At 45.2% G+C, this 288358-nt stretch overlaps 1 protein-coding gene and 2 pseudogenes across 1 annotated transcript; all 3 read right to left on the reverse strand.

Annotated features, from left to right (window-relative positions):
* Window positions 1-24007: 24007 nt before the first annotated feature.
* On the reverse strand, window positions 24008-222979 carry DUSP3 (dual specificity phosphatase 3). The gene is made up of 3 exons (XM_063960110.1): window positions 222676-222979; window positions 71094-71320; window positions 24008-27918 (listed from the first exon to the last, which is right to left on the reverse strand). The coding sequence occupies exons 1-3, from the start codon at window positions 222795-222797 to the stop codon at window positions 27713-27715; spliced, it is 555 nt and encodes a 184-aa protein (XP_063816180.1). The 5' UTR covers window positions 222798-222979; the 3' UTR covers window positions 24008-27712.
* A 42103-nt stretch (window positions 222980-265082) lies between these two features.
* Window positions 265083-265200, reverse strand: LOC134898374 (5S ribosomal RNA; annotated as a pseudogene).
* A 16207-nt stretch (window positions 265201-281407) lies between these two features.
* On the reverse strand, window positions 281408-281526 carry LOC134898237 (5S ribosomal RNA; annotated as a pseudogene).
* Between the last annotated feature and the right edge of the window lie 6832 nt (window positions 281527-288358).

The following is a 288358-nucleotide window of genomic DNA, read 5'->3' on the forward strand; positions in this document are numbered from 1 at the left end:
GAATGACCCTCATAATACAGTCAGTTAACTGTATATGTGTAAAAACCCCCGTCATTAAGTTACAAAAAACGCGGGACAGAAGCCCGCCGCTGAGGGGGCGGGGCCTTCTTCCTCAGCACACCAGCGCCATTTTCCCTTCACAGCTCCGCTGGAAGCACGCTCCCCAGGCTCTCCCCTGCAGTATCCAGGTACAAAACGGGTTAAAAAGAGAGGGGGGGGGGGCACATAAATTTAGGCGCAAATCGATACAAGCAGCTATTGGGAAAGTCACTTATTAGCAGTGTAAATCCCTGTGTTATATAGCGCTGTGGTGTGTGCTGGCATACTCTCTCTCTGTCTCCCCAAAGGACTTTGTGGGGTCCTGTCCTCAGTCGGAGCATTCCCTGTGTGTGTGCGGTGTGTCGGTACAGCTGTGTCGACATGTTTGATGAGGAGGGTTACGTGGAGGCGGAGCAGGGGCAGATACATGTGGTGTCGCCCCCGACGGGGCCGACACCTGATTGGATGGATATGTGGAAAGTCTTAACCGACAGTGTCAACTCCTTACATAAAAGGTTCGATGACGCAGCAGCCTTGGGACAGCCGGGGTCTCAGCCCGCGCCTGCCCAGGCGACTCAGAAGCCGTCAGGGGCTCATAAACGCCCACTAGCTCTGATGGTAGACACAGATGTCGACACGGAGTCCGACTCCAGTGTAGATGAGGATGAGACAAATGTACAGTCTACAAAAGCCATCCGATGCATGATTACTGCAATGAAAGATGTATTGCACATTTCTGATATTAACCCGGTTACCACCAAAAGGGGTATTATGTTTGGGGGAAAAAAGCAGCCAGTGACTTTTCCCCCATCTGATGAATTAAATGATTTGTGTGAAGAAGCGTGGAGTTCCCCTGATAAGAAACTAGTGATTTCTAAGAGGTTACTGATGGCGTACCCTTTCCCGCCAACGGATAGGTTACGTTGGGAAACATCCCCTAGGGTGGACAAGGCGCTAACACGCTTATCTAAAAGGGTGGCACTGCCGTCTCAGGATACGGCCGCCCTAAAGGATCCTGCGGATAGAAAGCAGGAAGCTATCCTGAAGTCTGTGTATACACACTCTGGTACTCTACTGAGACCTGCTATTGCTTCAGCCTGGATGTGTAGTGCTGCAGCAGCATGGACTGATACCCTGTCAGACAACATTGATTCCCTCGACAAGGATACTATTTTGCTAACCATCGAACATATAAAAGACGTCGTCTTATATATGCGGGATGAAAAGAGGGACATTTGCCGGCTGGCATCTAGAATTAATGCAATGTCCATTTCTGCCAGGAGAGTATTATGGACTCGGCAGTGGACAGGTGATGCTGATTCTAAAAAACACATGGAGGTTTTGCCTTATAAGGGTGAGGAATTATTTGGGGACGGTCTCTCGGACCTCGTATCCACAGCAACTGCTGGGAAGTCGACTTTTTTACCTCAGGTTCCCTCACAGCCTAAGAAAGCACCGTATTATCAAATGCAGTCCTTTCAGCCTCAGAAAGGCAAGCGGGTCAGAGGAGCATCCTTTCTGGCCAGAGGCAAGGGTAGAGGAAAGAAGCTGCACCAGGCAGCCAGTTCCCAGGAACAAAACTCCTCCTCTGCTTCCACTAAGTCCACCGCATGACGTTGGGGCTCCACAGGCGGAGCCAGGTGCGGTGGGGGCGCGTCTCCGAAACTTCAGCAACCAGTGGGTTCGCTCACAAGTGGATCTATGGGCTGTACAAATTGTATCTCAGGGATACAAGCTGGAGTTCGAGGCGACTCCCCCTCGCCGTTACCTCAAATCAGCCTTGCCAGCTGCTCCCAGGGAAAGGGAGGTAGTACTGGCGGCAATTCACAAGCTGTACCTCCAGCAGGTGATAATCAAGGTCCCCTTCCTTCAACAGGGCAGGGGTTACTATTCCACAATGTTTGTGGCACCGAAACCGGACGGTTCGATGAGACTCATCCTGAATTTAAAATCCTTGAAAACTTATATAAAGAAGTTCAAGTTCAAAATGGAATCGCTCAGGGCGGTTATTGCAAGCCTGGAAGAGGGGGATTTTATGGTGTCGCTGGACATCAAGGATGCTTACTTGCATGTCCCCATTTTCCCACCTCACCAGGAGTTCCTCAGATTTGTGGTACAGAACTGTCATTACCAATTCCAGACGTTGCCGTTTGGTCTCTCCACGGCTCCGAGAATATTTACCAAGGTAATGGCCGAAATGATGATACTCCTTCGAAGAAAGGGAGTTATAATTATCCCGTACTTGGATGATCTCCTCATAAAGGCGAGGTCCAAAGAGCAGTTGTTGGTCAGCGTAGCACTCTCTCAGGAAGTGTTGCAACAGCACGGCTGGATTCTGAATATCCCAAAGTCGCAGCTGATTCCTACGGCGCGTCTGCTTTTCCTGGGAATGATTCTGGACACAGAAGAAGGTGTTTCTCCCGGAGGAGAAGGCCCAGGAATTGTCATCTCTGGTCAGGGACCTCCTGAAACCAAAACAGGTGTCGGTGCATCACTGCACGCGAGTCCTGGGAAAGATGGTGGCTTCTTACGAAGCAATTCCCTTCGGCAGGTTCCATGCAAGGATCTTTCAGTGGGATCTGTTGGACAAATGGTCCGGATCGCATCTTCAGATGCATCGGTTGATCACCCTGTCCCCAAGAGCAAGGGTGTCTCTGCTTTGGTGGCTGCAGAGTGCTCATCTTCTCGAGGGACGCAGGTTCGGCATACAGGACTGGATCCTGGTGACCACGGATGCAAGCCTCCGAGGATGGGGGGCAGTCACTCAGGGAAGAAACTTCCAAGGACAGTGGTCAAGTCTGGAGACTTCTCTACACATAAATATATTGGAACTAAGGGCCATCTACAACGCCCTGAGTCAAGCAGAGCCCCTGCTTCAAAACCAATCTGTACTGATTCAGACAGACAACATCACGGCGGTCGCCCATGTAAACCGCTAGGGTGGCACAAGAAGCAGGATGGCAATGACAGAAGCCACAAGGATTCTTCGATGGGCGGAGAATCACGTGATAGCACTGTCAGCAGTGTTCATTCCGGGAGTGGACAACTGGGAAGCAGACTTCCTCAGCAGGCACGACCTCCACCCGGGAGAGTGGGGACTTCATCAAGAAGTCTTCACACAGATTGTAAATCGTTGGGAACTGCCACAGGTGGACATGATGGCGTCCCGCCTTAAGAAAAAGATAAAAAAATATTGCGCCAGGTCACGGGACCCTCAGGCGATAGCTGTGGACGCACTAGTGACACCGTGGGTGTACCAGTCGGTTTATGTGTTCCCTCCTCTTCCTCTCATACCCAAGGTATTGAGGATAGTAAGAAAGAGAGGAGTAAGAACTATACTCATCGTTCCGGATTGGCCAAGAAGAACTTGGTACCCAGAACTACAAGAAATGATCTCAGAGGACCCATGGCCTCTGCCTCTCAGACAGGACCTGTTACAGCAGGGGCCCTGTCTGTTCCAAGACTTACCGCGGCTGCGTTTGACGGCATGGCGGTTGAACGCCGGATCCTAGCGGAAAAGGGCATTCCGGATGAAGTTATTCCTACGCTGATAAAGGCTAGGAAAGACGTGACAGCAAAACATTATCACCGTATATGGCGAAAATATGTTGCTTGGTGTGAGGCCAGGAAGGCCCCTACAGAGGAATTCCAGCTGGGTCGATTCCTGCACTTCCTACAGTCAGGAGTGACTATGGGCCTAAAATTAGGATCCATAAAGGTCCAGATTTCGGCCCTATCTATTTTCTTTCAAAAAGAACTGGCTTCACTGCCTGAAGTTCAGACGTTTGTTAAGGGAGTGCTGCATATTCAGCCCCCTTTTGTGCCTCCAGTGGCACCTTGGGATCTTAACATTGTGTTGGATTTCCTGAAATCCCACTGGTTTGAGCCACTTAAGACCGTGGAGCTAAAGTATCTCACGTGGAAGGTGGTCATGCTGTTGGCCTTGGCTTCAGCTAGGCGTGTGTCAGAATTGGCGGCTTTGTCATGTAAAAGCCCGTATCTGATCTTCCATATGGACAGGGCAGAATTGAGGACTCGTCCCCAATTTCTCCCAAAGGTGGTATCAGCGTTTCATTTGAACCAACCTATTGTGGTGCCTGCGGCTACTCGGGACTTGGAGGCTTCCAAGTTGCTGGACGTAGTCAGGGCTTTGAAAATCTATGTAGCCAGGATGGCTGGAGTCAGGAAAACTGACTCGCTGTTTATCCTGCATGCACCCAACAAACTGGGTGCTCCGGCTTCAAAGCAAACTATTGCGCGCTGGATCTGTAACACGATTCAGCAAGCTCATTCTGCGGCAGGGTTACCGCATCCTAAATCAGTAAAAGCCCATTCCACAAGGAAGGTGGGCTCTTCTTGGGCGGCTGCCCGAGGGGTCTCGGCTTTACAGCTTTGCCAAGCTGCTACTTGGTCGGGTTCAAACACATTTGCTAAGTTCTACAAGTTTGATACCCTGGCTGAGGAGGACCTTGCCTTTGCTAATTCGGTGCTGCAGAGTCATCCGCACTCTCCCGCCCGTTTGGGAGCTTTGGTATAATCCCCATGGTCCTTACGGAGTTCCCAGCATCCACTAGGACGTCAGAGAAAATAAGAATTTACTCACCGGTAATTCTATTTCTCGTAGTCCGTAGTGGATGCTGGGCGCCCGTCCCAAGTGCGGACTCTCTGCAATACATGTACATAGTTATTGCTTAACTAAAGGGTTATTGTTATGAGCCATCTGTTACTGAGGCTCAGTTGTTGTTCATACTGTTAACTGGGTATGGTTATCACAAGTTGTACAGTGTGATTGGTGTGGCTGGTATGAGTCTTACCCTGGATTCCAAATCCTTTCCTTGTTGTGTCAGCTCTTCCGGGCACAGTTTCCTTAACTGAGGTCTGGAGGAGGGGCATAGAGGGAGGAGCCAGTGCACACCAGATAGTACCTAATCTTTCTTTTAGAGTGCCCAGTCTCCTGCGGAGCCCGTCTATTCCCCATGGTCCTTACGGAGTTCCCAGCATCCACTACGGACTACGAGAAATAGAATTACCGGTGAGTAAATTCTTATTATAATAAATTGCATTTGCATACTATGCCATAAACGAGATAATCTGTATGACAGGTTATAAACTCGTCAATTTTGATGGTCTTCTTTTCCCAGCAAAAACTAGTAACTTTAGACTCACTGCTGGGACAGGCTTTGCAAAGTTTGCAGTCTCCACAGCGATAAAACCCCTTATTTCTTGGAAGAAACCTCTTTCCATCCATAGGTAATGCACTAGATATCAGAGTATTTTTAATGTTTGGTGCCCTCCTATATGTAAATTTGGGCTTTTTTGGTAATACTTTACACAAGATTTCGTCCTTCAAAAGAATATTCCAGTTCTTTCTAACTATTCCTTCTATCCTTTTGTGATGTTTGTTAAACTGTGTATGGAAGGTGACCTTAAAATTTGTAGTGTAATTCTTTCTATGTTCTTTAGTTTTAAGCAATGTTAACCTATCGATGCTGCCAACCTCCTCTGATACTTTGGATAGTTTAGAAATTTCATACCCTTTCTTTGCAAAATTAGTTACCATCACTGAGGCTTGTTCATTATATTTTGTTTTGTCAGAACAGTTCCTGCGTAACCTGAGTAATTGACCCTTAGGTACATTCTCCAGCCAGATAGGTAAATGGTTACTGTCCAAGGGTATGTATGTATTACAATCCGTAGGTTTTACATAATTACTGGTAATAAGGTTTCCATCAACTACTTCAATTTTTAAATCGAGAAAGTGAATGGAAAATTTACTGATATCAAAAGACAGCTGAATGTTCAAAGTATTAGAATTGAGATATTGGCAAAAATCCTGGAGGGTGGACTCATCCCCCTTCCAAACAAAATTATATCGTCTATGTACCGCCACCACCGCACCAGGTTCGCATCCCAGCCATGCCCTGCCCACACATGGGTGTCTTCCCATCTGGACATGAATAAATTTGCATAACTGGGTGCGAACCTGGTGCCCATGGCGGTACCGACTACCTGCTTGTAAAAAGAGCCATCAAAATTGAAATAATTGGTCAGAATAAACGATATTCCATCCATAATAAAATTAGAAAGTAAAGTATCAAACTTTTCCTGATTCAATGTGGTCTTAATGGCATCTAAACCGTCCTTATGAGAAATAATAGTATAAAGGGAGGAGACGTCCGCAGTTATGAGGATGTAATCTTCCTCCGACTGTAAATCTAAAAGATGATTTAGAATATCTCTAGTGTCCTTAAGATGGGACTTACCTCGGGTTACAAGTGGCTGTAAATGATGGTCTATATATGCTGACAGATTGGACGTGATAGAATTCGTCCCTGCCACTATAGGCCTACCAGGGGGGTTAAGGACATCTTTATGGACCTTCGGGAGAAGGTACAAAACTGGTATGGAAAAACTCTCATTTAGTAAATATTGTGCAATATTCTCATCAATTGTTCCCAAGTTGACATATTGACTGACTAGGTTATTGTATGATTTGAAAATATTAGTAGATGGATCTCCCTTAAGTTTTAAATAGGTCACACCATCTTTTAATTGACGTTGGCCCTCTTTGATGTAATTTTCCTTGTCCATAATTACAATCCCCCCTCCCTTATCTGCCGGTTTCAAAATGATATCCCGATTTTCTTGTAAGTTCTTCAAACATTCACGTTCTTTTTTATTTAAATTATTGATTCTATTTGGACCTACTTCCTTTAGTTGATTAAATTCCTCCAATACACTTTTATAAAAAGTGTCCACACAACATCCTCTGCTATGTGTGGGATAGAAGGTGGACTTCCTTTTAAAACAGGAAGTTGCATCTTCTCCCACCTGTTGTGTATCGTCATTGAAAAACCTTTTTAATGATAATGTTCTGATGAACTTTTGTAGATCTATATATAGATTGAAATGGTTGATATCATTGGTGGGACAGAATTTTAACCCTTTTTTAAGAACATGAGATTCTATCTCATTCAATACATATTTGCTCAAGTTGAATATCTTAATCCCTTCTGTTTGATCGATTTCTGTAGTTGTGGGTACAGAGATTGTATCACCATTTATCGGTGTATCAAAGGTCCCTACACTTTTTTTATTATTAGTTTTTAGTTTTGAGGATTTACCCCCTCTTTTACCTCTCTTCCTCCGTTTGGGATATGTCTTAGTTCCTCTGCCCACATCTAATGGTACCTCTTTTGAAAGTGTGTTATCCCCAAAAAATGTTGCTTACCTTTCTCATAATTTTGTTGTTCTCTGGGTCTTTCCCTTATTGCATTCGACCCCCATGCCTTACGGTCCTCATTATCAGAATGATATACTCTGTATGAGGTGTCCCCATTTTCACGGAGCCTAGATCTTTGCTCTGGAGAATATCCTCTCCTAGATCTATATTCCCTTCCATCAACTTCATTTCTGAGAAATGGTTTCCTGGAGGAGAACCTGTCGAATCTATGGTCAGACCTCTGATGGGGTGTCCGATCCAATTCCTGGTACCTTCTTTGGAATTTCGGTCTGATTCTCTGGGGAAGTGGACTAAAATGCTTTTTTGCTGTAGGTAATGGTGTTCTTACGTTGGTAGTGGGAGGAAGTAATGCTAGCCATGGGATTGGTTTGTGCCCCGGATATGTTACCAAGGGAACGGGACGCAGTTTAAAGGAAGCAGGAATTAGTTATATCATGGTATTGCGGCCCGTGTGTGTTGTCATGGAAATGAGATGCAGGGCAGTACCATGAAGGGGATCTGTGAACTCTTTTGGCGCCAAATCTGTAAATTCAGGTCCATTGTGAATTGTAAACTATTGGCTACTGTGAATGTCTTTCATGCTGGTGGTCAGCTCATTGGTTAATTAGGATTAAACCAATTAAGGATCTGCTATTTAGGAGAGGTCAGACTGGGAGTTTTTCATTCAGCTGACCACACAGGAGAGGCTGCATATCGGTGGTATGTGTTTATGATTACATTTGTTTTTATGATTATTCTCTGTAAACAAGGGAAAGTGTTTTATTGGATTTTCTGTATATTATTATAGTGAAACACACTGTTAAATCTTGACAAAGACGCCGCAGAGCGTCGAAACGCGTTGATACAGTGCTATATTGATGTCCTAAACCAGTACATCCATTGAAGGGGGCATATGACATTTTATGATATCCGGATCACTTTATGTCAGTTGACTTCCATCTCTGCTCCCTATTTGGTACGGCTGGTTGTCCATTTATGTTTTATTTGTATATTTTAATAAAAGAAGGGTTCTTTTGGGCCTAATTGGCTTCCCCTTTTTTTAATTGCATACCCACCATATGAGTGATATTCATACTCAGCATACGGTGTCACAGAGGAGATAATCTACACGGAAAAGAAACCTTTATGTGCTTTCTACCTTCCATTTTCAAGTAAGCATACACGTAAGGATCTATTACCGTATCTTCACGGCATCACTTTGGGTGACCCTATAAGAAGGTGGACATTTTATTTTTCTTGTGGGACCATCTTCATCACCAAGTTCTCCCTTAAACACAGTGGAAAGAACTTTTATGCTCATACAGGATTACACTATTGTATTTTTTGTCTCTTTTTCATGTACAATATGACATCGCTGTGAGGACCGTTTAAAACAAGGGGACATTTTGGAGCGCAGAAAGTGAGACTGTACTTTTCTGTTACATATTGTCTTTGTAGGTTGGTGACCTATTTATACTGTCCACTGCTGCTCCATTTTTGCAGCGCCTTAGGAAGAATTTTTTGTATAGGCTCAAAGCTTTGACTGTTCCCAAGATGCACAGTGCCGCCTCCTCTATAACCCCGCCTCCGTGCACAGGAGCTCAGTTTCGTTAACCAGCCCAATGCAGTAGCAGGTACTAGAGACGACAATCATAACCAGCCACATGAACCACACACTCACCACCACCGGGGAGGGTGTCAGCGGCTAATGCCATAACAACCCAAAGAAACAAAGTGCGTCAGGGTGGGCACCTTGTGGAGCCCAGTGTACCTCGCAGAAAGAGATTTAACAACGGTAAGATCTTACCATGAATCTCATTTTTCTCGGTACACTGGGCTCCACAAGGAATAACATTGGGGATGTCCTAAAGCAGTTCCTTACGGGGGGGACGCACTGTAGCGGGCACAGGAACCTGGCGTCCAAAGGAAGCAACATATAAAAGAGAACTAAAGAAGCGGTTGTTGGGTTGGGTGCACAATGTCTATTTGTTAGTTTAATTATCAAATTAAAACGTAGCTTTTATTGCTTATATTAATATAAGGAGGGTCCTTATAGTAGGACACATACAGCAAAATATAGAGGTTAAAAACATAACAAGTACAAACACATAAGTGATATAGAAAGAAAAGTTGTGCAAGACAGATTCTTAAAAAGTGTGGTCGCCACAATGACACCTGCAACACATGTAATTCTTTATTTTTGTGTAAAACAGTAACCACTCAAAATGCAGACAGAATGGTATTTACCTGTCCTGGATATACTTAATATCGTGTGGGGAAACTAAATATAGCCACAGTTAACAAAATAATATATTGGGACACTGCCTCTGGTGCATAGATCCAATTGGATATGTGGAATGACACCATTAGGACCTCTTCCCCCCTTGGTAGAAATGTGCAGGTCAGTTACTCTTAAATAGATAACATTAACCAAATTTGCACTATTGATTGGGACGTGAAGGAAAATGTGACACTAGTGCCTTATATTGCAATCAACTGTGTATCTCCTTACGTGCTTAATTGGGTACTACAGTTGTAATTGTTTGTAAATATAGGCACAAAATAAATCTACTTCAGTGCACTCTGTTTAGAGGTGAGGGAAAGGGTGTTGCAAATGTTCTTAGACTGTTGTAACAAGAGAGCAACAATTGTTGCAATAGAGAATCATGAGGTAAGGAAAGGATTTGTAATGTAATACTTTACTGGTATATTTGGTATTGAAGTCACCCTTAGTGACTGATCCCTTCCAGTATCGATATAAAACACACTGTTATCCAATAAATCATATGCGTGTGTACCTAGAGAGAGACTATTATTTTTATTATAAGTGTATGATACACTGTTATTGTTGCGGGTCATACACCTGTGTGCCTCTTGATAGGCTAATCACTTTTGTTAAACCAGTGTACAGTGTATGCACTATATAACACAGTCCACTAAGAGGGTCATAAATGCTGGTGAATAGAAGTATTAAGGTGATATTCCTAACAACCTTAGAGGTCAGTTGTCCCTATTATGAAATAATGCGTCCTCTTTGTGAGGATTCTGATCAACATAAATGCTGCAGCAGCTGACTATAGTAACCCCTAGAGTATGGTGTAATTCTAACCCAGTCACTGCAGTATGATTCCTGATCCCTACAGTTTTATTCTGGGTAATACAGTAACTGTTTGTACTGTACTGTATTACCCAGAATAAAACTGTAGGGATCAGGAATCATACTGCAGTGACTGGGTTAGAATTACACCATACTCTAGGGGTTACTATAGTCAGCTGCTGCAGCATTTATGTTGATCAGAATCCTCACAAAGAGGACGCATTATTTCATAATAGGGACAACTGACCTCTAAGGTTGTTAGGAATATCACCTTAATATTTCTATTCACCAGCATTTATGACCCTCTTAGTGGACTGTGTTATATAGTGCATACACTGTACACTGGTTTAACAAAAGTGATTAGCCTATCAAGAGGCACACAGGTGTATGACCCGCAACGATAACAGTGTATCATACACTTATAATAAAAATAATAGTCTCTCTCTAGGTACACACGCATATGATTTATTGGATAACAGTGTGTTTTATATCGATACTGGAAGGGATCAGTCACTAAGGGTGACTTCAATACCAAATATACCAGTAAAGTATTACATTACAAATCCTTTCCTTACCTCATGATTCTCTATTGCAACAATTGTTGCTCTCTTGTTACAACAGTCTAAGAACATTTGCAACACCCTTTCCCTCACCTCTAAACAGAGTGGACTGAAGTAGATTTATTTTGTGCCTATATTTACAAACAATTACAACTGTAGTACCCAATCAAGCACGTAAGGAGATACACAGTTGATTGCAATATAAGGCACTAGTGTCACATTTTCCTTCACGTCCCAATCAATAGTGCAAATTTGGTTAATGTTATCTATTTAAGAGTAACTGACCTGCACATTTCTACCAAGGGGGGAAGAGGTCCTAATGGTGTCATTCCGCATATCCAATTGGATCTATGCACCAGAGGCAGTGTCCCAATATATTATTTTGTTAACTGTGGCTATATTTAGTTTCCCCACACGATATTAAGTATATCCAGGACTGGTAAATACCATTCTGTCTGCATTTTGAGTGGTTACTGTTTTACACAAAAATAAAGAATTACATGTGTTGCAGGAGTCATTGTGGCGACCCCACTTTTTAAGAATCTGTCTTGCACAACTTTTCTTTCTATATCACTTATGTGTTTGTACTTGTTATGTTTTTAACCTCTATATTTTGCTGTATGTGTCCTACTATAAGGACCCTCCTTATATTAATATAAGCAATAAAAGCTACGTTTTAATTTGATAATTAAACTAACAAATAGACATTGTGCACCCAACCCAACAACCGCTTCTTTAGTTCTCTTTTATATGTTGTTGTATCCTGGTTGTAACAGGGTCGCACCCCCAGAGAGGCTTAAAGTCTATTTCAGACGCACGTATATTGGGGTTTCACTGAAGTATTCGTAAATAAAATCCTTAATACAGATAATTCAAGTGTGCAGGTGTATTTCTCCCCCCCCCCCCCTTTTGTCCAAAGGAAGCATCCTGGGAAGCGGATGTATCGAAGGCATAGAACCTTATGAACGTGTTCACTGAGGACCACGTAGCCGCCTTGCACAATTGTTCAAGGGTCGCACCACGGCGGGCCGCCCAAGAAGGTCCAACAGACAGAGTCGAATGGGCTTTAATGGTAGCAGGAGCTGGCAGACCAGCCTGTACATAAGCATGTGCAATTACCATTCTAATCCACCTGGCCAAGGTCTACTTGTTAGCAGGTCAGCCACGTTTGTGAAAACCAAACAGTACAAAAAGAGAATTGGATTTCTGAATGGAGGAAGTTCTCTTCACATAGAAACGGAAAGCCCGTACCACATCCAAAGACCGCTCTTTAGATGACGCCTCAGGAGAAATGAAAGCCGGAACCACAATTTCCTGATTGAGGTGGAAGGAAGACACCACCTTGGGCAAATAACCCGGCCGCGTTCTAAGAACCGCCCGTTCACGGTGAAAAATCAGATAGGGTGACTTACAGGATAAAGCACCCAAGTCCGAGACCCTTCTAGCTGAAGTAATAGCCAGCAAAAATAAAACCTTAAGGGAGAGCCACTTAAGGTCCGCATACGCAAGAGGTTCAAACAGAGACTCTTGCAAAGCCTCCAGAACCACGAACAGATCCTAAGGGGCCACAGGTGGAACATAAGGAGGTTGAATCCGCAACACGCCCTGAGTGAAGGTATGAACATCAGGCAGGGCAGCAATCTTTCTCTGAAACCAAACCGACAAGGCAGAGATGTGAACCTTGAGGGAGGCCAGACGAAGGCCTAAGTCCAGGCCCTGTTGTAGAAAGGCCAATAGTTTGGCCGTACTAAACTTGAAAACGTCATGATTGTGAGACGCACACCAAGTAAAGTAAGCATTACAGACCCTATGATAGATCCAAGCAGAAGCCGGCTTATGGGCCTTCAACATAGTTTGAATGACCGCCTCAGAAAAACCCTTGGCCCTCAGGACGGAAGCTTCAAGAGGCACGCTGTCAAAGCCAGAAGGGCCAAGTCCTGGTAAACACAAGTGCCCTGAATGAGGAGGTCTGGTCGTTGCGGAAGTAGAAGGGGACGATCCAACGAGAGGCCCTGTAGATCGGAGAACCAGTGCCGCCTGGGCCACGCTGGAGCGACCAGAAGTAGGTTTCCTCCTTCTTGCTTGAACTTCCGTATTACTCTGGGCAGGAAATACACCGGAGGGAACACTCACGGTAGCCGAAAGTTCCATGGAATTGCCAGAGCGTCCACGAACGCTGCTTGAGGATCCCTTGTCCTTGCTCTGAAGACTGGAACCTTGTGATTGTGTCGAGATGCCATCAGATCCACATCTGGAAGGCCCCATGTGTCCACGAGAAGTTGAAACATCTCTGGGTGGAGGCTCCACTCTCCGGCATGTACCTCCTGACGACTGAGGTAGTCTGCTTCCCAGTTCAGGATGCCAGGAATGAACACTGGTGATATGGCCGGCAGATGGCGTTCTGCCCACTGAAGAATCCGTGATACTTCCCTCATTGCCATGCAGCTTCGAGTGCCGACTTGATGATTGATGTACGCCACCGTGGAGGCGTTGTCTGATTGTACTTGAACAGGTCTGTTCTGTATCAGATGCTGGGCCATTGTAAACGCATTGAACACTGCCCGCAGCTCCAGAATGTTTATCGGGAGTAGAGACTCCTACTCGGTCCACCAACCCTGAAGAGAGTGTTGTTCCAACACCGCGCCCCAACCTCTCAGACTTACATCCATCGTCAGCAGGACCCAGTTGGATATCCAGAAGGGACAGACCCTGCTCAATCGATGTTCCTGAAGCCACCAGCTCAGTGACAGGCGGATCTCCGGAGACAAGAACATCATGTGAGATCTGATCCGGTGAGGTAGGCCGTCCCACTTGGTCAGAATTAACTTCTGCATAGGGCGAGAATGGAATTGAGCATACTCCACCATGTCGAAAGACGACACCATAAGACCAAGCACTTGCATTGCCGAGTGAATCGACACTTGCGGGCGAGATAGGAAGCATCGAATCCTGTCCTGAAGTTTCAGGACCTTCTCCTGAGACAAGAACAACCGCTGGTTGTGGGTGTCCAATAATGCTCCCAGGTGTACCATGCTCCAAGCAGGAGCCAGGTATGATTTCTTCCAGTTGACAAGCCAACCGTGGGCTGTCATGACCCGGACAGTCAGATCTAGATGACACAGGAGAATTTCTGGGGAATTTGCCAGGATCAACAAATCGTCCAGGTACGGCAGAGTCCTGACCCCTTGACGGCGGAGTGTAGCCGTCATGGCCGCTATTACTTTGGTGAAAACTCGGGGAGCCGTTGCCAAACCAAAGGGTAACGCCTGAAATTGGTAGTGAAGGTTGCCCACCGCAAACCTCAGGTACTGCTGATGAGACACTACAATAGGAATATGCAGGTAGGCATCCTGTATGTCCAGGGAGACCATATAGTCCCCAGGCTCTAAGGCCAGAACAATAGAGCAAAGAGTTTCCATACAAAACTTGGAAGTCCTCACATACTTGTTCAAGGACTTGAGATTGAGAATGGGCCGCGAGGACCCGTTCGGTTTCGGGACTAGAAACAGCAGTGAATATAACCCTTTGCCTCGCTTAGCCAGTGGCACTCGTACCACCACTCCTGTGGTCAGGAGGGATTGTACCACTGAATGGAGAGTGTTTGCCTTTGTCGGATCCGATGGGACATCTGTCAGGCAAAATCGATGAGGGGGCGGTTCTTGAAGGGTATGGCGTAACCTCGAGTGATGACTTCCCTTACCCAGGTATCTGAAGTGGTCTTTAACCATTCCTGGGCAAAACCTAGAAGTCGGCTCCCCACCCTGGGATCCCCCAGAGGGAGGCCCGCCCCGTCATACGGCAGGCTTGTCAGGTTTGGAAGCAGGCTGACGGGCAGCCCAGGCCCGCATCGGTCTGGGCTTGGCAGGTTTGGAAGCACAAGTCTGCTTCAGGTACGCCTGACCTTTTGCTTTACCTGGAAGATGAAAGGGCCGAGGGAAAGTACTTTTAGCCTTCTGTGTGGAATGAGCCGTACTAGGTAGGCAAGCTGTTTTAGCAGTAGCCAGATCAGCCACAATCTTATTCAGGTCTTCACCAAAAAGAATGTTTCCTTTAAAAGGAATCACCTCCAGGGTTTTCTTAGAATCCATATCCACCGACCAGGATCTCAACCACAGGATTCGGCGAGCTAGGATGGACGTAGTAGCAGCCTTGGCCGCCAGCACCCCGGCATCAGAAGCCACCTCCTTAAGGTACAGAGAAGCCGCCATGGCAATATATGAGAGACATGGTCTAGCATGATCAGAAATGTCGGAAGGCAGCTCCGCCTCCAGCTCCTTAGTCCATGCTTCAACAGCCCAAGTTGCTGCAACGGGTGGCCTATGCACAGCCCCCGTTAGGGTATAAATCGCCTTTAGACAACCCCCCACACGTCTATCCGTCGGTTCCTTCAGAAAGGTGATGGTAGTTACTGGCAGAGCTGAGGAAACTACCATGCGAGCCACATGAGAATCTGCAGGTGGAGGAGTTTCCCAATTTTTACATAGCTCCGCAGAGAGAGGATAGCGAGCCAACAGTCTCTTATGCGGTGTGAATTTTGTACCCGGATTTTCCCAGGATTCCTGACGTATGTCAGCCAGGTGTTGAGAATGAAGTAAAGCTTGTTTAACCACTTTCTTTCGTTTAAATCTGTCCTGATTTTTAGAGACAGCCGCAGGCTCAGGATCATCAGAGACCTGAAGAAAGAGCCTGATAGCCTCAATCAAATCAGGGACATCCACCAGTGACTTGCCCTCCCCATCAGAAACATCAGAGTCAGTGTCTGTGGGATCAGTATATGCACCGTCCTCCTCAGAGGATGTGTCTGGGACAGCGGTGGATTGTGAGGATGTAGCGGCCCGCTTAGAAAACGACTTAGTCTTAGGTGGGCGAGAGTGAGACTTATGTTTAGTCAGTGAACGGTTCAAGTGCTGTAACTGTGTTAAGATTTGATCCGCCCACGGCAGATTTACAGCAGGGACCATAAACTGCTGGGTGGCACAGGAGGTCCCACAGGGGGTGTAAGTTTAGTTACTAGCGTATTCAACAATGTGGAGAAGGTAGCCTAAGGTGGGTTATTAGTTGCCCCCAGTGCTACAGACCCACTGGGGGGTAAGGAACCCCCTGAACCCGAACTCTCAGCTGCCATGTTATCCTCAAAATTGACTGCAGCATCACCACCATGCAATGTGGGAGAAGCCCCAGTTCCGTTGCCTCGTGTAGCCGACATAATGTTAAGCACAATATCAGGCAACCTAGTACAATCTTAGCAGCGATATACCTTAGCAAGAATTCCCAGTGCATTGTGACTTCGTATCAGCACAAACCGGGAATCCAAGAGATATATGGTGACTATAAATCACAAAGAAAAATACACAGCAAGTATATCTTGTGAAATGCCTATATTGTTTTAGAAACCTGACGCACTTAGCCCCCTCAGGTTACAGAATATAGGAGTAGCCAGCTGAGTGAAATACCCGAGATGGCAGCCACGCAGCAGCTACATGAACACACACATATACAGTCACAAGCGTACCATGCAGAAATTATGCACCATAAAACTGCACTGGACTAGCAATACAAAGTATTACTCCGTAAAGCTATATATGTAAACAGTAGATATAAGAAAACACAGTAGATACTGGATGTATATCACAGGGTGTTTGTAACACACAACCCTGAATGTATGCACTCTTTCTTAACTAACACTGTCCCTTGACGGGTAGAATACTTAAGTGTCCTGTAAAAATAGGATTTTAATACCTACCGGTAAATCCTTTTCTCCTAGTCCGTAGAGGATCCTGGGGACTCCAAAAGGACCATGGGGTATAGACGGGATCCGCAGGAGCTTGGGCACACTATAAAGACTTAAACTGGGTGTGAACTGGCTCCTCCCTCTATGCCCCTCCTCCAGACCTCAGTTATAGGAACTGTGCCCAGGAGAGACGGACATTTCGAGGAAAGGCTTTATGTTTAAACTAAGGGCGAGAACATACCATCCCACACCACAACATACCGTACAACTGGAGTAGTATAAAACCAGATAACCGTATGAATTAACAACAGCAACAAGCTGAATAAACTAATACACAACCCATGTGTAAACAAATACAACCAGCAATATTACAACTGCAAGTAACAGTCCGCACTGGGATGGGCGCCCAGCATCCTCTACGGACTAGGAGAAAAGGATTTACCGGTAGGTATTAAAATCCTATTTTCTCTTACGTCCTAGAGGATGCTGGGGACTCCAAAAGGACCATGGGGTCTATACCAAAGCTCCAGACCGGGTGGGAGAGTGCGGACGACTCTGCAGCACTGATTGAGCAAACATGAGGTCCTCATCAGCCAGGGTATCAAACTTGTAAAACTTAGCAAATGTGTTTGAACCCGACCACGTAGCTGCTCGGCAAAGCTGAAGTGCCGAGACCCCTCGGGCAGCCGCCCAAGAAGAGCCCACCTTCCTAGTAGAATGGGCCTTTACCGACTTCGGCAATGGTAGCCCAGCCGAAGAATGAGCCTGCTGAATCGTATTACAAATCCAGCGAGCAATAGTTTGTTTAGAAGCAGGATTTCCAATCTTGTTGGAAGCATACAGGACAAACAAAGCTTCTGTTTTCCTGGTACGAGCCGTTCTGGCTACATAAATTTTCAAAGCTCTTACAACATCAAGAGACTTTGGAACCGCCACAGCATCCGTGGCCACAGGCACCACAATAGGTTGGTTAATGTGGAACGAAGAAACCACCTTCGGCAGAAATTGTTGACAAGTCCTCAATTCCGCTCTATCCGAATGGAAAATCAAATACGGGCTCTTGTGAGACAAGGCAGCCAACTCTGACACTCGCCTGGCCGACGCCAGAGCCAAAAGCATGACCACTTTCCAAGTGAGAAACTTTAACTCAACCTTACGCAAAGGTTCAAACCATTGAGACATAAGGAACTGCAAGACCACTTCAAGATCCCACGGCGCCACCGGCGGCACAAATGGAGAATGGATATGCAACACTCCCTTCACAAAAGTCTGAACCTCGGGGAAGGACGGCCAATTCTTTCTGAAAGAAAATATATAAAGCCGAAATCTGCACTTTTATGGAACCCAATTTCAGGCCTGCATCTAAGCCAGCCTGCAAAAAATGTAGAAACCGACCCAAGTGAAACACCTCCGCCGGAGCTGCTTTGGTCTCACACCATGAAACATATTTCCTCCAAATACGGTGATAATGTTTTGCCGTAACTTCTTTCCTAGCTTTAAGGAGAGTGGGGATGACCTCCCCTGGAATACCCTTCCGAGTTAAGATTTGGCGCTCAACTTCCACGCCGTCAAACGCAGCCGCGGTAAGTCCGGAAACACACAGGGCCCCTGCAACAACAGGTCCTCTCGTAGAGGAAGCGGCCAGGGATCTTCCACTAGTAATTCTTGAAGATCCGGATACCAGGCCCTCCGTGGTCAATCTGGAACGACGAGTATCGCCTGAACCCCTGTTCATCGAACGATCCTCAGCACCTTCGGAATGAGAGGGAGCGGAGGGAACACATACACCGACGGAAACACCGACGGAAACACCAGGGCGTCCACTGCGCTGGCCTGGGGGTCCCTCGACCTGGAACAATACCTCGGAAGCTTCTTGCTGAGGCGAGACACCATCATGTCTATCAGAGGAAGTCCCCAATGCTTTGTCACTTCTGCAAAAACCTCTTGATGAAGAGCCCACTCTCCCGGATGGAGATCGTGTCTGCTGAGGAAGTCTGCTTCCCAGTTGTCTACTCCCGGGAGGAAGACTGCTGACAGAGCGCTCACGTGCTGTTCCGCCCAGCGTAGGATTCTTGTGGCCTCCTCCACAGCCACCATGCTCCTTTTTCCGCCTTGGCGGTTTATGTATGCCACTGCTGTTATGTTGTCCGACTGGATTAGGACAGGGAGACCCTGAAGAACGTTCTTTGCTTGCAGCAGGCCGTTGTAAATGGCTCTCAACTCGAGAACATTTATGTGGAGACAAGATTCCTGGCTTGACCATTTTCCCTGGAAATTTCTTCCTTGCGTGACTGCGTCCCAGCCTCGGAGACTTGCATCTGTTGTCAGGAGGACCCAGTCCTGGATTCCGAATCAGCGTCCCTCTAGAAGGTGAGAGCCTTGCAGCCACCACAGGAGAGAAATCCTGGCTCTGGAAGATAGAGTGATTTTCCGGTGTATGTGCAGGTGAGACCCGGACCATTTTTTCAGCAGATCCCACTGAAACACCCGGGCATGAAACCTGCCAAACGGAATGGCTTTGTAAGCCGCAACCATCTTCCCTAGTACCCGAGTGCATTGATGAATCGACACACTTGTCGGCCTCAGAAGCTCCCTGACCATGGTCTGGATTTTCCAGAGCTTTGACCTCCAGAAGAAACACTCAAACTGTATCTCCGTGTCCAGGACCATGCCCAGGAAGGGCAGCCGAGTGGCCGGGATCAACTGAGACTTTGGCAAATTTAGTATCCAACCGTGATGTCGCAGAACTGACAGGGAGAGATCCACATTTCTTAACAACTGCTCCTTGGACCTCACCTTTATCAGGAGATCGTCCAAGTACGGGATAATTGTGACCCCTTGCTTGCGCAGGAGGACCATCATCTCTGCCATAACCTTGGTGAAAACCCTCGGGGCCGTGGAAAGCCCAAACGGCAACGCCTGAAATTGGTAATGACAATCCTGTACCGTGAACCTCAGGAAGGCTTGATGAGGAGGGAATATCGGGATGTGTAAGTAAGCATCCTTTATGTCGACTGACACCATAAAATCTCCCCCTTCGAGGCTGGAGATCACCGCTCGAAGAGACTCCATCTTGAACTTGAAGGTTTTCAAGTATAGATTGAGGGATTTTAGGTTCAGAATCGGTCTGACCGAACCGTCCGGCTTTGGCACCACAAAGAGGCTCGAATAGAACCCTTTCCCCCGATCTGACGGGGGAACCGACACCACGACCCTCTGTTGACACAACTTTTGTATCGCATCTCTTACCACCTCTCTTTCGGGAAGAGAAGTCAGCAATGCCGACAAGAAAAACCGGTTGGGGGGCATCTCCTGAAACTCCAGCCTGTACCCTTGGGACACTATGTCTAAGACCCAAGGATCCAGAGCCGAACGAACCCAGACCTGACTGAAGAATCGGAGACGGCCCCCCACCGGTAGGGACTCCCCCAGGGGAGCCCCAGCGTCATGCGGTGGACTTGGTAGAGGCAGGGGGGGACTTTTGGTCCTGGGTGCCTGATACTGCAGGCGACTTCCTTCCCCTACCTCTACCCTTTGAAACGAGGAAGGACAAGCCCTTACCTCTTTTGTATTTATTAGGCTGAAAGGACTGCATCTGCTGATGGGGTGCCTTCTTCTGTTGTGTGGGAACATAAGGAAGAAAAGATGACTTACCCGCCGTAGCGGTCGACACCAGATCAGCCAGGCCTTCACCGAACAAGACACTACCTTTAAAAGGAAGAGCTTCCATATTCTTCTTGGAGTCGGCATCAGCATTCCATTGGTGAATCCACAGCGCCCTCCTGGCCAAAATCGCCATGGCATTGGCTCTTGATCCCAAGAGACCAACATCCCTCGCCACATCCTTTAGGTAATCTGCAGCGTCCTTAATATAACCAAGAGTCAGAAGAATATTATCTTTATCAACAGCATCCATATCAGAAGCCAAATTTTCAGCCCACTTTGCAATAGCACTACTCACCCATACCGACGCCACAGCAGGTCTGAGCAATGCACCAGTATTGACGAAAATGGACTTCAAAGTCGTCTCCAGCTTACGATCCGCCGGATCCTTGAGGGCAGCTGTGTCAGGAGACGGAAGTGTCACCTTCTTGGACAATCGGGATAGAGCCTTGTCCACATTTGGAGATGACTCCCATTTTTCCCTATCGTCAGAGGGAAAAGGATATGCCATCAAAATTCGCTTGGGAATCTGTCACCTTTTTTCAGGCGACTCCCAAGCCTTCTCACAAAGCGCAATAATTTCATCAGAGGGGGGAAATTTTACCTCCGGTCTTTTCCCCTTAAATAAACAAACTCTTGTGTCAGGAACGGCAGGTTCCTCAGATATACGTATAACATCTTTAATGGCTATAATCATGTACTGAATACTCTTAACAACTCGCGGATGCAAAGAAGCCTCATTTAAGTCGGTACCTGTATCTGCCATCTGGTTAAAAGCACGTTTCTGTGACCCTGAGACTGTTTGTACCTGAGACAAAAACGTCCTCCACCGACTGTCTCCATGTTTGTGTCTGAGAATCAGATTTATCCAATCTCTTTGACAATAAAGCCACATTTGTATTCAGTGTACTCAGCATAGTCATCCAATCAGCCGTCGGCTGTGCCGACAGACACATACTTAAATCTTTTTCTGCAGCCCCCATAACTTCCTCCGGGGAGGAACACCCAGGCTCAGACATGTCAACACCTCGTGCCGACACACTTACACTCACACAGTCCACAAACCCAGGGACAGACCCACAGAGAAGCCCCTAGGGAGAACACAGAGAGAGTATGCCAGCACACACCCCCAGCACCCATAGACTAACCGAAGCTAGTAATATGCTCAGCGCCAGCAATATAAATTGAAAAACACAGATTTTATGTGCCCCCCCGTTTTTCCTCCCCATGTACTTGCGGGAGCTTAGAGGTCCGGGCAGCGTCTCTGCAGCGCTGTAGAGATAGGAGAAAATGGCGCTGGTGAGCAATGTGCGGCTAAGCCCCGCCCCCTTCCCGGTGCGCTGTTGCCCGCTAAAATTTGAATCTGTAAACTGGCGGGTGTACTCTATACAGTGATCGGACACTATATAGCCCTTCTTTTGCCAGCCAAAACCTCAGTAACTGCTGCCCAGGGCGCTCCCCCTAGCGCCCTGTGAGTGCCGTTGGTGAAGTGTGTGGGAGCATGGAGCGCAGCGCTACCGCTGCGCTGTACCTTCCGTTACTGAAGTCTTCTGCCGTCACTGAAGTCTTCGGTTCTTCTAATACTCACCCGGCTTCTTTCTTCTGGTTTCTGTGAGGGGAGTGATGGCGCGGCTACGGGAACAAGCAGCTAGGTGAACCAAGTGATCAAACCCTCTGGAGCTAATGGTGTCCAGTAGCCTAAGAAGTAGAGCCCTTGAACGAAGAAGAAGTAGGTCTGACTTCTCTCCCTTCACTCCCACGATGCAGGGAGCTTGTAGCCAGCAGGTCTCCCTGAAAATAAAAAACCTAACATAAAGTCTTTTAGAGAAACTCTGTAGCGCTCCCCTAGTGTGTGTCCAGTCACTCCTAGGCACAAAGTCTAACTAAGGTCTGGAGGAGGGGCATAGAGGGAGGAGCCAGTTCACACCGAGTTTAAGTCTTTATAGTGTGCCCAAGCTCGTGCGGATCCCGTCTATACCCCATGGTCCTTTTGGCGTCCCCAGCATCCTCTAGGACGTAAGAGAAATGCACAGCGCTGACGAGCAGGCAGCTTTACAGAGGAGGATTTGCCCCAGCAGTCCCAGGAACAGCGCAGCTCCATGTGATGGCGGCTGACAGGGAGTGAGGGAGAGATACGCAGCTTCAGGGCGGGTACATTTACCCAAATGGCACCCTGGGGCAGGGGGAGGGGCTACAGGTTAGGCCTTATCCCCCTGCTGGCTTCCCCACCGGGCGCTGCGGGCTGTAATGAAAACGGGGTTTTATGAGAGAGAAAACCCCAACCTGTGCCCTGTGTCCCGGTGACTAGTGGAGCAGCTGCCCTTTACAGTGTCCACGCATATCGCGCGCGGCCCGCCCCCCACGGCCGAGCCGGATCGCGATAAAAGCGGGCCAAAGAGACCCCTTACCTCCACTTGTACCTGCGGCCATGCGATCCCGGAGGGCAGCGGCGGATGTGTGTGACTAACAGGAAACACACCGGAGCCTCCGCTGTAGTGACCCGGCAACTAGGGCGCGGGAGTATACAGCGCCGCTGGGGGAGTGATGGAGCTGCAGCAGAGGATGTCTATTTGACATACAGGAAAGCTGCAGCCCTTGAAATCTTCAAATTTCTTCTTATTTTTCTGAAATTAAGCTATAATATAGGCTGTTGACTGCCTGTTTACTGCATGGCACCAACTTACAAACTGAGCTCCTGTGCACGGAGGCGGGGTTATAGAGGAGGCGGCGCTGTGCATCTTGGGAATAGTCAAAGCTTTGAGCCTGTTGATGTTTTGGATCAAGATCCTACTCTACACCCCAATGTTATTCCTTGTGGAGCCCAGTGTACCCCGCAGCAGAAAGGACAGTTCAGCCTAACTTCTGTCCGTGCTGCACACAGCGGTTACTCTGGCTATTAGCCAATGGTCATAATAATGCTACTCGACTCTGTAATACTACCAGTCACGCAAAGTGTACACACAAAAGCAAATATGATGTAAAGAGTGTAAATGCATAGTTTACTTATCCAAAGTGTGGAACCAGGGGCGTAACTATAATGAGTGCAAGGAGTGCCACTGCATGGGGCACAGAGGCTTAGGGGGGTTCCTGGAACCAGGTTATAAAGTTGTATACCAATTTCCCAGTTTTGAATGCTAAGCAACTGGGTCTGATCCACTGCCCAGCCTGAATTGTGTGACATTACATTTTCAGTGAGGAGTGTGTAGTGGACGTTATAATGGTAAGGGGGCAACGTAATGTGGCACAATAAGAACTGGAGGACATTGCAATGTGTCATAATCTGATCTGCTCATTGTAATGGGGCACAATATGTAAAGGAGGTACTATAGTGTGACATTATATGGACATGGGCACTGTAATGCCCTACAATGTGACATCATGTAAACTAGGGATCTACAATGGTTCATAAAATAAACTAAGGCACTGCTACGGGGCATAATATTAATAGAGAACCACTATGGTTCAGAAAATGAACTAGGGCACTATTATGGGGCATAAATGATTAAATGCAGCAGAGAGATGTTTCTCAAAAAGCATTGGGACAGGGGCCCCTTAAGTGTGTTGCTATGGGGCCCACCAATTTCTGGTTACGCCCCTGTGTGGAACCTACTATAAATCTTGTATCAACTTGTAACAGGTTTTTTTTTTTCATAGGCAAAAAAGAACTGACTAAAAAAAACTGCATCATTACAGTAGACTTTTGCAATAGTTATTTAATCACACAAAACATTTAGTTTACATACACAGGCAAATGTGAGTAATTTCAATTTGCATATAAACTGTTATGTTCACCTTTACCTATATATGCTTTTATTTTGTAGGCACCCGTATTGTAACTGATAAGAAACACAATTTAAAAAAACTAAACAAAGACATTTAAACTTTACAGGGCTCAAGAGAGACAAAAATCTTACTATAAAAACAATGAATCTGTTTAAAAATTATTGAGTCTATGTATCAAAACAATATGGAGGGAAATATATCACATTTGTCCAGACTATGTTTGACCAGCCTATCTTTTACAGGGTGACTGGTTGAAAATTCAGTTGAATTGTGCGAAGGTTGTGAGGTATCAAATTGTGCTAAAGTGCATGTCAGTTGCTCATTGTTTATTAGGGGCCAACTGGCGTGCACTATTGAACAATGACGTGACGTGTAGTAACCCATTGTAACCAATCAGATGTAAGCTTATAGCAGTCAAGTGTAATCACTCTAATAAAAGTAATTTCTGATTGGTCACTATGAGTAAGAACACATGTTCTCTAATTGCCCCATTTTATTAAATAAGCCTTTATGTATGAAATCCTTGTTCTTTATGGCGTGGGTAATGCAGGGCATACACACTATGATAATCTGTCTGATCTGCCCGATACTGACTGATTGGCCAGATAATTGCAGCGTGTATGCGGGAGACCAATCGGGTAATATCCAGCACGTCTGCCGAATCGATATTTGTAAGTGGAGAGTTGGCCGTATCAGGCAGTGTATGTCCTACCATGGCCAGCCAGCGGACATTTCCTCTGTCACATGGGAAGGAACGGGAAAATGTCTCCTCCTTGGGGTCAGAGCGCCGATATCATGACTATATACACTGTGAAAGATCTCAAAATGTATGCCCCTGATATCTGCAGCATCCGAGGCTGTCAGATAAAATGCCTATCGGTCTGACAGGTATTTTATCTGTTCATTAACATCATTTTATCTGTGCATGTATGCCCGGCATAAGTTTCACACCCACTTTGTATGGGAAAAAAGATGGGTAAATCTGCATTTTTCAGAGGTTAATACTTAGAATTGCGATTAACCAAATATTTACAAATGTCTTTCCTACTTAAGAACACCAACTCTTTCACTTGACTTAGGAAAAATAAACTTAAAAACATATGTCATTTAAAGTGCTGTCACTCATTCATTTTACAATATAATACATACTGGTTTTCCAGTGTGAAAGAAAAATTCAAACAACATAGACTACAGCCTACTGATAAACTTAAAAACAAAATAAGTTTAATGTAACGAGATCAAAACTAACATTAACTACTAATGCTTTTAATATCTCCATGTGCAATAACAATGTAAGAACAAACAAAATGGTTTCTCAGGTACCTCAAATTGGTATCCGGTCGTTAGGTCGACAGTCAATAGGTTGACCACTATTGGTCGACATGCATTGGGGTTCCGCTGAATAAGCGACCCCAAAAAAAGTTTAAAAACTCATGTTGGGATTTTTCCTGTCTCGACCTAGTGCATGTCGACCAATAGTGGTCGACCTACTTAGGGTAGAACCAATGATCCACAGCCCCTCAAAGCTGTGCGTGAGAAACCGTGCTTTAAACATATTATTTAACTGTAGAAAATGAAAGTGATACTAAAAAGGGGAACCATCCAATGCATATTAATTTGGAATAAGTAATAACTGAAAGAAAAGTGAAGGCACCCTAATAATAACAATACATTAAGGAAAAACAACGGTGTGCTTCTCTTTGGTAGATGGATTCTAACATATAATATCCTTCAGTAAAGGAACATAGAATGCAGTAAAAGATAGTGTAGTATCAGATAACTACATCCAGACATACCATCATTGGCGGCTGCTGCGCGATCACACATTGCATGGGGGAAGGGGGGGTTGGGGGTTGGATAACACATATAAACATCCATGTATTGTTGAATGTAATATATGTGCTGACTGCCTTACCCCAGGGATTGGCACAGGACTCCACTTCACTTCTCCTTCCTCTACAAGCCTGTGCCCAGACTCCCATTAGCTAGTTTCACAGGAGTTTTTCTTCGTGACATTCACAGAAGCATTCACATGCTACGCCACACCAAGCAGCACTCTTAGCAAAGATGTGTTTTAAAAGGTTTTGTTGCTTTGCTCCCATCTCTGAATGAGCCCCTTAGTGTACATGTTCTCACACTGTTCTTACCCTGGTGTTCCTCAAAGGGGATGGGGGATGTGGTGGAATGATATGACATAGAGACTCAGAATATATGTTCCTACAAGTTTCAACCTCTGAACATTCTCAGGGACACATCCGATCACAGCTTCAGGCTACTGAACATACTTTATTTAAAGTATGTGCATTTTAGATAAGAATGCTTTATTTATTTATTGGTGCATGCAGTTACCTTCACCTTTATTTCAGTTCTTGCTTATTCCAACTCACTACACTTTGGATGGTGATGTGACACCTGCCAATCAAACAGGTATAGTCCAAGGAATGCGCCATATTTATTGTAAAGTTTGATTTTTCAATTATTATTAACCCAAGCGCCTTAGTCTTTTTTCTTTGTATCAATACATTATTAGCTGTGTTGATACATAGACCCCAAAACATCAAAATACAAAAGGCAAAAAAAAAAAAAAATAGTCTATGTTCATAAGTAAGTAACATTGAGCAAAAAACGCTGTTAAAGGCAATAGCTCATGCTGCTAAAAGAAACTAATGTACCGGGGATGGTCTGTATAAGAAAGGGAAGAGGGATACATATTTTCTGTTCTAACAAGTAATACAATTTACAAAATAAACAAACTCAGATAATTGTTCATTTTGGCTCTGACAAATGTACAGCCAAATACATTTGGCAACTTAACTATGACAGGACAACACTAACCCATTAAGAGAGACCTTCCTACATATTACTGTTTGCTGCTCTTCTTTAACGTACATCAATCATCTAGTGAAGGCATCTATTTTGCCGTCTTAACTCAATATTCATGAATATGCAGCCTATTATGTAGCACCTAATGACATCACTGACAAATTAGGCACAAATTGCTTCATGCTCCACTGAACACTAGTTCCTACTCCACAGCTCAGTGTGAGTACTAATACTCACTCATCCTCAGCAGTGCACGAAGGTCAGGAGTCCAGTGGAATATAGCTCAATCAGCAGCAGAGTGGTATTTTGTATAGGGCGTGAGTGACACTGACGTGTGCAATGATGAAACAAGGAGTCTAGCCTGCCCCCCACTACACCACAGAGTACTGGAAAGGAGAGAGACTCTAAAGCTCCATTTCAGATCGACTTACATTTAGAGATCTATATATCTATCTATATATATCTATATCTATATATATTCGAAGTAGACCAGCACTCCACATACTCCAGTAATTACCTGGGTGCCCTCCCGCGATAAACCAGACATAGTTAGAATAATATAAACACACTACTAACGGGTTAAAAAGCTGTGACAGAAATATAACTAATGTTAATGTGACCAGTCATAGGAGTGAGAAAACACCTCAGTGGTGAAAAAGATAACAGGCTGCATTTTCATAAATACTGCTTCAGCTCATATAATGGATACCTTCACTGTGCGTACATGGCAGGTCAACAATGCCTCCTGTAGGAACACATGTACTTATAATACACATGATACAGATCTGGGGTAATCAACACTTGAGTTTTCCCTCTGACAAAAGCTTTTCATTGAGCTGGCAAAGCTGCTTCAGAAAACCATCATTGGGACCAATCTCTCTCTTTTGCCTCACTGTAGAAACAGCAGTTTTGACATCCATCTTGTGACGAAGCATGAGGTATGCTATGACCAACGTGGGTGAGCGGCTGTAACCCTCGCGGCAGTGGACAAACACACGACCTGAATAGGGCAGAAGAGGAGACAAATCCTATGAGAAATCACTTCATTATGATTAACACTATGGATTCACTAGAGAAGTGAGTAACATCTCTTAAACTAAAAATACGTCAAACATACACATTTTAAAGTGATAAATTGGTACAGTATTTTATACTAATGGGGTGGGTACGAATTCCTAGCAGTTGGGATCTCGACAGTGGAATCCTGAATTCCAGAATCCTGACTGATCGTGGTAATTTACCCTACCACTAGCCCAACCCTAACGCAGCCTAACCCTACCCCACCAAATCATCCCCCTAGTACTCAACTCTAACCCCAGTAGTTTCCTCCAAGATTCTGACTGTTGATGTCTCGGTGTCGGGATTTTGACTACATCCCCATTCTAACATCTCTTGGCATTTGCAGACAGGCAATGGTTTATACTGTACTTAGCACTCTGCTATTGTTTGGACACTAATTTAGAATTGAAAAGTCCAGTGAGCAACTTCAAAGTATTTTCTGTGAAAAGAAATCTGATATTTATCTAAATCTACTATATAAAAGCGAAAATACGCCCTTCTGTCTTTCTATACAAAGCCACAGTTTACAAGCAAAGATCGTGAAATTTTACATACGAGCGGGGATAGACAGCAGCACAGAGTATATCAGGAGACAGCATAACTCCGGAGCAATGTACTCAAAAATTGGTACACATATGCCTAACAATCTGGAAACAACCACTGTGGGGGGAAGACACCCCTAACACCGCATAACTCTGGAATGCCTGCAGCAATTTACAACAAACTCGGTACACATATGACTTTCACTGTGGAAACAAACACTTTGGGGGTCAGACACCCCTAGGGGTGGGACAGCAGCACATAGTATGTCAACAGACAGCATAACTGTGAAGGCCTGGAGCAATTTACACCAAACTTGGTACACATCTGATTTACAATCTGGGAATAAACTCTGTGGGGGTTAGACACCCCTAGCAGTGGGACAGCAGCACAGTGTGTTTCAGGAGACAGCATAATCCCCGAATGCCTGGACCAATTTACAACAAACTTGGTACACATATGACTTACAAGCTGGGAACAAACACTGTGGGGGTAAGACAACCCTAGCACCCCTAGGGGTGAGGCAGCAGCACAGAGTTTTTCAGTAGGCAGCATAACTCTGGAATGCCTGCAGCAATTTACACCAAACTTGCTACACATATGACTTACACTCTGGGAACAAACAGTGTGGGGGTAACACACCACTAGCACCCCTAGGGGTAGGCCAGCAGCACACACTATGTCAGGACATGCATGATATGTCAGTGATGACAGGGCTGCATGTGACAGGGCCAGTGATATGATGTGAGGAGGGGAATGCATGTAGCACAAACCCACACACTGAGAGTTATATAGTGGAAGTAGCACGGTCCCCCAGCAGCACAGAGTATATCAGGAGATATATAATGTGCTGCGCTATATAAGAAACTGTAAAAAAATCGATCATTTCACAGGGGCACTGACATGATGTGAGGAGGGGAATGGAGGTAGCAGGAAGCCACAGACTGAGAGTTGTATAGTGGGAAGAGCAGGGTCCCTTGGGGGACCAAAAAGGGGTCCAGCCACTACACAAAGTGCGTCAGGGAAGCAAGATATGCCTATATACTAGATCTCCAACCAAAGTAAATTAACAACTATCATTCTAATTTACCATCGTCATCCTGTAGCAAAGCACGGGTATTCAGCTATCTACCATGTTATTTATACTGTGTGTTTAATATTTAAATATATTTTTGTAAACAGACATTCTTAAAATCCCAGGCAACGCCGGGTACTCCAGCTAGTACAAGATAAATAGGACAGTCTGAAAACTGGTAAAACAACGTGTTCACAGTTATTCTGCTGACACCGTTAAAATGCTTTAAGCTGCATTTTAACCTTGTTGGCATAGTCCCACTAATCTGATAGGTGACATAATGATTGCACCATCATTAACGCATCCCACAGCTACATGACAGAGCAGGGCATAAAAACTTATTTGCCAAGAGTTGCCCAAAACTGACCACTGTATTCCTACATCCAAGTATCTGACTTGCAACATCAGAAATGATATGTGCAGGCTGATGGTCCGGACCACTGATGTCTGAGCTATGCTGGTCATGATAACTGACAAGCTCTTTTACCTACAGCAGAGGATCAACATATAAACCTAAAACTAACAATTTACCTTCAAACTTTTATTTTATTAGAATTTTACATTTTGAATTTTATTGTTCTTAAACACATCCAACATAAATAAGTTACATAGCCACGTTAAATTTTAAGCATCATTTACTAATGAAGAATCATAACAGAGACAACAAAGATGACAGAAATAAAGTACCATTGTATGCTTTTGTAAACAAATATTAATTTACACCAATAATTTTTCTGACAAACTTGTCTCATTAAAGTTGTACTAATGTCAATATTTTTACTGCATGCTGCAGTTTTCTCTCTGTTCCTTTTAAGCCCCATCAGGAAACTCCACAATTAAGAGATTACATATAATGGGGCAGATGTATTAAGCCTGGAGAAGTGATAAAGCAGTCATATAGAAGTGATAAATAAGTGATAAGTGGAAGGTGATAACGCAACAGCCAATCATTATGGGTTTGAAAAATGCAGGAGCTGATTGGCTGGTGTGTTATCACCTTTCACTTATCACTTCTTTATCACTTCTCCAGGCTTAATATACACTGCTCAAAAAAATAAAGGGAACACTAAAATAACACATCCTAGATCTGAATGAATGAAATATTCTTATTAAATACTTTGTTCTTTACATAGTTGAATGTGCGGACAACAAAATCACACAAATATTATCAATGGAAATCAAATTTATTAACCCATGGAGGTCTGGATTTGGAGTCACCCTCAAAATTAAAGTGGAAAAACACACTATAGGCTGATCCAACTTTGATGTAATGTCCTTAAAACAAGTAAAAATGAGGCTCAGTAGTGTGTGTGGCCTCCTTGTGCCTGTATGACCTCCCTACAATGCCTGGGCATGCTCCTGATAAGGTGGCGGATGGTCTCCTGAGGGATCTCCTCCCAGACCTGGACTAAAGCATCCGCCAACTCCTGGACAGTCTGTGGTGCAACGCGGTGTTGGTGGATGGAGCGAGACATGATGTCCCAGATGTGCTCAATTGGATTCAGGTTTGGAGAACGGGCAGGCCAGTCCATAGCATCAATGCCTTCGTCTTGCAGGAACTGCTGACACACTCCAGCCACATGAGGTCTAGCATTGTCTTGCATTAGGAGGAACCCAGGGCCAACCGCACCAGCATATGGTCTCACAAGGCGTCTGAGGATCTCATCTCGGTACCTAATGTCAGTCAGGCTACCTCTGGCGAGCACATGGAGGGCTGTGCGGCTCCCCAAAGAAATGCCACTCACACCATTACTGACCCACTGCCAAACCGGTCATGCTGGAGGATGTTGCAGGCAGCAGAACGTTCTCCTTGGCGTCTCCAGACTCTGTCACGTCTGTCACATGTGCTCAGTGAGAACCTGCTTTCATCTGTGAAGAGCACAGGGCGCCAGTGGCGAATTTGCCAATCTTGGTGTTCTCTGGCAAATGCCAAACGTCCTGCATGGTGTTGGGCTGTAAGCACAACCCCCACCTGTGGGCGTCGGGCCCTCATACCACCCTCATGGAGTCTGTTGCTGATCGTTTGAGTAGACACATGCACATTTGTGGCTTGCTGGAGGTCATTTTGCAGGGCTCTGGCAGTGCTCCTCCTGTTCCTCCTTGCACAAAGGCGGAGGTAGCGGTCCTGCTGCTGGGTTGTTGCCCTCCTATGGCCTCCTCCACATCTCCTGATGTACTGGCCTGTCTCCTGGTAGCGCCTCCATGCTCTGGACACCACGCTGACAAACACAGCAAACCTTCTTGCCACAGCTCGCATTGATGTGCCATCCTGGATGAGCTGCACTACCTGAGCCACTTGTGTGGGTTGTAGGGAGGTCATACAGGCACGTGGAGGCCACACACACTACTGAGCCTCATTTTGACTTGTTTTAAGGACATTACATCAAAGTTGGATCAGCCTGTAGTGTGTTTTTCCACTTTAATTTTGAGGGTGACTCCAAATCCAGACCTCCATGGGTTAATAAATTTGATTTCCATTGATAATTTTTGTGTGATTATGTTGTCAGCACATTCAACTATGTAAAGAACAAAGTATTTAATAAGAATATTTCATTCATTCAGATCTAGGATGTGTTATTTTAGTGTTCCCTTTATTTTTTTGAGCAGTGTGTATGCCCCAATGATTGGTCACACAGTTCACAAACCCACTTTGCCACCAACTATGCCATATTAACTAAAATATTGAACTGGCAGAGCCTTAAATATATTATATATAAAATATATTCTCTTAGAAAAAGTCACGTGTAGCCGTGACGAAACGCGTCAGAACTCCGCCTACAACACTGCTAACAAGTCCAGGTGGTTACTCCAGACACTGGCCACGCTGTTTAAACATCAACGCTCAAGCCGCCTCAAGCATTGCAGGGGAGACGGGAAGCTAATCCCCCTTCAGCTTGAACAATTGACCGCGGTCCACTCATCCCCCACGGGACTCGAACTACACTGCCATACCCAGCAGCTGCACCATCCCGGTCACGAACGTGGTTTATCACAGCTATGATCCTGAACTCAGACATGCGGGGGGATGCCCAGCACAGGGCTAGTCCGCCCCGCATGCCAGTGCCGCCCCCCCCCCGCAGAAGTGCAAAGGCATCACACAGGGCAATGCCTTTGCACTTCAAGAGTAACTCCCGACCAGCGCAGCTTTAGCGTGCTGGCCGGGAGCTGTCACGCAGCTGCTGCGGGCCACTCCCTGCACGGTCTGGCCAAGCCTGCGTTGACCGGACCGCGCCAACGAAATGGCAGCCAAATGCCGCCATTTCGCCCCCTCCCGTCCATCGACGGCCTCTGCCTGTCAATCAGGCAGAGGCGATCGTAGTGTAGCGACAGGCAGCCATGTGCAGGCGCACTGCGGCGCCGATCTGACCTGATCGCTATGCTGCGAAAAACTGCAGCATGCGATCGGGTCAGAATGACCCCCATTGGTCCTACTGTCACTGGACAATCATACTGACACATGGACTTTGTTTTCAGCTGCCCTTTTAATCTGCATGTATTGCTAAGCAATCATATAAAATTGCTATACATTAATATAAGAATACGGGTGGTCATTCCGAGTTGTTTGCTCTGTAATTTTTTTCGCATCGCAGCGATTTTCCGCTTAGTGCGCATGCGCAATGTCCGCAGTGCGACTGCGCCAAGTAAATTTGCTATGCAGTTAGGAATTTTACTCACGGCTTTTTCATCGTTCTGGTGATCGTAGTGTGATTGACAGGAAGTGGGTGTTACTGGGCGGAAACTGGCCGTTTTATGGGCGTGTGGGAAAAAACGCTACAGTTTCTGGGAAAAACGCGGGAGTGGCTGGAGAAACGGAGGAGTGTCTGGGCGAACGCTGGGTGTGTTTGTGACGTCAAACCAGGAACGACAAGCACTGAACTGATCGCAGATGCCGAGTAAGTCTGGAGCTACTCAGAAACTGCTAAGAGAGGTGTAATCGCAATATTGCGAATACGTCGTTCGCAATTTTAAGATGCTAAAATTCACTCCCAGTAGGCGGCGGCTTAGTGTGAGTAAATCTGCTAAAAGCAGCTTGCGAGCGAACAACTCGGAATGACCCCCACTTATCATAAAATAGCAAAACAGAGTATTTGCTTGTTTATAATAAAGTAATTTTAATATATTAATTGGGACTCCATGGCTGTAATCTTGTGAGGCACAGTGTTTATGGATATATGAGCGCCTCTATTAATTTCTTTCTGTTTAAATATATTAGTCAGCTTTAACCATTTAACGGGCATGGTCAGATCACATGAGTCCGCACCGCCCCACTGTATCCCCCAGTTTTTGTACGAAGGGATCCATTCTGCAATGTGCATAGCATAATGTTTAAATATTTAAAAAAATACTTTTGCAATCAGAATTAATTATTCCTTCTGGAATACCCTAATTTACCATCTCTGAGATACCTGAGAATGGTAAAAATAAATACTACACACACACAAGATGAAAAACTTATTTTCAATATCATCCATTCTGTACAGTATAACAAAAAGTTTACAGTACAGTATTAAAATAACATGTACCCTGGATACAAAAACATGTACAAAGGATACTAAAAATAAGATTTTACTTACCGGTAAATCTATTTCTCGTAGTCCGTAGTGGATGCTGGGGACTCCGTAACGACCATGGGGAATAGACGGGCTCCGCAGGAGACAGGGCACTTTAAGAAAGAATTAGGACTACTGGTGTGCACTGGCTCCTCCCTCTATGCCCCTCCTCCAGACCTCAGTTAAGGAAACTGTGCCCGGAAGAGCTGACAGTACAAGGAAAGGATTTTGGAATCCAGGGTAAGACTCATACCAGCCACACCAATCACACCGTATAACTCGTGATAAACTTACCCAGTTAACAGTATGAACAACAACAGAGCATCAGACAAACCTGATGCAACCATAACATAACCCTTATTTAAGCAATAACTATATACAAGTATTGCAGAAGAAGTCCGCACTTGGGACGGGCGCCCAGCATCCACTACGGACTACGAGAAATAGATTTACCGGTAAATAAAATCTTATTTTCTCTAACGTCCTAGTGGATGCTGGGGACTCTGTAAGGACCATGGGGATTATACCAAAGCACCCAAACGGGCGGGAGAGTGCGGATGACTCTGCAGCACCGAATGAGCAAACTCAAGGTCCTCCTCAGCCAAGGTATCAAACTTGTAGAACTTTGCAAAGGTGTTTGAACCCGACCAAGTAGCTGCTCGGCAAAGCTGTAATGCCGAGACCCCTCGGGCAGCCGCCCAAGAAGAGCCCACCTTCCTTGTGGAATGGGCTTTTACTGATTTTGGATGCGGCAATCCAGCCGCAGAATGAGCCTGCTGAATCGTGTTACAGATCCAGCGAGCAATAGTTTGCTTTGAAGCAGGAGCACCCAGCTTGTTGGATGCATACAGGGTAAACAGCGAGTCAGTTTTCCTGACTCCAGCCGTTCTGGCTACATAAATCTTCAAAGCCCTGACTACATCTAGTAACTTGGAATCCTCCAAGTCACGAGTAGCCGCAGGCACCACAATAGGTTGGTTCAAATGAAAGGATGACACCACCTTCGGCAGAAATTGCGGACAAGTCCGTAACTCTGCCCTGTCCATATGGAAAACCAGATAGGGGCTTTTACATGACAAAGCCGCCAATTCAGACACACGCCTAGCCGAAGCTAAGGCCAATAGCATGACCACTTTCCACGTGAGATATTTTAACTCCACGGTCTTAAGTGGCTCAAACCAGTGAGATTTCAGGAAACTCAACACCACGTTAAGATCCCAAGGTGCCACTGGTGGCACAAAAGGGGGCTGAATATGCAGCACTCCCTTTACAAACGTCTGAACTTCTGGAAGAGAAGCCAGTTCCTTTTGAAAGAAAATGGATAGGGCCGAAATCTGGACCTTAATGGACCCTAATTTTAAGCCCATAGTCACTCCCGCCTGTAGGAAGTGAAGGAAACGGCCCAGTTGGAATTCCTCTGCAGGGGCCTTCCTGGCCTCACACCAAGCAACATATATTCGCCATATACGGCGATAATGTTTTGCTGTCACGTCCTTCCTAGCCTTTATCAGCGTAGGAATAACCTCATCCGGAATGCCTTTTTCCGCTAGGATCCGGCGTTCAACCGCCATGCCGTCAAACGCAGCCGCGGTAAGTCTTGGAACAGACAGGGCCCCTGTTGCAACAGATCCTGTCTGAGAGGCAGAGGCCATGGGTCCTCTGTGAGCATTTCTAGCAGTTCCGGATACCAAGCCCTTCTTGGCCAATCCGGAACAATGAGTAGTGTTCTCACTCCTCTTTTTCTTACGATTCTCAGCCCCTTGTGTATGAGAGGAAGAGGAGGAAACACATAAACCGACTGGAACACCCACGGTGTCACTAGTGCGTTCACAGCTATCGCCTGAGGGTCTCTTGACCTGGCGCAATACCTTTGTAGCTTCTTGTTGAGGCGGGATGCCATCATGTCCACCTGTGGCAGTTCCCATCGATTTGTAATCTGTGTGAAGACTTCTTGATGAAGTCCCACTCTCCCGGGTGGAGGTCGTGCCTGCTGAGGAAGTCTGCTTCCCAGTTGTCCACTCCCGGAATGAACACTGCTGACAGTGCTTGCACGTGATTCTCTGCCCAGCGAAGAATACTGGTGGCTTCTGCCATTGCCACCCTGCTTCTTGTGCCGCCCTGGCGGTTTACATGAGCCACTGCGTGATGTTGTCTGACTGAATCAGCACCGGTTGGTTGCGAAGCAGAGGCTCCGCTTGACTCAGGGCGTTGTATATGGCCCTTAGTTCCAGGATATTGATGTGCAGACAAGTCTCTTGACTTGACCACAGCCCCTGGAAGTTTCTTCCCTGAGTGACTGCCCCCCACCCTCGGAGGCTTGCATCCGTGGTCACCAGGACCCAGTCCTGTATGCCGAACCTGCGGCCCTCGAGAAGGTGAGCACTCTGCAGCCACCACAGAAGAGACACCCTGGCCCTGGGGGATAGGGTGATCAGCCGATGCATCTGAAGATGCGATCCGGACCACTTGTCCAACAGATCCCACTGAAAGGTCCTTGCATGGAACCTGCCGAAGGGAATGGCTTCGTATGATGCCACCATCTTTCCCAGGACTCGCGTGCATAGATGCACCGACACCTGTTTTGGTTTTAAAAGGTCTTTGACCAGAGTCACGAGCTCCTGGGCCTTCTCCTCCGGGAGAAACACCTTCTTCTGGTCTGTGTCCAGAATCATGCCCAGGAAGGGCAGACTCGTCGTAGGAATCAGCTGCGACTTTGGAATATTCAGAATCCAGCCGTGCTGTTGTAACACCTCCCGAGAGCGTGCTACGCTGATCAGCAACTGCTCTCTGGACCTCGCCTTTATGAGGAGATCGTCCAAGTATGGGATAATTGTAACTCCTTGCTTTCGCAGTAGCACCATCATTTCTGTCAATACCTTGGTAAATATTCTCGGTGCCGTGGACAGACCAAACGGCAACGTCTGGAATTGGTAATGACAATCCTGTACCACAAATCTGAGGTACACCTTTACCACCACCTGCTGGAGATATAATTTGTGAATTGCCGCTAACACTACTTCCCTTTCTATGGGGGAAGCTGGCAGGGCCGATTTGAGGTAACGGTGAGGGGGCATCACTTCGAAATCCAGCTTGTATCCCTGAGACACAATCTGTATAGCCCAGGGATCCACCCGTGAGCGAACCCACTGGTGGCTGAAATTTCGGAGACGCGCCCCCACCGCTCCTGGCTCCACCTGTGGAGCCCCAGCGTCATGCGGTGGATTTAGTGGAAGCCGGGGAGGACTTCTGTTCCTGGGAACTAGCTGTATTGTGCAGCTTCTTTCCTCTACCCCTGCCTCTGGCAAGAAAGGACGCACCTCTGACCTTCTTGCCTCTTTGTGATCGAAAGGACTGCATTTGGTAATACGGTGCTTTCTTAGGTTGTGAGGGAATATATGGCAAAAAATGTGACTTCCCAGCCGTAGCTGTGGAAACTAGGTCCGAGAGACCGTCCCCAAACAATTCCTCACCCTTATAAGGTAAAACCTCCATGTGCTTTTTTTGAGTCGGCATCACCTGTCCATTGCCGAGTCCACAGGACCCTTCTGGCAGAAATTGACATTGCATTTATTCTAGAGCCCTGTAGGCAAATGTCTTTCTGGGCATCCCTCATGTATAGGACAGCGTCTTTTATATGCCCCAGGGTCAGCAATATAGTATCCTTGTCCAAGGTATCAAGCTCCTTAGACAGAGTATCTGTCCATGCTGCTACAGCACTACACATCCAGGCCGACGCAATTGCCGGCCTTAGTAGGGTACCTGAATGTGTATAAACGGACTTCAAGATACCTTCCTGCTTTCTATCCGCAGGATCTTTTAGGGCGGCCGTATCCTGTGACGGCAGGGCTACCTTCTTAGATAAGCGTGTCAAAGCTTTGTCTACCCTAGGGGAGGATTCCCAGCGTAACCTGTCCGTTGGCTGGAAAGGATACGCCATAAGTAACTGTTTGGAAATCTGCATTTTCCTATCAGGAGAATCCCAAGCTTTTTCACATAACTCATTTAACTCATGTGAAGGGGGAAAAGTCACTTCTTGCCTTTTCTCCCCAAACATATAAACCCTCTTGGCAGGGACAGGGTTTTCCTCTGAAATGTGCAATACATCCTTCATTGCTATAATCATGTAGCGGATGGCTTTAGCCATTTTAGGCTGCAACTTTGCATCATCGCCATCGACACTGGAGTCAGAATCCGTGTCGATATCCGTGTCAACAATTTGGGATAGTGGGCGCTTCTGAGACCCTGACGGCCTCTGCGCTGTAGGATCAGGCATGGGTTGGGACCCTGATTGTCCCAAGGCATCAGCTTTATCCAACCTTTTATGCAAGGAGTTTATCCACATATCCATCCAATCAGGTGTCGGCGCCGTCGGCGGAGACACCACATTCATCTGCACCTGCCCTGCTTCCACATAGCCTTCCTCGTCAAACATGTCGACACAAGCGTACCGACACACCACACACACAGGGGATGCTCTATTTGAGGACAGAACTCCCACAAGGCCTTTTGGAGAGACAGAGAGAGAGTATGCCAGCACACACCCCAGCGCTATATGACCAAGGAATTACACAGTAACTTAGTGTTTACCCAGTAGCTGCTGTATATACTGATATTGCGCTAAATTTATGTGCCCCCCCCCCTCTCTTTTTACCCTCTTTCTACCGTGTGCAGGGGAGAGCCTGGGGAGCTTCCTCTCAGCGGAGCTGTGGAGAGAAAATGGCGCTGGTGAGTGCTGAGGAAGCCCCGCCCCCTCAGCGGCAGGCTTCTGTCCCGCGATTTTGTGTAAAATAATGGCAGGGGCTCATGCATATATACAGTGCCCAACTGTATATATGCCCTTTTATGCCAAGAGGTACTTAATTGCTGCCCAGGACGCCCCCCCCTGCGCCCTGCACCCTACAGTGACCGGAGTGTGTGGGTTTGATGTGGGAGCAATGGCGCACAGCTGCAGTGCTGTGCGCTACTTCATATGAAGACTGGAGTCTTCTGCCGCTGCTTTTGACGTCTTCTTGCTTCACACGCCGGCTTCTGGCTCTGCGAGGGGGACGGCGGCGCGACTCCGGGATCGGACGACCAAGGGTGCGTTCCTGTGTTCGATCCCTCTGGAGCTAATGGTGTCCAGTAGCCTAAGAAGCATGACCTATCCGCAGTTAGTAGGTCTGCTTCTCTCCCCTCAGTCCCACGTAGCAGAGAGCCTGTTGCCAGCAGATCTCTCTGAAAATAAAAAATCCTAACAAAATACTTTCTTATTAGCAAGCTCAGGAGAGCTCACTAAAGTGCACCCAGCTCGGCCGGGCACAGTTTCCTTAACTGAGGTCTGGAGGAGGGGCATAGAGGGAGGAGCCAGTGCACACCAGTAGTCCTAATTCTTTCTTAAAGTGCACTGTCTCCTGCGGAGCCCGTCTATTCCCCATGGTCCTTACGGAGTCCCTAGCATCCACTAGGATGTTAGAGAAACTAAAGTGACCACAGCCGCACTGAAAACAAAATGGCGCAAAACCGCCTGCCCGGGGTCAACCTCAAATCGATATGATCTCAATTAAATTGCAAATGCATCGCGGTGAGGCGCCACACACATATGCTATGTGGCTTTGCTCTGTGCTGGACGGCCCCCAGCATGTGAGTAGCTGGACGCAGATCTTGCTGTAGAAGCAAGATCTGAGTCCGTCTCTGAATAACTCCCATAATGTTGAACCATATTGCGTGTATATAACAGGTGCACTCTAAGTTCAGAGCTGTGTTCTGTAATATATCCACAGTTTTCATTTCAACAGGAGTTTCTCAAGCCAAAATGTTTGTTCTTATGGGTACACATTCTGATTTATTCAGTGATGCAGTCATTAATAAACAAAAGAATTGCTTTACTGATCAAGCATATATACAAATCCCAATAAAAAAATCATACAGTGTTTCTCACAAGCAGCAATAAACAAAAAATAAATTGACCTGTCAAGCTTGGAATTTAATTATTGCTGATGTTCACACTTTGCAGGGAAGAAAATACAAGAAGAGAAAAAACTCATCTGAGGCTCCAGTATTTCTGCAATAAAGATGACTGCGTGTGGTCTTTTGTGCATCTGAATTGTTGTGTGTTTCATATAATGTCATTTTGTTAATGTTTATTTAATGTGACAATTATTTTTCCATTCAAGAGACCCATAACAACGTGCAAAATGACATTTGTGCAAGCACATAAAACAATGATAGAACTACTTGCCGCCATAAAGAAAACACTGGTGATGGGAAACAAAATGAATGATGCTACCGGGGAACTCACCTGCTTGGATAATAGAGAGGATATTAGTCCTGATTTAGAGATATACGCTAATGCATTTGCAGCTGCGATCCCGTACACAGCAGATGTGCGAAAATATGCTAATACTGTAGCTGCCTGGAAATGGATTGAGATGCCCAATGGCGGGCTCGCAAATATCAACACTTGCGGAGCTTGCAGATCCTCCATTATGACCATCTAAGTAACCCTATGGGCACGCAGAATGGGTCATGGGATTGAGATGCGGGCACCATGTTTTCTGCATAAGAGATATAGGCTGAAACACTACTCAAAAACATATCATATCTACGTTTCTGTTATCACGCCCCGTGACTGCCCTCAAACAGTCCCTGTCAGTCATTTTGTGAATAAGGGGGAGATGTACTAAGCAGTGATAAAAGTGGAGTGTGAGCCAGTAGAGAAGTTGCCCATGGCAACCAATCAGCATTGACGTAACATTTATAATTTGCATACTATAAAAGTACACAGAACAGCTGACTGGTTGCCATGGGCAACTTCTCCACTGGCTCACATCTCCACTTTTATCACTGCTTAGTATATCTCCCTCGTAATCCTCACTGTAAGCGACGTACCTTGGCACGTGCGTGGTGCGACCATGATGCGTGTGCAGTCGGCTGTTAATCGCTCAACTGCCTAAATGGGCATTGCGTACACATCTGAATCAGGCTCATCCAATATCTATCAGAATGCACCCTGTCAACTCATATTAGTTTTACTGATAGTCAAATTAAAGATTGGTTAAACCCACAGAATGACTGTCTCTATTGTGTGCTTCATATATTTTACACCCTTTTTTGTTTGACCTCCGCTCACCCCTGCCATAACCACTGTCACGCCCCATCTGTATAAAATAAATGACTGTATAAACTATGATGGCCACTTCATGATTTGAAGCCTACAGTGTGGGTTATAATAATGAGATGTTATCCATCCTTGGAACTGCAGTGATGTCCTTCTAGATTCTTAATAACCAAAATATCTGATTCTTGATTCTAGATTCTTAATAACCAAAAAATATGATTCTTGATACCTCAATAACATCTCCTTAAAATAGCATGCAATAGAAAGCTCTTTAGGTTTTAGCTATATATCCCACCCCACATAAAGAATTTGTAAAGTAATAGTCTCACCAACTACTGTAGATGTTATATATGAAAAGACTCTGGGTGATGATGTACAGTACGACTGATATATAAGAAACCACACAGTGACAGTCTCTCTGCGAAGTGATGAGAACCTCTGGAGAAGTGAAGAACAATGTAGTTAAGCCATTAATAAGTGCCAGCAATGTATGGGCACTAGACAATTGGCTACCATTCTTCCCCACCAATCTTATGCAAAGATGGATGGAAACTCGGTCGGAGAACCATGTGAACCATTTCCTGGAGAGTTCTCACTTTGTCCTCTTGGAGGAACACTTTCTGCACTACAGTATCCAGTAGCATTCCCAGAAACAGGAGCCACTGAGATGGCTCCAGGTGGGACCTCTGTAGATTGAGGATCCACCCGTGGTGCGACAGGTGTATAGTGCGATCTATATGGAGCAGTAGGAGCTCCCTGGAACTCGCTTTCATCAGGAGATCCTCCAGGTAAGGGACCACGTTGACCCCCTGGACCCTGAGCTGGAACATAATTTCCACAATCACCTTCGTGAACACCCTCAAAGCGGTCGTTCAGCGGGGCGAACCTCAGATAGGCCTGATGAGGAGGCCAAATTGGGATATAGAGGTAGGCGTCCTTGATATCCAGGGACACTAGAAGTTCCTGATGTTCCAGGCCCGCGATCACTGCTCTCAAAGATTCCATCTTGAAGTTGAAAACCTTTAGATAAGGATTCAAGGACTTCAAATTCAAAATTGGCCTCACAGACCCGTCTGGTTTTGGCACAACAAACAGACTGGAGTAGTATCCTTGTCCTTGCAGTTGCAGGGGTACTGGTACAATGACTTGGGACTGGACCAACTTTGTGATGGCCTGTAGTAGCTTAACACATATATTTTCCAAAGCTGGTAAGCTTGATTTGAAAAATCGTTGGGGAGGAGCACCGTCGAACTCGAGCTTGTAACCCTGAATAATAAGGTCCCTTACCCAGGCGTCCTGGAAGGAACTTTCCCAGGTATGGCAGAAGTGACGTAACCGCGCTCCCACCATGAGATCCTCCCGGGGTGGGCAGGCACCGTCATGCTGAGGTCTTTGCGGAAGCTGAACTGGTGCTCTGTTCTTGAAAGCCGGCAACGGTTGGTTTCTTAGGTTTACCCCTGGTGCCTCTAGCTGCATTTGATGCACCTCTGACCCTAGATCAAAATATGGTGGACTGAAAGGACTGAGTAGACGGTCCCGGGTAAGTACGTCTAGCAGGCGGAGCCCCTGAGGGAAGAAACATGGATTTCCCAGCAGTAGCTTTGGAGAGCCATGCATCCAATTCGCCTTCGAAGAGCCATTCACCTGTAAAGGGAAGAGATTCCACATTGCGTTTGGAGTCAGAGTCTGCAATCCACTGACGCAACCATATGGCTCTGCGTGCTGACACAGCCATAGCAGTGGTTCTAGCATTAATATTGCCAATCTCTTTTAGGGAGTTACAGAGGACTCTTGCCGTGTCCTGAATGTGTTTTAGGAAAATCACTGTAGTAACTAGGGTCATGTCACCCGAGAGACCCTCCTGAATTTGAGTAGCCCAGGAGAGAATTGCATGCATCATCCAGCAACCTGCAATGGACGGTCTTTGAGATACCCCTGCAGCAATGTAGACAGATTTCAGTGTGGCCTCAAATTACCTATCCCCCCCCCCGGATTTTTTAATGTAAAGGAGACCGGAGTCGGGAGTACCGCCTTCTTATAGAGGAGAGAGACTGAGACGTCTACAGCCGGAGATCCTTCCCAGAACTTTCTGCCCTCAGGGGCAAAGGGGAATGTATGCAAAAAACGTTTTGACACCTGATATTTCTATATGGATTCTTCCAGGCTAGCTTAAATAAATCATCTAATTCTTTAGAATCAGGAAATGTGACAGTCAGTTTGTCTTGAGGGAGGAAAAACGACTGCTGACTTGCAGCGTCCTCTAGGAGCTTTAGTACATCCCTTATAGCTAAAATGAGGGGTTCAATACCCTGTGTAGGAGTGGAATCCCCACCTAAGGGATCCACACCGTCCCCATCATCCTGTATATCATCATCAGAATCTGATAGAAGTGCAGGTAAAGCACGTTTTTGGGCACCTGTATTAGACAGGGGGGATGGGGAACATCAGCCCTGGCAGCTAGATCTGCTACTGCTTTTTGCAGTTCTTGTGTTTTGTTGGCATTTGTAGTGAGCTGAGATGACATATCAGACATCATAGTTTTGATAGCCCCCAGCCAGGTGGGCACGTGACTCTCCCCCACATTGTCCTCAGCATTTTGTGAGGACTGACTACACTGATCACATGATATGGAACCAGATGAAAGAGGGGAGAATCTGGCATTACCATAATGAAAACACACAATACACATACAACACAGACTGATTACAATGCAAGTCTGCCCTATTGCATGTGAGAGGAGACGCAGAGGAAGAGAGGACACCAGCACACCCAACGCTGCAGAGCCTCAGTGAGGCTGTCAGCGTTTTTACATAACAGTGAGAACTGCTTATATAATGTGATTCCTTCAGCGGAATATTATCTGTGCACAAATAGAGGCTCTCCCCCTATTCAACACCATGTACCAGTGATCCAGCGTGTTACAGCCTGGAGGAGCTGTGTGAGGCTGCTGCTGTTTATGCAGAGGAAGGTGCCAAAGTGCCGCTGAGCCCGCTCTGATGTAGCTCCCCCCATCATAATGGCGCCGGAGCTACATATATATATTTATACTGACCCTATCTTCTAACCATGCTGTAGTCTAATGTGAATGTTTAGTATAGACATCGCTAGCTAGTCTCACACAGGGGCTATAGCGGATCCCCCCCAGGAGGGACCCGTATGCCTCAACAAGAACCGGGGGACCCCCCTAGTGGGGTCCCCAGTGTGTACTCACCACCGCCGATCACCTTCAGGCAGTGTTAGGGGTGTGCAGAGTGTTACAGTTGCGACAGCTAAGGTGCAGTGCCCCGCTGAACAAATAACCCCTCAGGACGGTGGTCCTGCAGCAGGGAAGCGGATCTGCACCTAGCGAGGCCGGTGACCGTCCCCTCCCCTCCCCTAACTCCCACGGCGTAGGTATGCTGTTGTCCAAACATTTAACATAAAATTTAACAAAAGTTTAACATAAAATAAATAAAAACTCTGGAGCTAGCAGAGTGTGCAACCTCTCCTGAGGGCACTTTTTTCTAAACTGCCTGTGGGAGTGGGCATAGAGGAGAGGAGCCAGCACACCCAGTGGAAGAAATTTAAAGTGCACTGGCTCCTTTGGACCCCATCTATACCCCATCATACTAATGTGTCCCCAATATCCCTTATGGATGCTAGAGAAAAACAAAAAAACACTTTCCATGTAGTTAGCATTTAAGGCATGGAGTTTATGGGGAAAAAATATAAATGGGTAGATAGGAAGCCATCAATAAAAATATTAGTGGTCTTTAGTTATTTGACAAGAATCTAAGAAAGCAGTATTGGGCCATGTTATTTGCAATTGTTTTTATAATGAAACAAGGTGGCCTAGGGAGCAACACTAAGCTTTGTAGGTTTCCAGGATCACGGGTGGAATCTGAACCTTCCAAAATCTCACCTAAAGCATACACGAAGGCTCCCATTCCTGGGAATGATACTGGACACGGAGTCACAAAAGGTGTTACTTCCGTTGGAAAAGGCATTGGTAATCCAGTCGATGGTTCGGGATGTCCTGAAGCCAACCCGGGTGTTGGAATAGTACCCCTTGTTTAGTAGATGAGGTGGAACTGGAACAATGACCTGAGTCTGTACCAGTTTTTAGATGGCATGCTGTAAAGTTATACTTGCCTCTTGTGAAACTGGCAAGCCTGATTTGAAGAATCTGTGAGGTGGGAGCTTTTGGAACTCCAGTCTGTAGCTCTGGGAAATAAGATCTATGACCCAGGGATCCTGGCACAAATTTGACCAGATCTGACTGAAGAATTGTAGTCAGGCTCCCACCTGACAGCCTTCCAGGCATTACGGTCCACAATGACTGAAGTCTTTGAGGAAGCCGAGCCTGAGCTCTGTTCCTGAGCACCTGCTGTTGCTGGTTTGCGTGGTTTACCTCTTGCGCCGCTGGAGGACGTAAAAGCACCTCTGGATTTGCCCTTGAACTTGGCCGTCCGAAAGGACTGTAAATTAGAAGCTGAATAAGTCTTCTTGGTAGGGGGGGCTTCGGAAGGAAGATATCCACAGTAGCTGTGGAGATCCATTTGTCTAATTCATCTCCAAACAAGGCCTCTCCTGTGAATGGTAGACTTTCCACGCCTTTCCTGGAGTCCGCGTCAGCAGTGCACTGGCGTAGCTACAAGCCCCTGCATGCCGACACTGCCACAGCAGTGGTGCGTGCGTTAAGCACGCCCATTTTTCATTTATGGCTTCAACCATAAAGTTTGCAGAGTCCTGTATAGGGAGGCCAATCCCGGGCCATTTTTTAATCCCGGGATTCGGGATTGAAAAACGGTCAATCCCGGGATTCCAGTAGGGACCAGTGAAAGATGTAGGGAGCAGCGCTGGAGGGAGGGTGTAGGTAGCGGTGCGAGAGGTAGGGAGGGGGTAGGTAGCAGTGCGGGAGGTAGGGAGGGGGTAGGCATAGGCGTGCGCAGACACTGACAGGCGGGTGCCGCTCCGGACTCCCCCCCCCCACGGCATTATAGTGTTCTCTCACCTCCCCTGTCCTGGATATAGACTGCTCACCTGGGCGGCCCAGGTAAGCAGTCTATGTCCAGGACAGGGGAGGTGATAGAACACTATAATGCCGTGGAGGGGGGGGGGGGGGGGGGGGGGGGAGTCCCAAGCGTCCTTGATGTCCAGCGACACCATAAAATCCCCCTCTTCCAGGCTTGCAATAACCGCCCTGAGCGATTCCATTTTGAACTTGAACTTCCTTACATAAGTGTTCAAGGATTTCAAATTTAGAATGGGTCTCACCGAACCGTCTGGTTTCGGTACCACAAACATTGTGGAATAGTAACCCCGTCCCTGTTGAAGGAGGGGAACCTTGATTATCACCTGCTGAAGGTACAGCTTGTGAATAGCCGCCAGCACTACCTCCCTTTCCCTGGGAGCCGCTGGCAAGGCTGATTTGAGGTAACGGCGAGGGGGAGTCGCCTCGAACTCCAGCATGTATCCCTGAGATACCACTTGTAGAACCCAGAGATCCACATGTGAGCGAACCCACTGGTCGCTGAAGTTCCGGAGACGCGCCCCCACCGCACCTAGCTCCACCTGTGGAGCCCCAGCGTCATGCGGTGGACTTAGTGGAAGCAGGGGAGGATATTTGTTCCTGGGAACTGGCTGTCTGGTGCAGCTTTTCCCTCTACCCCTGCCTCTGGGCAGAAAGGATGCGCCTCTGACTCGCTTGCCTTTCTGAGGCCGAAAGGACTGTACTTGATAATACGGTGCTTTCTTAGGCTGTGAGGAAACCTGAGGTAAAAAAGTCGACTTCCCAGCTGTTGCTGTGGATACGAGGTCCGAGAGACCGTCCCCAAATTCCTCACCCTTATAAGGCAAAACCTCCATGTGCCTTTTAGAATCAGCATCACCTGTCCATAATACTCTCCTGGCAGAAATGGACATTGCATTAATTGTAGATGCCAGCCGGCAAATGTCCCTCTGTGCATCCCTCATATACAAGACAACGTCCTTTATATGCTCTATGGTTAGCAAAATAGCATCCCTGTCGAGGGTATCAATGTTGTCTGACAGGGTATCAGACCATGCTGCTGCTGCACTACACATCCATGCTAAAGCAATAGCAGGTCTCAGTATAGTACCTGAGTGTGTATATACAGACTTCAGGATAGCCTCCTGCTTTCTATCTGCAGGCTCCTTTAGGGTGGCCGTATCCTGAGACGGCAGTGCCACCCTTTTAGATAATCGTGTGAGTGCCTTGTCCACCCTAGGGGATGTCTCCCAGCGTAACCTATCTGTTGGCGGGAAAGGGTACGCCATCAGTAACCTCTTAGAAATCACTAGTTTCTTATCAGGGGAACACCACGCTTCTTCACACAATTCATTTAATTCATCAGATGGGGGAAAAGTCACTGGCTGCTTTTTCTCCCCAAACATAATACCCTTTTTAGTGGTAACCGGGTTAATGTCAGAAATGTGCAACACATTTTTCATTGCCGTAATCATGCATCGGATGGCCCTTGTGGACTGTACATTTGTCTCATCCTCGTCTACACTGGAGTCAGACTCCGTGTCGACATCTGTGTCTGCCATCTGAGCTAGCGGGCGTTTTTGAGCCCCTGATGGCCTCTGAGACGCCTGGGCAGGCGCGGGCTGAGATGCCGGCTGTCCCAAGGCTGTTACGTCATCAAACCTTTTATGTAAAGAGTTGACACTGTCGGTTAATACCTTCCACATATCCATCCACTCCGGTGTCGGCCCCGTAGGGAGCGACATCCCACTTATCGGCTCCTGCTCCGCCTCCACGTAGCCCACCACATCAAACATGTCGACACAGCCGTACCGACACACTGCACACACACAGGGAATGCTCTTACTGAGGACAGGACCCCACAAAGTCCTTTGGGGAGACAGAGAGAGAGTATGCTAGCACACACCACAGCGCTATATAACACAGGGATTATCACTATACTGAGTGATTTTTCCCAATAGCTGCTTATTAAGACCAATTTGCGCCTAAATTTATGTGCCCCCCCCTCTCTTTTTTACCCTTGTTGTCCTGGATACTGCAGGGGAGAGCCTGGGGAGCGTCCTTCCAGCGGAGCTGTGAAAAGAAAATGGCGCTGGCTGTGCTGAGGAATATAGCCTCGCCCCTTCAGCGGCGGGCTTCTCCCGCTTTTTATAATGTTAATGGCGGGGTTTTTTGCACATATACAGTGTTATACACTGTATTATGTGCTATTTGTGCCAAAAGGTAAACTAATTGCTGCCCAGGGCGCCCCCCCCCCCCAGCGCCCTGCACCCAACAGTGACCGGAGTGTGTGGTGTGCTATGGGAGCAATGGCGCACAGCTGCAGTGCTGTGCGCTACCTTAATGAAGACAGGAGTCTTCAGCCGCCGTTTTTCATCTTTATCTTCCGTCTTCTGGCTCTGCAAGGGGGGCGGCGGCGCGGCTCCGGGAACGGACGATCGAGGTCGGGCCCTGTGTTCGATCCCTCTGGAGCTAATGGTGTCCAGTAGCCTTAGAAGCACAAGCTAGCTGCAAGCAGGTAGGTTTGCTGCTCTCCCCTCAGTCCCTCGTAGCAGTGAGTCTGTTGCCAGCAGATCTCACTGAAAATAAAAAACCTAACAAATACTTTCTTTTCTAGTGAGCTCAGGAGAGCCCACTAAGTGCATCCAGCTCTGGCCGGGCACAGATTCTAACTGAGGTCTGGAGGAGGGGGATAGAGGGAGGAGCCAGTGCACACCAGATATAGTACCTAATCTTTCTTTTAAGAGTGCCCAGTCTCCTGCGGAGCCCGTCTATTCCCCATGGTCCTTACTGAGTTCCCAGCATCCACTAGGACGTTAGAGAAAGGAAAAGATGAGAGCAACCTTTTAGGCATCTGAACTTTCTTATCAGGATTAACCCATGGTTCTTCAAACAGGGTATTCAATTCCTTTGTCACAGGAAAAGTAAATGAAGACTACTTTATTACATTAAAATAAGATTCCTCACACTCCTCTGACACCTTATCAGGAATATGCAGAACATCTTTGATAGCCTCTATAAGATCATCTATTCCCTATGGCAGAGCTGCATCCCCCCCTCTGAGTCCACCTCCCCCCCCCTCCATGTATGACCTGTCAGCGTCAGAGTCAGACTGCAGGATATGGGCCAGAGATCGCTTTTTTGCGGACAAATGGGAGGGGATTGAGACGCTGTTTTGGGGACTGAGTCTCTGTTCATAAACTCATCCACAGTCTGTTTAAGTATTGCGTCTCTTTCTCATTGCGGAACAATTTTCTGGAAAGAGTTGAGATCATTCCCTTAAGAGACTTAATCCATTCCGGTACAGCCCCGCTAGTCTTTGAACCCTGAGTACCCAGTAGTGAGCCCCCAGGTGAAGAGGTACACTCTGCGGTACAAGAGACACACTCTTTGCGTGACATAATGTAAATGTGACAGCACACACACACACACACAAACACAGGAAAGGTTAAGTATAATTAACCCACAAAGAGCCCTTCAGGGAGACATAGAGTTGTTTGGAGACAGTCCCCACTGCACCCATATTGCTAATGCCAAGCTTAGCTGGGTTGCAGACTAAGTATACCCTGATAGGGGACTTAGTACACTAATAGTCGATTCCCCTGCTATGACCCCCCTGGTACCGCTGAGGTAATCTGGAGTCACACTGGAGGAGCTGCGCGTCCCTGTCCTGTCAGCATCTGTGTCCACTGCAGAGGGAAATTGGAGCTGGTGAGCTGCTGGATCGTCTCATAGTAAAGCACCGCCCCTTCAATGGCGCGCGGTCTACCCGCTTTTTTTTTATACTGGCTGAGGAATCTGGTGCTTAAAATGGAGAAAAACGTTTTAAGGCTGTTGTGCCAGTATGGGTATGTACGGGGACGTAGTTGTGTACTGTGTCCAAAGACGCATTCCGCCCAGTGTAGAAGCCGTGCATCTCCGTACCCTCATGCTACCATAATGGCCAGCGCTCCGCTAGTCGGGACGCCGGCACAGTACTCACCACTCTTCATTCTTCTGGCTTTGTTAAGGGTGGCGGCGTGCTGCGGGAATGTACGCTCGCCGTGGTGGGGCTTGCGAATAGTTCTCTCAGGAGCTCAGTGTCCTGTCAGCGGGAAACAGGACCATTAACCCTTCAAGAGGTTGGGCCGTTTCCCCCCTAAGTCCCACGAAGCAGGCAGGTTGGTGCCAACCAGCCCTGCCTGAAAATAACAAACATAGAAAATAAATGCAGAAAACTCTTCAGGAGCCTCCTTCAGCATGACCGGCTCCTCCGGACACATTTTTTTAAACTGAGTCTGGTAGGAGGGGCATAGAGGGAGGAGCCAGCCCACACTATCAAATTCTTAAAGTGCCCATGGCTCCTAGTGGACCCGTCTATACCTCATGGTACTAAATGGACCCCAGTATCCTCTAGGACATAAGAGAAAGGTGACAATTACAAATACAGTCTATTCAAGACCATGACAAGCTTTTTACACCTAGTACTGTACAAGTGAAAAGTGTCATCCCCTGGGGGGAACTTGAGAATGTGCGCATCGCTCTCACGAGAGGGTACTAAATGCAGCTTGTATTTCTTTCTTACTTGGAATGGTATCAGCCATTATATGAAGGGTAATTAACAATGGATAATAGATCCAAACAATGATGCTCTTGCCATGCGGTCAGGCACAATGGCTTTTCACTGTGAGGTGAACTTGCCAGATGCCTGTTGGGAGTTTTCGTTTTGCTTTTCTCTTGACTCTTACAGAGGTTGAACTTGATGAACCCATATCTTTTTTCAAACTTAAAAGACTATAAAAAGTCTAAAATCATTGCTGTATTTTATAGCTGTATATCATTCGAAACTAATAATACTTACATGTTATAATATTACAGTGAACCGTTGGAGAGAGCGTATCGATGAACACTTGTGTTTCTTTTTTATGCAGCCCAATTTACTGCTGCGATGACAAAATTGCGGAAATTGAAAGCATTTAAAATATACTGCTCACAATGAAATGAGGTCTGATGATTTGGGATATCTGCATCAAAGTAAAGACTATACCTTGTATTGAAAGAGTCATAAGAAGAGCAAGAGAATGACATGCAAATGCTCAATTGCTTAAAAACTACAGAAATATTCTTGTTCTGCACAGGATCCAGGACATTACCGTAATACCCTCTATGACAAGACAATATAATGAGGCAATTTCTTTCTCATTTCCGTTTTATATATTTTTACCCTGTGAAGACTCTTTTTGTAATGCTGAGAATTCTGGCAGCTCAATTACATTTTTATCACTCTTACAGTATACTTCGATAGGCAAAAATTACCACAACAAAACTATGCAAAAGACATTGTCCATTACAGCACTTCTTTTATGGGGTCTTGTATTATAATTAGGGCCATGATCCCTGTTGCAAATAAATGTTGCGTGGAAATAAGAGAGCTTTCAGTATATTACCCAGATCATAGAAAATGTACACCACTGGGATACATATGGTATCCCGGCAGTGAGTCCCCTCGCAGGCTCGCTACGCATCAAGGGGGTGATTCAGAGGCGATCGCTGCAACGGCAGCGATTGCACTCTGAAGGCTTTTGGGGAGTGCACTTGCGCAGTGGGCGCACTGCGTGTGCGCACTCAGTAAGTCATAGTTAGATGCTAAAAGCATCTCACTGGTGTGATCGCCTCAGCCTGATTGACAGGCAGAAGCGGTCACGGGGTGGGAGGGGGCGTTCCAATGTAGACATGTCCGGACCGTTGCAAAAGCGGGCCCCGTGACGTCACACGCAGCTGCTGCAGCCCGGAAAGCGGCGGGCAACCGCCTGCGCAAGTGAGAGCCACTTGGTGGGTGCAAAAGCGCAATGCTTTTGCACCCGTGTGAGGGGGGTAGGGCCTGACATGCTGGGTGTCCCACCGCATGTCAGAGAAACTGATCGTAGATGTGCAAGCCCAGCGGCTTTCTGTGCTCTCCACTAGTGATGAGTGGATTCGGTTTTACTCGGTTTTACTCGGTTCTCAAAACCGAATCTTATTGGCTATCCAAAACACGTGACATCAGTGAGCCAATAAGATTCGGTTTTGAGAACCGAGTAAAACCGAGTAAAACCGAATCCGCTCATCACTACTCTCCACAGGTTCTATTCGGTTGGGTTGGTGGTGTGGACCCACCAATCGAGTAGGAATACTGGGCGGGTATCGGGATTCCGTTTGTCAGATAAAATGCCGGCTGTCGGGATTCCGGTGTCTCCTGAATGGGATCCCGACAGCCGGTATATTGACTGCACCACCAACCATCCCTGGTTTGCTTACAGGAGAAGAGGGGACTGCTGTAAGTAGCTCAGGAAAGGAATGGTGGAAAAAAAAGGACAACATATTTAATTTTGTTTTAGCGGTCCTTTAAACACTGCCAAAACTTCTGCCGTAGACAAATATATTTTTAATATAGCTCCATTATCTATACTTGCACATCAAGAGCAGACAGCATTCCCTGCAAATAACATAGCTAACACACCTTGCAGCAACTATCTGACACGTGTCATGGCTCTTAGCTATCGCTTCATTACTACAATGTCATAAGCTGTGCTAGTTTATCACAACAGCACATTATAATCATGTACAGATGGCCAGGCAGATGGAGGAGACATGAGCCGTCATCCAGTCAAATAGTAACCAACGGAAGGCAGAGTTGATCGCTGTAGAATCAGCACGTGGATATACCAAGCATTTTTAATGTTGAGGGAGATAATTCTTAAAATTATTTTAATAAATAATTATATTTTTAACCCAATAATAGATTGCTTGATAAGGGACAAATAAAGCAGAGCAAACAAATAACTTGAGATATTACTTACATTTGTGTGAGTGTTAGCAATCGGCATTGAGTGCATATGCAATTAAGGAACTATTATTTGTGATGTGCTGTCCATTAATCTATATTTTGTATCTTTGTCAGCTGCACTTGATTCTTATCTGACCCTGCCGCTGGTGTATGTATGCTGCTAATGACTGCACTATCCCATCTCACATCATCCTTATTGCCAGATTCATCTATACTCAGGTCTGTCCTTCTTGATTGGCCTACTTTATTTAATGCCTGTGTCCAACAGTGAGCCAACTGTAGACAGAATTGGAGAATTTATGTATTCATACAGGACAAGAATCAGAGAATTGAAGCCAGAATACAAGACAACAGAAGTGCTACTATGATGTTATCCCATACCTGTGTAAATACAAATTATTATAATTACATCGGAAAAAATCAGTGCCCTTTGCCGTTTTCCAAATATAGAGAACATTTTAATTGTCTCTACACTCCAAATGGAACAATATATAAAACATAACTGTCCCTGGAATCATAAACAGTTGGTAAATATGTAAATGTAGGATGATGTGATCCAGTCCAAAAGTATCTGCATGAAATGACTCCCTCCTGAGCCACCGCCTCCTTGTGTCACATCTCCTTTCCTCTCTCATCCCTCAGCTTATTGCACTTCCTCACCCAGGACTCACAATCCATCAATATATCTCTATAAAGTTACATTTCATCTTCACCATCATCAATTCATCTGACATTGCCATGCCTATAAATCTCCCTTTTTAAAGAACTTACTCCTTCCTCATTTGTCCCTCTCCAAGACACGAGGGCAGGCACTGAGACTAGAGGAAGGTAGGTTCAGAGGAAATTTGAGAAAAAATTACTTCACAGAAAGGGTAGTGGACAAGTGGAATAGCCTCCCATTAGATGTGGTAGAGGCTAAGACAGTAGAGCACTTTAAACATGCATGGGATAGACATAAGGATATCCTTACAAAGAAATAAGGATCAAATAAGGTTTGAGATAAAAAATATGGTAAAAAATAGGATTTTAATACCTACCGGTAAATCCTTTTCTCTTAGTCCGTAGAGGATGCTGGGGACTCCATAAGGACCATGGGGGGATGGGGGTATAGACGGGATCCGCAGGAGACATGGGCACACTATAAGACTTTAAATGGGTGTGAACTGGCTCCTCCCTCTATGCCCCTCCTCCAGACTCCAGTTAGAAAACTGTGCCCAGGGAGACGGACATTTCGAGGAAAGAATTTATTGTTTAAACACGGTGAGTGTCATACCAGCTCACACCTCGAACATGCCGCAGAACGTGGCAGTCAATAGAACACCAGCCAACGGCATGAAAAATACACAGCCACATGCTGAGAGAATATGTAACACAACCTGTGTGTCAACACAACCAATAATAAGATACCGCATGCCATGGCATGAACAATGCCAGCAACAGCCTGACAAAAAAGAAACACTACAAGAGTGTAACCATAACCAAAACTGCATATACAGTACGCACTGGGACGGGCGCCCAGCATCCTCTACAGACTAAGAGGAAAGGATTTACCGGTAGGTATTAAAATCCTATTTTCTCATACCTCCTAGAGGATGCTGGGGACTCCGTAAGGACCATGGGGTTTATACCAAAGCTCCAGACCGGGCGGGAGAGTGCTCTGCAGCACCGATTGAGCAAACATGAGGTCCTCATCAGCCAGGGTATCAAACTTGTATGACTTAGCAAAAGTGTTCGAACCCGACCAAGTAGCTGCTCAGCAAATTTGAACCGCCGAGACTCCTCGGGCATGCGCCCAAGGAGAGCCCATCTTCCTAGTAGAATGGGTCTCCACCGACATCGGTAACGCCAATCCAGCCGTAGAACGAGCATGTCGAATCGTATCACAGATCCAGCGTGTAGCAGACTGGATAGAAACAGGCGCCCTAAATGTGCAGGAAGCATACCGGACAAATAGAGCCTCTGTTTCCCCAATCTGAGCCGATCTGACGACGTAAATGTTCAAAGCCCTGACTACATCGAGAGACTTTGAATCAGCTAATGCTTAAGTAACCACAGTCATCAAAATAGGCAGGTTCCTGTGAAACACAGAAACCACTTTTGGCAGAACTATTTTCCTAGTTCTCAATTCCGCTCTAACCACATGGAAGATAAAATAGGGGCTCCTGTGAGACAAAGCCGCCACTTCCGACACCCGCCTTGCGGACGCCAAGGCCAATAACATGACCACCGTCCAAGAAAGAAATTTCAAAACAACCTTTCATAAAGGTTTTAACCAGCGTGACAATAAGAAACTGCAACACCACGTTAAGGACCCACGCTGCCAGTGGAGGCACAAACGGAGGGTGGATGTGCAGCACTCCTTTCACAAAAGTCTGGACTTCCGGAAAGGTGGCCGATTCTTTTTTGAAAGAAAATTTATAAGGCCGAAAATTTTACTGAAATGGAACCTAACTTTAGGCTTGCATCCACACCTGCTTGCCAAGAATGGGGAAAAACGACCCAGCTGAAATTTTTCCGTAGGAACCTTCCAGGATTCACACGAAGACACCTACTCCCTCCAAATATGGAGGTAAAGCTTCACTGTTACTCCTTTCCTAGCTTAAAGCAAAGTGGAAATGACGTCACCAGAAATACCCTTTCAGGCTAGAATATGGCGCACAAACGCCCTGCCGTCAACTGCAGCCGTGGTAAGTCTTGATACATGGCCGGTCCCTGCTGCAACAGGTCCTCTCGTAGGGGAAAAAAGGCTACGGATCTTCTATGAGCAAGTCTTGAAGATCTGGATACCAAGCTATCCTTGACTAGACCGGAATAACGAGTATCGCCTGAACCTTTGTTCTTCTTATGTGCATCACCTTCGGAAAGAGTGAAAGTGGAGGGGACACATAGATCGACTGTAAACACCCAAGGTGTCACGAGGGCAGCCACATATATAGCTTGAGTGTTCCTTGACCTGGAACAATATCCTTGAGGTCTCTCGTTGAGGCACTCCTCAAAGACTTGTCACTTCTGTGAAAACTTCTCGATGACGACTACATTTCTCCCGGATGGAGATCGCAGCTGCAGAGGAAATCTACTTCTCCGTCGTCTATATCCGGACAGAAGACTGCTAATATAGCGTTTTCCTGCTTACTGCCGACAAGCTTCCCAGCTTGACCTTTTTCCCCTGGAAATTCTTCCCTTGGAAAGACTGCTCCCCAGCCTTGGAGACCTGCATGTATGGACACCAGGATCTAATCCTGGATCGCGAACCTTCGACCCTCTAAGAGGTGAGAATGCAGACACCACAGGAGCGATATCCTGGTCCTTAGGATTATTTTCCGGTGCATGTGCAGATGAGACCCAGACCACATGTCCAACTGGTCCCGTGAAAACCACTTTGTCATTTGACCTGCTCACCGAAAAAGGCCTCGTAGGCCGCAACCACCTTCTTCAGCAACGGAACATATTGATGGTTTGTCACTGCAAATCTGATCAGACTCTGGATCCTCAGATCTCTTTCCACAGGAAAAAACAAACTCTCAACAGTTCAGTATCTAATCTTATAGCCACTGCCGACATCTGCGTTGTTGGGAACAACAGCGATTCTCTGTGATGAAGAACTGTCAGAGAGAAACCACGATTTGTACCACTTGTTTCTTGACCTCGCCGTAGTCAGGAGAGCGTCTCAGTACAGAACAATAATGGCTCATACTATCGAAGGAAACCCATCATCCTGCCATCACTCCGGTGAAATGGCAAAGACAATCCTGGATAGCAAAACCAGGTAAGCTTAATGTGGATGAAACCGCACTTAAATTCTAGTTATACGTGTTGGAGACCCCAGGCCAAAGAGATTCCATTCTGTAGGTCAACCTCTTAAGTAGAAACCTTTTTTTTTTTTTTTTACGACAGGGACAGCAGGACAATGTCCTGCTCCCGACGCAACTCTGGTATGGCGACGCATACTACCTCCCCTTCCAGAGGAGAATCGGTAAGATCTATCTGAAAAAACAGAGCGGGGTACCATCTGGAACTCCAGTATGTCCCCCTTTGGATTCTATTTTTAACTCACTGGTCCAAGTCCATACCAGGACTGACTGAAGAGCATCAGACGAGTTCCCACCGGGTGTGGGCTCCAGCAAGATAGACCAGCGACATGCGTAGGATGTGGTAGAAACAGAAGACAATATCTGCTTCTGCAACCTTGAAAAGGCTGCAGACCTCTTACCTTTCCACCTTCCACTATTTGCAAAGAAAGGGAAAAAAACGAACGGTATCCAACCTGTTAAAACGACTGCATCCCACAAAAGAATGCGTCATCAAACGTTGTGAGGGAACCTATCTCAAGAAGGTAGACGTACCAGTGGTATCTGCCGAGAGTAACTTAACCAAGGCATCCCCAACACCGGTTACACCTTCATAGGGAAGATACTCCAGTATCCCTCGGAGTCAACTTCAGCATTCCCTTGGTGAAACCACAACGCCCTCCCAGCCGAGAGAGCCATGGAAGTGGTCCGTGCACCCAAGAGTCCCATACCACTTGTAGTCTCACGGCAGCCTGCCGCAATGTTATAGAGAAGACCCAACCTAAGAAACATCCCCTCTCTCTCTAGGGTAATGCTGTCGGATGCCAAGGTAACCGACCATTTCTGAATACAAGCACTCCCCCATGCGTATGCAATGCAAATATCATCAAAGCATATAATTAAAATATCACTTAGCTTCCTGTATACGATCCATTGTGACAGGGCCCCGTGCAGACCAGGGGTCGACTTTCACTGTATTCTGTCCGCGGCGGGCAAAGAATAAACACTCGGACTCCTCGTGAGGATCTGAGACCATCTCATCACGGCTGACCTAGAGCTTTATCAACAGAGCGACCAGCACATGAGAAGGAATAATTTGACTTCAGCATTCATTAGAACTTGTAATATGAATATACATATTTAAATACACATATACACACATATCCTACATATATATCATACATATAAGTATTTTGACAGAACCGCAGGGTCCCTAGTGACATTAATGTGTGCTGAATGTGTACGACCATGTACTGAATGCCCAAGTTGTGGATCTAACCAGGAAACCTTATGGTCGACATAAAACATAGTATTAGTCGACAACAGGGAGTAGTAACTAGGCAAAATAACATTCTTGCGACCCCGAGGGGTTCAAGGGAAGTATATACACAGAATTTTAATATCATTCCCCCACAAATACAACCACGTCTGTGCTAGAGCTACAGACCCATGGAACCGTACCCTATACAGGTATAGGTTATTTACTTCATGTTAATTTACACCCAGTAATAACAGTTGGCGCCGACAGGGTCACCCACATACTACTGTGTCTCCCATACAGTGTTTACGTTTGAAAAGGCATACAACTACCGACCTGTTGACACTTGATCTACTGACTCAAGTACCATCAGGAGTCGGCAATGCCGACAGAGGGATTCCCATTGCTGTTCTGTGGCAGAGCACTCACACATGTCGACATATGTGTACTAAAAAGCTATAATGGGTATATCTGACAGGGAAAACACAGAAAACACATTCACAACTCATTAACTACACGCACATTATAGTAGATAGTGCTATATTTTGCTATTTTGCACTAAAATCACTGTGCCCCCCCCCCCCCACCCCTCGTTTTTCACTGCTAGCTGCCTAACAGTGCTTTGGCGGGGACAGCGTCTTGTGAGGAGAAAATGGCACTGTATCGAGTTGTGAGGGCTAAGCCACGCCCCCTCTCGGCGCGCTTCAGTCTCGCTAATATTTTACATTTTTATACTGGCGGGGGCCCGTATACAGTGCCTATGCACTGCATACATCTTTTGCCAGTGTTAGTGAAGAGGTGTATTGCTGCCCAGGGCGCCCCCCTGCGCCCGTGTAGTGCCGCTTGTGAGTGGGAGCAATGGCGCGCAGCGCGACCGCTGCGCGGTACCTCCGAGACTCTGAAGTCTTTTGCCGTCACTGAAGTCTTCTTTTCTTCCAGTACTCACCCGGCTTCATTCTTCTGGCTTCTGTGAGGGGATTGACGGCGCGGCTCCGGGAACAAGCAGCTAGGCGCACCAAGTGATCGAACCCTCTGGAGCTAATGGTGTCCAGTAGCCTAAGAAGCAGAGCCCTTGAACTCAGAAGAAGTAGGTCTGACTTCTCTCCCCTCACTCCCACGAAGCAAAGAGCCTGTAGCCAGCAGGTCTTTCTGAAAATAAAAAAGCCTAGTATAAAGTCTTTTCAGAGAAACTCAGTAGAACTCCCCTAGTGTGTGTCCAGTCTCTCCTGGGCACAGAATCTAACTGGAGTCTGGAGGAGGGGCATAGAGGGAGGAGCCAGTTCACACCCATTCAAAGTCTTATAGTGTGCCCATGTCTCCTGCGGATCCCGTCTATACCCCCCCCCTATGGTCCTTTTGGAGTCCCCAGCATCCTCTAGGACGTAAGAGAAAAAAGGGGCAGACTAGATGGGTCAAGTGGTTCTTATCTGCCGTCAAATTCTATGTTTCTATCAGATCTTTGTTCACTACTCCCACCCCTCTCATAAACTGCAGCCCACCTTACATCTTAAAAATAAATTATTTTCTCATTTTAAATGTGTGCTATGTTTACCTGCTCATGATTCTACTGGCATCTGCAGCAATGTGCTTAGATAACCTCTGCTGTTTAAATGTGAGCAGATGGAAGCTAGGGAAAACTGTAATGTTGTTTATCTTTCAAAATGTTTTTCCATGTGCGTATTGCATTTTAAGGTGAATTTGGCTAGGGTCTGAACACATTATTATATTCATTTTTAATCCCCACTCGGCTGCGATGCCCCAGATTATCAGCCAATAACATCTTCAGAATGTTTAGCGCGACAACTAGTACTTAACGATATAAAGGGAGGGACAGACATGTCGCCTGGTGTGATTACGTTAGTGAGGGCAGGCCTTCCTGTGACAGAGGCAGTGTCTGAGTGCGGAAAAATAAAGCAAACACAGGGCTCCCATAATTCTAAAATTAGAAAACAGGAATACTTGTACGTGTAACCTACAGCCTTACAATCTACTCCACATTTACTTTTACAACTGAAGCACATTAACACTGTTATGAGAGCCTCTTCCCCTTGTTCTGTTAATCTGAGTTCAACTGTAGCCTAAATTATAGACAAATAAGTATTATAAGTGAAAGATATTGAGTATAAAACAGGGACTATCTAGAGGCACAGGGCACATGCACCTCTATATGAGGGTCATACAGCCAATTTCCTAAAGGAGTTTTCCTGTCAATTAAGTCAGTGTCCTAATTAAATATCATTGCATATCTGGTTAACTGAAGTGGAGTGTGAAAACCAATTTCTCCATTTCACAAAGCATTCCCTGTAGTTTCACTTTACAATAAAGTATGATGCATATTTGAACTTTTCAGGATACCTGGAAATATTAAGGATCCCTGGGAATAAGAAGGAGGCACTGCAAGGAGTAAGGATGGTGTAATGGTTAGCATTACAGCCTCACAGCACTGAGGTCATGGGTTCAATTACCACCATGGGCCTAACTGTGTGTAATTTGTATATTCTCTCCATACTTGCGTGGGTTTTCTCCAGGTACTCCGGTTTACTTCCACAATCCAAAAATATACTGGTAGGTTACTTGGCTCCCAACAAAATTAACCCTAGTGTGAATGTGTGTGTGTGTGTGTACATGTGATAGGTAATACAGGTTGAGTATCCCATATCCAAATATTCCGAAATACGGACTTTTTTGAGTGAGAGTGAGATAGTGAAACCTTTGTTTTCTGATGGCTCAATGTACACAAACTTTGTTTAATACACAAAGTTATTAAAAATATTGTATTTAATGACCTTCAGGCTGTTTGTATAAGGTGTATATGAAACATAAATGAATTGTGTGAATGTACACACACTTTGTTTAATGCACAAAGTTATAAAAAATATTGGCTAAAATTACCTTCCTGCTGTGTATATAAGGTGTATATGTAACATAAATGCATTCTGTGCTTAGATTTAGGTCCCATCACCATGATATCTCATTATGGTATGCAATTATTCCAAAATACGGAAAAATCCCATATCCAACATACCTCTGGTCCCAAGCATTTTGGATAAGGGATACTCAACCTGCATAGACTGTAAGTTCCAATGGGGCAGGGACTGATGTGAATGTCCAAATATTCTTTGTAAAGTGCTGCGGAATATGAGTGTGGGGGCTGCTACGTAGGCTGATTTACCAAGCTATAGATGCATCTTCATATAGCCTTAGTCTTAATATGCCAAGCAGGGCAGTGAGCCACCAGGTTCCAAGCAACTCTGCTAGCATCGGGTGTCTTTTTTGCCAAACATGCATTTTAGTTGCAGTGCAGTGTGATGTGACCAGGACGCTCCAGGTGACAGTGCTGATTAATTTGTTATGCAACACTTTTATACTGCGACTGAGACTGAATACGAAGCACAACAAACTGCGGCTGCTGCCTTGTAGCACTTCATACACTATACTACCATACAGATTCAGAGACTCAGTTGCACAGATATACAAGTGTTGCATATCACATTAAACAGCAAAGTCTCCTGTCCCATCACATTGCGACCAAAATACATTTTCACACCCCAAAAAAAAAAAGATACAAAAAATAAGAATTTACTTACCGATAATTCTATTTCTCGTAGTCCGTAGTGGATGCTGGGGACTCCGTCAGGACCATGGGGAATAGCGGCTCCGCAGGAGACAGGGCACAAAAGTAAAAGCTTTAGGACTACCTGGTGTGCACTGGCTCCTCCCCCTATGACCCTCCTCCAAGCCTCAGTTAGGATACTGTGCCCGGACGAGCGTACACAATAAGGAAGGATTTTGAATCCCGGGTAAGACTCATACCAGCCACACCAATCACACCGTATAACCTGTGATCTGAACCCAGTTAACAGCATGATAACAGCGGAGCCTCTGAAAAGATGGCTCACAACAATAATAACCCGATTTTTGTAACAATAACTATGTACAAGTATTGCAGACAATCCGCACTTGGGATGGGCGCCCAGCATCCACTACGGACTACGAGAAATAGAATTATCGGTAAGTAAATTCTTATTTTCTCTGACGTCCTAAGTGGATGCTGGGGACTCCGTCAGGACCATGGGGATTATACCAAAGCTCCCAAACGGGCGGGAGAGTGCGGATGACTCTGCAGCACCGAGTGAGAGAACTCCAGGTCCTCCTCAGCCAGGGTGTGCCCCTGACCAAGTAGCAGCTCGGCAAAGTTGTAAAGCCGAGACCCCTCGGGCAGCCGCCCAAGATGAGCCCACCTTCCTTGTGGAATGGGCATTTACATATTTTGGCTGTGGCAGGCCTGCCACAGAATGTGCAAGCTGAAATGTACTACACATCCAACTAGCAATCGTCTGCTTAGAAGCAAGAGCACCCAGTTTGTTGGGTGCATACAGGATAACAGCAAGTCAGTTTTCCTGACTCCAGCCGTCCTGTAAACCTATATTTTCAGGGCCCTGACAACATCTAGCAACTTGGAGTCCTCCAAGTCCCTAGTAGCCGCAGGTACCACAATAAGCTGGTTCAGGTGAAACGCTGACACCACCTTAGGGAGAAACTGGGGACGAGTCCGCAGCTCTGCCCTGTCCGAATGGACAATCAGATATGGGCTTTTGTGAGACAAAGCCGCCAATTCTGACACTCGCCTGGCCGAGGCCAGGGCCAACATCATGGTCACTTTCCATGTGAGATATTTCAAATCCACAGATTTGAGCGGTTTAAACCAATGTGATTTGAGGAATCCCAGAACTACGTTGAGATCCCACAGTGCCACTGGAGGCACAAAAGGGGGTTGTATATGCAGTACTCCCTTGACAAACTTCTGGACTTCAGGAACTGAAGCCAATTCTTTCTGGAAGAAAATCGACAGGGCCGAAATTTGAACCTTAATGGACCCCAATTTGAGGCCCATAGACACTCCTGTTTGCAGGAAATGCAGGAATCGACCGAGTTGAAATTTCTTCGTGGGGCCTTCCTGGCCTCACACCACGCAACATATTTTCGCCACATGTGGTTATAATGTTGTGCGGTCACCTCCTTCCTGGCTTTGACCAGGGTAGGAATGACCTCTTCCGGAATGCCTTTTTCCCTTAGGATCCGGTGTTCAACCGCCATGCCGTCAAACGCAGCCGCGGTAAGTCTTGGAACAGACATGGTACTTGCTGAAGCAAGTCCCTTCTTAGCGGCAGAGGCCATGAGTCCTCTGTGAGCATCTCTTGAAGTTCCGGGTACCAAGTCCTTCTTGGCCAATCCGGAGCCACGAGTATAGTTCTTACTCCTCTACGTCTTATAATTCTCAGTACCTTAGGTATGAGAAGCAGAGGAGGGAACACATACACCGACTGGTACACCCACGGTGTTACCAGAACGTCCACAGCTATTGCCTGAGGGTCTCTTGACCTGGCGCAATACCTGTCCAGTTTTTTGTTCAGGCGGGACGCCGTCATGTCCACCTTTGGTCTTTCCCAACGGTTCACAATCATGTGGAAGACTTCCCGATGAAGTCCCCACTCTCCCGGGTGGAGGTCGTGCTGAGGAAGTCTGCTTCCCAGTTGTCCACTCCCGGAATGAACACTGCTGACAGTGCTATCACATGATTTTCCGCCCAGCGAAGAATCCTTGCAGTTTCTGCCATTGCCCTCCTGCTTCTTGTGCCGCCCTGTCTGTTTACGTGGGCGACTGCCGTGATGTTGTCCCACTGGATCAATACCGGCTGACCTTGAAGCAGAGGTCTTGCTAAGCTTAGAGCATTGTAAATTGCTCTTAGCTCCAGTATATTTATGTGGAGAGAAGTCTCCAGACTTGATCACACTCCCTGGAAATTTTTTCCTTGTGTGACTGCTCCCCAGCCTTTCAGGCTGGCATCCGTGGTCACCAGGACCCAGTCCTGAATGCCGAATCTGTGGCCCTTTAGTAGATGAGCACTCTGCAGCCACCACAGAAGAGACACCCTTGTCCTTGGAGACAGGGTTATCCGCTGATGCATCTGAAGATGCGATCCGGACCATTTTTCCAGCAGATCCCACTGAAAAGTTCTTGCGTGAAATCTGCCGAATGGAATCGCTTCGTAAGAAGCCACCATTTTTCCCAGGACCCTTGTGCAATGATGCACTGACACTTTTCCTGGTTTTAGGAGGTTCCTGACTAGCTCGGATAACTCCCTGGCTTTCTCCTCCGGGAGAAACACCTTTTTCTGGACTGTGTCCAGAATCATCACTAGGAACAGCAGACGTGTCGTCGGAGACAGCTGCGATTTTGGAATATTTAGAATCCACCCGTGCTGTCGTAGAACTACTTGAGATAGTGCTACTCCGACCTCCAACTGTTCTCTGGACCTTGCCCTTATCAGGAGATCGTCCAAGTAAGGGATAATTAAGACGCCTTTTCTTTGAAGAAGAATCATCATTTCGGCCATTACCTTGGTAAAGACCCGGGGTGCCGTGGACAATCCAAACGGCAGCGTCTGAAACTGATAGTGACAGTTTTGTACCACGAACCTGAGGTACCCTTGGTGAGAAGGGCACATTGGGACATGGAGGTAAGCATCCTTGATGTCCAGGGACACCATATAGTCCCCTTCTTCCTGGTTCGCTATCACTGCTCTGAGTGACTCCATCTTGATTTGAACCTTTGTATGTAAGTGTTCAAATATTTCAGATTTAGAATAGGTCTCACCGAGCCGTCTGGCTTCAGTACCACAATATAGTGTGGAATAATACCCCTTTCCATGTTGTAGGAGGGGTACTTTGATTATCACCTGCTGGGAATACAACTTGTGAATTGTTTCCAATACTGCCTCCCTGTCGGAGGGAGACGTTGGTAAAGCAGACTTCAGGAACCTGCGAGGGGGAGACGTCTCGAATTTCCAATCTGTACCCCTGGGATACTACTTGTAGGATCCAGGGGTCCACTTGCGAGTGAGCCCACTGCGCGCTGAAACTCTTGAGACGACCCCCCACCGCACCTGAGTCCGCTTGTACGGCCCCAGCGTCATGCTGAGGACTTGGCAAAAGCGGTGGAGGGCTTCTGTTCCTGGGAATGGGCTGCCTGCTGCAGTCTTCTTCCCTTTCCTCTATCCCTGGGCAGATACGACTGGCCTTTTGCCTGCTTGCCCTTATGGGGACGAAAGGACTGAGGCTGAAAAGACGGTGTCTTTTTCTGCTGAGATGTGACTTGGGGTAAAAAAGGTGGATTTTCCAGCTGTTGCCGTGGCCACCAGGTCCGATGGACCGAACCCAAATAACTCCTCCCCTTTATACGGCAATACTTCCATGTGCCGTTTGGAATCTGCATCACCTGACCACTGTCGTGTCCATAAACATCTTCTGGCAGATATGGACATCGCACTTACTCTTGATGCCAGAGTGCAAATATCCCCCTGTGCATCTCGCATATATAGAAATGCATCCTTTAAATGCTCTATAGTCAATAAAATACTGTCCCTGTCAAGGGTATCAATATTTTCAGTCAGGGAATCCGACCAAGCCACCCCAGCGCTGCACATCCAGGCTGAGGCGATCGCTGGTCGCAGTATAACACCAGTATGTGTGTATATACTTTTTAGGATATTTTCCAGCCTCCTATCAGCTGGCTCCTTGAGGGCGGCCGTATCTGGAGACGGTAACGCCACTTGTTTTGATAAGCGTGTGAGCGCCTTATCCACCCTAAGGAGTGTTTCCCAACGCGCCCTAACTTCTGGCGGGAAAGGGTATAACGCCAATAATTTTCTATCGGGGGAAACCCACGCATCATCACACACTTCATTTAATTTATCTGATTCAGGAAAAACTACAGGTAGTTTTTTTCACACCCCACATAATACCCTCTTTTGTGGTACTTGTAGTATCAGAAATATGTAACACCTCCTTCATTGCCCTTAACATGTAACGTGTGGCCCAAATGGAAAATACGTTTGTTTCTTCACCGTCGACACTGGAGTCAGTGTCCGTATCTGTGACTGTGTCGACCGACTGAGGTAAATGGGCGTTTTAAAGCCCCCGACGGTGTTTGAGACGCCTGGACAGGTACTAATTGGTTTGCCGGCTGTCTCATGTCGTCAACCGACCTTGCAGCGTGTTGACATTATCACGTAATTTCCTAAATAAGCCATCCATTCCGGTGTCGACTCCCTAGAGAGTGACATCACCATTACAGGCAATTGCTCCGCCTCCTCACCAACATCGTCCTCATACATGTCGACACACACGTACCGACACACAGCACACACACAGGGAATGCTCTGATAGAGGACAGGACCCCACTAGCCCTTTGGGGAGACAGAGGGAGAGTTTGCCAGCACACACCAAAACGCTATATTATACAGGGACAACCTTATATAAGTGTTTTCCCTTATAGCATCTTAATATATAATAATATCGCCAAATAAGTGCCCCCCCTCTCTGTTTTAACCCTGTTTCTGTAGTGCAGTGCAGGGGAGAGCCTGGGAGCCTTCCTAGCAGCGGAGCTGTGTAGGAAAATGGCGCTGTGTGCTGAGGAGAATAGGCCCCGCCCCCTTTTCGGCGGGCTTCTTCTCCCGTTTTTCTGACAACCTGGCAGGGGTTAAATACATCCATATAGCCCCAGGGGCTATATGTGATGTATTTTTAGCCAGCATAGGTACTTTCATTGCTGCCCAGGGCGCCCCCCCAAGCGCCCTGCACCCTCAGTGACCGTTGGTGTGAAGTGTGCTGAGAGCAATGGCGCACAGCTGCAGTGCTGTGCGCTACCTCATGAAGACTGAGAAGTCTTCAGCCGCCGATTTCTGGACCTCTTCTCTCTTCAGCATCTGCAAGGGGGTCGGCGGCGCGGCTCCGGTGACCCATCCAGGCTGTACCTGTGATCGTCCCTCTGGAGCTAGTGTCCAGTAGCCTAAGAAGCCAATCCATCCTGCACGCAGGTGAGTTCACTTCTTCTCCCCTAAGTCCCTCGTTGCAGTGAGCCTGTTGCCAGCAGGACTCACTGAAAATAAAAAACCTAACAAAACTTTTACTTTAAGCAGCTCTTTAGGAGAGCCACCTAGATTGCACCCTTCTCGGCCGGGCACAAAAACCTAACTGAGGCTTGGAGGAGGGTCATAGGGGGAGGAGCCAGTGCACACCACCTGATCCTAAAGCTTTTACTTTTGTGCCCTGTCTCCTGCGGAGCCGCTATTCCCCATGGTCCTGACGGAGTCCCCAGCATCCACTTAGGACGTCAGAGAAAAGACACCCAACCCTAGCAGAGTCTCACATGACCTGTTTTGTGCGACTGCAGCAATGATGTATAAGGCAACACTTGTAGGTTGGCCTCAGCAACTTACGCCATAGTCTACTCCAGTGGTCTCCAACCTTAATTGTGGTGTGAGCTATTTGAGAAAAATTAAACCTCCTGAGGAGCTACTAAATATTTTGAAAAAAAATGCTGTACTTGAATGGTTGCTGGCGTGCTCTCAGTGTTAAGACTGGGCTCGTGGGCAGTGGCGTAGCTATACATTTTGCATCCTCCTGCCCAAAAAGTTTCTGGGGCCCCTTCCATTGCAATATTAAAAGTAAAGAATTAGCACACGCGCGCTCCAAAAAGAGGGTGTGACCTCACTGCAAGGGACGTGGTATCGCAGGAAAAGACTACCTTATACCCCCGTTTTGCAACCTGCACGTACAGATATTGGCCTCAACAGGAAAAAAAAATCCTGATTCATGCCCCTTACATTATTTGTAATTTTTCCTCGTTATAGTAATGCCACACACTGTAATGCCCGTGACACGTTATACCACACACAGTAATGCCACTTACACAATATGACACACACCGTAATGTCCTATAAACATAACGCCACACACCGCAGTGCTCCTGACACATTATTCCACACACCGTAGTGCCCGTGACATTATGCCACACACCGCAATGCCCCTGACACATTATGTCACACACCGCAATGCCCATGACACATTATGACCCACACCGTAATGCCTGACACATTATGCCACCTACTGCAATGCCCGTAATACATTATGCAACAAACCGTAATGCCCATTACTCATTATGCCCCACAGTAAGGCTTCTAATTAATTTTAAATTATCTGCTCATTGTTAGGGGTCTCATGCTCATTGCCAGTGTCGGCTGTACAACATGCAGCTTACCATCATGTTTGAAGTCGTAAAGCTGACACTGTCAAAAGTCTGTGAACCATATTATTAACATGTTTGACCTTACAGTGTTCACGTTGTGTGTGCCAACATTTTATCCGTTCAACTAGCCACTATGTAGCATATCTGATCACAGATCTCACCACTGTTCCTTCGTAAGGATATGAAATTCGTTTGGAAGGATCTGAGTTAATTGCTGCAGCCTATATAGTAGATGACGCATACATGTACAATGAGCAAAAACAAAGAGATTAAGGTAGCAGAGCTATAATTAAAGATTTTGAAGAGTACTATAAATTCCAAATCTACTTAGAAAGGGAGTCTGGCTGTTTTATTTCTCATCACAGAGAAAATACACAGAAAAGGTTCCCATACTGAGGAATCCTGACAGCCCATTAAGCTGGTTTTAGCCTGGGTTGACCAATCGTTCACTGGGGTCTAAACTGAATGCTGATACTGATAAATATCTAATCAAGATCTTTACCAGAAATCCTTAAATCCTGGCAGTAAATGCAGTGAGACAATGACCATGATCTGTACTTACTTGCACTACATTTATCAAAGCTGAAGTAAATACTGAGTGTTTGCTATAAGTTACCACAGATTTGCACTTTTGTTAGTAAATCACACCCAATATGGAATACATATGTATTCCCGGCGGACAGGATGCCGGCTGTCAGTAACCCGACATTGTCATCCCATCCGCCAAAATGCCGGGGCTAGGGCTACGAGTCCCCTTGCGGGCTCGCTATGCTCACCATGCTCAAGACTGAGCTGAGCTCGCCACAGGATCTATTCCCACTCCATGGGTGTCATGGACATCCACGAGTGGGAATAGTCCCTGTGAGCCAGGTATTCCGGCCGTCGGGTATTTGGCATCGGGATCCTAACCGCCGGGACCCCGACAGCCGGCAAATTGATTGTCTCCCCCAATATATATATATATATATATATATATAGTGATGCAGATATGTATTGGCAATATAGGAAGCCTTGTACTGTCAAGACGTTGCCAAAAATGATAGAACTATTAATGCTGGATGCACTATACTTAAAAATTAGATATTTTATAGCAGTAAAAAAACATGAAACATTTAATATGATAAGGGATGGATTTCTGTATTTTAATATAAGTGTGCATCCCTTTAAGTTACATTATTATAATGATAAATAGCAAATGTGACTTGGTTGTCGATGAGTAATGATATGTATATAAAATAATAAATCAGTGTCATGTTTGTGTACATGCTTTGATGGGTATTTTAGTTTATTTATCTTTGAATGCAATGTGTGTTTCTGTACTTTAGATTAGGGTCAACATCTCATGGGACATGCCGTTTTGGAAAGTCACTCCCCCATCATTTTCATCACGCTGGGGACATGCCCAGTGCAAACGGAGCTGCTGGGCATGTTTCCAGTCCCTCTCTACAGTGAATAGATACTATGTGCATGCCCACGGAACCTATACACCACTTGCTCTGTTAGGCAGAAGCAGACCGTGCTGAATAAAATGATGTGCAGCATGACTATATTCTGTGTGCGTCTGCAACTGCATACGATGTGATACGTTACAGTCGCACACAGAATATAGTCATGTTGCTATAATTTTAAACAGCATGGTCTGCTTCAGCACACTGTCCTGCAATGGTCAGATCATGAGGTTGGGATTTGTTGACCTGCACACGCTACGCATTCCCAACCTCCTGATCCCGCAAAGGCTATCTGAAGAAAGTACACACTGAGCTAGAAATTGCTCAGTGAGTACAGGTACACACCAATCTGATAATCTCTCTGTCTGATCGAAGCGTTTATCAGACTGGCACACACTATCCGATAGTGTGTGCCCAGCTTGACAACTTTCCCAAGCTTGCCCATTTGCAGTCCAGGTTTTAAGGATATTCATCCTAAAGTCCAGATGGCTAAATCAAATTGATTGAGGTACTAATTAAGTCACCTGTGCTCAAGCATGGATATCCATAAAACCTGGACTGAAATGGCGGAGTTTGGGAAATTCGGTCCAGACAGATATTGCACAGAAACAAAAGATGAAATGAAACATTTACAGAGTAATAAACATCAGATTGATTGAATTTTCACATTTTAACACATTCTTTTTTTTACCAAATCCTAAAACATAATAAAGTTTTAGGAATTTCTGACTAGGGTTTGGGCATACATAGCTATTTTCTTTCAAATCTGGGGACACACGGTTAAGAACATAGGTAGTCATTCCGAGTTGGTCGGTCACTAGCAGTTTTTTGCAGCCGTGCAAACGCTATGCCGCCTCCAACTGGCAGTGTATTTTAGCTTAGCAGAAGTGTGAACAAAAGGATCGCAGAGCGGCTACAAAATAATTTTGTGCAGTTCCAGAGTAGCTTCAAACCTACTCAGCTCTTGCGATCACTTCAGACTATTCAGTTCCTGTTTTGACGTCACGAACACGCCCTGCGTTCGGCCAGCCACGCCTGCGTTTTTCCTGGCACGCCTGCGTTTTTTGCGAACACTCCCTGAAAACGGTCAGTTGTCACCCAAAAACGCCCTCTTCCTGTCAATCACTCTGCGGCCAGCAGTGCGACTGAAAAGCTTCGCTAGACCTTGCGTGAGACTACATCGTTTGTTGTAATAGTATGACGCGCTTGCGCATTGCGCCGCATACGCATGCATGGAAGTGCTGATTTTTTGCCTGATCGCTGCGCAGCGAACGAAAGCAGCTAGCGATCAACTCGGAATGACCCCCATAGGTAGGGTTGGGAAAAACCTATTGCCTTAGATTGTTAACAGTTCGCACATCAGTATCAGATTAGTGTCCTTTTAGAATATGGACACTGGGCAGTGAAATTCCCCTACACATATCCTACATGCTTATAACAGATCTACATTGCAGCCTTCACCTCTTGTAGTACTTACCATCTTTTTGTGATAATGCTTTATCGATAAAGTCAGAGGCTTCCTCAAAGTAGGAGCTGAGGTCAAAATTTGGTCTGTCGTTGGCTTTAATACCATGATAGGTAATGCCTGTGCCATTGTAAAAGGCAGTGTTTGTGTTCACGTGCATGAATGAATTCCCTTCTGCAGCATTGAGTATGTGAGTGATTCCAAGGCGCTGCAACCTCATGATGTTCTGTGCAATGAACCTAAAAGACAAAATATGGTTACATATTGAAAACTACAAATATTTAATTATGCAGACATGCAAACCAAATGCTAAATCAACAGCATCATTAGTTATCTTTTACTCACATTAATAATAATGTACATCAACACAAATACCAATTTTTTGCAACCTTATAATTTTTATTCATGATTATTTTCATCATCTATCGCCAACCTAGTAAAAACAAAACAGCATTGTTGACACTTGTTAAATAGCCTTCCTCATGCTAAGACAACGTTTACCACCGGCAGTAATAGTGCTATCACAACAGATGTATTTTCCAATTGCCAATAGGGATTTTCAAACTACGATAAATTTGCCACTTTGGGCCTGAGATGGAGACAGTTGCATTTGCTATTGCAATGTTTTCTGAATTTGCAGTTGCGGTAATATGTAAAAGCTATTTTCAGCCTCCCTCTTGTGTACTTGCATGTGACAGAATGCGCAAGCCTTTTGAAACCAATATTCAATTGCCATGGACGGTTAACTCTGCCGGAGGCCGTAAATACTCCACATTGGCACATCATCGCCCTCACAACAACCTACGGCAGGCACTGTGTCTCATTGATAACTCCAGCTAAACATGGCCTATGTGGCTGAGGTACTGTGCCTGAAAAGCAGCCACATGCATAAGACACACCCACATCACTTTCAGTGCATGCCCATGAGATAGCCATTTTTGCATTTACTTCAGGGCACCTGCCAGTCAAAACTCTGTGACGCCCATGATTTTGCCTCACCGTTTCTATTGCGATCCCGTAAGCAACAATGTATGGAGTAGTACAATCAGGGAAATATATGCACCATAGATGCCTTAAGGACTTTTCATGAATGCACATTATTATTACTGGAGGACTGGCGGTCTGAGAGATGTCTGGAGCATATTCTCTCTCCCTCACTCATCTCTCTCCCCTGTTAACGTAATGTTAATGAAGGGTGCTACTAACTGCTCACTAATGTGTGGCGTAGTTTGGCATTTATTTATTTTTTAAAATGGGGGGGCTAAATTACTGCCTTACCCTGGTTACCGAAAATCCTAGTTTCGGCCCTTTTATACCCCACCCTGGTACTTTATGGACTATACAGCAACCATAAATTTTGTATTTCCATGCACTGGTGAAATTCAAAATAGTATGTCCTGCAGAAATTAAATGTTCATCACTGCACTACTGATACCCACTCCTTCCACACTGTACAGCATTGTGTTTCTCGCCAAACACACATGTCTTTAAATCTAAATTTATTTTTACAGGCTTTTATTAAACTCTCTAATGGCTGATGCCAGCCTACATTTATACAAAGGTAACCAATATATACTATAATCTAAAGACATGGCGCATATACAGCTCAAGGGGTGTGTTGATACGTCTATTGCCCGGGACGCTGCGGCTTTAGGGAGAAGCGTGTGAGGACTGCCACTGTGATACATAACCGGAATGTGCTCCTCCTTACTCTTCCCACAATGGTAGGAGGATAGGAGGAGAGAGGTGAAAGAGGAGCCGCGTACTGTACCTCTGTATTTGGCTTGCCACCTTCAGAATTGCCACTCCTAAAATATACACTGTGGCTCGTCCAGTCTGTGGGGGAGCCACTTGAGGATTATTTAAATAGTTTGTGACATGAAAGCGGCACAGGCAACCCGGTAGAAAATCACTGAGCCTGATTCCACAGACTTGCCAGTCTCTGTAAAAGACTAAGGTACAGTATTAATGTGAAATAAGTCATATATAGACTCTCTATTGATATCTTTCTAAAGGGATGCCGTTTTAGTGTAGGGTATTTTACAAAATTAGGTATAGTGGGATATTTGGGGGTCATTGCAAATCACATAATTATAGCTTGTCCACACTGTGTGAAGCCTCAAACTGCCATGATGGTGCCACTGTGTCACCATGCCCCCTACACTTGCCACTTGGATCTATCATGTAGGATATCCCAGAGGAAAGGTCCCAAAAATAGGCATGTATGGAGTGTAGTAAAGATGTATCCTCATATATCTAGCCAGGCGAGAGCGAGTATAGCGCAGTGATTTTTACTTATTATTCATACTGCAGATGCAGAGAAACACCACTCATATACAGTGTCAGATGAAGAATTTGGCGTGATAAAAAGCTACAGCCGCTGCATCTTAGCATTTCGTATACAAATTTAGACTCATTCACACACAGTGTTGCCTATCAAATTAATCAGTACAGTTTTGTGAAGCAGTTTTGACGCATGGTATTGTGACGCATACTGGATTGAAAAAGACGCTCAACACAACACATTTTAATCAACATAAACTGATTGTGCATCCTATTCAGACAGTGATGCAAAAAATACATATTTTATGACAAAAGTCGCACAAAAAGACACTCGGATATACCAAGTTAGGCCACTGAATGGTGTGACTAGAAGGGCTGTTTAACATGACAGAAGGATAAATGTATGTAGACACATCTGTATGTGTATAAGCATCACTGTCCACTGAGTGTATATGTCTAAGCATACATTTTAAGGACTGTTTGTTGGCATATGTGCTTTAATCGAGTTGACGAAACAATTATTTTGATTTGAGATGATTTATTCTAGATAACTAAACTTGTCAGTTGTGTTCAAAATGAATAATTTACCGTCAGCTCCATATGGGTAAAGTATGTCAGGGAATATGATTTTTTTCGCCCTAAAACTTATTAACAGAAGTCCCTTTTTAGTAAATTTGTATATGCATAAATTTAAGTGTAAGCTTAATTGTTACATAACATGCATACACTTCTGTTCACTACTTCCCCCAGTGGCCAAGGTAACATATAGCAATATCATACGGGTTCAGTATGATATCCCGGCTGATGGGATGCTGTATGCCAGGATCCCACCAGCCGAAATACCAGCAGCGAGTCCCCTCGTGGACTCACTGCCCTCGCCATGCTTCGGGCCCGGTGGCGAGCTTCGGTCAGCACGGGTTCTATTCTCCCTCGGGTGGTGGTCAGGATCCATACAGCCGGTATGTTAACTAAACTCCTATCATAGAATATTTAACAATGCATCTCTTACACAGGACAATAAGGAATTTTCAAATCTTTATAGATAACCTAAGGCAGAATATATCACATTAAAATAAACTTTGTTTTTCTTTTTAAATGGAAGCTAATCACACATTTAACAGTACTTAATGTGCACTTCCAGCAATTGCAGTCTCCTCTTTCACCAACAGGGAGCTGCATCTCCCTCAGTCTGCAGAGCTGTGACTTCCAAGGAATTACAATTTTGCTGTAATGGAAATGCTTTTCTTTACTTATCGATTTCATAACAACAGAATGTAAAAAGCAAGTTTCATATATTGCTGCTAAGAGTTAATTACTGAAATCCGTGCGTTAAGATGCAAGAAAAAAGTCCCCAAAATGTGGTAGTGTATAATGTGCAACAAATGATTTTCTAGGAAAAGCTGTTTAATGAAAAAAATTAGGCTATGCAGGTAACACGACCTTGCTTCAGGGGGATTCCAAGGAAAAGCTGATACATTGCACAATAGAGTGTTTACTAAGGACCTAAATAAAACTTTATTTTGGCAATAAATGATTGTGAATGCTGCAGAATCAAAAATGACTCAACGTCAAAAACTGAATGCATGGCATGCACTTTCATTATTTTGTTGCGCTTGACAAGCGTATACTAGGCTTCATTTATGTGCATTAAATGCCTGAATTGACAAGTATTAAGCACAGTTTACTCTGCTCTATAACATGAAGATCAGTGTCTATCAGTATTGGCTCCAAACAAACTATAAAAGCAGGAAGCGTATGGGTAGCCTTTAAATCTACAAAAGGATTACATATTACTCATACTCTTAGTAGTATACAAAACATTGAATAAAAGAAAGAGACTCCTACAGTATCTAGAAAAGTAATCAGTAACAGGTGGCCTACTGATAAAGTATTACAATGAACTGATAGGCAGAATAACAGATCAACAGCATCCATAGTGTATAGGTGACAAGTCATCTTTGAATCAAGAGGTATTTTATAAGGCTCTGCTTACAACAGTCACTTTTGCAAATCAATTCAGTGAGCTAATCAGTATTCGGCGAATGCAGTGCTTTTAGACTTATATTCAAGCCTTCAGAACCAATGTTCTTTTCCTAATCAAATCTCTCTACCTGATCTTGCTGTTCGGTCAGGATAGAACAAGTGAAAATACGTTTCAGAGACTCCTGGTGCTGAAATTGTTTTTCTAAACTATGTGACTAATAAAACATTTTAAGCCTGGTACTTAGCTCCCTACGTGCAGAGCCTGAAAGTCCACAGCTGAAGGGGGGGGATTTGCAAAATGTCTAACTTTTCTTTTTGTTAGGAAAAAGTAATAATAAAATAGTCCCTAAAGGAATACTTTTCTGTTCTCTTGCTGCTTGCTTGATCTGAGCAAAAAAAAATAAAATAGGATTTTAATTACCTACCGGTAATTCCTTTTCTCGTAGTTCGTAGGGAATACTGGGATGGTCTTAGTACCATGGGGTATAGATGGGTCCACTGGAGCCTTGGCAGTTGAAAAAATCTTCAGAGTGTGCTGGCTTCTGCCCACTATGCCTCCACCTACAGACTCAGTCTAGGAAAACTGTGCCCGAGGAGACGGACATACTGAGAGAGGATGAAACCATAGACAAGAAAAATGGTGAGATAACGAACCAGCACAAGCACAGCGAGAAACAGCCTTATTCAACCATAATCAAGAAAACAGGGATAGCAACAGCTAAACCAACAACAATCACACAAGAATAACTGCTTGCAGAAGAAATGAAGCACTGGGCGGGCGCCTAGTATCCCCTACGGACTACGAGAAAAGGATTTACCGGCAGGTAAATGTCTTTCAAACATTGTATGGACATAGCCTTTATTAGGAGATCGTCAAGGTAGGGAACGACGATCACTCCCTGTTTTCGGAGCAGCAGCATCATCTCTGCCATCACCTTCGTGAACACCCTTGGTGCCGTCGAGAGGCTGAAGGGTAGAACCTGGAACTGGTAGTGACTGTCCTGCAGAGCAAAACATAGATAAGCCTGATGAGGCGGCCATATAGGGATGTGTAGGTATGCTTCCTTGATATCGAAGGATGCCAGGAATTCCTCTTCCTCCAGACCTGAGACTACAGCTCTCAGAGACTCCATCTTGAATTTGAACACCCGTAAGTATGGGTTCAATGATTTGAGGTTTAGTATAGGCCTCACCTAACTGTCCGGTTTCGATACCACAAACAGACTGGAATAGTAACCCCTGTTCTGGAATTGAGGTGGAATTGGTGCAATTACCTGTGTCGGTAACAATTTTTGAATAGCATCCTGTAAGGTTACCTTTGCCTCTTGTGAAACTGGTAAGCGTTACCTGAAGAATCTGTGAGGTGGGGGCTTTTGAAATTCCAAACAGTAGCCCTGGAGAACTAGGTCTTTTACCCAGGGATCCTGGCAAGAATTTGCCTAAATGTGGCTAAAATACTTTAGGCGAGCTCCCACCTGTAAGTCTCCCATGATCCGGGGCCAACCGTCATGCTGAGGGCTTAGAGGGGGCTGAGCCTGAGCTCTGATCCTGAGAACCAGCAGCTGCTGGTTTGCGAGGTTTGCCTCTGGTACCCCTAGCTGCATTGGTAGAACCTCTGGGCTTAACCTTGAACCTGGTGATCGAAAAGGACTGCAGAGAGGGTCCTGGGTAAGCATGTCCAGCTGGCGGAGCTGCAGACAGGAGATAAATGGATTTCCCAGCTGTTGCTCGTGAAATCCACTTGTATAGTTCCTCACCGAATAAGGCCTCCGCCATGAAAGGAAGACTCTCAACCTCTTTCTTGGAGTCAGCATCTGCTGACCACTGTCACAGCCATAACACCCTGCGGCCCGACACCGCCATAGCTGTCGAACGTGCATTAATTAGGCTAAATTCATTGATTGCTTCGCTCATAAAGTTTGCAGATTCCTGAATATGTTGCAGTAGTGTGATAATCTCCGTTTGAGGCAGAGTTTCTAACCCGTCCAGTATATTACCAGACTAATTGACAATGGCCCTGGTAATCCATCCACAAGCAATTGTGGTCTCTGAGCCACTCCCACTGCTGTATAGATGGATTTGAGAGTAGTCTCAATCTTCCTATCAGCAGGTTCTTTTAAGGAGATAGCTCCAGGTACATGCAGTACCACTGAAGTATCCACTGCAAGTGGAGTTTCCAAAACCTTCCTATCCTCCAGGGGAAAAGGAAAGGACGAAAGCAGCCTTTTAGGTACTTGAAACTTGTTGTCGGGGTTAACTCACTGCTCTTTATAGAGTGTGTTTAACTCCTTTGAGACCGGAAAGGTAACAGTAGATCTTGGTTTTACATTAAAAAACAACTCCTCTGCTGTTTCTGCCTCCTTATAAGGGATATTAAGGACCTCCCTAATAGGACATATAAGGGCTTCCACACCCTGAGACAGAGTACCATCCCCCATATCCACCTCCTTTTCCCCCTCTTCCAAATCTGGCATTTCATCCTCTGAGTCAGATTGGAGCACCTGGGGTAAAATAAGATTTTACTTACCGATAAATCTATTTCTCGTAGTCCGTAGTGGATGCTGGGACTCCGTAAGGACCATGGGAATAGCGGCTCCGCAGGAGACTGGGCACAAAAGTAAAAGCTTTAGGACTACCTGGTGTGCACTGGCTCCTCCCCCTATGACCCTCCTCCAAGCCTCAGTTAGGATACTGTGCCCGGACGAGCGTACACAATAAGGAAGGATTTTGAATCCCGGGTAAGACTCATACCAGCCACACCAATCACACCGTACAACTTGTGATTTGAACCCAGTTAACAGCATGATAACAGAGGAGCCTCTGAAAAGATGGCTCACAACAACAATAACCCGATTTAGTTAACAATAACTATGTACAAGTATTGCAGACAATCCGCACTTGGGATGGGCGCCCAGCATCCACTACGGACTACGAGAAATAGATTTATCGGTAAGTAAAATCTTATTTTCTCTGACGTCCTAGTGGATGCTGGGACTCCGTAAGGACCATGGGGATTATACCAAAGCTCCCAAACGGGCGGGAGAGTGCGGATGACTCTGCAGCACCGAATGAGAGAACCCCAGGTCCTCCTCAGCCAGGGTATCAAATTTGTAGAATTTAGCAAACGTGTTTGCCCCTGACCAAGTAGCTGCTCGGCAAAGTTGTAAAGCCGAGACCCCTCGGGCAGCCGCCCAAGATGAGCCCACTTTCCTTGTGGAATGGGCTTTTACAGATTTTGGCTGTGGCAGGCCTGCCACAGAATGTGCAAGCTGAATTGTACTACAAATCCAACGAGCAATAGTCTGCTTAGAAGCAGGAGCACCCAGGTTGTTGGGTGCATACAGGATAAACAGCGAGTCAGACTTTCTGACTCCAGCCGTCCTGGAAACATATATTTTCAGGGCCCTGACAACGTCAAGTAACTTGGAGTCCTCCAAGTCCCTAGTAGCCGCAGGCACCACAATAGGTTGGTTCATGTGAAAAGCAGAAACCACCTTAGGGAGAAATTGAGGACGAGTCCTCAATTCTGCCCTGTCAGAATGAAAAATTAAGTAAGGGCTTTTATATGATAAAGCCGCCAATTCTGACACACGCCTGGCTGAAGCCAGGGCTAACAGCATCGTCACCTTCCATGTGAGATATTTTAAGTCCACAGTGGTGAGTGGTTCAAACCAATGTGACTTAAGGAACAACATTGAGATCCCAAGGTGCCACTGGAGGCACAAAAGGAGGTTGTATATGCAGTACCCCTTTTACAAATGTCTGAACTTCAGGTACTGAAGCCAGTTCTTTCTGGAAGAAAATCGACAGGGCCGAAATTTGAACCTTAATGGACCCTAATTTTAGGCCCATAGACAGTCCTGTTTGCAGGAAATGGAGGAAACGACCCAGTTGAAATTCCTCTGTAGGGGCCTTCTTGGCCTCACACCACGCAACATATTTTCGCCAAATGCGGTGATAATGTTTTGCGGTTACATCCTTCCTGGCTTTGACCAGGGTAGGGATGACTTCATCTGGAATGCCTTTTTCCTTCAGGATCCGGCGTTCAACCGCCATGCCGTCAAACGCAGCCGCGGTAAGTCTTGGAACAGACAAGGCCCCTGCTGGATCAGGTCCTTTCTTAGAGGTAGAGGCCACGGGTCTTCCGTGAGCATCTCTTGAAGTTCCGGGTACCAAGTCCTTCTTGGCCAATCCGGAACCACGAGTATCGTTCTTACTCCTCTCCTTCTTATGATTCTCAGTACTTTTGGTATGAGAGGCAGAGGAGGGAACACATACACTGACTGGTACACCCACGGTGTCACCAGAGCGTCCACCGCTATTGCCTGAGGGTCCCTTGACCTGGCGCAATATCTGTCTAGTTTTTTGTTTAGACGTGACGCCATCATGTCCACCTTTGGTTTTTCCCAACGGTTTACAATCAGGTGGAACACTTCTGGGTGAAGTCCCCACTCTCCCGGGTGAAGGTCGTGTCTGCTGAGGAAGTCTGCTTCCCAGTTGTCCACTCCCGGAATGAACACTGCTGACAGAGCTATCACATGATTTTCCGCCCAGCGAAGAATCCTTGCAACTTCTGCCATTGCCCTCCTGCTTCTCGTGCCGCCCTGTCTGTTAACGTGGGCGACTGACGTGATGTTGTCCGATTGGATCAATACCGCCTGACCCTGAAGCAGGGGTTTCGCTTGACTTAGGGCATTGTAAATGGCCCTTAGTTCCAGAATGTTTATATGAAGAGATGTTTCCATGCTTGACCACAAGCCCTGGAAATTTTTTCCCTGTGTGACTGCCCCCCAGCCTCTCAGGCTGGCGTCCGTGGTCACCAGGACCCAATCCTGAATGCCAAATCTGCGGCCCTCTAGTAGATGAGCACTCTGCAGCCACCACAGAAGAGACACCCTTGTCCTTGTCGACAGGGTTATCCGCTGATGCATCTGAAGATGCGATCCGGACCATTTGTCCAGTAGATCCCACTGAAACGTTCTTGCATGGAATCTTCCGAATGGAATTGCTTCGTAAGAAGCCACCATTTTTCCCAGGACCCTCGTGCACTGATGCACTGACACCTGGCCTGGTTTTAGGAGGTTCCTGACTAGCTCGGATAACTCCCTGGCCTTCTCCTCCGGGAGAAACACCTTTTTCTGGACTGTGTCCAGAATCATTCCTAGGAACAGTAGACGTGTCGTTGGATATACTTTTATTCTAAGCAGCTCAGGAGAGCCACCTAGCCTGCACCCTTCTCGTTCGGGCACAAAAATCTAACTGAGGCTTGGAGGAGGGTCATAGGGGGAGGAGCCAGTGCACACCAGGTAGTCCTAAAGCTTTTACTTTTGTGCCCAGTCTCCTGCGGAGCCGCTATTCCCATGGTCCTTACGGAGTCCCAGCATCCACTAGGACGTCAGAGAAAGCACATTTCTGTGAAATAAGTACAGGGGCCTGAGAGGCTGGCCTGCGAACTGAATCTTTACTCATAAAATCAGACAGACTTTTTCAGCTCCTGCCTCTCTTGTCTGGTCAGTTGGATGTCAGCCACCCTCGAATCTGGGGTGCTGCTTCCCTGTGAGGGAACACTACATTGTGTGCACACAAGTGACCCCTCAGAGGATTGAGAAAACTTTGTGTTGCAGGATTGACACACAACCTTTCTTCCTGTCATACTTAACAGTAATCACACACACAGCGGAAGACAGGATTCAAACACAAGTTTACCCACCCAAGCAGCAGGATAGTGACAGAAAGGGAGAAACCAGCAGACTAAGCCCCTATCAGCTTAAACAAACAGAGTTTAGCAGGGCTAATGTATAAGTAACCTCTCACGAGGCACCTATGTGTGTATATATATACTCCCCCCTTCTATACGTCCCTGGTACCGTGCACCGGTCCGGTGGAGTGTCCTGTGAGGAGCTGTACGTCCCCGCTGCTATCAGTGAGCTTCTGCAGTGGAAAATGGCGCTGCTGAGCTGCTGGTCCCGCTCTCCGGGAAGCCCTGCTCCCTCAATGGCGCGCGGTGTTCCCGCTGCATATTTATACTGGCTTGTCTCTAAAATGCTGGAATAAAGGTCTAAATACCCTTATATGTTATAACGCCAATCAGGCCCCCTGAGGCGCCCCAGCAGCCCCGCCAGACCGCTCAGTTCCCTAATGCCACCATCGGAACCGGGAACCCGCTAACCGGGACCCCGGTTCTGGACTCACCAGTCTTCTGTCTTCGGCATCTGTTAGGGGTGGCGGCATGCTGCTGGAGTGTGCGCTCCCTCTATGGAGTGGGTGAAATGGCACCCTCAGGAGCTATGTCCTGTCAGCGAGGATATGGACCATTAACCCTTCAAGAGGTTGGTTTGGTCCCCCTCTAAGTTCCACGACGCAGCCAGGCTGTTGCCAACCAGACCTGCCTCAAAATAACAAGCTAAAAAAAACTCCTCCTGGAGCTCCAGAGAATGCACCCTTGGGCACATTTTTCTAAACTGAGTCTGTAGGTGCAGGCATAGAGGGGAGGAGCCAGCACACTCTGAAGTGCCAAGGCTCCAGTGGACCCATCTATACCCCATGGTACTAAGACCATTCCAGTATCCCTTAGGATGTTAGAGGAACAACAAAACGTATAGCATGGATGCAACAATGGTTTAAAATCAAAATTACAAAGCTGCTGGGAGCTGGGCTCTGTCATTTTGAGGGGTGAAGGTGTGTGTGTATGCACACCCAAACCAAACACCTCTTGAGTTGCTCCATGCTATCTAGTGGCTGCCGGCGCACCATAGAGTTGAGGAGCAGTGTTAGCCTTTTATTATATAGGATTAATTTATTTAAAAGTGACAAAGAATTGCACATATGAGAAAAAACATATTTTTGCCAAATTGTTTCAAATACATAAAACAAACTGTATTAGTAGCACAACAGACATATCTATTAATGATGAAGCTGGATAAAATGAAACTTGGTCCTAAAACAATTAGGCAGTTCATAACACCCTCATAATATTTCGTAGATATATGGAGTCCAAGAATACATCTATAAAATATTATAAGCCTGTTAATGTGATGGCATAAAACACTGAGGAATACCCTCCAAGTGTCCTAAAAATGGATACTGAACCATGCAAAAAAGCAGGACCCTGGATTATAAAAACTGCCATATACATCAGTGTGGATACACTACTAAAGAGGACTACAAAAGTGCTGTACATATCAGTTAAAACTGACTCTGAAACTGCCGTATATAGGCCCTCATTCCGAGTTGTTCGCTCGCTAGCTGCTTTTAGCAGCAGTGCACACACTAAGCTGCCACCCTCTGGGAGTGTATCTTAGCATAGCAGAAGTGCGAACGAAAGGATCGCAGCGCTGCTACAAAAAAAGATTGTGCAGTTTCTGAGTAGCTTGAGACCTACTCCTAGCTTGCGATCACTTCATACTATTTAGTTCCTGTTTTGACGTCACAAACACGCCCTGCGTTCTCCCAGCCACGCCTATGTTTTTCCAGCCACTCCTGCGTTTTTATCTGGCATGCCTGCATATTTTTTTTCCAGCCACTCCTGCGTTTTTATCTGGCATGCCTGCATTTTTTCACACACTCCCCGAAAACGGTCAGTTACCACCCAGAAATACCCACTTCCTGTCAATCACTCTGCGGCCAGCAGTGCGACTGAAAAGCATTGCTAGAGCTTGTGTAAAACTGCATCGGCTTTTGTGAAAGTACGACGCGCATGCGCAGTGCGCACCATACGCATGCGCAGAATTGCGATTTTTAGCCTGATCGCTGCACTGAGAACAACGGCAGCTAGCGATCAACTCGGAATGAGGGCCATAGTCTGTGGACATACTGTTAAAGCAGAACTTATCTTTAGCATTGCAAAAAGTAGTTAATCAACTCATAATACAATCTGTTATTTTATTTTGCAAACATACTGAAACAATGAGGGAGATTCAATATTTTGAAAAGTCAGTTGGGTGTCCGTTTTTTAAAAACAGCTGCCAAATGACTTTTCAAACAATTGAATGTGTCAGATTTAAAAGAAGCTTGAAAGTAAATTTGTATGCATTTTTCCACAATTTATTGAAGTAAATTTGTATGCAAGTAGAGACTCACTGTATGATATATGAAAAGTTTTAAAGTATAATTTTAAATAGCTCAAATTTTTTCTGTGTTAAATTGTGCATAAATTTGCATACTGTGAAATAAAACTACTGTTAATGCAAAAGAGGCGTTACTAATATCTGTTCTAATTAGCGCTGTAGGAGAAAACTCTTTTTTGTATACTTGAACTACCTGTGGGTGATCACAGGTGTTAGAACCCTATCCAGCAGCCATAATCAGAGGGGGCAGCGCAGATTTTCTAAATCTTCACTGTATAAAAATGAAAAGTGATGATGATGCCCATAGCAACCATTCAGATTCTGTCTATCATTTTCTAGGATGTGCTGGGGAAAATCTGTTTTGTGTATATATTAAGAACAGAATAAGATTTGAACACTGCATGGCAGTAGAAAATTCAGAGATCTTAGTTACATATATTTGCAAAGATATGGTTAAGCCACCAGGATACTTTACGGCTTCTCTGATACTGGTAGTCCCTAACACTGCATGATAACAGTCCCCACTTCGGGACATATAATTGTCATAGTCTACTGTAAGGTTACATTATAATAGCACATCCAAAAATTTACCTGGAGTCAATACTAAATCCTTCAATATGAAACTACAAGAACGAGCATGCTCTCCAAATGCTGGTCCTACCTGTGCCTTTCAGAACTGCAGTATAAAATGAAAGTTGTTAAATTACTAATTGATTAAGCAATTTCCATTTTACTTATACTATTCTTGCCAAGGTTGTTGATCCAGAAGGTCGCTAAGTAATAGATGTAGAAATTTATAATATTAAATTAATGTTTATTCACCAAATGTGGATTCACAATTGTTTTTTACCCAGCTCCATCAGGATATACTTCAGTGGTCTAACTTACCTATGTTGGTTGCAGGGGATTTAAACACGGTTGATGATCCCACTTTACACAAATCGTCCCCTTCGCAAGGTTAAAACTGTCCACCTGGAGACATATTGATGCCCTTAAAACCCATCACCAATTAACAGATCCCTGGCAACTTTTTTTTTTAGCCCTAGTGATAAATCCTATACTTGTCATGCTGCAGTCCACCGTTATCTCTCTGACTACATACAAAATTCATATCAAATGCTCTTGTTCTTCTGGAACAGCACACAGATATCCAATATATTATTATATCGGAACATGTCCCTCACAATCAGAGGACTTCAAGACGTTACTATGGTATCGCTGGGTGGAATTTGTAGAGTAATGCGGAGCCATATTATTAACTACGATGCAAAAATATACAGATATATTAAGCCACTGCTGCTTCACCTCCAGCAGCCTATCACAGAGACCTTCGAGGCGTTTGCTCCCCCGCTGAGTGACGTCTCTCTTCAAATCTATAAACGGGCCAGGCACTTTCTGGAACAATTTCTCTTCTCCCAGGCTAGGAGAGATATTAGCTATACTAAAAACAATTAAATATGGGGAAACAAAAATGCCAAACTATTGGTCTCTACGTGCAAACCAGAAAGGAAGAGGAATTACACTGTTTCTGTTAAGGACCCAATTTCTCACACTTTGCACACTAACTCTAAAGATATCCTTTGTGTATTTGAACCATATTATTAGACTCTCTAGGACATCTCTATAGAGGAGGTCAATATAGCAAAATGCAGGTTTTCAACCCTACAAATCGCTGGGGCCTGACGGTCTGTAAGGCAACTACTACAAATTTGCACACTTTGATATTGCCGCTGCTCTGGATGAACATGCTTCTGTATTCTATGAAAAGCTGTTCTGTACTTCATTATTTTCTGTACTATATTATGCTATGTATCTGTTAAGCGCCTTGAGTCCTATTGGAGAAAGAGCGCTATATATGTAAATAAAATTATTATTATTACTATTTCAACACTTGCAACGCTTTACACCTCCCTTTCCTGCCATCAATTTAGCCCATACTATATTACCCCTCAAGCCTCAGGCTGGGTGTGGTTCATCAAATCGACAGTATCTAGGTCGACAATGTTTAGGTCGACCACTATAGGTCGACAGTCACTAGGTCGACATGGATGGAAGGTCGACAGGGTTTATAGGTCGATAGGTCTAAAGGTCGACATGAGGATTTTTTTTTTTGGGTTTCGTTTTCTTCGTAGAGTGACCGGGATCCCAAATTAGTGCACCGCGTCCCCTCGCATGGCTCGCTTCGCTCGCCATGCTTCGGGCATGGTGCCTTCGCTCCGCTACCGCTTCGCTCGGCACAGATTACCGTTCCAATCGTAGTCCACGTGGATCGTTAAGTATGAAAAAATTCAAAAAAAGAAAAAAAATGTGAAAAACTCATGTCGACCTTTAGACCTGTCGACCTAGCACATGTCGACCTAGAAACCCTGTTGACCTTCCATCCATGTCGACCTAGTGACTGTCGACCTATAGTGGTCGACCTAAACATTGTCGATCTTCAGACCGGATCCTCCTCAGGCTGACCACCAGCTGCTCACCTCATACAGGCTGATCAGGTTGCTCAATATGAATTTTCAACTTCTAGCCAAAATTAAGGCATCCAGGCTCCAATTGATATTGCCCGATCTGTTAACAGAACATCAACTTGGCTTTGTAAAGGGACAACACGTTGTAAAGGACATACAAATGGCGACTGCAGCGGTCTTGGCATTTAAGGGATACATGCTTTCTAGCCTTGACACGCACAAGATTTTTGATATGGTGCTATGGCCCCACCTGTTTGTTGTGCTGGACCATAGGACATTTGACGCAAACTTTAAACGTTTAATACCATTTTTTTTATAACTTTTCAAAATCTTCTTATCACATAAATGGTACACAGGGGGGAATTCACTGAATTGGAAATGAGAACTGGCTAGGGGTGCCCTCTCTCCACGTTATTATTTAATCTTGCTTTAGGCTCTTTGTTACGGATACTATATAATTGACCTTTGTTCAGGGTAATTCTTTGGGGAGAAGGGTGATTGAATTGTCAGATTTTGCCAATGACATCATTTTATACTTTAGCAACCCCGAAAATTCTATGGAGACCATCATAGAGAAAATAAAGGCTTATGGCTCTATATAGGGGTTCACTGTAAACACTAATATATCTACCGCTGTGTTCCTAAATACCACCCATTTGCGCTTGTGTTGGGGAGGCTTTATTTCTCTACAATGGGCCAAGACGAGCCTTCCATATTTGGTGATAAGAGTTTCTAAAAACCCTGCCCACCTTTATATCTTACACACTGTTAGTGCAATTAAAAACCTGGAGAGGGAATTGAAGGATTAGAGTCATCTTTTACTTTCCTTCCTCGGTAGGGCTAATAGCATTAAAATGGTCTGCTTCTCTAAACAGATTTATTTGCTTCATTCTCTTCCTATATGCCTTACTGAAAAAAATACATATCAACTCATTGTATCGTAATTTTATTTGGAAACGTGCCGTGTTCGAATTAGCCTTCGCAAGTTAGACTATCTTCTATTGTGGAGTACTCAAAAACTCTGGCACATGGCACAAGGCTAATTTGAATGCCCACAAATCATGCGCCATTCCTAAATTATCCAGGCTTCTTATCCTTTTACAATATGGAGAGTGAGGGGTGCTTACTCTGATGCCCACAAGGTCAATACCACTACTAAACATCTACTTATATTTACTGACACTTCAGACACATTTGAGGTTTTAAGATCTTATCCTAATGCTTTTCTACACTATGTCCGCAATACTATCAGGATTTGCAAAATGCTCTTGATCCTGTGTTGAGACTAAACCCCCATCTCTCACTATTTATTATACTTTTTAAGGGAGGTGGCTGATCACTCTCTAACCAAGACTGGTATGACTCAGTAGATGCATAATTTCCCCTCTATTTCTATTCCCCAGTTGGTTATTTTTATTCTTCCTGCAGGCTTTTACCTTCAAGCATGTTCACTGAATTATTTCTCAACATTCTTCATTGTTTGTAATTCTCACCGAGGAGATGTTATTTGATGGGCTCTCCGGATATCACCACTGTCAAAACTGTTCTCATATTGAGGCAGATAATTTCCATTGTCTATTAAGAATATACTTTAGGTAGAGGTTTTTGGTTACTGGTACATAGTTACTCTAAGAAGCATCTGGTGAACTATTCCTTTTAGCTCCAAATGGGGCAAATTAGTGTATTTCCTCAATACCCTGAGATTCACTAAGGGCAGTAAGAAACTTCTATTAGCAATCAATGCAGAGGTAGAAAAACTGTTCTCCAAAACTGGATTTAGCGGGAGCCCCATTCTTTTGTTCTTTTCAAGTAAAAATTAGAACATGTGTTTAGGCTGGATTGGATTGAGACTTTGGGCCTAATTCAGACCTGTTCGCTCGTTAGGTTTTTTTTGCAGTCCTGCAATCGCTCATAGGGTATTTTCGCTATGCAAATGTGCGAACGCATGTGTTGCAGAGCTGTACAAACAGATTTTGTGCAGTCTCTGAGTAGCCCAGGACTTACTAAGCTGCTGCGAACACTTCAGCCTGTCCGGGACCGGAACGGACATCAGGAACCCTCCCTCCAAACGCATGGACACGCCTGCGTTTTTTCAAACACTCCCAGAAAACGGTCAGTTGCCACCCACAAGCGGCTTCTTCCTGTCAATCTCCTTGCGAACGGATCCTTCGCACTAACCCATCGCCTGCGCATTGCGGTGCATATGCATGCGCAGTTTAGACCTGATCTCCCACTGTACAAAAGCGCAGCTGTTACAGAGTAACTCCATTATATACATTTTAGGGACAATATTATCATACAAGGAAGGAATGAATTGATAATATTGGCTTCTGTAACCTGAAGCCTAATTAACATCCCTACACTGTAGCCTTGGCTGAATAGACAATCCCAGCACACGGCCAGCTCAGCCCACTGATACAGCTAGCCCACATGCTGTGAAAGACACACCCACAGGTTGTATACCTGCACACTTGAAATCAGAGCTCACTCACTCAGAATCAATCTAGCTCTCAGAAGCATGGCTTGCTCATCACCAGGATCGATCTCAATACTAAGGTTAAGTATCATACTCAATATCTCATAGATAAATAGCATAGAATAGTTAAATATGTGTTTGTGGTAAAGTAGTTGTGAAATGATTGGCATAGAATAGTTAAATATGTAAATACATTTGACTTTAAGGTTAATGATACTTGTGCAATTATGTGATTGTTATGTGTTGGTGATAATACTCTATGAAATCTGTAATGAATTGGAACAGTAGACAATCTGTAGCATAGCATTCCTGGTATACATTTGTGGATGGTGATTTATAACAGATTGTAGTGGTTTTATATAGTGCATCTTGCTGAAATATAGCATGTGCTTGTAGCAATGGCAGGCTGATACTTGTGGTTACCTGGTGATCTGGTCTTGTGATGGTTCATATAATATGGACAGCATACAATATGCTCTGGTTATTGAGATACTGTGTTGGCTTGGAATTGTGAAAGGTGATTAGATGGCTTGGAATTGTGAAAGGTGATTAGATGGCTTGGAATTGTAATATAAGTTGGAATATAGTGGAGTCTTATGGCTTCTGCTATGTGATTATGGTGTAGCAAAGAATGCCATGTGTTTGGACTTGCAAATCTAAAATGGCTGCTGGCATTCCCTTTTGAACCATATGTTACAGACTTTGGAATCATGGGAGTTTTCCCAAAATGGAGTCTAGCTTCTGTCCCATGCGGTCTGTGGACAATGCAGCCACATGCTGCCCCTCCCCCACCCACACACAAACACACACACATACATATACCAAACCAATCCCCTAAGGTATTTCTCTAAGATATATATATATTGTCCAATATATATCAATAAATCTAGGATTTAGCCGAGTGCTTTGAGTAATATCTCCCCAGTAATAAATACACACATACAGTACAGTACATACATCTCTCACACTTCTTTCATCCTATTTGTTTCTTATATAGTTTGAATCTGTGAAACTATTATATGGTGACTTGCATTGTATTTGACCAATACTGTTTAATGATAAAAGTGAATTCTATGAGTAGCAATTGTTTGTTAAAATACATTCTTATGATTTACATTCTATATGACTGGCGTGCATTCTTATATGAACAGAATATTCCTAATGATTTAAAGATATATATGTCTAGATGCAACCTCTGCGGGTTTGCTTATAAAAGGTACACAATTAGTGATGAACTATTATAAATCACTAAAGGGTTAAAATTATACATTTGCTTCAAAGATATGAAATATAGTAATATAATACAAGCAATAGAATCAGACAGAGAAAAGGAGGGGGATAGAGATGGAAAAAGTATACCCCCTTCGCACGACCCCTTATCATTGGCGCCCGAACAGTACTGCTTTAAATTTAAAAGCAGAGAACCCATATTAATTTTTTTTCTGTTTAAATCGCTTGTATACAAAATATACTTTATCTCTCTCTGTGCAAGATTTGGTTTTTTTCAGCACTAAGAAGTTTCCTCAAGACCAAGGATTCACACTGAAGTAACCAAGCAAGTATGGTTTTAATTTATAACTTTTATTTGTTACAGCAAATACAGTTATCAAATGTATTATTAACTGTAGCACTCTCTAAGTGATGTGCAAACAGTTCCTTTTCTGGCTGGTTTAAGACCTAAGATTTGCATACCAATAGGTTTAAAGAATTTGTATGGGACAGAGTAAATTTTTTTTTTAAAGTTTAAAGTCAAACTGCTTTAGTTTTGTTATTAACAGATGCATAATTAATTGCAGCAAACCCATACATGACTTGTAAAAAATTTTTGGATAAATAAAAAAGTTTTTATAGTTTTGAAGCAAAAATAAATAGAACTGAAAATTTATTGATAGTGATAGTAATTTTTTTTGTTTAACTGAAATGTATGGAAAGTGTATTCCAATGTACTGTGCTGAAGTAATGACACAAACATTACTTATTTGGCAACTTTTCTAATGTTTGTTAAGGGAATCATATTTAACACAGGAAGGCTTTTAGCACCAATGTGAAGCATGATTTCAACTTATCACACCTTCTGTTGTTTTGCTTAAAGTTTAAGCAACAGAATGGGGGTATTGTTTACAGTGTACAAGACCCAATAAAACAGGGATCTGTATCATACTGTACAGTAGCATTACTGAGCACACACTTGCAGTGCACTTGCAATACAATTAGTTAAAATTAATAGATTGTTAATGACTGAATATAAGAACCTTATTTTTGAAGAAGAAAATAATATGGATAATTCTACCTATGCTAAACTTGCTAACACTATTTTCTTCTCTTTCCAGATGGACTAAGTGTTATATTTTTTGTTGTTGATATTCCTCTTCTTAGAATAAGTTCGTGTAGATTCCATGGAATTATGGATAATTGACAGGTTTTAGTCAAGGGTGTGATATCGGAGTGTGGTACTCAGTCAAGGTATGAGCCGTGTGGGGCGCTCCCACGGACTCATAGATGTAACGCATTAAGCGTAACATCTGGGGGACTCTGCTCTGGTTGCAGTGGTACAAGGCATTCGTTGAATATGTCTTTGAAAGTTGTCTAGGTGGGTACGTGATTAACGACACATTAAGAATTTTGAGCTGACCAATGCGCACTGGATACCTGTTTTAAGGCCGTTATTAGCGATTTCGGCTGGGTGACTCCAGGTCTGCAAGATAAATTCACAGATTCCATAGAGAATCGAGGACTTCATTTCCATGCAGCAGGCAACAGGGATATCACACAAATTAGTAATACAGTCATAGAACACCGTACATTAAAATATCGATTTCCTTAAATAATTTAAGAAACTCGCAGAAGGGGGGTATACTAGATTCATTTATTCAACTCTGTTACAATTTATACGTACCCTGGTAAGAAGCTTATAATCAGGTAAGGTATTGATAAGCAGGGTGTAATTACATGGACCATATAGCGGGTTTTGCAATGAGTCCTGTAATAATCATTCTATAGATTGGTAAGCAGAAGGTATTTGAAAGAAGACTAAATCGCAGGAAGGCGAAGTCTTTAACAATAACGGTAAATATGGATATTCATTTAATTTAAGATGCCGCAGATGTTAGGATGTCTACATTTTTCATTCCTTAGATAAACGGGTCATATGGTAAGTATATATATATGACTTCAGGAAACATGAATTTTTAGACTGCTATATACATGACATTATAAATATTAAGAAACAATGCAATATATGTAATACTCGGAACGTTGGACATGTAATATGCCCTTAGTACTAGGTATGTTGCATGATAAGCAAAGATTTGGCGATCTGGGTCTGTCATGTGTATGTACATAAGGAGACGTCTTTTTGTAACATTATTGACAGATGATAATGGATTCAACCTTTCAGCTTATAATAACAATGAGATACATATAATTGTTCTTAAAACTGTATATGGTAATATATGGGATACAAATAGGTGATATTAAAATCATTGTGAAATCCCAGGTATATACAGGTATTTATAATGGAATATATGTGTATATATTGGAGGAAAATATCCTCAAACCACCTAGTGGTAGTAAGTATGTATTGCAGCCCTCTGACCAGATTCTTAGGAATTGGAAAATGGGCGGGACAAGGTTCTTTTGGAAGGTCCTGGAAAAGTTTAATAGCTGATACAGCTCTCATAAGGTGACACAGTATTGGATAAACATTGTCACAACTGTTGTAACAGTACATATGGAAAGGTTGTATAAATCCCAAATGCTCGTTAAGAGCTGACACAAATGTGATTTTATTTTTTGTGTTCACAAATCTCTGTAAATCTTAGTTAAATTGAGATGTTCAGAATTAAGGAATTAAGAATAACCCTGATGCTTATGGTCTTATACACCAGGACAGGGGGATGACCATAGGTCATAAAATATGATCATCCTGTTTAAACTGTCACAGTAATGATTGAAACTGTGGGAAGGTAAGTTATCCTTTAATTTTGATGTGTTTTTTTTATACCTCTGATAACCAGTACAGACACTCTTGTCCTTTAGGAGTTTTGGAATTACCAGATATTGATGTTGTTAGATCAAATGGTAGGACAATTCGTGGTTTCTTTTAACCAGAAAATGGAGAAATTTGCTCATGTTAGAAAAGTGGCTTTGCAGAACATGCATTGGATCAGCTGTTTGCAAAGAAACTATAAAATCATAATCACAAGGTAATCATAAGATATTGAGCTAATGGTTGCCTAAAATCTGATATATGATTGGTCTGTTAACTTGAGTTGTTTCATCTCATCATTACCGGTCCATAACAGGTAAAAGAATGGTCTCATATTTAAATAGGTTCTACAGGACAATGTTGTGTTATTGGTAATCTATTTGGGTAAAACTTACTAACAGTTTGTGTTTGCAATAGATAGGAAAAAGTTTCATTTTGACAGTAATTGTATTATGTATGCTAATGTTTTTATTTTCTCAGAGCACCAAGAAACATTCCACAAATTTGTCAAAGAGCCCAAGACTTCCTTGATTCTCCTTCCCAATTAATATACAGATTATTGGACAGGAGAAAGGGGGGGTAGTATATGAGTTGGTTCACGATAAATATATGTGAAAATCCTGAATATCAGGACATTTTTGGAGAAATGTTTTATGAAAATGTGAAAAGCAAAGGCATCCTAGGATCTGGATGCCATCTAGTGGCTAAAATAATGTGAAGTTCAATCTGTAGTACTCTCAAATAGTGTCAAATGTGATTTGTAAAAATTTCAGAATGGAGTATACAAAATCATAAAGTATCATAGAGGGTGGGGAGGGACAACTAATGCTCTGGAAGAGTTTCTGTTTCTCGCATCTACAGGGAAACAAGTCAACAGAAGGATATCAAAAGACTACAAGTGGATCGGATGGAAGAGAAGACATCATGGGTAGGTAGAGAGACATCCACACTGATACCACTTTATTTCCTACGTAGATACAGATGAGAAGGACGAGCCCAGCTGTAGACAGACGATATATCCAAAGATGTCTGCATGGACCCTTAGATGATCGGACAGGACACAGACCAGAAGTACCGGACACAGATGACCTGAACCAGATGGTCCAAGGGATGATGACACCTTCAGAAGACCCCACCACACTATGAGAAGACTTCACAAAGAAACAACTAGGCCTTTAGTTTCCATTGTTGAGGGATATTAGGAAAGGGCTTGCCCACATAGGCAGATTTTTTTGTCCTTGCATAAGTATGCATAAATATAAAAACAAGGTTTTTTTCCATCTACCTATGGCGGTGCAGGGGAGAAATGCCTCTTCTCAACCCCTTTATTACTTTATACTTTGAACTGTGAAATGACTTTGTTGTAATCTTTTCCAAACTAAATCTTTTCTTTCTTTAGACACCTGTACTAACACAGAACACACACTTACACTAAAATGTTTTTGACTGTTTGTCAGTTTAATCTGCCGAATGCCAGATCACTGTCAACAGGGGGATATGTTACAGAGTAACTCCATTATATACATTTTAGGGACAATATTATCATACAAGGAAGGAATGAATTGATAATATTTGCTTCTGTAACCTGAAGCCTAATTAACATCCCTACACTGTAGCCTTGGCTGAATAGACAATCCCAGCACACGGCCAGCTCAGCCCACTGATACAGCTAGCCCACATGCTGTGAAAGACACACCCACAGGTTGTATACCTGCACACTTGAAATCAGAGCTCACTCACTCAGAATCAATCTAGCTCTCAAAAGCATGGCTTGCTCATCACCAGGACCGATCTCCTTACTAAGGCTAAGTATCATACTCAATATCTCATAGATAAATAGCATAGAATAGTTAAATATGTGTTTGTGGTAAAGTAGTTGTGAAATGATTGGCATAGAATAATTAAATATGTAAATACATTTGACTTTAAGGTTAATGATACTTGTGCAATTATGTGATTGTTATGTGTTGGTGATAATACTCTATGAAATCTGTAATGAATTGGAACAGTAGACAATCTGTAGCATAGCATTCCTGGTATACATTTGTGGATGGTGATTTATAACAGATTGTAGTGGTTTTATATAGTGCATCTTGCTGAAATATAGCATGTGCTTGTAGCAATGGCAGGCTGATACTTGTGGTTACCTGGTGATCTGGTCTTGTGATGGTTCATATAATATGGACAGCATACAATATGCTCTGGTTATTGAGATACTGTGTTGGCTTGGAATTGTGAAAGGTGATTAGATGGCTTGGAATTGTGAAAGGTGATTAGATGGCTTGGAATTGTGAAAGGTGATTAGATGGCTTGGAATTGTAATATAAGTTGGAATATAGTGGAGTCTTATGGCTTCTGCTATGTGATTATGGTGTAGCAAAGAAGGCCATGTGTTTGGACTTGCAAATCTAAAATGGCTGCTGGCATTCCCTTTTGAACCATATGTTACAGACTTTGGAATCATGGGAGTTTTCCCAAAATGGAGTCTAGCTTCTGTCCCATGCGGTCTGTGGACAATGCAGCCACATGCTGCCCCTACCCCACCCACACACAAACACACACACATACATATACCAAACCAATCCCCTAAGGTATTTCTCTAAGATATATATATATATTGTCCAATATATATCAATAAATCTAGGATTTAGCCGAGTGCTTTGAGTAATATCTCCCCAGTAATAAATACACACATACAGTACAGTACAGTACATACATCTCTCACACTTCTTTCATCCTATTTGTTTCTTATATAGTTTGAATCTGTGAAACTATTATATGGTGACTTGCATTGTATTTGACCAATACTGTTTAATGATAAAAGTGAATTCTATGAGTAGCAATTGTTTGTTGAAATACATTCTTATGATTTACATTCTATATGACTGGCGTGCATTCTTATATGAACAGAATATTCCTAATGATTTAAAGATATATATGTCTAGATGCAACCTCTGCGGGTTTGCTTATAAAAGGTACACAATTAGTGATGAATTATTATAAATCACTAAAGGGTTAAAATTATACATTTGCTTCAAAGATATGAAATATAGTTATATAATACAAGCAATAGAATCAGACAGAGAAAAGGAGGGGAATAGAGAAGGAAAAGTATACACCCTTATCATGACCCCTTATCAGCAGCCTAGTGATCAGGTCTGAATTAGGCCCATTATGGGAGAAGCAGCAACGTACAGGTTTTTTCTTTGAAACTTAGGAGAGCTACATTGATACAATTCTCAATACCACTAAGTATCAAATTCACAGAAGCTTACAACATGCCTCCTGGTATGAGCTCACAATGATTTATAATAACCCTCCAATTTCATTGAGTTAACTTCAACTGAGATTTTAATAATCACCAACCTTTTCGAACCCCCAACATGCATCCCCCTGGACACACATGTATTTTGGATATTTTTTGTTATCTATGTATTATTAATACTGGTGAACAAGCCTACACTGGGAGAAACGTGCGTCCTAAGGGAGTCCTGTGTATGGGATCAGGACATACTACAGGAACACTCTGATAAGTATCAATCTATTATACCATTTCTTTTGTATATTTTGCCTAAAGGTATACGTGTTCATATTTTTCAATTTTGGAAAGTAGCAATAATTAGTCCATAAGGAGGTATTCACCTCATGATGTAATATTAAAGTGAGAACTAATCTTGACCACAACTAGCTATTGTGTGATACTGTATGATTGGCATAATACACTTGTACATATTTGATTTAGCCCATTTACTTGTCATATCTCATACGGTGTACAAACATACCTTACTCTCCTTTCTTGTGTTTGATCAAGCCATGATCCTTGCAATGGATCCCCAACAGGAAACAATGGTCTAAGACCAGGTACAACAGCAGAGCCCTAACATCTCTATATTCCTTTCACCTATGACACATTTCTCTGCACCCTCACCCACCTGTTCACTGTCCTCAGCGACACACAGGAGGGCAGTAGAAACAGTCAATGGCCCTCATTCAGAGTTGTTCGCTCGCAAGCTGCTTTTAGCAGCATTGCACACGCTAAGCCGCCGCCTACTGGGAGTGAATCTTAGCTTCTCAAAATTGCGAACGAAAGATTCACAATATTGCGAAAAGACTTCTCTGTGCAGTTTCTGAGTAGCTCGAGACTTACTCTACCAGTGCGATCAGTTCAGTGCTTGTCGTTCCTGGTTTGACGTCACAAACACACCCAGCGTTCGCCCAGACACTCCTCCGTTTCTCCAGCCACTCCCGCGTTTTTCCCAGAAACGGTAGCGTTTTTTCACACACTCCCATAAAACGGCCAGTTTCCGCCCAGAAACACCCACTTCCTGTCAATCACATTACGATCACCAGAACGAAGAAAAAACCTTGTAATGCCGTGAGTAAAATACCAATCTTCATAGCAAATTTACTTGGTGCAGTCGCAGTGCGAACATTGCGCATGCGCAATTAGCGGAAAATTGCTGCGATGCGAAGAAAATTACCGAGCAAACAACTCGGAATGACCACCAATGTGCCATGTGAAACTATTTCTCTTTGTTATTTCTTTTTGTATTCTAGGGACACTATCTGGAAACGGACGCTACATCCATCGTTAATAGCCAAACCTCCACTCTTTAAAAGACTATTAGTATTTACTGTTTAAAGTTCTTTCTATTTGAGTATCTTATCATATGTAAACTACATGCTATACAGAGATATTACCCTATATTGTAGTATTTTACGCATGAAGATCTGTGACATTTTCGCCTACTGTTATGCCTGTTTCAACACTCGTATGTAATTAAAAAAAAAACACCCACATAGGGGTGTATTCAATTGTAGTCGGAACTGTTGTCTTGTCGGAAAGACCGCAGTTTCCGACTTTTTTAGGTCAGAAATGTTCCGACCTATTCAAAAGGACACCCAATTTTCCGACAGGTCAGTAATTCCAACTTGTCGGAAAACACGTGGATTGGTGGATTAGCCGCGGAGCCACGTGTTTTGTCAGATTTGTGGCCAAATCCGACAGGTTTTATCCCTGTTTCCGACAATGGGGGTGATTCAGACCTGATCATCCACACTGACATGCGAGGGACGCCCAGCACAGGGCTAGTCCGCCCCGCATGTCAGTCGCCCCACAGCACAAGTACAAAAGCATTGCACAGCCGCGATGCTTTTGTACTTGAAGAGTAACTACCAACCAGCCCAGCTCCTGCGTGCTGGCCAGGAGTTACTCGTCGTTGTGATGGTTGCAGCGGCTGCATGTGATGTCACGCAGACATTGCGGCCCGCACAGTCCGGCCACGCCTGCGTTGGCCAGACCGCGTCCACAAAGCGGTGGCCAAACGCTGCCATACCGGCCCCTCCCGCCCAGCGATCGCCTCTGCCTGTGAAATCGGGCAGAGGCCATCGCTGGGCTACAACAGCCGGTGGCTGTCTGGCGTGCCGGCGCACTGTGGCGCCGTCGCATGTGCACTTCTGACCTGATCGCTGCGCTGCGAAGAATGGCAGCGTGCGATCAGGTCAGAATGACCCCCAATGTCAATCCGACTTTAAAAAAAGTCGGATTGACATTGTCGAGAATGGCCAAATCTGACAGAATTGAATACTGAAATGTCGGATCGTTCTCCGTAGGAAAGTATTCAACTTCAACTGAATATACCCAATAATGTCAAGTGATTAGGAGGATAGCTTCCAATCCCACATTGAGAATCACAAAACAAATTTTGTTACAGTCTTCCTCTTTTTATAATTATACATAATAACATAGTTGGTGAGGTTGAAAAGAGACCAGTAGTCCAACGAGTTCAAGCTGAATTAAATTATATTCCCCAGTCTATTCTGGTTAAAGGCTATATCCTCAGATATCTTTTTCCATTAGAAATTTATCTAACCCATTTTGAAATGCATTGACTGATTCCACCATTACAACCTCACATTCATATAGCCCTTAAAGTGAAGAATCCCTGAGTAGGAAATTTCCTCTACTCAAGCCTTAGTGGGTGTCCGCGTGTTTTGTGTAGAGGTCTCTTAATAAACAAATCACTTGATAGCTCCGCGTATTGTCCCTTTATATATTTGTAAAATATTAAATCATATCTCCTCTTAAGGTCCATACACATTAGACGATGTCGCTCTGTGAGCGACGTCGTCTAGTGTTTCCCCTCCCGGGCCAGCCGGTCGCCGGCTGCCTGTACACACTGAGCGATATGACCGCTCTTATCGCTCAGTAACATCACGCCTCTGCCAAACGTGCATGCAGCTCCTGGACGACAGTCCAGATCGACCATGCATGCACTGCCGACAGAGTCGATCGTTGCCGACCCATGGGCCCGCGCATTGGTCATCGCTGGCGGCATACATACTTGCCAATAAAATGAGTGACGTCGCTCAGGGAGATGGAAGTGTGTATGGGCCTTTAGTTGCCTCATTTCTAGTGTAAACATATCTAACCTAGACAGTCTCTCCTCATAGTGCAGTGCCTCCAACCCTTTAATCAAGTTCTAATATGTATCTTTTATAGTGAGTTGCCCAGAACTGTACACAATACTCAAGATGCGGTAGCATAAATGATTTATACAGTGGGAGGATTACGCTCTCATCTCTTGCCTCAATTCCCCTTTTTATGCATGCGAATACATTATTTGCCTTGACATTGGGTACTGCTGCTAAATCTACTATCAATGAGCACCCCAAAATCCTTTTCTAATACTGTTCCCCCTATATTTTCCCAATTTCATTAATAGGTTGCATGTTTATTCTTATTCCCAAAGTGCATAACTTTACATTTTTCCACATTAAACCTCATACTCCACTTTGTTGCACAAACTTCCAGTTTAAATAAGTTGCTATGAAGGGACGCCACATCCATATCTGAATTGATTGTCCTACATATTTTAGTATCATCTGCAAAAAATGGCACTGTGCTTTCTAGTCCTCCCTCCTAGATCATTTATAAATATATTAAACAATAGTGGCCCCAGCATGGACACTGTGGTATACCACTGATTACTTTAGCCCAGGTGGAAAACATCCCATTAACCACCACTCTCTGTTCCCTGTTATCCAGCTATTTACTCACCCAAGTACAGATAGTGTTTTCTGTACCAAGCTCCCTTAATTTGAAAATCAGCCTCCTGTAAGGTACTGTGTCGAAAGCTTTTGCAAAATTCAGATAGACCACATCTATTGCGTTACCCTGGTCAAGATTGTCACTTACTTTCTCATAGAAGCTAATCAAATTAGTTTGACATGACCTATGTCTCACAAAACCATGCTGGTTCTTATTAATAACCAGGGGGTTCTCCAAGAACACCTGTATGCTATCCCTTAGTATACTTTCCAAAATTTTCCCCACTATAGATGTCAGACTAACCGGTCTATAGTTACAAGGATGAAGTTTAATACCCTTTTTAAATATTGGAACTACCTCTGCTATACACCAGTCCTTGGGTACAATGCCTGATGTAATTGAGTCAGTGAAAATCAGATACAGTGGCCTTGTTATTTCAGCGTTAAGCTCCATAAGAACCCTAGGATGAAGTCCATTTTTTTAAGCAATGGGCCTTTATCATTATTATTACTCACTAATCCCTCAATCTGGTCCTCTTTAGTAAACACTGATGCAAAAAAAAAAAATGTTCAATATTTCAGCTTTTTCTTTGTTATCATTTATCAAGACTGCCAGTTCGCCTTATAATGGTCCTATATTCTCTTTTTTAAGCCTCTTACCATTTATATAATTAAATAATTATTTTAGGGTTACTTTTACTCTCCTTAGCGATTTGCTTTTCATTTTCTAGTTTAGCTGTTCTGATTTCCTTTTTGCATTTCTTGTTACATTCCCTGTAGTACAGGAATGACTCTGGCTTCCCATCTGATTTAAAAGCTTTGAATGCTAGCCTCTTTTTATCCATTTCTTTGTTTACCTTTTTGTTTAGGCACATTGGTTTGAATTTAATACTCTTATGTTTACTGCCCATGGGGATGAACTTATGAGTATATTTGTCTAGCAACAATTTAAAAGCATCCCACATTTCAGCAGTGTTCTTTCCCTGAAACAGTTTCCCAATCTATGTCTTTTAGTGCGTGTTTCAGCATGTTAAAATTGGCTTTTTTAAAGTTACGAGTCTTAGTTGAACCCTTAGAATGCTGCTTTTGAAAACTAATATCAAATGTGATCATGTTATGATCACTGTTAACCAAGGTCTCCCCTACTGTAGTATTTGCTATTATCTCCACATTATTAGTTAGTACTAGATCCAGTATAGTCTTAACTCTGGTTGGTTCATCAACTATTTACAACAAGTAGTTAGCTTTTAGCATATTTCAAAACCTGTTTGCCCTAGCTGTATCACATGATTCGTTGGTCCAATTTATGTCCGGATAATTAAAATCTCCAATCATTAGGACCTCCCCCAGTCCTGAAGCTTCTTCAATTTGCATCAAGAGTTGCGCTTCTTCAGCCACACTAATATCAGGCGGTTTATAGCATGTCCCTATTAAAAGCTTTTTTGTACATTTACATTTACTTCCCATAGAGAATTCAACCCATATTGACTCCACATTATCTCCAGTTCCCTCGTAAATAACCTCCTTTAAGTACGGTTTTAGAAATGGTTTAACGAACGTAAAGACATACACCACACCCTCTTTTAATACTATATATATATATATATATATATGTCATATTAATATTTATTATATATCACGTTTCTACATTGATATTTTCTTATGTTGCTCTTACACAGTGTGTGCCCTGCCCGTGTAAATAAATTTCCCCCTCCCCTTCTCACTCTTTCCCCCCCCCACTTTTTTACATGTCCACCAATAGCAGAGGACCACAATATCAGAAATGTATATCTTGGTATTGAGATATCCATGTACTGCGGATACCACTTTTCTATGCATCCTGGAGGACAAAAGTGATGATAGTTTTTAATGTATATCAATAAATATTTAGTGTTTTAATAAAAACATATGTTAAAAGCGTGCCCCAGCAAAAGAGTCTTCTCTCTTTTCTCCTGTATTATTAATTCTTGTACTGTAAATAGGTGGCAGCTTTTCCACTTACTGGGTAGCTTACAATTTTTCCTAATGTCACCTACCCAATGGCTCCAAAACTTTAACTGTTTATATATCCAAGTGTTGTATCATATGTGTTGTTGCATGCAGAATGCTTTAATAAAGAAATAAAAAATCAAAACAAAAAAAGACGCTAATCATGTTTCAGACTGACTGAATAAGGGCCATAATGCCTAAAATCAGCCCAATCACAAAGACCCCCACTCATCACAGACCTCTCTAATAGAATCTGCCATCTGAAAGCTATAAACACAATTTTAAAACACAGTAGAATTTAGAAATACAATTTCAGCACCAAGGGTCTCAGAGCTATATTTTCACTTGCTCTGTGCTGAAATATAGTTAAACCGAGCACTGGGATATTTCGTTTACAGATTAGAAGAATTACATCTGGGATACACTAAAACTCAGAAACAACCTTCAAAATCTGGTTGTAGAAATTCAGGAACAGTTACGCAAGGGGAAATTTGACGCCTAATGCAATCTCTAGAAAGAACACGCCTAATAAAACAGCCATCCTGCAGTTTACACAACTAATTTGCCAGAGTCTGCCTTCAAACTACAACGCAGCAAGATTATGCTTCGAAATCAATATTTGCAACAGCTTTCCTATATTTGACATCAAACATTCCTTAGGAAAATTAATGTACATATCATTTGAAAGAGATAGCTTATGTTACTAGTGACTAATAAAATACAGTAATAGATCAGAAGTCTGTAAGCACAGTACCTGTAGAAGGGTTATTTTTCAAGAAAATCTGTATCCAACAGAAACATGAAAAACACAATATCAAAATAAGAAATCACTTATGCTGCTTTCACATCGCAAAACCTGCTTTTGAAACGGTTCTTAAAACGGGTCTGAGCAGTTAAACCCCCTTCACATCGCATGTTGTAACCAGTATATTACCATTTCATTACCGTTTTGGTACCTTTCACACTGAACCCGTTTCACCCATACAAAACAGTGGTTGTCATTTTAAATGTTTATTTCCTGCTTCTGCCTGGTGAGATCACACATGGAGACAGCCTGTCACCTTCTGGGGCTTGCAAATACAGTTTCAGACCCTTTCACACTGCACAATTAAACGGGTCTGAAACGGGTAGGACCCTGCCTTTTTACCGTTTCAAAATACCGGTATTTTGTAAACGGTAAATTGAAGGTGACCCTTTCACATCGCAGCTCGAACCGTTTAGGAAGCCAGTAAAAACGGCAAATTACCGGGTACAAGCTGCGGTGTAAAAGGGGTATCAGGGTGTGTACACACGGTGAGATCCTTGCTATGCCCGATTTTCACTTGCGTTTTCCCTTGAACTCCCTGGAGCCCAGATAGCACAGATTTTGACTAACTTTTCTTGAGATATGGACTATGTGTGCTTACGATTTTGGCTTATGTGAGATTTTGGCTTATGTGAGATGTCATTGACATGCGAGATAAACTAGATAGTACACCAATCTAGCAAGGACTGACTTGCCTGCACAGTCTATCTTTTCTTGCGATGGCGACCTGGCGGGACCACGCATCAGGATCGAATCGAGATCGCAAGTGGCATAACACCTTGCGATTTGCACTAACTTTTCTTGCGATTTTGACTATATAGTCAAAATCGAAAGAAAATATCTCACCATGTGTACACACCCTTACCCTCTAGTGCTCCACATATACAGTGTCAGAATATAAAATCAGTATACTTATGTTTAAGGTGTTCAGTCATTATCATTAAGATGTGGAAGAATGTAGGGGAATATTCATTCATCTTCATATATAGAAGCAGGGTAGGATAAAAAAAAAGTACCAAAAAAAGTTTTTTATTTAAATCATTTTCTTTTTATTAATGTTTTAATGTTAAAAAAAATGAATCCTGCTTATTATATTAATACTGTGAAAAATCCGTTAGAAACCTTGATCAACCATGTTTTAATGCTTTCTATAACATTAACAGTCCAAATTTATTCGGTTTTGATATGATTTACTTTATATTCTGTATATAAAACCAAATTTTTACTGCTTATTATTCCTATTACATCTGAATATACGTACATAGTTGGGATACGGCGGCTATGTGACAGATGCCAGAATCCCGACACCACTCAGGAGACCGGTGCCGGAACACCGATTAGCCCTAGCTGCCCCCGCTGGAGGGTTACCCCTGGCCACCCCCCCCCCCCCATAGGGTTAGGGTTAAGGTAGGGTAAAAATAATCTGTTGTCGGGATCTTCAATGTTGGGATGCCGCTGTTGGTCATGTGACTGCCAGTATCCTGACCACTGGGATGCCATAACAAACCCCAGAAGGGATGCCACACAGACTAAACATATTAAAAACATGCAAAGTATACTCAGAGATAGATGAAATAAAAAATCACAAGTTAATGTTAAGCATTAATACTACTTTTTACTTCTTATTACATAAATCTGAATAGTAATACAAAATAGAAAATGCAAAAGGGCATTCAAGAGAAACCCACACATAAAAAGGAGTTATGCATTAGCACTGTGCATGCCATTGGCATTAAACATCTTGAATGAAACCCTAGTGTTTAGTAAAATAGACTTTTTTTTAAGACGTCATGCACAGCATAATAAAAAACCTGAGTGTTTTTTTTTTTTTTTTTAAACCAAAGTAGTTTAAACCAGCCAACTCTGTATAGAAGCAAAAGTTCCTCCTATTTTACAGCAAACTAAGGTGACACTGGAAAAATAGGAGCTTCAGCCATTACCTTACATTATCTGTATATGAATAAAATGATGTAGTTATTTTAGAAGTCTGTAGGAAAAAATAGCATTTAATATTTAACCACTTACCTGGCGTGATCTCAACAGATGCAACCATGCCAGGCTGGGCTTTCCGTGATATGGTCACAACTGATCTGATCAGTCACTAATGCCCACTAGATAGTTTTTGGAAATAATCTTCCAGCAGCCGCTAGTCTCAAAAGGGATCTGCTAACCCCAATTCACCCACGGCTACATCCCCAATTTGTTAAGATCACTGCTGTCCACAGTAATCGGGCAGTCAACAGCACCCCACACTTCCTATGTTAGTACATATGCGATTAGTGTCGACGCGATGTGTGGCGGGATGTACCCCAACAGGTTGGTACATCCCACCCGTAGAGTATGTGCGTGCGTTGTACATATACAGTCGAGTCACATTATTATGACCACCTCCTATATTTGACGTCAGTAGCGTGCAGCCCATGAAATCGTGTCGTACGCTGGCTTGGTGGGTATACAAGGTGTGTGAAAGGCCGTCTGCAAACATATTACTCATTGCTGTCATGGGTAAAAGGGGTGATTTATCAGAGTTGCAAAAAAAGATGATTATCGGCTTTCAGGACAAGGGCAGCAGTATTTCTGAAACAGTGCAGTTTGTGAACTGTTAGCGTGCTGCTGAGGTGAAGGTGTATCGTGACTGGACAAATGGTACCCCTACAAATAACCAATATGAAAACTGTAGAGAACCACTCTCCTGACCGTCGGTCACAAACGCATCCCCTTGCTGCACACGGCGGTTACTCTGGCTATTAGCTGGTGGTCATAATAATGTCACTAACCATGTATTTTAAAGTTGATACAGTAAAGTTTTTGTTTATTTAAACTATAAAACTATTTTTTTTTTCAAGAATGTACCCAAGATTGCTGATTTTTTTAATTATCCCATTATGTAAATAGTTATTAAAAACTTTATTTTGTATTTTTGTTAAAAAAAAAAAGTATATTGAATCAGGTTTAAATAGCTATTATTTACCAAATTTGATAACAAAAATTGGGGACATTTTTGGAAAACATCTTAGGCAATTCATTGGTTAATATTACCTCTGGACAGAACTTATTTTTTTCCTAAGAAGCTATGTTTACAATAGACTACTGATTCCTAAAAACTCTTTAGTGTACTTTTTAATATTATTACATCCTTAGGACACAAATGTCATTTTTCAAATCTAGAGCTATTGTCTTTTTTTTTTTTTTTTTTGTAAACACATTTTATTGTATTTTCAAAGGTGAATAAATTTTACACTCACAATGGGAGACACTCCCTGTAATAGGTAAAAGTAAACCAACCAACAGGTCATGTATTCAAGTAGTGAGCGAGAGTAACATATACCCTTCAAACTGCAGATTTGTTAAGACATTACAGACAGAACAAAAGACGAGACAGGAACAAAAGGAGTTAGAACTAGGGGTTGGGGAGGGGAACTAAGATAGAAAGGGAGGGTGGGGTAAGGAGGAGGGTTAGACCAAGGATACCAGTGTACAGTGTATTATAAGCAAATGACTGACATATGGATACAATCTTAAACTGTAAAGGAGAGGAAGCAAGTGTCGGAGTATATATGACCGTAATAGTGTAACAGATTCCAGGTTATGGTACCACGCAAGGAGGTGGAATGGCAGGAGGCATTCAGCAAACAAAGTGGGATTTTATTCTGGACCAGTCTTGGTTCCCAAAGTATAGAGAAAATGTTCGTTTTGATTGAGCGTCCAACGAACACAGAAATGAGTCCCATTTATTGTGGTATGTGGATAGAGACAATGGTTCATTGAGAAGCAAAGATTTCATGTCAAAATACATTAACTGGAGAAGACGAGATTTCAACTCTTGTATAGTGGGAGCCGTTTTTTAATCCAATGAAGTAGAACTAACTTTTTTGCCAGAGTTAAAATAATGACAAGGAAGGGGATTCGTTAATGGGGGCGAGGACCCAGCACCCATCCGTCAAACCAAAATAATAAACATGCTTCAGGTGAGGGTGAGAGTGAGACATTAAGAATTTCGTTGATATATCCTATTAACTTACACCAGAATCTATATATTTTGGAACACCCCCAAAAACATTGGAAAAACTTTGCATTAGACATAGAGCATTTCATACAGACACCTGGTTCATTACTGGACATGTGTTTCCTCTGGGCGGGAGAGATGTAGGCCCTATGAATAAATCTAAAGTGGGTTTCCTGTAAGTAGGCAGATTGCAAATGTTTAGAGTATGCGAAATATCGGGCAAACATGAGATCAGAGCTTGTAGTGAGGGAAGGTATATCCGTGACCCAACTGCAGAGTATTTTCTTTGAAAGTAGGGTGACCTCTGGTTTGGCAGAAATGAGCCGGGGATAGATGTAATTAAGTCTGTATCCTATGGTTGAACGGGACTGTAGGAGATGGAGAATGATGTGTGTATTGGTCGAAGGGGGGACCGGGCGGGGGAGTGATTGCGCATAATGTCTGACCTGGAGGTATAGGTAAAACATGCTGCTGGGAAGGGAGAACTGTTGCTGGATATCAGCGAAGGGGATGACATTGCCACCTGGGTCAAAGACCTTGTTCACCAGAGCCACACCCTTTCATCTCCAAACCCGGAACGCAGGGTTGTTCAGGGAGGGGGAGAAGTCAGGGTTACCCCAGAGGGGAAGATACGGGGAGAACCGAAAATCCCTTTTCAGTTTCTTGTGAAGACTTATCCAGTTGATGTAAGTATCATGAAACATATTTGAATACACTGGGGGAGGGATACTAGAGGATTTGAGGTGCAATAGTGCCGCGGGGGAGAGAGGAGCAAATATGGCATTGTCAAGTGCTACGTCTGTGAAGGTGGAGTCATCTAGCAACCAGTCACCAGCATAGCGGTAGAAAACAGAGGTGGTGTAAGATTTGAAATCAGGAATCCCCAGGCCTCCCAATTTTTTGGGAAGCATAAGTTTGGCCAGAGCAATTCGGAGCCGCCTTCCATTCCATAGAAAAGAGGAGATGGCGGAGTTGTTGGAGAGGATATCACCATTGGTAAAGGCAACAGGTAGCATTTGGATCATATAAAATATTTTAGGGAATATAACGGTCTTCACCGCCGCCGCCCTCCCCAACAGAGATAAAGGAAGATGGTTCCATGACAGCATCAAGGCAGTCACTTTTTGGATAATGTGGGAGAAATTTGCCTTATATAAGTCCTCTACCCTGCTGGTGACATGGACCCCAAGATATTTGATTTGAGACAAATTAATCTGAAACCGGGAGAAAGCGGGAGCAGAGGCTAGTTCTAAGGAATATGAACCTATCGGCATCAATTCTGATTTTTCTACATTAACCTAATAGCCGGAAACTGATCCGAAGGCTTCGATCAGGTTCATAATGTGTGGGATCGAGGTAAGTGGGTCCGTGACAAAGAGCAGCATATCATCTGCATAGAGGGAAACTTTTAATACGCAGTTGGAGATTGTTATACCCTTAAAACTAGATGAGTTGCGTAGTTGGATGGCAAGTGGCTCGATGGCAATTGCAAAGAGGAGAGGGGAAAGAGGACACCCCTGTCGCGTACCCCTGTGTAAGGGGAAGTGGTCCGATATCTGGCCGTTACATAGTATCTGAGAGATGGGAGTATAAAACTTTAATATACGAGATGAAGGTAGAGGAAAACCCAAAATTAGACATGGTATTAAAAAGGTGCGGCCACAGAACAAGGTCAAAGGCCTTCTCTGCATCCAGTGACAGGATGACGCCTTGTGGGGAAGAGCCTGAGGTGTGTTGTAAGTGTTGTACTGCCGATATGACCTTCCGTACATTCAGGACCGAGTGCCTACCTGAAATAAACCCGGTTTGATCCGGATGTATAATAGAAGGTAAAATCTTTTTAAGCCTTTCAGACAAAATCTTAGTAAGAATCTTATAATCCGAGTTCAACAAGGAAATTGGCCTATAAGAGGCTGGCAGGGTCAGGTCTCGGCCTGGTTTAGGTAGTACTCCGATATAAGCGGCATTAAAATATAAAGGGGCTTGACCCGACCGCAATATGTGATTAAAAACTAGCACCAATGTGTCCTGAATGCACGGAAGCATCAGCTTGTAGAAGCTACTACCAAATCCATCGGGCCTGGGACTGTCCCTTGTTTCAAGGTCCCAACCACGCAAGAGACTTCCGCTGGGCTTATGGGGGCTGTCAAATCTGTATCTAGAGACGTGGCTAATCTAGGGGGAACGTAGTCAGAATCAGGGAGAGACATGGAGGAGGCGAATGCGACATTCTCAGGGGAGAGAGAAGGGCCAGGTGAGTAAAGGGAAGCGTAGAAGTCCTTGAGGACAGAGACAATTTGGACATTAGAGGATGTCAGGGATCTGTCTGGTTTCCTTATGGGGTGAACTAAAGAGGAGGGTCTCGTGCCATTTAACATGTTAGTTAGCAGTTTACCGGACTTGTTTCCAAACTGGTGGTAGCGATAATTAACCGCATATAAGGATTTATTACCTCTACTGTTTAAGTATTCGTTGAAGTGAGTCTTAGCAGTGAGGTATACCTGCTTATTGGTTACAGTAGGGCTTTGGCAATAAGCTGAGTAGGCTGTGGATAGCAGGCTCTGCAATAATAAATAAAGTGGCGGCGTAAGATTTGTTTAGACGGGCCACATATGACAGAATGTTTCTCCGTAGGACCGACTTAGCTGCTTGCCAAAATAGAGGGGGATTGTCAATCGCGTGGGACCGATTATTTGTGTGGTATTCCTCCCAACTAGTTTGAAGCATAGATTTAAATTCCAAGGAGGTCAAAAGGTGGGATGGGAAACGCCATATGATTTTGTTAGGGGGTTCGTCAGAAACGTGTAAAGAGATCCTCTGCAGAGAGTGGTCCGAGACAGATATCGGCTCAATCTCCACGGACGAGACTCTCGTGAACAAGGCCAGGGACAGCAACAGGTAGTCTATGCGGGACAGGGTGTGATACGCTGCAGACATACAGGTATACATTTTGACAGTGGGATTTATAACTCTCCAGATGTCCACTAGGGACAATTGTGTGGTAAAATGGGGAATACCGTACTTGGGAAGTGAGAATGAGTGTGAGGGGGCAGATGACCTATCCAGGTAAACATCTGAAATGAGGTAAAAATCACCGCAGACCATCAGACCTTCTTCCATATAAGGTGTCAATAGCGTAATCAATTTCACAAAGAAGTGTCTTTTGTATACTGTCGGGGCATATACATTACATAAAGTGTATCGTTTGGAGTGTAGAGTAATGTGTGCAATGACAAACCTGCCTTCCGTGTCAGGAATCATTTTTAGAAGCTCACAGGGGAGCTGACGTTTAATCAATAGGGCTACTCCACGGGACCTGGAATTAAAAGAAGCACTGGCTAATAATTTCCACCCCAACATTTGTAGTTTCAACATTTCCGCAGGAACCAAGTGTGCCTCCTGAACAAAAACAATATCTAAATGTAATCTATTACAGTACAGCAAAATTTTCCTTCGCTTCGCAGGGGAGTTAAAGCCCCCCACATTTAAGAACCCAATCTTAATTTCAGCCATTACGTATACACATGCATTGTAATCTGAATTGTAAGGTATCCAGGGAGAAGGAGCCTGGAACTAGTAGAGCCCATAGAGGGGCAGGGAGGAGGTGGGACACTGGGGAAACAACAGAGGGGGGGGACGACACAAAGACAAAACACTAAAGAACCCGACTAGCGCGTTCAGGACAGCTATGAAACATTCACATAACTTCCGGAAGCCCGGAAAAATTTGGAGAACCCATAGGTACAGAGACCAAAACAACATACACCCGGAGCATTACTCGCTCCGTGCCCGGGGAGAATTGAGATCCTGAAACCTCTTCTGAAGGCGGGACAACATGTAATGGAGCAGGAACCTTGTATGAACATAAAGAACAAAAATTGCAAAGACTTGAGCCTCAAGCTTCGGGACAGAACAGTATGCAGGCGGTGAGCAGCAACAGCGGAGGGATGAAAACTGGTGAGATCCGCAGGGTCAGTTAGGGTCAGAGATGTCCGCATCTGAGCGAGAGCGACCTTCGCAGAGGAAATCAGCAGCGTCATCCGGGGTGGTAAAGTCATAATGTCTATCCTTGTCGAAGATCCTTAACTTAGCGGGATATATCAGTGCAAATTTTTTCTTGTCGGCAATGAGCCGGGAGCAGATAGGGGAGAAGGCACGTCGTGCTTTCGTCAATTCGGCAGAAAAGTCCTGAAAAAGTCTGAGAATTTTGCTTTCCCAATTCAGGACAGGCTGTTTCCTGGAGGCACGCCATATTTCCAACTTATGTGTGTAACTCAGACATTTAAAGATGGTCACTCTGGGACGGGTTACAGTCTGGCGGGGAGGGGGGCCAATACGATGCACCCGTTCTATAACCATTTCTTTACAGGCATCCTGGATGCCAAGGAGGGTGGGTAAAGTGTTAGTGACAAAATTCTCCAAGGAGGCCCCTTTTAGGGATTCAGGCAAACCCACGATCCTAATGTTAATCCGTCTGGAACGATTTTCGATTTCCTCCAGCTTATTAATAAAGGCATAATTGTCTTTTTCAAGGCATCTAATTTCACACTGCATATCAGCAATATTGTGGGCCATGGAGTCTATCCTGTTCTCCGCTGTGGAGACCCGTGTGTTTAAGTGCTGCAGCTGCGCTGTAATATCACTCACCGCCTTGGTCAGTAACTGGCCCATGGTGGATGAGATGGCGTCCACCAGATCCCCATACAGAAGCGGGCTGTCACGGTGCCTGGGTGAGGATGCCGGGTCAGAGTCCTGCGTGTCCGCCACATATTTCTTGGACGCCGGGGAGTGATCGAGGGAGACGCCGTCCGGCGCCATGACAGGACCGCTCCTCTCTTCACTTGTAACAGCGCCTGCTGCTGTGAGCGTGGCGGCTGCGTGGCTGTTACAAATTTGTCCATCACAGGTAGACCCCAGGTGGGGAGGATTAAAGCGGTGAGGATTGGAGGTGGTAAGGCCTTGTAAAAGTGGCAAAGTAGCCGGGCACGGAGCGGAGCTGTGAAATGGAGCAGCTCACTCCATGCACCCGGAACCGGAAGTCCTCTATTGTCTTTTTAGATATACACAAAGGGGGGAAATTCAATAGATGGTGATTTGACGCTGGGCATCACTGCAATGCTTGACTGCATGAATGCCTATTTACCTAGTGTCTATACACAATATAGCGTAAGATGTCTGATGATGTGAGATGTTCCTAATGGTGTTACGTGCCATCTATTTCTTTAAATTTTGCATCTTATACGCATTACAGATGCAGTGAAAACCCACTCTTATACCCCTTTCACACCGCAGCTATAACCCGGTAAATTGCCATTTTTTAAGCCTTCCAAAACGGTTCTAGCTGCAGTGTGAAAGGGCCACTTTGAATTTACTGGTTACAGATTACTGGTATTTTAAACCGGTTAAAAAGCAGGGTCCTACACGGTTCAGACCCGTTTCACTGTGCAATGTGAAAGGCTCTGAAACGGTATTTCCAAACCACAGAAGATGATAGGCTGTCTCCATGCATGATAAACTGGAGGAAACACATGAGAGTGAAGAAGCGTTTTTTTTATACAGAACACATTTAAAATGGCAAATTGGAGTGATGAGGAGGTTAGGGAGCTGCTTAGGATGAGAGGGGATGAAGAAATTGCTAGACAAATCACTGGGACAGTGAAGGATGCAGTAATCTTCAAAAACATGGTAAAGATGCTTGAAGCTGCTGGGTTCCATCGTACGACTAGCCAAATTATTAATAATTAATTAATAATTATTAATAATGTGTGGGCCTGAAAAGTCCATATAAAATGACAACCACTGTTTTCTATGGGAGAAACGGGTTCAGTGTGAAAGGTACCAAAACGGTAATGAAATAGTAATATACCAGTTACAACATGCGATGTGAAAAGGGTTTAACTGCTCAGACCCGTTTTAAGAACCGTTTAAAGAACCGTTTCAAAAGCAGGGTTTGCGATGTGAAAGCAGCATAAGTGTACTAGAGACACTGGGATGCAACTTTAACCACAAAGGAATTAGTTTTAAACAAAAAGTTGCAGATGACACACAACGGAACTTAGCATGAGGAAAAAAATGCAGCCGCTACATCGTAGCACTCTTATACAGATTCAGACTCATTCCCACACAGATGTACAAATGCTGCACATAATATTGATCATTTGTGGTACAGATCTAGACCTGCCACTTCTAGTGTGGCTTGAGACTTGCCACGTGTCATTCGGATTTAGACATGCCTGTTTTGGTGCATCTACATGTTTCTTCTAGTGCAGCTTTAGACCTGCTTCTGCTGGTGTAGCAATATGCCTGTGTGTCTATTCTGGGGAATAGCAGCTCTTGCACCTCCCAGCACTCCTAAAGCCTCCCAGCAGCGTCGTCCTCGGTGACAAGATGGAGGGGAGACAACTGGACAGGTATGTTTTTCTTTGTGTTTTTCATGCACCGCAGGGTTTTCAGCGCTGAAAATCCTGCAACCACTTTTTTTTTTTTCATTGAATACTGCAAGAAACAGGAGTGTGCATACCCCTGGTAATCCAAACTTGGGCACCATTTAAGTGAGGTTTTGACTCGCTAAATCTTGCTTCCAACTGAATTCCCCATATGGTGGTGTAAATCAGTTCCAATGCAGCTGTCGACCGGTCTTTCTGGGCAGACACGTTATATGTCTATAACAGTGCAACTATAGGAATGCTTGTTTTTTTCCAGAGCATCTAAGGGATCTCCATAACATCTTTTGAAATGTCCTTTCTGATGCAGCTATAGGTCTGACACTTCCAGCACAGGGTTAGAATGCATTTGTCCATGTAGTTTTGGAACAGGTTCGTCCTCTGCAGTTTTCAAATTAATTTGTCTCTTCAGGTTGCTCTTGACCTGTGCACCTTTGGAATGCAACCATCTATGCTGTTCAGCTTTATAATGTTTAAGTCCAATACACATGTATGGCTGGATGTAATGAAGTCCTAGTTGTCCGAGGAGGTGCGGGTTCCCGGCTGAACTCAGACGTTTTTTAAAGCAGCAATCATGTACAAGGCAACACCATGCCTTGTAAATGATTGCCGCTTTTAAATAAAACAGTCCAAGTTCGTCAGGAACCCGCAACTCCAGCAAACTCGGACTTCATTACATCCGGCCTGTAGAATGTTATAATAATATCAAACTGTGCATTGTTAAAAAATGATTTGATGAAGCTTGAAAATGATCTACTCTTATACAGGTTTTGACCTGCACAAATGCAATTTTCAAATCAAAGGGTGCAAATAAGGCACTTGTAACAACTTGACAATAAATCTGCTGAGCGAAAAGTTAACTTACACATCGATGAGACCTGAATTTTAAACTTTTTGCCTTTCAGTGCAAGGTAGCTGGATTTGGCCTCAAGTGTGCCTCCATTCTCACGTGTATTCAACCGCCTCTACATTAATATATTATTTAGTAACCTCATATGCTTCTTTTCACCAGCCCTGGTGATGATCTCTGCTGGGTCCTTACATAAAAGACATATTTCTAAACAGCTCAGAGTCTTACTTCATCTTGCTGCAAGGAGAAAGCTGAAGGCCATAAAGATGCTAAAGGCACGCTAATTTTGCATTACACATATATCCCACAACCCTCCCACAAATATATATTATAGTACTGATTTTGAGCAGGTATTGTTCCGATCTTCCCCAACCTCATCCTTTGACCTCAATCTTACCAGTTCCACTCTCCAATTCTCCAGGCCCCAGGCAGCTGCATAGGTCACACTGCCCATGATGGTGCCCTATAACTATATAACAATAACACAGGAGAGCCTAGTTCAAGTAACAGCGCTTACTTCTTATGATGTCGATAAATCATTTGTGTACTGAGCTACACATATTGTATTATTAGCGTAATAGAATAGGAGACGTGCATCTTAAAATGTATATACTATACAGTATAAAAAATAAGATTTTACTTACCGATAAATCTATTTCTCGGAGTCCGTAGTGGATGCTGGGGTTCCTGAAAGGACCATGGGGAATAGCGGCTCCGCAGGAGACAGGGCACAAAAAGTAAAGCTTTTCCAGATCAGGTGGTGTGCACTGGCTCCTCCCCCTATGACCCTCCTCCAGACTCCAGTTAGGTACTGTGCCCGGACGAGCGTACACAATAAGGGAGGATTTTGAATCCCGGGTAAGACTCATACCAGCCACACCAATCACACCGTACAACTTGTGATCTAAACCCAGTTAACAGTATGATAACAGCGGAGCCTCTGAAAGATGGCTTCCTTCAACAATAACCCGAATTAGTTAACAATAACTATGTACAATTATTGCAGATAATCCGCACTTGGGATGGGCGCCCAGCATCCACTACGGACTACGAGAAATAGATTTATCGGTAAGTAAAATCTTATTTTCTCTATCGTCCTAGTGGATGCTGGGGTTCCTGAAAGGACCATGGGGATTATACCAAAGCTCCCAAACGGGCGGGAGAGTGCGGATGACTCTGCAGCACCGAATGAGAGAACTCCAGGTCCTCCTTAGCCAGAGTATCAAATTTGTAAAATTTTACAAACGTGTTCTCCCCTGACCACGTAGCTGCTCGGCAGAGTTGTAATGCCGAGACCCCTCGGCAGCCGCCCAAGATGAGCCCACCTTCCTTGTGGAGTGGGCCTTTACAGATTTAGGCTGTGGCAGGCCTGCCACAGAATGTGCAAGTTGGATTGTGCTACAGATCCAACGAGCAATCGTCTGCTTAGACGCAGGAGCACCCATCTTGTTGGGTGCATACAATATAAACAACGAGTCAGATTTTCTGACTCCAGCTGTCCTTGCAATATATATTTTTAATGCTCTGACAACGTCCAGTAACTTGGAGTCCTCCAAGTCACTTGTAGCCGCAGGCACTACAATAGGCTGGTTCAGATGAAATGCTGACACCACCTTAGGGAGAAAATGCGGACGAGTCCGCAGTTCTGCCCTGTCCGAATGGAAAATCAGATATGGGCTTTTGTAAGATAAAGCTGCCAGTTCTGACACTCTCCTGGCCGAAGCCAGGGCTAGAAGCATGGTCACTTTCCATGTGAGATATTTCAAATCCACCTTTTTTAGTGGTTCAAACCAATGAGATTTTAGAAAGTCCAAAACCACATTGAGATCCCACGGTGCCACTGGAGGCACCACAGGAGGCTGTATATGCAGCACTCCCTTAACAAAGGTCTGGACTTCAGGGACTGAAGCCAATTCTTTTTGAAAGAAAATCGACAGGGCCGAAATTTGAACCTTAATAGATCCCAATTTGAGACCCATAGACAATCCTGATTGCAGGAAATGTAGGAATCGACCCAGTTGAAATTCCTCCGTCGGAGCACTCCGATCTTCGCACCACGCAACATATTTTCGCCAAATTCGGTGATAATGTTGCACGGTTACTTCCTTCCTTGCTTTAATCAAAGTAGGAATGACTTCTTCCGGCATGCCTTTTTCCTTTAGGATCCGGCGTTCAACCGCCATGCCGTCAAACGCAGCCGCGGTAAGTCTTGAAACAGACAGGGACCCTGCTGAAGCAAGTCCCTCCTTAGAGGTAGAGGCCACGGATCTTCCGTGATCATCTCTTGAAGTTCCGGGTACCAAGTCCTTCTTGGCCAATCCGGAACCACTAGTATCGTTCTCACGCCTCTTTGCCGTATAATTCTCAATACTTTTGGTATGAGAGGCAGAGGAGGAAACACATACACCGACTGGTACACCCAAGGCGTTACCAGCGCGTCCACAGCTATTGCCTGCGGATCTCTTGACCTGGCGCAATACCTGTCCAGTTTTTTGTTGAGGCGAGACGCCATCATGTCCACCATTGGTCTTTCCCAACGGGTTACCAGCATGTGGAAAACTTCTGGATGAAGTCCCCACTCTCCCGGGTGAAGATCGTGTCTGCTGAGGAAGTCTGCTTCCCAGTTGTCCACTCCCGGGATGAACACTGCTGACAGTGCTATCACATGATTCTCTGCCCAGCGAAGAATCCTTGCAGCTTCTGCCATTGCACTCCTGCTTCTTGTGCCGCCCTGTCTGTTCACATGGGCGACTGCCGTGATGTTGTCCGACTGGATCAACACCGGTTTTCCTTGAAGCAGAGGTTCTGCCTGGTGTAGAGCATTGTATATTGCTCTTAGTTCCAGAATGTTTATGTGAAGAGACGTTTCCAGGCTCGTCCATACTCCCTGGAAGTTTCTTCCTTGTGTGACTGCTCCCCAGCCTCTCAGGCTGGCGTCCGTGGTCACCAGGATCCAATCCTGTATGCCGAATCTGCGGCCCTCCAATAGATGAGGACTCTGCAACCACCACAGAAGAGACACCCTTGTCCTTGGAGACAGGGTTATCCGTAGGTGCATCTGAAGATGCGACCCTGACCATTTGTCCAACAGATCCCTTTGGAAAATTCTTGCGTGGAATCTGCCGAATGGAATTGCTTCGTAAGAAGCCACCATTTTTCCCAGGACTCTTGTGCATTGATGTACAGACACCTTTCCTGGTTTTAGGAGGTTCCTGACAAGCTCGGATAACTCCTTGGCTTTTTCCTCCGGGAGAAAAACCTTTTTCTGAACCGTGTCCAGAATCATCCCTAGGAACAGCAGACGAGTTGTCGGCATTAACTGGGATTTTGGAATATTCAGAATCCACCCGTGCTGTTTTAGCACTTCTTGAGACAGTGCTAATCCCATCTCTAGCTGTTCTCTGGACCTTGCCCTTATTAGGAGATCGTCCAAGTATGGGATAATTAATACGCCTTTTCTTCGAAGAAGAATCATCATCTCGGCCATTACCTTTGTAAAGACCCGAGGTGCCGTGGACAATCCGAACGGCAGCGTCTGAAACTGATAGTGACAGTTTTGTACAACGAACCTGAGGTACCCCTGGTGTGAGGGGTAAATTGGAACGTGGAGATACGCATCCTTGATGTCCAAGGATACCATAAAGTCCCCTTCTTCCAGGTTCGCTATCACTGCTCTGAGTGACTCCATCTTGAACTTGAACTTCTTTATGTACAGGTTCAAGGATTTCAGATTTAGAATAGGTCTTACCGAGCCATCCGGCTTCGGTACCACAAATAGAGTGGAATAATACCCCTTCCCTTGTTGCAGAAGAGGTACCTTGACTATCACCTGCTGAGAGTACAGCTTGTGAATGGCTTCCAAAACCGTCTCCCTTTCGGAGGGGGACGTTGGTAAAGCAGACTTCAGGAAACGGCGAGGTGGATCTGTCTCTAATTCCAACCTGTACCCCTGAGATATTATCTGCAGGATCCAGGGATCTACTTGCGAGTGAGCCCACTGCGCGCTGTAATTTTTGAGACGACCCCCCACCGTCCCCGAGTCCGCTTGAGAAGCCCCAGCGTCATGCTGAGGCTTTTGTAGAAGCCGGGGAGGGCTTCTGATCCTGGGAAGGAGCTGCCTGTTGCTGTCTCTTCCCTCGACCTCTGCCTCGTGGCAGATATGAATAGCCCTTTGCTCTCTTATTTTTAAAGGAACGAAAGGGCTGCGGTTGAAAGGTCGGTGCCTTTTTCTGTTGGGGAGTGACTTGAGGTAGAAAGGTGGATTTCCCGGCTGTAGCCGTGGCCACCAAATCTGATAGACCGACTCCAAATAACTCCTCCCCTTTATACTGCAAAACTTCCATATGCCGTTTTGAATCCGCATCGCCTGTCCACTGTCGCGTCCATAAAGCTCTTCTGGCCGAAATGGACATAGCACTTACCCGTGATGCCAGTGTGCAGATATCCCTCTGTGCATCACGCATATAAAGAAATGCATCCTTTATTTGTTCTAACGACAGTAAAATATTGTCCCTGTCCAGGGTATCAATATTTTCAATCAGGGACTCTGACCAAACTACCCCAGCACTGCACATCCAGGCAGTCGCTATAGCTGGTCGTAGTATAACACCTGCATGTGTGTATATACTTTTTTGGATATTTTCCATCCTCCTATCTGATGGATCTTTAAGTGCGGCCGTCTCAGGAGAGGGTAACGCCACTTGTTTAGATAAGCGTGTTAGCGCCTTGTCCACCCTAGGAGGTGTTTCCCAGCGCTCCCTAACCTCTGGCGGGAAAGGGTATAATGCCAGTAATTTCTTTGAAATTATCAGCTTTTTATCAGGGGCAACCCACGCTTCATTACACACGTCATTTAATTCTTCTGATTCAGGAAAAACTATAGGTAGTTTTTTCACACCCCACATAATACCCTGTTTAGTGGTACCTGTAGTATCAGCTAAATGTAACGCCTCCTTCATTGCCAAAATCATATAACGTGTGGCCCTACTGGAAAATACGGTTGATTCGTCACCGTCACCACTGGAGTCATCGCCTGTGTCTGGGTCTGTGTCGACCGACTGAGGCAAAGGGCGTTTCACAGCCCCTGACGGTGTTTGAGTCGCCTGGACAGGCACTAATTGATTGTCCGGCCGTCTCATGTCGTCAAACGACTGCTTTAGCGTGTTGACACTATCCCGTAGTTCCATAAATAAAGGCATCCATTCTGGTGTCGACTCCCTAGGGGGTGACATCCTCATATTTGGCAATTGCTCTGCCTCCACGCCAATATCGTCCTCATACATGTCGACACACACGTACCGACACACAGCAGACACACAGGGAATGCTCCTAACGAAGACAGGACCCACTAGCCCTTTGGGGAGACAGAGGGAGAGTTTGCCAGCACACACCAAAAGCGCTATATATATATATCAGGGATAGCCTTATAATAAGTGCTCCCTTATAGCTGCTTTGTTATATCAAAATATCGCCATAAATTTGCCCCCCCTCTCTGTTTTACCCTGTTTCTGTAGTGCAGTGCAGGGGAGAGACTTGGGAGCCGTCCTGACCAGCGGAGCTGTGAGAGGAAATGGCGCCGTGTGCTGAGGAGATAGGCCCCGCCCCTTTTCTGGCGGGCTCGTCTCCCGCTATTTAGAGAAATCAGGCAGGGGTTAAATATCTCCATATAGCCTCTGGGGGCTATATGTGAGGTATTTTTAGCCTTTATATAGGTTACATTTGCCTCCCAGGGCGCCCCCCTCCCAGCGCCCTGCACCCTCAGTGACTGCCGTGTGAAGTGTGCTGAGAGGAAAATGGCGCACAGCTGCAGTGCTGTGCGCTACCTTTAGAAGACTGCAGGAGTCTTCAGCCGCCGATTCTGGACCTCTTCTGACTTCAGCATCTGCAAGGGGGCCGGCGGCGCGGCTCCGGTGACCATCCAGGCTGTACCTGTGATCGTCCCTCTGGAGCTTGATGTCCAGTAGCCAAGAAGCCAATCCATCCTGCACGCAGGTGAGTTGACTCCTTCTCCCCTCAGTCCCTCGCTGCAGTGATCCTGTTGCCAGCAGGAATCACTGTAAAATAAAAAACCTAGCTAAACTTTTTCTAAGCAGCTCTTTAGGAGAGCCACCTAGATTGCACCCTTCTCGGCCGGGCACAAAAATCTAACTGGAGTCTGGAGGAGGGTCATAGGGGGAGGAGCCAGTGCACACCACCTGATCTGGAAAAGCTTTACTTTTTGTGCCCTGTCTCCTGCGGAGCCGCTATTCCCCATGGTCCTTTCAGGAACCCCAGCATCCACTAGGACGATAGAGAAAAACACATTTAGAGCTGCACAGTAGAACTTTTTATATTCAACATTTGTGCCATCCAGTGTCAATTTTAAGATATCAATTATCAGATTCATATAGCATCATCTGTCAGTTACTTTCACATGTGATGAGGGACAAAGAATAATTGGTACTAAAACTGAGACATGTTAGACATGAATGCCTAGTTTTGCTTAACAAGGGAGCAGTTGTGATTGATACGTAGTAAGAGGTGAAATGTTACTACACTAGGTGATTCATCGCGCCCTACGGTCGCTCTTACCACCGTTGTAAAGGGATACACCCCATTAACCCTTGCAAGCCCTTGTGGCGTGCAATATTTTTATTATATAGAGTATTACCTCCAATCATAATTGTGTGAGTGGTTAAATATTGCACGGACAAAGGGTGTGCATTGGTTAAGGGCTCCTGGCCCCTTGCAACGGCGTGAACAGCGCACGCAGGGCCTGATGAATAACCTAGTAGGTGCTGTGGTTGGGGGAATGGCAGGTGCGGGGGAGTCGCAGATGGGGGAGGGGATCCGGGGGATGCCGCGGGTGGGAGAGGGGCGGTTGTGGGGGGGGGGCGCGCGGGGGGGCTGGTGCAGTGATGCCGCGGGTGCGGGAAGGGCGGGTGTGTGGGTGCCACGGGTGGGAAAGGGGGTCCGGAGCTACCGTGTGTGGAGGAGGAGCGGTTGTGGGGGGTGCAGTGGGTGGGGGAGGGCCGGGTGCGGGGGTGCTACGGGTGGGGGTCCAGAGCCACTGTGGGTGGTGGAGGGGGGGGGGGGGAATGCCATGGATGGGGCCTGGAGATACTGCGAGTGGGAGAGGGGCGGGTAATACTTCTCATGCTTCTCCTCCTGGAAGCAGCTAAGCTGCTGTCCTCCCTTTGGCAGTGGCTCTCCCGGTGACTCGCACAGCAGCCAAGCAGCCAGTCACTATTGTTAGCGCCGGTGTCCCAACGCGCCGCATTACAGGGAAGAAGATGCACTCAATAAACTACAGCTCCTAGCAGGCCTTAGCGCCGGAATGCTTCGGCGCTAAGGGCTGCTGGGAGCTGTAGTTTATTTAGTGTGTGTACTTTCCTGTAATGCTGCGCGTTGGGACTCTGGCGCTAACAATAGTGACTGGCTGGCAGAACTGACTGACTCGTTGAATCAATGTAAAAGGTGAGAGTGCTGTGCAGTGTCAGTGACACTGCACACCCACTGCACTGCACTGCACTGTCACCTTTTACATTGATTCAGTGTCCAGACATTACCCTCCGCGATATCACCCACTCTATCCGTTACATTAGCCATCTCAGGGATTCCAGGCTGGCAGCCCATGTGCTGTGTTGTAGAGTCAGGGCCTCTGGGGATCTGGGCGCAGCTGTGGCGGGGAGGCATTTCTGTGACATCACGCGCAGAGGAGGCTCCGGGGCCCAGAGAGTATGCGGTGCAGGGAGTGCTACGAAGCCTTCAGCTGCACCACTTTCATACACATCTATGCCGGTGGCCGCAGCAGCTTTTGTTCCACCTGCGCCGTGGCTAGGGAGTGGGGATTATCGATGCCGGAGGGGGCACGCGGACTGGCAGCAGGACATAGGACGCTGCAGTAAATGGATTTGTTTTTTTCCCTATATACAGCACAGAGACTTGCTGCAGATGCAGTGGCATACCCTCCAACTGTACCTTTTTGGCAGGTACAGTACCTTTTTTTATGGTCTGAACCGATTTTTGGCTCTCCAAACTTCCATTGAAAGTATAGGAAAAGGGGTGTCCCTTTACCCGTGGCCACGCCCCTTTTTCAAATTTGTACCGATTTTTATCTGTAAATTGTTGGAGGGTATGTTGCTGCAGATGCAGTGGGCCTATTTTGGGGTGTGGACCTGGAGCTGCAGCTCCATCAGCCCCATTGTTAATCCTGCTCTGGGAACACACAGCAGCCAAAGGGCAGAGCCTCCCATTGGATGTAACCTGTGTGGGAGGGCGTTTCTCGCCCAATAGGCTGTGCACTGGGTGTGATAGACCTGCCTCTAACTCAATGAGAGCTCCTAGCTACGCCCAGCGGTATACACACAGTCACAGAGTCACAGATCTGGGCTATTATATAGGAGATTTTACATTTTGAAAACGAAGAGCAAATGTTTTCAAATTAAAGTGCCTGCTCTCAAAGTTCTCACCATGTAAAATACACTTCACATGGGGGCTAAATCAGATCCCAAAGGATCTGTGTTCTGATGCACAAGGTACCGATGTGCAGGGACCATTCTGCGCGTGAGCTAATGGGTCCTGCAACACAGGACGCAGTACAGCACCAGACTGTCAGTGATTGACAGTCTGACGCCATTTAGGGGGGGAGGGGGTGGTAAAAGGTCTCCATTTCTGAAAACGGAGGCGGGTTGCAGCAGTTTAGGGGAAGGGAAGAAGCCAGGATCTCCGTCGTTGGATGGCGGTTTCCTGGCCTCTTACGAGGATATGCGACGATAGGCTTGAACGACCTCATGCGTACCACAGTGATCCGATGCTGCGTCCTAGGATGCAGCTCGGATCACTACTGCAGCAGGAGGTGTCTACTTGTAATAGACGCCTCCTGCAGCATTTACATACAAAGATATTGCTGCAAAAGCTACTCCAACCACATCTGAATTAGTTACGGTATGCATGTATTTTTAAGAGTGGTTAAGAAAGTTGGAAGTACAACATTAGTAATAAGCCATCATTCTGAGAGCTTAGAAGTGTGGGTGATAACATTGATCTCATCTGTCACTGGAGAGAAAATCTATTGAAATACATTATTATATTAGTGCTTCATTCAGCACAGACTGCAATTGTGACTGAATGCACACTAATTGTAATTGCAAATCTGCGAAGACCTCTAGTCAAACCCACAAGCTCATCTGCGATTGTACAACCCCATCGCAAATATAGGCCACTCCCATTGCACGCATAGCTACAAACGCAATATAGTGTACATTCACTAAAAATTACGAGAAAATTTGCAGCTCTTACAGATCGAAGTCAGCACAAAACTGGGATGGCTTGTTTCATGTTATATTCTGTCAGAATAATGTTAGGAAAGCAATAAGGGTCATGGTGTAAACACAATACATACATGTAAAATGTTAAAGCAACACATGTGTTGCATACAACAGTAATAACAACACTGCTAAAATGAGCATACACATGACAACATGCATACTTAAGAGAAAAGTGTTATTTTGTAAATTAAAAAAAAAACTAAATTTACTTTATTAGGCATGCAGCACACTAAGCAGCATTCCCTGCATCACTGTAAACACCATCAGCTGCCTGTGATTTTGCAATTATTAGCTAGACCATTGGAACTTGTGTTGCTGCCATCAGTACTTCCACAGTCTGCGTAGCTCTCTAGCTAGTCAGTCTGTGCTGTTGATGCATTCGCAACTTCTGCAATCTGTTTCGCATATAGGGCCAGATGTTCTAAGCCTTGAAAAGTGATAAATTTCACAATGATAAAGTACCAACCAACCAGCTCCTGTCAATTGTCAAACCCAGCCTGTAACATGGCAGGAACTAATTGGCTGGTTCTTTATCACTGTGAAATTTATCACTTTTTAAGGCTTCCCCATATTGTGATTGCAATGGCCACAACACGCCACTTTAATCGTTGTTAAATGCGAACGTTACTGTGTTCGCAGATATCTAGTACGGTGAGAGGTTTTCTCTCTCACCTGAATTATCCATTCCTGTGGTATCAGCTCCCTCCAAGGGAGAAGAATGAAAAGGCTGTGCACTCTGCAGCAGCAAAGGTGGATTGGAACTCCAGGTTTTCCAGGTTGCCCAGAGTCAGCTGGGAATCATGACCAGAAAACAGTGCTCTGAGCACTGAAGCTGGATAGGGGCCAGTGAGTAGGCCAGAGTATGATTAGTGCCAGGGACCGTCTGAATAGCTGTGCTAGAATGAACTTTGAGTGCTAGAGAGTTGGGTGCTGGGTTGCTTGAGTACACCTGCTGTTATACCAAGAATGTACCTATCGCGTGTTCTTATTTCCCCAACCCTGTTATACTAGGTATGATCAGGCAAACCAGACTTGCTGCATGCGCACTGTCTTCTGTTTGGTTGTGTATGCATGTGCAGTGTGCCAATAACACCGGCCAAAAAAAATGAAAAAGTGTTTTTGAGTCTTTATTTTAATGACTATTTTCTGATTCTCTATATTGAAAAATAACCAAAACCTTTGTTTATTTTTTAAAAACTTTGCTTTTGTCTCTTTTACAATAAATATTAACGTTTTTGAATGACCATTTTAGTAAGTAAGGGAGGGGACGAGCGGGGGAAATAAAGTGGTATTCTGACCCTCATTACACGTAAGCAGTGTGTAACTATTCAGATAGTTAAACCATGTCCATCTCTCAATGCAGAGACGATGAGATTTCTGGAACTGTAAACCTTTTATTAATACAGGTTGGAATGATTGTCCAAATAATATAGCTGTAGTTCTGCAGAATAGATCACTGTACATATAACAAATAAGAGAATAGACAGTGCACGGAAATAAGATGCAAGTCTCTGGGGTAGAGGAGACTTACAGTAACACAGCCTGTCAGTAACTCATGCACAGATAACTGAGTAATAACAAAAATGGAGGCTCTAACCCTTTGACCTGTCACATGGTAAAAGGCAGCAAAGCATAGACAAACAAATGCAGAAAAGATAACATGGGTGCCTATTCGGAAGAGCAAGGAGAACGTTTTCCCTGCAGCCTAACCCTAACCCTCCCCGATGGTGACTACACCCAAATCCTCACCCACAGTCTAACCCTAACAGTCCCCAGTATACTTACGATAGGGATCGGGACGCCGGCTGTTGGGATTCCGGCGTTGGCATTTCAACTGATATCGGGATTCCAGCGCAGGACTTCTGGACGCGTGTCAGGATATCAGTACAGGGATTTGGACTGCCGGCATCCTGAATGCATCCCATTTAGATATAACTGACATATTACAGGATCTAATTAAACAGGAAAGAAAAATGTACAGTATTTTCCCTCCCTATCCCAACTTAATCCATGCATTAGTAAGAACAGAGCACTTAAATCTGGATGGATCGCCGATCAGCAGATGAGATCACCAATGACAGGATTGGCAGGACAGGGAATCTTATCATAGATGTATGGCCTGCAGTAGTATACTTTGAGAACTTTGATCTTCAAACTGCATAATAATATATTTGGGCTCGCTAGAACAACAAGAAAAACAATAATAATAAGGAACATTTGAAAGAATATTCCCTAAGGGACACATGTTGACCAGCAGCAACAAACTACACTGCACCGATGAGGTAAACAAGACAGAAAGGTAGGTCTCCGGTGTTGATAGAAACCCGTATCATACCGTAAAAGTATTTGAGAGGAGCATTGACTAACATGGTTGTCATGTAAATAGCATTGGGGGTCATTCTGACCCGATCGCATGCTGCAGTTTATCGCAGCAGTGCGATCAGGTCAGAACTGTGCATGCGCCGGCGCATGCCAGACGGCCGAAGGCCGTCTCTGCGCTATGATCGGCTCTGCCTGATTGACAGGCAGAGGCGGAGGGGGCGTAACAGCGGCGTTTGGCCGCCGTTTCGTGGGCGCAGTCCGGCCAATGCAGATGTGACCGGAACATGCGGGGGCGGGCCGCAGCGGCCGCGTGACTTCACACTCAGCCGCTGTGGGCCGGGGAGCGACGAGTAGTTCCCAGCCAGAGCGCTAAAGCTGCGCTGGCCGGAAGCTACTGCTAAAGTGCAAAAGGGGGGAGGGGGGGCGCGGCACTGACATGAGGGGCGGGATAGCCGGTGCGGGGCATCCCCACGCATGTCTATGGTCATGATCGTAGCCCTGCAAAATTTTGCAGGGCTATGATCAACTTGGAATCACCCCCATTGTTGGAAGACAGTTTACTGTGATATCACATTAGTGGATATGTCTTTAAAATACAAGCAGCAGAGTGGTTTTGCCGTAGTAATGTGCTGTAACAAAAACAGTAAGGGCTATCTAATTTCACAATCCAATAAAGAAAAACTACACTAAAGTTTAATTACACTGTGAACTTCACAAGTCCTTACTGAATATAGCACAGCATAATTCTGCAGAACTAGCCACTGAAGCATATATTGCATTCAGTCCTTGAAATCTCATCTAAAGAAATATAGATCATAACAAAACAAAGGGGATTGGTATGAAATACCTCCAATCAAAATCCCGACGTTCAAAATCCCGACACCAATTGACCGATGGTCAAAATCCCGACATGGACAAAATCCCGACATTTAAAATACCGACAAGGTCAAAATACCGACATGTAAAATGCCGACAGGTCAAAATACCGACACGTTTTCTTGTTGTTTTTTGTGTGTATGTCGACATAAGTCAACATGGACACCATATAAAGTGTACCGCGTCCCCTCGCATGGCTCGCTGCGCTCGGCACACTGGGATGGTAAAGTATGAACAAGTGGGTTCTAATGAAAAAAATCATGAAAAACTCATGTCGGTATTTTGACCTGTCGGCATTTTACATGACGGTATTTTGACCTTGTCGGTATTTTAAATGTCGGTCAATTGGTGTCGGGATTGTGAACGTCAGGATTTTGATTGGAGGTAAACTGACTGCATCCCAAACAAAATATATATCAAGTGTATTTATAAACATGACACCAAGTCATCCATATACCTAAGGTTTTTTTTCCAGGAACTGATTACTGTCAACTGTTGACCTGCAAACATTTTACTAGTATAAATGTTGACAGATCAACTCGGTCCTTGGTAATGAGCAAACGCAAGAGTATTTTTAAGTTTTCAATAAAGTTCCTGATCCCAGGTGACATTGCTGCTTTGGGTGCCTGAGGCACCCGATGCATAATCCGCGATAAGTACCGGCATCGTGGGGAGGAGCGTGCCAAATCCGGGATAATAGGCTAGCCCCCAGCAATACACTTACCCATGGTCATTGACCGTGGATAAGTGGGAACCCCTCATAGGGTAGTGGTATGTGGCATTTTTGTCAGCGTCCGGAGTGTTACCGGTACGCTGGGGCCACGGGGCTGGCTTTTCAGGTGGCGTGCGGGCAGCGGCAGAGGTGGGCTGCTGCGCCGGTACAAGGGCAGAAGTAGCGGAGGTGAGGGGGTCCGCTCATGTCGGCGGGACGCCGCTGCAGCAGGTCGCTCTTGCTGAGCCATTGCTAGGAGACCAGGGACAGTGAGCTGTGTGGCTATGCAGAAAGGTCTGCATTACTGGGCGCCGCCATGTTGGAGACCAAGTTTGAGGCATAGTTCCTGTTTCCTGTTTCTTTCAGCCAATCCAGGGGAAGTTCTCCCTATATAAAGGGGGCTGGTTTAGGACAGGGACGCCAGTGCTTCAAGTTACAACCCTGTTGTAGGTGCTTTAGCCTGTGCTCCCAGGATTCTTGCCGTATTCTGGTTACTCCTGACCCTGCTTGGCCGGTTCTCTGTTGCTGCTGCAGCCCTGCCGTTCCTAGCCCGCTGCTGCCTGTGGAAGCGCTCCTGGAAAACCCGGTCCAGTAAGACTCTTTGGGCACGGTTGGTCCCGGGTCTTCTGCCTCGTTTTTCAAGCCACACTCCACAGATCTTCATCTCCAGCCACATCTTTAACCACCATCCACAGTTCCGCAGTTCACAATCTACAGCCTCGTCTTTCAAGCCACAGTCCACAGTCCTTTGTCTCCAGCCACGTCTTCAACCACTATTCACAGTTCCGCAGTTCATTATTCACAACCTCGTCTTTCAAGCCACAACCCGCAGTTCTTTGTCTACAACTACGTCTTTAAGTAATCGTTCACCAGCCACAGTTCTCTACCTCAGCCCTGTCCATAAGAACTACAATCCACTGACTCTTAGCTCCCTTACGTTCTTCATTGCCCCTCGTCCCATGAGAAGGAACTATATCCAACCCCCTCTTCTCGTTCATCCACAGCCAACTACCTCCTTGGGCAAGTCTCAGCTGCCGGATCCTCAAACCTCGCTAGTCGTGACAATTTTAGTGAAAGAGCCATCAAAACTTTTCCTAAATCAGAAATTTCACATTGGTATGTAAATACAAGATCAATCGAGGTGCAGCTAGAGTGGAAGATCAATTGAAAGAGCCTAAATTATGACATAAAGGAGAGAAGTTTAGAAGTAGAGGGGCATGTCAACAAGAGTTTTGAAGTTGCCGAAGATGAGAGCTGGAGGGTCGAATAAAAGAAAGTAGGGAAGCTTGGAAGCAAAGTTATCTAAGAATTTGGATACAGGACAGGAGAGCAATACATGACTGGTTCCTGAAGGCATTCAAGGTGGAAACAGTGAATGGTGTGAAAGAGGCTTCTTGGAGTATGAACTGGAAGGAGCAGCAGGAAAATAGAAAACCTGATCAACACAGAGTACTAGAGGTAGGTGAGAATGGAAGGCCACCAGAAGGTTTGCAGAGAATAGAAGAGCGGCAGGATAAAGTTTATGTCAAAATCATAACTACAATCTAATTGGTTACACGAACAACCAGAAGGTGAGAATGGAAGGCCACCAGAAGGTTAGCAGAGAATAGAAGAGCGGCAGGATAAAGTTTATGTCAAAATCATAACTACAATCTGATTGGTTACACGACACTCTAGTTATTCTACCTCTTTGTAAAAATAAGAATTTACTCACCGGTAATTCTATTTCTCGTAGTCCGTAGTGGATGCTGGGAACTCCGTAAGGACCATGGGGAATAGCGGGCTCCGAAGGAGGCTGGGCACTCTAGAAAGATCTTAGACTACCTGGTGTGCACTGGCTCCTCCCACTATGACCCTCCTCCAAGCCTCAGTTAGGACACCGTGCCCGGACGAGCGTACACAATGAGGAAGGATTTTGAATCCCGGGTAAGACTCATACCAGCCACACCAATCACACCGTATAACTCGTGATATGAAACCCAGTTAACAGTATGAAACAACCGAGCCTCTCAACAGATGGCTCAACAATAACCCGATTTAGTTAACAATAACTACGTACAAGTATTGCAGATATACCGCACTTGGGACGGGCGCCCAGCATCCACTACGGACTACGAGAAATAGAATTACCGGTGAGTAAATTCTTATTTTCTCTGACGTCCTAGTGGATGCTGGGAACTCCGTAAGGACCATGGGGATTATACCAAATGATAAAGCTAAATATTTATCTTATTTAAGACCCTTTAAGAGGCCTAAGAACACTGTACGCTATTGACGTATGGAGTACCGTAAGGGTACGCACGTTGCGTAACAATCGCTTAGCCGTGGTCGAGACGCTCAAGCGTCACGTTCGCTCACGGCCAAGAGATCACAGGCAGGCACGCTATTGGCTGCTGACTAACGTAATGGTTCGCTATAGCGTAGCGGACGCTCGGGACCACGAGGAGATCACCAGCGGCGCAGACGCTCACAATGTTAAACCTTTATATCTAAACCATAAACAGTGTAATATGCAGTAAAACCTTAGTATAGAGATAGGGTGTAGATGCAACACAGTGTAACCTTATTAACTTAAAAGCTGTTTGAGCGTCACCGACGCTCTGTGAATACTTAACACTATAATAAATACACAACTACCGGGCTTAGGGTCTAACGCCTTATATGAATGTTATACTTGCAAAAGAATAATACAATACAAGTCACACACTACAATATAACATAGACTAACTAACCAGATAACTACACAGGAAATACAATACAATACAATTACGTTTAAGGGAAAAAATGAGGGAGAAAGAGGAGAAGAGAGAGAGAGAGAGAGAGAGAGAGAGAGAGAGAGAGATATGGCTCATAATAACTATAAAGACAATATGGTTGCGGAGAAAACTTACGCACAAAGGGGAACGATCGCATGCGCCTCTGGACATCCAGCTCCCGATTATCAGCAATGAGAACCGTTGAAGAGTGAGCTGGATGTGATCGGCTTGTCTATTTATGCCCCACACACAATACAATTCAATGGTCCCTACAATCTCATTGTTCATTGGACACAGGAATTCCTCCTCGCATTATAACAAAAGGTCATAGGTTGATTCATACAGGTGGGCTGTGACGATTTCCAACTGCTCAGGTGGGTGGGAAACTAGGTTTCCCGCCGCATGGATAAGTAAGTGCAAATAATAGTAAATGGACATAAACTTCTTATGTCCATAACTATTCGCACGAGCGATTAATCCGCTTCAAACCAACACCGGAATATTGCTAATTAAATACTCTTCCGATGGATACTAAACACCACTCTATTACTCCTGTCTGACCCTTCGTATCAAACAAAGAGGGATTTCTCTGTCCATGAACATCCTACATTAACCAAACTTTCAGATTCTATCAAAGGGACCATAATCTACAAAATACATTATATGGTGAAAATATGTAACGATTGAGTCGCACGCTACGAACACATAAACTCTACCGTAAATGCACATACCGTGCGCCTGCGGGTGCCCGCAACAGCGAGTATGCGCACGCACGGGAGAGCGCACGCATGCGCAGCGCGGACCTGTATGAGGTGCAAATATGGCAGTGTGCATCGTGATATTTTTCTGACTTTGACAGTCCACCCTTTGGCAGTCAACAATAACTGCCACTTCCTAAAACATTTCAAAACGAGAAAAATATATGTCAGGGGTTAATACATTTACATGGTTGGGTAGGGGAGGAGAGGAGAAGGTAGGAAAAGGGTATGACCTAGTGAGATAGCAGAAGCATGTGTGTATGAATCCGTGTTTGGGGGGTCATGTATCATCGTGCCGTACGTGTTTTAAATCAAGCTTCGAGGTATTGCGAAGTATACATTTGAATTCCTTCTTATCCCGTGGTACGGGTCTGTGGATGGGCTGTCAAACTTTACCGAGCTCTTTTCGGCTGTGGTTGTAACAAAATGGGGAGCACATTTTAGTTGATGATACGTGAATGGGGGAATATGTGATTGCTGATATCTGTGCCTGTATTCTCTATCGACTATGTGTGTAATTACCTGGAGGTTGTAGAGATGAAGAAAAGACATAATTACGGTAAATGCAGTGGTATTCTATGTCAGGTTAATGAACATTTGTCGGTTGAAGTCTTGTTCGGTGTCTGTTGAATGCAGTCTTCTTTGTGCTTTTGCCAAAAGGCGTGTGGGCAAAAAGCTTTGTCAATGTCCATAGACTTACAAAAGTGTTGGGCTAGCGTAATTTTAAAATTTCTAGGGAAACTGGGGGTCTATGGCAAAGTTCATCAAATATCTGTGTATAAGGTTGTCAAAACTTCTTCTTTAATCCATCAGTTGTCTGTATACAGGATCATCAAATTCCTCGTCAAAAGTGGGTCTTTTTACCTTGGAGAAAACGGAAAAACAGGTGAAAGAAACGGACCGTAGAAATCGCATTTTCATCACATCATTGTTTCTACAGTTGGGTCATAAATCAAATCCATTGGAATTACAATTTCCTCACTCCTTAAACTCATCACCCTGGTACTTCGTTTGCACTTCGTTAAAGCCTGACCGCATCTAAATATCAAGCCAATCGTTATGATAACACCTAAGATACATAGGAGAAACTTCCCAACATCCATTATGACTCCTTGAGCCCATTCTCCTAAACCAGAGAACCAATTTCGCGGGTTCAACCATGACACCCAACCAGTCAGCTCATTACCTACAGCAGCAAGAGTGAGATTGTGTCTCCTGCGAAATTCCCACTTCAGTTGGAGAATATCGTCCATCTTTTGGTCTATGACCTCGACCGGGTCCTCGGTACTATTCGTTATATATGTGCAGCATTTCACGCCGTACTGCGTTGCCAGTGTGACACAATATCCACCTGTTACTGCCGTGAGATAATTGAGAACCATTCTATGCTGAACCAGTTCTGTTTTATAAGCTTGAAGTTCTCTTCCAGTATACCTAAATGTGTCATCATACATTTCTGTGATATTGTCTAACAAATTTGAGAGCGCAGATATGTATTTATAATTCAACACTCCTCTGGCGGTGCGAGTGATGTCTAACGCGATTAGAAACTGAATCCCGGTGGATTCATGGATCATGTCAGAGGCCGGATGCTCTGTTCTTTCTATCAGGTGCCGTTTAACTACGTGCTCGTAATGGGTGTGAGTATAAGGAGCTTGGGCAACACGGTGTATATCTTTCATTTTGGCATGTGATACAGTCATTACCTCAGGCAGTACTTTTCCAATATAACACAATCCTTCAGAGTTTGGGGCAAGCCACTTATACGCCTTCCTCCCGCATATGAAATATGCATCATCGGGGAGAACATATGGGACGGAGTAGGACATAACCATATTACACATTTTCCATGTGAAATCTCCTAACCCTAATTCTCCCATCTGTCTAGTACACGTATCAGCTTGTACGATATGTGCACAGTATCCTGGTGATACCTCTCCAACTCTCGTAATCCTACTTCCTAGGGTATACCTATATCGGAAAGATTTTCCTCTACTGGCTATGTGGCGTATAAGCTCTGTATCTGTCGGCATTCTATCTGCTCTATATGAAAAGGTCATGGTTTGGTTACTCCATGACACTTCCCAATTTCCCGGCTTTCGGGGATTGGAAATGTTAAAACATATTAGGGATCTATCCACATGATATTGGTGGAGCTTCAAACTAGGAGGACTGGAAATATTAAACCTCCTGTCCACCGGCCTCCCACCACTTAGCTCAAGTACCTCCCCTATCGTTAAAGGAAATTGTACTAAGCCTGATTTGCTATGACCTTGAGGTACTTGAGAGCATACCCAACAATCTGTTTGATTTAACACACTACCCACTAAGGAGTGATAGTCACTCAATGGATGCCGGTCCATGTGGATATTAAAACTGGATTGGCATTTCTTGATGCACCCATCCTCAACCACATTGTCACAGAGCCTACAGATACAGTTTTCTTTTCAGCTAACAATGTTTACAAATAACATGGCTGCTAGATCGTTTCCGGTACTCGCCTTTTGCTTGGTGGTTGTGTTGCTATTGGAAATTTACACCTCTGTCTCAGTCATCGGAACCTTTCTGGATCCTTTCTTGACCTCACTGGTACTCTCACCGAAACAGACTGCTCTGGTCAACATCATGGTCAACAGGAAAATCCATATCACAGTCTCTTGGGGCAAGTCCATCTTACAGGAGGAGAAAAGAAGAAATTTGTAATGGGGGTACAGAAAAACAGTTTGAGGGGGAGAGAAACTTGCTACGATAATTAAGTTCTCTAGTCTTGTTGTTCTTCTTGTTCTGCTGTCATCTCAAAGGTGCTGTCTCTCAGTCTTCCAAACGAACATTCTGGTGATGCAATATTCCTTCCCAACCAGCGATCTTTCTGTAAGGAGCAAAAAATCTTGCATTACCATTTGTCTAACCGAGGTGTGACATACCATCTTTAAAACATGAAAACATGAGTGAGAAGAGGGAGAGGGAAAAAAAACAACAAGAGAGAGAGAGAACCGTTCACATATGTATATTACATATATATATATAACATAACACATCAATAAACAACAGAAAAAAAAACATTTTTCAAACATAAACATTTTTAAAACATTGTCAGATCATCAGGCTGTCATATCTACATGTCCAATGGTTTCCTTGCGCAGTCCCTCCCCCCAGCACCTCCATACTCCTCCCTCTGTATCTGGCCAGGATACATTGATGCGGATAGGTCATGCTGGGGTTTGGTAGACTTCTGCAAAGACCAAGCAGACATGCAATGTTTGAGTCCTACCAATAATTGTCAGAGATGGGGAGAGAAAAAGAAACATTCCACAGATACATTTACAACGTTTCACCCGGTCATTCCTGTGTCTTCAGGGAATGACCTCCCAATTTATTAACTATAACCTCAGGCTTACCATGAGTCCTAATGATCACCTTTCCTGACTACATATCATGAGTGTGGGCCAAAATTTTCCTATCTGATCCCTGATTATAACTTGGTGTGTCCTAACTTTTGCTCATTTTCATGTCTAGGGGGTCTGACTTTATGTGGGCTGTTGCAGTTGCTGGGATAATGCCCTTCTCTTTTACAAAGGTAACAAACCCTGGGTTTCCTCCAAGTGTCAATGACCTGAGGTCTTGGTTGATTTGATGCCTCCTCAAACGCTCGGATGCTCATCGCCATCAACCGTTTTCCCTGTGCTTCCCTGATTCCTTGGATACCATGATTATGTCGTTGTCTAGGGGGCTGATGTGACTTTTGTCTACTTCCTGATCTACAATCTCTTGCAAAATGACCTTCCTTCTGGCAATTGTAACAGACTTCCACATTTGAATTTCTCGCAGGGGTTTGGGGCTTATGCTGGAGTGGTCTTGTGGTTAGGGCCTGTATACTTGCGGCCATTAATTTATCACTTTGTGACTCTCTGTATCTGGTGATATTTCGATCAATATCAATAGCGGCCTCTCTTAATGCGGCCACTGAGATATTTCTCCAGTTTGGGTTGGTGGTCTGTACCCTTGTTCTCAATACCTCCTTTAAACCATTCATTAATACCTTAACCGCTATTTCTCTATGCTGTGCGCATGTTTTGATGTCTGTGATCCCAGTGTTCCTAGCCATTACTTGCAGTGCTCGATTGAAATAATTGGAAATACTTTCCCTTTCGTTTTGTCTTATGGAGAAGATTTCATTCCACTTGACAACGGCAGGGAAATATACTTCCAACTGTTGGTTTATCTGCTTAATACATTCCTGATTGTGTTCCTCCGTTTGAGGTACTTCTGTGTCTAATTGACAATCAGTAATAAATGTCGCAGAGTCAACACCGGAGGGCAAACATGCCCTCAGCACTGTCCGCCAATCTTTGTTGGTGGGTTCTGTTGAGTTTCCTAGTTCTTTAATGAACTTTTGACATGCGACTAGATTTTTCCTAGGATCAGGAAATTCGGACATAATTGATCTCAATTCGGTCCGGGACCAGGGACAGCGCATTGCACTGTCCTGGACGGGAATGGTTCCCTGATCGTCAGTCTTCCCATTGGGGACTGTGATCACCCTGACAGGACTAAACTCAATTACATCACCTTGTTTTGGTCTTACAATATGGGGTACATTTGTTTGTGCGTGATATAAAACATTGTACGTACCTGTGGACACGACCTCACCTGACCCTCCGTTAGGGGGTTTGATTATTGCCTTTACCGATTTGGTCGCGTCCACCTGGATGTCTTGTGTGATGGCTGTTGGAAGAGGTGCCGACATCGTGTTGGGTTCACTTTCTTGCTCGTATTCCTGAGGGAAGTTTGACATGGGGTGCAACTTGCACGGGTTAATAGTTGTATATTTAACAGCATTACAATTATCATTGTTATGTTTATTACACTTATTCTTATCATCTATACTACAGTTGCTAAGTGCGTTTTTATTGTTCAACGTTGTGCCTTTCTCCGCAACCATAATCCTCTCCGTTGCCATATCTCTTCTCCCAAGATGAGAGTCAGATATGTCAGTTAACTCTCTTTGCATTTCACTTTCCTGTTGCCATAACTGCAAATAATCATAATGTTTGATCCGTCTCTTTGCTGGTTTAATAAGACCTATCCTTCTCCTTAGATTTAGTAACACTTCTGGGCTAAAGCTACCTATTCTTGGGAATTTCTCCCCGTCATGTACAGTCATTCTTTCCCATTCATCACATAAAACCTCTGTGTGTGAACCGTATTTTTCACACATTACATACCTTGCCGACCCGATTGGTCGGTTTACTAAATCAACCCGAACCGAGGTTGATCGCCCCCTACCTGAACAACTGGCCCCCATAACTTGCAGGTGTTGCTTTTCTTCAGCGAACCCTTACAAAAACCAAGATGTCCGGGGCAGGCTGGCGGTGAAGTTTACCGAGTACTCCACTCACTTCTCGCCCACGTTGGCCAGTAACACAATCACTGTATCCAGAGCTGTTGTACCCAACCTAGGGCCCCTGTGAACCTTTATTTACTGGGGCGCGTTCCCCAGCAAGTATCGGTTGTTGGATAGTTCCTGAGTGACCAGCGAACTTCCCTTAAAATAAAAAAAAATTCACAAATCACGTTAAAATGTACAAATAGCGTTTATGACCTTCGTACGCAAAATGGTACCGGTCAGGTTTACTAATGCACACAATTACGTGCGGTACAATCGTTCAGCACATAAGCAACTAATCTTATGTGCGGAGCGACCAGTGGAATCGAAAATTACGGCTGCGAATTCCTTCAGCCAGAGCTTAATGGCCTATATGGGTTCCGCACCAACCCTTCTTGGTGTTGTGCTACTCGTCTCTATAGCGGACTTCTTAGTCTGCTGTACCTGGACCTCCTGGTCTGTATGCGACCTCCTGGTCTGACCTCCTGGTCTGTTACAGTATGACCTCCTGGTCTGCTACACTCTAATGCTCAAATTTTATGTTTAACCAGGGATGCCTCCCTAGCCACCATGCACGTCACTTACATGTATGTACCTCCACGAGAACTCGATACTTTTCTTGTGGTTCAACCTCAAAATTGTATAATTGCAAACACTCACTCACCACATGTACACTTTTGTTTCTATTTCTATTTCTGCGCAGAAATTTTCTTTAAACCAGATGTGTTGTAAATTTGGAGAAGGATCTGTTAATTTAAATTTCGGATATTAAAATAGATTTGCGCTATTTATCGCCTGTTGCGCTATTTATCGCCTGTTGCGCTATTTATCGCCTGTTAAAAAAAAAATCAACACTATCGTGTGACTTGAGTTACGTGGGCGTACCCAGACGCTCCGTTGCGTAATTTACGCTGCGTGCGTCGGCCTTTGCGTACGCGAGTCTCAGCCCTTTGTTAGAGACACGTGTACACAAAACCAATGTCCACCGTAACACAACTAACACGTTTATCAATGTAGATGATCCTCGATCGTCTACCGCGCAACACACCAATCTCTCCTTATACCTTAGGTAGAGTTGCGTGTGGGCTTTACACTTTATCCCTTAATGCATTACTTTTACACTTTTAACTATGAAATAGCGACAAAGCTCTCTTAGCACGTTTATCAATTATAAAATGGCAAACAGGAGAGTGATATATGAAAAATAAGAATTTACTTACCGATAATTCTATTTCTCGTAGTCCGTAGTGGATGCTGGGGACTCCGTCAGGACCATGGGGTTTAGCGGCTCCGCAGGAGACAGGGCACAATAATAAAAGCTTTAGGATCAGGTGGTGTGCACTGGCTCCTCCCCCTATGACCCTCCTCCAAGCCTCAGTTAGGATACTGTGCCCGGACGAGCGTGCATAATAAGGAAGGATATTGAATCCCGGGTAAGACTCATACCAGCCACACCAATCACACCGTACAACCTGTGATCTGAACCCAGTTAACAGTATGATAACAACGAAGGAGCCTCTGAAAAGATGGCTCACAACAAGAATAACCCGATTTTTGTAACAATAACTATGTACAAGTATTGCAGACAATCCGCACTTGGGATGGGCGCCCAGCATCCACTACGGACTACGAGAAATAGAATTATCGGTAAGTAAATTCTTATTTTCTCTAACGTCCTAAGTGGATGCTGGGGACTCCGTCAGAACCATGGGGATTATACCAAAGCTCCCAAACGGGCGGGAGAGTGCGGATGACTCTGCAGCACCGAATGAGAGAACTCCAGGTCCTCCTCAGTCAGGGTGTGCCCCTGACCAAGTTGCAGCTCGGCAAAGTTGTAAAGCCGAGACCCCTCAGGCAGCCGCCCAAGATGAGCCCACTTCCTTGTGGAATGGGCTTTTACTGATTTTGGCTGTGGCAAGCCTGCCACAGAATGTGCAAGCTGAATTGTACTACAAATCCAGCGAGCAATCGTCTGCTTAGAAGCAGGAACACCCATCTTGTTGGGTGCATACAGGCTAAACAGCGAGTCAGATTTTCTGACTCCAGTCGTCCTGGAAACATATATTTTCAGGGCCCTGACAACGTCAAGTAACTTGGAGTCCTCCAAGTCCCTAGTAGCCGCAGGTACCACAATAGGTTGGTTCATGTGAAAAACAGAAAACACCTTAAGGAGAAATTGAGGACGAGTCCTCAATTCTGCCCTGTCAGAATGAAAAATTAAGTAAGGGCTTTTATATGATAAAGCCGCCCATTCTGACACACGCCTGGCTGAAGCCAGGGCTAATAGAATCTTCACCTTCCATGTGAAATATTTTAATTCCACAGTGGTGAGTGGATCAAACCAATGTGACTTTAGGAAACTCAAAACAACATTGAGATCCCAAGGTGCCACTGGGGGCACAAAAGGAGGCTGTATATGCAGTACCCCTTTTACAAACGTCTGAACTTCAGGCACTGAAGCCAGTTCTTTCTGGAAGAAATTCGACAGGGTCGAAATTTGAACCTTAATGGACCCTAATTTTAGGCCCATAGACAGTCCTGTTTTCAGGAAATGTAGGAAACGACCCAGTTGGAATTCCTCTGTAGGGACCTTCTTGGCCTCACACCACGCAACATATTTTCGCCAAATGCGGTGAAAATGTTTTTCGGTTACATCCTTCCTGGCTTCGACCAGGGTAGGGATGACTTCATCTGGAATGCCCTTTCAGGATCCGGCGTTCAACTGCCATGCCGTCAAACGCAGCTGCGGTAAGTCTTGGAACAGACAAGGCCCCTGCTGGAGCAGGTCCTCTCTTAAAGGTAGAGGCCACGGTTCTTCCGTGAGCATCTCTTGAAGTTCCGGGTACCAAGTCCTTCTTGACCCATCCGGAACCACGAGTATCGTTCTTACTCATCTCCTTCTTATGATTCTCAGTACTTTTGGTATGAGATGCATAGGAGGGAACACATACCCTGACTGGTACACCCACAGTGTTACCAGAGCGTCCACCGCTATTGCCTGAGGGTCCCTTGACCTGGCGCAATATCTGTCTAGTTTTTTGTTCAGGCGGGACGCCATCATGTCCACCTTTGGTTTTTCCCAACGGTTTACAATCATGTGGAAGACTTCCCGCTGAAGTCCCCACTCTCCCGGGTGGAGGTTATGCCTGCTGAAGAAGTCTGCTTCCCAGTTTTCCACTCCCGGAATTAACACTGCTGAGAGTGTTATCACATGATTTTTCGCCCAGCGAAGAATCCTTGCAGTTTCTGCCATTTCCCTCCTGCTTCATGTGCCGCCCTGTCTGTTTACGTGGGCGACTGCCGTGATGTTGTCCCACTGGATCAATACCGGCTGACCTTGAAGCAGAGGTCTTGCTAAGCTTAGAGCCTTGTAAATTGCCCTTAGCTCCAGTATATTTATGTGGAGAGAAGTCTCCAGACTTGATCACACTCCCTGGAAATTTTTTCCTTGTGTGACTGCTCCCCAGCCACTCAGGCTGGCATCCGTGGTCACCAGGACCCAGTCCTGAATGTCGAATCTGCGGCCCTTTCATAGATGAGCACTCTGCAGCCACCGCAGAAGAAAACACCCTTGTCCTTGGAGACAGGGTTATCCGCTGATGCATCTGAAGATGCGATCCGGACCATTTTCCCAGCAGATTCCACTGAAAGGTTCTTGCGTGAAATCTACCGAATGGGATCGCTTTGTAAGAAACCACCATTTTTCACAGGACCCTTGTGCAATGATGCACTGATACTTTTCCTGGTTTTAGGAGGTTCCTGACTAGCTCGGATAACTCCCTGGCCTTCTTCTCCGGGAGAAAACATCCTTTTCTGGACTGTGTCCAGAATCATTCCTAGGAACATTAGACGTGTCGTCGGAAAAAGCTGCGATTTTGGAATATTTAGAATCCACTCGTGCTGTCGTAGAACTACTTGAGATAGTGCTACTCCGACCGCCAACTGTTCTCTGGACCTTGCCCTTATCAGGAAAGCGTCCATATTTCTTTTAGGAAGAATCATCATTTCGGCCATTACCATGGTAAAGACCCGGGGTGCCGTGGACAATCCAAACGGCAGCGTCTGAACTGATAGTGACAGTTCTGTACCACGAACCTGAGATACCCTTGGTGAGAAGGGCAAAATTTGGACATGTAGGTAAGCGTCCCTGATATCCAGTGACACCATATCGTCCTGGTTCGCTATCACTGCTCTGAGTGACTCCATCTTGATTTGAACCCTTGTATGTAATTGTTCAAATCTTTTAGATCTCACCGAGCCGTTTGGCTTCAGTACCACAATATAGTGTGGAATAATACCCCTTCCCTTGTTGTAGGAGGGGTACTTTGATTATCACCTGCTGGGAATACAGCCTGTGAATTTTTTCCCAATACTGCCTCCCTGTCGGAGGGAGACGTTGGTAAAGCAGACTTCAGGAACTTGTGAGGGGAAGACGTCTCGAATTTCCAATGTACACCTGGGATACTACGTGTAGGATCCAGGAGTCCACTTGCGAGTGAGCCCACTGCGTGCTGAAACTCTTGAGATGACCCCCCACCGCACCTGAGTCCGCTTGTATGGCCCCAGCGTCATGCTGCGGACTTGGCAGAAGCTGTGGAGGACTTCTGTTCCTGGGAATGGGCTGCCTGCTGCAGTCTTCTTCCCTTTCCTCTAACCCTGGGCAGATATGACTGGCCTTTTGCCCGCCTGCCTTTATGGGTATGAAAGGACTGAGACTGAAAAGACTGTGTCCTTTTCTGCTGAGATGTGACTTGGGGTAACAAAAGTGGATTTTCCAGCTGTTGCCATGGCCACCAGGTCCGATGGACCGCCCCTTTATACGGCAATACTTCCATGTGCCGTCTGGAATCTGCATCACCTGACCACTGTCGTGTCTATAAACATCGTCTGGCAGATATGGACATCACATCTACTCTTGATGCCAGAATGCAAATATCCCTCTGCGCATCTCGCATATATAGAAATGCATCCTTAAAATGCTCTATAGTCAATAAAATATTGTTCCTGTCAAGGGTATCAATATTCTCAGTCAGGAAATCCGACCAAGCCCCCCCAGCGCTGCACATCCAGGCTGAGGCGATTGCTGGTCGTAGTATAACACCAGTATGTGTGTATATACTTTTTAGGATATTTTTCAGCTTCCTATCCGCTGGCTCCTTGAGGGCGGCCGTATCTGGAGACGGTAACGCCACTTGTTTTTATAAGCGTGTGAGCGCCTTATCCACCCTAAGGTGTGTTTCCCAACTCGCCCTCACTTCTGGCGGGAAAGGGTATACCTCCAATAATTTTCTATCGGAGGAAACCCACGTATCATCACACACTTTAATTTATCTGATTCAGGAAAAACTACAAGTAGATTATTCCCACCCTACATAATACCCTTATTTGTGGTACTTGTAGTATCAGAAATATGTAACTCCTCCTTCATTGCCCTTAACATGTAACGTGTGGCCCTAAAGGAAAATACGTTTGTTTCTTCACCGTCGACACTGAAGTCAGTGTCCGTGTCTGTGTCTGTGTCGACCAACTGAGGTAAATGGGCGTTTTTACAAGCCCCTGACGGTGTCTGAGACGCCTGGACAGGTACTAATTTGTTTGCCGGCCGTCTCATGTCGTCAACCGACCTTGCATCGTGTTGACATTATCACGTAATTCCTAAATAAGCCATCCATTCCGGTGTCGACTCCCTAGAGAGTGACATCACCAATACAGGCAATTTGCTCCGCCTCCTCACCAACATCGTCCTCCTACATGTCGACACACACGTACCGACACACAGCACACACACAGGGAATGCTCTGATAGAGGACAGGACCCCACTAGCCCTTTGGGGAGACAGAGGGAGAGTTTGCCAGCACACACCAAAAACGCTATAATTATACAGGGACAACCCCTTATACAAGTGTTTTCCCTTATAGCATTTTCACATATGTAATCATATCGCCAAATAAGTGCCCCCCCTCTCTGTTTTAACCCTGTTTCTGTAGTGCAGTGCAGGGGAGAGCCTGGGAGCCTTCCTCACAGCAGAGCTGAGCAGGAAAATGGCGCCGTGTGCTGAGGAGAATAGGCTCCGCCCCCTAAAACGGCGGGCTCTTCTCCCGGAGTTTGTGAGATCTGGCAGGGGTTAAATACATCCATATAGCCTCAAGGGCTATATGTGATGTATTTTAGCCATAAAAAAGGTATAATACATTGCTGCCCAGGGCGCCCCCCCCCCCGCGCCCTGCACTCTCAGTGACCGCTGGTATGAAGTGTGCTGACAACAATGGCGCACAGCTGCAGTGCTGTGCGCTACCTTATGAAGACTGAAAGTCTTCTGCCGCCTGTTTCTGGACCTCTGGACCTCTTCAACTTCGGCATCTGCAAGGGGGGTCGGCAGCACGGCTCCGGGACGAACCCCAGGGTGAGACCTGTGTTCCGACTCCCTCTGGAGCTAATGGTGTCCAGTAGCCTAAGAAGCAAATCCATCCTGCACGCAGGTGAGTTTACTTCTCTCCCCTAAGTCCCTCGTAGCAGTGAGCCTGTTGCCAGCAGGAACCACTGAAAATAAAAAACCTAACTTAAACTTTTATTTTAAGCAGCTCAGGAGAGCCACCTAGATTGCACCCTTCTCGGCCGGGCACAAAAATCTAACTGAGGCTTGGAGGAGGGTCATAGGGGGAGGAGCCAGTGCACACCACCTGATCCTAAAGCTTTTATTATTGTGCCCTGTCTCCTGCGGAGCCGCTAAACCCCATGGTCCTGACGGAGTCCCCAGCATCCACTTAGGACGTTAGAGAAATACACGAAAAAGAAATGCAGATATGCGTGTGTGCGTACGCAAGATAGAAATAAACAGTTTTAAAAGACACTAGCGTGTTGTTCTTACCTCCGGTTCCGGATTCCCTCAGCACCCTTTACTAAGCGAAGCAGACGCTTATCATGTCAGCACTGCGAAGAATATGATCTCCCGCCCTTTGCTGATGGATAATGTCTGCTGAAATTACCTAGCAGAGATATGTGAAGGACAGGACGAGCCGCCAATTGATAAAGCTAAATATTTATCTTATTTAAGACCCTTTAAGAGGCCTAAGAACACTGTACGCTATTGACGTATGGAGTACCGTAAGGGTACGCACGTTGCGTAACAATCGCTTAGCCGTGGTCGAGACGCTCAAGCGTCACGTTCGCTCACGGCCAAGAGATCACAGGCAGGCACGCTATTGGCTGCTGACTAACGTAATGGTTCGCTGTAGCGGACGCTCGGGACCACGAGGAGATCACCAGCGGCGCAGACGCTCACAATGTTAAACCTTTATATCTAAACCATAAACAGTGTAATATGCAGTAAAACCTTAGTATAGAGATAGGGTGTAGATGCAACACAGTGTAACCTTATTAACTTAAAAGCTGTTTGAGCGTCACCGACGCTCTGTGAATACTTAACACTATAATAAATACACAACTACCGGGCTTAGGGTCTAACGCCTTATATGAATGTTATACTTGCAAAAGAATAATACAATACAAGTCACACACTACAATATAACATAGACTAACTAACCAGATAACTACACAGGAAATACAATACAATACAATTACGTTTAAGGGAAAAAATGAGGGAGAAAGAGGAGAAGAGAGAGAGAGAGAGAGAGAGAGATATGGCTCACAATAACTATAAAGACAATATGGTTGCGGAGAAAACTTACGCACAAAGGGGAACGATCGCATGCGCCTCTGGACATCCAGCTCCCGATTATCAGCAATGAGAACCGTTGAAGAGTGAGCTGGATGTGATCGGCTTGTCTATTTATGCCCCACACACAATACAATTCAATGGTCCCTACAATCTCATTGTTCATTGGACACAGGAATTCCTCCTCGCATTATAACAAAAGGTCATAGGTTGATTCATACAGGTGGGCTGTGACGATTTCCAACTGCTCAGGTGGGTGGGAAACTAGGTTTCCCGCCGCATGGATAAGTAAGTGCAAATAATAGTAAATGGACATAAACTTCTTATGTCCATAACTATTCGCACGAGCGATTAATCCGCTTCAAACCAACACCGGAATATTGCTAATTAAATACTCTTCCGATGGATACTAAACACCACTGTATTACTCCTGTCTGACCCTTCGTATCAAACAAAGAGGGATTTCTCTGTCCATGAACATCCTACATTAACCAAACTTTCAGATTCTATCAAAGGGACCATAATCTACAAAATACATTATATGGTGAAAATATGTAACGATTGAGTCGCACGCTACGAACACATAAACTCTACCGTAAATGCACATACCGTGCGCCTGCGGGTGCCCGCAACAGCGAGTATGCGCACGCACGGGAGAGCGCACGCATGCGCAGCGCGGACCTGTATGAGGTGCAAATATGGCAGTGTGCATCGTGATATTTTTCTGACTTTGACACAAAGCTCCCAAACGGGCGGGAGAGTGCGGATGACTCTGCAACACCGAATGAGAGAACTCCAGGTCCTCCTCAGCCAGGGTATCAAATTTATAGAATTTTGCAAACGTGTTTGCCCATGACCAAGTAGCAGCTCGGCAAAGCTGTAAAGCCGAGACCCCTCGGGCAGCCGCCCAAGATGAGCCCACCTTCCTTGTGGAATGGGCATTGACAGATTTTGGCTGTGGCAGGCCTGCCACAGAATGTGCAAGCTGAATTGTACTACAAATCCAACGAGCAATAGTCTGCTTAGAAGCAGGAGCACCCAGCTTGTTGGGTGCATATAGGATAAACAGCGAGTCAGATTTTCTGACTCCAGCTGTCCTGGAAACATATATTTTCAGGGCCCTGACCACGTCTAACAACTTGGAGTCCTCCAAGTCCCTAGTAGCCGCAGGCACCACAATAGGCTGGTTCAGGTGAAACGCTGACACCACCTTAGGAAGAAACTGGGGACGAGTCCTCAAATCTGCCCTATCCATATGGAAAATCAGATAAGGGCTTTTACAGTACAAAGCCGCCAATTCTGATACTCGCCTGGCCGAAGCCAAGGCCAATAACGTGACCACCTTCCACGTGAGATATTTCAGATTCACGGTTTTTAGTGGTACAAACCAATGTGATTTTAAGAAAACTCAACACCACGTTGAGATCCCAAGGTGCCACAGGGGGCACAAACGGGGGCTGAATATGCAGCACTCCCTTTACAAAAGTCTGAACTTCAGGTACTGAAGCTAGTTCTTTTTGAAAGAAAATCGACAGAGCCGAGATCTGTACCTTAATGGAGCCCAGTTTTAGGCCCATATTCACTCCTGCTTGCAGGAAATGCAGAAATCGACCTAGTTGAAATTCCTCTGTTGGGGCCTTTTCGGCCTCACACCATGCAACATACTTCCGCCATATGCGGTGATAATGATTTGCTGTAACCTCTTTCCTAGCTTTAATAAGCGTAGGAATGACTTCCTCCGGAATGCCCTTTTCCTTCAGGATCCGGCGTTCAACCGCCATGCCGTCAAACACAGCCGCGGTAAGTTTTGGAACAGACAGGGCCCCTGCTGCCGCAGGTCCTGTCTGAGCGGCAGAGGCCATGGGTCCTCTGATATAATTTTTTGAAGTTCTGGGTACCAAGCTCTTCTTGGCCAATCCGGAACCACGAGTATCGTTCTTACTCCTCGCCTTCTTATTATTATTCTCAATACCTTTGGTATGAGGGGCAGAGGAGGGAACACATAAAACGACTGGTACACCCACGGTGTTACCAGAGCGTCCACAACTATCGCCTGAGGGTCCCTTGACCTGGCGCAATATCTTTTATAGCTTTTTGTTGAGGCGGGACGCCATCATGTCCACCTGTGGCCTTTCCCAAAGGTGTACAATCCTTTGGAAGACTTCTGGATAAAGTCCCCACTCTCCCGGGTGGAGGTCGTGTCTGCTGAGAAGATCAGCTTCCCAGTTGTCCACTCCGGGAATGAACACTGTTGACAGTGCTAACACATGATTTTCCGTCCATCGGAGAATCCTTGTGGCTTTTGCCATCGCCATCCTGCTTCTTGTGTCGCCCTGTTGGTTTACATGGGCGACCGCCGTGATGTTGTCTGATTGGATCAGTACCGGCTGGTTTTGAAGCAGAGGCCTTGCCTGTGTAGAGAAGTCACCTGACTTGACCAAAGTCCTTGGAATTTTCTTCCCTGTGTGACTGCCCCCAGCCTCAAAGGCTGGCCTCCATGGTCACTAGGACCTAGTCCAGTATGTCGAACCTGCGGCCCTCCTTAAGATGGGCACTCTGTAGCCACCATTTTAGAGATACCCTGGTCCTTGGAGACAGGGTTATCAGCCGATGCATTTGAAGATGCGATCCGGACCACTTGTCCAACAGGTCCCACTGAAAAGTTCTTGAATGGAACCTGCCGAATGGGATTGCTTCGTAGGAAGCTACCCTTTTTCCCAGGATTCGCGTGCAATGATGCACCGATACCTGTTTTGGCTTCAGGAGGTCTCTGACTAGAGATGACAGCTCCTTGGCTTTCTCCTCCCGGAGAAACACTTATTTCTGGTCTGTGTCCAGAACCATCCCCAGGAACAGTAGACGTGTCATAGGAACCAGCTGTGACTTTGGACTGTTTAGAATCCAACTCTGCTGTTGTAGCACTTTCCAAAATAGTGCTACCCCGACTAGCAACTGCTCCCTGGACCTCGCCCTTATAAGGAGATTGTCCAAGTACGGGATAATTAAAACTCCCTTTTTTCAAAGGAGTATCATCATTTCGGCCATTACCCCGGTAAACACCCTCGGTGCCTTGTACAGTCCTGTCTGGACTTGGTAATGGTAATCCTGTACCACAAATCTGAGGTACTTCTGGCGAGGATGGTAAATGGGGACATGCAGGTAAGCATCCTTGATGTCCTGGGATACCATGTAATCCCCCTCGTCCAGGCTTGCAATAACCGCCCCGAGCGATTCCATCTTGAACTTGAATTTTTTTATGTATGTGTTCAAGGATTTTAATATAAATGGGTCACACCGAACCATGCGGTTTCGGTACCCCAACCCGTGTAGAATAGTAACCCCGTCCTTGTTGAAGTAGGGGCACTTGAGTATTACCTGTTGGGAATACTGCTTATTAATTGCCTTTAGTACAGCCTCCCTGCCTGAGGGAGTTGTCGGCAAGCCATAATGTAGGAAACGGCTGGGGGGAGATATCTCGAATTCCAGCTTGTACCCCTGACATACTTCTTGAAAGAAACAGGGATCCACCTGTGAGCGAGCCCACTTATCGCTGAAATTTTTTAGACGGCCCCCCACCGTACCTGGCTACACCTGTGGAGCCCCCGCGTCATGCTGTGGGCTCAGAGGAAGCGAGAGAAGAATTTTGAATCTGGGAGCAGGCTGACTGGTGCAGCTTTTTCCCTCTTCCCTTGTCTCTGTACAGAAGGGAAACGCCTTTGACCCGCTTGCTTTTCTGAAGCCGAAAGGACTGTACCTGATACAGTGCTTTCTTAGTCTGTAAGGAAACCTGAGGTAAAAATATTTCTTCCCAGCTGTGGCTGTGGATACGAGGTCCCAGAGACCATCCCCAAATAATTCCTCACCCTTATAAGGCAGAATCTTTTTAAAGTCAGCATCACCTGTCCCGTGACAGGTCTCTAATACCCTCCTGACAGAATGGACATTACATTCATTTTGGATGCCAGCCGGCAAAATATCCCTCTGTGCATCCCTCATATATAAGATGACGTCTTTAATATGTTCTCATGTTTGACAGGGTCACCGACCACGCTGCAGCAGCACGATCTGCAGGTCTCCGTCTAGTACCTGAGTGTGTAAATACAGACTTCAGGATATCCTCCTGTCTTTTATCAACAGGTACCTTCAAAGTGGCCGTTCCTAAAACGGCAGTGCCACCTTTTTTGACAACCGTGTGAGCGCCTTATCCACCCTAGGGGATATCTCCCAGCGTAACTTATCCTCCTGGCGGGAAAGGGTACGCCATCAGTAACTTTTTAGAAATTACCAGTTTCTAAACGGGGGAACCCACGCTTTTCACACTCTTCATTTATTCATCTGATGGGGGAACAAAACACTGCCTGTTTTTTCTCCCCAAACCTAAAAACCCATTTTTAGAGGTGCTTGGGTTAATGTCAGAAATGTGTAACACATTTTTTATTGCCGGGATCAAGTCACGGATGTTCCTAGTGGATTGTGTATATGTCGCAACCTTGTCGACACTGGAGTCAGACTCCGTGTCGACATCTGTGTCTGCCATCTGAGAGAGCGGGCGTTTTTGAGCCCCTGATGGCCTTTGAGACGCCTGGGCAGGCGCGGGCTGAGAAGCCGGCTGTCCCACAGCTGTTACGTCATCCACCCTTTTATGTAAGGAGTTGACACTGTCGGTTAATACCTTTCACCTATCCATCCACTCTGGTGTCGGCCCCACAGGGGGCTACATCACATATATCGGCCTCTGCTCCGTCACCATATAAGCCTCCTCATTCAACATGTCGACACAGCCGTACCGACACACCGCAGACACACAGGGAATGCTCTAAACGAGGACAGGACCCACAAAAGCCCTTTGGGGGGACAGAGTGAGAGTATGCCAGCACACACCAGAGCGCTATATAATGCAGGGACTAACTGAGTTATGTCCCCTATAGCTGCTTTTTTTATATAATGTATACTGCGCCTAAATTAAATGCCCCCCCTCTCTTTTTTAACCCTTTTCTGTGTTGTAAACTGCAGGGGAGATTAGGGAGCTTCCCTCCAGCGGAGCTGTGTGGGAAAATGGCGCCAGTGTGCTTGAGGGAGATAGCTCCGCCCCTTTTCCGCGGCCTATTCTCCCGCTTTTTTATGGAATCTGGCAGGGGTATTTACCTCATATATAGCCCCTGGGGCTATATATTGAGGTATTTTTGCCAGCCAAGGTGTTTTTATTGCTGCCTCAGGGTGCCCCCCCCCAGCGCCCTGCACCCTCAGTGACCGGAGTGTGAAGTGTGTGAGAGGAGCAATGGCGCACAGCTGCAGTGCTGTGCGCTACCTTGGTGAAGACTGAGTCTTCATGCCGCCGATTTTCCGGACCATCTTCTTGCTTCTGGCTCTGTAAGGGGGACGGCGGCGCGGCTCCGGGACCGAACACCAAGGACTGGGCCTGCGGTCGATCCCTCTGGAGCTAATGGTGTCCAGTAGCCTAAGAAGCCCAATCCGGCTGCAAGCAGGCGAGTTCGCTTCTTCTCCCCTTAGTCCCTCGCTGCAGTGAGCCTGTTGCCAGCAGGTCTCACTGAAAATAAAAAAACCTAAGTCTATTTCTTTCTAAGAGCTCAGGAGAGCCCCTAGTGTGCATCCAACCTCGGCCGGGCACGAAATCTAACTGAGGCTTGGAGGAGGGTCATAGTGGGAGGAGCCAGTGCACACCAGGTAGTCTAAGATCTTTCTAGAGTGCCCAGCCTCCTTCGGAGCCCGCTATTCCCCATGGTCCTTACGGAGTTCCCAGCATCCACTAGGACGTCAGAGAAAAGACAAATTCAGCATATAAATAGCATAAGCAATATTTCTTCACAAGATTCTCTTCTCATTACAGTGTGTGCGTGTGTCTAGAAATCTGATAATCAGGATAAGCAGGTTTCTGTTCTACCATAAATGGATATTGTGGCAACGTATGTCATCAACACTTCGTGATAGACCATCTGTTTCCTGATAAAACTGAAATCTGTTTTTCAACCTTTGCTATCTATTCAGCCAATATCACTTGAAAGCAAGATACTTGCTAAAAATCTCTTCTTTTAGATTGGCTACACCTGATACATTATTATCTAAAAGAGCCGAAGATTTAATTAGCTGCTTAGTTCCGCAAAATGTGTCTGCTCACATATAATTTTATTACGGAAGGAAAATTTCTATAAAAAGTACAAGCAAAAACAAGCAAAATTTTTCTGCCTAGACATCCCGCTTAGTATCTCAGAACCTCAAAGATTATTGAATTTGCCTGTACAAATCAAGTACTAAAATGTATACAAAGAAATTCATAGGATATCAAAATTAAGACACTTTTTTAAATGTATGCCACATTATTTTATTTTTTTCAGTATCACAGCTCAATTAAGTTTTTAAAAAATTTCTAATTTATGGGCAAATTAAATTAGCCACAGGGATTTGTCAGCCCTGAGCTATTGAATTAACCAATTAGGGGTATAATCAATAACTGTCGGAAGCTGGCGTCTTGTCGGGAAGACGGCAGCTTCCGACAGTTTTAGGTCGGAAGGGGTTCCGACCTATTCATTACGGCCCCATTTATTCGGACAAGTCGGGAAACCCGACTTGTCAGAATGCACGCTGATCGGCCGCTTCAGCCTCCAATCAGTGTGTATTGTCGGAAGCGGGGCCAAACCCGACAGGTTTAAGCCCCGTTTCCGACAATCTCAATCCCACTTTTAAAAAAAGTTGGATTGAGATAAGTGAGCTGAGAGCAGGATACGGGGGAGCAGCGGAGAGAGCAGGGACCCAGTGGCAGCGTCCACCCGGCTCCAGCAAGCGACGTCCCGCTTGCTGGAGCCGGGTGGACGCTGCCGTGAGCCTCCGCTGCTGCAGCCGCTGCCCCCCCCCCCCCCCGTCTCCTCCTCCGTCTGCTCCGTGTCTTCAGCTGCTCTCCCACCCGGCGTCACAGACATCTCCCCCTGCTCCCCCCCCCCCCCCGGCGCCACTCACCTCCGGCGCCGCTGACCGCTTCCTCCTCTGCTCCGGCGCCTCTGACCACTCCCCCCGCACATCCGGCGCAACTGACAGTTCCCTCTGCCGCTGCTGTCAGCGCACCCACAGCGCAGACAGCAGCAGCATGTCAGGAAACAGGGAACGGCCAAATCCGACAGTCGGATTTGGCCGCTCTTTTGAATAGGGGTTGTCGGGTCCATTCCGACAACTGCATGTCGGAATGGACCCGACTCTTATTGAATATACCCCTTAGCCGTCGTCAGCTGCGCTTTAGCTGACATGGAATTGTGCATGTGCGGGTGCAAAAGTGCAAGGAGCTAAATTTAATCTCCCCCCACGACCACTATTTGGCTGAACTTTGCATGTGCAGAAATCAGCACCAGCAGGGGACACTGATTATCATTATCTCCTAAAATTAGGTACACACTATACAATTATCTGGCAGATAATCTGCCAGATCTGGCTGGTTGGAATGAAAATCTGATAACGGATGAGAGCAAATTACAATCTACCATTTGCACTGAACAAACAAACAAAACCTGTTGTTTATACAAATTAGTTTTAAACAATTTAGATTAGCTTAGATTCACCAACTCAACAGCAATGTGGTCCAGGAATCTATATTTAAGTGTTGACGACTGTGAAACCAGAGGCGGAACTACCGCCAGTGCAACCAGTGCGTTGCACTGGGGCCCGCCTCTGTCCAGGGGCCAAAAGCATGTAATGAGTCAAACTGACTCATTACATGCCGCTGTGCGCTGCGGGCAACCACTGCCCGCAGCGCACAGCCGCCCAAAGAGAGGAGAGGAGCAGCGGTACGGGGGAGAAGGAGGAGGAGGGAGCCGAAGGAGGGAGCCGCAGCAGCGCTTTACTACTGGTGGAGGCGCTGCTGCTGCTGCCCCTCTGCTTCACTATAGGCTGTCTTCCGAGAACAGCCTATAGTGAAGCAGAGGGGCAGCAGCGCCTCCACCAATGACACAGCGCTGCTGCGGCTCCCTCCTCCACCTCCCTCCTCCTCCCCAGCCCGGGAATCGTCTGACGCTGCACCGAGGAGCCTGAGCCAGCGGAGACGCCGGAGAGGGTAAGTATAATTCTTTCTGTCTCTTTCTTTCTGTCTCTTTCTTTCTTTGTTGGGACTGCCTGCCGCTATGTGTAAAAAGGGGGAATCTGCCTGCCGCAATGTGTAAAAATGGGGAATCTGCCTGCCGCAATGTGTAAAAATGGGGGACTGCCTGCCGCAATGTGTAAAAACGGGGGACTGCCTGCCGCAATGTGTAAAAATGGGGGACTGCCTGCCGCAATGTGTAAAAATGGGGGACTGCCTGCCGCAATGTGTAAAAATGGGGAATCTGCCTGCCGCAATGTGTAAAAAGGGGGACTGCCTGCCGCTATGTGTATAAAGGGGGAATCTGCCTGCCGTAATGTGTAAAAAGGGGGACGCTGTCTGCCGTAATGTGTAACAAGGGCACGCTGTCTGCCGTAATGTGTAAAAAGGGGGCGCTGTCTGCCGTTATGTGTAAAAAGTGCACGCTGTCTGCCGTAATGTGTAAAAAATAAGATTTTACTCACCGGTAAATCTATTTCTCGTAGTCCGTAGTGGATGCTGGGAACTCCGTAAGGACCATGGGGAATAGACGGGCTCCGCAGGAGACTGGGCACTCTAAAAGAAAGATTAGGTACTATCTGGTGTGCACTGGCTCCTCCCTCTATGCCCTTCCTCCAGACCTCAGTTAGGATACTGTGCCCGGAAGAGCTGACACAATAAGGAAGGATTTTGAATCCCGGGTAATACTCATACCAGCCACACCAATCACACCGTATAACTCGTGATACTATACCCAGTTAACAGTATGAAATATAACTGAGCCTCTCAACAGATGGCTCAACAATAACCCTTTAGTTAGGCAATAACTATATACAAGTATTGCAGACAATCCGCACTTGGGATGGGCGCCCAGCATCCACTACGGACTACGAGAAATAGATTTACCGGTGAGTAAAATCTTATTTTCTCTGACGTCCTAGTGGATGCTGGGAACTCCGTAAGGACCATAGGGATTATACAAAAGCTCCCAAATGGGCGGGAGATTGCGGATGACTCTGCAGCACCGAATGAGAGAACTCAAGGTCCTCCTCAGCCAGGGTATCAAATTTGTAGAATTTAGCAAATGTGTTTGCCCCTGACCAAGTTGCAGCTCGGCAAAGTTGTAAAGCCGAGACCCCTCGGGCAGCCGCCCAAGATGAGCCCACCTTCCTTGTGGAATGGGCTTTTACTGATTTAGGATGCGGCAATCCAGCCGCAGAATGCGCCAGCTGAATTGTGCTACAAATCCAGCGAGCAATAGTCTGCTTAGAAGCAGGAGCACCTATTTTGTTGGGTGCATACAGGATAAAAAGCGAGTCAGTTTTCCTGACTCCAGCCGTCCTGGAAACATAAATTTTCAAGGCCCTGACTACGTCCAGTAACTTGGAATCTTCCAAGTCCCTAGTAGCCGCAGGCACTACAATAGGTTGGTTCAAGTGAAAAGCTGATACCACCTTAGGGAGAAACTGGGGACGAGTCCTCAATTCTGCCCTATCCATATGGAAAATCAGATAAGGGCTTTTACATGACAAAGCCGCCAATTCTGACACCCGCCTGGCCGAAGCCAAGGCCAATAACATGACCACTTTCCACGTGAGATATTTCAGATCCACAGTTTTAAGTGGCTCAAACCAATGTGATTTCAGGAAACTCAACACCACATTGAGATCCCAAGGTGCCACAGGAGGCACAAAAGGGGGCTGAATATGAAGCACTCCCTTTACAAAAGTCTGAACTTCAGGCAGTGAAGCCAGTTCTTTCTGGAAGAAAATCGACAGAGCCGAAATCTGGACCTTAATGGAACCCAATTTTAGGCCCATAGTCACTCCCGACTGTAGGAAGTGCAGAAAACGACCCAGCTGAAATTCCTCTGTAGGGGCCTTCCTGGCCTCACACCACGCAACATATTTTCGCCAAATACGGCGATAATGGTTTGCGGTTACTTCTTTCCTGGCTTTTATCAGCGTAGGAATGACTTCCTCCGGAATGCCCTTTTCCTTTAGGATCCGGAATTCAACCGCCATGCCGTCAAACGCAGCCGCGGTAAGTCTTGGAACAGACAGGGCCCCTGCTGTAGCAGATCCTGTCTGAGCGGTAGAGGCCATGGGTCCTCTGATATCATTTCTTGAAGTTCTGGGTACCAAGCTCTTCTTGGCCAATCCGGAACCACGAGTATCGTTCTTACTCCTCGCCTTCTTATTATTCTCAGTACCTTTGGTATGAGAGGCAGAGGAGGGAACACATAAACCGACTGGTACACCCACGGTGTCACTAGAGCGTCCACAGCTATCGCCTGAGGGTCCCTTGACCTGGCGCAATATCTCTTTAGCTTTTTGTTGAGGTGGGACGCCATCATGTCCACCTGTGGCCTTTCCCAACGGTTTACCAACAGTTGGAAGACTTCTGGATGAAGTCCCCACTCTCCCGGGTGTAGGTCGTGTCTGCTGAGGAAGTCTGCTTCCCAGTTGTCTACTCCCGGAATGAACACTGCTGACAGTGCTATGACGTGATTTTCCGCCCATCGGAGAATCCTTGTGGCTTCTGCCATCGCCATCCTGCTTCTTGTGCCGCCCTGTCGGTTTACATGGGCGACTGCCGTGATGTTGTCTGATTGGATCAGTACCGGCTGGTTTTGAAGCAGGGGCCTTGCCTGACTTAGGGCATTGTAGATGGCCCTCAGTTCCAGAATATTTATGTGTAGGGACGACTCCTGGCTTGACCAAAGTCCCTGGAAATGTCTTCCCTGTGTGACTGCCCCCCAGCCTCGAAGGCTGGCATCCGTGGTCACCAGGACCCAGTCCTGTATGCCGAATCTGCGGCCCTCTAGAAGATGAGCACTCTGCAGCCACCACAGTAGAGACACCCTGGTCCTTGGAGACAGGGTTATCAGTCGATGCATCTGAAGATGCGATCCCGACCACTTGTCCAAGAGGTCCCACTGGAAGGTCCTTGCATGGAACCTGCCGAATGGAATTGCTTCGTATGAAGCCACCATTTTTCCCAGGACTCGTGTGCAGTGATGCACCAATACCTGTTTTGGTTTCAGGAGGTCTCTGACTAGAGATGACAGCTCCTTGGCTTTCTCCTGCGGGAGAAACACTTTTTTCTGTTCTGTGTCCAGAACCATCCCCAGGAACAGTAGGCGTGTGGAAGGAACCAGCTGTGACTTTGGAATGTTTAGAATCCAGCCATGCTGTTGTAGCACTTCCCGAGATAGTGCTACTCCGACAAACAACTGCTCCTTGGACCTCGCCTTTATAAGGAGATCGTCCAAGTACGGGATAATTAAAACTCCCTTTTTTCGAAGGAGTATCATCATTTCTGCCATTACCTTGGTAAACACCCTCGGTGCCGTGGACAGTCCAAACGGCAGTGTCTGGAATTGGTAATGGCAATCCTGTACCACAAATCTGAGGTACTCCTGGTGAGGAAGGTAAATGGGGACATGCAGGTAAGCATCCTTGATGTCCAGGGATACCATGTAATCCCCCTCGTCCAGGCTTGCAATAACCGCCCTGAGCGATTCCATCTTGAACTTGAATCTTTTTATGTATGTGTTCAAGGATTTCAAATTTAAAATGGGTCTCACCGAACCGTCCGGTTTCGGTACCACAAACAGTGTGGAATAGTAACCCCGTCCTTGTTGAAGTAGGGGCACCTTGACTATCACCTGCTGGGAATACAGCTTGTGAATTGCCTCTAGCACAGCCTCCCTGCCCGAGGGAGTTGTCGGCAAGGCAGATTTGAGGAAACGGCGGGGGGGAGACGCCTCGAATTCCAGCTTGTACCCTTGAGATACTACATGAAGGATCCAGGGATCCACCCGTGAGCAAACCCACTGATCGCTGAAATTTTTGAGGCGGCCCCCCACCGTACCTGGCTCCGCCTGTGGAGCCCCACCGTCATGCGGCGGATTTGGAAGAAGCGGGGGAGGACTTTTGTTCCTGGGAACCTGCTGTTTGTTGCAGCTTTTTTCCCCTACCTCTGCCTCTAGACAGAAAGGACCCGCCTTTTCCCCGCCTGTTTTTCTGGGGTCGAAAGGACTGTACCTGATAATACAGAGCTTTCTTAGGCTGTGAGGGGACATGGGGCAAAAAATAAGAATTTACTTACCGATAATTCTATTTCTCGGAGTCCGTAGTGGATGCTGGGGTTCCTGAAAGGACCAGGGGGAATAGCGGCTCCGCAGGAGACAGGGCACAAAAGTAAAGCTTTCCGATCAGGTGGTGTGCACTGGCTCCTCCCCCTATGACCCTCCTCCAAGCCAGTTAGGTACTGTGCCCGGACGAGCGTACACAATAAGGGAGGAATTTTGAATCCCGGGTAAGACTCATACCAGCCACACCAATCACACCGTACAACTTGTGATCTAAACCCAGTTAACAGTATGATAACAGCGGAGCCTCTGAAAAGATGGCTCACAACAATAATAACCCGATTTTTGTAACTATGTACAAGTATTGCAGATAATCCGCACTTGGGATGGGCGCCCAGCATCCACTACGGACTCCGAGAAATAGAATTATCGGTAAGTAAATTCTTATTTTCTCTATCGTCCTAGTGGATGCTGGGGTTCCTGAAAGGACCATGGGGATTATACCAAAGCTCCCAAACGGGCGGGAGAGTGCGGATGACTCTGCAGCACCGAATGAGAGAACTCCAGGTCCTCCTTAGCCAGGGTATCAAATTTGTAGAATTTAGCAAACGTGTTTGCCCCTGACCAAGTAGCTGCTCGGCAAAGTTGTAAAGCCGAGACCCCTCGGGCAGCCGCCCAAGATGAGCCCACCTTCCTTGTGGAATGGGCATTTACATATTTTGGCTGTGGCAGGCCTGCCACAGAATGTGCAAGCTGAATTGTATTACACATCCAACTAGCAATAGTCTGCTTAGAAGCAAGAGCACCCAGTTTGTTGGGTGCATACAGGATAACAGCAAGTCAGTTTTCCTGACTCCAGCCGTCCTGGAACATATTTTCAGGGCCCTGACAACATCTAGCAACTTGGAGTCCTCCAAGTCCCTAGTAGGTGCAAGGCACCACAATAAGCTGGTTCAGGTGAAACACTGACACCACCTTAGGGAGAGAACTGGGGACGAGTCCGCAGCTCTGCCCTGTCCGAATGGACAAACAGATATGGGCTTTTTTGAGAAAAAACCACCAATTTGACACTCGCCTGGTCCAGGCCAGGGCCAAGAGCATGGTCACTTTTCATGTGAGATGCTTCAAATCCACAGATTTGACTGGTTTTAAACCAATGTGATTTGAGGAATCCCAGAACTACGTTGAGATCCCACAGTGCCACTGGAGGCACAAAAGGGGGTTGTATATGCAATACTCCCTTGACAAACTTCTGGACTTCAGGAACTGAAGCCAATTCTTTCTGGAAGAAAATCGACAGGGCCGAAATTTGAACCTTAATGGACCCCAATTTGAGGCCCATAGACACTCCTGTTTGCAGGAAATGCAGGAAACGACCGAGTTGAAATTTCTTTGTGGGGCCTTCCTGGCCTCACACCACGCAACATATTTTCGCCACATGTGGTGATAATGTTGTGCGGTCACCTCCTTTCTGGCTTTGACCAGGGTAGGAATGACCTCTTCCGGAATGCCTTTTTCCCTTAGGATCCGGCTTTCCACCGCCATGCCGACAAACGCAGCTGCGGTAAGTCTTGGAACAGACATGGTACTTGCTGAAGCAAGTCCCTTCTTAGCGGCAGAGGCCATAAGACCTCTGTAAGCATCTCTTGAAGTTCCGGGTACCAAGTCCTTCTTGGCCAATCCGGAGCCATGAGTATAGTTCTTACTCCTCTACGTCTTATAATTCTCAGCACCTTAGGTATGAGAAGCAGAGGAGGGAACACATACACCGACTGGTACACCCACGGTGTTACCAGAACGTCCACAGCTATTGCCTGAGGGTCTCTTGACCTGGCGCAATACCTGTCCCGTTTTTTGTTCAGACGGGACGCCATCATGTCCACCTTTGGTATTTCCCAACGGTTTACAATCATGTGGAAAAAACTTCCCGATGAAGTTTCCACTCTCCCGGGTGGAGGTCGTGCCTGCTGAGGAAGTCTGCTTCCCAGTTTCCATTCCCGGGATGAAACACTGCTGACAGTGCTATCACATGATTTTCCGCCCAGCGAAAAGCTCTTGCAGTTTTTGCCATTGCCCTCCTGCTTCTTGTGTCGCCCTGTCTGTTTACGTGGGCGACTGCCGTGATGTTTTTCCCACTGGATCAATACCGGCTGACCTTGAAGCAGAGGTCTTGCTAAGCTTAGAGCATTATAAATTTACCCTTAGCTCCAGTATATTTATGTGGAGAAAAGTCTCCAGACTTGATCACACTCCCTGGAAATTTTTTCCTTGTGTGACTGCTCCCCAGCCTCTCGGGCTGGGCTCCGTGGTCACCAGCATCCAATCCTGAATGCCGAATCTGCGGCCCTCTAGAAGATGAGCACTCTATAACCACCACAGGAGAGACACCCTTGTCCTTGGATATAGGGTTATCCGCTGATGCATCTGAAGATGCGATCCGGACCATTTGTCCAGCAGATCCCACTGAAAAGTTCTTGCGTGAAATCTGCCGAATGGAATTGCTTCGTAGGAAGCCACCATTTTTACCAGGACCCTTGTGCAATGATGCACTGTTTTTAGGAGGTTCCTGACTAGCTCGGATAACTCCCTGGCTTTCTCTTCCGGGAGAAACACCTTTTTCTGGACTGTGTCCAGAATCATCCCTAGGCACAGCAGACGTGTCGTCGGGATCAGCTGCGATTTTGGAATATTTAGAATCCACCCGTGCTGTTGTAGCAGTATCCGAGATAGTGCTACTCCGACCTCCAACTGTTCCCTGGACTATGCCCTTATCAGGAGATCGTCCAAGTAAGGGATAATTAAGACGCCTTTTCTTCGAAGAAGAATCATCATTTCGGCCATTACCTTGGTAAAGACCCGGGGTGCCGTGGACAATCCAAACGGCAGCGTCTGAAACTGATAGTGACAGTTCTGCACCACGAACCTGAGGTACCCTTAGTGAGAAGGGCAAATTTGGGACATAGAGGTAAGCATCCCTGATGTCCCGGGACACTATATAGTCCCCTTCTTCCTGGTTCGTTATCACTGCTCTGAGTGACTCCATCTTGATTTGAACCTTTGTAAGTGTTCAAAAAAATTTTTTAGAATAAGTCTCACCTAGCCTTCTGGCTTCAGTACCACAATATAGTGTGGAATAATACCCCTTTTCTTGTAGTAGGAGGGGTAATTTAATTATCACCTGCTGGGAATACAGCTTGTGAATTTTTTTCCATACTGCCTCCTTGTCGGAGGGAGACCTTGGTAAAGCAGACTTCAGGAGCCTGCGAAGGGGAAACGTCTCGACATTCCAATCTGTACCCCTGGGATACTACTTGTAGGATCCAGGGGTCCTGTACGGTCTCAGCGCCATGCTGAGAACTTGTCAGAAGCGGTGGAACGCTTCTGTTCCTGGGAATGGGCTGCCTGCTGCAGTCTTCTTCCCTTTCCTCTATCCCTGGGCAGATATGATCTTATAGGGACGAAAGGACTGAGGCTGAAAAGACGGTGTCTTTTTCTGCAGAGATGTGACTTAGGGTAAAAACGGCGGATTTTCCAGCAGTTGCCGTGGCCACCAGGTCCGATGGACCGACCCCAAATAACTCCTCTTCCTTTATACGGCAATACACCTTTGTGCCGTTTGGAATCTGCATCACCTGACCACTGTCGTGTCCATAACATCTTCTGGCAGATATGGACATCGCATTTACTCTTGATGCCAGAGTGCAAATATCCCTCTGTGCATCTCGCATATATAGAAATGCATCCTTTAAATGCTCTATAGTCAATAAAATACTGTCCCTGTCAAGGGTATCAATATTTTTAGTCAGGGAATCCGACCAAGCCACCCCAGCTCTGCACATCCAGGCTGAGGCGATCGCTGGTCGCAGTATAACACCAGTATGTGTGTATATACTTTTTATGATATTTTCCAGCCTCCTGTCAGCTGGTCCTTGAGGACGGCCCTATCTATAGACGGTACCGCCACTTGTTTTGATAAGCGTGTGAGCGCCTTATCCACCCTAAGGGGTGTTTCCCAACGCGCCCTAACTTCTGGCGGGAAAGGGTATACCGCCCATAATTTTCTATCGGGGGGAACCCACGCATCATCACACACTTTATTTAATTTATCTGATTCAGGAAAAACTACGGTAGTTTTTTCACATCCCACATAATACCCTCTTTTGTGGTACTTGTAGTATCAGAAATATGTAACACCTCCTTCATTGCCTTTAACGTGTGGCCCTAATAAGGAATACGTTTGTTTATTCACCGTCGACACTGGATTCAGTGTCCCTGTCTGTGTCTGTGTCGACCGACTAAAGTAAACGGGCGTTTTAAAACCCCTGACGGTGTTTTTGAGACGTCTGGACCGGTACTAATTGTTTGTCGGCCGTCTCATGTCGTCAACCGACCTTGCAGCGTGTTGACATTATCACGTAATTCCCTAAATAAGCCATCCATTCCGGTGTCGACTCCCTAGAGAGTGACATCACCATTACAGGCAATTGCTCCGCCTCCTCACCAACATCGTCCTCCTACATGTCGACACACACGTACCGACACACAGCACACACACAGGGAATGCTCTGATAGAGGACAGGACCCACTAGCCCTTTGGAGAGACAGAGGGAGAGTTTGCCAGCACACACCAAAAACGCTATAATTATATAGGGACAACCTTATATAAGTGTTTTCCCTTATAGCATCTTTTTTATATATTTCTAACGCCAAATTAGTGCCCCCCCTCTCTGTTTTAACCCTGTTTCTGTAGTGCAGTGCAGGGGAGAGCCTGGGAGCCTTCCCTCCAGCCTTTCTGTGAGGGAAAATGGCGCTGTGTGCTGAGGAGATAGGCCCCGCCCCTTTTTCGGCGGCCTCGTCTCCCGCTCTTAACGGATTCTGGCAGGGGTTAAATATCTCCATATAGCCTCCGGAGGCTATATGTGAGGTATTTTTAGCCAAAATAGGTTTTCATTTGCCTCCCAGGGCGCCCCCCTCCCAGCGCCCTGCACCCTCAGTGACTGCCGTGTGAAGTGTGCTGAGAGGAAAATGGCGCACAGCTGCAGTGCTGTGCGCTACCTTTAGAAGACTGAGGAGTCTTCTGCCGCCGATTCTGGACCTCTTCTTATTTCAGCATCTGCAAGGGGGCCGGCGGCAAGGCTCCGGTGACCATCCAGGCTGTACCTGTGATCGTCCCTCTGGAGCTGATGTCCAGTAGCCAAGAAGCCAATCCATCCTGCACGCAGGTGAGTTCACTTCTTCTCCCCTAAGTCCCTCGTTGCAGTGATCCTGTTGCCAGCAGGACTCACTGTAAAATAAAAAACCTAAGCTAAACTTTTCTAAGCAGCTCTTTAGGAGAGCCACCTAGATTGCACCCTTCTCGGCCGGGCACAAAAATCTAACTGGCTTGGAGGAGGGTCATAGGGGGAGGAGCCAGTGCACACCACCTGATCGGAAAGCTTTACTTTTGTGCCCTGTCTCCTGCGGAGCCGCTATTCCCCCTGGTCCTTTCAGGAACCCCAGCATCCACTAGGACGATAGAGAAATGCTGACTTCCCAGCTGTTGCTGTGGAAACTAGGTCTGAGAGACCATCCCCGAATAACTCCTCACCCTTATAAGGCAAAACTTCCATGTGCCTTTTTGAATCTGCATCCCCTGTCCACTGCCGAGTCCATAAGCCTCTCCTAGCAGAAATGGACAATGCACTTATTCTAGATGCCAGCCGGCAGATCTCCCTCTGTGCATCTCTCATGTATAAGACTGAGTCTTTTATATGCTCTACGGTTAGCAATATAGTGTCCCTGTCTAGGGTGTCAATATTTTCAGACAGGGAATCTGACCATGCAGCAGCAGCACTGCAAATCCACGCTGAAGCAATAGCTGGTCTCAGTATAACACCAGTGTGTGTATATATAGACTTCAGGATAGCCTCCTGCTTTCTATCAGCAGGTTCCTTTAGGGCGGCCGTATCCGGAGACGGTAGTGCCACCTTTTTTGACAAACGTGTGAGCGCTTTATCCACCCTAGGGGGAGTTTCCCAACGTGACCTATCCTCTGGCGAGAAAGGGAACGCCATTAGTAATTTTTTTGAAATTACCAATTTTTTATCGGGGAAAGCCCACGCTTCTTCACCCACTTCATTTAATTCTTCAGATGGGGAAAAAAATATTGGTAGTTTTTTCTCCCCAAACATAATACCCTTTTTTGAGGTACCTGGGTTTATATCAGAAATGTGTAATACCTCTTTCATTGCCTCAATCATGCAACGAATGGCCCTAGTGGACATTAAATTTGACTCATCGTCGTCGACACTGGTATCAGTATCCGTGTCGACATCTGTGTCTGTCATCTGAGGTAGTGGGCGCTTTAGAGCCCCTGATGGCCTTTGAGTCGCCTGGGAAGGCACGAGCTGAGAAGCCGGCTGTCCCGCATTTGGCATGTCGTCAAATTTTTTATGTAAGGAGTCGACACTTGCACGTAATTCCTTCCATAAGTCCATCCACTCAGGTGTCTGCCCCGCAGGGGGTGACATCACATTTATAGGCATCTGCTCTGCCTCCACATAAGCCTCCTCATCAAACATGTCGACACAGTCGTACCGACACACCGCACACACACACAGGGAATGCTCTTAAAGGAGATAGGACCCCACAAAAGCCCTTTGGGGAGACAGAGAGAGAGTATGCCAGCACACACCAGAGCGCTATATAATGCAGGGACTAACTGAATTATGTCCCCTTATAGCTGCTATAAGTTATACTGCGCCTAAATTTAGTGCCCCCCCTCTCTTTTTTACCCTTTCTGTAGTGCAGACTGCAGGGGAAAGCCAGGGAGCTTCCTTCCAGCAGAACTGTAAGGGAGAAATGGCGCCAGTGTGCTGAGGGAGATGGCTCCGCCCCTTTTTCGGCTGACTTTTCTCCCACTTTTTTATGGATTCTGGCAGGGGTAATTACCACATATATAGCCTCTGGGGCTATATATTGTGATTATTTTGCCAGCCAAGGTGTTTTTATTGCTGCTCAGGCCGCCCCCCCCCCCAGCGCCCTGCACCCTCAGTGACCGGAGTGTGAAGTGTGTATGAGGAGCAATGGCGCACAGCTGCAGTGCTGTGCGCTACCTTGGTGAAGACTGAAGTCTTCTGCCGCCGATTTTCCGGACCATCTTCATGCTTCTGGCTCTGTAAGGGGGACGGCGGCGCGGCTCCGGGAACGAACACCAAGGACGGGTCCTGCGGTCGATCCCTCTGGAGCTAATGGTGTCCAGTAGCCTAAGAAGCCCAAGCTAGCTGCAAGCAGGTAGGTTCGCTTCTTCTCCCCTTAGTCCCTCGTTGCAGTGAGCCTGTTGCCAGCAGGTCTCACTGTAAAATAAAAAACCTAACATATACTTTCTTTCTAGGAGCTCAGGAGAGCCCCTAGTGTGCATCCAGCTCGGCCGGGCACAGAAATCTAACTGAGGTCTGGAGGAGGGGCATAGAGGGAGGAGCCAGTGCACACCAGATAGTACCTAATCTTCTTTTAGAGTGCCCAGTCTCCTGCGGAGCCCGTCTATTCCCCATGGTCCTTACGGAGTTCCCAGCATCCACTAGGACGTCAGAGAAAGGGGGACGCTATCTGCCGTTATGTGTAAAAAGTGTACGCTGTCTGCCGCTATGTTTAACAAGGGCACGCTGTCTGCCGTTATGTGTAAAAAGTGTACGCTGTCTGCCGCTATGTGTAACAAGGGCACGCTGTCTGCCGTTATGTGTAAAAAGGGGACGCTGCCTGCCGTTATGTGTAAAAAGTGCACACTGTCTGCCGTTATGTGTAAAAAGTGCACACTGTCTGCCGTAATGTGTAAAAAGGGGGACGCTGTCTGCCGTAATGTGTAAAAAGGGGGACGCTGTCTGCCGTAATGTGTAAAAAGGGGACGCTGTCTGCCGTAATGTGTAAAAAGAGGAATCTGTCCGCTGTAAGGTGTAAAAGGGTCTCTACCTGGTGTAGTGGTGCTACTGTGCGGCGTAATTTGAAGAATGGAGACTACTGTGCACCGTTTTATGAATTGGTATTATTTTGGGGCCACACCCCTTCCCCACGAAGCCACGCCACTATGCATTTTTGCGCTCGCATACGGCGCACTGCCCCTGTTTTGCATGCAGGGGTGGGGCTCCGATGCCTTTTCTTGCACACAGTGCTAAAATATCTAGTTACGGCACTGTTGCTAAGTATCCATTTCTCTGGCCCTGAGCAGGTCCCCCTCACCAGATCCTCTCCAGGGGTGAGAGGGTGGACTTGGATGGGATGTAAGGGGGGGGGGGGGGGGGGCAGAGTATTTTGTCGCACCTGGGCCCACCGCTCGCTAGTTCCGCCACTGTGTGAAACTGTACTTGGCATTGTAAGTAAAGACATAATACCATGCCTAGAGAAGTGAGATGAAAATTAAACTAGGAATCTAAAGACTGATAATATGACGCAGGTAATTGGAATGCCTGTCATGTATAAATCTGCATATAGGGTGGTTGTGATTTTGCCTTAAATAGAGAATATACATTCCCTATTCTGGATGAAACAGTTAAGAGAAGCAGCGGGCATCTGGATTTTGCATATTTCCATATGTACGGCTCATATTACATCTTCATGCCTCATTAGAATATTTTTAGCGTCTTTATAAGCAAGTCAAAGTATCCAGCAAGTTATGCAACTACTGGAAAATCTATTTTTACTGAGATAAACTCTTATGCGAGCCTACAGTATGTGTGCAATTTAGATAATAAGATTTGCTGCTCATTGTACTGATTTAGCCATTTTTCTCATATCAAATAGTATGAAGATAATTCAGTCCTATGCCTCGTTGCTGGGCTTCTGGCTATCTGCTTCGCTTGTTAGTACAATTATGTCCTTGGATGTTTGATATTTTCTTTTAAAAAAAAACCACAAATCTCCTAACATGGTTATTTAGCTATTACAAGCAGTTAATATTCATCTTAATAAATAAATGACCTGCATGAAAGAGATCAAAGCTAATTACTATTTAGTGGAGTGTTTTTTGTTTGTAAATAACCCAAAATTACTTTGGGCGGTATCCAACTACCGCAGGTAATTGTCTCGCTGGGGGCTATCCAATTAGCCCTGATAAGCCATTGCTTATCCCTGATGCCAGCACTTATTGCGGTTTATGTTTCAAGTGCATAATCCGCGACAAATGCTGCGAAAATACATAGGCACCTATGTATTTTCACAAGAAAAAATAAGAATTTACTTACCGATAATTCTATTTCTCATAGTCCGTAGTGGATGCTGGGGACTCCGTAAGGACCATGGGGAATAGCGGCTCCGCAGGAGACTGGGCACATCTAAAGAAAGCTTTAGGACTAACTGGTGTGCACTGGCTCCTCCCCCTATGACCCTCCTCCAAGCCTCAGTTAGGATACTGTGCCCGGACGAGCGTACACAATAAGGAATGATTTTGAATCCCGGGTAAGACTCATACCAGCCACACCAATCACACCGTATAACTTGTGATCTGAACCCAGTTAACAGTATGATAACAGAGGAGCCTCTGAAAAGATGGCTCCCAACAATAATAACCTGATTTTTGTAACAATAACTATGTACAAGTATTGCAGACAATCCGCACTTGGGATGGGCGCCCAGCATCCACTACGGACTATGAGAAATAGAATTATCGGTAAGTAAATTCTTATTTTCTCTAACGTCCTAAGTGGATGCTGGGGACTCCGTAAGGACCATGGGTCTATACCAAAGCTCCAGACCGGGTGGGAGAGTGTGCGGACGACTCTGCAGCACCGATTGAGCAAACATAAGGTACTCATCAGCCAGAGTATCAAACTTGCAGAACTTAGCAAACGTGTTTGCCCCTGACCAAGTAGCTGCTCGGCAAAGTTGTAAAGCCGAGACCCCTCGGGCAGCCGCCCAAGATGAGCCCACTTTCCTTGTGGAACGGGCTTTTACAGATTTTAGCTGTGGCAGGCCTGCCACAGAATGTGCAAGCTGAATTGTACTACAAATCCAACGAGCAATAGTCTGCTTAGAAGCAGGAGCACCCAGCTTGTTGGGTGCATACAGGATAAACAGCGAGTCAGATTTCCTGACTCCAGCCGTCCCGGAAATATTTTCAGGGCCCTGACAACATCCAGCAACTTGGATTCCTCCAAGTCCCTAGTAGCCGCAGGCACCACAATAGGTTGGTTCAGGTGAAAACGCTGGAACCACCTTAGGGAGAAACTGAGGACGAGTCCTCAATTCCGCCCTGTCCGAATGGAAAATCAGATAAGGGCTTTTTCAGGATAAAGCCGCCAATTCTGACACGCGCCTGGCCCAGGCCAGGGCCAACAGCATGACCACTTTCCATGTGAGATATTTTAACTCCACAGATTTAAGTGGTTCAAACCAATGTGACTTTTGGAACCCAAACTACATTGAGATCCCAAATTGCCACTGGAGGCACAAAAGGAGGCTGTATATGCAGTACCCCTTTTACAAACGTCTAAACTTCAGGGACTGAAGCTAGTTCTTTTTTGGAAGAAAATTGACAGGGCCGAAATCTGAACCTTAATGGACCCCAATTTCAGGCCCATAGACACTCCTGTTTGCAGGAAATGTAGGAATCGACCCAGTTGAATTTCCTCCGTCGGGCCTTACTGGCCTCGCACTACGCAACATATTTTCGCCAATTGCGGTGATAATGTTTTTGCGGTTACATCCTTCCTGGCTTTAGATCAGGATATGGATGACTTCATCCGGAATGCCTTTTTTCCTTCAGGATCCGGTGTTCAACCGGCATGCCGTCAAACGCAGCCGCGGTAAGTTTTGGAACAGACAGGGCCCTTGCTGGAGCAGGTCCCTTCTTAGAGGTAGAGGCCACGGATCCTCCGTGAGCATCTCTTGAAGTTCCGGTTACCAAGTCCTTCTTGGCCAATCCGGAGCCACGAATATAGTGCTTTCTCCTCTCCATCTTATCAATCTCAGTACCTTGGGTATGAGAGGCAGAGGAGGGAACACATACACTGACTGGTACACCCACGGTGTTACCAGAGCGTCTACAACTATTGCCTGAGGGTCTCTTGACCTGGCGCAATACCTGTCGAGTTTTTTAATCATGTGGACGACTTCTGGGTGAAGTCCCCACTCTCCCGGGTGGAGGTCGTGCTGAGGAAGTCTGCTTCCCAGTTGTCCACTCCCGGAATGAATACTGTTGACAGTGCTATCACATGATTTTCCGCCCAGCGAAGAATCCCTGCAGCTTCTGCCATTGCCCTCCTGCTTCTTGTGCCACCCTGTCTGTTTACGTGGGTGACTGCCATGATGTTGTCCGACTGGATCAACACCGGCTGACCTTGAAGCAGAGGTCTTGCTAAGCTTAGAGCATTGTAAATGGCCCTTAGCTTCAGGATATTTATGTGAAGTGATGTATCCAGGCTTGACCCTAAGCCCTGGATATTCCTTCCCTGTGTGACTGCTCCCCAGCCTCGCAGGCTGGCATCCGTGGTCACCAGGACCCAGTCCTGAATGCCGAATCTGCGGCCCTCTAGAAGATGAGCACTCTGCAACCACCACAGGATGGATACCCTTGTCCTTGGTGACAGGGTTATCCGCTGATGCATCTGAAAATGCGACCCGGACCATTTGTCCAGTAGGTTCCACTGGAAAGTTATTGCGTGGAATCTAACGAATGGGATTGCTTCGTAGGAAGCCACCATTTTTACCCAGAACCCTTGTGCATTGATGCACTGAGACTTGGTTCGGTTTTAGGAGGTTCCTGACTAGCTCGGATAACTCCCTGGCTTTCTCTTCCGGGAGAAACACCTTTTTTCTGGACTGTGTCCAGGAACATCCCTAGGAAACAGAAGACAAGTCGTCGGAACCAGCTGCGATTTTGGAATATTGAGAATCCAATCGTGCTGCCGCAACACTACCTGAGATAGTGCTACACCGACTTCCAACTGTTCCCTGGATCTTACCCTTATCAGGGAATCGTCCAAGTAAGGGATAACTAAAATTTCCTTCCTTCGAAGGGATATCATTTCGGCCATTACCTTGGTAAAGACCCGGGGTGCCGTGGACCATCCCTACGGCAGCGTCTGAACTGATAGTGACAGTTCTGTACCATAACCTGAGGTACCCTTGGTGAGAAGGGTACATTTTGACATGAAGGTAAGCATCCTTGATGTCCCGAGACATCATGTAGTCCCCTTTTTCCAGGTTCGCAATCACTGCTCTGAGTGACTCAATCTTGAATTTGAACCTCTGTATGTAAGTGTTCAAAGATTTTAGATTTTAGATTTAGATTTAGAATCGGTCTCACTGAGCCGTCTGGCTTCGGTACCACAATAGTGTGGAATAATACCCCGTTCCCTGTTGCAGGAGGGGTACCTTAATTATCACCTGCTGGGAATACAGCTTGTGAATGGCTTCCAAAACTGCCTCCCTGTCAGAGGGAGACGTCGGTAAAGCCGACTTTTGGAAACGGCGAGGGGGAGACGTCTCGAATTCCAATATGTACCCTTGAGATATTACCTGAAGGATCCAGGGGTCTACTTGCGAGTGAGCCCACTGCGCACTGAAATTCATTGAGAATGGGCCCCCACCGTGCCTGAGCTTGTAAGGCCCTAGCGTCATACTGAGGGCTTGGCAGAGGCGGGAAAGGGTTTCTGTTCCTGGGAACTGGCTAATCTATTCAGCCTTTTTCCTCTCCCTCTGTCACGAGCAGAAAAGAGGAACCTTTTGTCCGCTTGCCAACAAAGGACTGCGCCTGATAATACGGCGTCTTATTTTGAGAGGCGACCTGGGGTACAAACGTGGATTTCCCAGTTGTTGCCGTGGCCACCAGGTCTAAAAGACCGACCCCAAATGTCCCTTTTCAAAGGCAATACTTTTTAAATGCTCTATAGGCAATAATATACTATCCTTATCTAGGATATCAATATTTCCAGTCAGGGAATCCGACCATGCCAACCCAGCACTGCACCTCCAGGCTGAGGCGATTGCTGGTCGCAGTATAACACCAGTATGTGTGTGAATACATTTTTGGATACCCTCCTGCTTTCTATCAGCAGGATCCTTAAGGGCGGCCATCTCATGAGAGGGTAGAGCCCTTGTTCATACAAGCGTGTGAGCGCCTTATCCCCCCTAGGGGGTGTTTCCCAACGCACCCTAACCTCTGGCGGGAAAGGGTATACACCAATACTTTTTAAGAAATTATCAATTGTTATCGGGGGGAAACCCACGCATCATCACACACCTCATTTTATTTCTCAGATTCAGGAAAACTACAGGTAGTTTTTCCCTCACCGAACATAATACCCCTTTTTGGTGGTACTCGTATTATCAGAAATGTATAAAACATTTTCCATTGTCTCAATCATGTAACATGTGGCCCTACTGGAAATCACGGTTGTCTCTTCACCGTCGACACAGGAGTCAGTATCCGTGTCGGCGTCTGTATCTGCCATCTGAGGTAACGGGCGCTTTAGAGCCCCTGACAGCCTATGAGACGTCTGGACAGGCACAGGCTGAGTAGCCGGCTGTCTCATGTCAACCACTGTTTTTTTATACAGAGCTGACACTGTCACGTAATTTTCAACAGTACATCCACTCAGGTGTCGACCCCCTAGGTGGTGACATCACTGTTACAGACACTCTGCTCCGTCTCCACATCATTTTTCTCCTCATACATGTCGACACAAACGTACCGACACACAGCACACACACAGGGAATGCTCTGATAGAGGACAGGACCCCACTAGCCCTTTGGGGAGACAGAGGGAGAGTATGCCAGCACACACCAGAGCGCTATATATATATACAGGGATAACCTTATATAAGTGTTTTTCCCCTTATAGCTGCTGTATGTTTTAATACTGCGCCTAATTAGTGCCCCCCTCTCTTTTTTTTAACCCTTTCTGTAGTGTAGTGACTGCAGGGAAGAGCCAGGGAGCTTCCCTCCAACTGAGCTGTGAGGGAAAATGGCGCCAGTGTGCTGAGGAGATAGGCTCCGCCCCCTTTTCGGCGGCCTTATCTCCCGTTTTTCTGTATATTCTGGCAGGGGTTAAATGCATCCATATAGCCCAGGAGCTATATGTGATGTATTTTTTTGCCATGTAAGGTATTTTTATCATGTTTTATTGCGTCTCAGGGCGCCCCCCCCAGCGCCCTGCACCCTCAGTGACCGGAGTATGAAGTGTGCTGAGAGCAATGGCGCACAGCTGCAGTGCTGTGCGCTACCTTATTGAAGACAGGAACGTCTTCTGCCGCCGATTTTTCCGGACCTCTTCGCTCTTCTGGCTCTGTAAGGGGGCCGGCGGCGCGGCTCCGGGACCCATCCAGGCTGGGCCTGTGATCGTCCCTCTGGAGCTAATGTCCAGTAGCCAAGAAGCCCAATCCACTCTGCACGCAGGTGAGTTCGCTTCTTCTCCCCTTAGTCCCTCGATGCAGTGAGCCTGTTGCCAGCAGGTCTTACTGAAAATAACAAACCTAAACTAAAACTTTCACTAAGAAGCTCAGGAGAGCCCCTAGTGTGCACCCTTCTCGTCGGGTACAGAAATCTAACTGAGGCTTGGAGGAGGGTCATAGGGGGAGGAGCCAGTGCACACCAGTTAGTCCTAAAGCTTTCTTTAGATGTGCCCAGTCTCCTGCGGAGCCGCTATTCCCCATGGTCCTTACGGAGTCCCCAGCATCCACTTAGGACGTTAGAGAAATGTGTGTTTTCTCACTACCTAATTGGATAGGGGTGAATAAAAAAGAAAACACGAAAAACGGCCTGCGGCACTATTGTGGGTAATTGGATACCCCCCCTATAAGATTCTGGTGTGAATTACAATCAACAGTCTGTACAGTGCTGGGGGAGGGGACTAGGCTTGTCGTAAAACAAAATATAAAAAGAACTGCATTCATCTATTCTCTAGACTAGTGGTTCTAAAACCTTTTTGCAGCCAGGACACACTGAATGAACACTAGTATCCAAATTTCCAGGTTGGTGACGTCAGCGGTGATGTGTGCGGAGGCGGCTCCTGGAGATTCGACCATCTCTGAGCGCCGCCTGTCCCTCTAACGCCGCCTCTGCCTGTATTGAGAACGGGCACAACGACACAGCAACACATTCACACTGCACCTGAAATAACGGGTCTTGTGACCTGGGAATTTGGGACTTACCCCTTTCACACTGCACTACAAAAGACAAGTTATAATTTGTACCACAGAAAAAAATCAGTGATAATTTGACAAGCACAAATGTAAAAAGATTTCCTCACCACAGAGATGAAAATATAAACAGCAACAAAGGGGTTTAAATTAATCTTAAAAAAATGTGGGGGGAAACTTCACTCAAGTACAGCTGTGTCCTCGTACATCTTGCCTCAAAACGCCACGCACCAGGAGATGCCTGGCGTGAGTGAGCTGACAGGTCTCGGGCAACTCAGTTAGCGTTGGGCGTCTTTTTTGCAGAAAATGTGTCTTATTTGCATTGCTATGCGTATAACATGACAAGCAAACCCACGCCAGTATCTGCATATGAAATGTTTAGCATTAGAAATGCGTAGCATTTCGGATGCAGATACAGCCGTAGCCGAACACAGAATATAGGCATGCCACATATCATTTTAATCAGCAAAAGCTGCTTGTGCGTCCTAAGAATCATTTTAAAAACTGTGCAATTTACTTTATATTTACGTACTTCAAAGCTCATTTGAGTTACCGTATGTGGGAACCACGAGGCCACTTAAAAACGAGTTTCATGGTAAGAACTTACCCTTGTTAAAACTCTTTCTGTGAGGTACACTGGGCTCCACAAGTCTGGACTATGGGGTGTAGAGTAGGATCTTGATCCGAGGCACCAACAGGCTCAAAGCTTTGACTGTTCCCAGAATGCACAGCGCCCCTCCTATATCACCCCGCCTCCCAGCACAGGAGCTCAGTTTAGTTAACCAGCCCAATGCAGTAGCAGTAAAAGAGACGACAACGGTTAGTAGCCACATACACCACACTCTCAAGACAAGAGAAGTGTCAGCGGCTAATGCCTTATCAACCCAAAGAAGCTAAGTGCGTCAGGGTGGGCGCCTTGTGGATCCCAGTGTACCTCGCAGAAAGAGTTTTAACAAGGGTAAGTTCTTGCCATAAAACTCGTTTTCTGCTGCAGGGTACACTGGGCTCCACAAGTCTGGACAATGGGGATGTCCTAAAGCAGTTCCTTATGGGAGGGGACGCAATGTAGCGGGCACAAGAACCCGGCATCCAAAGGAAGCATCCTGGGAAGCGGCAGTATCGAAGGCATAGAACCTTATGACGTGTTCACGGAGGACCACCTAGCCGCCTTGCACAATTGATCAAGGGTCGCACCACGTTGGGCCACCCAAGAAGGTCCAACAGACCGAGTAGAATGGGCCGTAATGTGAACAGGAGCTGACAGACCAGCCTTCACATAATCATACGCAATCACCATTCTAATTCACCTGGCCAGGGTCTGCTTGTGAGCAGGTCAGCCACGTTTGTGAAATCCAAACAAAACAAAGAGAGAATCAGACTTTCAAATAGAAGCAGTTCTCTTCACATAGATATGCGGAGAGCCCGTACCATATCCAAAGACCGCTCTTTGGGAGACAAATCAGGAGAGACAAAAGCTGGAACCACAATCTCCTGATTAAGGTGGAACGAAGAAACCACCTTAGGTAAATATCCGGGACGAGTCCTAAGAACCGCCCGGTCACGGTGAAAAATCAGATATGGGGAACTACAAGACAAGTCACCCAAATCCGACACTCTTCTAGCAGAGGCAATAGCCAGCAAGAACACCACCTTAAGGGAAAGCCACTTAAGGTCAGCTGAACCAAGAGGTTCAAATGGAGGCTCCTGCAACGCCTCCAAAACCACTGACAAGTCCAAAGGAGCCACAGGTGGGACACAGGGAGGTTGGATACGCAACACACCTTGAGTGAAAGTATGAACATCAGGTAAAGTCGCAATTTTTCTCTGAAACCACACCGACAAGGCAGAAATATGAACCTTGAGGGAGGCCAGATGCAGGCCTAAATCTAAGCCCTGCTGTAGAAAAGCCAAAAGTTTGGCTGTACTAAACTTGGAAGCGTCATAATGGTTAGATGCGCACCAAACAAAGTTGGAATACCAAACCCGATGGTAAATCCGAGCAGAGGCCGGTTTCCGGGCCCGCAACATAGTTTTAATGACCTCTTCAGAAAAACCCTTTAGCCCTTAAGACGGAAGCTTCAAGAGCCACGCCGTCAAAGACAGCCGGGCTAGGTCCTGGTAGACACAGGGGCTCTGAACGAGGAGGTCTGGGCGTTGTGGAAGTATAAGTGGACGCTCTGACGATAGGCCTTGCAGGTCTGAGAACCAGTGCCGTCTGGGCCACGCCGGAGCTATGAGAAGCAGATTTCCTTTTTCTTGCTTGAACTTCCGAATTACCCTGGGCAGGAGTGACACCGTAGGGAACACGTACGGCAGCTGAAACCTCCACGGCACTGCCAGCGCATCCACGAATGCTGCTTGAGGATCCCTTGTCCTTGCTCCGAAGACCGGAACCTTGTGATTGTGTCGAGACGCCATCAGATCCACATCTGGAAGACCCCACCTTTCCACGAGGAGTTGAAATACTTCTGGATGGAGGCCCCACTCGCCGGCATGCTCGTCCTGATGACTGAGAAAGTCCGCTTCCCAATTCAGGACTCCCGGAATGAATATTGCCGATATTGACGGTAGATGGCGTTCTGCCCAACGTAGAATCCGTGAGGCTTCCTTCATTGCCAAATGGCTTCGAGTGCCGCCTTGATGATTTATGTAAGCCACTGTGGTGGCGTTGTCCCACTGTACTTGAACAGGACGGTTCTGAATCAAATGCTGGGCTAGGTTCAACGCATTGAAGACTGCCCACAATTCCAGAATGTTGATCGAGAGGAGAGATTCCTCCTTGGTCCACCGACCCTGCAAGGAGTGCTGCTCCAGCACTGCGCCCCAACCTCTTAGACTGGTATCTGTCGTCAACAGGACCCAGTTGGATATCCAGAAGGGACGGCCTCTGCACAATTGTCGGTCCTGGAGCCACCGGAGCAGCGACAGACGGACCTCCGGAGTCAAAGAGATCATTTGAGACCTAATCCAGTGAGGCAGGCCGTCCCACTTGGCTAGAATCAGCTTCTGGAGAGGGCGAGAATGGAATTGAGCATACTCCACCATGTCGAATACTGATACCATGAGGCCCAGCACCTGCATTGCCGAATGTATCGACACTTGCGGACGAGAAAGGAAGCAACGAATCCTGTCCTGAAGTTTTAGGACTTTCTCCTAAGACAAGAACGACCTCTGGTTGTGAGTGTCCAACAGCGCTCCCAGATGCACCATGCTCTGAGCAGGGACCAGGGAGGATTTCTTCCAGTTGATGAGCCACCCGTGGGCTTGTAGAAACCGGACCGTCATATCTAGATGACGCAGGAGAAGATTTGGTGAATTTGCCAGGATTAACAAGTCCTCCAGATACGGCAGTATCCTGACCCCTTGACGGCGGAGTACCACCGTCATCACCGCCATAACTTTGGTGAAGACTCGCGGAGCCGTTGTTAAACCAAAAGGTAACGCCTGAAACTGGTAATGGAGGTTGCCAATAGCGAACCTCAGGTATTGTTGATGTGACACTGCTATAGGAATATGCAGGTAAGCATCCTGTATGTCCAGGGAGACCATGTAGTCCCCAGGTTCCAAGGCCAGAACTATAGAGCGAAGGGTTTCCATAAGGAACTTGGAAACCTTCACAAACTTGTTCAGTGCCTTGAGGTTGAGAATGGGCCGGGAGGACCCATTCGGTTTCGGGACTAGAAACAGTGGAGAATAGTACCCCCGGTCCCTCTGAGCAAGAGGCACCTGTACTACGACTCCTGTATCCAGAAGGGTCAGTATCACCGAATGCAGAGTGTTTGACTTTGTCTGGTCCGACGGGACGTCTGTCTGGCAAAATCGATGAGGGGGTCGGTTTTTGAAGGCTATGGCGTAACCTCGAGGCTCGACTTCCCGTACCCAGGCATATGAAGTGGTCTTCAACCATTCCTGGGTATACCCTAGAAGCTGGCCCCCCACCCTGGCATCCCCCAGGGGGAGGCCCGCACCGTCATGCGGCAGGCTTATCGGTCTTGGCTGCTGGCTGACAGGCAGCCCAGGCTCTTTTGGGCTTCGGCTTACCAGGTTTGGAAGTGCGGGCCTGCTTATGGTACATCTGACCCTTTGCTTTACCTGAAGGACGAAAGGGGCGAAAGGACGTGCCTTTGGCCTTCGACACAGAAGGAGCTGTATTAGGCAGACAGGCAGTTTTGGCAGTAGTCAAGTCAGCCACTATCTTATTTAAGTCCTCCCCAAACAGAATATCCCCCTTGAAAGGGAGTACCTCCAGGGTTTTTCTAGAGTCCAGATCCACAGACCAGGATCTCAGCCATAATATCCTGCGAGCCAGGACTGACGTAGTAGAGGCCTTGGCTGCTAGGATACCGGCATCAGAAGCCGCCTCTTTAATATAGCGAGAAGCTGTGACAATATATGACAAGCATTGTCTAGCATGGTCAGAGGAGATTTCAGCTTCTAACTCCAAGGCCCATGCTTCAATAGCCTCTGCCGCCCATGTAGCTGCAATAGTGGGCCTTTGTGCAGCACCCGTGAGGGTGTAAATCGCTTTTAGACAACCCTCGACACGTTTATCCGTAGGCTCTTTTACAGACGTGACGGTAGTGACAGGTAGAGCTGAGGAAACCACCATCCTAGCCACATGTGAGTCTACTGGAGGAGGCGTTTCCCAATTCTTAGACAGCTCTGGCGCGAGGGGATAGCGAGCCAGCATCTTCTTTGAGGCACAAACTTCGTACCCGGGCTTTGCCAGGGTTCCTGACGCTTGAACCTATCGGGTTTCTTAGGAGGAATGGATGGCTCGGGATCATCCGTAATCTGCAGAATTAACTTAATAGCCTCCAAAAGATCAGGAACATCCACATGTGAACTACTCTGCCCATCAGCCGTATCTGAGTCAGAACCTGTGGGGTCAGTGTATGTGCTGTCTTCATCAGACGAGGTGTCAGTGACAGCAGTGGATTGTGAGGAGACGAGCGCTCACTTAGAGGACCTCTTGGACTTAGGCGAGCGTTGGTCAGACTTTTTAGTAGTCAGGGACTGGTTCAACTTCTTTAATTGAGCAGATAAATCGTCCGCCCACGGCGGGTTAGCTGCAGGGACCACATACGGTTGTACCGGCATTGGGGGTCCCATAGGGGGTGTTAGTTTATGAACTAGCGTATGCAGAAGCGTGGAAAAAGCGGCCCACGGAGGGTCAGTATGTGCCTCCGTTGCCACAGTCCCATTGGGGGGCAAGGAGCCCCCAGAATCAGAGCCCACAGCTGCTATATTCTCCCCATATGTGCCTGTGGCTTCAGCAACACCAGCAGTGTGTTCCGCCCCAGAACTGTTACCCTCAGAAGCAGACATGATATAACTTGCAGTATGAGGTAACACAGTACAATTATTAGCAGTACTATATCCCTAAACTCAAACCCCTGCGCAGTGTAGTCAGCACCAGCAGAGATAAAGGAGAGATATGGTGACTAAATCACAGAGAAAAATACGTAATACAGTATATCTTTGTGAAAATCCTATATTAAATAACACCTGACGCACCAAGCCCCCTCAGGTTATAGAATATAGGAATAGCAAGTTGAGTGAAAGACACGAGATGGACACCACTCAGCTATCAATGCACACACAAATAGTCACAGTTTGTACAATGCAGAGGTTATTACAGACAATAATACTGAACTGGAGTAGCTTACACAGCTATATAGTCCATAGATATAACACTACACAGTAAGAACTGGATGTATATCACAGGGTAATTGTTCTATAAACCCCTGACTAAATTAACTCTTTCTTACTAACACTGACTAAAAAGGCAGGTAGAATACTTAAGTGTCATGTAAAGGCACAGCGCTGACAACCAGGCGGCTTTACATAGGAGGATTTGCCCAAGCAGTCCCAGGAACAGTGAGCTGAGGAGTAATGGCGCCGCAGACACTGACAGGGAGTGAGGGAAAGACAGAGATGCAGCTCCAGGGCGGGAACACTTGCTGGAAATGGCGCCATGGGGCTGGGGGAGGGACTTCAGGTCTAAGCCTTATCCCCCTTGCTGGCAAAACCACCGGGTACTGTGGGCGATATTAAAATCGGTTTTAAGAGAAAACCTGACCTGCGCCCATGCCCTGGTGATCTAGTGGGATCGCCTGTATCCACAGTGTCCACCGCCAGCGCGCGCGCCCCGCCTCCCACTGACCGCGCCGGATCGCGATAAAGGCCGGGTCCCGCGAGCGGGACACACTTACCACCTCCCGAAGCGCGGCCACGCGATCCTGGAGAGCCCCAGCCGTGTGTGTCTAACATGAAGAAAGCCGGAGCCTCCGCTGTAGGTACCCGGCAACCAGGGCTCGGGAGTGTACAGCGCCGCTGGGGAGAGCTGGAGCTGCAGCAGTGAATGTCACAAGACATTTACCACCGCTGCTGCCCTTGAAGTCTTCACTTTTTACCTCATAAAAAGCTTTTCTCAGGGTTGCTTGGAGCAGCCACCTCTGTTAAGTGCCTGCTTACTGCAGCACCAACTGACAAACTGAGCTCCTGTGCTGGGAGGCGGGGTGATATAGGAGGCGGCGCTGTGCATTCTGGGAACAGTCAAAGCTTTGAGCCTGTTGGTGCATCGGATCAAGATCCTACTCTACACCCCATTGTCCAGACTTGTGGAGCCCAGTGTACCTTGCAGCAGAAATTAAATTTGTAGACACAAAAGAAACATTATAGCCAAGATAATTTCAATAAACACATAATTTCAATGTATTTTCTTTAAATCACATTATTGCAATCCATCTAGGATTGCATTATGGGAATTGAGCATGTTAAAGCCACAGGAAGAGTGGGTGACCAACTGAAGAGATTATGGGGGTCATTCCGAGTTGTTCGCTCGTTGCAGATTTTCGCTATATTGTCGCTTACTGCGCATGCGCAGGGTTCGCAGAGCGCATGCGCTTAGTTATTTTACACAAAAGTTAGGTATTTTACTCACGGCATAACGAGGATTTTTCATCGTTCTGGTGATCGTACTGTGATTGAAAGGAAGTGGGTGTTTCTGGGCGGAAACTTGCCGTTTTCTGGGCGCGTGCGAAAAAACGCTGGCGTTTCTGGGAAAAACGCGGGAGTGTCTGGAGAAACGGGGGAGTGTCGGGGCGAACGCTGGGTGTGTTTGTGACGTCAAACCAGGAACGAAACTGACTGAACTGATCGCAATGGCGGAGTAAGTCTGGAGCTACTCAGAAACTGCTAAGAAATTTCTATTCGCAATTCTGCGAATCTTTCGTTCGCAATTCTGCTAAGCTAAGATACACTCCGAGAGGGCGGCGGCTTAGCGTGTGCAATGCTGCTAAAAGCAGCTAGCGAGCGAACAACTCGGAATGAGGGCCTATGTCCACAAAGCCATCTGCATGTTGAGACTTTGCACTGAATATCCAAAAGGCATCAAGGAGACACTTGAGTTGATTCAATCTGTGCAAAAACATGGCTGTACTGTGTCAGCTGAATAGAGGATTCTGATTTCAATAATATCTCTGAATATGATCTGAATAAATAGGAAATTTATTGAGCATAAACTTTGAATAATTAGGAGTAACCAACAACAGAACGCATTACAATACTGCCTAGACCAGCACTCTTAATTCACAGTAAAAGCGGTCAAAGGATTTTAAAATATTCAGTTACCGACAGCCTCTAATTTTATAATCGATAGTAAAACTCACCTAAATGCTGCATTAACATTAAATATTAAGACATTTTCCTTTACCTAACTCTTTATGGACATATTTGAGGTTTATTTTAAGCTAAATAGTAATTGTTTTTCAGCTTGCAGTACCATAGAGAAGACATAACGACAGCTATGCTTTCCTTCCTAGGATCATAACACTATTCTCCCCTCTGAGCATGTTTTTTTTTTCTTCCAAAACTCTATTTAGGATTATGTGTTAATACTATTAGACACAATGTTCTTGAACCCGTAAGTGCAATTATAAGGTGCACTCACTGTATCACCAGACTTTTTGCTTGCAGCCCCAGAGCAGTGTTAAAAAAAAAAAAAAAATACATGAAGCTGGGGCAAGATGGTCCTCTGGGGGGTTGAGTTCTGCTGACATATCTACATCATTGCAATGGCAACACCCTCAATCATCACCAAGAAACAGACCCAGCAGCATAAACCTGTCTGAAAAATATTACTGAGGCAAAAATAGGAGGAAGTGATAGCACTTGCCTCCTATAAGAAACAGATTACTGTTCCTGTATTCACCCGATATATTGCTGTCTCTTATTACACAGAGCATCAGTCCTCCTTTGAGTCCAACCACAACTCCTACAATCCAGTTCCTGCTTTTTGATCTATGCAAATGCTAATTGGATTGGAGTTTAGCACGGCAGTATTTTCTTACATTTTGGTAATCTCTTTCCAATATTGTTATCAGTTTTTATTCTGCTGTTCCTGTGTGCTGTATCATTTGCAAAACCTCAGTCTGTTAGACCTGGTATATCTTGCTTATTTCCAGCTCCTCTATTTCACTGCAAGTATATCATCTGGAAACTACAACATTAGGTGAAGCACTAGTAGTCTGACGATCTGTGTGCAGTTCATTATCAGCATTATCTTCTGTATTCCCACCAAAGTCCTGTGAGACTCAGCTTGTGCCAAGTGACTATTTGCTTGAAAGTGGGTCTTAATCACAATGCAATGCAATAAAAACGCTTCACAAGACTGCACTGAATAATTCGACATGCAACACTTGTACTTCTGTAAGCGAATAACCCTGAAAATGTCTACAAAGTGCTACGATCCAGCACCCATTACTTTTTTTCACGTCAAGATCCATTGTACTTAATCTGCAACTTTGTATATTTAAAATGAATTCCTGTGTGGTTAAAGTCACACCTCATCCTCCAGTTACATCCCTACATTAACTCCACAATTACAGTCTTTATGGCAGGGCTACGCCTCTGCTGCCAGCATATATCCCAGATTTTACAAAGCAACTTTTACCTTTCCTGCAAAAGAAGGACAGTGCCATGTCCTGGCAGAGGGAAGCATCACAGCTCCCCTTTGCCAGGACATGGCACACTGTATACAAAAATAACGGGCTAACCCTCAGTAGCATAGATGCCAGAAGCATCAACAATAGAAACCAGGAGAAAGGCAGTCACAAATGTAGAAATTTGAGAGATCTTGAGGCCAACTTAGTAGAGGTTTGGGAGGCCAAGTGTAAGTGAAGCTGCAATCAGTGTGGCAGGCATGGGAGACCTGCTCCTTCAGTAATGGGTTGAAAGGGAAAGGATGTGGGAGATTCAGGTATCATTGTGGGTGCACCATATTGCAGGGTCAAGGGACTGCAGCATACTGCGCTATAGGAGACTGGAGCAGCAGCAGTAGTAGTATTAGTTTTGCCCCCGAAAGGAATTCCCTGGCAGGAGTGGCTCAGCAGTGCTGTTGAGGCCTGGCAACAAATATGAAATAGGCAGGGCAGAGGTGAAAGGTGCAGACTGGAGCAGTCAGCAGGGCAGATGAGGAGCTATTCCTGTAGCTAATCGAGTAGCTGAGGAGGATGGAAGATAACTGTGCAACCAATAGTACAGTACATGCACAGATAATTCCCATGAGGCATAAGGTGAGCACCTCAATCATAGCTCAGCTCCTCTGGCACCCTTTTGGTGCATCTGGATGTTAGAAAACTTTCTATCGCAGGCCACTGAGAAACCAAGGAGGCATGGAGATTTGCAGGACTTTTGATTCTTGATAAATTGGGCAATTTCTCCAGTGTAGGTTTCAAAACAAAGGTGTACTACTGATTTAATGTAGCAGTTTGGGAGATTAGCACCAGAAAGTTCTTCAACTGAAGCCAAGAGTCATCTAACTGCTGAGATAGACAGTTCAGCTTATGCTAGTTTTGAAATTGCTCACATTCAGTATTGGGATCCTGTATGGCGACCCATAAGGAAATTCTATAGCCAGAAGGGTACAGTGAAAGTTTCTAGCTCTCAACTTTATAGCAACAGTTTTGTCATCCTTATCTCTCTCTTCATAACATAGCAAAACATTTAATATGAGCCATTCAATTCCTTGATGGACCCAATAATTTTGATAGGATCTGGCTTAAAGCTGATTAGAGTTGTTAATTCTTGAAGTTGTTTGGTTAAGTCTATAAGTCTAAGGAGCAAATAATTTTGGAAAGTAAAAATTATGGCACACCACAAAAAAGATTATATAGAATTCTGTAATATTCATACCTGGTGGCTGAGAAGCAATGCTGCGTTATGATGCTGATGGTGGTTAGTTATGAGTATAATACAGGAGTTTTTGAAAATGTTAATGTCCCTGAAGCAGCAAAGCATCTCCATAGCATTATGCTCCCACAACCACACTTTACAGAAGGAATAGTATTTGTATGAGGTTTAGAAATATTTTTTATTCATAAGGCACCATCATATTATGCAGCACTGTAGATTTAAGCATTTATGCAACCCACACTTTCTTTTGTATGAGTATGACTGATCTGCGACTGCGTGCGAATAGAGAGCTGGGACTAAGCCTGTATTGAGCAAGTACACAAGAATAGTGAGTGAGAGGACGCAACAAAAGTGTAAGGGTGAGATGTGGATGTGTCGATGCAAAGTGCGCCTAAAATGGACGATAACAAGTTGCAAGCGGTGACAGCTAGAGGAGTCTTCGCTGTGAGGGCTATAATCCTGGTGTAAGTGTAACAATGATGATGATGACTGTGTAGGATTGGTTGCAAATGTTAAAAACACACCCCAGAGGGAGAATAGCCTGTGGCGCTGGTACTCCAGCGGCGGCATTTCACCGCTAGTCGGGATTCCGGCGTCGGCACTGTGACCTCTGGGATCCCCACTACCGGTATTGTAACCACTTCCCGTCTGCACAGACGCATGTTAACACACGAATCTGTGAATTTTTTACCAATTTGGTGTGATAACGCCTGTTAACATGCGTTACACCTTAAGTTAATGGGTGTTAAAAAGGGGTTCGGGTGACAAAAAGGTCAGGAATTGAATAGCCTCAGACGATAAAGCCTGGGGCTACCACCCTTTATCGCCCCCGTTAACTGAGCTACTGAGATAATTGAATTCGACCCTTAATGTCTTAGAAATTTCTATCAGTGTTTTTCAATAATCTTTTTCCAGATTTCATTGAGTGCTCTTTGATCTTCACAATGCAGCACTTGTTAGTAAATACACTAAATGTCAGACATCTTGCAGGCTGGTTTATTTATGTTTAAATCAATTGAAACGCTTTAATTGTACAAAGATGGACTCCAATCAATACACATAGCCATCTGACCTGTGAATACAAGTGATTGCATCATACTCAAGTGTTTGTTAGCAAAGGAGGTGAATAATTATGTGATCAATTACTGTCTACTTATATTTTTAATTAAGAAAAAGCTAACAATTATTTTTTATTTGGCAATACAGGAGTATTCTGTGCTGATCAGTGGTACCTCCTGAAACTTATGTTTTAAGTAACTCCGAAATTCATGTTGATTCATAGATACAGAAAAAATATAATGAGAAATATGTGACCATCTCTTTATTGCCAGTTTTGCATTTTAGGTTAATTGTAGAAATGGGAAGCAATGTACAAATACATGTTATAGGATTCAACAATTGTCAATTCCTCAGTTAGTTAGACATTCTCAAAAAAAATTTGTTAAAACATTATACATCAGACCAAATTATAAATAAGAACTCAAAATTGTAAAAACAAAACTTGGTTTGATAAAGAATTATAAGCACTTTTTAAACATCTGCCCTTGCGCTGGCCTTCTTCTCCAATAATTTTTGGTTGTTTAAACACCGAGACTCTCGTTCTCCACCTCTGAGAGCAACCAGGTGCAAGTGCTGTCAGTGTTGGTAAATTAAAACCCCTCCCAAGGTCTACTGGTGACTGTCAGTAACGAAGTGAATTTTTGTTGCTACTGACCAGTCAGGTGCCATATTAGCTACACAGTTCGGTAGTTTGAATGTTCCTACCAGTCCTTCTGTCACACATATACACTTTCACACCACCGCTTCGACCTGGGTTATTGTTGGGTTAACCCAGGTTGTGGGCTGCTGTGAAAGGGCCCCCCCCCCCTCAAAAAAAAAACAGGTCAAGTGACCCAGGAATCCAACCTGGGTAGCGACCTGGGTTGGACACCAGACGACCTGGGTTACGGGGCACTGTGAAAGGGTAACCCAGGACCAGGGCTGCCATCAGAAATTGTGGGGCCCTTCCCTCCCCCAAAAAAAAAAAAGATTATGCCAAACTGCTCCACCCCTATGTGATGTCATACATTGTGACGTTACACATAGAGTGTCGCGGACCTACAGGAACTGTTTACAGAGAGTTGATGCTCAAATAAAGCTTGGTTTAAGGAGTCCTCCCTGTGCATCAGCCTGATGTTGATTCAGACTGGTGCAGCTCTGCAGGTATTGGCGGTAGAAGCCAGGGGTGGGCCCCCCTCTCTGTATGGGCCCGGGACCCCAGGCCCCCCATCCCCCCCCTGATGGCTGCCCTGCCCAGGTCAACCGTCATGGGTCCCGTTAACACTGTATGGAGAACCAGCTCACCAGCGCTTGGAGATGATGTCTTCTCCAAGCGCTGGCAGAGGAGAAACCCCGACAATAACTCGGAGCTAGCCTGTGGTGTGAACGGGTTTCAAGCCACTGTAATCCAGCTTGAAACCCGTGTTCAATAACCCGGGCTGGACCCAGGAGTTGGAAAAGCAGTATTAATGTCCAATTAGCTGGAAAGCACAATTATATGGGATAAGATTAAAGAAATTTGCCAAGTTGAAATCCAGTTTAAATTGCTTATAAATAATTTGATACCACAGAGTCTAATGTAGTGTTCACGCTAGGCTAATGTAGTGGCAAAATGTGCCCTGCCATAATTGCAACACCCTTCTAAAAACAGCCTACCCTGTGCTGTCTCCACCAGCGGGTGGGAAAAGTTGCGGTGTATCGATCACCGCTGGTGAATAGATGCCGCACACATTGAGGGGAGAGCTTGAAGAAAGCCCAGCATGCCCCCAAGAGTCATGCCAACAGGGTCGCACCCCTCTCCCCGGACAGCCACACACTCTTTGCAGATACATGCAAAGATCCCATGCCCGCACCTTGGTGACCTGCCTAGCCCACATCCTAGAGGGAACACTATAATGTATCAGTGGATCCCTGCAATCAGGTTTGGGCTTCGCTGTGCCCGATAGGCAGGCCCCGGCCTTCTAACTGGGTTTCTGTGTACAGGCTGGTGGGTATGAAGGTAGGCAGTAAGACTGGAAGCCACAATGTGTACAGGAGCTTAGTTGACAGATACAGGTCAGAAGCATGCGGGCAATGCGGTAACAGGGGAGGGGCTGGGTCAGGTCAGAAGAATAGCAAAGTCAGAACCAGGAGGTCATTAGACTAATACAGAGGGAGCAGGCAAGGACAATAATTAGATGGACTGGACCAGAACACAGGTAAGTATGCAGGGAGTTCAACAAGAGCAGATGCTGGAGATCAGGTAGTGAGCCTAATACTCTGGTGCTGAATAGTGGCCAGAGACTTCTTTAAATAGAAAGGAGGTTTAATTCTGGTGTCAAGCATGATGGTGTCATCTCAGTCCTTGCACATTCAGTTACACAGATGTACAGCACGACAGGGCTCTCAGCAGTATTTACATAAAATTATTGTTTTTATATTTTTCTCACATACTGTATATCAAAGTGAAATAGGATTGCATGCACAATTGAGAAAATACACATTGCCTATGTAAATTATCGATTTTATTTTTTGTCTTTAAATGTGGTTTGGTGGGTGATAAGGTGGCGATAGTGTTTTGATAGCGCTGATTTGATATCACATTCAAAGGCAAATGTAGGGGGGGGGGGTTTCCTGCTGCCTAGAAATCATCATTTTCCTGGCCCAGCTAGCAGCTCGAATCATGACCACCGTAGCAATGGTATATTTTACTATAATTGCGGCCACAATATGCAGTATAAGGAATGGAACAAAGCTGCTGAACATGTCCAGTCTGCTACTGTATTTGTGTGGATGGGTGGTCTTCTGTTTGCCGGCGGTCGGGCTCCCGGCGCTCAGTATACCGGCGCCGGGAGCCCGACAGCCGGCATACCGACACTTATTTTCCCTCGTGGGGGTCCACGACCCCCATAGAGGGAGAATAAAATAGTGTGGCGCGCGTAGCGCGCCATTGTGCCCGTAGCGTGGCGAGCGCAGCGAGCCCGCAAGGGGCTCATTTGCGCTCGCCAAGCTGTCGGTAAGCCGGCGGTCAGGCTCCCGGCGCCGGGATGCTGGTCGCCGGGAGCCCGACCGCCGGCCAGCCGTAGTGAACCCGTGTGGATCTGAGCGCTCAGAGCACAGGATCGGAGAGCAGCTGCCAGCAAGAAGAGACAGACAGCATAACGTGAAGTATGAGAAAGTGAATTGGGAGAATATGTGCTTTGAAAGCTCAGTTCTATTTCCTACTGACTATATTATTCATGTATATTTATTATGGAATGTTTAACTTTTTCCTGACCACTTATGTTCTTCATAAGAGATAAAAGTTTGATATAGAAAGAGTACTGAATATAAGAATATCCTTACTACAATCTAGGATCAAATAGGGTTGAGGTTACCATAAGGTTAAAAAAGGGTCAGACTAAATGAGCCAAGTGGTTCTTGTTTGCAGTCAAATTCTGTTTCTATGAATATGCGGCCCACCAGTAGCTGTCGAACTAGCATCCCAGTATGGCCTGCCTAAATCTGCTACATGCTGGAATGTGTTAATTATATAACTGTTAGGGTCTCCTGCCCTGTGCTGCCACGTCGTCATGGCAACCGGGAGACAAGTGCTAGTGGAGTAACCTGAGCGCAGCTGATACTCCGGTTCGGGTCTTTTGCTGTGCAGTGGTTATAGGCTCTGTGCACGGCAGGGGATCCGGTGCTGGTTTTTGTGCTCACAGTCTGTGAGGTCTGAGTGGGGCGTGGACAGCACCTGCTTTATAAGGCCTCTTTTCAGGGTAAGCAGATGCTGCTGAATCTCTGTTGGTTAGTCAGTTCATGAAAGTTAGCCAGTACTGTGTAGCTTTGTATTTGTATTGCTTACTGCAAATAGGCCTGGGGATTTGGTATTACACTCTGCCAATCCAGACCTAGCAGTTAGACTGGAGTCAGTCGTTTAGCTTGCTGGGGTTCTGTTATTACTCTGTGAACTTAGCAAGTTTGCGGCTGTATTCTAACACTTGCCTGTCTAATCCTGTCTCACTGTGCTAGGTGTCAGGGGTCAGTTTAGTGGCAGTAAGCTTAAACCTGTGCACTGCAAGTGAGAATCAGGATTGTGGAGGCTCTCCTTGTGTCTATCATTCCATCTCTGACCAAGGAGTTTACTGCCACACCCGTTGGTAACCCTTTAGGGTTTTGCTGTTGCCCTTAGCAACAGCATTTCGGGTTCTCTACGTATTAAAACACAACATCTTGCTTTTTACATCTGAGCAGTTCTAATACAAGGGAGATACCCAGTTCCTTAGCCTCTGGGCTTCTCTGTTCACTGTGTGTGTATTTTGTTACCCTATCACCTTCTGTGTACGTTATGTCATATTCCCCAGTTTGTCTGTGAGTCCATTTGTTTTGCATAACAGTTCAAACACCAGTACATTCCTGCAGGCACTGGTGTGCATAACATATTCAGCAGCCTAATACTCCTGTTGAAATTTTGTGGGAATATGGAGCATACCCCTCAAAATACGTTGCAACAGGTGGTCGATCAGGTGCAGGTCCTGACTCGGCAATTTAATGATTTGTCCATTAAAATGCACACCTCCCAGGCTGCTGTCGGAGCTCCCGCAGCAGCAGCACCTGCAGGGGTTAAGGAGCCGAAAGTAAATCTCCCGGATCGTTTTTCTGGAGATCGCTCGCAGTTCTTTTGTTTCAAGGAGAGCTGCAAGCTATACTTCCGGCTTAGGCCTCAGTCTTCTGGGTCGGAGATTCAGCGGGTGGGCATAGTGATTTCCTTGCTACAAGGAGACCCACAGGTCTGGGCATATGGGTTGCAGCCTGACTGTCCGTCGCTTAAAAGTGTTGATGCTTTTTTTACGGCACTGGGCATGTTGTATGATGACCCTGACAAGACGGCCTCAGCCGAGGCTCAGATTTCGATCCTTAAGCAAGGGCGAAGGCCAGTTGAGGTTTACTGTACGGAGTTTCGGAGGTTGGCCCATGATACCCAGTGGAATGACCCAGCCCTGAGACACCAGTACCGAAGAGGTCTTTCTAACCAGATAAAGGACCAACTGGTACAATATCCCTTGCCTGATAGCTTGGATCAGCTCATGCAGTTATCCATCCGGGTGGATAGACGGCTGAGAGAGCATAGGCTTGAAAGGGAGACTGAGATTTCCTTCCTTCCTAAGGGAACCTCAGACTCTGAGGAATTTTCCGAGGAGCCTATGCAGATTGGGGCTACCCGCCTCTCCTCGCGTGAGAAGACGCGGAGGAGACAGCAGGGGTTGTGTTTGTACTGTGGGAATAAAGGTCATGTGGTAGTATCATGCCCAGAAAAGCCGGAAAACTTCAGGGCCTGAGGGTGATGGGAAATATCCTGTCAGGCCAGAAGTCAGAATTTCCCAAGAAGACTTTTATCATTCCGGTGACCTTGAAGATCCTCGGTCAAACTGTCAAGACTGAGGCCTTTGTGGACAGTGGGGCCGACGGGGTTTTTATGGACCGCCAATTCGCCCTAAAACACTCTGTTCCCTTAGTACCCTTGGCATCGGAAATTGAGATTTGTGGGTTAAACGGGGAACCATTATCCCAAGGTAAAATTACCTCTTGCACTAGCCAGATTTCTTTGTTTATTGGAGCCACACACTCTGAGGAGTTGTCCTTTTATGTGACTGTCTGTACTTTTGCCCCATTGGTGTTGGGGTTACCCTGGTTAAGGGCCCACAATCCTCAATTTGACTGGGTCTCTGGGGAGATTCTTAGTTGGGGTACTGATTGTTTCAGGAGTTGCTTGAGCCTTCCAGTCAGGCTCTCGCAGCTAAGTTTGCCAGGATTGCCAGGGTGTTATGCAGATTTTGCGGACGTGTTCTCCAAAAAAGTTGCAGAGGTACTACCTCCCCATCGCCCCTATGACTGTGCCATTGATTTGTTGCCAAATGCTAAGCTTCCCAAGAGCAGGTTGTACTCCCTGTCACGTCCTGAGACTCAGGCTATGGCAGAGTACATTCAGGAGAACTTGGCTAAGGGATTTATCAGACCTTCACAGTCTCCAGTTGGGTCGGGGTTCTTCTTCGTGGGTAAAAAGGACGGTTCGTTGCGACCCTGCATCGACTTCAGGGAATTGAACCGTATCACGATTAAAAACTCATACCCACTGCCTCTCATTTCGGTCTTGTTTGACCAGCTTCGTACTGCCACCATTTTTTCTAAGATTGACCTACGCGGTGCGTACAATCTAATCCGAATAAGAGAGGGGGATGAATGGAAGACTGCCTTTAATACCCACTCAGGGCATTATGAATATTTGGTGATGCCTTTTGGGCTCTGTAATGCCCCGGCAGTCTTCCAGGATTTCATGAATGATGTGCTCAGGGAATATTTGGATAGATTCTTAGTTGTATACTTAGATGACATCCTAATCTTCTCCCATTCCCTGGAGGAACATCGGAAGCATGTACGCTTAGTCCTCCAGAAACTCAGAGACCACCGGCTTGGGGCGAAGCTGGAGAAGTGCGAATTTGAAGTTCAGCAAATCGCATTTCTTGGATATATTATCTCCCCAGAAGGTTTCCAAATGGAGGGTTCCAAGGTACAGGCAGTCCTGGATTGGGTGCAGCCCACTAGTTTGAAGGCGCTTCAGCGTTTCCTGGGCTTTGCGAATTTTTATAGACGATTTATCGCTGGATTTTCGTCTATAGTGGCGCCCTTGGTGGCACTCACTAAGAAAGGGGCGGATGTTGCTCACTGGTCTTGTGAGGCTAAAGCGGCTTTTGCCCGTCTCAAAAGGGCATTTGTTTCGGCCAAGGTGCTGCGACACCCAGATCCAGAGCGTCCTTTTGTGGTGGAGGTGGATGCCTCTGAGATGGGTATTGGGGCAGTGCTTTCTCAGATGGGAGTGTCTGATAATCGCCTTCATCCCTGTGCTTACTTTTCCCGTAAATTTTCGCCTGCCGAGATGAATTATGACGTGGGTAACCGGGAATTGTTGGCTATTAAGGATGCACTCGAGGAGTGGAGACACTGGCTTGAGGGGGCTAAGTTTGTGGTCTCAATTCTCACTGACCATAAGAATCTGGCATATTTAGAGTCAGCGAAGCGTCTCAATGCCAGGCAGGCACGATGGGCTTTGTTTTTTGCTCGCTTTAATTTTTTGATAACATATCGCCCTGGGTCAAAAAACATCAAGGCTGATGCGCTCTCGCGGAGTTTTGCTCCAATCCAGGAGACCACCGAGGAGCCGTTGCCCATTGTTTCCCCATCATGTATTAAAGTGGGCATTACCCAGGACCTCTTATCATTAGTCCTTAGAGCACAGGAGCAGGCTCCTCCAGACCTTCCGGTAGGTCTTTTGTTTGTGCCTCCTAGGTTAAGACAGCGAGTGTTCCTGGAATTCCATGCCAAGAAGTCGGCAGGTCACCCGGGTATTGCCAGAACTCGGGAGTTGCTATCTAGGGCGGTGTGGTGGCCCTCGGTGGCTAAGGATGTGGATCAGTGGGTTCGGGCATGTGACATCTGTGCCCGAAATAAGACTCCTAGAGGGGTTCCTGTTGGCCCATTACATCCACTCTCTATCCCATCTAAGCCATGGACCCACATTTCAATGGATTTTGTGGTGGACTTGCCCAAATCCTCGGGGATGACAGCCATCTGGGTTGTCGTTGACAGGTTTTCGAAGATGGCGCACTTCGTTCCACTGGTTGGGCTGCCATCAGCCAGACGCCTGTCTGAATTATTTATGCTGCATGTTGTGCGTCTCCACGGGTTGCCACTTGATGTGGTCTCTGACCGTGGATCCCAGTTTGTGGCCAAATTCTGGAGGGCATTTTGTTCCGATCTCCAGATTTCTGTCAGCTTGTCGTCAGGCTACCATCCGCAGTCTAATGGGCAGACTGAAAGGGTGAACCAGTCCTTGGAGCAGTTCCTCAGGTGTTATGTCTCCAAGTGTCAGACTGACTGGGTTGCTCATCTGTCCATGGCGGAGTTTGCCTATAACAACGCGGCTCACTCTGCTACAGGGATCTCTCCCTTCCTTTGTGTGTATGGGCATCATCCTAAGGCCAATTCTTTTGACCCCCTGGACTCCACGCCTGGTGGTTCCTCTGTGGTTTCGGTCCTTAGAGGTATTTGGCGGAAAGTGAAGAAAGCCCTTGTGTCTGTGTCATTAGTGACCAAAAGGGTTTTTGATAAGCGGAAAAGACCCTGCAGCTTCAAATTAGGAGACTTCGTCTGGTTGTCTACCAAGAATTTGAAGTTGAGACAGCCATCTCATAAGTTAGGGCCCCGGTTCATCGGCCCTTATAAGATCACCAGGGTTATCAATCCGGTGGCATTTCAGTTAGATCTGCCCCGTTCTTTGGGTATCAATAAAACATTTCATTGTTCCCTTTTAAAACGGGCGATTAGTAATCCTTCTTCCAGTGGAAGACCTTCCCCTCTTCTGATACGTGGCCAGAGGGAGTTTGTTGTTGAAAGGATTCTTGACTCCAAGGTGGTTCGGGGTCGGCTGTCATTTTTGGTGCACTGGAAGGGGTATGGCCCGGAGGAGCGGTCGTGGGTGCGCAGTTGTGATCTTCATGCCCCCAGACTGATACGCTCTTTCTTCTCGCAGTTCCCCGATAAACCCGGTGGTAGGGGTTCTTTGACCCCTCGTCAGAGGGGGGGTACTGTTAGGGTCTCCTGCCCTGTGCTGCCACGTCGTCATGGCAACCGGGAGACAAGTGCTAGTGGAGTAACCTGAGCGCAGCTGATACTCCGGTTCGGGTCTTTTGCTGTGCAGTGGTTATAGGCTCTGTGCACGGCAGGGGATCCGGTGCTGGTTTTTGTGCTCACAGTCTGTGAGGTCTGAGTGGGGCGTGGACAGCACCTGCTTTATAAGGCCTCTTTTCAGGGTAAGCAGATGCTGCTGAATCTCTGTTGGTTAGTCAGTTCATGAAAGTTAGCCAGTACTGTGTAGCTTTGTATTTGTTTGTTGCTTACTGCAAATAGGCCTGGGGATTTGGTATTACACTCTGCCAATCCAGACCTAGCAGTAAGACTGGAGTCAGTCGTTTAGCTTGCTGGGGTTCTGTTATTACTCTGTGAACTTAGCAAGTTTGCGGCTGTATTCTAACACTTGCCTGTCTAATCCTGTCTCACTGTGCTAGGTGTCAGGGGTCAGTTTAGTGGCAGTAAGCTTAAACCTGTGCACTGCAAGTGAGAATCAGGATTGTGGAGGCTCTCCTTGTGTCTATCATTCCATCTCTGACCAAGGAGTTTACTGCCACACCCGTTGGTAACCCTTTAGGGTTTTGCTGTTGCCCTTAGCAACAGCATTTCGGGTTCTCTACGTATTAAAACACAACAACATCTTGCTTTTTACATCTGAGCAGTTCTAATACAAGGGAGATACCCAGTTCCTTAGCCTCTGGGCTTCTCTGTTCACTGTGTGTGTATTTTGTTACCCTATCACCTTCTGTGTACGTTATGTCATATTCCCCAGTTTGTCTGTGAGTCCATTTGTTTTGCATAACAGTTCAAACACCAGTACATTCCTGCAGGCACTGGTGTGCATAACAATAACACTATATTACATACACAATCCAGTGAATAAGGGTACCAACATGTACATCTATGTCTAGGGCCAGTGCTAGGCTCTTACATCGTTCCTGGGAAAGGCTCCAATACTCCACAGAGAAGGTTACTTGGATTGTGGAATGGTACCCACACCCAAAACAACCCATGTAGTTTACATGGGCTGGTCCTGCTGGCGCATCTAAAGGCTTTTTGTGATCCCTGTATACTGTATGTCTGGAACATTACATACACTACAATTTCTAAGAGGTTAACTATAGCTTTTTACTTGCTAATCATACCCTGTTTCCTTTGCTAGCCACACTCACGCTAAAAGTAAGTATTTGGAAACTGCCCTCTAGAAATCCTATGTTTCCCCTGACATTTACTATTAAACTGTTAGGTAAAAGCAAACATATTTAATTTCAAATATTGGTTTAATTGTTCTACAACACAGTTTGTCCCAAAACAGAAGCAGACCTTTCAGATTTCCGATGATACAACTGGCATCATCTCCTTAATGAGTATATTTTGGTAGAGCATAAAATATTTTTAGGGTAGATCATCTAGTCCAAAAGTCTGGCTACCGCTGTCCTATGGGCTGTGATTTAAAGTAGTACCAATGGGTGCTGCAAGAAAATACTCCAAAATGTACTTTTACATAAACCTGTAATAGAGTGTTAAGGGAAGAGTAACAGTCATTTTTACCTTTATGACTTCATCTTACAAGATTGCAATCCAGGACTGTTGGGAGTCTTCAGGGAACCACTGGGTTAAAATGGCTGAACATAATGATTTATCAAAGCTTGGAGAGAGCTAAAGTACCAAACTATCAGCTCCTGTCATTTTTCAAACACAGCCTGTAACATGACAGTTTAAAGATAAGTAGTTAGTACGTTATCTCTCTCAAAGTATTGATAAATCTCTGACTAGGTGAGAAGAACTGTGTATCATAGCAGTGGCGCACGCAGGGGGTGTTTCCGAGTACCTGGAAACCCCCCCTCATGGGCCATGTCTTCGTTTTCTTTTTTTTCTTCTTTGAGACGTAGACAGCTCTGTCTCCGTCTCTACAGTGACAGCAGTAGCTACACTCGGGGCAGCTGTGTGCGCTTTGCAAAGCACAGGAGATAGTCTGGGAGAGCTGAAGGCGGTATTGAGTGAGACAACGGAGGGGAGTAGGATGCAGAAACTCTGCAGCAGCTGGCAGTGAGAGGGACGTCCAGAGATGCAGGCAGGCAGGCTTGCTGGGGGTGGCGGGCACACCGGCTTAACTGGACTCCGGAGCGGCAGGCACTCAACTGCACTAAACTGTGCAGCTGTAGTGTGTGCATCTAGCAGCTTAAAGAGCAGAAGATCTACTGCATGTATGTATTTGTGTGTGTGCACGTATGTGTATATGAATGTGTATATATATATATAATATCTCTATGTTTATGTTTACTGTATGTGTACATTCATTCTATTTTCAGTGGGTTGGAGCTTTCCAGAGGTGTAATATATATATATATATATATATATAACTTCCAATAAGAGGGACGGCACTCATAGGATTTTGCAACAAATCAATTGTATTCAAAAATAGTAGAGATAATCCATCGATTACATCATCATCAACATTTCGGTGTAGACCACCGTCATCAGGATGTACACAAACAGCAACACGAACAATGGTGAACATAAAACAAGAAGCAACTCACCCGCCTTATAAAGTCCTCTAAGTGTTAGTGCCACACACATGTGAGACGCCCGGCCCGCCCGCCAGAGTGGAGGGGCGCCCACCAGAGACGTCACACTCACGCGCGCCCCGGCCGCGTCCCGCCGCAGTCATGACAACGCCCGTGATTACCAAGGACACCCGTGACGCCGCCGCGTCACCGGACTGGATGGCCCACGTCACACCGCCGTCAGACCCATGGGCGGGGGCAGAGTGTATCACAACATAAACATAGAAAGCAATATTAAAAACAACACCGGATCCCCGGTGTGTAAATGCAAGGCACAATAAAACCTCACACACAGTCACAGGACGGCAAGGACAAACATGACTGGTAAACATATGTTATATATGCAAAAACCCTTAAACAACATAACTATTTGTTTACTCTAATGCAGCCGCTATGTGCTAATAAGCAGATGTATTGTCACAAATAGAGAAATACATAAGAGCACAGCTAAACAACTAGACATATATTATATATCAAAAACGCCCTTAATCGGCATAACTGTTTACTACAGGTTGAGTATCCCATATCCAAATATTCCGAAATACGGAATATTCCAAAATACGGAATTTTTTGAGTGAGACTGAGATAGTGAAACCTTTGTTTTCTGTGGCTCAATGTACTCAAACTTTGTTTAATACACAAAATAATTAAAAATATTGTATTAAATGACCTTCAGGCTGTGTGTATAAGGTGTATATGAAACATAAATGAATTGTGTGTATGTACACACGCATTGTTTAATGCACAAAGTTATTAAAAATATTGGCTAAAATTACCTTCAGGCTGTGTGTATAAGGTGTATATGAAACATAAATGCATTCTGTGCTTAGACTTAGGTCCCATCACCATGATATCTCATTATGGTATGCAATTATTCCAAAATACGTAAAAATCCCATATCCAAAATACCTCTGGTCCCAAGCATTTTGGATATGGGATACTCAACCTGTATAATGCAGCTGCTATATGCTAATAAACAAATACATTATCACAAATAGAGGGATGCATAAGAACACAGCTAGACAACTAGACATATATTATATGTTATATATCAGAAAGCCCTTAATCGGCATAGCAATTTGTGCTTCAACAACTATATGCTAACTAGCAGACGCCCTGCCACAAATAGAAAAATACATAAGAATACATCAATACACATAATATCAAGCTAGACTGTTCCAGCAAATTTTCTCATTCAAGCCACGGGGGGCAACAGTATCAACGGCCGTGGTTACCAAGGACGCCCGTGGTTACCACGGCCGTTGTCATAATTGCGGCGGGACGCAGCCGTGGCGCGCGTGAGTGTGACGTCTCTGGTGGACGCCCCACCGCTCTGGCGGGCGGGCCGGGCGTCTCACATGTGTGTGGTATTAACACTTAGATTTCTTTATAAGGCGGGTGAGTTGCTTCTTGTTTTATGTTCACCATTGTTCGTGTTGCTGTTTGTGTACATCCTGATGAAGGTGGTCTACACCGAAACGTTGATGATGATGTAATCGTTGGATTATCTCTCCTATTTTTGAATACAATTGATTTGTTGAAAAATCCTATGAGTGCCGTCCCTCTTCTTGGATGTTATTTCTTCATGGCTACCCCATGATAGGACAGGATCACCAAGGTATTTGGGCTTACATTATTTCGAGTGCTGATATACATGGATGGATATATATATATATATATACACACACACACACACACACATATATATATATATATATATATATATATATATCCAAATATCTGGCACTCCTATTAGCTTAAATGTGTATAATTTCCCGGGGGTCCTCCGTGAGGTAATGTCATCCAATATATTGTCGAAGTCAAAAATATTACATAGAAAGAACATACAAACTCTACACACATATGTCGCTATACTTGGAAATACGCGCAGCGAGCACAGCAATATATGGTCACACACGCATTTACACGGACATGCCACAGAGATGGATTCGACACTTATTCATACAGTACATAATTATAATAATATCAAGCGCCAGACATCATAATGATTTAATATTATATAATGAAGTAATGTCATGTATGTGACACCTGTCATATTTGGTATTAAAGCAACCAGATTAATGTGTAGATTCATTTGATACTTGTTATTAAGTTGTAAGACATTGCAACAAATAGTTATGATTAAATGTATGAAAGCTAAAATCACTCTTATTAGTACAATGGACAGGAAACTCAGGCCAGCCCCCTCAGACGTCCCCAAGGCTGAACCTGTTCAGCACACGAACAAACCAGTGACTCATCATGAATGAGAAAGTCCCCTCCACCAAAAACTAGATAACACATTGCTGATCACACAGGAGGCAGTTGCTCTCCTGTCTCAGACGATGATGGAGAGGCTTTCTGCCCAGTTCCTGCATGATTTTACAGAGCGAGAGAGAGTAATATGGAGAGACTTTTATACGAGAAAGATATGGTGATGTATTTGCTGGCCTGTAACTGTATGTATTAACTGCTTACTGTATGAGTTGTAACCATGTAACTATAGGTATACTGTACATTGTAATATATTGAATCCATATCCTTTTAATAACAAATATATACATCAATGAGCTTTGGAACTCAGATAATGTGTGGGTGTATTGTTTTCTCTTATGAGATGCAGTGTTTTGCTATCTATAGCGCACATTCATGGCACATGGTAATAAGAGGTGCAGGCGTTTACAATATATATTAGAGTGGGCATTTAAAATATTTGTTAGAAAGCAATTTGGTATTTACAGATGGGGGCTCGTAAAGGGATATCATGGTCTTAATGATGCACTGTACACAGAAGACATGGGACTCCAGTTTACAAAGTGGGAGGGTCCCCGGGGACGCGCTCCTTATTAGCCAATCTGTAAGGGGGATTTGTTTAACTGACACGCTGGCCTCGGGCTGAATGATATAAAGAGGAGGTGGAGCCAGTTTCCCCTCCTCTTTGGCGCCTGGCTGCTTGCGGAGGCCGGGTGACTCGGTGTCGGTGAGTGTATAGTGCGGCTGGTGGATGGGGGACGGGGGTTGCCACAGGGACTCTGAGAGGTGCTGGCAAATTGCAGGGATCGGTGTCCGTGATCTAGTGGGTAAAGCTGGGCAAAGTGACTGGGGCTTCCCGCGGTGCCGTCTGAGGCAGTGGCCACGCTGCCGCTCTTGCCTTTGAGGTGTTCTCTCAAATCAAGAGCGGCAGCGCGGCCACTACCTCAGACCGCACCGCGGGAAGCCCCAGTCACTTTGCCCAGCTTTTACCACTAGATCACGGACGCCGATCCCTGCTGACGTGTGGTGCGTTCCCGTGAGTCAGTCCGCTATGGCCACCCAGTGAAGTATTGGTGGCGGTATTATGTATAGCTGCGGCTGTGACGCGTGTTAGTCACGGCCGTGTGAGTGTCTGCCTGGGTTTGCTGAGGGGTCCGGGGTTCCCGCGGCGACAGTGCAGCTGGTGCCGGGAGTAAGAAGTGGTCGGTGACTACTAGCTTTATTGCAGCTGTAAAGGTTCCCTGGCTGGCGTCTTCGGAGGGAGGGGGGCTGGAGCTGTGGTCGGCTGTGTTTTTCCCCATCACCACAGGTGATGTGGTGATGGATTGCCTGATAGTTGGGGGGGTGTTATGCACACCAGTGCCAGCAGGAAAGTACTGGTGTCAGAACTGTTATGCACTCCAGTGTCTGCAGGAATGTACTGGTGTTTGAACTGTTATGCAAAACAGATGGACTCACAGACAAACTGGGGGATATGACATAACGTACACAGAAGGTGATAGGGTAACAAAATACACACAAAGTGAACAGAGAAGCCCAGAGGCTAAGGAACTGGGTATCTCCCTTGTATTAGAACTGCTAAGATGGAAAAAGCAAGATGTTGTGTTTTAATACGTAGAGTACCCGAAATGCTGTTGCTAAGGGCAACAGCAAAACCCTAAAGGGTTACCAACGGGTGTGGCAGTAAACTCCTTGGTCAGAGATGGAATGATAGACACAAGGAGAATCTCCACAATCCAAATTCTCACTTGCAGTGCACAGGTTTTAGCTTACTGCCACTAAACTGACCCCTGACACCTAGCACAGTGAGACAGGATTAGACAGGCAAGTCTTAGAATACAGCCGCAAACTTGCTAAGTTCACAGGGTAGTAACAGAACCCCAGCAAGCTAAACGACTGACTCCAGTCTTACTGCTAGGTCTGGATTGGCAGAGTGTAATACCAAATTCCCAGGCCTATTTGCAGTAAGCAACAAACAAATACAAAGCTACACAGTACTGGCTAACGTTCATGAACTGACTAACCAACAAAGATTCAGCAGCATCTGCTTACCCTGAAAAGAGGCCTTATAAAGCAGGTGCTGTCCACGCCCCACTCAGACCTCACAGACTGTGAGCACAAAAACCAGCACCGGATCCCCTGCCGTGCACAGAGCCTATAACCACTGCACAGCAAAAGACCCGAACCGGAGTATCAGCTGCGCTCAGGTTACACCACTAGCACTTGTCTCCCGGTTGCCATGACGACGTGGCAGCACAGGGCAGGAGACCCTAACAGTAACCCCCCTCTGACGAGGGGTCAAAGAACCCCTACCACCGGGTTTATCGGGGAACTGCGAGAAGAAAGAGCGTATCAGTCTGGGGGCATGAAGATCACAACTGCGCACCCACGACCGCTCCTCCGGGCCATACCCCTTCCAGTGCACCAAAAATGACAGCCGACCCCGAACCACCTTGGAGTCAAGAATCCTTTCAACAACAAACTCCCTCTGGCCACGTATCAGAAGAGGGGAAGGTCTTCCACTGGTAGAAGGATTACTAATCGCCCGTTTTAAAAGGGAACAATGAAATGTTTTATTGATACCCAAAGAACGGGGCAGATCTAACTGAAATGCCACCGGATTGATAACCCTGGTGATCTTATAAGGGCCGATGAACCGGGGCCCTAACTTATGAGATGGCTGTCTCAACTTCAAATTCTTGGTAGACAACCAGACGAAGTCTCCTAATTTGAAGCTGCAGGGTCTTTTCCGCTTATCAAAAACCCTTTTGGTCACTAATGACACAGACACAAGGGCTTTCTTCACTTTCCGCCAAATACCTCTAAGGACCGAAACCACAGAGGAACCACCAGGCGTGGAGTCCACGGGGTCAAAAGAATTGGCCTTAGGATGATGCCCATACACACAAAGGAAGGGAGAGATCCCTGTAGCAGAGTGAGCCGCGTTGTTATAGGCAAACTCCGCCATGGACAGATGAGCAACCCAGTCAGTCTGACACTTGGAGACATAACACCTGAGGAACTGCTCCAAGGACTGGTTCACCCTTTCAGTCTGCCCATTAGACTGCGGATGGTAGCCTGACGACAAGCTGACAGAAATCTGGAGATCGGAACAAAATGCCCTCCAGAATTTGGCCACAAACTGGGATCCGCGGTCAGAGACCACATCAAGTGGCAACCCGTGGAGACGCACAACATGCAGCATAAATAATTCAGACAGGCGTCTGGCTGATGGCAGCCCAACCAGTGGAACGAAGTGCGCCATCTTCGAAAACCTGTCAACGACAACCCAGATGGCTGTCATCCCCGAGGATTTGGGCAAGTCCACCACAAAATCCATTGAAATGTGGGTCCATGGCTTAGATGGGATAGAGAGTGGATGTAATGGGCCAACAGGAACCCCTCTAGGAGTCTTATTTCGGGCACAGATGTCACATGCCCGAACCCACTGATCCACATCCTTAGCCACCGAGGGCCACCACACCGCCCTAGATAGCAACTCCCGAGTTCTGGCAATACCCAGGTGACCTGCCGACTTCTTGGCATGGAATTCCAGGAACACTCGCTGTCTTAACCTAGGAGGCACAAACAAAAGACCTACCGGAAGGTCTGGAGGAGCCTGCTCCTGTGCTCTAAGGACTAATGATAAGAGGTCCTGGGTAATGCCCACTTTAATACATGATGGGGAAACAATGGGCAACGGCTCCTCGGTGGTCTCCTGGATTGGAGCAAAACTCCGCGAGAGCGCATCAGCCTTGATGTTTTTTGACCCAGGGCGATATGTTATCAAAAAATTAAAGCGAGCAAAAAACAAAGCCCATCGTGCCTGCCTGGCATTGAGACGCTTCGCTGACTCTAAATATGCCAGATTCTTATGGTCAGTGAGAATTGAGACCACAAACTTAGCCCCCTCAAGCCAGTGTCTCCACTCCTCGAGTGCATCCTTAATAGCCAACAATTCCCGGTTACCCACGTCATAATTCATCTCGGCAGGCGAAAATTTACGGGAAAAGTAAGCACAGGGATGAAGGCGATTATCAGACACTCCCATCTGAGAAAGCACTGCCCCAATACCCATCTCAGAGGCATCCACCTACACCACAAAAGGACGCTCTGGATCTGGGTGTCGCAGCACCTTGGCCGAAACAAATGCCCTTTTGAGACGGGCAAAAGCCGCTTTAGCCTCACAAGACCAGTGAGCAACATCCGCCCCTTTCTTAGTGAGTGCCACCAAGGGCGCCACTATAGACGAAAATCCAGCGATAAATCGTCTATAAAAATTCGCAAAGCCCAGGAAACGCTGAAGCGCCTTCAAACTAGTGGGCTGCACCCAATCCAGGACTGCCTGTACCTTGGAACCCTCCATTTGGAAACCTTCTGGGGAGATAATATATCCTAGAAATGCGATTTGCTGAACTACAAATTCGCACTTCTCCAGCTTTGCCCCAAGCCGGTGGTCTCTGAGTTTCTGGAGGACTAAGCGTACATGCTTCCGATGTTCCTCCAGGGAATGGGAGAAGATTAGGATGTCATCTAAGTATACAACTAAGAATCTATCCAAATATTCCCTGAGCACATCATTCATGAAATCCTGGAAGACTGCCGGGGCATTACAGAGCCCAAAAGGCATCACCAAATATTCATAATGCCCTGAGTGGGTATTAAAGGCAGTCTTCCATTCATCCCCCTCTCTTATTCGGATTAGATTGTACGCACCGCGTAGGTCAATCTTAGAAAAAATGGTGGCAGTACGAAGCTGGTCAAACAAGACCGAAATGAGAGGCAGTGGGTATGAGTTTTTAATCGTGATACGGTTCAATTCCCTGAAGTCGATGCAGGGTCGCAACGAACCGTCCTTTTTACCCACGAAGAAGAACCCCGACCCAACTGGAGACTGTGAAGGTCTGATAAATCCCTTAGCCAAGTTCTCCTGAATGTACTCTGCCATAGCCTGAGTCTCAGGACGTGACAGGGAGTACAACCTGCTCTTGGGAAGCTTAGCATTTGGCAACAAATCAATGGCACAGTCATAGGGGCGATGGGGAGGTAGTACCTCTGCAACTTTTTTGGAGAACACGTCCGCAAAATCTGCATAACACCCTGGCAATCCTGGCAAACTTAGCTGCGAGAGCCTGACTGGAAGGCTCAAGGAACTCCTGAAACAATCAGTACCCCAACTAAGAATCTCCCCAGAGACCCAGTCAAATTGAGGATTGTGGGCCCTTAACCAGGGTAACCCCAACACCAATGGGGCAAAAGTACAGACAGTCACATAAAAGGACAATTTTTCAGAGTGTGTGGCTCCAATAAACAAAGAAATCTGGCTAGTGCAAGAGGTAATTTTACCTTGGAATAATGGTTCCCCGTTTAACCCACAAATCTCAATTTCCGATGCCAAGGGTACTAAGGGAACAGAGTGTTTCAGGGCGAATTGGCGGTCCATAAAAACCCCGTCGGCCCCACTGTCCACAAAGGCCTCAGTCTTGACAGTTTGACCGAGGATCTTCAAGGTCACCGGAATGATAAAAGTCTTCTTGGGAAATTCTGACTTCTGGCCTGACAGGATATTTCCCATCACCCTCAGGCCCTGAAGTTTTCCGGCTTTTCTGGGCATGATACTACCACATGACCTTTATTCCCACAGTACAAACACAACCCCTGCTGTCTCCTCCGCGTCTTCTCACGCGAGGAGAGGCGGGTAGCCCCAATCTGCATAGGCTCCTCAGAAAATTCCTCAGAGTCTGAGGTTCCCTTGGGAAGGAAGGAAATCTCAGTCTCCCTTTCAAGCCTATGCTCTCTCAGCCGTCTATCCACCCGGATGGATAACTGCATGAGCTGATCCAAGCTATCAGGCAAGGGATATTGTACCAGTTGGTCCTTTATCTGGTTAGAAAGACCTCTTCGGTACTGGTGTCTCAGGGCTGGGTCATTCCACTGGGTATCATGGGCCAACCTCCGAAACTCCGTACAGTAAACCTCAACTGGCCTTCGCCCTTGCTTAAGGATCGAAATCTGAGCCTCGGCTGAGGCCGTCTTGTCAGGGTCATCATACAACATGCCCAGTGCCGTAAAAAAAGCATCAACACTTTTAAGCGACGGACAGTCAGGCTGCAACCCATATGCCCAGACCTGTGGGTCTCCTTGTAGCAAGGAAATCACTATGCCCACCCGCTGAATCTCCGACCCAGAAGACTGAGGCCTAAGCCGGAAGTATAGCTTGCAGCTCTCCTTGAAACAAAAGAACTGCGAGCGATCTCCAGAAAAACGATCCGGGAGATTTACTTTCGGCTCCTTAACCCCTGCAGGTGCTGCTGCTGCGGGAGCTCCGCCAGCAGCCTGGGAGGTGTGCATTTTAATGGACAAATCATTAAATTGTCGAGTCAGGACCTGCACCTGATCGACCACCTGTTGCAACGTATTTTGAGGGGTATGCTCCATATTCCCACAAAATTTCAACAGGAGTATTAGGCTGCTGAATATGTTATGCACACCAGTGCCAGCAGGAAAGTACTGGTGTCAGAACTGTTATGCACTCCAGTGTCTGCAGGAATGTACTGGTGTTTGAACTGTTATGCAAAACAGATGGACTCACAGACAAACTGGGGGATATGACATAACGTACACAGAAGGTGATAGGGTAACAAAATACACACAAAGTGAACAGAGAAGCCCAGAGGCTAAGGAACTGGGTATCTCCCTTGTATTAGAACTGCTAAGATGGAAAAAGCAAGATGTTGTGTTTTAATACGTAGAGTACCCGAAATGCTGTTGCTAAGGGCAACAGCAAAACCCTAAAGGGTTACCAACGGGTGTGGCAGTAAACTCCTTGGTCAGAGATGGAATGATAGACACAAGGAGAATCTCCACAATCCAAATTCTCACTTGCAGTGCACAGGTTTTAGCTTACTGCCACTAAACTGACCCCTGACACCTAGCACAGTGAGACAGGATTAGACAGGCAAGTCTTAGAATACAGCCGCAAACTTGCTAAGTTCACAGGGTAGTAACAGAACCCCAGCAAGCTAAACGACTGACTCCAGTCTTACTGCTAGGTCTGGATTGGCAGAGTGTAATACCAAATTCCCAGGCCTATTTGCAGTAAGCAACAAACAAATACAAAGCTACACAGTACTGGCTAACGTTCATGAACTGACTAACCAACAAAGATTCAGCAGCATCTGCTTACCCTGAAAAGAGGCCTTATAAAGCAGGTGCTGTCCACGCCCCACTCAGACCTCACAGACTGTGAGCACAAAAACCAGCACCGGATCCCCTGCCGTGCACAGAGCCTATAACCACTGCACAGCAAAAGACCTGAACCGGAGTATCAGCTGCGCTCAGGTTACACCACTAGCACTTGTCTCCCGGTTGCCATGACGACGTGGCAGCACAGGGCAGGAGACCCTAACAGGGGGTTAGGTGTCATGTGAAGGGTTTCAGCTTTTAAATGCATTTATTACATGCCATGTTGTTTATGTTGGCATTACCTAGCTAGCAGCAGGAGTATTTGTTTCAAAATGACAATTGATCAAGTCTTTTTATTTTTTTTATTTTTATTTTTTAATATGGTAAGGAAAGGTTTTAATTTTCTCCATAATATACTACTGAGGTCACCATCTGCTAACAGCCTCGGATTTACGTTCACATCATTAAATGTTAGTTGTCCTTGTGTAATGTGTATAACGTGCTGTACCTGGCGCAATGTGTATAACGTGCTGTACCTGGCGCAATGTGTATAACGTGCTGTACCTGGTGCAATGTGTATAACGTGCTGTACCTGGGGCAATGTGTATAACGTGCTGTACCTGGCGCAATGTGTATAACGTGCTGTACCTGGCGCAATATGTATAACGTGCTGTACCTGGCGCAATGTGTATAACGTGCTGTACCTGGCGCAATGTGTATAACGTGCTGTACCTGGCGCAATGTGTATAACGTGCTGTACCTGGCGCAATGTGTATAACGTGCTGTACCTGGCGCAATGTGTATAGGAGGCTCTACCTGGTGCAATGTGTATAAGCGGCACTACTGTGTGGTGTAATGTGAATTGGCACTTATGTGGTCACGCCCCTTCCCCGTGAAGCCACGCCCCTAAAATTTTGCAACGCGCCTAAGGCGCGCATTGCCTATGCTTTGCGGTCTGGGAGGTGGGACACCAATTCACTTTCTGCCTAAGGCCACAAAATGTCTAGTTACACCTCTGGTGCAGGGTGTCCTGCATGCTACACAGCCCAGCAGCACTGTCACCCCATACTCCACCTTGCACCACTTTTGTAGTGTCCAAATAAGATTAAGATTAATAAAAACCTTCATTCCGATGGGACCCAGAAAAAGACCGGTAGGACCCCAATTTTTAAAAGTGAGGGGTCCCTGGGACCCACTTTTTTTTGGGCTCAGCGCGATCACTGTTTATAAACGCGACACTGTGGTCAATCAGCTTGTGGTGGACGCTTCGTAAAGCTGAGAAAATCATATCCGTGTGCATTGTTGTGTTATCAGTAAGCCAATGATATGAAATTTCAAGGAACAATGTGTTTCTCATAATATTTAAGATGCTAAAATGTATTTTTATTGTTGCAAAACAAAGTTCAAATAAGTCATATTGTGTTCGATTCAGATTGGATTGTTTATCTGTTAAGTAGATTTAAAAGTACATTTAAAAGTTACTGCATAGCCTTGATATAGTTTTTTTTTTTAAAACTCAGGCCTAAAATAACTTCTGGTGCTTGTATAATGTGTGATTTCTTTGTGACAAAGGAAGCCGCATGGTCTGTCCTCCATTTTGGACTAACCACATGGCCTGTCCACCATTTTATGTAAACCTCATGGATGTGGAAGGGGGAGGAGCAGTGGCCATTTTAGGAAGGTCACTTTCTAAATAGCTGATTTTCAGTCTGCTCAGAACAATCAGTTTCCTTTGTAACATCAAGCACCATTTATGAGTTACCAATGCATTTATTTAACCCATGCCATAGTCAATTAGAAATAGTTTCAGTTGGGCCTAGTGAGAGTAAATGGTGAAATAAGTTTTTTTTTTTTTCTTTCCTTCTTGTCTGTGCGTAATTACTTTACATCAAGTGGGGGGTTGCACACAGATAGAAAAAGGAAAGAAAGGGTTTTGTTTTTTGTTTTTTTTTCCTTTCAAGACTTGTAGAATCTGCTTACTAGGAAGTATAGCCATTGAAATGCAAATTAACCTGTGTAACTGCTTTTTTTTTTAGCAGTGAAAAGCAAATAGCTTTGATATGCAAATAAGAGGTAAGGTGTCTCATAGGAGACCAGTGAATGGTACATATATATAATATTATTATAATTATGTGTATATTTATATCAGTGTATGTTCTGCAAGATAGCTATCCAATCTGAATCATATCATTTAAATTATAGATTATTGCAGTCATTATAGATCTGTGTGAAACCGGATACATTTGTTGCTATATAGGTAAATTTGAAATAACAGTATTTAAAGAAGTAAGTGTAAAGACACAAACGCAGTTCTGGCATGGTTGTTAAGAAAAAACTGGGTGTTGTGTTAAGTGAGCAATTATAGTTAGTATTGCTCACATTTATAGAGACTGTGTGGTTTGTTGAATTGCGTACGCACATTGGTACACGTGGTATGGAACGTGAGGACAGCGTACAAAAACGTGCACGTGGCGCAAGGCCGCACACGTGGCATAGAGGTACGCACGGTTGCGTAATTACGCAAGTTTGCGTAGGGTTGTGTGCGCATAATAAAACCACATGATAGTTCGTTTAGTTAAAAGGTGGGACAGTAGCCATGCTACAATAGCACAAAACTACCCGGTTTCTAAAGCAGATTAGTATAAAACTTTTGTTTAAACTGTATTGCCTCTGGGGGTAAAGCTGCCAATCAGAACGAGTGAAAATTTTCTGTACAGAAAAACAAAGTGTATTTGAGTGAGCGAACGTAGGAGTGAGTGGATTTGAACCCCGGAATTCGGGATCCCGTCGTGTGGTACACCAAGTAAGTGGAGGCTTGGCGGCGTGAGGCGGCTGACTCACGTTAGTATAGATTGAAATACGCAAATTGTGAAGAGATTTGCAGAGGAGCGTAATAGGGAATTGTGCATTGTGTAGTATTGAAGTAAAAAGGTTTTTTGTTACGCTCCGGCTGAAGGGTCGCAGTTTGTACATCGATCCGTGGTCGTATGGCAGATAGGTAACAAGTACCTATATGCTGTGCGATTGGACCGCGCGTTTGTGGGTGCGGTACATAGCGCAACTTGATACCCCTTTTACGAGCTTTTGCGTAAAATCGCGGTATCATTAGCGCTGTGTAAAGCATACGCAAGCGTGATTTGTGTATAAAAAGTGTATAGGGAGTTTTCGCTGGTCTCTCTCAGAAAAATCTCCAGCGGTGGTTATTTGCTGGAAAAGATAAGTCACTGCTAACACTTCCAGTAAATAGAAACCAATAGGGCCTCACTGAGTACGCGGTGGTCACTATTGGAGTGAGTCGTGGTACTCAGCAGAGAAGGAGTGGGTGAAAGCGCTCTAAGAACTTTCACCGTCTATCCATGTCGTGCATTGGGGATTGCGTAAAAGGAAAAAGTCCGCGATGGGATCCAATTGCACAAGCGGTGGACGTATGGTAGCCAGGGTTCAGGTTGAAGAGCCGCGGCCCAAGGGGTCAGCGAGGTTTGTTATGTGTGGAAAATATGGTCCACACACTGAAGACTTTTTGTCTGAATGGGTACGTATAACTGACAAAGATAGGGTACCATTCCCTTAGGTGGGCAGCTTTGAACCAGAGGTATTGCAGAACTTAAGGATAAGAATATGTCTGATAAAATCCCGAAAACAAAGGGTCAGCCATACAAATTGTTTAAACCTGTGGCAGCAAGAGGGGTTGGTGAGTTTGATCCTAAGGTATTGCAGGTGGTATGTCTAACCAAAGTCATATAAGACAAGAATGGAAATATAAGAACTGTTTGAACTTGTAGCAACAATAAACAAGTAGGAAGAAAAAAAAAAGAATGCAAGTACACCGCCTTATGTAGATGTGGAAGCAGTTACGGCCAGCATACAAACTATAGAAAATAATAAAAATATGAAAAATATGACTGTAACCTATATATGTACTAATGAATGTTGAAGTTTTATTTAGGAGGAGGTGACCTGATTGTTTTCAGCCATTTCTCATGCACCCAGAGGAGTATCCAACCGGTAAAAGAAGAGCAGTAGCCTGCGGGGGAAGTGGCTGAGACCAGTGGAACAGGTAAGTATGGTATCATTCGTGTACATATATAGTAAAACCCAAAAAATAAAACAAAAGAATCAAGAAAGTAACGTCAGAAATGGAGAAAAACCTGTCCGCACATTAGTATTTGCCAGTAGGAAAGCGAACAGAGACAAGGTAACACCCGGGTATTTCTTTCAGTTACCATATAAGAAGTATTCATTCCTAGTAATGCCCCTAGTCAAGATGAGCTCGGAAATGTTTGATGGACCATGTACAGACCCTTAATACGGGATGAGAAGGATTGAATAAATACTTCGCATGACCTAGAAGCTTGTTAAACTTTTTTTTTTGTCTTTTGCAGTAATAGAAAACTCTCCATCTGGATAAGATCACTGGTAAACACTAATTCGGCAAATGGGAGGTGGCTGTCTCTGTCCTAATGGACCGGCTCAATAAGGCATTGAGGGTCAGAGTGCAGACTTCTTTGCAAAATTGTAAAGGGGTCACAGTAGCTAATCTTAGAAAGTGTGCTATTGAACATCACAAGAATAGTGCTAGGCGCAGAGAACAACAGGTGGAGAGGTTGAGGATGGTAAGTATACTAGCACATACAGGAAAGACCAACCAGTCCAAACCCCAGATCCCTAATGGTCAATAATATGTTACACTTGTAGGAAGGAAGGGCATTTTGCCAGAGATTGTAGGAGTAGTAGGACACATAGTCAATATAGACCCCCTAGACAGAAAACACAAGCCACAATATTAAACACATAGACGGGACCAAGGGACATATAGTAGGGAATCATAAGCCATATAGAAAACACAGATTCGGCTAATGGGAAGAACAAAATAAATGCAACATTACCCTTTGACAAAACTTGCTGGGGTTAAGATGGGGCCTCTAAACTTTTGCTTCTTTTTCCTAGCAGAAATGGCACCTGATTAACTTAATTTTGTTAGATATGATATACATATACTGTGCTCCCGATCAGGAAGTACAAAGTATGTTAGACACCCACGAAGACTAATATTACATTTCACTGTTCTAGATACATGTCCATCACAGGTAGAGGAAATTATCTCACAGATACCGGGTACCCTATGAATTTAGGATGGACAGGACACTGGATTGATGGCTGGGATAGTCCCAATAGCGATACGATAAACACAGAATTTTTTTAAGGGGAGTAGACCAAGTAGAGAATCATTTCCCCCGTAGTGCCCAATCCAGTTGTCAAATTTTTATAAAATCTTCACCTCTACAAACTCATTTGTCACCAACCTCTATTCTGTTTCTCTAGTTTCCTCTTCATCTTTTGCGTTCACACAGGGTGGTACAATACATGGACCCAAGTACAGTTCAAACTCCACATGCCTAGGTCCTTCAGAGTTCTGCCCAAGCCCAGTATATCTCAACAGCACAATAACACCAGTATTACTGCAGTGTGCCTTGTCATGCACAAAGGGTGGAGAATGGGAATACTGGTGAAGGGAAATTTTGTATAGACACTGATATGCCTGTTGGTGAATGGCAAACCTGACATTTTCTTTTTCATTTTCTTCTTCTTTCTCTCCTCTAGAGATGTTTCTTTTTTCTTTTTCTTTTTCTTTTTTTTGAGTTATGCTCATGATACTCTACATTGCAAACACACAACAGTTAAATTAAAATGAAAAATGTGTGTTCCCTACAGGAAATGGCAGTCTGGAGGACAAAGGGGTATGGCCAGGAGTCCTCAGGACTGTGGACAGGTGGACATGGTAAGCCAGTAGCCCCCAGAACATACCTTCCAAGTCTAGCTGAGGTGGCACACGGTCTGACTCATCTAGGCAAAGAGGGTATGTGCAGGCTGATGAGAGCCTACTGGTGTGCGCCAGGATTCTATTCTCATGCAGGTAAGAGAGCAATGACCTGTCTTACTTGCTTGAGGAATAATATTGGTAAAGCAATACCAACAGAGCCATCCCATATCCCTCCTGCAGACGGATCTTTTCAGGAAATACAAATCGACTTCGTACAGTTAACACCCTTTAGGAATTATTGTTATGTATTGGTGTGCACTGATGTTTTCTCAAACTGGGTAGAGGCATTTCCTGCCACCACGGATGCTGCTGTGTTTATCGCAAAGAAAAATTGCTCAGAAATTTGTGTGTAGATAATGGTACCCCTAGAAGTAGGAGCAAAGCTTGAAATTGTACTATTGTGATCATAGATACTGCCACTAGTATTATGTAGCATCGGAACCACTCCCAGACCTTCACTTAACGAATCATCCTCTTCGAAATTTGTTTTTGTTTTTGTTTTGGTATTTGTGTCTTTTTTGAGGTTGTTTTTGGAAGACAACCTCATGTCATGATTGATCCGCACAATGATCAGAAGTACACCAATGAGGTGACAGTACAGTACTTTATCGAGATGAGCCAGCATTTGAGAACTTGACAAATGAACTTGAAACTGTTGATTGCTGGTATGCCAAATACTGTCTTGATTGTGAACCAAGAGACTGTGTGATTGTTCTTACGCTCAGGTTGCCTAATAGACAGGTGGGAAGGACCATACCAAGTATTGTTGACAGCACTATCCCAGTGAAAGTAGCCGAGAGAGAGACTTGGGTCCACGATTCCCATTGCAGGAAAGTCGGTAGTCCGGAAGGAACTCGTAAATGGAGTGAGATCGCAAAAGTATCACCAGAGACTCTGTTCCGTGAAGACTGAGAGGCGGCACTGTTGAACACTACCTGAGCGTACTAAAGGATTGCAGAAAGACCAGTCATTATAATTGATTTGTTATGAACAAGAGTTGTTTTGTTCTATTTCTCTTTTCTCTTTTTCCCGATGACAAACATTTTTTTTCTTCAGGATATTCTATTTTTGCAAGGTTTTTTTATGAGGAGTCGAGTGTGGGACTGGAACTGGTTCTGGAGGAAGGAGTGATTTCCTTATAGGATCCCAGGATTAGCCGATCAGAGAAAAATCAAAGATCTAGTAGTTATGGAGTTCGGAGGTAATCAGGAACAATCAGACAATGGCTATTCACACATTGCAGATAAAGAGCTCATTAATATATGTGGAAGAAAGGTTTATGAGTGGCTCACCCCGAACTCCGAAGGTTTATTTTATTTAGGAAAGACACTACTTATAACCCTTGTTCAATTATTAAACAGACCTAGCATACGTTCCAGAAATGGAAACAATGTTCAGAAAATGATAGGAATATGTAGATCATGAAAATTTTATATGTCACTTTCACGATTTGTTTGTGTCTTCTTTATCTACCCAGCAGAACCTCAATCGAATCCAAACATCAGTGTACAAAGACGTAGGTACATGTATGTGTGAAATGTTCATCGCAAATCAGACATTATAGGCCAAAGCACTATCCCAGCATACTCTATAGGTTGAATGTTGTCCCACACCCAACCAGTGGTCCTGTGACCGCCGAGTGCATATAGAGGATGTCTCGTCCTCCTCCCTGTCTTCCCAAAATATAGTCAAGTGTCTGATTTGCGAAATGAATACATACTTGTGTCTAGGTCACCGATTATTGTATAAAATATATTTTTTTCTTATGTTAATAATTGATGGCAGTAATTGTTTACTGCCAAAGGGTGGACTGTCGAAGTCCGAAATACGGAATATTCCAAAATACGGAATTTTTTGAGTGAGACTGAGATAGTGAAACCTTTGTTTTCTGTGGCTCAATGTACTCAAACTTTGTTTAATACACAAAATAATTAAAAACATTGTATTAAATGACCTTCAGGCTGTGTGTATAAGGTGTATATGAAACATAAATGAATTGTGTGTATGTACACACGCATTGTTTAATGCACAAAGTTATTAAAAATATTGGCTAAAATTACCTTCAGGCTGTGTGTATAAGGTGTATATGAAACATAAATACATTCTGTGCTTAGACTTAGGTCCCATCGCCATGATATCTCATTATGGTATGCAATTATTCCAAAATACCTCTGGTCCCAAGCATTTTGGATATGGGATACTCAACCTGTATAATGCAGCTGCTATATGCTAATAAACAAACACATTATCACAAATAGAGGGATGCATAAGAACACAGCTAGACAACTAGACATATATTATATGTTATATATCAGAAAGCCCTTAATCGGCATAGAAATTTGTGCTTCAACAACTATATGCTAACTAGCAGACGCCCTGCCACAAATAGAAAAATACATAAGAATACATCAATACACATAATATCAAGCTAGACTGTTCCAGCAAATTTTCTCATTCAAGCCACGGGGGGCAACAGTATCAACGGCCGTGGTTACCAAGGACGCCCGTGGTTACCACGGCCGTTGTCATAATTGCGGCGGGACGCAGCCGTGGCGCGCGTGAGTGTGACGTCTCTGGTGGACGCCCCTCCGCTCTGGCGGGCGGGCGGGCCGGGCGTCTCACATGTGTGTGGTATTAACACTTAGAGGTCTTTATAAGGCGGGTGAGTTGCTTCTTGTTTTATGTTCACCATTGTTCGTGTTGCTGTTTGTGTACATCCTGATGAAGGTGGTCTACACCGAAACGTTGATGATAATGTAATCGTTGGATTATCTCTATTTTTGAATACAATTGATTTGTTGAAAAATCCTATGAGTGCCGTCCCTCTTCTTGGATGTTATTTCTTCATGGCTACCCCATGATAGGACAGGATCACCAAGGTATTTGGGCTTACATTATTTCGAGTGCTGATATACATGGATGGATATATATATATATATATATATATACATACACACACACACATATATATATATATATATATCCAAATATCTGGCACTCCTATTAGCTTAAATGTGTATAATTTCCCGGGGGTCCTCCGTGAGGTAATGTCATCCAATATATTGTCGAAGTCAAAAATATTACCTAGAAAGAACATACAAACTCTACACACATATAAGTCGCTATACTTGCAAATACGCGCAGCTAGTACAGCAATATATGGTGACACACGCATTTACACGGACATGCCACAGAGATGGATTCGACACTTATTTCATACAGTACATAACTATAATAATATCAAGCGTCAGACATCATAATGATTTCATATTATATAATGAAGTAATGTCATGTATGTGTATTATGGGAACGAAGCCAGATACACCTGTCATATTTGGTATTAAAGCAACCAGATTAATGTGTAGATTCATTTGATACTTGTTATTAAGTTGTAGGACATTGCAACAAATAGTTATGATTAAATATATGAAAGCTAAAATCACTCTTATTAGTACAATGTACAGGAAACTCAGGCCAGCCCCCTCAGACGTCCCCAAGGCTGAACCTGTTCAGCACACGAACAAACCAGTGACTCATCATGAATGAGAAAGTCCCCTCCCCCAAAAACTAGATAACACATTGCTGATCACACAGGAGGCTGTTGCTGTTCTGTCCCAGACGATGATGGAGAGGCTTTCTGCCCAGTTCCTGCATGATTTTACAGAGAGAGAGAGAGTGATATGGAGAGACTTTTATACGAGAAAGATATGGTGATGTATTTGCTGGCCTGTAACTGTATGTAACTGTATGTATTAACTGCTTACTGTATGAGTTGTAACCATGTAACTATAGGTATATTGTACAATGTAATATATTGAATCCATATCCTTTTAATAACAAATATATACATCAATGAGCTTTGGAACTCAGATAATGTGTGGGTGTATTGTTTTCTCTTATGGGATGCAGTGTTTTGCTATGTATAGCGCACATTCATGGCACATGGTAATAAGAGGCGTTTACAATATATATTAGAGTGGGCATTTTAAATATTTGTTAGAAAGCAATTTGGTATTTACAATATGTAGCGCAATGGCGCACTCCGAGACTGTAGTAACTTTAAAAGTTTATGCTTTATGCTTTCAAAGTTTCGGGATTGTAAAACTGTTACAATCCTAACACATTGAAAGAATAAAGAACTTTTCAAAGTTACCGCAGTAAGGGAGTGTCAACATCACGCTATATATATATATATATATATATATATATATATATATTTTACATATCCGGAAATGCCCCCTTGCAGATCCTGCGTTTGCCCCTGCATAGTATAACATTACTCCACCCAAAACAACATTTTCATTTTTGTATTGAGATATCATTAAAACAACTTTAAAGTCACAACCTTGATTCTAGAGTTTCCAAATGTTACACAATTGGATTGTTACGTAGCATGAGGTAAGGATTGGTATACGCATACTGTATATATGTAAGTGAAAGCAAAATTAAGAGAGGAAAAAAACTTGTCCTTGTGAGAATATTGAAGATACTTTAAACCATTTTCACTTCCTCAGGTGCAGGCTGGACCAGGGTAACAAGTGCTGCCCAGGACAGACTCCATCCGATCGTGTTGGGCCAGCTCACAGTACTGATTGTGCGTATTCTGCCAGGTCATTCACTATAACAGCACTGATCCTACATGTTTCACATAAGGCAATTGTTGTAATACTGGGTTACATACAGTAGCCACAAAGCTGCAATCAGTACTACCTGGCCAGCCCAAGTCAGTCTACGGGGGGGTTTCTGTTAGTAGCAGGTTCCCGTAAGTAGACATCAGCCTGTTTTTAGGGGTTGCAGTTAAAATGCTGGCTGTCAGAATGCAGACGTTCAGGATACCGACGTCGAAATCCCAACAGCCGACCATGACGACAGCCAGAATCCCAGCGCACCAGGACTATTTCCACTCGTGGGTGTCCACAACACCCATAGAGTGGTAATAGATCCTGTGGCAAGCACAGCGAGCCACCGAGCTTGCAGTTTTGCGAACGCAGCAAGCCCGCAAGGGGACTCTTAGCGCTCACCCCGCTACCGGCATTCTGGCGGACGGGATGCCGCTGTTGGCATATGGGCAGCTGGCAACCCGTCCACCAGTAATACATACCGAACCCATTTTAAGATGTTAGAACATGTTCCACTTTTGGAAAATGTGGTGAATGGAACCTAAACATGCACCTGTTCTGTGTTGCAGAATTTGCGTTATCTGATTTTATTAACAGAAAGAAAGGAAACATAATTCCGTATTTTTCTCAGAAGACATATATAGAAAGGACAAATACTGTATGTAAAGCTCACACTGTAGAAAATTTACTTTTTTTTCAGTCTGCACCACACCGTATAAGGTGTCCAAGGTACAAAATGTTTCCTGCAGAATACATGTTTTCCTCTGTAACTTCAATGGAAAATAAATATTTAACTCTTCTTCTCTAGGTTAATACAACATTTACAGCTAATATGAATTGTTAGCGTTGCCGGACTATTAATATTTATTTGTTATATACAGTAAACTTCACCTGTCTCTTTTTTGTCTGTACTACCACAACAAATTTTCATTCTAATATCTACTTCTAGGGACTGCAAGCTAAAAAAAAAGTCAAAACATAACAAGTGTGGGACACTAACAGAACAGGAGTAATACAATTATAAAACACAGGGAGTGCATGGATATTGATGCATGCAGGCTCAATCTAGCACCGGCTATAGCGATGCGCTATCGCTGGGGGGCATACACACAACAGATCTGTACTTAAAATCTAAGCAATCTAGACAGATTGCTTAGATTTTAAACACGGATCTCTCCGTGTGTACCCCCCTTTAAGAACCAACAAGTGTACCTTGATAAACGTAATTAGATCAGGGATGGTCAGCATAATATACCCTGAGGGCCTCTCAAGCCCTCAGAAGTGCTGCAACTTAAAAAAATTGATTCAAAAACGACCTCAGCACGCCACATTACTTATTCCAAAATACCTTCATATGCCCCACACTTGCTTTAAAAGTCCACTGCATGCTCCCGAGACCTACCCATTTGCCCCCAATATGCCACTCATGCCTGCTCACAAGCCCCTCAGACCAACCTACGGGGTACTAGAAAATAAAAAAAATGAACTATCAAAGGAGGGAGGGATAATGGGGTCTATTCATGTAGTAAATTAAAACAGAACTGTTACTTTTCACTATATATTGCATCGGATCAATGCGATATATAGCTTTGCTAAGAAGCAGTTCATGTATACTTACATATCTGGCGTTGCGATCCGGTATCCAGGGCTCTTGTGCTCCTATCTTAAACTAAGCGGTCCTCTGTGAAACATGGAGTCAGCAGCCAAGATTCGTTCTGCACATGTGCCAGTGGCTGAGGGCAGGGGAGGCCGCAGAGGCTGCTGGGAGTTCAGGGGTGGAGCGAGAATGGTTGTCTGGCAGAAGACAGGGAAGTAAGCAACTTCCCTGCCCATTTCGCCTTGATGTTCAGATTACGCCATCCAGAGATGTAGAATCTGAACACACAGGAGAAGCGAAAAGCTAGGCTTTCTATCCTTTAATGAACTGCACTGGGAAGGGAGGGGGGGGGGGGGGCTTATCCATCATAAACCGGACTATGCACTATGCAGAGAAAAGCTCAATTTTACAGCAAAGCAGGGCTTTTCTCACTGCCATAAATATACCCCAATGACACGAATGTTAATCTAGGTAAGTGTGTAAAGTATAACCAAACCCTTACACTGGCGGTGATATCTGTTGTTTCCTCCAGTAACAGGCTTTCATCCTTTTTATGACCAATGCTACTATTTTAAGCCGCTGCTCAGGGGCTGTGTACTTGCCCACTAACTTAAAACTGACCCTTGCACTTCATACAATATAATTTAAAAGCAAACATAATCTAACAAACAGAAAATTTACAAATCCGTGGACTCCTCCTATGGTGTTTAAGTGACTGCTTCAATCCTAAGGTGCCAAAGTCTCCAAAGATGCCAATGTCTGGCATCAATTTTTTAGGGTATTTTGTTTATAGCTCTGTCAAGCTACAAAACTGTATATTCTTAAAAACCAGCAGGACTGCCCTAATCTATTGTATATCACTGATAGTTAACTAAATCCTGTTGGTGGAGAGCCAGGGGAAAGTGAGAGAATTAATTAGCTAAGATTAATGTCTGTCTGAATCAATATATGGGGAGCACGTCAGAGGCAAATCAATAACTTGAAAGTTACACACGAGCCAGTCGATAGCTGGAGGAAATTCATCACTGGGTGATTGTACTCAGGAGGTCCGTTTAGAGTCAGACTGCAACTTTACCTACCAACCAACACTTTCACTTGCCAAGCATATGTTAATGACAATTAAATTACCATTTCATAACATACATCTTCTTAGATAGCACATTTTACTGAAAATGTTGAAATGAGTAATACTTACATGTCAGTGTATGAAATGAACAACTGCTTGGAGAAAATTTTCAGCAGTTAGTCCCAAGAAAAAGTATAATTTGTCAGATTACACAAGTAGAGTACTACCAAGATTAAGAAAAATAAAGTTAACCTGTTAAATATGGTATTATATAGAAGCACATTCAATAATACTGTAGATCTAGAGGGGGGCATGGGGGGGGGTGACTATTTAGCCCCTTCCTGCAACTCTGTCTTTATGCGGCCAAGCTCTGCATAGCTGTGGCTGAGAAGCAGTCAAAGGGATTGTGCCTGGCCACACCAAATCAGAGCTGCTGAACAGGACAACACATCTTCCTCTCAGTCAGCTGTGTAGTGTGTGGTATAAAACAGCCTGCTGATTAAGGAGGCCAATCCCAGGATCGGGATCGGCGGGATCCCGGGATTTAGGCCAAAAAATGGCCGTGATTCCATCCCGGGATTGGAAGCTCCAATCCCGGGGATTGAGGGATCAGCGTTGAGCGTCCTCAGGACGTTCAGACGCTGCCTGGCTTCCTGCTCCCAGCTCCCCCACGCAGCATGACGTGCAGTGAGAGGTCATGCTGCACCATCAGATGCTGCCGGGAGAGAGCTGCTGCAGTGTCTCACTCGCCCGCCCCCGGTGTATGGTGGGTTATGTGTGCGGGGCGGGGCGAGGGGGGTGGCCACACAGGGAAACGCCAATCCCGGGGATCCTGGGAATCCTGGGATTTACCATTTTTCAATCCCGATACCTGGAATTGAAAAAATGGCACGGGATTGGCCTCCCTACTGCTGATGACAGGAGGATCAAACCGCCACTGGGTTTGACTAGTCTCACATCACATGTCTGTTGCTACTTCCGCTAACTTACAGATAGTGACACTGACATCCCACTTTCTTCTAGTGAACTCATTAAAACTTGCTCTATTACCCAAGGGGAGAGGTAAGCGCAACTATGATATATTTGTGTACTCACAGAATATATTACATTAGAGGATCAATGCTAATTTCTTGCTAAATCCCAGCAACAATTTTGTATTGTATCACAAAGATACTGTACTATAAGATTATAAGTACGTTTCATATTTATTTCCACTGGTACAAACTGTACAAAACAAATACTTTTTGACACCTTTAGGAAATTGGTGAGGGAAGTTAGAACTTTAGCTAGTATAATGTTGGGTACACACTGCGGATCACTCAGCTGACTGGATTTTTCTGGAGCGTTAATCCACTCAGTGTTACCCTATAGAAATAGCTCAGCATAGGATCTGGTGGTCGTGCAACTAAAAGTAAACTGCACATGAGAAGCAACCTTTCTGGTCCAGCCATTGCAGAAGCGTTTTAAGATGTTTATCGGCTCACACTCCTGCACCAGTCCTGCATCCGCACCTATACAATCATTGGGCCAATCAGCCGATATCAGGTGAACGTCCCGATTGCATAGGTGTGTACGCAGCTTTAGGGTTAGAATTTAGACTTGGATTTGGGTTTTAACTAACAATAGGTTTGACTCACAAACTTGTGTAAGGTTCAGACGTACAACGGTTGTTAATAAGAAATTTTGGGGGAATTCAATTGTTAGCGCCAGCGGGCATAAACAGCTACTGGCACCAGCATTTGTGCTTGCAGTCCCCCATGCTGGCGAGCAGAAATGTGCCAAAAGTGACCCGTTCGGCGCGCAAATGGCACTTTTGGCGTCATGCCCACTACTTTAAATTGGGTTTACCCATTTTACGCAGCTAAACCCACGACTAAAGAGCGTGATCAGCGTGTTAAAAAAAACAAAAAACAATTGACTAGTGCCCCTAATTTCCTGTCACTTTAGATCGAAGATTGAGCGAGAAAAACCAATTGAATACGTTTTAGTCTATTATTCTTTTTTGCTTGTTTTGTCTTTGCTAAACAAATTATTCAGAGGAGATATGTTAATGATTCCCATTAGAATACCTCCTAACTGTCCCGATTCCAGGGGGACAGTTTCCTTTTTTGGACACTATCCCACCCGCGGGCCACAGAGCCCCGCGGTCGAGGGAAGGTTGGGGGAGCATATGACAACATCTGCTCCGCAAAGCAGCGGGTAATCACTTTGATAATTCAGTGTTACCTAAGCTCAACGGTGGCAATCCAATTGTTCTTTGGCGTTCACCACTAGATGGCACCCAACGGTAGCAATTCAACTGTTCTGTTTGGGTGCGATCACTGCCGCCACTGACATTTCTGCTCGTAGCCTCCTGAGGTCGCGAGCAGAAATGTGCGTAGTGGACACTGTTTTAGTTGGGTTTAGTCACTTTGTGCGGCTAAACCTGATGCTTTTGGGCGATTACAAAGTAATGGGTACCCGACGGGAGCAAATGAATTGCTCTGATGGGTGCCCATTACATTGGGCGCATACATTTTTTTTTAATCGCCCCCAATATGTCCAAATCATAGTCCCTCCTCCCAATGGCACTATACTCAGTATAGTCTCTCTTATGTTACACAACTGGCAATATGTAATAGCCTGGAAAGTGCAGGTTGTTCAGGAATTCTGGTGAGTCTAGTATTTTTAAAGTGGCAATCATTTACATGGCAAAACCAACCTGCACCTCGCAAGCTATTACACATTGCCCAACATCTCCAGTTTCCCAAGCCTGCTGCCATGGTGTATCCTCATCACTGCCCCACGCTTTACTCCACACATGTAGTCCCTTGAGCTGTTTTGTTACTTCCTCTTTCAAAACATTGCTAGAATAAACACCTTTCACATTCTGGATATTAACAAAATACTCAAACATTATCTCGCACTTTCACTACTGTAACCTCATATCTTACCTTCCCTTCATCCATCTTTCTGCTCTACAAATTTATACTTAATGGGCTTGATTCAATTCAGTTGAATACCGCTGAGAATTAGCTCCCGGCGCTATTCAATACAGCACAGAGTAAGTCCGAGAATGCCCGTTCTTTCAGACTAAACAGGGTGTTTTGTCAGGAGAACCGGCATTCTTTGACTTTAGTGCCCGGCGCGATGCTGATTCCGCCGCGCTAAAGGCAGAAATCAGCATCACAATGGCACTTTTGTTGGATTTCTGCTCGTACCCCTCCAGGGATGCAAGAAAAAATCCTGTTGTCGGGTGTCACATTGCGTTGTATTGAATAGCCCCAGGGACTAATCCCAGCGCTATTCAACTCACTCAGAATTGAATAGAGCCTAGTGACATGAGCCTAGAGACTAATCATCTCTTGTTGTTCTACAAACTCATGCAAAAATGTTGCTATTAACACAGTCAGCCCACCGGACACTCACAATTTAATTTAAACACAATTTTGCCATTGTGGATCTTCACAGCCTTTACTTTACTCATCAGTGGGAGACTTACTGACACTACTGCCTTTCTCTGTCTTCTAGTGCCCCTCATTTTTACTATCATTTATTGTTTGTTACCATATATTGTTTCTTGCCATTTACTACAACGTTGTTGCTCTATCTACTGTTTCATCAATCATTCCTCTGTTCTACTGCCATTCATACTTATTCATACTGTAGCTTACAGCTAACTTCACCCCTCCGCCAGTTAATAGCCTGTTTACTTTTAGTTGTCTGTCAAACACTAATCTGCTCAATTTGAAATCCATAACTTCCAATCCTACATCCTCAGTCCTCCTCCATCCTCTACTCTCTCATCCTTATCTCACTACCATACTATACTACCCCACCCCACCTCTGCCCTTCCCAATTCTTCCTACTGCGCCTCATTCTCAGTTTTCTACATGGAATACTAAATACTCTTATGGTCTCATGCCTGACTCTAGATTATAAGGACTTGCGGGCAGTCAGGGACATAACTAGGGTTGTGCAAGTGGTGCAAAGCTCAGGGCTCAGGGAGCAGCACCGTCGCTGCCAGTCAGTCCCAGCTTCTCTCACCAGTAACGCTGCTGCAGTGTCACTTGGAGTGTCCTTTATAACTCTCCTTCCCCGGAGAATCCTGAGTGCTGTTCTTCCTGGTATCCCCGACCTCTCACCTCTCACATGATATCATGCACTCAGGGGCCGTGACTGACACAGGGTGCCATAAATCCCTGTTACTGAGAGTAAGTTTAGCAGACTCCATTCACTGAAGCGTTCCATACCCTTACTTCTAAATTTGCACTTCGACTACTGAGTGTAATAGAATTTAATTATAATTAATTCTGGTGGTCAGGTCATGTTGGTTATAGCAGATGTAGCAACCTATTAAATTATATTCTGCAAGAACATAGAACAGTATTATTTATTAAAGTCATTATATAATGTTAATGATGAGTACTATTTTAGGCTTGTATGTATATTACATATAGTGACATTTAATAAGGCACACACACAGATTTATAATAAGTACTTCATAGCCCTAGAGCTGAACATTGGGCCTGTTTCACAGTTGCACAGTATTGTAAGGCCACAGAGAAGCGGCTGTGTAATAACATACCACTATTATGCTAATGCTGCAGGAGGCAACTAAGGAGAAAAGACGCCTCCTGACAGCTTCGCAGATCCTAGCGCTGCGCCTGAAGACCAGCATGGTCAATCACGCCGCGGTTTTGGGGGCACTGCAAGCTACAACACAGGACCCATTCTGTACATGTGCAGACCCACAACAATCGAGAGTACACAAATCATTGGGTTTATAGTATGTACAACCCCGAATCAAGCTCTTTATGAAGCCAATTCTAACCACTGAGTACTCACTTGATTACGAATACATAAATTCAACAATTTTCAACTCCAGTATATACTTACACCTAACCAGGTCATAAGAAACATTTTCATGAACACAAATGCTAAAAAATACATTTGTCTATTACTGTAGGTTTGATTTAAATAAGACGAAACCCTGAACCCTTCATAATACAGCAGTAATAACCTTTCTGGTGCATGAAAGCAGCAAAAAAGTCATTCTAAAATATGACCAAAAATGATATAATACAGGCATAACCACTCAATAAAGTAACTATAAACTTCAAAAGGGGAACTAGTGCGTCATCGAGCATTTATCCTATCCCTCAGTGTGGGTGTACTTCAGTTTGCAAATACAGAAACCTGCCCTTACTACACTCTGATTCCGTCTCCATTTGTACACCCCTTCTCTCCCCTGTTCAGGCTCTCCAATCAAAAGCAAGACGTAGTTACACTTTTTTTGTGGTAACGTGCAGTACAAATCTGCAGATTTTTTACCTTGCGAGAGCTCTTACAGTATACATGCGTGTGTTATACCGGGTTGGATATGCGTGATCGGCGGTCTCTTTACCGACGCCGTGATCCCGGCTTTTAGATGCCCGGCGGGGGGGGGGGGGGGCAAGCTCAACAAAGCCCCTTGCGGACTCTCAGCACTCACCACACTGTGCTCGCCACGCTGCGGGCTCAGTGGCTCGCTGCTCTCGCCACAGGTTATATTCCCACTCTATGGGTGTCATGGACACCCACGAGTGGGAATAGTCCCTGTTTGTCGGCATGCCAACTGTTGGGACTGTAAGGGGGTGGGTTTCCGGAGTCCGTATTTTGAGACCGCCGGTCACGTAACTACCTCCCGTTATACCCCAACCCACAGCTGAATTCATTGGTAGCCTGATTCCATTTACTTTGTTTAGCTTTCATAGCAGTGTTCAACACATATTACTAAGGGGTCTATTTATTACCTCTTTATTTCTACAAAAGTAGGCAAAAATTTGCATTTTCACCTACTTTTGTAGGTATTGCTATTCATTATAAAAAGGTACTGCAAGAGCTATCATGGATATTTTCTGCTTACCTTTTCTGTCCCGAACTGGCCCGTTTTCCCCATACACTAGTTTGGGGACCTAAATTAATAATACTTTAAAAATACAGAATATATTCAGAGCTCTTGACAGTGTGTGAATCTCTGACATCTTCAGATTGTGCTTATTCCAGGACCCCGTTGCTCAGGCCAGGTTGCAAAGAGGGATCGCTCCTGTTTGGCTCCCTCCACCCAAGTCACGCATGCGGACTAGCATTGCCACCAGGACCGGACTGGCCATCTGGCACTTTTTGTAGATGCCAGAAGGGCCAATGGCCGGATGGGCTGGTCCGGCAACACAGAGAGTGGGTCTGGCCGAGCAGCGCAGCTCTCTGCTTGGCTGGCCGCCCTACCTCCATACTACCCACGGTTGGTATACAGGATATGCCGAAAGGCCAGGCCCGCCTGACTCATGTCTTGTCCCTGTAACACATGGCCGCACCCCTCTTGCCATGCGGGCATATGCTGCGACATGCCTGGGCTTCTTCATGGCCCCAGTCTGTCCCTGACTGCCGCTAACGTTTGCCGCTACTTTAGATCAGTTGTTTCCGCGCTGTAGCAAATTTGAATTGCTCCGGTGAGTTTGTATCCACCGTCCATTGCCATGGATGCTTAATTGGTCGCCAATAATGAATAGGCCCTCACGTGTGTCAGTATGTTTATCCATAGTCAAGCACATCTGTACTAACATCCATATATACATTTTAAGAGTATGTACCTTTGTTTTGTTATATGCTTTATACAGTAGCTTTAGAAAAAAATAGGGAACCCAGAACTGCATGCTCTCATACTTCAAGTATACTTATAGCCAAGAATCACAAAGCACGTCTCTAAATATATCCCTGCTTGGCGCCTCAGCACGTGCCTCAGTATATTCATGGTACGTACGCCAGTGAACTTCAAATGCAATCATAGTAATTCAGTTACATTGGTATTAATTATAAGCATTGATGTAAAACTGTACTCATGCCACCACACACTGCTATAAATCATATGTATATATCTGTGTGTGTGTAATATATATAGACATATATATATATATATATATATATATATATATATATGTATATATATATATATATAAAATAAAGAATAAACAATATGGCTGTACAATTAGCAGGTGTTCCCAGTCTTCTACAGTGATGTTACAGGTGCACGGTAGCTTTAACCACATCACCCCCGATAAGTCCCTCGTATTATATATACCCTGCTTGGTCCCCAGACACCCCCACTCGGGGCAGTAACTCACGCGTTGCCCACGTAGATCCGGGGGAAGACCTCGTTGAAGTGCTGGGAGGGGAGGCAGTAGAAGCCGCCATCGTTGGCCAGCAGCTCATTGAGAGCCTGCACTGAAATCTCATAGTCCGACATTACCGCGGCCTGTGACCCGCCCTAACCACGAGCGACACCCGAGCCGGGCGGCCTGCTGCCTGTGACCCGCCCTCCTCGCCGGGGTAGGCGGACTCCCGTAGCCGAGCTCCGGGAATAGAGGGAGGCAGCACAAAGCCAGCCCCAGCCAGGCAAAAGCGAAAGCAGGCAAAGCTGCGTGTGCAGTGAGGATCCTGGTGCTGTCATTGTCAGGAGCTGTTGTGTCTTGACAGTGCCACTAATGGATTGCATTGTCTATTCTGCCTATTCCCTCTATTATCTATATTTATTGTTATCATTTCTGTTAATGTTCATCTGAATCCGACCATTTACCACAGCTGTAATGCTGTGCCTCGGAACTTATCAGGGGATCGCCTTTAAGTTTTTTTAAAATGCGGACGACAACACTTGACATTGCAGCATGCTATTTAATTGTATTCCAGCTAGCTCAGGGTAGATGTATGATCTAGCAATATGGAGGTGAAGAGGCAGAGCAGGCCATAGGCATAGGCAAACTAGGCAATTGCCTAGGGCATTTGATATGCCTATGGGCATCAGCAGCTTCTGCTGATGATATGTAGCTTGCCTATATTCCGTGTGTAGCATTTCATATGCAGATACAGCCACAGTCTCACACAGTATATGGGCATGCTGCATATCATTTTAATCAGCAGAAGCTGCTTTATGAGGACACATCTGTTTCCAAGCAGAGGCAGAGGTCGCAGTGTTAGTGGCAGTGTGAGTGCTGTGTGCATGTGAGTGGGTTGGTTGTGCAGTAGTGTTCGGAATATGTGTAAGGAGCATTATGTGTGTCATGTAAAAATGCATTAATAATGTGCAACATATGTGTAAGGGGCCCTATGTGTGTCATTATGTGTATAAGGGCATTAATAATGTTCGGCATATGTGTAACGGTACTACTGTGTGTGTGTGTGTCATGTGTATAGGGGCACTAATAATGTGCAGCAAATGTGTAGGTGGCACTATGTGTGTCATGTGTATAAGGGCATTAATAATGTGCGGCATATATGTAAGGGACATTATGTGTAAAAGGGCATTAATAAAGGTTGTCATTATGTGTAAGGCGCATTATGTTTCTTAGGACATTAATAAGGTGTCTCATGTGTAAGGGGCATTACTGCGTGGAATTAGGTGTATAAATGCATTACTAGTGTGTGGCATTCTGTGTATAAGGTGCTTTACTATGTGGCGTTGCATATAGAAAGGGCACTACTGTGTCATCTAATATGAGTAAAGAGCAATAGAGTGTGGTGTAATGTGAATAAGAAGCAATTCAGTGTGATGTAATGTGAATAAGGGGCTCTACTGTGAGGAGTAACGTTTATAAGGTAAAGTGATACTGCTGTGGGATGTAATATGAATTATGGACACTTATCGCATGATCAAATGTGAATAAAGTTGCAGTACAGTGTGGCGTAATTGGAATTGGGGTTACTATTGTTTGGCCATGCCCCTTGCCAGCAAAAACACACCCCTTTTTGGGTTGTGCGCCAAATGTGAAAACTGTTTCTATTTAAAATAAAGGGGGTACAAACACCGAAATAAGGACTACTATAGATGAGGGGTGATGGTGCTGGGAAAGAGGTGCAAGGTCAGAGGCGGAACCAGCGGTGGTGCTAGGGGGCACCAGCCAAAATTTTGCCTAGGGCATCATATTGGTTAGGGCCGGCTCTGTGAAGAGGTATCAGCACGCCGCTTTCCCCCACATGTATGATGGCAGCGATGTGTGCACGGTGAAGGATGCTATGCATGCCTGTCCATATCGGTGCTGTCATCTAAAAAATACACTGATATGCGGGGGCAATGTATGCTGACCATTCCGACAGCTGCAGGTGGTGTTGCCCCTATCTCAACAGTGCTGTCCCTGGGTGTGGAAGCATCTGGGCTACACAGGCAATCTTGCATGAGTAGTGCGATCTCACAAATGCCCAGCGAGCTTGTCAGGGGAGCTACATAGCACACTAGCACTAGGCTGATGTGCTGTGGGGAGGTTAGCAGCTATAGCCAGGGGGGGTTGACTCCCTTACTTCGGCATCTGAGATGTTCATCCATCTTGGCGCTGCTGCTTCCTGCCTTGCCTCAGTAAAGAGGCAATAGCTTTTCTCTATCGTCCTAGTGGATGCTGGGGTTCCTGAAAGGACCATGGGGAATAGCGGCTCCGCAGGAGACAGGGCACAAAAAGTAAAGCTTTAGGATCAGGTGGTGTGCACTGGCTCCTCCCCCTATGACCCTCCTCCAAGCCTCAGTTAGATTTTTGTGCCCGGCCGAGAAGGGTGCAATCTAGGTGGCTCTCCTAAAGAGCTGCTTAGAAAAGTTTAGCTTAGGTTTTTTATTTTACAGTGAGTCCTGCTGGCAACAGGATCACTGCAACGAGGGACTTAGGGGAGAAGAAGTGAACTCACCTGCGTGCAGGATGGATTGGCTTCTTTGGCTACTGGACATTAGCTCCAGAGGGACGATCACAGGTACAGCCTGGATGGTCACCGGAGCCTCGCCGCCGGCCCCCTTGCAAATGCTGAAACAAGAAGAGGTCCAGAATCGGCGGCATGAAGACTCCTCAGTCTTCTTAAGGTAGCGCACAGCACTGCAGCTGTGCGCCATTTCCTCTCAGCACACTTCACACGGCAGTCACTGAGGGTGCAGGGCGCTGGAAGGGGGGCGCCCTGGGAGGCAATGAAAACCTATTTTTGGCTAAAAATACCTCACATATAGCCTCCGGGGGCTATATGGAGATATTTAACCCCTGCCAGAATCCGTTAAGAGCGGGAGACGAGGCCGCCGAAAAAGGGGCGGGGCCTATCTCCACAGCGCCATTTTCCCTCACAGAAAGGCTGGAGGGAAGGCTCCCAGGCTCTCCCCTGCACTGCACTACAGAAACAGGGTTAAAACAGAGAGGGGGGGCACTAATTTGGCGTTAGAAATATATAAAAAAGATGCTATAAGGGAAAACACTTATATAAGGTTGTCCCTATATAATTATAGCGTTTTTGGTGTGTGCTGACAAACTCTCCCTCTGTCTCTCCAAAGGGCTAGTAGGTCCTGTCCTCTATCAGAGCATTCCCTGTGTGTGTGCTGTGTGTCGGTACGTGTGTGTCGACATGTATGAGGACGATGTTGGTGAGGAGGCGGAGCAATTGCCTGTAATGGTGATGTCACTCTCTAGGGAGTCGACACCGGAATGGATGGCTTATTTAGGGAATTACGTGATAATGTCAACACGCGGCAAGGTCGGTTGACGACATGAGACGGCCGACAAACAATTAGTACCGGTCCAGACGTCTCAAAAACACCGTCAGGGGTTTTAAAACGCCCGTTTACTTTAGTCGGTCGACACAGACACAGACAGGGACACTGAATCCAGTGTCGACGGTGAATAAACAAACGTATTCCTTATTAGGGCCACACGTTAAGGGCAATGAAGGAGGTGTTACATATTTCTGATACTACAAGTACCACAAAAGAGGGTATTATGTGGGATGTGAAAAAACTACCGTAGTTTTTCCTGAATCAGATAAATTAAATGAAGTGTGTGATGATGCGTGGGTTCCCCCCGATAGAAAATATGGGCGGTATACCCTTTCCCGCCAGAAGTTAGGGCGCGTTGGGAAACACCCCTTAGGGTGGATAAGGCGCTCACACGCTTATCAGAACAAGTGGCGGTACCGTCTATAGATAGGGCCGTCCTCAAGGAGCCAGCTGACAGGAGGCTGGAAAATATCATAAAAAGTATATACACACATACTGGTGTTATACTGCAACCAGCGATCGCCTCAGCCTGGATGTGCAGAGCTGGGGTGGCTTGGTCGGATTCCCTGACTAAAAATATTGATACCCTTGACAGGGACAGTATTTTATTGACTATAGAGCATTTAAAGGATGCATTTCTATATATGCGAGATGCACAGAGGGATATTTGCACTCTGGCATCAAGAGTAAGTGCGATGTCCATATCTGCCAGAAGATGTTTATGGACACGACAGTGGTCAGGTGATGCAGATTCCAAACGGCACAAAGGTGTATTGCCGTATAAAGGAAGAGGAGTTATTTGGGGTCGGTCCATCGGACCTGGTGGCCACGGCAACTGCTGGAAAATCCACCGTTTTTTACCCTAAGTCACATCTCTGCAGAAAAAAACACTGTCTTTTCAGCTTCAGTCCTTTTGTCCCTATAAGAGTCATATCTGCCCAGGGATAGAGGAAAGGGAAGAAGACTGCAGCAGGCAGCCCATTCCCAGGAACAGAAGCGTTCCACCGCTTCTGACAAGCTCTCAGCATGACGCTGAGACCGTACAGGACCCCTGGATCCTACAAGTAGTATCCCAGGGGTACAGATTGGAATGTCGAGACGTTTCCCCTGCGCAGGCTCCTGAAGTCTGCTTTACCAAGGTCTCCCTCCGACAAGGAGGCAGTATGGGAAAAAATTCACGAGCTGTATTCCCAGCAGGTGATAATTAAATTACCCCTCCTACAACAAGAAAAGGGGTATTATTCCACACTATATTGTGGTACTGAAGCCAGAAGGCTAGGTGAGACCTATTCTAAATCTTAAAAAATTTGAACACTTACAAAGGTTCAAATCAAGATGGAGTCACTCCAGAGCAGTGATAACGAACCGGGAAGAAGGGGACTATATGGTGTCCCGAGACATCAGGGATGCTTACCTCCATGTCCCAAATTTGCCCTTATCACTAAGGGTACCTCAGGTTCGTGGTACAGAACTGTCACTATCAGTTTCAGACGCTGCCGTTTGGATTGTCCACGGCACCCCGGGTCTTTACCAAGGTAATGGCCGAAATGATGGTTCTTCTTCGAAGAAAAGGCGTCTTAATTATCCCTTACTTGGACGATCTCCTGATAAGGGCAAAGTCCAGGGAACAGTTGGAGGTCGGAGTAGCACTATCTCGGATACTGTTACAACAGCAGGGGTGGATTCTAAATATTCCAAAATCGCAGCTCATCCCGACAACAAGTCTCCTGTGCTTAGGGATGATTCTGGACACAGTCCAGAAAAAGGTGTTTCTCCCGGAAGAGAAAGCCAGGGAGTTATCCGAGCTAGTCAGGAACCTCCTAAAATCAGTGCATCATTGCACAAGGGCCATGGTAAAAAAAATGGTGACTTCCTTCGAAGCAATTCCAGTCGGCAGATTTCATGCAAGAACTTTTCAGTGGGATCTGCTGGACAAATGGTCCGGATCGCATCTTCAGATGCATCAGCGGATAACCCTATATCCAAGGACAAGGGTGTCTCTCCTGTGGTGGTTACAGAGTGCTCATCTTCTAGAGGGCCGCAGATTCGGCATTCAGTTTTGGATGTTGGTGACCATGGAGGCCAGCCCGAGAGGCTGGGGAGCAGTCACACAAGGAAAAAATTTCCAGGGAGTGTGATCAAGTCTGGAGACTTTTCTCCACATAAATATAGCTAAGGGTAAATTTATAATGCTCTAAGCTTAGCAAGACCTCTGCTTCAAGGTCAGCCGGTATTGATCCAGTGGGATAAAACATCACGGCAGTCGCCCACGTAAATAGACAGGGCGGCACAAGAAGCAGGAGGGCAGTGGCAAAAACTGCAAGGACTTTTCGCTGGGCGGAAAATCATGTGATAGCACTGTCAGCAGTGTTTCATTCCGGGAATGGAAACTGGGAAGCAGACTTCCTCAGTAGGCACGACCTCCACCCGGCAGAGTGGGAACTTCATGGGGAAGTTTTCCACATGATTGTAAACCGTTGGGAATTACCAAAGGTGGACATGATGGCGTCCCGTCTGAACAAAAAACGGGACAGGTATTGCGCCAGGTTAAGAGACCCTCAGGCAATAGCTGTGGACGTTCTGGTAACACCGTGGGTGTACCAGTCGGTGTATGTGTTCCATCCTCTGCTTTTCATACCTAAGGTACTGAGAATTATAAGACGTAGAGGAGTAAGAACTATACTCATGGCTCCGGATTGGCCAAGAAGGACTTGGTACCCGGAACTTCAAGAGATGCTCACAGAGGACTTATGGCCTCTGCCGCTAAGAAGGGACTTGTTTCAGCAAGTACCATGTCTGTTCCAAGACTTACCGCAGCTGCGTTTGACGGCATGGCGGTGGAACGCCGGATCCTAAGGGAAGAGGCATTCAGGAAGAGGTCATTCCTACCCTGGTCAAAGCCAGAAAGGAGGTGACCGCACAACATTATCACCACATGTGGCGAAAATATGTTGCGTGGTGTGAGGCCAGGAAGGCCCCACGAAGAAATTTCAACTCGGTCGATTCCTGCATTTCCTGCAAACAGGAGTGTCTATGGGCCTCAAATTGGGGTCCATTAAGGTTCAAATTTCGGCCTTGTCGATTTTTCTTCCAGAAAGAATTGGCTTCAGTTCCTGAAGTCCAGAAGTTTGTCAAGGGAGTATTGCATATACAACCCCCTTTTGTGCCTCCAGTGGCACTGTGGGATCTCAACGTAGTTCTGGGATTCCTCAAAACACATTGGTTTAAAACCAGTCAAATCTGTGGATTTGAAGCATCTCACATGAAAAGTGAACATGCTCTTGGACCTGGCCTGGACCAGGCGAGTGTCAAATTGGTGGTTTTTTTCTCAAAAAAGCCCATATCTGTTTGTCCATTCGGACAGGGCAGAGCTGCGGACTCGTCCCCAGTTCTCTCCCTAAGGTGGTGTCAGTGTTTCACCTGAACCAGCTTATTGTGGTGTCTTGCGCCTACTAGGGACTTGGAGGACTCCAAGTTGCTAGATGTGGTCAGGGCCCTGAAAATATAGGTTCCAGGACGGCTGGAGTCAGGAAAACTGACTTGCTGTTATCCTGTATGCACCCAACAAACTGGGTGCTCTTGCTTCTAAGCAGACTTTTGCTAGTTGGATGTGTAATACAATTCAGCTTGCACATTCTGTGGCAGGCCTGCCACAGCCAAAATATGTAAATGCCCATTCCACAAGGAAGGTGGGCTCATCTTGGGCGGCTGCCCGAGGGGTCTCGGCTTTACAACTTTGCCGAGCGGCTATTTAGTCAGGGGCAAACACGTTTGTAAAATCCTACAAATTTGATAACCTGGCTAAGGAGGACCTGGAGTTCTCTCATTCGGTGCTGCAGAGTCATCCGCACTCTCCCGCCCGTTTGGGAGCTTTGGTATAATCCCCATGGTCCTTTCAGGAACCCCAGCATCCACTAGGACGATAGAGAAAATAAGAATTTACTTACCGATAATTCTATTTCTCGGAGTCCGTAGTGGATGCTGGGCGCCCATCCCAAGTGCGGATTATCTGCAATACTTGTACATAGTTACAAAAATCGGGTTATTATTGTTGTGAGCCATCTTTCAGAGGCTCCGCTGTTATCATACTGTTAACTGGGTTCAGATCACAGGTTGTACAGTGTGATTGGTGTGGCTGGTATGAGTCTTACCCGGGATTCATAAATCCTTCCTTATTGTATACGCTCGTCCGGGCACAGTATCCTAACTGAGGCTTGGAGGAGGGTCATAGGGGGAGGAGCCAGTGCACACCACCTGATCCTAAAGCTTTACTTTTTGTGCCCTGTCTCCTGCGGAGCCGCTATTCCCCATGGTCCTTTCAGGAACCCCAGCATCCACTACGGACTCCGAGAAATAGAATTATCGGTAAGTAAATTCTTATTTTAGAACGGGTTGGGGCTGTAATGGCGGCAGACTGGATCCCAGAGGTCCGGACCCCAACCATGGGATACCTGTGCAGCAGGCTTGGTTGCTCGCTGCGCACGCCATAGGTTCTATTCCCACTCTATGTGTGTCGTGGACACCCACGAGTTGGAATAGCCCCTGTTTGCCAGCATTGTAAGTGGTCGGGATTCTGGCATCGGTATCCTGACCGCCGGTAAAGCCACTACATCCCTTAGAACATGTAAGGGAATATTTAGGTTGTGCCCCTAATATACTCACTCGCAGTAGTGGTAGTGTCTTCCCACTGGAAGCGCTCACTGCTAACCACAGAAAGAAACACAGTCCCAGGGTGAGGTGTATTCGCCCCCTGGGACTGCCGGTCCAGACTAGGGATGACCATTGATGGTCTATGCCCGATGTTGAATACCTTTGCTATCAATGGGGGAGAACCAGATTGTGTCCTACCATCAGAAACACCCAATGTTTTTGGGTTTTTTACTACAAGGTGGCGGGACATAGAACTACACCTCATGAAGCACCACCCCCAGGCTCTGATTGACTTGCAGGGCAATGAATAGTAAAGCAGGAATGACTATTGGTGGATGAAACCAACAATGCTTCTCTTGGTCGAAGCCAATGGTACCATCGATGGCCATCCCTAGTCTAGACTGCAATTAGCAGAGAGACCAGTTACCACTGTCTTGTGATAAAGACAGACCAATATGAATTATAGGGACTGTAAACGATACAGAGCCTGATTCAGAGATGTTTAGCGCAGCGCCAGCACTTTAAACATAGCTGCTGTGTAAAATTATTCTAATGCCTGCAGGAGGCACCTAAAGGAAAAAAGACGCCTCCTGCCAGCATTTCTGATTCGAATGCTGTGTCTAAATATGCAGCATCGGATCACCATTGTAACTGCAATGTTTTGCAGCATCGGCTGCCTTCTTGCGAGGCCAGCAAATCTGCGTTGGAAAATGCAGACACTGGCCTCGGTACTCCCAGAAAATGGAGCCACATGCATCACCCTGCCCCCAAACAGGCGCAGCATGTTAGTCATGCTGCAGATTGGGGGCACCGCGTGCGATCTCGAATTACTTGTTCTGTACATGCGCAGCTCAACAAACATCATGCCCGTAGCTCCTAGTGGCCTGCTTGTTGATTTGTGCGCATGATCCTGCACACTTTTCAAACCTGCAGACTCCCCTCCCCCCAGGAAATAGAGGTAGGTGTTGCCGCCGCTAGTCATCCTTCTATGAAACACAGCAGTGGCTAATGGCTAACATAGTTTCTGACTAGCGCAACATGTCTTATGTGACTGGGAAGCTGTGTTTTCTGCTACATCCTAGGTATACAGAGTAGGTATGGCCAATAAGTGGTTCCATACCGATCTTTTGGTTCAATTAAGGGTCTCCATTTCTGTATTTAATTCAGAGAATAAGTGTCAAAATAATATTGATCTTCTCCAACTACATGCACACTTGGGAAGTCAGGCTCAGTAAAAAAAAAAAAAAAAACCTGTACCCCCGTCTTTCTACCTCGCCTCTCTCTCAACCATCTCTGACCTCCATCTCTGTCTTTCCTCTCTCTCTTAACCCACTCACCTTTTTTTCTTTCTCCCCATCTCTTTCTCTCACACCGCCCCCTCTCTCATCCCCTATTCGCTCTTTCTCCCCTGCTCTCCCTCTTCCCCCTGCCCCCCTCTCTCTCAACTCCCTTTTTTTGTCTCACCTATGTCTCATTCTCTATTTTATCTTTCTTTCCGCCCTCTCAACCCACTCACCCCCACCTCTCACTCTTTTGCTGTCTTTCTTACTCACACACTCTCTCTCTCCCCCCTCCCACTTTCTGTCTGCCTTGCTCTCTCCCACCTCCCTCTTTTCAACCCAGTCTAACCTTTTTCTCTTTCCCCACCGCGCACCCTCTCTCTCACCCCTGTCTCACCTTTCTTTTTCTTTCTTATGTTCTCTCATTCTTTTTCTCTTTATGGGATATTCAATTACAGTCGGATCCTGTCCGACAGAGAGGATCCGACACTTCAGTAATCAATAGCGAGCTGTTTCTCCTCTGATTCCAACCATTCTTTTCTGAACTCTCTTATGGGCGAAAATGAATGGTAAAAACTAACCGTTTTCGACCACGGCGGGGTCGAAAACACGTGGATGAGCAGAGATTCCGCTCATCCATGTGCTTTACGACTTGTCGGAATTTCCGACCGGGTGGAAAAACAGCACTACAATTGAATATTGATGTGTCGGAAAGTTCGTAACATCGTTGGAAAGTGCCGTCTTCCCGCCCTGTATGAACTAACAGCTGTAATTGAATATCCCCCCTATCTTTCACTATTTCACTTTCTTTTTCTTTCTTTCTCTGTCCCCCCCCTTCTCTCTGCCCTGCTCACTCTCACTGCCTCTTTTTCAACCCTGTCTCACCTCTTTCTCTCTCCCTTTCTCCTCTCTCTCTTACACCCTGCTTCCCCTCTTTCTCAAACCTCTCTCATCGTTCTTTCTCTTTCTTTCATTCTTTCTCCTACTTTCTATCTTTCTCTCCCCCTATCACCTCTCTCACTCTGCTTTCTTTACACTGCTTTCTGTCTCACCTTACTCTTTCTGTCCCCATCCCTCTTACCTTTCTCTCTCTCTGATTCTTCTCGTCTCTCATCCTGCTGTCTGTCTCTTATTTCCCTCTCTTTCTCTCTCCCCCTTTCTCTCCTCTCTTATCCCGCTGTCCCCCTTGGTGAGGGGTTTTGCTGGCTGCTGCTGTTATCTGTGCTGCTGGGTGCTGTTCTGGGAGAGGGGTACTGGGTCAGAGGTGGAACTAGCGGCGGTGCTAGGGGGCACCAGCCAAAATCTTGCCTAGGGCATCATACTGGTCAGGGCTCGCTCTGGGAGGGCTGATCAGACTGTACTGTGCTGCGATTGCAATGCATGCATGAAGGTGCCACTGCGATATCACTCACAATGAGGATTTCATGGAGAAATGATTGACTGGCAGCTTCGGCTTACTTGGATGACTGATGCTGCCAAGGTTGTTTGTGATGGTGATTCGATGCTGTATCTTCACACAGCACACTCACAAAATTTCTGTCACGCTGTAAATAACTATAAAAAATATATTTCGCTTTAACTGTAGAAAATCCTGTGCACATACATACATACATACATACATACATACATACATACATACTGTACCTGTAACCAAATTGAAATCCCAAATTGCATAAAAATAGTTTATAGAAGGATTGCACACAGAAGGCCTTCTTTCTGGAGGATAAAAATGTGGTCAAGTAAATAAACCCTATATATTCAAGATTCTGCTGCAGTACTTTTACAGACAGAGGGGGTGATTCAGACCTGATCGCTGCTGTGTGTTTTCACACAGTAGGCGATCAGCAATAGACTGCGCATGTGTATGCACCGCAATGCGCATGCGCTTCGGCCAACAACGGGCATCGCCGGTCAGCAACAGGATGGTGCGAAAATTCAGATCAAAATTCAAGGCGTTTGCAAGGTGATTGACCAGAAGAGGCCGTTTGTGGGTGGTAATTGACCATTTACTGGGTGTGTCCGGAAAAAAGCAGGCGTTCCCAAGCGTTTTCAGGGAGGGTGTCTGACGTCAGCTCCGGCCCCGATCAGCCTGTTCTCATTGCACTGGAGGAGTAAGTCCTCAACTGCGCAAAGACTGCACAGACTGGATTTTTGCAGCTCGTCGTACACATGGGATCGCACACTTGCATGCCGAATTTACACCCTCTTGGGTGGCGACTATGTGAACGCAAGACAGCAAAGTTAGCAGCCCAGTGATCAGGTCTGAATCACCCCCTTATTTATTTGTAACTGCAAATATTCCCTATATTGATTTCACTTTGAGTTTCAGGTTTATTGACACTTTAACCCCTTTGATGCTGAGGGTTTTCTCACCCTTGTATTGAGGCTATTTTTTATACATTAGCGCTCATCATATTCCAACATCAATTTCACAATTTTTTTTTTTAGTTATTCAGTACCCCCACAAATTATACCATAGGTTTTTTTTTTTTAGTAGACATAGGGGTCTATTTACTAAGCTTTGGATGGAGAGAAACCACCAGCCAGTCAGCTCCTGTCTTTTTTCAAACCCAGCCTGTGACATGGCAGTTAGACAGTAATTGGCTGGTACTTTATCTCCGTCCACTTTTTCTCCATCCAACGCTTAGTAAATAGACCCCTTAATTTACCATTTGTCTTTTTACTCATTCTAAGATGTAAAAAAAAAAAATTTTCATGAAAGGAAACCGAAAGCAAATGTGTTTTTTTTTTTTTTTTTCCATATTATAAAAATCACAAGTAAATGCTAAGTGGTTCTTGTTTCAACAATTATCCACCTTTCCAAAATAGTAAAAAACTAGATTCTATCTGTAGGTATCAATTTTAATGCTTACTACAGTGTATATGCATGAAGAGTTCAGCAAGGCCGACCATTTTATAAACTTGTCCACCACTGTATCCTACCCTAACCCCTTAGGTCGCTAATTCCTATACAACATTCATGAACTCATCTTGAGCTTTCTTTGTTATATAATCACACTGTCCTTTATTACATTACAAGACTCTGACATACCCGGGATTCGGACCCATTGCCTATGGCATTGCAGTCAAACAATCTATTTATTGAGCTATCTGCCCTTGCATAGAAAGCTAGATAATTCTAAGATAGAGAATTATAACTATTTTAAGCTTACCTTGTACTTTGTGAAAAAATAATCAGCATTGTGGCTGAGCATATCTATGTAGTGTGTGGCTGCAAGAGATTATAGGTGTGGCTGCATACTACATAGATCTGCTCAACTGCAATGCTGATTTCTCTTACGTCCTAGAGGATGCTGGGGACTCCAAAAGGACCATGGGGTATAGACGGGATCCGCAGGAGCTTGGGCACACTAAAAAGACTTTGACTGGGTGTGAACTGGCTCCTCCCTCTATGCCCCTCCCCCAGACCTCAGTTAGACTTTGTACCCAGGAGTGACTGGACACACACTAGGGGAGCTCTACTGAGTTTCTCTAGAAAGACTTTTGTTAGGTTTTTTATTTTCAGGGAGACCAGCTGGCTACAGGCTCATGCATCGTGGGACTGAGGGGAGAGAAGTCAGACCTACTTCCTCTTAGTTAAAGGCTCTGCTTCTTAGGCTACTGGACACCATTAGCTCCAGAGGGTTCGATCACTTGGTTCGCCTAGCTGCTTGTTCCCGGAGCCGCGCCGTCACCCCCCTCACAGAAGCCAGAAGAAGCCGGGTGAGTATTAGAAGAACCGAAGATAGCAGAAGACTTCAGTAACGGTACAGCGCAGTGCTTCATGCTCCCACACACATTTCACCAACGGCACTCACAGGGTGCGGGGCGCTGGGGGGGAGCGCCCTGGGCAGCAGTTACTGGGGTCAGAGGACTGGCAGAAGCAATTATATGGTGCCTGGGCACCGTATAGATTACCCCCACCAGTATAATAAATTTGAAATTGAGTGGGCTATAGCGCGCCAGGAAGGGGCAGGGCTTAGACGCACATTGCTCACCAGCGCCATTTTCTCTCTCTCTACAGTGCTGCAGAGACGCTGGCCCGGACCTCCAAGCTCCCTCAAGTAACAGGGGGGCAACAACGGGGGGGGGGGGCACATAAAATTTGGTGCTTTTATCATATTGTAGACAGCGCTGGACACATATATTATATTTTTTAGTATATGGACGCTGGGGTGTGGGCTGGCATACTCCTTCTGTGTTTCTCTCTACAGACTTCCCTGTGGGTCTGTCCCCTTGTTTTTGGCCAGTGTGAGTGTGGGTGTGTCGGTACTACGTGTCGACATGCCTGAGGCTGAGTGTTCCTCCCCGGAGGAAGTTACTGGGGGCGCAGAGAGGGATTTGGGTATGACTCTGTCGGCACAGCCGACTGCTGATTGGGTGACTATGCTGACTACACCGAATGCAAATGTGGCTTTATTGTCATTAAGAGACTTATTGTTACTAAGAGACTGGATAAATCTGATTTGCAGACACAAACATGGAGGAAATCCTTGGAGGAGGCTTTGTCTCAGGTACAGACCACCTCAGGGTCACAAAAGCGTTCTTTTACCCAGATGGCAGATACAGGTACTGACACAGACTCTGATTCTGATGTCGATTTCAATGAGGCTTCTTTACATCCAAGGGTTGTTAGAGTATTCAGTACATGATTGTAGCCATCAAAGATGTTTTACATGTATCTGAGGAACCCGCCGTTCCTGACACAAGGGTTTGTTTATTTAAAGGGAAAAGGCCTGAGGTAAAGTTTCCCCCCTCTCATGAAATGAACGCTCTTTGTGAAAAGGCTTGAGAGTCGCCTGGCAAAAGGTGGCAGATTCCCAAGAGAATTTTGATGGCATATCCTTTCCCCTCTGACAATAGGGAAAAATGGGAGTCGTCTCCCAATGTGGACAAGGCTCTATCCCGATTGTCCAAGAAGGTGGTGCTTCCGTCTCCGGACACGGCTGCACTCAAGGACCCAGCGGATCACAAACTGGAGACAAAATTGAAGTCCATTTTCGTTAATACTGGTGCATTGCTCAGACCTGCTGTGGCGTTGGTATGGGTGAGTAGTGCTATTGCTAAGTGGGCTGATAATTTGGCTTCTGATATGGATACCCTTGACAAGGATAACATTCTTTTGACTCTTGGTTATAGCAAGGACGCTGCAGATTACCTAAAGGATGCAGCGAGGGATGTTGGCCTCTTGGGATCAAGAGCCAATGCCATGATGGTCTCGGCCAGGAGGGCGCTGTGGATTCATCAATGGAATGCTGATGCCGACTCCAAGAAGAATATGGAAGCTCTCCCTTTTAAAGGTAGTGTCTTGTTTGGTGACGGCCTTGCTGACCTGGTGTCTACCGCTACTGCGGGTAAGTCATCTTTTCTTCCTTATTGTCACAACTGAGGGCCTGAGCTGACGGAAGGCAGCCTCAGTTGTAGGGGCTGAGATGTACCGGAACCTGGGAGGTTGTATCAGACCCCTGGACATGTAAGTAACATGAATAGAAACCGCCCGAAGGCGTGACCACGACAACTTGAGTAAAAAGTCAATGATATTTATTTATGACAAACTCCATGCATCACAGTAGCAGTAAAAAGAAACATAAAAATCAGCAGAGAAATAATAATACAGTTCCTGGGTACTACAGGGTGGCAGGGGCCACAGAGCTCTGGTGGTATGAGACAGTTCTTATTATCTGCAAGTTGGAAAGTCCTTACCAGGCTCAACTGTAGCAATGAGGAAAGCCCAGGGTCGTACCAGCTGGTGTTCCAGGGAAAGCTGGACTGCTGTAGATAAAATGCTGCTGTGGGTACTGGTTAGAACCAGACAGGTGTTGGCACGGAGTGGATACTGGCTGGAACCAGTTAAATAATAAATAAAGCTTGAGAGCGATGCAATATAGATGAAATGTAGAATTTGAGAGCGGAGAAATAATAATACCGGTGGAGAGTGGTAAACTGCAGAAAGGACACCGGCCCTTTAAGAGAAGCTGTACACTGCTGGAAGCTGAGCTGGAAGCAGGTGATGTTGTAGCTGGAAACAGGTGAGTCCAGAATGGATCGGAGAGTCAGGCTACACCGCAGATGGAATGCTGGTGCGGGTCTCCGTAGTGGAAGGATTGACACAGGAGCTGGAACCTGGAAGACAATCACAGGAGAGAGACAAACCGGAACTAGGCTTGACAACCAAAGCACTGACGCCTTCCTTGCTCAGGCACAACCCATCTATACCTGCAGCAAGGAAGGCATTGGCTAGGCAATTATGCAAATTAACAACACTGACAACGGATTGGTAGGAAAGATCAGCTGACAGAATCCAAGATGGCTGCGCCCATGCAGACACTTGGAGGGAAGTTTGGATTGTAATCCATGTGGTCTGGAAAACAGTAATGGCGGCGCCGGCCACCGGAGACAGGAGACGTCAGGCTGACAGATGCACATCCGACCACGCGGACACAGCGGAGGCCGCGGCTGACGTAATCGCCACTCTGAATGCAGAAGCTCAGGGACGGCGGCGGAGGCCGCGGGAGACGCCATGCCAGATGTATAAGGCGTTACTGTGACTGCGTCCAGAGAGACAGGAGAGGATGCGGGAATGTGCACATCAGGATGACAGATGGGATCCGGTCCTGGAGCGCTGAGCCAGCCTTAGAAGGCATCTGATAGGTAAGAAATGGCGTCCAGATACCCGGATCGTGACACTTATGTTCCCACACAACAGAAAAAGGCACCCCATCAGCAGATGCAGTCATTACGGCCTAATAAATACAAAAGAGGAAAGGGCTCGTCCTTCCTCGCCTCAAAGGGTGGAGGTAGAGGAAAGAGGTCGGCTGCAGTGTCAGGCACCCAGGAGCAAAAGTCCTCCACTGCCTCTACCAAGCCCACCGCATGACGCTGGGGCTCCCCTGCGGGAGTCCGTACCGGTTGGGGGGCCATCTCCAATTCTTCAGTCAGGCCTGGTTTCAATCGGCCCTGGATCCTTGGGTCTTAGACATAGTGTCCCAAGGGTACAAGCTGGAGTTTCAGGAGATGCCCCCACCGTTTTTTCGTGTCGGCCTTGCCAGTTTCTCTTCCCGAAAGAGAAGTGGTAAAGGCTGCGATACAAAATTGTGTCAACAGAGGGTCGTTGTGCCAGTTCCCCCGGAGGGAAGGGTTCTATTTGAGCCTCTTTGTCGTGCCGAAGACGGACGGCTCGGTCAGACCAATTCTGAACCTGAAATCCCTCAAACCATACTTGAAAATTTTCAAGTTCAAGATGGAGTTTCTTCGAGCTGTGATCTCCAGCCTCGAAGGGGGGGATTTTATGGCGTCAGTCGACATAAAAGATGCTTACTTGCATGTCCCGATATACCCTCCTCATTAAGCCTTCTTGAAGTTTGCGGTACAGAATTGTCATTACCAATTTCAGGTGTTGCCGTTTGGGCTTTCCACGGCCCCGAAGGTTTTCACCAAGGTAATGGCGGAAATGATGGTTCTCCTTCGCAAGCAAGGGGTCACAATTATCCCGTACTTGGACGATCTCCTGATAAAGGCGAGGTCCAAGGAACAGTTGGTAAGAAATGTGGATCTCTCCCTGTCGGTTCTGCGACATCACGGTTGGATTTTAAATTTGCCAAAGTCTCAGTTGATCCCGGCCTCTCGGCTGCCCTTCCTGGGCATGATCCTAGACACGGAACTACAGAGAGTGTTTCTTCCGGAGGACACAGCTCTGGAAATCCAGACCATGGTCAGGGAACTTCTGAGGTCGACAAGAGTGTCGATTCATCAATGCACTCGGGTACTAGGGAAGATGGTTGTGGCTTACGAAGCCATTCCGTTTGGCAGGTTTTATGCCCGGGTTTTTCAGTGGGATCTGCTGAACAAATGGTCCGGGTCTCACCTGCACATGCACCGGAAAATAAGTCTATCTTCCAGGGCCAGGATTTCTCTCCTGTAGTGGCTGCAAGGCTCTCACCTTTTAGAGGGTCGCCGATTCGGAATCCAGGACTGGGTCCTGCTGACAACAGATGCAAGTCTCCGAGGCTGGGGTGCAGTCACGCAAGGAAGAAATTTCCAGGGAAAATGGTCAAGCCAGGAATCTTGTCTCCACATAAATGTTCTCGAGTTAAGAGCCATTTACAACGGCCTGCTGCAAGCGAAGAACCTTTATTCAGGGTCTCCTTGTCCTGATCCAGTCGGACAACATAACAGCGGTGGCGTACGTAAACCGCCAAGGCAGGACAAGGAGCAGGGCGGCAATGGCAGAGGCCACAAGAATCCTTCGCTGGGCGGAACAGCACGTGAGCGCTCTGTCAGCAGTCTTCCTCCCGGGCGTGGACAACTGGGAAGCAGACTTCCTCAGCAGACACGATCTCCATCCAGAAGAGTGGGCTCTTCATCAAGAGGTATTTGCAGAAGTGACAAGGCGTTGTGGAATTCCTCTGATAGACATAATGGCGTCTCGCCTCAACAAGAAGCTTCCGAGGTATTGTTCCAGGTCAAGGGACCCCCAAGCCAGTGCAATGGACGCCCTGGTAACTCCGTGGGTGTTTCAGTCAGTGTATGTGTTCCCTCCGCTTCCTCTCATTCCAAAGGTGCTGAGGATCGTATGACGAACAAGGGTTCAGGCAATACTCGTCGTTCCAGATTGGCCACGGAGGGCCTGGTATCCGGATCTTCAGGAACTGCTTGTAGAAGATCCTTGGCCGCTTCCTCTAAGAGAGGACCTGTTACTGCAGGGGCCCTGCGTGTTTCCGGACTTACCGCGGCTGCGTTTGACGGCATGGAAGTTGAGCACCAAATCTTAGCTCGGAAAGGTATTCCCGGGGAGGTCATCCCCACTCTCCTTAAAGCTAGGAAGGAGGTTACGGCGAAACATTATCACCGTATTTGGAGAAAGTATGTGTCGTGGTGTGAAACCAAAGCAACTCCTGCGGAGGAGTTTCACTTGGGTCGTTTCCTCCATTTTTTGCAGGCAGGCGTGGATGCAGGCCTGAAATTGGGTTCCATCAAGGTGCAGATTTCGGCTTTATCTATTTTCTTTAAAAAAAAATTGTCCGTCCTTCCTGAGGTTCAGACTTTCGTGAAGGGAATGCTGCATATCCATCATCCATTTGTGCCACCCGTGGCGCCGTGGGATCTTGAAGTGGTGTTGCAGTTTCTTATGTCTCACTGGTTTGAACCTTTGCGTAAGGTTGAGTTAAAGTTTCTCACTTGGAAAGTGGTCATGCTTTTGGCTCTGGCGTCTGCCATACGAGTGTCCGAGTTGGCGGCTTTGTCTCACAAGAGCCCATATTTGATCTTTCATTCAGATAGAGCGTAATTGAGGACTCGTCAGCAATTTCTGCCGAAGGTGGTTTCTTCGTTTCACATAAACCAACCTATTGTGGTACCTGTGGCTACGGAGGCTGTGGCGGTCCCAAAATCTCTTGAACTTGTAAGAGTTTTGAAAATTTATGTCGCCAGAACGGCTCTTACTAGGCTCTTACTAGAGGCTCTGTTTGTCCTGTATGCTTCCAACAAGATTGGAAATCCTGCTTCTAAGCAAACTATTGCACGCTGGATTTGTATAACGATTCAGCAAGCTCATTCTTCGGTTGGGCTACCGCTGCCGAAGTCAGTAAATGCCCATTCTACCAGGAAGGTGGACTCATCTTGGGCAGCTGCCCGAGGGGTCTTGGCACTTCAACTTTGCCGAGCAGCTACGTGGTTGGGTTCAAACACTTTTGCTAAGTTCTGCAAGTTTGATACCCTGGCTGATGAGGACCTTATGTTTGCTCAATCGGTGCTGCAGAGTCGTCCGCACACCTTCCCACCCGGTCTGGAGCTTTGGTATAGAACCATGGTCCTTTTGGAGTCCCCAGCATCCTCTAGGACGTAAGAGAAAATAGGATTTTAATACCTACCGGTAAATCCTTTTCTCCTAGTCCGTAGAGGATGCTGGGCGCCCATCCCAGTGCGGACTGTTCCTTGCAGTTGTATTGATACTGGTTATTTTTGGTTACACGTGGGTTGTGTATCAGTTATATTCAGCTTGTTGCTGTTGTTAGTTCATACTGTTATCTGGTTTCCTGCTACTATGGTTGTACAATATGTTTGTGGTGTGGGCTGGTATGTTTCTCGCCCTTAGTTTAACAAAAATCCTTTCCTCGAAATGTCCGTCTCTCCTGGGCACAGTTCCTATAACTGAGGTCTGGGGGAGGGGCATAGAGGGAGGAGCCAGTTCACACCCAGTCAAAGTCTTTTTAGTGTGTCCAAGCTCCTGCGGATCCCGTCTATACCCCATGGTCCTTTTGGAGTCCTCAGCATCCTCTACGGACTAGAGAAAAGGATTTACCGGTAGGTATTAAAATCCTATTTTTTTTTTTTTTAACAACGTACAGTGGCCCTCATTCCGAGTTGTTCGCTCGCAAGGCGAATGTAGCAGAGTTACACACGCTAAGCCGCCGCCTACTGGGAGTGAATCTTAGCTTCTTAAAATTGCGACCGACGTACGCGCAATATTGCGATTACAAACGAGTTAGCAGTTTCAGAGTAGCTCCAGACTTACTCTGCCTGTGCGATCATTTCAGTGCTTGTCGTTCCTGGTTGTCGTCACAAACACACCCAGCGTTCGCCCAGGCACTCCCACCGTTTCCCCGGCCACTCCTGCGTTTTTTCCGGAAACGGTAGCGTTTTCAGCCACACGCCCCTGAAACGCCGTGTATCCGCCCAGTAACACCCATTTCCTGTCAATCACATTACGATCGCCGGAGCGAAGAAAAAGCCGTGAGTAAAAATACTTTCTTCATAGTAAAGTTACTTGGCGCAGTCGCAGTGCGAACATTGCGCATGCGTACTAAGCGGATTTTCACTGCGATGCGATGAAAAATACCGAGCGAACAACTCGGAATGAGGGCCCGTACCTGTAGCTTCATATAGTGTTCATAGTTTTTATGTAGGATCAAACAGCTCAATGAGTAGGGTGTTTGATTAGAATGCAACAGGCTATAGGTTTGAATCCTGGGCATGTCAGTACATTGAAATGTGTTATTTAATAAAGACTATTGTACCAGAATAAGAGTGAGCTCTCAAGTTAAGAGCATGAATGTGGTATAAAGAGGATTTGCGTACAAATTCATTTACTTGCAGTGGTCTATAAATGCATGTGTGTAGATATATATATATATATATATATATATGTGTGGGAAAGGGCATCATAGCATGGGCTCTCTCTGGCATCAATCTTATCATGACTCTTCCCCACAGAGCATGCGCCTTGTGTCCCTATTGAAAAAATATGTGTGGGGAGGGGGGGGGGGGGGTCAATTCCCTCTCTGGCACAGGGCACCAAAAAGTGTAGTTACAGCTCTGGGGGGAGGTATGGGCTGTAGTTCCCCCCCCCCCCCCCCCCCCCCCCCGTCTGTGGAAAATTGCATTTTTTGCATGCTATTCCAGTTATTGGATGGTGATCACCTGACATCTACAAATGTGTCTTCATACATGGGCCCTCATTCCGAGTCGTTCGCTCGTTCTTTTTTTTCGCATCGCAGTGAAAATCAGCTTAGAGCGCATGCGCAATGTTCTCACTGCGACTGCGCTAAGTAATTCTGCTATGAAGAAAGGATTTTTACTCACGGCTTTTTGTTCGCACCGGCGAACGTAGTGTGATTGACAGGAAATGGGTGTTACTGGGCGGAAACACGGCGTTTTATGGGCGTGTGGGTGAAAACGCTACCGTTTCCGGAAAAAACGCAGGAGTGGCCGGAGAAACGGGGGAGTGTCTGGGCGAACGCTGGGAGTGTTTGTGACGTCAAACCAGGAACGACAAACACTGAACTGATCGCACAGGCAGAGTAAGTCTGGAGCTACTCTAAAACTGCTACGTTTTTTTTGTTCGCAATATTGCGTAAACTTCGTTCGCACTTTTAAGATGCTAAGATACACTCCCAGTAGGCGTAGACTAAGCGTGTGTAACTCTGCTAAATTCGCCTTGCGACCGATCAACTCGGAATGAGGGCCATTATTGCTGCAGTTGCACAAAACATCCCCTCTCAACACGCAGGTCCTACATGACCCTGCTAGCACCTGTCATCTCTTTCACTTCTTTTTACCCAAAAGTGCAATGAGTCTCTGAATCTGTATATGAAGTGCTACAATGCAGCGGCTGTGGCCTTTTTCCATGCCAAGTTCCGTTATACTACGTAAACAGACTCAGTTGCAAACAGATATACAAGTGCTGATTATCAAATTATTCAGCACTGTATTTAGGTACATCCTAGACACATCACATTTCGCCTAAGATGCAGCATGTGTCTCGTGTCACATGACGTATTGCAGGAACTTACGATGAGGTAAATGGCTCAGGAGGCACCAGCTTGTACCAGAGCCAGATTTACAGTATATGAGCCAAAGGGTTCATGTGGCCATTATACATACGGTAGGTGCAGCAGAAAAGATAGGCACTGCCTCCCCCTGCCATAGACTATTTACTCCAGAGTTTTGTCAATAAAAATTATTAGAACAATGCAAAGAAGATATTTCTAATATGTTATTTGTATGTTTCATATATTTTATAAAGTCAAACCTCTGGTTTACACGTTAGTATGACAGGAAATGCTCTGCCTCACCCCTCTGTACGTCACTAACGTATTGAGGCTAGTTGCATGACGACACATCTGCACTAAGAGGGAACATCCTTTGTACAACATTTACTTTCCACACCCTAATTCCAAACATAATAAGATGTGCTATCATGTTGATCACACTGATTACCAAGGATACATTTCAATGAGGGTACACAGTTTGTAAGAGGGGAATCCCCTCTTTCAAACAAGGGTTACCAAATGTTCTATGTTACCCAGTATAGGAGATGGAAGGACTTAAATCCCACCCCCTCCTTTACTGTTCATTTTTTTCAAAACTATCATTATAGTGTGGTCATTGCTTCAAACGTACTTCCAGGAACTTTCTGTCCAGACCGGTGGGGATGGTAAGACTTTTAACCCCTTCACAAGTCCCACTTGTCATCCACTCACGAATGGGTCTCACCTTCTGCCGCTGATGACAAAGCGGCTCGTGCTCTGTAGCGGAGTTAATACAAAAAAAAAAAATGTCATTACTAAATTTTCTGCATATAGGCTTTATGCTAAATTTAGAGTGTATCAAAATGTAGTTTTGTTTTTTTTCAATCTACCTTGTGATCACACATTCTGGGAAGAGCTGGGTCATGCTAATTCATCTGTGCAGTTTTAACAACTGTGATATTTATCTATCCTACAGTCATAAATGCTCAACCAATGAGAGAGAATAAAACTGGGGTAATTACATGATGTTGTTTCATTCATATACTATGCACACTACTTACCAATCGTCTCTGACCTCTCTATAGTATTGTATCAAACATTTGCAAATTGTTTTATATGAATTTAAATGTAACTAGTTATTCTAAGTAGACATTGATATCATATTTCCTTTGGGATGCCAACTACAGTGCCTCACGTTTAGATTTGTTGGCTAGCATGTAAATCTGAGTTGTAGAGTTGTTGGCCTTTAACCACTTGACTGAATTTTTTTCCTAAAAACACTCGGAAATTGTTGTTTTTTGTTTTCTATTAGTAAATTAGGTGAAGAACATGAATCTAAACCTTATCTAAAATGATTTTACTTAAAAAAAATAAAACTTTTTTTTATATAAATATTTGTAAATAAAATCCCCACCAAACATCGGAACATCAGTTGGCACCATCAAAACATCAGAAACATTGAGACTTTCGTTTTAACAGCCGGGACAGCTGCCAGGTACACAGAGGGTGTCTTGGGGGAGTTAATTTACACTACCCCAGCGGCTGCTTTTGTCTGTAACTGCTGGGTGGGGGATCCTGCGTTGCTGAACAATTAGCAGTGATCGGCAGCAGGGCAAACACTGGGGGAGGATGCAGGAAGGCACTCTGAGAGTGGCAGCAGAGGGAAGTTACTCTTCCCTGCAGCTGCAAACATGTTTACCTGACTGGTCGCATCCTGTGCGACCAGTTCAAGTACAGCACTTGTTGGTGTGGTCGCATCTGATGCGACCATGCTAGGCAAGTGGTTAAGGCAGTTTAGATGGTGGCTTTGTCACCTTAATTTCTTGCGATTGCATCACATGATTACAGTAATTTTTTCTTTTAAGTTGGCTCCAGATGATGAACATTTGCAGATCTCAACATGGAAAACTTGGACGGTATTGATATAAATAATTAGGAATGTTTTCTTTGAATTCAGATTATATTGGTTATTAAACAAGAATATTTACACTGAACCCACAAAAAATAAATATTGTATTTCTGCTGTATCTTCCAAAGGATAAAGAGCTAAATACACATATACAAGTATGTAGGATACCTGACAGTGATTTTCAATGCTCTGAATTCTTACTTTGATCACCTATATTTTATGATAGCCGCTTGTCAGAAAGGTTTTCAATTTTCTCTCCATACCACTAGTCGAGAACCTGAATACAGTTCTTCCTTGTTATTAATATCTAGTTCAGGTTGAGTATATCTTCAAAGATTGGGGTCACTCAAACTCTGAGAGCTAAAACATTTCTCCTCTTGCAGTTATATATAAATGCAGAAGGCAATACCAGAGTATTACACAGAAGCGCACATGAAATGATTGTTTCTGTTCATTAAATTCACAGAATAAAAAAGTGGTAAGGTTTCATTTCAGAAACTGGGAAACTTTAGCTAACTTCTCATTAAGATTTTTAGTCTGACTTTTATCAGTTGCTGAGTGCTGCAAAATGCATAAGTGTTATATTGGAATAGTTTATATACAGTACAGTAAAGTTGTATATTACTTTTAACTAGGGATGTGCACCACCTCTTTTCTCGGGTTTTCGTTTTGGATCTGTATCTCCATTGTGTTTTGGATCTGTATTTGGTTTTGCCAAAACCGCCCTTGTGGGTCTGGGTTTTGGATCTGTATTTTTTTTTACAAAAATCATAAAAATAGCTAAAATAACAGAATTCTGGACTGTTTTTGTTCCTACAGTATTATTAACCTCAATAACATTCATTTCCAGTCAATTTGGATCACCTCACAGCTCACAATATGGTTTTCATCCAGTTTAGGTCAAACAGTTAAACCAAGGTAACTGGATGACTAAGCTAAGGGACAGCAGTGACGGGCACAAACATGTTGCGCTTAAACTTACAACATGGCACATCTAAAAGTGGCACTGCAGTGGCAGACAGGATGGCATTTTAATAAACTATGCAATAAAAAAAGCAATGCTCGAAACAGTACATAGTGCAAAGAAAAGAGGTACAAAAATGGAATTGTACTTGGGCTCTCCCATGGGCCCTCCTACCCACCCTTATGTTGTATAATACTGTATTAAACAGGACATGCACAGTTTAACAAACCAATCACTTCAGATACATGGACTGCCACTTGTGGCTGAAATGATTGGTTTGTTTGGGCACCAAACAAAACAAGCTGCCAATGGTCTCTGTGTACACAAACTGACTCTACATAGGCAAGATGATGTCATCTTCACCATTATCTAAATCCTCATACCCATCAGTGTGTACATCCTCTTCTTCACACAATATTAATTTATCCCTGCTGGAATCTACTATATTAGGTTCCTCTGGATTTTGTGGACATAATTGCCGGAAAAACCTTACTTGTGGAGTTGGTAATTCATTTTGATGAACATCATCTTTTCCACATTTTGGAAATCCTACGCCGATCACTGACAAGGTTCATGCCTGCTCTGAAAACTCTTTCTGAATACACACTGGAGGCTGGACAACTTAAGTAAAACAAAGCCAGTTTGTACAAGTGCCTTCCAATTGCTTTTTTTTTTTCCTGCCAGTATTGAAACGGACTGTCTGACATGCCTATTTGGAAGCGGTCACTGAAATATTCATCAACCATTCTTCGAATGGTGATTGTATCATATGCAGTGACAGTAGACATGTCAATACTTGTAGGCATCTCCTTCAGTCCCGACCAGATGTTAAACATTTTTTCTAACAGATCTCCATCACCACCAGCGGGTCTCTTTGGAAAATGTGTTTTTTTCCCCTCACAGCCGCAGTTGCCAGAGAAACTGAAGGAGGAGATATTGCAGCGTCACATGCCGCTTCAGCTGACAATTCTCTCACCAACACCTCTTTGTATCTCTGCAGATTTGTACCCGTTGGAAAGAAAGACAAAACATATGACTTAAACCTAGGATCAAGTATGGTTGCCAGAATATAGTGATCTGATTTCAAGAGATTGACAACCCTTGAATCCTGTCAAAGCAAATGAAGGGCTTGATCAACAAGTCCAACAGAATCGCTCTGTTTCAGCTCCTCTTTCACTTTCTCCAACTGCAAATGTCTGATTAGGGGAATGACCTGACTCAAGCTGGTAGTGTCTGAACTACTTTCACATGCGGCAACTTCAAAGGGTTTGAGAACCTTGCACAACATGGACATTATTCTCCACTGCACTTGACTAAGGTGAATTTCTGCTCCTTTCCCTATGTCATAGGTCAATGTGTAGCTTTGGATGGCCTTTTGCTGCTCCTCCATCCGCTAAAGCATATAGAGTGTTGAATTCCACCTCGTTACTACCTCTTGCTTCAGCTGATGGCAGGGCAAATTCAACAGTTCTTGCAAGTGCTGCAATCTACTACATGCACTTGTAGAATGGCAAAAATGTCCAAAATTTTCCGGGCCACAGACAACATCTCCTGCACACCCCTGTCATTTAAAATTTGCACCATCAAGTTACACTGGGGCAGAGCCCCTGGATGGACGAATAGAGCACCCCTGTACAGACACAGCAGCCCCTGGGATACAGCATTAAAAAAAAAAAAAAAAAATTTTTTTAATTTAAATTAATAAAATATTAGTTTGATTTTTTTAAACACTGGGGCAGAGACCCTGGATGGATGAACAGAGCACCCCTGTACAGACACAGCAGCCCCTGTGGTACAGCAGCAGCCCCTGGGATACAGCATTAAAAAAAAAATATATATATTTTAAATTAAGAAAATATTAGTTTGATTTTTTTTTTAACACTGGGGCAGAGCCCCTGGATGGACGGACAGAGCACCCCTGGAGGACACAGTAGCACACCTGGATGGACAACACAGCACTGCTTTAGAAATAAAAAAAAGAAGTGGAGTTGAGAGAGAGGAGGGGAGGGGGCAGAAGCAGCTGCAGTGTAAGGTAAGAGGGTGGATTGTGGACATATGTATATAAGTGTGTGACCATAATGTATGTACGTGCATGACTATATATATAACTGTGTGTGTGACTGTAAATATATAACTTAGCAGCAGGCGGCACTCCATGACTTGAAATAAGTGCAAAAAGGTGCTTTAATGGATCATAATCCATTTAAAGCACCCTTTTGCACTTATTTCAAGTCTTGGGGCTAAATTTACTAAGATGGGAGTTCTATTTAGGATGGGATGTTGCCCATAGCAACCAATCAGATTCTAGGTATTATCTTATAGAAGGTCTAGATAAATGAGAAGTAGACTCTGATTGGTTGCTATGGACAACATCCCATCTTAAATAGAACTCCCATCTTAGTATATTTACCCCTTGGAGTGCCGCAGTTGCTAAGTGTTATTGATAAGGGTGTATTCCTTGAGGAGGGCACACAAGCAAGTATCAAAGACTGCCTGACGTACATAGCAACTGGTGTGCCGGTTTATATATATGTATGTAAATATATATAAATATATATATATATACTTTCCAGAGTATCCGCACTCATAGTTAGAGAAAGAGATGAATTTGGGGTGCTCCAATAAAGACACAAGGTCCATCAGTATCCAACAGTAAATTTTTCAGGCACTCACCACCACAAAAAATATGATAATCAAAATTTAATCCATATTATGACAAGTGAAAAATACATACAGTCGACGTTTCTGACCCATAAGGACCATCATCAGGACATAGCAGCAGTATAGATGTGCACAGACAGCAGCCAGAAAGAGAACAGTTCTCTTTCTGGCTGTTCTCTGTGCACATCTATACTGCTGCTATGTCCTGATGATGGTCCTTATGGATCCGAAACGTCGACTGTATGTATTTTTCACTTGTCCTAATATGGATTCAATTTTGATTATCATATTTTTTGTGATGGTGAGTGCCTGAAAAATTTGCTATTGGATATATATATATATATATATATACATACTGTCAGTGTGTGACTATATGTGTGGCTGTATGTATGTGTATATTTCACCAAAGGGTTAATAATTAGTGATGAGCACCGGAAATTTTTCGGGTTTTGTGTTTTGGTTTTGGGTTCGGTTCCGCGGCCGTGTTTTGGGTTCGAACGCGTTTTGGCAAAACCTCACCGAATTTTTTTTGTCGGATTCGGGTGTGTTTTGGATTCGGGTGTTTTTTTCAAAAAACCCTAAAAAACAGCTTAAATCATAGAATTCGGGGGTCATTTTGATCCCAAAGTATTATTAACCTCAATAACCATAATTTCCACTAATTTTCAGTCTATTCTGAACACCTCACACCTCACAATATTATTTTTAGTCCTAAAATTTGCACCGAGGTCGCTGGATGGCTAAGCTAAGCGACCCAAGTGGCCGACACAAACACCTGGCCCATCTAGGAGTGGCACTGCAGTGTCACGCAGGATGGCCCTTCCAAAAAACACTCCCCAAACAGCACATGACGCAAAGAAAAAAAGAGGCGCAATGAGGTAGCTGTGTGAGTAAGCTAAGCGACCCTAGTGGCCGACACAAACACCTGGCCCATCTAGGAGTGGCACTGCAGTGTCACGCAGGATGGCCCTTCCAAAAAACACTCCCCAAACAGCACATGACGCAAAGAAAAAAAGAGGCGCAATGAGGTAGCTGTGTGAGTAAGCTAAGCGACCCTAGTGGCCGACACAAACACCTGGCCCATCTAGGAGTGGCACTGCAGTGTCACGCAGGATGGCCCTTCCAAAAAACACTCCCCAAACAGCACATGACGCAAAGAAAAAAAGAGGCGCAATGAGGTAGCTGTGTGAGTAAGCTAAGCGACCCTAGTGGCCGACACAAACACCTGGCCCATCTAGGAGTGGCACTGCAGTGTCACGCAGGATGGCCCTTCCAAAAAACACTCCCCAAACAGCACATGACGCAAAGAAAAAAAGAGGCGCAATGAGGTAGCTGTGTGAGTAAGCTAAGCGACCCTAGTGGCCGACACAAACACCTGGCCCATCTAGGAGTGGCACTGCAGTGTCACGCAGGATGGCCCTTTTCAAAAAACACTCCCCAAACAGCACATGATGCAAAGAAAAAAAGAGGCGCAATGAGGTAGCTGTGTGAGTAAGCTAAGCGACCCTAGTGGCCGACACAAACACCTTGCCCATCTAGGAGTGGCACTGCAGTGTCACGCAGGATGGCCCTTCCAAAAAACACCCCCCAAACAGCACATGACGCAAAGAAAAATGAAAGAAAAAAGAGGTGCAAGATGGAATTGTCCTTGGGCCCTCCCACCCACCCTTATGTGGTATAAACAGGACATGCACACTTTAACCAACCCATCATTTCAGTGACAGGGTCTGCCACACGACTGTGACTGAAATGACGGGTTGGTTTGGACCCCCACCAAAAAAGAAGCAATTAATCTCTCCTTGCACAAACTGGCTCTACAGAGGCAAGATGTCCACCTCATCATCATCCTCCGATATATCACCGTGTACATCCCCCTCCTCACAGATTATCAATTCGTCCCCACTGGAATCCACCATCTCAGCTCCCTGTGTACTTTGTGGAGGCAATTGCTGCTGGTCAATGTCTCCACGGAGGAATTGATTATAATTCATTTTAATGAACATCATCTTCTCCACATTTTTTGGATGTAACCTCGTACGCCGATTGCTGACAAGGTGAGCGGCGGCACTAAACACTCTTTCGGAGTACACACTTGTGGGAGGGCAACTTAGGTAGAATAAAGCCAGTTTGTGCAAGGGCCTCCAAATTGCCTCTTTTTCCTGCCAGTATAAGAACGGACTGTCTGACGTGCCTACTTGGATGCGGTCACTCATATAATCCTCCACCATTCTTTCAATGGGGAGAGAATCATATGCAGTGACAGTAGACGACATGTCCGTAATCGTTGTCAGGTCCTTCAGTCCGAACCAGATGTCAGCATCAGCAGTCGCTCCAGACTGCCCTGCATCACCGCCAGCGGGTGGGCTCGGAATTCTGAGCCTTTTCCTCGCACCCCCAGTTGCGGGAGAATGTGAAGGAGGAGATGTTGACAGGTCGCGTTCCGCTTGACTTGACAATTTTGTCACCAGCAGTTCTTTGAACCCCAGCAGACTTGTGTCTGCCGGAAAGAGAGATCCAAGGTAGGTTTTAAATCTAGGATCGAGCACGGTGGCCAAAATGTAGTGCTCTGATTTCAACAGATTGACCACCCGTGAATCCTTGTTAAGCGAATTAAGGGCTCCATCCACAAGTCCCACATGCCTAGCGGAATCGCTCCGTGTTAGCTCCTCCTTCAATGTCTCCAGCTTCTTCTGCAAAAGCCTGATGAGGGGAATGACCTGACTCAGGCTGGCAGTGTCTGAACTGACTTCACGTGTGGCAAGTTCAAAAGGTTGCAGAACCTTGCACAACGTTGAAATCATTCTCCACTGCGCTTGAGACAGGTGCATTCCACCTCCTATATCGTGCTCAGTTGTATAGGCTTGAATGGCTTTTTGCTGCTCCTCCAACCTCTGAAGCATATAGAGGGTTGAATTCCACCTCGTTACCACTTCTTGCTTCAGATGATGGCAGGGCAGGTTCAGGCGTTTTTGGTGGTGCTCAAGTCTTCTGTGCGTGGTGCCTGTACGCCGAAAGTGTCCCGCAATTCTTCTGGCCACCGACAGCATCTCTTGCATGCCCCTCTCGTTTTTTAAATAATTCTGCACCACCAAATTCAAGGTATGTGCAAAACATGGGACGTGCTGGAATTTGCCCAGATTTAATGCACACACAATATTGCTGGCGTTGTCCGATGCCACAAATCCACAGGAGAGTCCAATTGGGGTAAGCCATTCTGCGATAATCTTCCTCAGTTGCCGTAAGAGGTTTTTAGCTGTGTGCGTATTCTGGAAAGCGGTGATACAAAGCGTAGCCTGCCTAGGAAAGAGTTGGCGTTTGCGAGATGCTGCTACTGGTGCCGCCGCTGCTGTTCTTGCGGCGGGAGTCCATACATCTACCCAGTGGGCTGTCACAGTCATATAGTCCTGAGCCTGCCCTGCTCCACTTGTCCACATGTCTGTGGTTAAGTGGACATTGGGTACAACTGCATTTTTTAGGACACTGGTGAGTCTTTTTCTGAGGTCTGTGTACATTTTCGGTATCGCCTGCCTAGAGAAATGAAACCTAGATGGTATTTGGTACCGGGGACACAGTACCTCCAACAAGTCTCTAGTTGGCTCTGCAGTAATGATGGATACCGGAACCACGTTTCTCACCGCCCAGGATGCCAAGGCCTCAGTTATCCGCTTTGCAGCAGGATGACTGCTGTGATATTTCATCTTCCTCGCAAAGGACTGTTGGACAGTCAATTGCTTGGTGGAAGTAGTAAAAGTGGTCTTACGAGTACGACTTCCCCTCTGGGATGACCATCGACTCCCAGCAGCAACAACAGCAGCGCCAGCAGCAGTAGGCGTTACACGCAAGGATGCATCGGAGGAATCCCAGGCAGGAGAGGACTCGTCAGAATTGCCAGTGACATGGCCTGCAGGACTATTGGCATTCCTGGGGAAGGAGGAAATTGACACTGAGGGAGTTGGTGGGGTGGTTTGCGTGAGCTTGGTTACAAGAGGAAGGGATTTACTGGTCAGTGGACTGCTTCCCCTGTCGCCCAAAGTTTTTTAACTTGTCACTGACTTATGATGAATGCGCTGCAGGTGACGTATAAGGGAGGATGTTCTGAGGTGGTTAACGTCCTTACCCCTACTTATTACAGCTTGACAAAGGCAACACACGGCTTGACAAATGTTGTCCGCATTTCTGTTGAAATACTTCCACACCGAAGAGCTGATTTTTTTTTGTATTTTCACCAGGCATGTCAATGGCCCTATTCCTCCCACGGACAACAGGTGTCTCCCCGGGTGCCTGACTTAAACAAACCACCTCACCATCAGAATCCTCCTGGTCAATTTCCTCCCCAGCGCCAGCAACTCCCATATCCTCCTCATCCTGGTGTACTTCAACACTGACATCTTCAATCTGACTATCAGGAACTGGACTGCGGGTGCTCCTTCCAGCACTTGCAGGGGGCGTGCAAATGGTGGAAGGCGCATGCTCTTCACGTCCAGTGTTGGGAAGGTCAGGCATCGCAAACGACACAATTGGACTCTCCTTGTGGATTTGTGATTTCGAAGAACGCACAGTTCTTTGCTGTGCTTTTGCCAGCTTGAGTCTTTTCATTTTTCTAGCGAGAGGCTGAGTGCTTCCATCCTCATGTGAAGCTGAACCACTAGCCATGAACATAGGCCAGGGCCTCAGCCGTTCCTTGCCACTCCGTGTGGTAAATGGCATATTGGCAAGTTTACGCTTCTCCTCTGACAATTTTATTTTAGATTTTTGAGTCCTTTTTTTACTGATATTTGGTGTTTTGGATTTTACATGCTCTGTACTATGACATTGGGCATCGCCCTTGGCAGACGACGTTGCTGGCATTTCATCGTCTCGGCCATGACTAGTGGCAGCAGCTTCAGCACGAGGTGGAAGTCGATCTTGATCTTTCCCTATTTTTGGAACCTCAACATTTTTGTTCTCCATATTTTAATAGGCACAACTAAAAGGCACCTCAGGTAAACAATGGAGATGGATGGATACTAGTATACTTATGGATGGACGAGCGACTGCCGACACAGAGGTAGCTACAGCCGTGGACTACCGTACTGCGTCTGCTGCTAATATAGACTGGATGATAATGATATAAAAAATATATATATATCACTACTGCAGCCGGACAGGTATATATTATATAATGACGGACCTGCTGGACACTGTCAGCTCAGCACTGCAGACTCCTAAAGTAAGCTACTAGTATCAAGAAGATAGGAAAAAAAAAAAACACCACGGGTAGGTGGTATACAATTATGGATGGACGAGCGACTGCCGACACAGAGGTAGCTACAGCCGTGGACTACCGTACTGCGTCTGCTGCTAATATAGACTGGATGATAATTATATAAAAAATATATATATATCACTACTGCAGCCGGACAGGTATATATTATATAATGACGGACCTGCTGGACACTGTCAGCTCAGCACTGCAGACTCCTAAAGTAAGCTACTAGTATCAAGAAGATAGAAGAAAAAAAAACACCACGGGTAGGTGGTATACAATTATGGATGGACGAGCGACTGCCGACACAGAGGTAGCTACAGCCGTGGACTACCGTACTGCGTCTGCTGCAGTGCTAATATAGACTGGATGATAATGATATAAAAAATATATATATATCACTACTGCAGCCGGACAGGTATATATTATATAATGACGGACCTGCTGGACACTGTCATCAGAATGCGTTTATAGAATAAAAACACCACACGACGAGTGTTTAACTTTTTCAGGCAGACAATCACAATATACTGGTGGTCAGTGGTCACTGGTCAGTCACACTGGCAGTGGCACTCTTGCAGCAAAAGTGTGCACTGTTAAAATATGTACTCCTGCTATAACTGCTCCCCAGTCTCCCCCACAATTAAGCTGTGTGAGCAGTGAGCACTCAGCACAGTCAGATATACAGTATTACATAGATGATGCAGCACACTGAGGCTGAGCACAGATATGGTATGTGACTGTGTCACACTGTGTATCGTTTTTTTTCAGGCAGAGAACGGATTAATTAAACTGGTGGTCACTGGTCACACTATCAGCAAGTAGTACTCCTAATATGCTCCCCAAAATTAGTAAATCAAGTGTCTCTACTACTCTCTAGTCTACTCTAAATGGAGAGGATGCCAGCCACGTCCTCTCCCTATCAATCTCAATGCACGTGTGAAAATGGCGGCGACGCGCGGCTCCTTATATAGAATCCGAGTCTCGCGATAGAATCCGAGCCTCGCGAGAATCCGACAGCGGGATGATGACGTTCGGGCGCGCTCGGGTTAACCGAGCAAGGCGGGAAGATCCGAGTCTGCCTCGGACCCGTGTAAAAAGCGTGAAGTTCGGGGGGGTTCGGTTTCCGAGAAACCGAACCCGCTCATCACTATTAATAATTTGATTTCTACAATGGTTTACAGTTCCCCAATAAGGCCTGAAAAGGATCTTGTACCATGCAGTACTTGCCTATGCATATTTATAGAGAATGGCCAAATGTGACTTAACCTTTTGGGGCAAACAGGACACTTGTGTTTGCTGAGCCAATGCCTAGAAGTGTGTATATAAGCTAATTGAAGAGAGAAACTCATGGGCCTCACTCTGGAACAGATTAATGGACGATGAACTGATGGCATTCAGCTATACCTCTTCCTAAGCACACAGGTGTTGAAACGACAGCCGAGGCCTCCCTCGATGTTGGATCACTGACTGTTTGACTTCACTGAATCAAATTCCTGAAGTTGAGTATAATAAATCAATATTGTATTGGTCAACTGTTGTGGTGTTTCCTTGCTGTTCATACTGTCTATTCATTTCTTGAAATCTAAATTAATATATATTCCCACCGGGAACAGCATATGTTTAAGACGGTGTGTGACATATGTTTAAAATTGTTTTGACTGTGTGTTGCTGTTTGCATGTGTTTGACTATATATATATATATATATATATATATTAAAAAAAGGGGGGAGGGTACAGCGCCACTTGTGAGGTGTGATCTCAGTGATTATTATATTAAATAATTTAAAATGAAATTAAAATTACCATAAACAAAACACACATAACCTCAATTAAGGTGTCTGCCAAGCCCTAAGAATGCAGTGCCGGTATCGCACTGCTGGACGTATGGAAAAATGGATAGATAGGGTTCGGCGCTCAGTGTTGCTAAGAAATGGTTAAAAGCCAAAATATATATGTATAACAAATATTTAATATATGAGAGTAAAAAAGTTACACAAAGTACATAAAAAACAAAAATATGGACCAAGAAAATATTAAAATATTAAAAGGATAAGGAGATCAACTTAGCTTTAGAAAACAGCAGGGGGTTAGTGCAGGAAACCCAACGCGTTTCATCTCATCAGACTTCTTCAAAGGGTAAGGGACACAATGATCCTTCCTATTTATAGCCAAACTACTTAGTAAAGGGGTTGTGACATCACAGATGGTCACATGATGCAATTAAATTGTTACAGGCTTTTAAAGTACTTTTTAGTGTAGTGTATGAGAACATAAAATAACATATAATAATGTGGGCTGACTATTTAGAGCAGAGTCAAGGATTGCATAAGACATAAACGAGTCAAAAGCACTCTAAAGTCCATAAATAAGGTGTAGTAGCGGCATTTCCACCACACTTCTGGAAACGGGTGTCGCGTCTTCGTCATTTCTGCCCCAATTCCGGTCCGCGCATGCGCCTGCGGCGGCTCCCGGCTTCCAGGAGATCGTCTGCGCTTGCGTCCACGGCTGTCCCCGGCAGGTATCATAGTGTGCAGGAGGGTTCTGTCTCCAGAGATCAGTAAGGCGGCAGCCATCTTTGCTGGGATTAAGACCATTGAGTTCCATAATGCGGCGGCCATCTTTTGGTAGTTCTTTCAGACCTGAATATATTCTAGGCCCAGTCCGTGTCCATGACAACGATCACATAAAGAAAAAAAGAAATGGTAATATCCCAGCAACAGTGTTATTTACAGGCAATTCAGAACGGTTTTCAGCACAAACTATAAGAATAAGTATGCTTCTCATTTTATTAAGAAGGTAAAGTGCTAGTGCAATAATAAGTAAATATAAAGGAGCTCAGAGTCAATATGTTAGATATATTTAATAAATTAAATAGCAGTGCAAGGTGACATATAAAATATAGCTAGTGCACTATACAAAGAACCTCAGAATAGATGGGTTAGAAATATATGATATAACAGTGCAAAGTGCAGGATAATGACATATGAAATATATATTGAAAGCAGTGTAGGGTACGGTTTAAGGGCATGTGGATAAAGTTAATTAGAATAAATTAAAATAAATAAAATAGTGTTCAGTTGATTAGCAGTGTAGAACTTTTCGTGAACTATGGTGGTATATCGGAGGTGTACATTGCAAATATCATTATAAGTCGGTATTAAATTGACGTCATTTATTTAACATTACAGTACCCAATCTTCCCAGGTAGTCTCCTTTCCTGGTACTGATCAGGCCCAAGCACTGCTTAGCTTCCAAGATCAGACGAGATTGGGCGTACCTGTGTAGTTTGACTGTACTCGAAAAGAAGTAGACATCATAATACCACGTGATTTATTTCTTTATTTTAGTGAACAGTGATTAACTAAATACATACATCTATTTCGTGAAGTGAGGGAAAAATAAGGAAGAATAAGGAACATAAAAGGAGCAACAACAAAAAAGGAGCAAAAAAAAAGGGGGAGAACGGAGTATTTTTAGGATACTGCACCTCATAGGAAAGGTGCAATTTCGTATCCTTCATTTAGGCCAACTGCATGTAGAGTCTGCAACTGGAAAATCCAGTACATTTCTCATCTTGAAAGTTTGTTTCCAATGTCTCCTCCTCTGTCGCCCAGGCAAACGTGTTCAATGGCCTTGAAAGTAAGGTCCTCTGGATTAGAGTTATGTGCAGATACAAAGTGTCGGGAGACTGCGTGGCTTTCAACTTTGTTCTTGATATTCCTTATATGTTCCTGGATCCGTATTTTGAGGGGTCTCTTTGTCTTTCCCACATACTTCATTTTGCAGGTGCACTCCAATAGGTAAATCACAGATGATGTGTTACAGTTCATAAAGTCCTTTATGGTGTAATCTTTCTTATCCTCTGTATCACTAAAAGTTTTCCTGTTCCGGTGTAAGTATTTACATATGTTGCACTTTCCACATTTATAAGACCCCGTGCATTTCAGCATGGGGGTATTCCGGGTGGGTCTTTCCTTCAGCATGCTAGGTGCAAGGAGGTCTTTAAGGTTTTTAGATTTTTTTAAAATTAATTCGGGTTTGGGCGGTAAGATTTCTTTGAGCACTGGATCCATTAGAAGGATTCCCCAATGAGTTCTAAGGGAGTTTCTGATCACTTTTTCATGTTGACTGAACGTAGTGATGAAGGCAATTCTTTCCTTCTTTTCCTCCTTGGTTCTATATGTTAGTAGTTTTTCTCTGTCCAGAATTCACGTTTTTTCCAGTGCTTCGTCTAAAAGGGGCTTTGGGTATCTCTTTTCTTCAAACCTCTTCCTGTAGATCTCCAATGGGTCTTCGCAGTCCTTCGTACTTGTACAGTTCCTTTTAATTCTTGAGAACTGGGAGGCCGGGATGTTATTCTTCCACCTTTCCAGATGATTACTTTGGTAATGCAGGTAACTATTCATATCTACATTCTTAATGAAATTCTTGGTGGTGATCCTTCCCTCTTCTCCGGTTAAAATTAGGTCCAAGTACTCGACGGATCTATCATTTGTTACCGAGGTGATGGCAAGGTTCAAATCATTATCTCCCAGAGTCCTTAAAAATTCATTAAAAGCTTCAGTCGTGCCAACCCAGATGATTAAAATATCATCAATGTATCGTTTATAAAATACCACATTTTTCTTAAAAGCACTTAGGGTGTAGACCTGTGTTCTCTCCCAACATCCCATAAAAAGGTTTGCAAAACTTGGGGCAAATATCATCCCCATCGCTGTACCGCAGCATTGTAGATAGAACTGGTTTAAAAATTTAAAATAATTGTGGCTCAAGATAAAATACATAAGATCACATATAAAATTTCTGTGAGTGCTGGTCAAAGATGGATCACTGTCTAAAAATTCCCTGCATACGGCTACGCCTTTAGAATGTTCGATGCATGTATACAGGGATTGAACATCCACTGTAGCCCATATGTAAGTGTCCTTCCATTCCATCGTGTTCAATAGGTTGAGTACTGAAGTCGTATCTTTCAAGAAGGATGGGAGATCTTTCACACAATATTTCAGGAAAACATCGACATATTCTGATAAATTTGCAGTCAGTGAGCCTATACCTGCCACTATTGGGCCACCAGGTGGATTGGTTAAGGATTTATGTATTTTTGGCAAGAAAAAAAAGATGGGGTAATTGGATTAGATTGCATGAGATATTGAAATTCTTCTTTGGTTACCACGTCATTTCTTAGGCCCTGTAAAAGTAACGTCCTCAGTTCTTCCACAAAGACTTCTTTCGGATCGCTTTGAAGCATTGTATATGATTTTGTTTCTCCCAAGAGCCTTAGTGCCTCCTTTGTGTAGGCATCGTGGTCCATGATAACTAATCCACCCCCTTTGTCAGCCTGTTTTATAACTAGGTTGTTGCTTTTCTGTAGTTTTTTCAAGGCTTCACATTCACGATTCTTCGTGTTCTTTTCCTTTAACAGTTTCAATTCTGTGTCGTATAAGTCTTTCTTCACCAGTTCATAGAACATGCTGATATTACTACCCTTGGATTCCAAAGGGTAATACTTGGATGTTGGTTTTAACACTGATTTTGTATGCAGTACTATTTTTCTGGAAAAATAGGTTCAGGAACTCTGGGCCTGGTGGTGGAGTTATTAAAAAAACTTATAGCTGGATAGATACTCTAGATAGACGGATATATATATGTATATTTATAGATAGAATGGAAATGGAGGCGACACAAGACTTTTTTTCAATGCTGGTGCTTTAATGGCTTGTATGGATGGGATACGGTCATTAGGTCGACAGTCATTAGGTCAACATGGTCAATAGGTCAACATGTACTAGGTCGACTTGGAAAAAGGTCGACGTGAGTTTTTCACATTTTTTTCTTCATTTTTTTAACTTTTTCATACTTTACGATCCACATGGACTACAATTGGGAAAGGTAACCTGTGCCAAGCGCAGCGGTAGCAGAGCAAGGCACCTTGTCCAAAGCATGGTGAGTGAAGCGAGCCATGTGAGGGGACATGGTGCACTAATTGGGGTTCCCCGTCACTTTACTAAGAAAACGAAACAAAAAATAAAAAAACTCATGTCGACCTTTTTCCATGTTGACCTAGTACATGTTGACCTATTGACCATGTCGACATATTGACAATGTTGACCTACTGCATGTCGACCAATAGTGGTCAACCTAATGACTGTTGACCTAATGACCCATACCCATCCTCTGCCTCTAAAGTCCTTAACCTTACATCTTCACTCGGTCTCTCCCAGTGGACCTCCCCCCTTCCCATGTGAATGGGAGCTCACTGGATCCGGTCTTCCCTCACCGCTGTGATATTTCTGATTTCTCCAACTCTCCATTTCCCCTCTCTGACCACCACCTGCTCTCCTTTAACTTATATCTCTCTGCTACTCCATCTCTGGGTGTAGTACGGCTGACCTTTACCTACACCGGGATCCCGGCAGCATACCGACGCCGGGATCCCGGCGGGGAGGGGCGAGTGCAGCAAGCCCCTTGCGGGCTCGGTGGCGACCTGCGGTCGCCACGGGTTCTATTCCCACTCTATGGGTGTCGTGGACACCCACGAGTGGAAATAGTCCCTGTTGGTCGGCATGCCGACCATCGGGACAGTGACCCGTCGGGCTGGTGGAGGAGGTCATGTGACTGTCGGTCAGCTGACCGGCGGTCACATGAATACCAGCCCCATCTCTACCTCCTAAGGCTACCATCACTAAACGCAACATTGAAGCTATCGACACCTCTTTCCTATCCTCCCTACTTGACTCACTTCTCTCTCCTATACTGTCTCTCTCATGCCCTGAACAAGCCACATCCCTATACAATGCTTCCCTTACTTCTGCTCTTGACTCTGTTGCTCCACCAACCACTATTCACCCTCGCAGATCAATACCTCAACCCTGGCACACCAAATGTAACAGATATTTGCAAAAATGCTCACGTACTGCTAAGCGACAGTGGAGGAAATCGCACTCTAAGGCAGACTTTCTCCATTTCAAACGTATGTGCTCATCATTCAGTGCTGCCCTTTCCCTCGCTAAACAGTCATACTTCAAGAACCTCATATCCTCCCAATCTTCCAACCCCCGGCACCTCTTTGCCACTTTCAACTCCCTCCTCTGCCCACCCCCACCTCATCTACCCCCTCACTCTCTGCTCTTGACTTTGCCACTTACTTCAAATCCAAAATTGGCTCCACACCACAGGACATCGCAACCCACCAAACATCAGCAACCAGCCACCTCCTATCCCTTACCACCCCTCTCCTTCCCTCTTACCAACTCTGACATCTTTCTCTCATGTATTTGGTGACAAAGTTATGGCCCTCATTCGTTCCTCACCTCCCCACTTGACCCTATCCCCTCCCGCCTCCTCCGCTACCTCTCTCTCTCTCTCTGCCTGCTCCCATTCTGCTCACCTCCTAAATCTCTCCCACTCATCAGGCACTGTCCTCTCTTCCTTCAAACATGCACTTGTCTCCCCTATTCTTAAAAAACCTACTCTTGATCCACACTCTCTCCAACTATCGACCCATCTCTCTACTTCCTTTTGCCTCCAAACTCCTTGAGCGTACTATCTATAACCGCCTGGCAGCCTTTCTTTCCTCCCACTCACTTCTTGACCCATTCCAGTCTGGCTTCCATCCTCTCCACTGCACTGAAACTGCCCTCACAAAAGTCTGCAATGACCTCCTATCTGCTAAATCCAAGGGTCACTACTCTTTGCTTATTCTTCTAGACCTCTCTGCTGCTTTTGACACTGTGATCCACCCTTTTTTTCTGCAAATCCTTCACTCCCTTGGTCTGCATGACACTGCCCTCTCCTTGCTGTCCTTCTACCTCTCTGACCATTCCTTCTCTGACTCCTCTCATGGCTCTACCTCCCCCCCCCCCCCACTTCCACTAACTGTAGGTGTTCCCCAAGACTCTGTTCTTGGTCCTCTCCTTTTCTCTCTCTCTCTATACATCCTCCTTAGGAGATCTCATTAGCTCTTTTGATTTACAATATCATCTCTATGCTGATGATACTCAAATCTACCTTTCCTCCCCTGACCTCTCTCCTGCTTTCCTCACTCGTGTATCCAGCTGTCTCTACTATCTCTTCCTAGATGTCCCAGTACTTTCTTAAACTTGTCTAAGACTGAGTTGATCATCTTCCCACCCTCCTGCACAACCTCACCTCCCACAATTTCACTATCTATAGATGGCACTACTATCTCCTCTAGCCCCCAAGTGCGCTGTCTTAGAGAAATCCTTGACTCCTCCCTCTCTTTCAAACCACACATTCAGCACCTATCACAAACCTGTCATTTTCATCTCAAAAATATTTCCAGGATCAGACCCTTTCTCACCCAGGATGCCACTAAGACCCTTGTCCACTCACTGGTCATCTCCAAACTGGACTAATGTAATCTCCTCCTGACTGGCATCCCTAACACATACTACTCTCCAATCGATCCGCAGTGCTGCTGCCCGGATCATCTTCCTCACCAAATCCACTACATCCACCTTGCCTCTCTTACTAGCCCTTCACCGGCTCCCCTTCCCATTCAGAATCCATTTCAAGCTTCTCACACTCACTTACAAAGCCCTCACTCACTCCTCTCCCAGTTACATCTATGACCTTGTGTGTATAGGGTGCGCTAACAGCGCCAAAAATGCAGTAGACAGTAATTTTTCACAGTACGTCGATTACGAGTATACCCCAGTAGAATACCTAGTCCCTATATGCCACTCCCCTTTCTTTATGGGGCGTCTGCTAGATCTTAAGTAAAACCTGCACTTGTACGTGTGCAGGATGGGTAAAAATTGGAAAAAGCAAATTAGATCAGAGCGACCATAGGTGGTAAAATACTTTAAGAGACTAAGAAAAATTCTTATAAAACAATGAGGGGTTTATTTACAACGAACGTTTGAGACAATTGAACATAAAAAATATAAAAACATAGAAAAAGAGGGCAACATGCATAAAATGCTGGTTTTTTAAAAAAAAACGGTTGCAAAATTTTTTTAAAAAAAACTTTCCATAGGACATATAAAAGACAGCAATAAAAAATAGTGCTAAAAATACATGTATTTAGAAAATGAGAAGCTCTAGAGACAATTATATGTCTAAAGTTATGTATAGAGATATAAATAGATAAAAAGTTCTGTATAAAGAAAAAGCAGCTTAACTGAGGATTTCAATAGTAGCAGGAATCACCCAACGCGTTTCGTCTGGTCTGACTTCATCAAGGGGTAATGAGCCAAGTGGGACACATCATCTATATATACCATATGGATGTGGAAGTGGTTAGTGACATCACTTCCTGTGATTAATTGATGTTTAGAAAACAGGATTCAAAATTACATATTGATTATGACTAATGGTGAGGGAGGCATTAGATGTATTAAAGCGCATGGTTTGCGCTTGTAAAATATGTAGGGAGTCTTTAAAAAACTTTAAAGTCTGTTAGGATCGTTATTTCCGGTAAAAGACGCTAATCGCGTCATTTCCGCCCCACTTCCGGTGTCCGCGGCTTCCTTCTGCGCATGCGCCGGCTGATATACAGGAAAGTGCGGCGGCCATCTTTTTAGAGTCCATACGGCGGGACAGTTGTTTGTACTGGAAGCGGGTGCCGGCGGCCATCTTTTTATAGAAAGTATTCATTCAGTTAGATGGGTGAAACATGTTCCCATTGTCTCCACACCGGAAAACCGCACATGTAAATAAAGCATAAGAGCGGAATCAGTGCTTATATACAGTTCAGTAGTTATGTGTATTCCATACTGTATATACAAGATCTTCAGAGTACTATGTACTAAATATGTTATACTGTGTGTGGTTCATATCCTGGATCTGATAGATATATTCACACAGTGCAAATCATATGAGAATGACACCCCTATAGAATTGTACATCTAAGAGGCAACAAGGGATTTGATTTGAGATATAGTGGTTAAACATAGAATTAATATATTGGGGAGTGGGTGTGGCAATCAATATCATGTTTGTACTAATTATACATAGGTGGATAACATCATATATAAAGGAGTGATTTTAATTGGTCAGAATATAGAAATGTAAATAGCACGCCCCTGATCCAGTTATTGTTACAGCACCCAGTCTTCTTGGGAAGTTACCTTACCCAGTACTGGCCGGGCCAACACTGCTTGGCTTCCAAGATCAGATGGATTTGGGCATATCCAGTGTGGTATCACTGTAATATAGGATCTGGGCGATGGAAGAGAGGGTCCAGAGGTTGGGGAGACACCGCCCCACATAACAATATGCACCTAGCTAGGAGCAAGTAAATAAGTGATGGCAAGAAGAAAGTATTGGGAATGGCAGGCTTACATTCATAAAAAAGGAGCTATTTCGTAGCCTTCATTCAGTCCGTCTGGATGAAGAGATTTAATTTTGTGTATCCAGAACATCTCTCTCCTTGATAGAAGATTGGAGAGGTCCCCTCCTCTTTCTCCAAGTGTCACTAGTTCTAGACCCTTGAACGTGAGTTCCTCTGGATTGGAGCCATGGTATTGTAAGAAATGTCTGGAAACGGCATGTGTTTAGACTCTGTTCTTAATATTTCTTACATGCTCCTGTATACAGATTTTCAGTGGCCTCTTGGTCTTGCCGATATACTTCATCTTGCAGGGACATTCCAGGAGATATATTACTGAGGATGTATTGCAGTTGATAAAATGCTTAATCTTGTACTCCTTGGTTTCACCTGTGTTCTTGAATGTCTTTCTATTTGGATTCACGTACTTGCAGATGTTGCAATGACCACATTTGAAGCATCCCACACATTTCGGTAGTGTACCCTTGGGAGTTTCATGGGTCCTTAGCATACTTGGCGCAAGGAGGTCCTTTAGATTCTGAGATTTCTTGAACACCACATGAGGCTCGGTTGGTAAGTAGTCTTTAAGGATGGGGTCCATTAGCAGTATATTCCAGTGTGATTTGAGTGTTTGTTTAATCAGGTTGTCATGTTTACTGTAAGTGGTAATGAATCTTACGGTATCTTTATTGTTCTCCTTGGGTTTGTATTCCAGAAGTTTATTTCTCTCCAGAGTTTTTGCTTTAGTGTTGGCTGCTGCTACAATGTGTTCAGGGTATCCCTTTTCTTTGAACCTCTCCGTGTAGACAGACAGTTGGGCATCACGATCCTCCACATCTATGACCTTATCTTCATTTACACTCCCACCCATCCTCTTCACTCTGCTAATGCATGCCGCCTCTCCTGCCTTCTGATTACCTCCTCCCACTCCTACCTCCAAGATTTTGCATGTGCTGCTCCCTTTTTCTCTACAAAACTTCAAGCGGACTCTCAAGACACACTTATTCACCAAACCCAGCTGTCTCTCATCCTAAGCCTTCTGTGGCCCACGCTCACTTTCTACCCCATCTGTGTCACCCCTGTCTGTGTGCCCCTCCCCTTTAGAATGTAAGCTCTCACGGGCAGGGTCCTCTTTCCTCATGTGCTTTTACGTCTCTTACTTAACTTATCTTCTTTTTAATACTCCCTTTGATGGCACCAAATCCTTCGGTTTTCTGCCACCCTGATACTTATTTCAGTGCCATTTACTGATGCAGCTATGTTTATATACCCTGTACTTGTCCTATATTGTAATCAACTGTAAGTCAAAACTTCATGTTTTGCTTATTTGTTTACTCTGTAATTGGGCGCTGCGGATCACATTGTGACGCCATATAAATAAAGGATAATAATAATAATAATACCCGTATGGATACAAGCCATTAAAGCACCAGCATTGCAAAAAAATCTTGTGAGTGCCGCCTCCATTTCCATTCTTTCTGTACACGGGTTGCAACACCCCGAGGAAGGCACCGGAGCCAGAGGTGTAGCTAGGTGCCATAGTGCCTGGAGTAAGAGTATGTTGAGGCACCCCCTTCCCTGTACTGAATGTGGTGGCATGTTACATTTTAAAAGTAACAATATTTAAAAATCCTAAATTGGTGACAGGGCCGGTTCTAGACTTTGTGGAGCTCAGGGCAAAAGTTTCCTTTAGTACGTGCCGAAGGCTTGCAACAACAATATAGGGGCATAGCAGTACGGATGGTGTAATGGTTAGCATTACTGCCTCACAGTACTGAGGTCATGGGTTCGATTCCCACCATCGCTATAACTGTGTGGCATTTGTTTATTCTCCTGTGCTTGCGTGGGTTTCCTCCGGGTACTCTGGTTTCCTCCGACAAAAATATACTGGTAGGTTAATTGGCTCCCAACAAAAGTTAACTTGCCACAATTAACTTGCCAGAAAACATAGCTTCACTGGGAAGGTGGGTGGCCGCAGAATAGTACTAATTCACATTACACCGAACAGTAGTGTCCGTTATTCACATTACACCACACAGTAGTACCCCTTGTACACATTATGCCACACAGTAGAGCCCCTTATACACATTACGCCACACAGTAGAGCCCCTTATACATGTTACACTATGATTGAGCCCCTTATACACATTACGCCATGATAGAGCCACTATGGAAGTAGCTGTATTTAACTATTCACTTATTTCAAATAAATGAAAAACACTATATATGCCCCGACTGACCTGTCCTCACAACCCCCCAGTTATTCAATGAAAACAAAGGCCCAAATGTGACCCCCCACAGACCTGATGACCCACCCAATATCTGAATGAAAATAATGCCACAAAACTGGCCCCTGCCCAGATCTGATAATCTCTCAATGCCTCAATGAAAAGAATGCCCCAAATGTGACACCCACCCACAGACCTGAAAACCCCACTATCAATAAAAATAATTCACCCAAATTCCTCACAACACACACACAATTTGATAAACCCCCAATGCCTCAATGAAAATAATACCCTAGAACTGCTATCCAAAACCTGCTTATTCCACTATGCGCCAATGATAATAATGTGCCAGAACTGCTTAAGGAGCAGAGAGAGAACTGTGCGCAGCAGCCTGAAGTGCAGAGAGAGCTGCACCACAGCAGCCTGAGGGGCAGAAAGAGGTGCTGCAGTAGCCTTAGGGGCAGAGAGAGGCGCTGCAGCAGCCTGAGAGACAGAGAGAGGTGCTGCAGCATCAATGTAGAGAGAAGTGCTGCAGCAGCCGGGGCAGAGAGAGGTGCTACAGCAGCTTTGGCAGAGAGACTTTCTGCAGAAGACTAGGCAGTAAGAGGTGCTGCAGCAGCAAGTGCATAGAGGTGTGCTGCAGCATCTGAAGTAGAGACGTGCTGCAGCTTCCAGGAAAAAGAGAAGTGGGGCAGAGAGTGGTGCTGCAGGACAAAAGTAACCCTGCTGCACAGTTACAAACACACAGTGAGACATATGAAGAGGGCAGACAGAGTTCCCCCATGTGAAGGCTATCAGTGTCTCCATCTGTCGCACCGGGCCTGCCCTGTTCCCTACCTAGTCTCTTGAGTCCGAGTCAGTGTGCATCCCCTCTGCTTCTCCTCCTGCTCTGCGGCTGCCAGTACAGTGACCTGTGAGAAGGAAGGGTGGAGGGGTGACGGGCGGCAGCACGCACTCATCTTTTTTAGCGCCTGGAGCTCGTGTTCCACTGGAGCCACCCTCGCTACACCCCTGACCGGAGCAGTTGTTTATGTATGGGACGAGTGCCGGGTTACCACCTTAAATTTATAGATAGATAGATAGATAGATAGATAGATAGATAGATAGATAGATAGATAGATATAAAGAAACTAGAGGGCGCTGTGACTTCAAATAAAATTGTCCATAACGAAGTCCATATACAGTTTTTTTTAAAAGACAAAGTTCAAGTAATCAAATGGGTTTCAACAGGACTTGATTGAGGTCCCAACCTGGAATTATTGTTGAATGAAGCTTGAACTACCAAATAGTTAAACTCGACTGAGTATTGACCTGGAAGATACCCTCACACCAGAGCAGACACCCAAAACACAGCACCAAAGGCCTTTTATTAACAGAACATCTGAAGTTTATTCATGACATTAAATATAGAAAATACAAAACTTTATAGATTTTACATCAAAAAGAAGGTGTTTATACATGAAACCAGCACTACATAAGAACAAGTGTAATACATCACCACCAATCACCCTAGGGTGTGAGCTCAGTGGTGGGAGTTCTTTAATGTAGACAGTGGGTCCAATCACCTGACACCCTACGCGCTTGCTCCTTTGCACAGGACTTCTTCAAGGGTAAAAACAAAGTACTGTATAAACAGAAAGGTGAATAATTTAAGATTCCACCAGCCATGAAGTTATCCTTAGGTGCATAAAATAGGGCCACAATATTACAACAAAAACAGATATCGATGGGATAATCCCTAGTAGGACCACTGATTAAACATGTTCCTTAGAGGATCAGAGGGTACATAATGATCCTTCCAAAGACATATGTATCAGCAGAGCTCCTACGCCTTCAGTGGCCTCAGTGAAAGTGTAGGAGTAGGAGCTCTGATGATACAGTAACAGGAGCCAGGCACTACACGTAATGTTACTGTGCCGCACCCGGATCCTGTCACTGAGCAGGAGCTTACACTTTTTGTGACACCCCTTGACGAGTGACACCCGGGTGCGGGCCGCACCCCCATTGTGACGCCACTAATAGATAGCTAGATAGACAGACAGACAGATATTATCCAGATAAAATGTATTACATTTGAAGCCATAGAAATATACAGCTGCAGTAAGGTAATCTGATTTTTGCTTCTGCTAAAAAAATAAATGAAAAAAGAAACACTCCACAAGATTTGATTAAATTACATAGGTGTCTAGGAGAGTACTGTAGCCTTATTTTTAAGCTCCTCTTCAACCTGTTGCTTTCGATGAGACATCATAGTGCTGAAAAAGCCAAATACCCAGTCATACAGTAGTACACACAAACTGTGCAGTAATGTTACATTGTTCCAGAAAAAAGGCTGCTGAGAAATGTTCTTGCAGGATTTACGTACCATATGCTGTTAAATTCCTTTAAATGTTATTCTATTGTATCTATAATACATTTGTTCCTGTAAAACATTCTGGGAAGGCAATTTTTAGTTGAATACAACAGTGTGTTAGAAGATCTGCTATAATTGTTGAAAGCATAATGAACCACTATAATAATAATAATAATAATATTAGTAATAATAATAATAATAACCCAGTAGAAATTGTAGTACTTGTGCGGGTCTATGTTGGACATTGTATGGAAAATTACTATTGAGAAGCAATAGCTTGGAAATACAAAAAGTACTAGTAAGACTTTGGCAGACCTGCAACAAGAACATTACTTTGCATTGCTATCTTAGGGTACAAGTTAACTCGGCATCGCCAGGCTAAGCAGTAACAATGTTACTGTGGCAATGAACAATGCAAAATTAATATATTAAATTAAAAAGATAAAAGATAAACAACACTGAAATACGGACAGGGCTACACAAACCCAATGTTTTGTCAGTTGAGCAATGATTATCAGTCATTGGTGCCTCTGGTCAGGTAGAAGCTAGCACCTCTGTGATTCGGAGAGACTGGAGTCAATTTAACATGGCAGTGCCCATGCATTGCTGAAGCCAGGAATAGGTGCCAAATTGCTAGCAGAAAACCAGACTCAATATTTTATGTTTACTGCAGTGGCCAGCGGGAGCACCCCTGGAGATGAGTCCTAATCTACTGCTCAGTCATCCTGTCACAGTTCCTCTGAATGTGCTCATCTTGCTATTGCTGTAAGAGGAAGTATGACTATAGAGGGTATTCAGTAGGCAACGCTACTGAGATGCAATCACATCTCCCCTCAATCTCCCAAAGTGAGCATGTGCAGGACCCGCACTGCACATGTGTGGGCGGGGAGATGCGATCACATCTCAGTTATGCGAACACCTCTGTCTGATTGACAGGTAGAGGGGTAGGCGGGGCGGTACAGGGCGGCGCTGCGATGTTGCGGGAGCGCTGATACGGCGTTCAGTGTCCGTGGTGTCAGAAACATGGGGCGGGTCCGGGGCGGTTGCGTGACATTGTAAATGCTGATTTACTTACAGGACTAAAAGCAATACTTCAATACATTCAATACACTTAAATTCAAGCCACTGCAGTCACTGTATGCAATCCTTAACCTACGTACTTAATACCCAGTTAGCGTACAAAGTCCCGTACCGTGTATGCACTTTGCGTACAAACACCGCGATGGACGTACAAAGTACACGTGGTGCATACACACACAACAACATGCTGTGAGCACTATACAGCTGCACGTGTATCTGAGATACACTTACAAATCTAGCAAGGAAAGAGACACAACACCAACTGTATTTCAAAAACTATGTTGGGGTCCAACCCACCAATGGTTATTTTACTTAGCAGGGGGTTACAATAATAACACAATACAATAAGAGATAATGGCTACAGTCAATGGTACATACGTTTGTTCGCCTGCGCTTCCCGGTCCGGTCCTCAATCATCAAGGTAGATGATCCTCAGAGATTGTGTGTGACCGGGCCTGCAGCTGGCTTTTTATACATTTGGTCAAAACACAATACAATAGACACTGTATGCTCTTCTTCCATTGGTTCAGGGGTGGGACATATCCTGTGCACCGGGGATCATTGGTCAGCTCAAGCGGTGGGCGATGGCTAAGACTTGAGATGTGATTTCTGTTGTTTGCATCTGAGTTCCCGCCCCATGGCCAGTTAAACCCCTCACATTAATCATACATAATTCTGGTATTATTAATAACTTATTGTTGCAATATGTGACAATATTCTTATACCCACCAGATTACTGTTTATGTGACTCTGAACAATATGATCCCACACATGATATGATTTTCCATTTCTATCCTCAAGATATACATATATCCAATGTCTATTATTGAATCTGCGAAAACCAAAACGAATGAAGACCTCTTTACCTATAGGAAAAAAGAGAACTGGGAAAACCAAAACTTCAACTTTATTACCACCTTTAACGCAGGAGAAGGAGTACTTAAAAGAGCCATAAACAGACATTGGAATATATTGCAGATGGATACGGTACTCAATTCTGTATTACCACTACATCCAAGGATAATATATAGAAAAGCCAAAAATTTGAAAGAAATACTGGCACCGAGCATACTTAAATCTGTAGGTACGGAAAGAGCAGACAATTGGATTCTTTAAGTGCCACCATTGCTGCATATGTAAATATGCGCATAAAGATGGCAAACTATTTTTTAATACGGAACTGTCCAAATCATACAGGATCAAAGAGATGATGAACTGCTCGAGCACACATGTTATTTATATCCTGGAGTGTACATGTGGTTACAAATATATATAGGGAAAACAAAGAGACCCTTACGAATAAGGATACAGGAGCACATTAGAGCCATTAAAAACAAAATGGACAATCACTCAGTACCCCGCCATTTTAACAAATATCACAATGCCAGTCCAGATGACATCAGTTTTAAAGCCATAGAACATGTAGTCCTGGGAGATAGAGGAGGGGATTTAGAAAATAAATTAGCGAGAAGAGAAATGTTCTGGATATACCAGTTGAACACCCTTACCCCTTCTGCCTGAATGAATATTATGAATTAGCACCTTTTTTATGAAACATTGTCGTTGATCTAACCTTATTCTTTGAGCTGTGGATGTGGCTCAACATCATGCACTGTGACATGAACTAATGTTGGGTCACTCCAATTTTTAAAGTTAGGGTTAGTATTAAATGTATTTTAGATTTTATCTTTTATATATATTGTTTATAGAAATATTATTGGTCTAATGTTTTTATGCATTCCAATAGTATAATTGTATGAATATAGGTTCTGATATTATGTGTATCTGCACTTTATAATTAGCTTAGATTGATTGTTGTATTTTAACCTGTAGAGAAATAGAACTTGGTACCTTGCATCATCTAAAACATATATGGACTTCTAGAAAATGGCCACCGTTGATTCCACCTCCTATTTATTCCATTTTCTTAACTATAGTGTTTATACATACTCGGTTTAGAATCTAATGTAGCATAATTAGATTCTTAACTTTATGCTTTAATAAGCATAATAATGCTGAAAACAGGCATTTGGTATTAGTGATGAGCGGGTTCGGTTCCTCGGAACCCCCCCGAACTTCAGCCTTTTTACACGGGTCCGAGGCAGACTCGGATCTTCTCGCCTTGCTCGGTTAACCCGAGCGCGCCCGAACGTCATCATCCTGTTGTCGGATTCTCGCGAGGCTCGGATTCTATCGCGAGACTCGGATTCTATATAAGGAGCCGCGCGTCGCCGCCATTTTCACACGTGCATTGAGATTGATAGGGAGAGGACGTGGCTGGCGTCCTCTCCGTTTAGAATAGAAATAGATAGTGAGAGTGAGACACTTGATTTACTGGAGCTTAGGAGTACTCAGAGAGTGCAGAGTTTACTAGTGACTGACCAGTGACCACCAGTGCAGTTTTATTATTATTTAATATAATCCGTTCTCTGCCTGAAAAAAAACGATACACAGTGACACAGTATACCATATCTGTGCTCAGCCTCAGTGTGCTGCATCATCTATGTATATCTGACTGTGCTGAGTGCTCACTGCTCACACAGCTTAATTGTGGGGGAGACTGGGGAGCAGTTATAGCAGGAGTACATTAACAGTGCACACTTTTGCTGCCAGAGTGCCACTGCCAGTGTGACTGACCAGTGACCACTGACCACCAGTATATTGTGATTGTCTGCCTGATAAAGTTAAACACTCGTCGTGTGGTGTTTTTATTCTATAAACGCATTCTGCTGACAGTGTCCAGCAGGTCCGTCATTATATAATATATTCCTGTCCTGCAGTAGTGATATATATATATTTTTTATATCATTATCATCCAGTCTATATTAGCAGCAGACGCAGTACGGTAGTCCACGGCTGTAGCTACCTCTGTGTCGGCAGTCGCTCGTCCATCCATAATTGTATACCACCTACCTGTGGTGTTTTTTTTTTTTTTTCTATCTTCTTGATACTAGTAGCTTACTTTAGGAGTCTGCAGTGCTGACAGTGTCCAGCAGGTCCGTCATTATATAATATATACCTGTCCGGCTGCAGTAGTGATATATATATATTTTTTATATCATTATCATCCAGTCTATATTAGCAGCAGACGCAGTACGGTAGTCCACGGCTGTAGCTACCTCTGTGTCGGCAGTCGCTCGTCCATCCATAAGTATACTAGTATCCATCCATCTCCATTGTTTACCTGAGGTGCCTTTTAGTTGTGCCTATTAAAATATGGAGAACAAAAATGTTGAGGTTCCAAAAATAGGGAAAGATCAAGATCGACTTCCACCTCGTGCTGAAGCTGCTGCCACTAGTCATGGCCGAGACGATGAAATGCCATCAACGTCGTCTGCCAAGGCCGATGCCCAATGTCATAGTACAGAGCATGTAAAATCCAAAACACCAAATATCAGTAAAAAAAGGACTCAAAAATCTAAAATAAAATTGTCGGAGGAGAAGCGTAAACTTGCCAATATGCCATTTACCACACGGAGTGGCAAGGAACGGCTGAGGCCCTGACCTATGTTCATGGCTAGTGGTTCAGCTTCACATGAGGATGGAAGCACTCAGCCTCTCGCTAGAAAAATGAAAAGACTCAAGCTGGCAAAAGCACAGCAAAGAACTGTGCGTTCTTCGAAATCACAAATCCACAAGGAGAGTCCAATTGTGTCGTTTGCGATGCCTGACCTTCCCAACACTGGACGTGAAGAGCATGCGCCTTCCACCATTTGCACGCCCCCTGCAAGTGCTGGAAGGAGCACCCACAGTCCAGTTCCTGATAGTCAGATTGAAGATGTCAGTGTTGAAGTACACCAGGATGAGGAGGATATGGGTGTTGCTGGCGCTGGGGAGGAAATTGACCAGGAGGATTCTGATGGTGAGGTGGTTTGTTTAAGTCAGACACCCCGACACCTGTTGTCCGTGGGAGGAATAGGGCCATTGACATGCCTGGTGAAAATACCAAAAAAATCAGCTCTTCGGTGTGGAAGTATTTCAACAGAAATGCGGACAACATTTGTCAAGCCGTGTGTTGCCTTTGTCAAGCTGTAATAAGTAGGGGTAAGGACGTTAACCACCTCGGAACATCCTCCCTTATACGTCACCTGCAGCGCATTCATCATAAGTCAGTGACAAGTTCAAAAACTTTGGGCGACAGCGGAAGCAGTCCACTGACCAGTAAATCCCTTCCTCTTGTAACCAAGCTCACGCAAACCACCCCACCAACTCCCTCAGTGTCAATTTCCTCCTTCCCCAGGAATGCCAATAGTCCTGCAGGCCATGTCACTGGCAATTCTGACGAGTCCTCTCCTGCCTGGGATTCCTCCGATGCATCCTTGCGTGTAATGCCTACTGCTGCTGGCGCTGCTGTTGTTGCTGCTGGGAGTCGATGGTCATCCCAGAGGGGAAGTCGTAAGACCACTTTTACTACTTCCACCAAGCAATTGACTGTCCAACAGTCCTTTGCGAGGAAGATGAAATATCACAGCAGTCATCCTGCTGCAAAGCGGATAACTGAGGCCTTGGCATCCTGGGCGGTGAGAAATGTGGTTCCGGTATCCATCATTACTGCAGAGCCAACTAGAGACTTGTTGGAGGTACTGTGTCCCTGGTACCAAATACCATCTAGGTTCCATTTCTCTAGGCAGGCGATACCGAAAATGTACACAGACCTCAGAAAAAGACTCACCAGTGTCCTAAAAAATACAGTTGTACCCAATGTCCACTTAACCACGGACATGTGGACAAGTGGAGCAGGGCAGGCTCAGGACTATATGACTGTGACAGCCCACTGGGTAGATGTATGGACTCCCGCCGCAAGAACAGCAGCGGCGGCACCAGTAGCAGCATCTCGCAAACGCCAACTCGTTCCTAGGCAGGCTACGCTTTGTATCACCGCTTTCCAGAATACGCACACAGCTGAAAACCTCTTACGGCAACTGAGGAAGATCATCGCAGAATGGCTTACCCCAATTGGACTCTCCTGTGGATTTGTGGCATCGGACAACGCCAGCAATATTGTGTGTGCATTAAATCTGGGCAAATTCCAGCACGTCCCATGTTTTGCACATACCTTGAATTTGGTGGTGCAGAATTATTTAAAAAACGAGAGGGGCGTGCAAGAGATGCTGTCGGTGGCCAGAAGAATTGCGGGACACTTTCGGCGTACAGGCACCACGTACAGAAGACTGGAGCACCACCAAAAACGCCTGAACCTGCCCTGCCATCATCTGAAGCAAGAAGTGGTAACGAGGTGGAATTCAACCCTCTGTATGCTTCAGAGGTTGGAGGAGCAGCAAAAGGCCATTCAAGCCTATACAACTGAGCACGATATAGGAGGTGGAATGCACCTGTCTCAAGCGCAGTGGAGAATGATTTAAACGTTGTGCAAGGTTCTGCAACCTTTTGAACTTGCCACACGTGAAGTCAGTTCAGACACTGCCAGCCTGAGTCAGGTCATTCCCCTCATCAGGCTTTTGCAGAAGAAGCTGGAGACATTGAAGGAGGAGCTAACACAGAGCAATTCCGCTAGGCATGTGGGACTTGTGGATGGAGCCCTTAATTCGCTTAACAAGGATTCACGGGTGGTCAATCTGTTGAAATCAGAGCACTACATTTTGGCCACCGTGCTCGATCCTAGATTTAAAACCTACCTTGGATCTCTTTTTCCGGCAGACACAAGTCTGCTGGGGTTCAAAGAACTGCTGGTGAGAAAATTGTCAAGTCAAGCGGAACGCGACCTGTCAACATCTCCTCCTTCACATTCTCCCGCAACTGGGGGTGCGAGGAAAAGGCTCAGAATTCCGAGCCCACCCGCTGGCGGTGATGCAGGGCAGTCTGGAGCGACTGCTGATGCTGACATCTGGTCCGGACTGAAGGACCTGACAACGATTACGGACATGTCGTCTACTGTCACTGCATATGATTCTCTCCCCATTGAAAGAATGGTGGAGGATTATATGAGTGACCGCATCCAAGTAGGCACGTCAGACAGTCCGTACTTATACTGGCAGGAAAAAGAGGCAATTTGGAGGCCCTTGCACAAACTGGCTTTATTCTACCTAAGTTGCCCTCCCACAAGTGTGTACTCCGAAAGAGTGTTTAGTGCCGCCGCTCACCTTGTCAGCAATCGGCGTACGAGGTTACATCCAGAAAATGTGGAGAAGATGATGTTCATTAAAATGAATTATAATCAATTCCTCCGTGGAGACATTCACCAGCAGCAATTGCCTCCACAAAGTACACAGGGAGCTGAGATGGTGGATTCCAGTGGGGACGAATTGATAATCTGTGAGGAGGGGGATGTACACGGTGATATATCGGAGGATGATGATGAGGTGGACATCTTGCCTCTGTAGAGCCAGTTTGTGCAAGGAGAGATTAATTGCTTCTTTTTTGGTGGGGGTCCAAACCAACCCGTCATTTCAGTCACAGTCGTGTGGCAGACCCTGTCACTGAAATGATGGGTTGGTTAAAGTGTGCATGTCCTGTTTATACAACATAAGGGTGGGTGGGAGGGCCCAAGGACAATTCCATCTTGCACCTCTTTTTTCTTTCATTTTTCTTTGCGTCATGTGCTGTTTGGGGAGTAGTTTTTGGAAGGGCCATCCTGCGTGACACTGCAGTGCCACTCCTAGATGGGCCAGGTGTTTGTGTCGGCCACTTGGGTCGCTTATCTTAGTCACACAGCTACCTCATTGCGCATCTTTTTTTTCTTCTTTGCGTCATGTGCTGTTTGGGGAGTAGTTTTTTGAAGGGCCATCCTGCGTGACACTGCAGTGCCACTCCTAGATGGGCCAGGTGTTTGTGTCGGCCACTAGGGTCGCTTAGCTTAGTCACACAGCTACCTCATTGCGCCTCTTTTTTTCTTTGCGTCATGTGCTGTTTGGGGGGTGTTTTTTGAAAGGGCCATCCTGCGTGACACTGCAGTGCCACTCCTAGATGGGCCAGGTGTTTGTGTCGGCCACTAGGGTCGCTTATCTTAGTCACACAGCTACCTCATTGCGCATCTTTTTTTTCTTCTTTGCGTCATGTGCTGTTTTGGGAGTAGTTTTTTGAAGGGCCATCCTGCGTGACACTGCAGTGCCACTCCTAGATGGGCCAGGTGTTTGTGTCGGCCACTAGTGTCGCTTAGCTTAGTCACACAGCTACCTCATTGCGCCTCTTTTTTTCTTTGCGTCATGTGCTGTTTGGGGGGTGTTTTTTGGAAGGGCCATCCTGCGTGACACTGCAGTGCCACTCCTAGATGGGCCAGGTGTTTGTGTCGGCCACTAGGGTCGCTTAGCTTACACACACAGCTACCTCATTGCGCCTCTTTTTTTTCTTCTTTGCGTCATGTGCTGTTTGGGGAGTAGTTTTTGGAAGGGCCATCCTGCGTGACACTGCAGTGCCACTCCTAGATGGGCCAGGTGTTTGTGTCGGCCACTTGGGTCGCTGAGCTTAGTCATCCAGCGACCTCGGTGCAAATTTTAGGACTAAAAATAATATTGTGAGGTGTGAGGTGTTCAGAATAGACTGAAAATGAGTGGAAATTATGGTTATTGAGGTTAATAATACTTTGGGATCAAAATGACCCCCAAATTCTATGATTTAAGCTGTTTTTTAGGGTTTTTTGAAAAAAACACCCGAATCCAAAACACACCCGAATCCGACAAAAAAAATTCGGTGAGGTTTTGCCAAAACGCGTTCGAACCCAAAACACGGCCGCGGAACCGAACCCAAAACCAAAACACAAAACCCGAAAAATTTCCGGTGCTCATCACTATTTGGTATGCCTGTTAGAGACGTATTGTGGGTAATGTAGTTTCCCCATACAAGTCCGCGGTAACTGCCGCGAGAACACGGCTCCGAATGTATACACTTCCTGTCATGCGGCACTGAGGCATGAAGGGAGATGTAGTTCGATAAACAGTCTCCGGCGGAGGTGATGTAAAATCGCGGCAGTTCTGCGCATGCGCACTGTGCGCTTCCAGTCGCAAACGGCCATGAATTAATGAACTAATGATCACCATTAATCATAGATAGTATGAAGACCCCGGGTGATGCAGGGTCCCTTGTTAATGCCCCTGAGGAAGTCCCTAAAAGGCTGTAAAAGGGACGAAACGCGTTGGACCACCTACCGCTACCTCTCCAATGGTGATTTCATCAGATAAGCTTATGATTCTTTTTTTTTATTGTACGAATCCACCTTTTTGTGTATAAATGTTATTAAAATTGTTTAAAACATTATTATACTATCAAGTCCTTTCTTTTCTCCTGTAAATGGGAGGGAAAGACTCTCTTTTGTTTTAAGGTATTGCTCACCACCTGAGGATCCTAATATAGGAACACTATCCCTAAAAGGAGTGAGTTGCATTTTTAATTACACCTTTTTATCACAAGGGTGTTCATATATTGTTAGTAATAGATAAAGTCACAGGTCTTTATAGTGGCCTTTATAGAAAAAACTGCACAAAGCACTTTTTTCCATAAGCACTTTGTACTGCAAAACTTGCACACCTTGCACTGGTCACTTTAAAATAAGTGCAATATTTTTATGCTGATACGAACCTCTCTATTTGCCCACGTGACCATACTGTATTTTGGACGAGGGCACATATCCAGAAGTGAAGGACGAGAGAAGGAGGCCGTATAAAGACAAATTGTACAGGCACCACTATTTCCTAAGTCTGGTACACACATTTATTTGCTAAATCGTCACATTGAAAAAGTGTCGTATAAAGAAAACCTTACAGGCACTATTTTTTCCTAATTCTGGTACGCTCATAGTAGTAAAATAATCACACTGAAAGACTGATCAGTATCACAGCACTGAAGGCACAGAGATTTTACCCCTATGAACTTTTATCTTTGTGACTTACTGAAATATAAGTCAACTAGAAAATCTTACTGAAGCCATTGCACGTGGGAGTGCTGATTTTACAGAATTTTATTAACAGATTTATAAGTTCTAGAGGAGGGGTGGGAGTACTAGCGACCAACGATGTCTACTAAATATAGATATAAATATGAAGAAAAAAAGGATACGTATATATAGAAAGGGTACTATATTTATTTATACAATAAGAGGTTTATAAAATGGTGTAAAAAATGGGGGTATACAAATAAGGACAGGCTAAACAATTGCGGTATATAATGTTGCTAAAAAATCACGTATAATTAAAAGCTGGAAAAATTCACTATATTATAAAAGCATAACAATTCTTAAAGTAAAAGAATAATGCTTATCTTAGAATGGAGAGTCAATTGAGGTACCCCTACGCGTTTCGTCCATCAGACTTCATCAAGGGGCAGTGGGCTACTGAGCAGTATCTCTATTTATAGCTGAGATAATTGGGAAAGTGATCATGACATCACTTCCTGTTGGGATAACACATTACTGAAATACCATTAGACATAGTAAACTTTAAAAGAAAATGAATAACAGGAGTAGAGAGTGGAGTAAGGTTTCTACAGAGCTTAGTCCCGTGTAAAAACGAGTGTTATATCTTTAGATATCAGTGCAATTAGTCCGGGGGCGCGTTTGACGTCACTTCTGCCCCGCTTCATGTGTCCGCTCGGTCTAATGCGCATGCGCACGTCGCCACACTTCCGGATACCGCGTCTGGGTTCGGGCGCTGTGTTGCCCCACTTCCGGCTGGTTGATTCCATTACTCGCGCCACACTTCCTGTCACGGCGGAACTTGACAGTGTTTGTCCACTGATAGGATGATATGTGCTGTCAATCATCCCGGCGGCCATTTTATTGAAGCCTTGGAGCCCTAGACATGTTTCTATGATGCATGTGTACAGCTCACACGAAGTTGCCATGAAAGTAAAAATAGATATACACAAATTAGTGTGTTACTGTGACTTAATTGATGTTTTTATGTATCACTGAGACATATATAAAAAGGAGGAGATGCTAATATTAAATGATAAAGAAGAATAAAAAAAGGGTTTTTTCTATATAGGTAAAATGACACAATTATATGTGTTAGTTATTCTGTACATCGGGAACTAGATTATTAGAGACTGTGTAGCTCTGATACATTAGGTATCTCTTAAGGACATGCAGCTAAAATTATCAGCAAAGTGCACCACAGGATGAAAGGTGCTGCATATTAGGATATAAGAGTATCTTATAGAATTAGAAAGGGTAGGGGAGTGCATAGTGCCAATTAAACAGTATTATAGAGAGATGTCCATCTGATAGATTGTAACCTAGTGCGCTTGGTGTAGTAATAGGGGTAAATGGTGAAGGACTGGTGCAATTCAGTCATATTCTGAAATTAGTGTTGTGTATATAGTTAGTGCTGATGTGTATGACTGACAGTCTAATAGATTTAAGGCTTAGTATTTTATTCAAATAAATGATCGCGAATCATATACTTTTATAGGTGAGTAGATGGACTATCCGTGTGTCAATATTGATTATAGCAAATGTGCTATAGGCCCATCATAACCCATATTGTACAGTACCCAATCTTCACAAGTGGTGTCCCACTTGGTACTGGTTGGGTCCTACACTGCTTAGCTTCCAAGATTGGATGGGATTGGGCGTTGACCAGTGTGGTATGACTGTATCTCGAGGTTGAGCTAATTAGTCACACAGCGATCTGATTTTATTAAGAAATATTGACATACTACATCGTGCAATGGGGGTCATTCCGAGTTGTTCGCTCGCAAGCTGCTTTTAGCAGCTTTGCACACGCTAAGCCGCCGCCTACTGGGAGTGAATCTTAGCTTATCAAAATTGCGAACGAAAGATTAGCAGAATTGCGAATAGACACTTCTTAGCAGTTTCTGAGTAGCTCCAGACTTACTCGGCATCTGCGATCAGTTCAGTGCTTGTCGTTCCTGGTTTGACGTCACAAACACACCCAGCGTTCGCCCAGACACTCCTCCGTTTCTCCAGCCACTCCCGCGTTTTTCCCAGAAACTGTAGCGTTTTTTCACACACTCCCATAAAACGGCCAGTTTCCGCCCAGAAACACCCACTTCCTGTCAATCACATTCCGATCACCAGAACGAAGAAAAAACCTCGTAATGCCGTGAGTAAAATTCCTAACTGCATAGCAAATTTACTTGGCGCAGTCGCACTGCGGACATTGCGCATGCGCATTAGCGACTATTCGCTCCGTTGCGAGAAAAAAATAACGAGCGAACAACTCGGAATGAGCCCAATAGTGTATTAACAACAGTTATATTAAATACATAAAGTGCCAAGTGCATAGGTGATATAATATGAGGTAACCAGAAGTATGCAGGCAGGGTAGCTTCTTTCACAGGAACGGTGCAATTTCATAGCCTTCGCTGAAGCCCATGGGATGTGTGGTTTTCAGTTGGAAAATCCAGTACATCTCTCTCTGGGAGAGTTTCTTTGCTAGATCTCCGCATCTTTCGCCACTTGTTACATGTTCAATGGCCTTGAAGGACATCTCTTCCGAGTTGGACTTATGTTCAAGCTTAAAATGTCTGTACAATAAATGAGTCTCTACTTTATTTTTGATACTGCGTACATGCTCTTGTATCCTGATTTTTAATGTTCTTTTCGTTTTTCCCATGTATTTTTTATGACGTGCATTCTATAAGATAGATGACCGAGGTGCTATTACAGTTCATGAACTCCTTAATTTTGAATTCCCGGGTGCAGTCATTGTTGTTAAAAGTTCTCCTATTGGGATTGAGGAATTTGCAAATATTGCAATGTCCACACTTGTATGCTCCAACACATTTTGGAAGAGAGTGGTGATTGTTCTCCGGTGGTAATTCCCGTAGCATACTGGGTGCGAGAATGTCTTTTACGTTTCTTGACTTTCAAAATATCAGCCCTGGTTGTGTGGGAAGGATCTCTCTGAGGATTGGGTCCATCAGAAGTATACCTCAATGTGTTTTAAATGAGGTCCTGATGGCATTTTCATGACTGCTGTAGGTAGTTATAAAGGAGACAGATTCATTCTTCCCTGTTTTCTCTTTATATGTTAGCAGATTGTCCCTCTCGAGATTTCTTGTCCTCTCTATGGCTCCATCCAGTATAGCTTTGGGGTACCTTTTCTCTTCAAATCTTTTCCTATAAATTTCCAGTTGTTCTTCACAATCTTCAGTTTTGTTGCAGTTTCTCCTGATTCTGTGAAACTGGGAGTAAGGGATGTTGTATTTCCATTTTTTAGAATGATTACTCTTGTAATGGAGATAGCTGTTCTTGTCGACGTCTTTAATAAAATTCTTAGTGGTGACTGCCCCTATGTCTCCAGTTAGAATCAGGTCTAAAAACTCAATCGAATTTTTATTAATATTACAGGTAAAAGACAGGTTAAAATCATTGATATGTAAAAGCTTAAAAAAGTCCATGAATGATTCAGTGCTTCCACCCCAGATGATCAGAATGTCGTCTATATACCTTTTGTACATGACAACATATTTCTTGAAGTATTGTGTGGTGTACATATGCTTCTCCTCCCATTATCCCATAAATAAATTAGCGAAGCAAGGTGCAAAAATAGTACCCATAGCAGTGCCGCACTGTTGCAAATAAAATTTGTCTAAAAATTTAAAATAATTCCGGCTTAAAATGAAATTCATTGATGCACAGATAAAATTCCTATGTGCTTCTGTAAGAGATAGGTCTTTGTTAAGATAAATCCTGCTGGCTTCAATTCCTTTCTTGTGCTCGATGCAGGTGTATAACGACTGGACATCAATGGTTATCCATAAATATGAGTATTTCCATTCTATATTTACCTCATTCAGTACCATAGTAGTGTCTTGGAGGAACAAGGGTAACTCCCTAACATACGGATTTAAAAAAATGTCCACGTATTTAGATAAATTAGACGTAAGGGAGTCTATCCCTGCGACAATAGGTCTCCCTGGAGGATTAGATAGACACTTATGGATTTTGGGTAGGAAATAAAAAATGGGGGTGGTGGGGTTGGATTGCATTAAAAAGGAGAATTCATCTTTCGTGATGACATCACTTCTCAAACCTTGTAAGAGTAGTGATCTAAGTTCATCTGTAAAAACATCTTTTGGATCGTCAGGTAACATAATATAAGAGTTAGTGTCCCCTAGGAGTCTCTGTGCTTCTTGGACGTATTTGTCCCGATCCATGATAACCAACCCCTCCCCCTTTATCAGCCAGTTTTATCACAAGCTGTTTATTCTTTTGAAGGTGCTTCAGTGCTTCAATCTCTCTGTTGTGGAGATTCTTGTTCAAAACTGGTGTGAGTTCTGTCTCGCATAAGTCTTTCTTCACTAAATCGTAGAATATACTGATATTGCTTCCTTTAGATTCCACTGGATAATACTTGCTTTTTGGTTTAAGTCCAGATTTGGAGTTAGCTTCATAATTAGAAATGATGATGTTCTCTTTTTTCAAAAAATGTCTTTTAAGTGTGAGTTTGCGCACAAATTTATTGAGGTCGATGAATGTGTCAAATTTATTTAGTCCCTCTGAAGGTGCAAATGATAGTCCTTTACTGAGTAATGATTGTTCCAAGTTGGTAAGTTTGTGTGTGGACAGGTTAAACATTCCTTTCTCTCCTGCATTTGTATTCAGAGGTTTCTCTTTTTGGATTCCTTTCCTCCTACCGCCCCGTTTTTCTCTACTTCTGCAAACCTTCTTTTGAGTGGAGAGGCATGTTTGACGTCCTCATAGATTGTGCTCCTGCAAGGGTCTTTTGGTCTTGCTCCTTGTCGTGAGGATAAAAAATCTTGTTCATTGTTGGATCTGAGTCGGTTCAGAGCAGTAAATCTATTGGATGTTCTAATGTGCGGTGTTGCTGGTGAGTCATCTCTCCGTGCAGGTCTCATTCTTTGTGGTACCGTCTTCCACTGGTATCTTTGGTCAGACTTCTGAGGTTTGTCATAAGTCTTAAATGTACTCCAATTTTTTATGTTCCCTTGTTCATAGTCCCTTTTATCTCTGAGAAACTTTTTCTCCTTTCCTCGTATGACTTCCTCTTCGATGTGTTCCAGCTTTTTATTAAGAACATTCTCGTTTTATAAGTTCATTTATTTGAATTTTGTTACCTTGATTTTGAATGTATATATAAAAACAGAAGGTAATAGCGCCCTTTTTGCACCCCTAGCACATATATCTATCTATCTATCTATCTATCTATCTATCTATCTATCTATCTATATATATATATACATACATACATACATACATACATACATACATACACATACATATTCCTGTTATTACAATTTGTTAGGGAATATATATATATAAATATACACACATTTACAAGAGTTCAGACCATGAATGTTATTACCTTAGATATCTAAATGTCTGGTATGTAATTTGTCAGCTATTGCTAATTGAGTTCTCTCCAGTTAAACTAGGTTCCTGGATATTGTCTTTTTGTTTGTCCTGTCTTCAGATAAGACAATGACAATCCAGATTTATTGTCTTCGACAGATACTGGACAACTCTAGAACAATGGGGGTAACCAAAGGTATTTGCCTTCTTCATAGGATTTCAGAGCTTTGCGTAAACAAGGCAGTCTGGTACATTTTCTAGAGTTTCTAGGAGGATAATTTATGTGTGAACTGTAACTAGCTACTAGAAGGATAAATCAGTGTGTGATTTATGCATTATATGGGTAAAATATTGAATATGGCTTTTGATGGCTTTTCCGTGCGATTATAAATACTACCGTAATTACTCATACCCCGCGCTAATACGCAGGACCGCGGGAGCAGTCATACGCAACTTGTGAATATGTGCACACACGGCAGAAAAAGCACGCGCACGGAGGCCATCTGTGTGTAGTTTGTACGTGATGTGTGTACTGCAATATTTTCGACTTCGACAACATCACACAAGGCCGCTGTGACCCAGAAAATGGCCGCCCTCCACCTGCCTTCGCAACCTGGTTGCAGAGGCAGGGTGGCATCCACAAATCAGCAATGTGATCGCATCGCTGCCTGGTATTTGCATGCTGGGGTGCCTTGCCCTCTGCTGCCAATTACAGTTTTGCTAAAATAGCAAAACTACAACTGAAGCTGAATGAGGGCCAATGAGTGAGAGAATGATAATCATGAGTCTAATCTGGAATTTTGAGCAAAACTGCATATCAGGGTGACTTCTGAGCAAGAAGCTGGTAGTACCTGCTTTACTACCTTACTTGCAGTCCTGCCTAAACTGAGAACACAAGGTAAAGGGGAACCTGGGCAGGAGCAAACACTTCAATTAAATATGTTTCTAAAAACATACTTATTTGCAAGGGTGGGATTTACCTCAGCTTTCTGCATTCATATAGATTCACTAGTTTCTAGCAGCCAATCAGCTCCTAACTGCCATGTTACAAGCTGTGTTCGAAAAATGACAGGAGCTGATTGGCTGGTGCGTTATCACCTTCCGCTTATCACTTCTTTATCACTTCTCCAGGCTTAATACATCTGCATCCTTCTGTCACTACCTTGCTTACTCCAGATGCTATGGCTCCTTATTACAACACTGGCTGAGCTGGATACCCACCTTAAAGTAAGATGTTAGGAGGGATCCATGGAGGTAAGCATTCTATTTTCATTCACACAAAGAGCACTTGTTTAGTGCTATCCAGTGTAATCTCACACCCTACATTAACATTTGCCCCTATGTGCTGTAATCAAAGCACATAAGTTGTTCCTAATGCACTAGAAGTGCTAGACCTCCCTCCCTCTCTTACACTCAATACACTTTTTAATAAATTAATTATGATGATGTTGAGATTCTTTTCACCTAATCAACTTACATATTTATTAACATTAACCTTCTCTATGGGTATAATAATTGTCCCCCCTATAAGCACATTTACACCTTCAGAATTTATGTACTGTAAACCCTTTCAGTATAATCATTAATCTCCATCAGCATATTCACCACCACATTCACTTGACATTGAGGTCCTATTCAGCCAAATCATGGTCTGTAGCATCGAATTCCCAACCTTCAGTCAAGGCAGAGGGACACGTTTAGAATCTCTCGGCATTCACCCTGTCTTTGTCCCCTTTATGCACAGCTGCACTGAGCCACATTCCCAGAGTTCATCTAGACATGGTGAAAACAACTGTGGCAGGAACGTTTGCTATCTGTAAGGACTCTGGTGAACCTTCCTTCAAGTGAGGAGGAATTGCCATATTGTGGCCAAGTTATTGTAGTACAGATTCAGCCCACAAGTCAGGTGGCCAGCACTATACTGTACATCCTGCATTCATTGTGGATTTGCTACTGATCTTATGGTTATGATCATATATGCCTTTAGATCATAATTCTGAAGTTATGTTTGAGTCTAGTTTTTATTATGTTTTTTTTAATAACTTTTGGGGCGATACTTCAATGCTATACACACACACACACAAAACCGTTTGCACCTATTTAATTGTTTCTGCCGACGAGCGCGATACCATCATTTCATCTTGCTACCCCAGGGGGTGGTGAGCTGAAATACGTGAAAAGTGATTATTAGTTATTTATTTATTACTAGTTATTTATATAGCGCACATATATTCCGCAGCGCTTTACAGAGAATATTTGGGCATTCACATCAGTCCCTGCCCCAGTGGAGCTTACAATCTATATTCCCTACCACATGTACATGCAGACACATTTACGCTAGGGTTAATTTTTGTTGGGAGCCAAATAACCTACCAGTATATTTTGGGGGGATTGTGGGAGGAAACCGGTGTACCCGGGGGAACCGACACAGTTAGGGTCATGGTGGGAATCGAACCCATGACCTTAGTGCTGTGAGGCAGTAATGCTAACCATTACACCATCCGTACTGATCCATTTGGGCACCCAAATGGGACTTTTTGTGATCACGCCCATTACTTTAGTCGGATTTAGCCACATTAAGTGGCTAAACCTGACTACTATGGGCGCGATCAGCGCGATTATAGGGGTCAATTGAATATCGCCTTGTGGTTTCTTGGCACTTTAGATGGGAGATTGGGCGCGATATATCAATTGAATACTGCCCTTTCTGTAAAATTATTGCTTTATTACCATGTACACATACAGTATTTGAGATAAAACTTAGGCCATATGCAAGGCCAACTTCCATTTTAATTAGACATCTCTACAGTCTTCCTGAGCCATAAAATGGCTAATAGCAGATAACAGCATACTTCATAACATTTCTGACTAAAAAGTAAGACAGCTGCTCTGTATATTTTTATAGTATGCAAATTATAAATGTTACGTCAAAGCTGATTGGTTGCCAAGGGCAACTTCTCCACTGGCTCACTTCTCCACTTTTATCACTGCTTAGTACATCTCCCCCTATGTGCCCCATTTAAGAACTTGACATAACCCCATTCGCACTCACTACAGGGGTTATGTCTTCCTTTCAGTACTCAACAAACAGCAGTGATGCTTACGCCATTAATTGATGACAAGAGTGATACGGCCCACATTGCCGGCTTCAT

This window comes from Pseudophryne corroboree, chromosome 3, assembly GCF_028390025.1.
Source record: "Pseudophryne corroboree isolate aPseCor3 chromosome 3, aPseCor3.hap2, whole genome shotgun sequence".
Taxonomy (NCBI): domain Eukaryota; kingdom Metazoa; phylum Chordata; class Amphibia; order Anura; family Myobatrachidae; genus Pseudophryne; species Pseudophryne corroboree.

Coding starts and splice junctions, on each gene's coding strand:
- DUSP3 (XM_063960110.1), bottom strand. CDS start 222,797: ATGTCGGACTATGAGATTTCAGTGCAGGCTCTCAATGAGCTGCTGGCC. Junction 71,321..222,675: donor CGGATCTACGTGGGCAACGC/GTGAGTTACTGC, acceptor TTTGTCTTTTAG/GTTCATTGCACAGAACATCA. Junction 27,919..71,093: donor AGCATTATCACAAAAAGATG/GTAAGTACTACA, acceptor TGCCCTATTCAG/GTCGTGTGTTTGTCCACTGC.